The following is a 260983-nucleotide window of genomic DNA, read 5'->3' as shown; positions in this document are numbered from 1 at the left end:
TATTATCCAACGTCTGTCCTGTGATCCCAAACTATGTTATTGAAGAGGAATTGTTAAAACTTGGTGTGAAAATCATGTCTAGGATTACCCAAATTAGAGCAGGTTTGTCAATTCCAAGATTCTCCCACATTTTAAGCTTTCGAAGACAAATGTACATTCAAAATGAAGACTTTGATAATCTCCCCAAATCCCTTCATATCGAATACGATGGTACTAACTACTGGATTTACCTCTCATCCGACTCACCCACTTGTTTTCTTTGCCATACCGAAGGATATCTGACCAAAGATTGTCCTAACAACGTATCACTTCGAAAAGATGAATCCTTTTCGAATCATTTTCCTCAGCTCTGAAAGATTTCACAAAAGAGATTGAAAACCCCAAAACAGTCATCGGTACTTCTAGCTCCCTCCCAAAATATAGGCCTATTCAAGAAGCCACTTCACTGACCAACCCTGACTTAGCACTTAGCCAAGTTTGTAATGATCCTCCCTCCTCCAGAATTCAAATTGAGAGAGAAATTGCTGCAACTATGGAAACACACACCGCCCCTAACACAGTAAATTTTCCTGGATATAAAAGGCCAATTTCTCTAGCTAGTAGTGAAACAACTAATCCAAATCCTCCTGATAGCAACAAATCCATACTGGCCTCTCCTGAACAAATCGAAAACCGTAAGATAAATCACACTTCCAAGAAACCCAAGACAGACACGCAAAAATCAATAAGTGATATGCTCCTGCCAGTAAAACAATTTCTCGAAGCCGACCCATCACTATTTCCCCTCAGCTACCTACAGCTCCAATCCTTCTTCGAAAATACAGCTGGTGCCAAGGACATATCAGCAATTGCTTCAAACTACACACAAGACATAGAAGGTCTTGCTAAAGCCCTACAAAAACTATATCCTTACTATACCGATAAAAGCATAAAAAACAAAAGCATTCGAATAGTAAAAAAACTACTGAAATCCGCCAGTCAGAGTGAAGACCAAACGCATATCAATGTAACGCCAGACTATTCCAGTGACGATAATTTCTTCCCAGTATTATAATAATGGAGATAAACCTCGTTCGGCCTTTGATCATTATTATGACAACATTACTCCAATGGAATCTTAACAGTTACCGATCACAGTTAGAATATCTACAACTCTTAATAAATAAACACCAACCATCTGTTACCTGTCTCCAAGAAACAAACTTTCAGAACGACTTTGCTGCCAGTCTAAGACTCTACAGTGTCTACCACAAAAATAGAACTAATGTGAATCATGCGAGTGGAGGAGTAGCTACTTATATAAAAAACAATATCTATGCCAAAGAAATTACTGTTAACACTAATTTGGAAGCTGTAGCAATTTCAGTCCCTCTACCACCTTCTCTATGTATCTGCAATGTTTATATTACAAACAGTTATTTGTTTCAAGGTGACAAATTACGAAACCTTATCCACCAACTACCTAAACCATTCATCCTAGTAGGTGACTTCAACAGCCACAACACGTTATGGGGTAGTCATAGTTCTGATGCAAGAGGAAAAGAGGTAGAAAAGATACTTGATGAATTCGATTTAATTCTAATGAACTCTACTGCTCCAACTCGCTTTGACATAGCCCACGGCACCTGTAGTAGTATAGATCTAACCATCTGCACGCCGGACATAGCAACCCTTTTCAACTGGTCTGTTTATTCAACACTCCAAGGAAATAGTGACCACTTCCCGATACCAATCAATAATGAAAATTCTTCTGTCAACTCCTCATTTATTTACAACCCTAGATGGAACTTAAATAAGGCAGATTGGGCGAAATTTAGGCAGACAGTCAATAATCACTTAAAAGACTTAACACCTCCAAATGATTTCCCTTCTAAGCACATAAATACCATTGTTCAAGATTTCACAGAAGTTCTTGTTAAATCTGCGGACATGAGTGTTCCAAAAGTAATCTCAAATTCCTTTAAGAAAACAGTACCTTGTTGGAACGACACTTGTAGAGGCTATTAAGAATAAGAATCACGCTTTCTACCTCTACAAAAGAAAACCAACACCTGAAAATAAAGCCCAATTTCAGAAATGTAGAGCAATCGCTCGAAAATAAATTAAACTCAGCAAAAAGAATTCATGGCTTTCATTTGTGTCCTCGCTAAGTTCCCAAACCCCACAAAAGGAAATGTGGAATAAACTTCAAAGAATAAATGGCAAATATAATCACTTCTACATTACTTCCCTCAGAAACTCTGTTGATGGAACCTTCATAAACAAACCTCAAAACATCGCTGATAAATTAGCCGACACATTTGCCGAGATCTCTAGTGACAAAAATTATGATCCTGAATTTCTCCATACAAAGAAATCCAGTGAATCCGTTGATCTAAGGAAAGTCTTCTCTGACCCCAACTATAATCTAAACGATGCTTTTCAACTACAGGAAATAATTATTGAACTTGACAAATGTGGCAAATCTAGTCCTGGCCCAGACACGGTCCCTTATGAATTTCTAAAACAGCTTCCACTAAATGCAATAAATTATCTTCTGCCCATTTTCAACCACAAATGGAGCTCTAAGACTTTTCCTGATCAGTGGCGAAATGCCATTGTAGTTCCAATACCCAAACCAGGGAAAAACAACTCAACTGCAGAAAATTATCGCCCTATTGCTTTAACTAATGCGATGTGTAAACTCATGGAGAAAATAGACAACAAAAGATTACGCTGGTATCTCGAGCACATACATTTCTTCAGTAATGTGCAAAACGGGTTCCGTAAAGCACACTCCACAACAGACACTTTGATAAGTCTGGAATCTGAAATACAGGAAGCGTTCCTCAATAACCAACATCTAATAGCAGTCAGTTTAGATATTAATAAGGCATATGTCATGGTATGGAAAGACTATGCAATCAAAGTACTAATGACAAATAATATATCTGGAAATACCCTATATTTCATTTATAACTTTCTTCAAATGTGCAGAATTCAAGTTAGAGTAAATGGAATGCTGTCAAAGGAAGTAGTAATCAACAATGGAGTCCCACAAGGATCAGTTATCAGTATAACACTGTTTCTTGTGGCAATTAATGGTATAGTCTCTAACATCCACTCACCAGTTAAGTGTTGCCTTTTTGCTGACGATTTGATAATCTTCTGCCCAGGGAAAAACATCACGACGACTCAACTCCTATTACAAGAATCAATTGTAAATATTCAAAACTGGACTAAAACCACAGGGTTCAAATTTTGTAAAACTAAAAGCAAATGTATTCTCTTCTCCAAAAATGATCACACCATCCCTAACCCTGAATTATATGTGGAAGATCATAAAATTGAATCAGTTAAAACTATTAAAATTCTAGGACTTCTATTTGATAACAAGCTCACCTAGACACCATACCTTAAAAATCTTAAAGACGAGTGTCAAAGAAGAATGAATATCATGAAAATTCTCTCGGCAAAAAACTGGGGAGCAGACTACCATGTCCTAATGAACACATACAGAGCTACAATCAGAGCCAAAGTGAATTATGGCAGTATAGTATATTTTTCTGCCAGACCATCTACTCTTAAGATCCTTGATACCATCCAATCTTCAGCTCTTCGAATTGCCCTAGGAGCCCATCGCACCAGCCCCATAGCTAGTATAGAGATTGAAGCCAACGAACCACCACTTGAAATCAGACGTAAACAGCTGAGTTGGACATACGCACTCAAGATAGCTGGCACAAGTAACCAATACTTAAAAAAACACCTTCTTTCAAAAAGACATAAAGGAAAACTAACTGGATCTCAACCTCAACCCTTTAACATCAGAATATACAATCATCTCAAAGAACTAAACCTCAGCCTTCCACCCATTTTATTTCCACAAAACTCACTATATACCCCTCCATGGAAAGCTCATTTGCCTCCAATCAACTGGGAATTGAACAACAATCTTAAAGCTCAAACTAACACAGCGAAATCCCTACAGTTATTTCATGAAATTTGCAATAGATACCCATCATATAGTGCAATTTATACTGATGGATCAAAATTCAATGAGAGAAATGGTTGTGCGGTGAAATATAAATACTATAGTAAGCTATACAGATTACCAGATCTTTTCACAGTTTTCACAAGTGAACATTATGCTCTTAAACAGGCCATGATTCATATTTCAAAAGCAAGCTACAATAACTCATTCATAATATTCTCTGATTCCAAAAGTGCATTAACTTCAATACAAAATCCATCAACAATCCACCTCCTTGTTAAAGAAATTAAAATGTTGTACGACAAGATCAAGGTTGTAGGAAAAAATGTTATTTTTATGTGGATTTCATCTCACAGAGGAATACCAGGCAATGAATCAGCTGATCAAGCAGCAAAAGAGGCTACTAGTCTTAAATGTACACTAGGTAAGCTGACTCACACGAACATTTTTGTAGTGAACGTGCCCCACAGGCATGATTTGATTAGAGACTTGTGTGTGAACATTGAAGTGGACAAAGTTAATACAGATATGGTTAAAATTTGTAAACATTTTCGTAATACACAGGTAATTGATAGCAGCAGTTTTGAGAGACACTGTTACACAAAGCATGGCATTCATCTAAACAATTCAAGTAAACGAAAGATAGCAAATATTGTTCTAGATTTTATTAATCTTAAGATATGTACTGTAAAAAAGGCAACTCCCTTGAGTTATAATACCGACCAGAAAAACTAGTAAAAAGAGCCAGCTGTACTTCAAGCTGGCTCAGCCAACTAGAAAATGAAACTCAGGAAAGTAAGGAATTTCAAGTTACCCAATTGCAACAGTCAAGTTTTAGGGAGGAAGGGGGTCTGAGATTGCTCTTGGTAAACTTACAATTAAGAGATGAAAGTATATGATTTTCCACCTGTTCAATACAAATTCAAATGTGATATACAATGAAATGTCACATTTTTTTCATAAATATTAGGGACCGGTTTCGGCATGTCTATGCCATCATCAGCCTAAAGTTAGATGCACAAGGACACAAGTAAATTACACATGTCAATACACAAATAAACTTTCTAACATATTGGCGATTCATAATAGCGTTGATACATACACAATTTTGAATGTATAAAAACTCTCAATCATACCTCTTATAAAATTTACGATAAAGGTAAAAGGATCTATTTACAATTCTGTGATATCTATTACCTAGCGATGTTTTGTGTTACAGTTGTGTGTTAAATAACAAAAGATGTCTTTTAAAAAATTTCTGTTGAACAGCTTATACACCTAATAAAAATTTGGGGTATTGACATTCCTATAGTATTAAAATTTAAGACGTTCTATCACGTAAAATTACTCATGTAAATAAAATTAGTAACAGTGTCCAGTATTGTTACATTGTAAAAGATAATAGCTGTTCGTTATTTAATGGTAAACTGTCAGAGTATAGTAAATAAACAATTAAAATTCGGTACACTGATGGAATCGTATGAGACTGATGTGGTGATAAGAGTGGAATCGTGATTGAGAGAAGGGGTGAGTAATAGAGAAGTATTTCCAGAAGGGTACACAGTATATCGTAGAGACCGAGAAGATAAAAAGGGAGGGGGGCGGGTGTTTATTCTGGTGAAGGAAATTTATTGTTCATATGAATGGTTTACCGATGAAAGGGATGAAATATTAGGGATAAAATTAATTTGTGATAATATGAAGGAGGTGGGAATTATAGGAACATACAGGCCTGGAGGAGAAGAAAGAGTCATGGAAATCTTTGAGAAAATAATAGATTATACTCATAAAAACAATAATAATGATGTGGTAATAATTGGGGGAGATCTCAACTTGCCGGAAGTTGAATGGAATGGAGCTGCAAGTGAAGCCCATGAACAGAAACTGGCAAATAAGTTAATTTGGGTGGGAGGATTTACACAAGTAGTACAAGAACCAACTCGTCTCAATAACTTACTAGATGTATTCTTGGTTAAACCATCGGAAATTGTTGATAAAACTGAGGTAATTGAAGGAATAGGTGACCATAAGGCTGTAATAATGGATGTGGGACTGGTACCAAAAAGGCTTAATAAGAGGGTCACACAAGACAAGAAATTGTACAGAAAAACTAAAGTTGATGAATTTGGGACCTACCTTAAATCACAATTCAGTTGTTGGATAAGTGAAGGGAGTAATGTGGATACACTTTGGGCTAAATTCTAAGGAATCATTTGGGAAGGAGAGAAGAGATTTGTACCTGTTAAGAAGGGTAAAATAACCTCAGACCCTGCTTATTATACAAGGGAAATAAGAAAATTAAAAAGAAAATGTAGAATAGTAAACAGGAAAATCAAAGAAGGTAGGGAGAGTAGAGAAAGTAGAACACAGCTAATGAGGGAACTGAATAGAGTGAAAAAGGAAGCAAAAGAGAATTATATGAATGGCATTCTTCAAGGGGGTAATGACCACAAAAGGAAATGGAAAAAGCTGTATTCATATATCAGGAATCAAAAAGGAAAAGGAATCCAAATTCCCACAATGGTGGGAAAAGGGGGTGAATACTATTTAACAGATACTGAGAAAGCAAACCTCTTTAGTAGGGAATTCAGAGATTCAGTAGATGATTGTCAGGAGTTGGAAACAGAAGATAGAGAGGGAGAGACACAGAGGGAAACAAGAAGCTTCTCATTCACAAATGAAGATATTTTCAGAGAAATCCAACTGCTCCAGCAAGGAAAAGCAGCAGGAAGTGATCAAATTACTGGGGAGGTGTTAAAGGCAATGGGGTGGTACATAGTGCCTTATTTAAAATTTCTCTTTGACTATGTCATAAATAATAGTGTAATACCAAAGGAATGGAAGGAATCTATAATAATACCAATTTATAAAGGAAAGGGTGATAAAAGGAAACCAGAGAACTACAGACCAATCAGCCTGACCAGTATAGTTTGTAAAATACTGGAGAGTTTAATAGCAAAGTACATCAGAGGGATATGTGATGATAAAAATTGGTTCATGAGGAGCCAGTATGGATTTTGAAAGAAATTTCCTTTTGAGGCACAAGTGGTGGGATTTCAGCAGGACATATCAGATCAATTGGATTCAGGAGGCCAGTTAGAATGCATAGCCATAGATCTGTCCAAAGCCTTTGATAGAGTGGAACATGGAATATTATTAAAGAAATTGGAGGGAATAGGATTGGATGTAAGGGTTACACGTTGGGTAAAAACATTTCTAAATTCAAGGGTTCAGAAAGTAAAAGTAGGAAATAACGTATCGCAGGAAGAGAAAGTTTGGAAGGGAATTGCACAGGGTAGTATAATCGGTCCGTTACTTTTCTTAATATACGTAAATGATTTAGGGAATAATATAACATCAAAAATAAGATTGTATGCAGATGATATAATTGTTTATAGGGAAATAAATACCATTGAGGATTGTTCAGAATTACAAAGGGACCTTGAGAGTATCCAATAATAGGTTGAAGAGAATAATATGAAGGTTAATGGAGGCAAATCATCTGTTACAGCATTTACAAACAGGAGTTTTTAAACTGAATTTGAATATACTTTGGATGGGGTAGTTATCCCAAAAGATGGCAAGTGCAAATACTTAGGTGTGAGATTTGAAAGTAATTTGCACTGGAAGGGTCATGTTGATGACATTGCTGGGAAAGCATACAGATCGTTACATGTCATAATGAGGCTACTTAAAGGATGCAACAAAGAATTAAAAGAGAAAAGTTACCTAAGTATGGTTCGTCCATTATTGGAATATGCAAACAGTGTTTGGGATCCTCATACCTAATAAAAGAAATAGATAGTGTGCAGAGGAAAGCAGCAAGATTTGTAACAGGGGATTTCAGGAGAAAGAGTAGTGTATCAGAAATGTTAAAGGAACTAGGGTGGGAAACTTTAAGTAAGAGAAGGGAGAAAACTAGACTTACAGGATTATATAGATCCTATACAGGAGAAGCAGCATGGGGAGATATCCGTGAGAGGCTTCAGTTGGAAAATAATTATATCGGCAGGAATGACCACAAATATAAAATTAGAAGGAATTTTAGCAGAAGGGATTGGGGTAAATTTTCATTCACTGGGAAGGGTGTGAAGGAGTGGAACAGTTTACCAGGCGTAGTGTTTGATCCTTTTCCAAAATCTGTACAGATATTCAAGAAGAGAATAAACAGCAACAGAGAAAATAAATGAAATGTTAGAGGGCATTCGACCAGTGCAGGTTAATATAAATAAAAAATGTGTGTGAATAAATTAATTCCATCCCCTGGTCTAAGGAGTTGGACAGCCAAAGTAGGGGACTGGCTGTAGGGGTGAAGTACAGTGGGGACTTCGAGGGCCCTGGGACCGCTACGGTAGCTGTGAAGGGCCTTGAGGAACTCTGAAAAGTGGTGGCAAAAGGTGCTCTGGTTAAGACGCAGCAGGTCGTTATGCTACCTAGGTTCCAGAATGGGTAAAGAAAAAAAATGCTATGTAAATCTTAATCCAATACCAGTTGTCCAGTACCATTTGAAGTAATTCTACATACTGTATATCAGTTGACTATATTTGTAAGTAGTATAGGAGATATTATGAGTAGAATTTTGTAAACAATATAAATTTATTAAGGATGAACTGTGTGTTTAATAGAAAAAATTGTTAGCGTAAATTGTATACTATTGTATTATAGGAAAATTTTCTTCTCTTGTTAATTTAATATTTAGTGCTTAACAATAATGTATTTTTGTGTACCATTTGCCACCGAGGTAGACACCTCATTTGCAAATAAAGAGATTTTGATTTTGATAAACGACCGTCAAAACTTCCGCTAGCAACCTCCAAAAAATTTAAATGATATCTACGAGAACATATCCTCTCCAAAACCTCACCAGACATGAACAAGTCTTAATCTCCCGACTAAGGAGAGGACACACGAAGATCACCCACAACTATCTCCTAGAAAAGAAACAACCTCCCACCTGCAGTAAATGTAACTGATCTCTCACTGTCAATTATATCATCTCAGAATGTCAACTGTATGACCATTGGCGCCAACATTACAACATACCTAAGGAAATGGAACTGACACTGGCTTCTCCAGCACTGAGTCATCAAGTCAACAACTTCCTCAAAATCTAATTACATTATACTTATTTACTTTTCCTTTACATTTTTATAATTACAATATTATTATTATTATTACTATTATTCCGTAATCATATGTAAGAGTCGCAGTAAGACCTTGGAGTTAAAGCGACTATAAACAACCCTAATAAAAAAAATATTCATCATGAGATTATTGAATGACTGTTCATGTTTCGCGCTTTTCAGTTTTTTTTGTGCTCCAGTTCAAATTTGGTAAATTTTAAACAAAGCCATCATTGTTTTTGTTGCTGGCTGTTGTAGTACAAGAGCTGGAAAAGAAACTTGTGCTTCGCTAGGTTCATTATCGTTCAATATTAGTAATGTGAAAATACAGGGGTATTGAAAGTGAGTTTGTAGCAAGGACAGATAGTAGTGCAGCGTGCTTTAGAACAACTACAAAACACCGAAGATGATCGTCGGGTGCAGGAGGTGAGTATTATACCAATAAGTTACTAGATAAGGAAATTTAATCGCTGTGCTGTTTGACTTAGATACATTACAATAATAAGTGCTTGTCAGCAAACATAAACGGTTCAATTTTCTTGAAGCCATGTTGGTCAGTGAAAATTAATAGAAAAATCTCTCAGAATCTCAGTCACATAAATAAGAATTGAAATTCGAGTCTGAACATATCCATGCTTCTGTTTTATGCGATGGAAGGTGAAAACACCTAACACTAAAAATAAAATACCATAAGTTACTCTAAGTGCACTGCAGTTGAAATTATGAAGGTAGCTAATTGATATTAAACTTTTTCAATTTAGGGGCATTCTTCGTCTCGTAAGCCTGTTTGCAGAAAATCTAGTCTCGATGTGATGGCTGAAGACATAGAGCCATTACTGGAGCATAGAAGTACAGACAAGACCAAATGCACAGGAAGTATTCTGGTGTCCAGAGAAAAAACGGTGATTGTGAATGCAATGGATGAAGGACATCCAATAAAAAATAAAGAACTCGTGTCCCCATCCCGAGGTGGTGCAGCTCTTTTTAGGCACACCCCTAATGGAGGTGAGCTGCATGTACCACTTCAACCACATACCAGCCCTCCTGTCATTCTTAAATTTCGGGCAGAACCGGGAGTCGAACCCGGGCCCCGAAGACGGCAGCTAATAACACTAACTGTTACGCTACGTAGATGGGCAAGGGCATCCAGTTAAGTTATATAACAACAGCAACACTAGCAGTGAAATTCAGGAGGAAGAAAATGAAAAGAGTATGAATGACCAATCACATGCTTCGACAAATGGATCTGTTTGGCAGTCTCAGGTGTATGAAGTGGATGCAGCCACTGGAATTCTTATTCTTTTCAAGAGTAAATCGAAACAGCAAGAGTTGCTCATATGCAACTTTTCTGAGGAGGAAGTTGTATTAAACGTACCATCTCTGGACGAAGATATCGTGAACATGGAAAGCACCGAAAATCTTTCGAAAGGCGGAAACATTATTGAATCTTTGTAAATCGAAGAAAATGACATATGCATTGTTGATGAAAGAGGCAACAACAAAAGTATTCAAACTAAAGATGAGGAAGGAAGAAAAAGCAGGGGAAGAAAAAGAAAATATGAAGAACAGTCTCGCGAAGATCGCAAGAAGAGGTGTCAATCAAACACGGCGTATGTATCATCTCGAGGAAAACGAATAGAATGCAGGGACTTCAAGGACTATTCGTGTGTACTTACCTGCAAATCAGCTTGTCACAATAAAGTACTCCCTGACGTTCGTAGAGAAATATTTACAAAATACTGTAAAATTGGGAATTATAACACTCAGGCGACATTTTTAAGGAATTTGATCCATGAATATCCCATTAAGTCCGCCTCTGTGGTGTAGTGGTTAGTGTGATTAGCTGCCGTCCATTCCCGGCTCTGCCACGAAATTTGAAAAGTGGCACGAGGGCTGGAACGGAGTCCACTCAGCCTCGGGGGGTCAACAGAGTAGAGGTGGGTTCGACTCCCACCTCAGCCATCCTGGAAGTGGTTTTCCGTGGTTTCCCACTTCTCCTCCAGGCAAATGCCAGGATGGTACCTAACTTAAGGCCCCGGTCGCTTCCTTCCCTCTTCCTTGTCTATGCCTTCCAATCTTCCCATCCCCCACCAAGGCTCCTGTTCAGCATAGCAGGTTAGGCCGCCTGGGCGAGGTACTGGTCATCCTCCCCAGTTGTATTCCCCGGCCCGAGGTCTCACGCTCCAGGACACTGCCCTTGAGGCGGTAGAGGTGGGATCCCTCGCTGAGTCCGAGAGAAAAACCAACCAAACTCGCTGCCAATGTCATTCTTCATGAGAAAAAACTTTTGACGGGTCCTTTCAAGAAGTTCACATACAAAAGAAAAAAGCTGGAAGACTTTTGTTCACGTTCCTTGCGAGGAGGTTGCAACCACTATAGCTTCATGTGAAACCCATTTCCATCGTGAAGCTAGAAGACATTAAATCTCTCATGCATCTCATACCTCCCGATTTGTACAGCTTCTAGATGATCTTATTGCAAGAAGTGATGTGGTAGAAGATATAGACGGATTCAATGCTCCATTGGATTTTGATGCAGAAGATGATGACTAGTGTTCAATGTACACAGAGCAGTGATCAACAATGGGTGTTGGTAAATAACGTATCTGAACATTTCAAGTTAATGGTTACTGACTGACATTTTTGGTTGTAAAAAGAATGGCATAGCTGTGAAAGACTAAAAGTATAATGAATATGCTGTCGTTTGTCTCATATTATACATGCTTCAAAGAAATAAATATTGTCTGTCAACGCTGGGAGTAAGGAATGCAAGAAACCATTCCCTAGGTTTCACCTCCAGAAACAATGATTTAATCTGAAATAGAGAACCACGGTGAATTTCTGTTAATATAATAGAACTGTACTGATTGCGCAAAAAAGGAACATTATATAATAGTTTAACAATCCATTATCTTTTTATTGCCACCATTAGTAATAACATGCCACCTGTGTAGAATTTATTTCTCAAGAGTTCACTAAAGTCCATTTTCCTCGGAAGTTTGGTAATGTGGCTTGGTACCTTGTTGCATAACACCGTCCAATTTAAACTTGCCTAAACATCAAATTTCAAAGGAAAACCGCCACCAGAGAAATACTATTCACAGTTGAGAGAAACGAATTTACAGAGAAAAAACAGAAATATCTGGACTAAGGAGGGCCGGATTAACGAGTTTCTACTGTATTATTGTTATTATTATTATTATTATTATTATTTTTATAACTCGCTGGGGCCATCAAGGACCACGTTAAGTCTTGTTGCATTTGACACTGAACTTGGCCTTCTTTAGAGCCCAAATTTCCCTCATTCTTTGTGAGTGGGCCTGCTTACGCTCCTCTGTCCAAGGGGCACCGTGTCTTCTCTTCGGTTGCTCGTCTCGGTTTAGCCCGTTCGTCAATATTTTCTTGCGGAAGAGATCTCTGTTAAGGGCGTCCTCAGCTGAGATATGTAGCATTTGCAGGTCTTCTTTGGTATTTCTAAACCAGGGAATTGTGGTTTTGGGGTTTGAATCAAAAAAGTGAAAGATTTCTTTAGTTAACTTTCTTCCGTCCATTCTTTTCAGATGACCGTAAAATCGTGCCCGTCTTTTTCTGATTGTGTCCGTAATTTTCTCTATTTTGCTGTAGAATTCCTTGTTGGATCTCATTTGATGGATTCCATTTCTGTACTTTGATCCCAAGATTCCTCTCACAATTTTGCGTTATCTTTTCTCCAGTTCTTCAAGGAGTCCTTTGTTGGCATTTAGAGACAGGGTTTCGGATGCATATAGAACTACTGGCTTCAGAACTGTTTCATAGTGACGTATCTTGGTGTTTTGGGAAAGGCATTTTTTGTTGTAGATTGTGCGGGATGTTTGGTAGGCTATTTCCAGTTTGCGTACTCGCTCCTGAAGTGCTTCTTTGTCCAGTCCATTTTTCATGATGATCTCACCCAGGTATTTGAATTTGTCTACTCGGGTGATGTCCCCGTATTTTGTATGGAGTTTTGGTGGAGCCTCTCTGATGTTAGACATTACTTCTGTTTTCTCAAACGATATCTGCAAACCAGTTTGTTCGGCAATTTCTTTTAAACTTTCAACTTGAGCTCTAGCGGTTTCTATGTCGTTTGAGAGAACAGCAAAATCATCGGCAAATGCTAAGCAGTCTGTTGCGATCCCCTTGGATTTGGTTCCTATTCTCAATGGACTGTAGTTGGGTTCCTGTAATCTCACCCGCCAGGTTCTAATGATCTTTTCAAGAACACGGTTGAAGAGTACCGGGGATAGCCCATCACCTTGTCGGACTCCTGTTTTGATGTCAAAGGAATGCGAGAGACATCCGTGGAACTTCACCTTTGATTTTGTATCGGTCAGGGTGGCTCTAATTAATGCCAGCAGTTTCAAATCGATTCCAAATTCATTTAAGATGTTTAGCAGGACTTCCCGGTCAATGGAGTCGTACGCTTTCTTAAAGTCCACAAAGACAGACACATACCGCTTGGACCTTAGTGTACAATATCTGATGATCGTTTTGAGATTTTGGATCTGTTCAGCTGTTGAGCGACCTTTTCTGAACCCTCCTTGGTATTCACCTATTTGATGTTCGACTTGTGCTTCCAAACGCTCCAGGATGGCAAGTGATAGAATTTTGTAAGTCACGGGTAGCAAAGATATTCCTCTGTAGTTGTTGATGTTCTTCATGCTGCCTTTTTTGTGTAATGGATGGATCAAAGCTATTTTCTAATCTTCGGGTAGGGTCTCCTTGTTCCAAATTTCTTCTAATTGCTTTTGCAAGATATCAAGTGATTCCTCTGGGGCATATTTCCATAGTTCTGCTACTACTGAGTCTTCCCCCAGCGCTTTGTTATTTTTGAGACGGGCAATGTGGCGCTTGATTTCATCTCTGTCGGGTGGTCTGGAATCTGGGTACCTGAGTAAGGGTTCCTTGGTCTCAGTGGCGCTTTGCGGTTTAGAGCAATTAAGTAAATTCTTGAAGTAATCTGCCAGAATGCTGCAATTTTCTTCATTTGACGTCGCCAGTGTGCCGTCCTTTCGCTCAAAGCATAGAGCTGGTGGTTTATAGCCAGTGAGTTTGCGTTTGAAGGCTCTGTAGTACTCTCTGCTTTCATTCTTCCCAAAGTTTTGTTCTATCCTTTCAATGAGAGATATTTCGTATTTACGTTTCTCAGTTCTGAACACCCTAGCTGCTTGGGCACGTTGGGTTTTGTAGGTTTCCCAATCATTTTCTGATTTCGTAGAGTAGTACTGTTTCCACGCATTGAGTCTTTCTTGGAGGACTAATTCGCAGGTACTATTCCACCAGGCATGCTTTTTGCTTCTCTTGATTTCAGCAACGTCTTTGGCGGCCTCAACAAGGAGACTTTTGGCGTTGTTAAAGTCACAGTCATTTGGTCTAGCCTTCTCCTGGAACTCCTCGACCCTTTGCCGAAGTTTATCATTGTTGAAGCGTGTGATCTGTTTGGTTGTCTTCCTTGTGTTTGTGGGAATTGGTTTGAATTTGATAAGAGACATATAATGATCTGAGGCCACATTGATGCCTTTCTTTACCTTGACATTCATAATCTCAGGGCTGTTTCACCTGGAGATTGCAACATGATCAATTTGGAACTCTCCGAGAGCTTGGACGGGAGAACGCCAAGTCATTTGCTTTCTGGGTAGATGGCGAAAGTGGGTCGACATGACCTGCAGGTTGTGATTTTCGCAAATGGACACCAGTCTTTTGCCGTTGGGATTGGTTCTTTTGTGAGCAGGGTAATTTCCTATAACTTTCTTGTACTTCTGTTCACGACCTAGTTGGGCATTGAAGTCACCCAAAAGAAGCTTGACATGGTGTTTGGGGATTTTGTTTAATTTTTCATCAAGTAGGTCCCAGAAATTATCAACTTCGTCTGGATCAGACTTGTTCTTATCGTTTGTAGGAGCATGTGCGTTAACTAGGGTGTAGGTTTTGTTCGCGCATTTAATTGTGAGTAAAGACAATCTGTCATTCACAGGTTCGAAATTTGCAACTGATTTAAGGATCTTGGTTCTAACAGCAAACGCTGTTCCAAGCATCACAGCTCCATTGAGGATTCCTCTTTGCGCTTTGCTCTTGAAAAATCGGTAGCCTTCGGATTCAAAAATCACTTCATCTGAGTACCTTGTTTCCTGTAGGGCCATTATGGATATCTGATTTTCGTGAAGAGCTTTGGTGAGGGTTTTCAGCTTGCCAGTTTGTGTAAGTGAATTTATGTTGAAAGTTGCTAGAAAGGTTTTAGATTTTGGCCTGAGTTTTTGACTCTTCGGGGTACACCGAGACGCTCCGACTCGTCTCTTGCATGGTGTCGAGTCTCCCCCAGAATCCGAACGAGACTCGTGAGCCGTGGCGTTCACGACGAGGGATTTATCCGAAGATTTACCCCCTGGGGTATGTTTCTTGAAATGTTGTGCCATCATGCTTTTTGACTTGACTTTGCTTTGGACGGGTACCCATCCTTTTACAACTAGGGTTGTTAGCCCTAGAGGTTGCCTCAAGATGTTTTCTGGCTTCTGGTCATTTACCAGTCTTCGCCGTAACCCTGGCAAGGGACCAGTTTTTTTTTCACGGTGGTATTTTATTTCTCTACTACCCTCTGACTCTGCTGGCGGCAGAGCCAGCGAGCTTCCCCAATTCCAATGGGACGCGCCCGATGGAGGTAACCGGTAAATCCCCACACGGGTATTATTATTATTATTATTATTATTATTATTATTATTATTATTATTATTATTATTATTATTATTATTATTATTATTATTATTATCTATACTAATATTATAAAGAGGAAAAATGTGTATGTTTGTAACGAATAGACTCAAAAACTACTGAACCGATTTTTAAAAATTACCTCACCTGTAGAAAGCTATATTATCAGTGAGTAACATTTGCTGTATTTTATTTTCAAAACAATTCCAGGTGGGGGGGGGGCGCGGGGGCAGATATAAAAATAATAGACTAATATAGGCAAAATATCGGATTTGTCGTATAAGGACGAGACAAAGCTCAATTTAATCCTCTTGACGCAAAGAACAAAACTCGGTAAGCCCTACGGGCCCGAAAACCATGTTTTAAGGCCCTAAAACCAACCGTTACGGAGATATTGACACCACACTACCCCTGCTCTAGGAATCGCATAAATTAATGAACTGTCGTAACCATGGCAACGTCAGCTCCAGGATTCTACAGCAGCGAAATTATCTACAATAAATCACAAAAACCTAACATGTAACAGACATGAAAATTGATATTTTGAATCCCCATTTGAAAATAAAAGAACACAAATATTCGTTTTCAGAAAATCCACTTAAAGAGGGGGGGGGGAGGTAAAAAGAAGTGAGGAAGGAGTTGAATTATTTATGTGAGGATACATATATCTCAAAAAATGAAGATGTTACAGACTTTAAAATTGGTACTTGGAATCTCCTTTAAAAATAAATACACTCTTCCTGGAAAATCTACTTAAGGGGGTGAAAAGAATAAAAAAGCAGGTGAATTTTAAAAATGAGTATCTTCTTCTTCTTCTTCTATCGCTTTACCCACACCTGTGGGGTTGCGGGTGCGAACTGTGTCGCACATGTGGGTTTGACCCTGCTTTACGGCTGAATGCCCTTCCTAACGGCAACCGTATGTGTAGGGATGTAATATATACTTCTATACTAATATTATAAAGAGGAAAAATTTGTATATTTGTTTGTAACGGATAGACTCAAAAACTACTGAACCGATTTTAAAAATTACTTCACCTATAGAAAGCTACATGCCAGTGAGTAACATGGGCTGTATTTTATTTTCAAAACAATTCGATGGGGGGGGCGACGGGGGCAGATATAAAAATATTAAAATAATAGGCTAATATAGGCGAAATCGAATTTGTCGTACAAGGACGAGACAAAGCTCATTTTAAGCCCCTTGACGCAAAGAACAAAACTCGGTAAACCATTCGGGCCTGAAACCCATGTTTTAAGGCCCTAAAACCAACCGTTATGGACATATTGGAACCACACTACACCTGCTCTAGGAATCGGATAAAGAAACGAACGGCCGTAACCATGGCAACGTCAGCTCCAGGATTCTACAACAGCTAGATTATGCATGTACGTTTGGACATAGCTCCCAACCAAAATTGATATACATATGACTTACTATCTGGAAAAAATAAACTGTTGTGTAAAACGCTCATAGCACTCCTTTGGGAGGGGATGGAAAGGGAGTGAAGTATAAAAATAATAGCCCCGGAGATCTCCGTAGTACAGCGACCAGCGGTTGCCGACGGGCCTCCGTTTTTACGTACTGGCTTAGGTTTCAGCATTTTGCGGAGTCTGTTATCTATAGTTTAAACTATTTTCTATTAAATCATGGAGTAGTAGGATCACTGATGTTATTAGTGCCGATATTTTGGTCCACTTTTACGATCATTGTAACCATGAAAACAACCTATATACTGTACACAACTGACAAAATGGTGCGCCCATGACTTGAAAAAATGTCTCAACATTCATACTCAGATTCACTATATGATGTGCGACATGAGTGGCAAGCCCTGGGAATTATAATTCTCGATAATTATAGTAGTTTCTTTTATGCATCGCGTATTTCCTTGATCATTTGTAATACTTACGAAATGTCGGATCAAACAAATACATTCAATAATATTTATATTTGTGGTACTATCTAGCGGAAGTATACTTGCACTAAACCTGCAGCTTTGTGAAGGGAGCAGGTATATCTAGGTGGGAATGAAGGAAAAACATGGTAGCAAAAGATCTTAGAGGTCGACGCTAATAAGGAACTAATATTTAGAGGCCCCCATGAAGAAAAGGAGAAGAAGATACACTATAATTCCAAACATGACAAATAATTTCTACGTACTTACGTCAATACACCAGTGATATAAATATCTAATGATGTCAGTCACACCGATACTATGAGTAACTAAAGCCAGTTTCTGATAACTCGTACGAAGAACGGGTACTTCTGCTAGTTATTATTATTATTATTATTATTATTATTATTATTATTATTATTATTATTATTATTATTATTATTAGGGCCAGGGTTTTGATAACGTAATAAATGCCGAAACACGATCTATAAAATGACCTCACATCCTCAAAAATGATCTCAAACTGTGCGAGAAAATTACTCAAATATATGAAATAAAATATATATTTATCCAAAATAGTATTTATTTGCATAGTAACGTTACCTGCTTTAACTCGTATAGGAGAGAATACAATTAATAAGTGTCACCAGTAATAATAATAGATACAGAAACACTTGAGGGAATAATATTACAGTCCTTTCTTTTTAAATTCAGTTCTTACAAGCAAATAACGAAACTAACAAGCACGTATATGTGTGGTATGTTATTACTCGGGCACGTCGACAACCTGATTGAAATGTAAAGTTGTACGATGTACGTACCTACTACAGTGATAATACCCCCCCCCCCTCTCATCGCAAACCGATCCACATTATATAAAGCTCTCTAGAGATGTGAATTTCCGTTAGAGTTATTTATTGCACAATTTTTTTAACCAAACGCTGGACCTTTTGATGTTTGAGTAGGCCTCTTCTCGTTCAATGAAAACTCGAATTATATTCAGATATATTGATTACCCAACGTAAAGAAACATAACAATTATTAAATGATGAAGTAGAACAAAGAAAAATTACTTAAAAACAGGAAATAAACTAAGGAATTATTGAAAAATAACAAACTAATGAGGTAAGAGTGAACAATGTCCTAAAAGTAACAAAATGGCAAATATGACGAAAATATTATATAATAAATATACATTTCTGTATTCAGGGGGCCATAATCAGGATTTATGTACAAGTTAGCAATGTGCATGATGCACCGATTAAAGGATGACATGTCATCAAAATGCGGGCCCTTGTTGTTATTATTATTATTATTATTATTATTATTATTATTATTATTATTATTATTATTATTATTATTATTATTATTATTATTATTATTCCTGACCATTATGAAATGTGATCAGGAGCTTCACATTTATCTTCCCGAAGCGGATACAGGAAGGTGTTGATTCGGCCCTCTAGCCAGAACAATTTTCTGTACAATCACTACCGATAAACGAACAGATTAAGGGTAGAAATTAAGGTGCCTTGGGATAACTTATAAGATATTCTTCAAATAAGTCTGAAAAACCCAAAGGATAGTGCTCAAAAAACACTTATGGATGTTGTAAAAAATTCCGTCGTCCTGAACTCGAACCATTCAACTTTCTCGTTCTAAAATACTCATGATGCAAACCACGTATAACGGCCGGTGCATTGCTTCCTCGCTGGATTGTCAGTAATCGATGGCCGAGAACGAAAAGGTTACTATTCAAAATCCGTGGTTGTTAAGCATAAGAGTTTAATGTTTTAGCAGTTTACATCATTTCCTCTCAAAAATACACGTGTTATACAATGTTTTATGAAAATTGGTGTGTGCATAATTTTACATCATTTGTTATAATCTGTAAAATAGTTGCAACTCAAAATGACCCTTTCGAATTAAGCAAAGCGATTAATGTCAGAACATTGACCGGGAGAGTTGGCCGTGCGGTTACGCCCGCGCGGCTGTGAGCTTGCATCCGAGAGATAGTGGGTTCGAACCCCACTGTCGGCAGCCCTGAATATGGTTTTCCGTGGTTTCCTATTTTCACACAGAGTAAATTCTGGGGCTGTACCTTAATTAAAGCCACTGCCGCTTCGTTCCCACTCCTAGGCCTTTCCTATCCTATAGTCACCATAAGACCTATCTGTGCCGGTGCGACGTAAAGCCAATTGTAGAAAAAACGCAGAACATTGAAAATTGTTTGAAGCGCTTCCTGCATGAGTATATTACATTTTTTGTAACATTTTCGGAGGTTGTGGAAGTCGAAATAAGCAATATATTAATGGTAAAATCTCAAAAATGCATTTTGTTTTAGTTGCAAGGCTTTCGTTCTCAACCATCGTTATGATGATTATGGTGGTAATCAACGAGAGGATAACTGGAGCAAATTAAACTGTAAGAGTCATCAATCACTATTCCTCGTGAGTGAACAGTGGAGAAAATACTGATACAGGTATGGGCAGTGTTCTTCCTAGGCCCTTTTTAGTGAGCGCTCCGCCCTGCCGTGTTTACAGACCGCCCGGCTGACATAACTTAGGTATGTGCTACCAAAGACTTTAATATTACTTATCTAGACTCACAGAGCGCGCTGATGCTATGCGGAATATTGAACACTTTCGCGCATCGCCATGTTGCGGGCGCTTCAGTTTCGAATGCATGGGTAGCACGTGATAATGTTTACAGTCCCGTGCATGTTTTCGATTTTAATCATGTCTGTTAGTGGATCTGTTGTAGTATTATATGTAACGAAGTGATAATATAATGTCAAATATTTTCAAGAAATGTGGGAGCTGACACATTATAGTAGTTAAATTGATCGGCAATATTAGGCATAAAGTTAGGCCTTACGTGTGGAATAGGAAAGGTATTCACGAATGTGAATTCGTGTGCAGCCTTCATTTGTACAGATTGTTATCAGAAGGGATCTGGTATTTCTTTTCACATGCGAGTAGAAATTGAACTGTTATAAAATTACTTTCAATTACCATAATCGAGAATTAAACAGGTTATAGGGTGGATGATTTAGAGAGAAGAAGGACATGACATTTAGAATTTCTAGGCTTCTTCTTTTTCTTGTTTGCCGTTTTCCAATTCATCGGGGATAATTGTTTAGAACTAAACAGCTGTTCTGAAAATGACTACGTGAATTTCATACAGACTGTGTAGACCTACCGTTATTACAAATTTGATAAACGTGGGCCTAGAATCCGTAAGACATGATTGATAAAGCTTGATATATAACGCTTTTAATGTTAGGGTAAAGTACTGCTTCAAATTATTATCAATTATCTGAAAAATGATTTATTAGTATCGTATGTCTTAAGTTCTCAATTTTTTTACACTTGCTTTATAATAAAAGAATACAATTGTTAATACGCTATTCCATAAACATTTGGGAATGAAAATAAAAATGAAAATCCACAGCCTTTTTCCAGTCATTCGACCGGGTCAGGAATGAAATGACAATATAAAGTCTAAATAAAGCTCATCATAAACTTGTCAATCCTAGTCTGTATTAGAAAACGCTAATCAAAATAACTGTTAACTATGATATTAATCTTCTTGCAAGTGTTTTACATTCAACTTCATTTTTTTCTGTTGTAAATCATGGTGCCCATATTCGATAAAAATTAGAATGCACTTTCAATTTTCATTTGTGCTCAGATAACGTTAATTCAGATTGAGTTTGTAAAAGCAGTTTTATTATTTTATTTCATTTTAAGAAATACACAATAGAGACAGACTAGCGCCAGTGTAATGAATGTCAGGCGGCATTGACCTAAGTCCAAATCACATAGAAATGACAATTTAACTTCTACTAATCCAAAATCGTTGTTTCATATCCGAACCAAACCAAACCCCATGGCCTACGAAGCGACCGCTGCTCAGCCTGAAGGCCTGCACGAGGTGTCGTGTGGTCAGCACGACGAATCCTCTCGGCCGTTATCTCGCCGTCAGATAGTTCTGCAATTGTAATCACGTAGGCTGAGTGGAATTCGAACCAGCTCTCAGATCCAGGTAAAAATATCTGACCTGACCGGGGATTGAACCTCGGGTCACAGGGTAAGAGGTAGACACGCTACCCCTACACAGCGGAGCCGGCATTTCATATTCAGAAAATGACAAAAAATGTATCTGATCGTTTCAGAAAGATTTCTGCAGTCATGTACTTTTTAAACAATATGTTCAGAGAATTGAGTAAAATTTGCTGTAATGACTTATAAAAGAGGAATCGTAAGCTATGTACTTTTCATAGAAAGATTTTATTTCACAGGTTTCCTTTTCGTTGATATCGAAGATTATAGCTATAGGTACAGGAGTTTTTAAATGTTTAATGTGCCCTCCAGTCTGCTAAAAGACAGGCAATTTTTATCTCATGATATTTAATCGTACTGAAGTTGTATACTGCTGACATTTGAACATGTCTTCGTATTTTCAATAAATCAAAAGTGTAGAGCCTAGGTTTCAATTACATGTATCTGTCCCGAATGTTCAAACAAAACAGTTACGACATGACGATTATATTAAAATGAGTGACATTATCATTTATGAGGTACCCGTAGGCCTGTATACTGTTATTTTTCTGTTTTCGAGGACTGAAATTCAAATATGTATTTATTTATTTATTTATTTATTTATTTATTTATTTATTTATTTATATTTATTTTTGTAGTAGTGTATTTTTCAGTCTTCTTATTCAGTCTCCTAAAGGGTTCTTTTAATTTTTGATGTGCGCCACTTATGAGCTATCCAAAGGATTTGTGTATATTGTTCAGTTTTTTGTACAGAAGTACCTTTTAATATCACCACTGTCTTGATATTATGTATATTTATTGCGTGTGTACACGGTAGTCGGTATAGGCTGTCATTAATTTACTAGGGCGGGTGTTTTCATATGTGCGAAATATAAGTTCATACATGAATTCCATACGATTTCCTAGTCAAGCTGAGGAGCGCCCGCAACATGGCGGTACGCGCATGGACATGACTTCCCCAGTCACACGCTTCTGCGCAGCCAGCGGTGTGGGGCCTTGTGTGCTACTTACATAATATTAATACATATTTGAGTCACTGGGTGTTCCAAATTTAAATAATGCTGTAAAATTGTTTATTTAATGACAAATCATCATTATTGTTAGCATACTTGCATGAATTAGATTGGAGTTTAAAAGTTTAGCTTGACTATAATATCACGTAGGGTGCGCGAACGGTGCGTGGATTAGCGTGGAATAGCATGCCAGCACTCGATTCCGCATGACGTCACAAACCCGTATGACACTCCATAGCAACCGGATGGTAAGCCCCAGTGTTACATGATTATGAACGAGCAGTAGAACACTAGAAGTTCAAAATACCTACTCTGTTATGTCTTGTTCGTGATAGTAACATTAAAATCGTTTCCTTGTATGCCTTTGCTGGCGAGACCTGGTGTTTACAGTGCACTATGTCTTGTGGATTAGAATAAATTTGTTACTTTCATTGACCTGTCTCAGTCTCATCCATGGCTTTGACAATCTGAAAGTAACTGAGGTAAGAGCGATGCTAGTAATGCCATTCCTAGTGCAGCCAGTCCCTGTTATGAATGGCGCGAAAGTATCGCTCATAGGGTCGATGATGCATGCATTTCAGTGGGCTTGGCATACTGATATGTAATAGCAACTTCTGGCCCAGTGAGGAAAGCAACGGGAAACCACCTCACTCCTCATTTCCCAAGTATGCCTCTTCAGTGACACCTAGGCTATCTATGACAGCTTTTGGTGGAGCTGTGGAAGATCAAACTATCCTTCGGGCTGAATATCCAACATACACATACAGTTTCATTTTTCAGTTAATGTTTACCTGTCTGATATTGTTAATGCCCGGAGGAGAAAAATCGAAATTTTCTCATAGTCATTTTTTACGTACCGGTAGTGTTCCACACCCGGTTACTCATTGTTGTCATCCAGCTGACGAACATATCTTGGGAGAACACTGGGAATTGTCTAATTATACATTCAGGATGGCGCATGTAATGAGCTAATGACACACATTGAAAATTGCCTATAACATGTTAAATATACTACTGTTACGCGCCAGCCCTGCGCCAGCCCTGCGCTAGCCCCCTTCGGTACTTCTTGGAAGGGACTGCTGAGTCAGCCGACCCGGGAGTTCCCAGCCGGCCTGGAGGGCATGGCTGGCATTTCCGTGTATTGTTCTCGTCGGCTGGCTTACCTGTGAGTTTCTTGAAGATACAACGAGAATATTCCGTCTCTAGCCACTTCGCGAATATCTGGTGCACATCGCTCGAGCTATAAAAAGGGAGGCTGGACGCGGACACTCACAGTTGGTGCTGAACTCGGGGTCAATGTTGGGCTCCTTGGTGGAGTCAGTGTGAGATTCATTGTGTCTGGGCTCGGTGGTTGGGCTGAGGACGATAGAGGTGTTGGTTGTCTCTAGCGTCTCACTGAGGTCTGAACGAGGAGCTGTTGGTGTGTGTCGGAGTGTCCAGTGAGTAGCCGGACTGAAGACGACGGGACAGAAGACTGTACTGCCTTAGAGTACTGTGTGTGTGTGTGTGTGTGTGTGTGTGTGTGTGTGTGTGTGTGTGTGTGTGTGTGTGTGTGTGTGTGTGTGTGTGTGTGTGTGTGTGTGTGTGTGTGTGTGAGCATTTACTGGGTCATCCTGAAACAAATAAATTCGAGTTTTATTCGTAACACTACATAATCCGTACAAGTTGGTACTAAAATATTCACTAAAAATATTCACTTCAGCATGTAACCTCTTGGAGATGAACCTTCATGACTACTTTACGACACGAGTCTTCAACCAACCCCGGAAAAAATGCATAATCATCGCTTGCAATGCAGAATATTTCCTAGTTTTTGACGGTTAATTGTTTCCTTCAAATATACCCACTGGAAGAAGTCACGGAGGTTATGTTGGGGCTATGTGGTGGCCAGATTTAACCACTCGGAAAACGTACAGGATATCGATGGAATATCACACGGGATCCAAAGTGATCATGAAAAACTCCAGAACACGTTTGTTGTATGCGGACGAACTCCGTCTCACATGAATCATTGTCTCCTTCGGTAATCTTTTTACCACGAGTTCTAGAAGGAAACTGCTTTGCAACATGTCCGCAGAGCGCACACTGTTGCCGGTGTCATTGGACAAACACGCCGATAATTCCATGGCTGGAAATCACGCCCCCCACACACACACACACAGACAGAAACACACATACACACACGCGCGCTTGGAACATGGTTTTTCACCTCGGACACAATATTAGGCGGATCTCCGCCAAAAATGGGACATTTCATTTGTTCAAAGCATGGTTTAGCTAGACGTGTGCCTCAGTAGTCAACCATGTGTTACGCAACATGGCATCACCTAAGCAGCAAACTGCACTCGTTGTTTCATGTCACTTGCCGTAATTTTTTGAGCCGTTATCAATTTATATGGGAAAGAGTCAATAATATAAGACTGCAATTTTCTCTGAATCGAACGACGAGAGTTACCCCACTCACGCAAAGCTGTTCTGATGGATTTAGAAGAACTCCAAACCACAGCCACTCTCTCAGACGCGGTGATTTCTTCTGACCGGGATGGATTGGCATGAGGTCGTTTTCTCTTCAATATACTGTCATCACTTTCAAATCAGGTGGTTTGCCTGTACACTGTCTGTCGGCAAAGAGCCCACTCTGTAAGAAAATGAACATGAGACAGTTCCAGAGTCCTTCTATATAAAACATTGTTTTCACCATCTGCCCTCGCGCCAACCGACCCTTGCCGCAATGTTGCATAACTGGAAGTCTGTGCACATGGGCGACATGTACTGCCCATGCATGAACTAAGGGTCCTTATCACAAAATGACATAGTTCTGAACCCAAAATGACTAATGTTGTATTCAGAGTATGTATACATTCATCTTCATTATAGAATATTATGCATTTCAGTGTTAAATCCACAAGTCTCTGTGAATTAACTGGCCTGGTTTATTTTTATACCGCTTATCTTTGTCATTCAAAACTGAGTCTAACTATCATTACGTTGGTCTCCCTCTACTCCACTTATCGTCCATTGCAGAGTCCATTAGTCTCCTAGGTAACCCATCCTCCTCCATTCGCCTCATATGATCCCAACACCGAAGCTCGTTTATGCGCATTATCATTCAGAGTAGATTCGTGTCATTGTTCCCACCCGCTTATACCAGCAATCATTCTAGCCACTTTTGTACCTAATACTTCCAGCTTATGAATATAATATTCTGAGTTCACCTAACTTTCTCTTCCGTACAGCAAAGTCGGTCTGAAAACAGACCGATGTAAGGGTAGTAATTTCTTACAAAATAACGTTGATCGCAGCTGCGACCTCATTGCATTAGCTTTGCTGCAGCTTGATTGAGTTTCACTTAGTATACAACCATCCTGGGAGAATACATATCCTACATACTGTACTTGAAATGATCCTCCTATTAAGTTTTTCCCCTACTGACATTACTTCAGTCCTGGAAATGGCCAAATTTATATCATACTCGCGTCACCTCCTTCCAGACCTTCATCACAGCCTGCGATTAAGACCAAGTCGTCGGTATAAGCTAAACTTCTTACTTTACAACATTGTGCAATTAATAAATTAACAACATTCTCGCAGTCACTGTAGAATTTACTATGATGGAAAAATTGCAGGTAACCAGTCTCTGTCATCTACATTTCGCTATGATAGATTTATTAAACATATGTGGGAGAACATTCAATCCGACTTCTATTACCAGATATTTCCATGGTTATAGTCCACGAAATAATGGGTTTCTATAGGACCTCCAACCATTCCTGGAACGAGATTTTCAACGAGACTCAACGGAGCTAAACAGTAGCGATCTTTAACACAGTAAAGAAAAATATTGAGACAAAGTCACCGCTGGGCGATTAGTTTCAGCATAAATCATCTGATAAGTCCTTACAATTTCAATAATATTGTGTCGGATTTTTTGGGGACATTTAATATACCTTTCTTTTACAATTTGCTTTATGTCGCTCCGACACAGATATGTCGTTTGGCGAGTGAAGTCTGTTTTAGTCCTGATGCACTTATTTTAAATGTAATGATACTATGGTTGGAACAGCCCTCCTCTTTGGTGCAGTCCCAATTCCGTATTTCTTTCATAATTATGTTTATTGCATATTGTTAGGTCGACATTGCTGGAAGCTTTACTAGACTGGAATGTATGTATGTATGTATGTATGTATGTATGTATGTATGTATGTATGTATGTATGTATGTATGTATGTATGTATGTATGTATGTATGTATGTATGTATGTATCGGAGATACCAGTCACAGCTATTCTAACATGCCACTGAACCACCTCACCGCACTTTAATGCGGTGAGTAATAACCAACTACAGCGATTCAATGAAGTGTGCCGACAGGACATGGCTTAAATGACAATTTATTATGTTGCAAAACGAAGCTAGTTTTCAGACGTTTTATTCAGCGTTACCTAGGTAAGTGGCAGAGTGGTTGTTGACATGTTATCCTAATCAGCTACACTATCGTGGTTACCTATGTTCTCCATGTCGTATAAAGTGGAACCTGACAGTTTCGTCTCGGTCGACTGTTCTGGGAAGTGAAGAATTTTCCTCCATCCTCATAGATACTGAAACTTTTCTTCTAATCGACGATGACGAGACACGCTTCACGATAAGACAGGAAGCCAAGTTTGAAGAGTTTGAACAGGGGCCCGGTTAAGTTTGTTACGAATCCTAAGTTTTTAACTATTTATTTACTACCAGGACAAAAGCGACACATATATGATACAATTACAGTCCTTCAATTTAATCACCAACATTGTCTACAACTCGTTGCCAGCGATGTAGAAGTAGTAAAATCCCTGTAGCAGCGCCTGTGCTGTTGATGTCTCTGATGGAGCTCTCTACTGTCTCCAGAATCTCGGGTACTGTCCGGAAGTGAATGCCACGAACTGGTTCCTTCACTTCTGGGATCAAGGAACTTAAGTCAAGTGAATATGGTTGATGGAAAGCACTTCTCAACCCCAGCGACATTACAAATCGACTACAGGATGTGCCACATGTGCCCGCGCATTATACTGCAACATGATTGGAGGGTTCTGCAGGGAGCGTTGCCCCTTTCTTCACACCGCTGGTCTCCGGTGATGCTTCACAAAATTACAGAAATAATGTGCGTTAACTGTCTGCCCGTGCGGTACGTCATGTGTTAGGATGACGCCATATCAGTCGTAGACAAGAGTCACCATAACTTTCACGTTCTTAGGGGTCTAACGAACTTTTATTTTGCGCGGTGGCCCTTAATGACGCCACTCGTTGGATTGGCGCTTAAGTTCAGGTTCGTACGATCTGGCCCACGTCGCATCAAGCGCAATGATCCGGCGTAAAAATCATCTCCTTCACGGATATAGCGCTCCAAGTGTGTTTGATCGGCGTCGTACCGTAACTATCGCTGTGCTACGGTAACTCACTGGAAACCCACCGATTTTAAATTTTCCACATTATCAGGCACTCCTTTAGAACACGCAGCACAGTCGTATGCGATAATCCCGTCTCGTGACTTAATTCACAAATAGTCGGACGTAGATATGTGTCTAATAGCGCGGCAAGAGCCCGCACTTCCTCTTCACTGACACTTGGGTGACCCGGCCAAGACGTGTTCGACACACCTTCACGAGCCTCATTGGAAGTTCTAGCCCACCTCGCCACTGTTTTGCATGGTAACACCGTTTCACCACGTACTTCACGTAGACCTTCATGACATTGTCTTGCTGTGGGGCCCTGAACCAATTGAATTTCCAGCCAACATCGCTGTTCCTGTTTCGCAAACCTGGTGAACACACATCACACAATATATTAGAGCGGCAACTCACACAAGACTGGTTTCTTCTCGCCAAAGTATTATCGCGTTTCAATTGGTGGGCAATCCCATCTACAGTTTGGTAGGTTAGACATAGATAAATGTCGTAGAAGTGACAATAATTAATTCCGTTTCGTTTGGCATCCAAAGTAGTGTCGCCACTATCAAAGTTCCAACCCACGTATCTTCATGTTATATAAGTCGTTGATGCTTTGACGCTGAAATTTCCACACTGTTTTTTTCAGGCGATTCGCCGTTCCTGTCCTACAAAGCAAGAGTAAATTCGAAAGAGTGTCTGATGTTTAATGCTGCAATGAACAACAAACACATCAACTGTTCGAGTAAAAGTTTATACCTAAATCATGAAAATAAAAACGAATAAGACAACGCGTCCATGCAGAATTTGGGGAAAATGTTGCTATTAAAATTAAGGAAAAATATTTTAAGAATGTGACATTCTTCGATGAATTAAAATTATTAAAATGATCAATTTATCATATAACAAGTGTATGCAAAAGCCTTTCCCGGTTTCACTAAGAGATGGCGAACAGTAGGCAGCGTATGAATTTGACACATACGTCAGATTGTTCGTCTGATATTAACCTACCAACACACACAAGTTGAGTCCGCCAACTAGTAGCGTCTGTGTTGTAGCGTTCAGTGATCATGTCGACGTTTGTGCCTGAAAAAGAACATTTGGGGCACGCATTGCTTTTCTTATTTAATCAAAAGAAAAAGGTTGTGGAAAGTCATCGTTTGCTGATAAAAACATATGGTGAACACGCTCCATCGATTAGAACATGTGAGACATGGTTTCGACCATTTAAATGTGGTGATTTCTATGTGAGAGGTAGTACGCACTCTGGTAGACCAGAAAAGTGCGAAGACGAGCAATTGCATGCGTTACTGCATGATGACCCAACACAAACTCAACAGCAATTGGCACAAGCATTAAATGTGTCACAAGAAACAATCATCAGACATTTACGAACAATGGTAATTGGGTAATTGGGTCACACACGATTTGAATGAACGGCAAATGGAAAATCGCAAAGTCAGTTGTGAAATGCTGCTTCAACGCCACGAAAGAAAACCATTTCTGTACCGAATTGTGACGGGTGACGAAAACTGGATTTATTTTGAAAGCCCGAACCGAAGAAAATCGTGGCTGTCACCTGGCGAAACCGGTCCTTCAACACCAAGGCCAAATCGCTTTCGCAGAAAGACCATGCTTTGTGTCTGGTGGGACCAGAGCGGTATTGTGTACTATGAACTCTTAAAGCCCAGCGAAAACGTTAATGCACAACGCTATCGCCAACAAATTATTAAATTAAATCATGCATTGATCGAAAGACGACCGGAATGGGCCAGAAGACATGGCAAAGTGATTTTGGTACACGACAATGCACCGTCTCACACAGCGAAACCAGTGAAAGACACCTTGAAATGGTTTTGTTGGGACATCCTTCCACACCCGCCGTACTGCCCCGACCTGGCACCAACTATTACCTCTTGACATCAATGGCACACGCGCTCGCAGAGCAGCACTTCAGCAATTTCGAGGAAGTTGGAGAATGGCTCGACGAATGGTTTGCAGCAAAAGACAAGCAGTTTTTCTGGCATGGTATTCACAACTTACCTGAAAGATGGACGAAGTGTGTAGAAGCCGATGCCCAATATTTTGAATAAACAAAAAATGAATTTTCCTTGAAAATTACGTGTTTTCCTTACCACAAAAACCGGAAAAAACTTATGCATACACCTGGCAGGTCTACTACAACATTAAATAAGTTCGTAGACCGGCGAGTAGGGTGTAGGCACGCATGTAGTACGGTTTACACTAACATAGCTTCACATCGTTCCTCGAAAATAGTAGCAGTTGATTGCCATACACTGCTGAAAGGTATTGGCAGAAATATCCTGTACGGCTGTTTAGTAATAATCTCTTCGGCGGAATTAAACATACGCCTACGTAGGTTTGCTTTCAAGTGGGCAAAGAGAAGGAATTCGCATGCTGCGAGATCAGACGACTATCGTGGATGAGGCAGAACGGTGACTGTTCCCTTGTCAATGGAAGTAAAGTCCATAATCACTATGACAACTGACTGAACCGATCATAAACTGTTTGTAAGAATGAAATACAGGTTTAGATGCCTCCTACTACGAGGGATAGAACCTTAGTCCTTAGATTTGGAAAGCAAATGACTCACTTGTTGAGACACTGCTGCTAAAATTGCATTCATAAATAAAGAAAAGTAATAATAAACAATGTTATTTCCTTTACGTCCTACTAACTACTTTTACGTTTTTCGGAGACGCCGAGGTCCCGGAATTTAGTGCCACAGGAGTTCTTTCACGTGCCAATAACGGATGATTGAGTGATTGTACGACGGACCTGAATATTGTATTGTCGTGTTTCAGGTGTGATTAAGGACGCAGCAAAATGGAAAAGACGAGAAGAGGCCAGAACATGAAGTTTATGGAAAATTTTTATCCCGAAAAAAGCAATCGTGAGAGAAAGAAGTTAAACAGGAAGATAAGCGCCACTGGGAGGAAGTCATCTAGCTTATATGATGAAAAAGGGATTTTAGTTGCTCTGGATCGGGATCTATGTGACTGCTTGGATGATACATGTCCTGGGTGCCATTTTCCGTGTCCCAAGTGTCGTTCATGCAAGTGTGAACATGAGTGCAGGCAAAACAGGAAGTGGGTGTACGACTGTATTGAAGTTGAAGGAACTGATAATGTCATTAGGAACAAGTTTCGTTGAAGCTGTCTGTATGGAATAACTATAGGCACTTCAAAGAAACATGCAAATATTTTTAATGTTCTTGCCTTCCTGCTTCTATGAAGTAAAGTTTTAAAATGGACAATGTTGTTATTTATGAAGGAGGGTAGATTAAACATTTTAATGTACTGTATACTTGAGTGTCATAATTACTGCCAGGTGTCATTTATCATACAGACGTTGTTCAATTCAAAGCTCAATATTACTGATACAGCAAAACATTAGAACAGGGAAGAATTTTAATTTAACTGATCTATTCTGAAACAGCGACCTTCTACCAAAAAGTTGTGAATCTCTTATATATCCAGGATAATTGAAAGAAATAAGTGTGAACATACTAATATTTCAACTCTCAAACAAGCCTACTGCTATCATATTGATTTTATACTAGACTTGCTCAATGTTTCTGTTATTCATAAGAATAATTAGGTTCAAAAGGGAGCAAATACCTGCAGGTATGATGCCTCAGAAGATTGTTTGGGTAAAATGTAATTTTGTAGCTCATTATTAAATAGAAGTGATGGAAATTTGAGAATTATTGTAATTTTTAAGTATGTATATTAATTACTAAAATATAGCTTACGTTGTTATTGTATAGAAAACAAAGGACATTAAAGGATTCTTTTGAAAAAAATAAAAAAAATTCTACCGACACGAAGCTGTCGTATTTGAGCACCTTTAAATACCACCGGACTGAGCCAGGATCGAAAAAAAAACTATTCTTGAGACTATGTTAAAGTCTGTTTCAGGAATCTGTTACGCAAAGAATACTCTTGTGCCTACCCTACCTACACAATAATCAAATTTCTCTTCCGAACGTTCTGCAGATGCGAATTGCACATAGATGAGACGTTACTACCCATTCCGAACGATGGAACACTCGAGCCTCTTAATGAGCTATAATTCACAGACATAAAGCAGTTGACTTGAGAACACAAACACAACTTGATAATCAATTATCATACAGGTGAGTTAAAATGATGTAATATGTACTCTATCTGTGAATCCCCTATCTCCCTACCAATAGTTATGTAAAGCGTTGTTGAGGTTTTCCTACACCAGGGGCTAACACTTTTGTAAACATCAAGCACTTGGCACGGACACAAAAAAAAAAAAGTATGATTATCATCTATGATGCAATATGTACTCAACCCGTGAATCCCCCATTTCTCTAAAGATATTTATGTAATACGTTGTTCAAGTTTTTCCACAGACAGTAATGAGATTAGATCGGTGTGTGCGTGCGTGTGTTTGGGGGGGGGGGAGAGAAAAAATCGTGCGACGACGTACATGAATAATAATAATAATAATAATAATAATAATAATCGTATAGTCCCAGCTACCACGTGCAGCCATTTAGATTTAGATTTGACGAAAATTAGGTTGCCTCCGTGTCAGTTTCGTTCCGTTTTACTCTAACAGATAGAGAAACGTGTCTCTGCTGGGCGATCAATGGCAGACAAGGAGACCTTTCCAACGTATCCCGACCGATTTAGTCCGTTTTCAATGTGCACAGAACACCGAGCTCGATAGCTGCAGCCGCTTAAGTGCAGCCAGTATCCAGTATTCGGAAGATAGTGACTTCAAACCCCAGTGTCGGCAGCACTGAAGATGGTTTTACGTGGTTTCCCATTTTCGCATAAGGCAAATGCTGGGGATGTACCTGAAATAAGGCCACGGTCGCTTCCTTTCCACTCCTAGCCCTTTCCTATCCCATCGTCGCCGTAAGACCTATCTGTGTCGGTGCGATGTAAAGCAAATTGTAAATATATAAGTTATACTGTCTATATACACTGACTGACAGAGCAAATGCAACACCAAGAAGGAGTGGTCAGAATTTTATGCCAATTGCAGGGTAGACTGACGTCACTGAGGTATGCTCATGGTGTGAAATGCGCCGCTGTGCTGCGCACGTAGCGAACGATAAATGGGACACGGCGTTGGCGAATGGCCCACTTCGTACCGTGATTTCTCAGCCGACAGTCATTGTAGAGCGTGTTGTCGTGTGCCACAGGACACGTGTATAGCTAAGAATGCCAGGCCGCCGTCAACTGAGGCATTTCCAGCAGACAGACGACTTTACGAGGGGTATGGTGATCGGGCTCAGAAGGGCAGGTTGGTCGCTTCGTCAAATCGCAGCCGATACCCATAGGGATGTGTCCACGGTGCAGCGCCTGTGGCGAAGATGGTTGGCGCAGGGACATGTGGCACGTGCGAGGGGTCCAGGCGCAGCCCGAGTGACGTCAGCACGCGACGATCGGCGCATCCGCCGCCAAGCGGTGGCAGCCCCGCACGCCACGTCAACCGCCATTCTTCAGCATGTGCAAGACACCCTGGCTGTTCCAATATCGACCAGAACAATTTCCCGTCGATTGGTTGAAGGAGGCCTGCACTCCCGGCGTCCGCTCAGAAGACTACCATTGACTCCACAGCATAGACGTGCACGCCTGGCATGGTGTCGGGCTAGAGCGACTTGGATGAGGGAATGGCGGAACGTCGTGTTCTCCGATGTGTCACGCTTCTGTTCTGTCAGTGATAGTCGCCGCAGACGAGTGTGGCGTCGGCGTGGAGAAAGGTCAAATCCGGCAGTAACTGTGGAGCGCCCTACCGCTAGACAACGCGGCATCATGGTTTGGGGCGCTATTGCGTATGATTCCACGTCACCTCTAGTGCGTATTCAAGGCACGTTAAATGCCCACCGCTACGTGCAGCATGTGCTGCGGCCGGTGGCACTCCCGTGCCTTCAGGGGCTGCCCAATGCTCTGTTTCAGCAGAATAATGCCCGCCCACACACTGCTCGCATCTCCCAACAGGCTCTACGAGGTGTACAGATGCTTCCGTGGCCAGCGTACTCTCCGGATCTCTCACCAATCGAACACGTGTGGGATCTCATTGGACGCCGTTTGCAAACTCTGCCCCAGCCTCGTACGGACGACCAACTGTGGCAAATGGTTGACAGAGAATGGAGAACCATCCCTCAGGACACCATCCGCACTCTTATTGACTCTGTACCTCGACGTGTTTCTGCGTGCATCGCCGCTCGCGGTGGTCCTACATCCTACTGAGTCGATGCCGTGCGCATTGTGTAACCTGCATATCGGTTTGAAATAAACATCAATTATTCGTCCGTGCCGCCTCTGTTTTTCCCCAACTTTCATCCCTTTCGAACCACTCCTTCTTGGTGTTGCATTTGCTCTGTCAGTCAGTGTATATGAACATATGTAGTTCTTTGAACAGTCAACGTTTAGCAATAAGGTAATCATATTTTCAGTACATAACATCCGATTTCCTACGGAGAAGCAGATCGCAATTTCAATTTTGTTCTTTTATATTTGAAGCCATCTCTTTTCTGCTTCGTCTCAGTCAATCTTTGGCTGTTAGATTCTGCAATCTGTCGAAACTAATCAATAAATACAATTTATGAAAAGAAAATATAACATAATATTTTCTTTCTTTCTTTCTTTCTTTCTGTCTGTCTTTCTTTCTTGCTTGCTTTCTTTCTTGCTTTCTTGCTTTCCTCCTTTAACTCAATCCATTTACCCTCGCGGATTGGTTTTTCCCTCGGACTCAGCGAGGGATCCCACCTCCACCGCATCAAGGACAGTGTCCTGGAGCGTGAGGCCTTGCGTCTGGAAATACAACTGGATAGGAGGACCAGTACCTCATCCAGAGTGCCTCACCTGCTTCGCCGAACAGGGACCTTGTGGGGATGGGAAGATTGGAAGTGATAGACAAGGAAGATGGAAGGAAGCGGCCGTGGCTTTAAGTTAGGTACCATCCCGGCATTTGCCTGGAGGAGAAGTGGGAAAGCACGGAAAACCACTTCGAGGATGAATGAGGTGGGAATCGAACTCCCTTCTACTCTGTTGGCCTCCCGAGGCTTAGTGGACCCCGTCCCAATCGTCGTACCAGTTTTCAAATTTCGTGGCAGAGCTGGGAATCGAACTCGGGCCTCCGGGGGTGGCATCTAACCACAGTAACCACTACACCGAGAGAGGTGGTCCATAACATATTACACCCGTTATAAAATACGCAAATTAGTCAACCGATATTGTTACTGTTAGTTGCTGGGATTTTTGGCCATGCTAGAGAGGTCATACCATCTCGCGCGGGGAGAGAAGAGCAATCTACCTTCTTGAGTCAGTATGATTTCACTTAGTTTGGAAAGCATCGTGATGGAGTGTAGTCAGGCATACGATGTGGTGCTTGTGAACACTCGGGCGATATTTCCGGTTTCGGCAGTGCCACGCCGTCGTCATAACATGTGGCGTGCTCGTCACCAGCTGTTTAAGTTTCTGCGCGGCCAATTATTTCAAAAACTGACAGTAAGTGCATATTAGAGCACAGATCTTCAATGTGAATATAATGCAAATAATGTACAAACTGAATGTTTAAACAAATCCACGCACTACGGATGCGAATTTCGATCCGTGGATCACGGGCTTTTGAAGCGGAGAGCTTGTTCGTTGTGCGAAAGCGCCACGTGAGATCTAGTGAAACATTCTCAAAATATTCAAATCCCATTTTCTCGGAACTGGGTGGGAGTTGTGACTTTCAATTTGAACCGGTGGAAGTTCTCACCATGGCCATGGATCAAATCCGTGAGAACACTTCGGCAAGGTCTCCTTGTGAGTTTTGGTTGATTTTGTAGGGTAAACGCCAAGTGTGCCACTAGAGATCTTTTACATGCCGACATCGTACCACATGGAGTGCCGATTGAGCATTTTCTGCCTTTCAAGAGTCTGACTACCTCTGCCAGGTCTGAAGCAGCGATCTTGCTATCCGGAGGCCGATACTCAACCACTGATCCACAGAGGCAGCATATGAGCGTGATGTTGGTACTGATGAGTGTAAATGTCTTCAACTAGACCTTGTAACGGACTCTTCACTTCATCGGCAACTACTGTTATGAAATTCGCCACGCACATAACCTCTTTTCTACGATTAGTATGGACTTACCCTCATCATGATATAAACTGCATTTTTTCTCCAACTGGAACTTGCATACTTCTGTGAACTTGCATACTTCATACTTTGCATGAACTCTACTCTATTCATCTTCACCATCTTCGATAAACTAACTTCCTTTTTGCCGGCTGACGTCACGTGACCGCCTGGTTTATTCGCGCATGCTTCAATAATCTCTGGAATCTTCCAGATATATTTCTCATTCTACTCCACACGATAAATACCTGGCCTCCTCTGGAAATATTGAGATGGACTTAGGCCTGTGTGGAGGGAGCAACATCCTACGTCAACTTCGTCCTTAATTACATGTGCCCAGAAGTCTTCATTTGCGGGCAGTTCAATTTGCTTCATGATGAGGTATGACAAACTGATTTCTTTACTGTAAATATTTTTAATTGCATTGGGACAGACTTTCCCTGCAAAATTAAACTGGGAGCATGGCATTTCCAGACCGAAATTTCACTTGCCCCTTTTGTATTTAAAACTTTTCATTGACGACCTTCGTAACAACTTTCTTTTGAAGTGTGCGTGTGGTGTGTTGGCAACTGTGCGACTTCTAATGTACACACACTTCTATTCGTTCAGTGCTTCGGGATATTGTGAAACTGGTTTAATGGAACTACATTGTGATTATTCGGCTGTAGAACTACGTTACCTAGTGTTAATCTGTGTGATAACGGAAGTGGTGGTGACCTGCATATAGCATTTGCATTTTGCTCAAATAATTTTTCAGCTGGTATAGTTGAATTTGCTAACTGAACATCTTCCCTTTCTTGTCGTTCTGGGTTTCTCTTTTTATTGCAGTATTCATCCTTTCCTTGTTTGTCCCTTTCCTTTCCTGCGGCATTTTCTCTTTTTCCTTTCTTTCTCTTGGATATCTTATCACTTTTTTTATATAATGAATTTGTAATCCGTGTAAGTGGTTGGGAAAATTTTATATTTGTATAGTCCTCCTTTCATGTAAATTGTCAGAGGTTTGATTTATTATTTCAATATATATATATATTTATTTCTAAATTTTATATTGGTTTCTGATCTATTTTCACTTATCATGTCTCTTATTCCTCCTTACATTTTTCTTTAACTTTCCAGGTTATGTAGCATCCTTTCCTTTGCCCAATATCTTGTTACTCAGCAATGCTTGTTGGAGATTTCTAAGACCACGGCCTCCATTCTTAATTTGATAGTTACTTCATTGCATAAATCTTACTACTTGAGGGAAACTATTCTTAGATTTTCCCTTAGCACTATTATACGTGGTAGGTTAGAGAATCTGAAAAGGGAGATGGATAGGCTAAAGTTAGATGTAGTAGGTATAAGTGAAGTACGTTGGCAGGAAGAACAGGATTTTTGGTCAGGCGACTACCGAATTATCAACACGAAATCAAAAAGGGGTAATGCAGGAGTTGGTTTAATAATGAATAAGAAAATAGGGCAGCTGATAAGCTACTACGACCAGCATAGTGAAAGAATTATTGTCGCCAAGATAGACACCAAACCAATGCCCACCACAATCGTGCAGGTCTATATGCCTACTAGTTCAGCGGATGATGAAGAAATTGAAAGAATATATGAGGAGATAGAAGATTTAATACAATATGTCAAAGGTGACGAGAATCTAATTGTGATGGGAGAATGGAACGCAGTGGTAGGCCAAGGAAGAGAAGGTAGCACAGTAGGAGAATTTGGATTGGGACAAAGGAACGAAAGAGGAAGTCGGCTGGTTGAATTCTGCACTGACCATAATTTAGTCCTCGCCAATACTTGGTTCAAACACCACAAACGACGGCTGTATACGTGGACGAGACCTGGAGACACTGGAAGGTATCAAATAGACTTCATTATGATTAGGCAGAGATTCAGAAACCAGGTGTTGGATTGCAAAACTTTCCCAGGAGCAGACGTGGACTCTGACCACAACTTGTTGGTCATGAAATGCCATCTGAAATTGAAGAAATTGAAGAAAGGAAAGAATGCAAAAAGATGGGATCTAGACAAGTTGAAAGAAAAGAGTGTGATGGATTGTTTCAAGGAACATGTTGCACAAGGACTAAATGAAAAGGCCGAAGGAAACACAGTAGAGGAAGAGTGGAGAGTCATGAAAAATGAAGTCAGTAGGGCTGCTGAAGAAATGTTAGGAAGGAAGAAAAGATCAACTAAGAATCAGTGGATAACTCAGGAGATACTAGACCTGATTGATAAACGACGAAAATACAAGAATGCTAGAAATGAAGAGGGCAGAAAAGAATACAGGCGATTAAAGAATGAAGTGGATAGAAAGTGCAAGGTAGCTAAGGAAGAATGGCTGAAGGAGAAGTGCAAGGATGTCGAAGGCTGTATGGTCCTGGGAAAGGTAGATGCTGCATACAGGAAAATCAAGGAAACCTTCGGAGAAAGGAAATCTAGGTGCATGAATATTAAGAGCTCAGATGGAAAGCCACTTCTAGGAAAAGAAGACAAAGCAGAAAGATGGCAGGAGCATATCCAACAGTTGTATCAAGGTAACGGTGTAGATAATTTCGTTTTGGAACATGAAGAGGCTGTCGATGCTGATGAAATGGGAGACCCAATTTTGAGGTCAGAGTTTGACAGAGCTGTGAGTGACCTAAATAGGAACAAGGCACCTGGAATTGATGATATTCCCGCTGAATTACTGACTGCCTTAGGAGAAACCAGCATGGTAAGGTTATTTCATTTAGTGTGCAAGATGTATGAGACAGGAGAAGTCCCATCCGATTTTCGGCAGAATGTTGTTATACCTATTCCCAAGACAGCCGGTGCTGACAGGTGTGAAAACTACCGCACTATTAGTTTAGTATCTCATGCCTGCAAAATTTTAACACGTATTATTTACAGAAGAATGGAAAAACAAGTTGAAGCTGAGTTGGGGGAAGATCAATTTGGCTTCAGAAGAAATGTAGGAACACATGAAGCAATCCTGACTTTACGTCTCATCTTAGAGGATCGAATCAAGAAGGACAAGCCCACGTACATGGCATTCGTAGATCTAGAAAAGGCATTCGATAATGTTGATTGGACCAGGCTATTTATGATTCTGAAGATGATAGGGATCAGATACCGAGAACGAAGAATTATCTACAACCTGTATAAAAATCAGTCCGCAGTGATAAGAATCGAGGGCTTTGAAAAAGAAGCAGCAATCCAGAAAGGAGTGAGGCAAGGCTGCAGTTTGTCCCCTCTCCTTTTCAATTTTTACATAGAACAGGCAGTAAAGGAAATCAAAGAGAAATTTGGAAAGGGAATCACAGTCCAAGGAGAGGAAATCAAAACCTTGAGATTTGCCGATGATATTGTTATTTTATCTGAGACTGCAGAAGATCTTGAGAAGTTGCTGAATGGTATGGATGAAGTCTTAGGTATGGAGTACAAGATGAAAATAAATAAGTCCAAAACAAAAGTAATGGAGTGCAGTCGAACGAAGGCAGGTGATGTAGGAAATATTAGATTAGGAAACGAAGTCTTAAAGGAAGTAGATGAATATTGTTACTTGGGTAGTAAAATAACCAACGATGGCAGAAGTAAGGAGGACATAAAATGCAGACTAGCACAAGCAAGGAAGAGCTTTCTTAAGAAAAGAAATTTGCTCACTTCAGACATTGATATCGGAATTAGAAAGATGTTTTTGAAGACTTTTGTGTGGAGCGTGGCATTGTATGGAAGTGAAACATGGACGATAACTAGCTCAGAAAGAAAGAGAATAGAAGCTTTTGAAATGTGGTGTTACAGAAGAATGCTGAAGGTGAGATGGATAGATCGAATCACGAATGAAGAGATACTGAATCGAATTAGTGAGAGGAGATCGATTTGGCTAAATTTGACGAGAAGAAGAGATAGAATGATAGGACACATCTTAAGACACCCAGGACTTGTTCAGTTGGTTTTTGAAGGAAGTGTAGGTGGCAAGAACGGTAGGGGTAGACCAAGGTATGAATATGACAAACAGATTAGAGCAGATGTAGGATGCAATAGTTACGTAGAAATGAAAAGGTTAGCACAGGATAGGGTGGCATGGAGAGCTGCATCAAACCAGTCCATGGACTGATGACTCAAACACACACATATGTATATTACTCCCATGGGCCCCGTTACAACCTACGATTGGAAAGGCAGGGGCATGGCCAAGATACAACGTTCCTAGTTATATGCCCCAAGAGGTGAAGCCAGGAAACACTTAGGGTGGTCAAGAGTGGAATTTTAAAACACTTCTCTTTTCAATTGTGTTAACAGAGGCTAAGTATTTTTCGCTCCACCCTCTCAAAGTGGTCGTTAGAGATACAGCGAGGAATTGAACTCGGACCCAACTAGGTGGAAAGCTACAATGCCAGCACACAGACTACGGCAGCGGAACAGTGACTTCAGAATGATTGAATCTCGTAAGTAAGATCAAGTTCACTTCAAAGACGCTAAAAATTCCTTCATTCTGAAAAGCCAATAGTAATATTAATTGCAAGTACGAACGAATGATCTCACCCTACAGTTATGGAACTCCAGCAGCTGAGGAGAAAATATTCCACTTATTGGAACCTTAAAACATTAACATGCAATTTAAAAATGAATTACATTAAGAAATAATAATAATAAAGCCATGAGTTAAGCCTCCCCGGCTATTCAAATATTCCGCCAGCTTCTACGATGATGCCATGCCTAATGAACTATCAGATTGAAGAACTTTCATCGGTAGGGACCAGAGGTCTCTAGTGTCAACTTTCTAACGAAACCTAGTCTTTAAAGACTTTAACTACTATTGGAAAAGTTATTGCTTTCAAGTTGGTAATGCAATCTGCCTTCATTTTGAGATATCAGTATCCTAATTAAAAGATTCAAGCCCAGTTTCATACACTTTTACCCCTCCACCCAAGTATTTTTTTTCAGAAGACAAAAAGTACATGTTTCCTTATTTTCAATAGAGATAACATATACTATTTTTTTACTTCGGTAACATTTTAAGTTTTTGAGATATACTGTAGAAATGCTCATTTTAAAATTTCACTCACCGAGCTCGATAGCTGCAGTCGCTTAATTGCGGCCAGTATCCAGTATTCGGGAGATCGTGGGTTCGAACCCCACTGTCGGCAGCCCTGAAGATGGTTTTCAGTGGTTTCCCATTTTCACACCAGGCAAATGCTGGGGCTGTACCTTAATTAAGGCCACGGCCGCTTCCTTCCCACTCCTAGCCCTTCCCTGTCCCATCGTCGCCATAAGACCTATCTGAGTCGGTGCGACGTAAAGCAAATAACAAAAAAAAAATCACTCCCTTTTTAGTTCCCCTTAAGTGGAGTTTCCAAAAACAAATCACCAATGTTACTTTACTTTTACAGGAGATTCCAAATACTACTTTTTACGTTTGTAACATTCTACGTTTCTCAGATATACTGTGGATATAGTCTTTCTAAAAATTCAACCCAATTTGTCACTCCTGTTTAACCCCCATTAAGTGGATTATCCAAAAACAAAAAGATACATGTTTCTTAATTTTTAAAGGAGATACCAATTTTCAGGTCTGTAATATCTTCAGTTTCTGAGAAATACGTATCCTCATTAAAGGCATTCAACCCACTTTTCAACCTTTTTCACCCTTCCTATGGGATTTTCCGAAAACAAAAAAATGCGTGTTTCTTTATTTTTAAGAAAGATTCTAAATACCAATGTTTACACCTGTAAACTTCAAACGTTTTGAGTTATAGATACACTCATTGTAAAAATTCACCCCCCTTTGCATCCCCCATTAATCGGATTTTCCTAAAACAAAGAAATACGTGTGTTTTTTTATTTTTAAAGGAGATCCCAAATACAAATTTTCAGGTCTGTAATATCTTCAGTTTCTGAGATATAAGTATTCACATTAAAGGCATTCAACCATTTTTCACCCCTTTTCACCCCTTCTATTGGGATTTTCCGAAAACAAAAAATACGCGTTTCTTTATTTTTAAAGGAGAATCCAAATATCAATTGTTACATCTGTAAACTTTTAAAGTTTTGAGACATAGATACACTCATTTTAAAAATTCACCCCCATTTTCAACTTCTCATTAACTGGATTTTCCAAAAACAAAAAATACGTGTTTCTTTATTTTCAAAGTAGATCCCAAAACACAATTTTTAGGTCTGTAAAATCTTCAGTTTCTGAGATATAAGTATCGATGTTGATTGATGTTTGTTGTTTAAATGGGCCTAACATCGAGGTCATCAGCCTAATATAAGTATCCTCATTAAAGGCCTTCAACCCACTTTTCACACTCTTACACCCTTCCTATTGGGATTTTCCGAAAACAAAAAATGTGTTTCTTTATTTAAAGCAGATTCTAAATACAAATTTTTACATCTGTAAACTTTAAGTTTTGAATTATAGAAACACTCATTTTAAAAATTCACCACCTTCTCACCCCCATTAATTGGATTTTCCAAAAACAAAAAATATGTTTTTCTTTATTTTTAAAGGAGATCCCATTACCAATTTTCAGGTCTGTAATATCTTCAGTTTCTGAGATATAACTATCCTCATTAAAGGCATTCAACCCCCTTTTCACCCTTTTTTACGCTTCCTATTGGGATTTCCGAAAAAATGCGTGTCTATTTATTTTTAAAGGAGATTCTAAATACAAATTTTTGCATCTGTAAATGTTCTGAGTTATAGATACACTCATTTTAAAAGTTCACCCCTTTTCACCCCCCCATTAATACGATTTTCCAAAAACAAACAATACGTGTTTCTTTATTTTTAAAGAGGATCCCAAATACCAATTTTCAGGTCTGTAATATCTTCTGTTTCTGAGATATAAATATCCTTATTACAGGCATTCAACACGTTTTTCACCCTTTTTCACCCCTCCTATTGGGATTTTCTGAAAACAAAAAAATACTTGTTTCCTTATTTTTAAAGGAAATTCTAAATACGAAATTTTTACATCTGTAAACTTTAAAAGTTTTGAGATATAGATACTCTCATTTTAAAAATTCACCCTCTTTTCACCCCTTAGCGACGGAATATCAAAAAATCCTCCCTTAGGGAGCACCTACATTGTACTATAAATGTATCCTCAAAATTTAATTTCTTTATGTCCAGTAGTTTTGGCTCGGCGATGATGAATCAGTCAGTCAGTCAGTCAGTCAGGACATGTTATTTTATATATATAGATTAGTTTGTTATGTTGTGCTATTTTTATCCTGTTGAAAAAGAAAATAAAAAATTATAATATTTTATGCATTGTCCAGTCAATTCACCCTTCGCGCTTCCCTACCTTTACCAACCACGGTGTAACTGTCGAAAGTGGGAATGGGAAACGAGAGCGCATGTCTCGAAAAGCTCGATAAGCTCGAAAAGTTCTAGATGTCTTGTTGGCGGGACGCGTCTCATGAGACTCTCGAGAAGAATAGGCACGCTTCTGACACCATGTGGTACAATGAGAACGATAACACGCTCTGACGTAGCCGTCAACCGGACGAGTTAGGATGAGGTTTGGTCTTCTATTCACAGCGAATAGCATAGGGGTATATGCAAGCAGGAAAAACAGTTGGTGGGAGGTCTGATTTATCCCAGTTAACTTGCGGGGTGGATAGCAGAATCCGTCATTTCATTTCTGGTTGAACCTCGATGAACCTGGTAAAGATTCTGTTCATAATTTATTGGATGTAAATTTTTACCCTAAACTGATGGCTACCAAAAGAAAATCGTGAGCCTAGGAATAATTCACCGAATTCTCAGAAAGTAAAGTGCAACGTAGTAGTTGTTTCCGGTGTATTAGTTTTGAAAGCAGAAATACATCGGTCACGATCCGCTATTTGGAAAGCCATGACATATTTCAAGGCAGTCTAGCATCAGTTTTTACCTCTTCTACTTTGCAGGGCACGTTTGTAGCTTAAACTACATACAGTTTTACTCCATTCCCTCTTTACCGGATACGTTTACAATTTAACATTTACCTAACTGCAAACGTTTTATTTAAAACACAAGGGAAGATGTAATTCAAAGGAATAACAACACTCAATTTTCATTTAATTCCATATTATATTTTGTCTGTTATCGGAGAGTTTCTAAATAGAGTTTTGTTCTATTTCACATTTTTTTCAAATAAACAGTTATGATACTATAAACAAAGAAGTTGTAATATAATATGGTACTCTGAAGACAAAAAATTCTAAAAAGATGTTGCACATGTGTTAAGATAGATTAACCGAAAGAAAATATATTTTAAAAGCTGCTCCGAGAAGGGTTATGAAATTCTCGAGATTTTGACTACCGGGTTCAAGACTCTATAGCGAGAATTTCCATCCCTAGTTGAAATATTTAATGAATGGACACTGTATTCTAGCTAAGTCAAGGGTGTGTTGCAAGATTCAACGTAGCATGAGCCCAATGATGTTAGTGCTACAAACTATAAAATCCATCTTTCCTTAGGTATGACTCTCAATAACATATTCGAACCATACAATGGTGATGATACCGCAGTTTAAGAAGGATAATGATATTAGCGGTACCTGAGTAACACTGACATTTTCAGTCCTTTGCTGGATGTCCCTTTCGTTCAGATTTCACGTGAAATTGTAGGTCCCACGGATTAGGATCACAAAACTATCAATCACTTAAAACTACAAGATTAATTTTCTTTGATTAGTCGATTAGAGGAAATGATCTTGAATTTACAGAGAATATAATAAATAAACGATATGGATTTCAAAGGCCAGTCATAACGAATGGGTTGTTTACGTTAGGCTCCTCTGGTTGGGACACTTTCAAGTCACAAGTCAATTATTATGAATTTTAAATACCTCTGAAAATAGCATTATGCATCTAGGAGCACCCTGAATAAAAAATATCGTAACTTAAGATCTGTTTCATCACTAGAGACGGGAATTTGACGATTTGCCTATTTTATTCCTGTGTTCAGAAACGTAGGCTTTTGAGATATAAATCCGTTGAGGGTCCTTTAAGCAGGGGTTTGTGCCTATTTGGAGTATAATAGCCTATTTTATGCCTTTTGAATCTGTTTTTAAAAGCCGACTTTCTTCCAGTGCATCATATTGTAACTGATATCATCATCTGTTTACCCTCCAGTCATCTGTTTACCCTCCAGGTTCGGTTTTTCCCTCGGACTTAGCGAGGGATCCCACCTCTACCGCCTCAAGGGCAGTGTCCTGGAGCTTCAGACTCTTGGTCGGGGGATACAACTGGGGAGTATGACCAGTACCTCGCCCAGGCGGCCTCACCTGCTATGCTGAACAGGGGCCTTGTAGAGGGATGGGAAGATTGGGAGGGATAGGCAAGGAAGAGGGAAGGAAGCGGCCGTGGCCTTAAGTTAGGTACCATCCCGGCATTCGCCTGGAGGAGAAGTGGGAAACCACGGAAAACCACTTCCAGGATGGCTGAGGTGGGAATCGAACCCACCTCTACTCAGTTGACCTCCCGAGGCTGAGTGGACCCCGTTCCAGCCCTCGTACCACTTTTCAAATTTCAAATTTCGTGGCAGAGCCGGGAATCGAACCCGGACCTCCAGGGGTGGCAGCTAATCACGCTAACCACTACACCACAGAGGCGGACCTGTAACTGCTCGATAGTATTATCTTCTCATTTCTCGAGATCTGTTTACCCCACGAACAAAAATGGGAATTTTCGGAAGTCACCAGAAATAGTTCTTGGGAAATTTCCGTCAGGAGAAACAAGGAACAATGTTTGACCTCGAAGCCTTCAACCTCTCCAACCTTCTACGATGTTCGCACTACGTTGCACAACCAATATCCTTTATACCTCCTCGTTGTGAACTGTTGTACGCGTACGCTTTATCTTCAGAACGTGTGATTTATTGTGAAGAAGAAGTGTGTCTGTGGCAATGCCCAAAGAAAAATCACCGGGCGAGTTGGCTGTGCGCTTAGGGGCGCGCAGCTGTGAGCTTTCATCCAGGAGATAGTGGGTTCTAGCCCCACTGTCGGCAGCCCTGAAGATGGTTTTCCGTGGTTTCCCATTTTCACACGGGGCAAATGCTGGGGACGTACCTTACTTAAGACCACGGTCGCTTCCTTCTCACTCCTAGGCCTTTCCCATCTCATCGTCATCATAAGACCTATCTGTGTCGGCGTGGTGTAAACAATATTGTAATTGCAAAGAACAATTGTCGTCCTACTGGCTGAAGCGGTTGATCACAGGGGAGGTAAGATCGTTTGTTCCTTTTATATATATTGGATGAACTACGATCGCATTTCATTGTAGCATTTACATATTGTGGAAAGTTGTCTTGTTGCAATGCTGTATTAGTCGTGAACTTCCAATAATTCATATTGCTAAAATGTAAATAATCACTTTTTTTTTTTACTGAACGAGGAGTTAGGACGCCGGTGGTTTCTTGTCACAGAGTGGATGAAAATTAAAAATCTGTATTTTGAACTCTGATTTATTTCCTATGACAATAGAGATTTACAGCTGAAATATTTTCTTTCTTTCTTAATCCCTTTACCCTCCAGGGTAGGTTTTCCCTCAGACTCGGCGAAGGATTCCACCTCTACCGTCTCAAGGGCAGTGTCCTGGAGCGTGAGACTTTGGGTCGGGGGATACAACTGGGGAGAAGGATTAGTACCTCGCCCAGACAGCCTCACCTTCTATGCTGAACAGGGGCCTTGTGAAGGCATGGGAAGATTGGAAGGGACAGGCAAAGAAGAGGGAAGAAAGTGGCCGCGTCCTTAAATCAGGCACCATCCCGGCATTTCCCTGAAGGAGAAGTGGGAAATCACAGAAAACCACTTTGAGGATGGCTGATGTGGGTATCGAACCCACCTCTAGTCAGTTGACCTCCCAAGGCTGAGTGGACCCCGTTCCAGCCCTCGTGCCATTTTTCAAATTTCGTGGCAGAGCCGGGAATCGAACTCGGGCCTCCGCGGGTGGCGGCTAATCACGCTAACTACTACACCAAAGAAACGGACTACAAATGAAATGTAATTTTAAAAATTTGTGAGTAACTTTCACCAGCGCTATGTGTAGGCTCTAGTGAACTCTATTACGCTTCCACAAAGCCTTCGCGAAACATAGGTTGAAGATCGAATGTGGGGCAGCTAGGACGATGTCACAGAGGCTAGACATACAAGATGTTACGCCTTGGACGATGCCACAGCGTGTTTTACAAGGCTGCAAAAACTATCTTTACAAGGCCAGGCCAGTGAATAGACCGTTGGTGTGGATTGGTGACGTCCAGTTGGTAACCGTTGTGCTGGGTGGCGAGGGGTGGCGGGGGGGGGGGGGGGATAGGGGGGAAGCAAGCAAAGAGTCTGGGGTGCGTAAGCTCTAGCATTCCATCTAGAGTCTTGCTAAATTGTGACAAAAAGTAAGGTTATGGGCGCCTGCCACGACAATTTCAAATCACGCGCTTTTCTCATTTTCAACAAGGGTGGCAGCCTTGTGGGCACAAATGATGCAGAATCTATTGGAGGCAACAGAAAATAGTCTTCATGACTGCTGACCCGGCGGACCAAAGCCGGCGAATAGCAACATATAAAATTTTCACAAATCGGATATTTATAGTGCCTCCATTTTAATTATTCAATATAAGTAAGAATACTGTTAGGGGCAGCTTGGTGAGACCCTGGCAAGCGTATAGGAAGGATCTCTACGCTACTCAGGTATCGTTTCACGTCATTTGTCAATTTTATTATTTTTCAGATCAAATGTGAAAAGATACCATATAGATGAACACTGAAATACTTTGATGCATTTGACACGAGTACAGAAAGCGTTGTCATCGCAGCTTTTCTACCAGTCCACTGTAAACAGTGACCAACAACAATTTTCTCTACACCTGTGCACTGCAATTGTGGGAGCAAATACCCCCTGCATAAACTGGAGAATCTTCAAACTTCAACAAGCTGCCGGGAGCAATCACCGACTTGGAGAAGAGTGACTTTCCCCTGGTGGAGTCATTTAGGGTTGTGGAAGAAGTCAGGAGACGTTTTGACCGAACCTCTAGAAAGGTAGCCGCTGTCAGCGAAAAGTTCCATAAGAGTCCTACAGCAGAATAGACTATGGAAAGCGACGGTTGAAGTAGCCAGGGTGCTACGAGGTGAGATAGATGAAGCAGCTGAACTAAAACCAGATGAAGTGGCTTCATTGAGTTTTGTCCAATCACTTCCTGTTAGGAATGGGCGCGACTGAAGCCTGGAATCGAGTGCGTCGACTCCATCGACTCCGAACACCGGTCTCGGTTCGCATGAAGCCTCTCGACTCCCAGTTAACCTGATGTGCATTGCGGGGCCGCACGGTCGCTTCGCATGAAGCCTCGCGACTCCAAGCGAACTTGACTCCCATTGAGGGGCCGCTTGCGTGTCGAGGCGCGGAAAATAACATGAAATGTCATGCATGTTGCTGCTCATATGCCCATTGGGTTTTTTAAGAGTATTGTAAAGTACGATATCGTTAACGAAGACGACGAGCATAATGGTGTAGTTGAAATAAAATTAAACGTGTCAAGTCAGAAAGTATCGGCATAGCAGACCACGGACATTTATTTGTCTTTATTTGTCGTGATCAGGAAACTGATAAACAGATATCGATGATAAATCATTATGAATTGCACATGAACGATGAAAAGAAATCCTCTAACGTAATTCGAACATAGATTACACAACCAGAATCCTCCGTGGCTCAGGCGGCAGCGCGTAGGCTTCTCACCGCCGGATTCCGTGGTTCAAATCCCGGTTGCTCCACTTGAAATTTTTTCCGGTTTTTCCTGTCATCTTACATTCTAGCAACACTCTCCAACAACATTTCATTTCATCTGTCAGTCATTCATCATTGCCCCAGAGGAGTGCGATAGGCCTCGGCGGCCGGTACAATGCCTATCCTCCCCACAGGATGGGGCTTCATTCATCCATTCCTGGCGCGGGCACTGACTGGAAAACAGGTTGTAGGTTTTCATTATAATTTACAGACCACGTTAAGTCTTGTTGCATTATTATTATTATCATCATCATCATCATCATCATCATCATCTGTTTACCCTCCAGGTTCGGCTTTTCCCTCGGACTCAGCGAGGGATCCCACCTCTACCGCCTCAAGGGCAGTGTCCTGGAGCTTCAAACTCTTGGTCGGGGGATACAACTGGGGAGTATGACCAGTACCTCGCCCAGGCGGCTTCACCTGCTATGGTGAACAGGGGCCTTGTAGGGGGATGGGAAGATTGGAAGGGATAGGCAAGGATAAGGGAAGGAAGCGGCCGTGGCCTTAAGTTAGGTACCATCCCGGCATTCGCCTGGAGGTGAAGTGGGAAACCACGGAAAAATCATACTCTAAGCAATCGCTTCTTTTTTACTGTTTTATGCCCCAGGCAAGGGGTATTAATAATTTAAAAATAACCTAACCCGATCCAGAATCGAACCCGAGACTACCGGATGACAGGCTGACGCGTTGCCCCCTACACCACGGAGCTGAACTCCTTTAAGTCAATATTGGCGATTATTTAAACGTATACTATCAGATTATTATTACCAGTACAACTATCGTCATCATTATCATCATCGTCGCCAAAATAGACCTACAACATTAACACTAACGATGATAAAATCCCGAAACAATATTTAATGTTTGCTGGCTAATAATTATCTTGTATTCATCGTATCACAAGTTACCAAGGGAGGACCGTGGAGCTATCATTCCAAGCAGTTCCGACAATAGTTGTTAGATGGGGTTAGTGCATCAGTGAAGTCGACACTGGAGTCGAGAGTGTCGGTTCCAGAGGTAGCAGTCTGAACTCTTCGCGATTGTTCGCAGCCCATCCCTACTTCCTGTAATGTTGAGAGATCTTTCAGTACAAAACATTCTGCCCGACAGGAGAACAAGATTGTTACCGGAAAACATTGAAAAGTTGCTTTTTGTAAATTCCTTTTATAGTAATTGAGTGCGTTATTAAATGATAAGTATTTTATTCCTTTTTTTTTCTTGCCTGTTTTACACGTTAGTGCCTATTTACATGCCTATTTTGGGTAATTTATGAGCCTATATGCCTGCCTATTTTAACTGATTTTTGTGCCTTTAATTCACATCCCTATTCATCACAAATTAACCTTTTATGTTTCCAATGCTGTTGTCGGGCTTCAGGAATTATTTCACAGACGGCACTTTGAAATTAATAATATTAAGATAACTTTTATATTTTTCAGTCTATCGAAGCATGAAACATAACACTTAGAACAATATAACGGACATGTAAAAAATGAAAAACGAAACATGTCATTCCATTATTAATGCAGGCCATATTTTACAGGTACTTTATAGTGTTCTAGCGGCGCTGTGCGGCTCAAACGGTTAAGGCGCTGACCTTCTGACCCCATCTTTATAGGTTCGATCCTGGCTCACTCCGGTGGTATTTGAAGATGCTCAAGTACGTCAGTCTCGTGTCTGTAGATTAAGTGGCACCTAAAAGAACTCCTGCGGCACAACATTCCGGCACCTAGACGTCTCCGAAAACCGTCGAAAGTAGGTATTGGGACGTAAAATATGCATAGGCATAGATGCATAGGCGATGGGCCGCCTCCCTAGTTCAGTCTCTTGAAGAAGGACTGCCGCTACTGCTGACGACGACGCGTCGGTTTGGACGATGAATTTCTTCGAGAAATCAGGCATAGCAAGTACAGGGGCATTACAAAGAGCTAATTTAAGGTCTTCAAAAGCGGCTTGTTGAGAAGGTCCCCACTCGAATTTGATGCCTTTCCTACGAAGAAGGTTTAAGGGCGCCGCTCTATTAGCGAAGTTAGGAATAAACTTCCTGAAGAAATTCACCATACCAATAAACCTGGCGATGCCTTTGATGTCCTTGGGAGGTTTAAAATCACGGATGGCCTGTGTTCTAGAATGATCGACGGCTACACCATCAGGTGACACAATATGCCCTAGGAAAGACATAGAGGGCTTAGCAAAGGCAACCTTGGACAACTTAACAGTTAACCCAGCTTTACGAAGGCGATCGAGAACTTCTCGCAGATGATCTAGATGCTCTTCAAAAGTCTCTGAAAATACGACGACATCATCCAAGTAGTGATATAAGTACTCAAATTTGATGTCGGAGAAGACCCTATCTAGCAGCCTAGTGAGTACAGCTGCTCCCGTGGGGAGCCCAAAAGGCACGCGGTTGTATTCATATAAATTCCAGTCCGTGGCAAACGCTGTAAGGTGTTTAGACTCTTCGGCAAGGGGAATTTGATTATAGGCCTGATTCAAGTCCAAGATAGTAAAGAACTTGGCCTTACTAAACCATGAAAAACAAGAATGAAGGTCAGGAAGGGGCACAGATTGCAACACCACCTTCCGATTGAGAGCCCTATAATCAATTACAGGCCTGAAGCCTCCTTGGGGTTTCGGAACTAGAAAAATAGGCGAAGAATACGCCGACTTAGAGGGCCTGATAATACCGTCCTTCAACATCTGATCGATGATTTCTTTTAGAGCCTTCATTTTAGGTGGAGATAGCCTATACGGTGGAAAACGGACAGGAATCGAATCCGTGACCTCAATTTTGTATTCGATCAGGTCAGTAACACCAAGAGTATCAGAGAACACCTCGGGAAACGACTGACACAATTTGCGAATACTATCAGCCTGCTCCTCAGGTAGATGTCTAAGGTCTAACAACATCTCATCCTGGGTAGGCGAAATAGAAGAACATGATGCAGAATTACACTTTAATAGAGGGATATTACAATTAGAGGCAAATTTGAAAGTGCAAGACCTACTCTGAAGATCGAGCACAAGACCAGTGTGAGAAATAAAGTCCGCTCCCAATATAATGGGGCAAGACAAGTGCTTGGCCACAAACAATTTAACTTTCCATGTGAATTTAAAAATACGAATTTTGACATATAAGGAACCGAGAATTTCTAATGGAGAGGAATTAGCCGAAACGTATTGGATCGCCGACAAACAATAGTTAGGAAGCTTACAAACAGATTTCAATTTTGAATACCAATCAGCCGAAATAATAGAACAAACACTACCTGAATCTAAGAGAGCTGTTATAGGCTCGTTATTTAACTCAATTTTAAGAAAAGGGACCGGTGCGGGGGAATCCGCCGCAATCCTAAGACACTCTTTGGGACCTTCAAAAGATAAATTTGAAAATTGCTCGTTCCCTGAATTTACAACCTGTTTACCAGGGGCTGAGTCTCGGGAAGATGGATTAGTCGACTCAGCCGAAGCCACTAGTCACTTTTTATTATTGGCATAGGTAGAATTTGCACCAGAAGTTGAGCAGGAGGGGGTGCTATTCGAGTTTGGGCAATTCTTGGCGATATGTGAGAAAGCCCCACATTTAAAACAGCCTTGTGCTGAACCAGCTCCATTATTTGCCCTACTAGTTTTGACCAATGGACATTTATTGCGAAGATGGTCAGGCGACCCGCAAGCATAACATTTACGGGGTGTGACTGGTCGGCGAGGTGGAGGCCGAGTATTACTGAACGAAGGAGGGGGTTCTTTTGCCACACGCAAAGAATCGGCGTACCTAACTCCTTCCGCTGAGACGGCCAACGCTTCAAGTTCAGAGAAAGTCTGCGGGCATGCCGCGAAACACAAATATGACCTATAAGATGGTGAAATGCCTTCTACAATGGCTTGTACAATCTGGTCCTCAGGGAAGTGCAGAGCAAACACCCTAGTATAAAACTTAATGTCCTGTATGAAATCAGCCAAGTTCTCATCCAATCGCTGTACACGATAATAGTACTTCTGAATCAGAGAAGACCTCGCGCGGGCGGGAATAAAATTTGCAAGCAAGTGTGCATGAAAATCTTCAATAGATGACTGTTCGGCTATGGCTCTTACTATTTTGTCAGAAAGAATACCAATTGCATAAGGATAGATAATTTGCAAAATTTGACATGGAGAAAGAGAAAACACAAGTGCATGATCCTGAAATTCAACTAGAAATCTTAAAAATGAAATTACATCACTGGTGGTATTAACAGAAAACTTAGAGATTCCTCTGAGCAACATTGCCAATGGATGAGGCAAGCTGCTAAACCCGGGTGACATAGTAGGTAAAGGTTTCAATGGCAAGGAAGTTAATTCAGAACGGATGTTACTCAACGATGCACGGCGTTCAGATTCGTTGTCCAATGGGGCAGAGATAGTTTGAGCGGCGATGGTTTTCCTATTAACTTCTCCCTTATGAGGCTCTTCCTCGCTACCTACATTCACTGTGGTGGGTAGATCGCTTTTGGGAGGAACCTCCCCTGTTAACAATTGAGTGACCTTGCTAGATAATTCAGACATATTTTCAAGCAGCGTACTAGCTTCCTTCTTCTGAACGTCATTCAACTTTAGAGACAACAGATCGTTAACTCTATTGGAAAAATGAAACAGCCTAGCTTGCACACGCTTAATTTGATTAGGAGAAGGATCATTTTCATCAAAAAAAACTAACTACAGAAGCTAGCCCAGTAATATTCTCCGTGATCGTGGAAAGAGAGTCGTCAATTTCTTTCTCTCTCAAATTGGGGATGGAAATGGGCAAATCTAGGGACTCTCTAAGCTTGTTTGTGTCTACTGCAACCGTGCCTCCAGATTGTACATTTCTAATAGTCAATTCATAGATCAACTCCTCCTTGCGCAAATAGTTAAGATGGAGAACATCGCGAGGGCCGGGCATGGTGACAGAACAATTTTGAAAAACACAAAAGATTCCAGCAACTGGGAAAATAGTTAGAGTTCGGAACAAAACAATGTTTAGCCGTCAAAGGGGCTAAATTGAGACCCATTCAACCACGCTCTGCTACCACTTGTTACCGTGTTTTAGTGGTAGGTAGAGGTGAAAGAAGGTGCGGGCGTGAACGGGTCTCAAACTACGGAATCAAAGTTAATGTAAAATTTAACAAGGTTATATTTTCTTTTCAAAAACAAAGAAATAACAAGCATGGCAGGTACAAAGTAGCAAATCAAAAGGGTAGTTACAATATTTACAGGATTGGGCTTCGCGCCCTGACTTTACACTGCTTGGGCAATCAGCTCAGTTTTACCCCAAACACAAGTTTCAACAGAGGGGCAGAAAACCCCATTCATGCCTAGGAGCCCTTGCTCCAAATTACACTGAAAAGCCTCCTCGAGGCATACAACACTCAATTTTCAAAAGAGCCACTCGCTCTCAAATTTAAGCCTCTCCCAGGCCACACCAAACTCCACCTTCAAGTTGTCCTCACTGGACATAGACACAGGGGTAAAATACCCAACCTACTGAGGTCTATTAAATGAAAAGGGGCAATTACATGACCTCTAAAATAACAATTTGAGAGGAGGCGATCTTGCACTCCTAATACACTTGTTTTTAAAACCTAATCTGTCTCTAGGCCACTAATGCAAGGGCTAATCCCATACTACAGAGGTGACTTTAGAAAAGAGCAATTGGTTTTACGTTAACGAAGAATAGGTTGAGAAAATAAGTTCACCTCAAAACAATGTGAGTGGGAGCTCGAGAGGGTTAGCACTCTCTATCCCAATATGCAGCTTAAAAGAGAATAGATGAAAAGATTGGTTACATTTTAGGAAAAGGTTACATGGTGGAAACACTTCGAACCCGCTCCGAGAGTTAAACTGCCAACCTAGCAAGAAAAGAAGTTATTAAGAGGCCATTACCTGGTGTTGAACAGCTGGAGAAGAAAGAGGCGCTTCCCGCCCCCTGCTATGTACTTTACACACAGAAAGATGGAACAGAAGTGGCCCGGAGACCCAAAAATCAGCAGTTTATATCCTCTCGCAGAAGTTTCGAGGCGTTAGGGGAATGAAAACACCCTCCCGCAAATTCTTTATTGGCTAGGGTACAGAAACATATCCAAGTTGGGGGAAGATACATCGGATTGGTCGGAAATAACTCAAAGAAATTCGGGATTGGATAAATCTAAAACAAGGGGAAAGAGAGGGGTATACAGCCAACTTAAACAATAACTGCAAAAAATTTTTAGCAAAGACAAACATTTGAAATAAAAATTTCTCCAACAAAATAGTTCTTTGACTTCGCACTAGGGTGCACTATTGTTGATCTTCAGTAGTGTCCTCTAGAAGAGAAAGTTCACACTTCTTACTTCAAGCAAAACAAAAACACATCAAAAATGACACAGTCCAAAAACTCAAAATTTTCCACGTGGTGACATCTTTTGAGAAGGTAGCGAATTAATAGCGTATATAAAGTTCAGACTTCCTCCAGCAGAGGAGTTTCAACTGGCGCAAATTTTAAATTAGCGGCGTGGAGGTGTACCGCCCGGTACAATTATTATTATTATTATTATTATTATTATTATTATTATTATTATTATTATTATTAATATTATTATTATTATTATTATTATTATTATTATAGTGCTCTAAATGTTATATTTCGTGCTTCGACAGGCCGAAAAAAACTTAAGTTATATTAACTAAGTCGACACTGAATTTCTTAATAACGCATTATTAAGAGACAAACCTGATTACAAAAATATCGTAACTTAAAATCTGTGTTTTCCGCCTCTGTGGTGTAGTGGTTAGCGTGATTAGCTGCCACCCCTGGAGGCCCGGGTTCGATTCCCGGCTCTGCCACGAAATTTGAAATTTGAAAAGTGGTACGAGGGCTGGAACGGGGTCCACTCAGCCTCGGGAGGTCAACTGAGTAGAGGTGGGTTCGATTCCCACCTCAGCCATCCTGGAAGTGGTTTTCCGTGGTTTCCCACTTCTCCTCCAGGCGAATGCCGGGATGGTACCTAACTTAAGGCCACGGCCGCTTCCTTCCCTCTTCCTTGCCTATCCCTTCCAATCTTCCCATCCCTCCACAAGGCCCCTGTTCAGCATAGCAGGTGAGGCCGCCTGGGCGAGGTACTGGTCACACTCCCCAGTTGTATCCCCCGACCAAGAGTCTGAAGCTCCAGGACACTGCCCTTGAGGCGGTAGAGGTGGGATCCCTCGCTAAGTCCGAGGGAAAAACCGAACCTGGAGGGTAAACAGATGATGATGATGAAAATCTGTGTTTCATCACAAATAAACCTTCTATGTTTCCAATGCTGTTATCGTAACTGTCGTATCGTGCGTAACTGTCGTATCAATGGTTTGGCGTACGGACAGCTACGCACGATTGATATGCAACTTATACAGGATTTCTAGTCCGGCTCCGTGGCTAAATGGTTATCGTGCTGGCCGTTGGTCACAGGGGTCCTGGGTTCTATTCCCGGCAGGGTCGGGAATTTTAACGATAATTGGTTAATTCCGCTGACACTGGGGCTGGGTGTATGTGTCGTCGTCGTCATCATCATTTCATCCTCATCACGACGCGCAGTTCGCCTAGGGGCGTCAAATCAAAAGACCTGCACCTGGCAAGCCGAACTTGTCCTCGGAGACTCCCGGCACTAAAAGCCATACGCCATATCATTTCATTTTCAAAGTTTTTCTAAATTGTTGTTTGTATTATAATTTTGTTAATAATTAAGTTAGAGTTGCAAAAGGTTTACAGGAGACAGGCATTTCAGAACTTCACATGGAGGCATCAATAACTCAAAATCAAACTTTTCTGAGTTACGCTACTTTTGCATTCAGATAAGTTTTAACGTAAATAACAGCACCACCATGCAATGAAATATCTCAAAAAGGCCAGATGCAAGGATATCGTTAGATATCAAACTCACTTATGCGGTAGGCTACGAGTTAGCTCGATTATGTTTTACGAGGCAAAAGATGATGCCATATAACAAGGACTGCAGAAAAAGAAACTCCAGTAACTATCATGCTACTCCCTAGCACAATAGTTTTGAATTATGGGCTTGTAGGCAATGTGATGATGTTATTTGGAACTCTTTAAACCACCCTTTCCTTTTAGCACTGTGACAAGTTTACAATTCGTAAACTTATTTGTATGTAGTTTCGAGATGATGTTTAATTTGTTGATAAACTAGCTGATGTACCCGTGCTTCGCTACGGAACTCTACATTACATACAGAATTCTAGGTTAGGTAGTGTACACGTTGTGAGTAAGATTGTATTAAATTGCGTAGTTCTTAATGTTACCGCAGAAATGAGGCCCTAAAGTATTTTCTCATGTGAAGACTGGGTTAGGGAATTTTCATTGTAATGGTAGGCCCTCTTGCCTACCATTGGTCACAATCAAGTTGGAGAGTTTTCATTATAATGTCAGACATTCACTTTCCACCAGCCTTTTTACATCCTCAGAAAGACTTCCTCAGTGGTTCTCCGAACTGAAATCAACATAGGTCATTACAATGACGGCATTAGGAATATCGCGATTAAAAGCAATGCCATCATATGAAATACTCGATCAAATGAAAAACCACACATTTTCTCACTTTTAACGAATAGTACTACGTTGCCGATCTAACAGTCTAAAGTTCCAGAGCTGGAATGACCACGCCGCAGACAGCCGTGAACATTTCTCTAGTACTACTACTAAATGTTTTCACTCCTCACTGCTATTACTTCATTAAGTGTGCATACTGCACAATCTAATCAGCACCTCAGAGTAGGTATCGAACAGCTGGAAATCCATGATGAACCGGTGTGTTACGTACCAGCAATATCAGAAAATGTGTGAACCAGAGGAATGGCATGCAAAAGTCGAAACTTATCTAATTCCTCAGCTATTTCCCGCCCATATTTATTCAGGCTGTTGTAGTCGGTACGCAGCAGTAATCCCATCTATTTTAGATTTAGAGGCACCTAAAGACACAAAGGCCATCACAACAAACAATGGTCAATATAATGTTATTCTTGATCAATTTTATGAGCTTTCGATATTGTGGCTTTCGGTATGGTAAAACTGAATAAAACATAAATGATCGGAAATATTGTATTCTCCACAGCTTTTGTTATGTAGTACTTTTCGATAGGACCAATAACATAAGTATTTATATAATAATTTTATTCGCCTTTCCCTAAACTACATTTTTATCCCGGGTGAATAAAATTATATATAGCCTAGACTGTAGTTTATTATTCCCCGACTCTACATACCGATTTTCATTCAATTCTGTTTACCCATTTTATCGTAGCTCGGCGTTGATATCGACTTAGCAACAAAAATGCAAATTCATGAATATCTCTGTTATCATAGCCGGTCCGGTAAAAATGTATAAGACATAAATGATAGGAAATTATAATTATATATTATTATATAGTTATTTAGTATTTATTTATAAGACCACTAATAACATAAATATTTGAGAATTAAATTTTAGGCCTTCCCGTAAACTACCATTTCAGTCAGCGTAAATACAATTATTTATAGCCCAGATTGTAGTGGCTCACTCACCGACTTTACATACCGATTTTCATTCAATTCTCTTCAGCCATTTTCTCGTGACGAACGTACATACATGCATACATACAGACAGACAGACAGACAGACAGACAGACAGACAGACAGACAGAAATGACGGAAAATTAAAAACTGCATTTCCTTGTTACTGTGGACACGACAGATAAAGAAATATAATTATTTTTAAATTCTGAGCAATGGACAGAAAAAAATCTTATTTTATATATCCTATAGAGATATTGATGTATATTGATGGTTATTGTGTTCAGTCTTTGTCTTAATTTTTTAATAATGTATTTTCGACTGACTGGAAAGTTTCTTATTCTCATCCACTCGGGAGATGTGACCGAAATGGTACAACGAACTTCATGTTTCAATCTATGTTCACTGGAAATCGTATTCTTTGGAAATTAAATAATCTTCTTCTTCTACCGCTTTTCCCTCACCAGTGGGGTCGCGGGTGTGAACTGAGGCGCACAATTGGATTTGGGCCTGTTTTACGGACGGATGCCCTTCCTGACGCCAACCCTATATGTAGGGATGTAATCTCTATTGCGTGTTTCTGTCGTGGTTAGTAGTTTGGTGTGTTGTCTGATATGAAGAGGAGAGTGTTGGGACAGACACAAATACCCAGTCACCGAGCCAGAAGAATTAATCAGAAGCTACTAAAATCCCCGACCCGGCCGAGAATTGAACCCGGGACCCTCTCAACCGAACCGCTGACCATTCAGCCGAGTCGGACTTGGAAATTAAATAATAACCCACGGAATATCTGAATCTACTGGCGTTATTTCAGTGCAATAATGGCTTCTCCTACGATTGAAGGGTGTGAATCTGTAAAGACATTGCTAGTTGTTTTCCATGAGTGGTTTGATGAAGCAAATATTGTAAAATGGAAGAATCGACATAGTAGTCAACGGCATAGGAGTGTGCGAGGCAACGAGATACTTCCCTACTTGTTACCATGAGGTATTTATTGGAGCAGCAATACAAAAAAATGTAAATGTGTTTAATTAATGAGGAATTTTCTTATGTTGGTGAGCTTTCATAGAACTGGGTTTCTTTAGTTTTTAACTGAACAGCATCGTATCTCATGACATTGTAGTAACTAAATACGTGATACAGTTAACCCTACCATTTGTAAATGGCCGCTTTGCATCTCCGTATATTATGTATAATGTATTATTTTTCAGAAAATAAAATTATGTACAAAACGTCGCATTATTATGTTTAGGACCTAAAATGAAAACACCAAGAATCAAATGAAAATTGACGAGTTAGTTTTCGATACCGGTATTTGGTAGATATTGTCCCCGTCAACTTGTACGTTTTGAGCATTTAATTAAGTGCCTGCAATAGCCAGTGTCATTCATTCAATGTGGGAGAAGTTTAATGTTATTTTTTGGCGACAGTCTGCTATCTCATTCAGTCACCTGTTCGAGCGGTTGAAATTCCAAGAATATTGATTTTTCTCTTCACCCTCATCGATTGATAACATGTGACGATCACGTGATAAGCTGGACCGTTTCAAAGTTAAACGCGCTGCCTCGTACGCTTGCTCGCCCGTTTTCATGTAACTTCTAGAACAATCTGAACGAATTATTTGAATTTGAATTTGAATTTATTGATCATGATTTACATGCCACTGAGACTGAAAAGCCCCTTTATGCAGCGTCTTCTTATAATACAATGCAGATTTATGAAAACAGTAACTACATTTTTATAATAGTAAAGTATTAAACTAAACAAGAAACTTAAAAAAAATGAAAATATAGATACCAAATCCAGTAAGGGTAAGACATACATTATATAATAAGTAAGAAAGTAAATCATTAAGCCCTTCTGTTATTCTGGACTACATGGGTTTAAAGAATATAAAGCTAAAGCAGAGAAACAATTTTCTTCGAAATATACATATTCCTGATTATTCGACACAAGAATGCCTGATCTCAGCCTCTTGCATACTCCTCCAGAAAGATAGATGTTAAGAACTGCTTTAGTTGGGTACAGTTAGCGTTACTTGCGAAACGGTGAAGATTAAAGACGTTAAAGATACGTGATGCAGTGCAAACAAAGGATTTGTTAAATTTAGTGGTACGATGAAGGGGAATTTGAAGGGTGGTTACGTGTATACAAGCCAATGATATTTATCCCGAGAGCCACTCAGTGTTTCCTTGATCAACTCCCTTATTCTGAGAGAGTCTACGAACCGATTTAAGTTACGTGTACATTTGAATAATTCAGTCTGGCCTAGCACGAATTTGTTCTAAAATGTTTGTGTCAGTTTCAGCTCAGAAATAACTTCTGAAGAAAGAAGAGGACTACCGCCAGCAATATATCGACACCGATTACAGGATGTCTACCTTACATTCAAGAGGACCGATTCATCCGACGTGGGACTTGAAATCTGCAGTACCATGTGGTGCTAAACATGTAGGCGCCGCTAACATCGGAGGGAGAATGGGACGGATTTCATCATCATGAGAGCATATCAGACCGCTCCGGGAATCGGGCTTCATCGCAAAATTAAAGTACGTTTTATTATATTTCCTGTCCAACTTTGTAGAAAATTCAACGATCATCTTCTCTAAGAAAGCCGGCCCCGTGGTGTAGGGGTAGCTTGCCTGCCTCTTACCCGGAAGCCCCGGGCTCGATTCCCGGCCAGGTCAGGGATTTTTACCTGGACCTGAGGGCTGGTTCGAGGTCCGCTCAGCCTACGTGATTAGAATTGAGGAGCTATATGACGGTGAGGTAGCGGCCCCGGTCTAGAAAGCCAAGAATAACGGCTGAGAGGATTCGTCGTGCTGACCACACGACACCTCGTAATCTGCAGACCTTCGGGCTGAGCAGCGGTCGCTTGGTAGGCCAAGGCCTTTCAAGGGTTGTAGTGCCATGGAGTTTGGTGTTCTTCTCTAAGAAAATATTTCTATTAGATTTGAGTAATTTAGTGATATTTTTCACTTTTTATCTTACATGAGTAAAGGTAGTTTTGAGTATGAGAGAGTGTGAATTTGGATCTATTAGTGTAGATTTAGAGTAGTTTGTCTTCTGAGAATATTTCTACTTCAGTGCAATTATTTAAAATCATGTTTAATAACCAAGTGACCTCTCGAATAAATAAGAATTTAAAATGATTATTTCAGACTTTTATGATACATTGTTTGACGATATTAAGGTTGTGTTTTATCTTATTGACTACCACGCGATTATGGAGATTGTGTCTTCTTATTTAAATATTAATTCAGATGTTGATTATAGATTTAAAACTCATTGCTAATAATAATAATTTAAGATCGAGTTAAATTAAATGTTAATGGTCATGAGTGATAAAATGATGCTAGAATTTTTCATGTGGAATATGTAATGTGTGCTCAATTATAGTATAAATTTGCCAGGAAAATGGTAATCCTGCGGGATATTTATTGAATTTTGGAAGCATGTGTCACGGGTTACAATGCATTCCGAGATAAAAGTGGAGCACGTGTTGGGATATTTTTCAATGGTTAAGGAATAATAACAATTTATCGACACCCAATGACCGCGTGTCCAATGATGATAAGTATTAACCCAGGGGATGTGCATGATTATTGATCTACCAAATCTTCTGAATAAAATTTTGGATATTTGAAGAGATCGCCGTTTTAATGTCAAGATAATGTTCAAATAAGTGATCATTCTAATTCTATCAGGAGTCATGTCAATTGTTGATCATTTTTGGATTTAAAGGAAGGTTATCTGCCTATTCCATTCAACCTTCTTTTCATGACAATAATCATAAATAAAAAGCCTAGGATCCGAGTGTAAATTTGTATATAAAATCCGAGTATCCTAACTGTGCATGGTGTGTGTGAAGTAGTTACTGATAATTTTGAAGTGCCATTTCTTGAAAGGTAGCTCTTAATCTGACCACGTGTTCAGCACGTGGATCAAATTATTCCAGCGTTGTCTGTGTTTTGTTCATTTCTTTGAAATTGCTGTTGAACAATTTTTATGCACAGTTTACTGACATTTAATTATACAATAACGCGATTTTGTGCAAGTGAGTAATATCGCAAAATTTTCTAAAAAGCAAACATAAGCCAGTTTATAAAATAAATGAAAGAGTGTTATGATTAATGTAATCAGCGATTATTTACTTTATGTAATGACATGATAAATTTCAATTAATTCATTTAAATATTTTGCAAGAAAGAATTGTTATGTTAAATGTTAGTATTGGTTATTAAGTCATGTAACGTCATGATTAACTTCAATTAAGTCATTTAAGAATTTCTCAAAAGTATCAATAATTCAAATAATTAAGTTGATAATTTCAACGTGTGTTATTTGAGAAATTATCATTAAGTAAGGGAGGAAGTAAAGTATATTTTTGTAAATACTGTACAGATAGATTTTAAAGGGATACCATGGTTATCCACCACTCAGTTTAAGTGGACGTATAATGTTTCTGTTTTGTTTAAATAGATGCAAGTGAAATCAAGCTTTAAAATATCATTCAGACTCAGGATGGTTTAGGACGGAGTTCATCCACTTTAATTTCATTTTGCATAGTTAATGGAAGGCTAATTTTTATTTTATTTTATTCCTTACAGAATAGCCTATATGTGAACGATGTTCAAGATATATTAATTACTTCTGTAAACTTTCTCAACGATCTTAACTTCGTGAGGGTCAAGAATAACTTCAGGAAGAATAATTTTACTTGTTAATTTCATTATTATTATTTTGTGCATATTTATAATATATGTCAAGCCTATTCTTTTTAATCATTCTCTTGTATTGTCGTCAAACCTTGTCCATTAAATGCCTCCAAAATTAGGACAGCTTGCAAACGAACGGTCCACCTTGGGATCTCTCCTCTGCTGGCTGAGCTTGACCGGGAAATTTTCTAAAAAGCAAACATAAGCCAGTTTATAAAATAAATGAAAGAGTGTTATCCGAATTCAAAGTACTTCAAATAACCCCACCCAACCCTATACACTAGTGAAGATAGAAATTGCAGCACCCTGAAGGAAAGTACGTGTAACACCTCAAGTGCGCATAGTGGACGGGTATGAGACAGCGATGCGGTGATACGTCCACGTGTGGATACAGGTCAGTATAGAGTGTGTCCACACCGAGCTGCAATACCTTACTGCATCCTGCGCGGAATGGGGTCAATAACACTCCGAATCACGTCCTGGAGAATTGCGGCCATGTTTACTGCACCGTGAGGATCAGTTCGTCCACCCATCATGTTCCACACATGATCAATATGGCTTAGGTCCGGGGATCTGGTGAGCCATTGTATAAGCGTGATGCAACGGTCGCCAAGAGAGGGGATAACTACTGGATTGACAACCCATCCTCAACAATTACTAACGGCTATTTCACATGACAGCCAGGAGTTCTCAGGGATTGGGATCGTGTATCCCTCGACAATACGATTGGCGCGACCCACGTGCAGTGGTCAAAAAAATGTGTTCTCGCGAGTACCTGCCCCTGGACTCACTCGAACATAACGAACGCATCATAACGCTCCTTCCTTCAGTAAGCGTCACCTCCACACACAGGGAAGATCTGCAGCTCCTGTAGTGACTACGTCGCACCGACACAGATAGGTCTTATGGCGACGATGGGATAGGGAAGGCCTAGGAGTGAGAAGGAAGCGGCCGTGGCCTTAATTTAGGTACAGCCACAGCATTTGCCCGGTTTGAAAATGGGAAACCACGAAAATCCACCTCCAGCGCTGCCGACAATGTGGTTCGAAGCCACTATCTCCCGGATGCAAGCTCACAGCTTCGTGCCCTTAACCGCACGGCCAACTCGCCCGGTCGGATGTTCTCTAATACTCTTGCTCGTTATTGTTTTGTTTACGGTATTTATTTTTGTGTGATAAAAACTAGAAATGTTTGTTTTGATGCCTAAATAAATAACAAGTAAACCACGAAACCTTGCATTTCGACCAGAATGAGAGAACAAATATTTAATTTACTTTAAGTTCCAGGAGAAAATGTTTATTGATAAATATCGTCTTCTTCTTCTTCCTCATGGACTTTTTCCGGTTACCTGGGGTCGACACTTGGAACGTATTTAGCCCATTCCTTGCGCCAATTCACTATTGTGAGTTTCTGTGGTGGTTTATCGTGTGATGTCTTGTATGTGACAGAAGATGTATCTAAAGACGAACGCAAACACTAAGACATTAAACCCAGCCGTAAATCGAACCCGGGACCCTCTGAACCGAAGGCCAGTACGCTGACCATACAGCCAAAGTACCGTATGTTTATTGCTAAATATATTCTAAAATATTAAGGAGGTTCATCGGCATTGTTCTACATGACAAAAAGAGGTTACAACTTAATTATAGGTAATAATATAAGGTGGATCTCGAACGCCGTACTTTCTACTTATAAATTCCCCACATGCACAAATGATGAATGGGATGTCTATTAACTAATTTTCACAGGGGAACTACTGCCAGCGGGCAGGTTACGTCAGAACATGAAGAGATAACAAACGGAGTTTCGCTGGCAGCATGTTACTCAGCGCTACCGGTCTAATGCACCCCTTACATTAGTAAACATCGTTTTCGATCTCATAGTTCTAGGCTGGTGTATGGTACAGCCGCACTATATTTGCTGTCTGCATATCAGCAATGGCTAGTGTGATCAGCAGCGGTGAATACACGGATATTATTTTAATCTGGACAACCTGGTCGGAGTGCAGCAGAAGCTCCAAACATACGTATGCCTTCTACACACGTAATTCACCGAATAGTATTAGTTTTTGTTTCATACAAGCAACTTTTCCATCGAGTGGAATGTCTACACGTGTATAAATTAGTTATTAGATTTCCTTTTCTGCACCTTTGGCGTGTCTACAAACAGTAACGGCGATTAGGGGGTGGGACGGTTCCATCCCACGAGTTCCATTCCCGTGAGTTCCGGAAACAAATTGGTTAGGAAAAACGTCCCATGAGTTCCTATCGCGTACTCACGCCTGAGTAAATAAGCTAATGAGTCCCACTAGTTCCGAATGTCTCTGGAAAACCCAGCTGTCAGTTCTGAGGTTTGACCGGCTGATAATAGTATGAGGCGAGCTTGAGGAGTTAATGGCCTTACCACCAGGTACCTAAGGGCTATTTTCAAGTAATTTGTGTTTGTGTCTTTGAGTGGAGCAGATAAACATGGAGTTCAAAACTAGCATTAAAGGAAACCAAATTTTGATATTTAATGGTTACCATTTTTATAAGAAACGCGACAACATATCAAGCGAAGTGTTGATTTGTGCTGCAAAACCAGGTGCTGGAAAAGTGATTTTTAAAAATTGGGAAATGATTAAAGAAGTGGGCCATGATCTTGTACCTGATATGGACAGCGCTGAAGTGTTAAAAGCAGCTTCCATGGCCAGGAAAAGAGGTCGCGAGGAGAATAACTCTTCAGTCTCACAGATAAGTATGATTCATATAACTTTCTTATTGCTTCTCTTTATTTATTTTTTACAAGCTATTTTATTAATCAAATACAGAAAATGAACACAGGGTTGTTGGACTTTTGAGCCACTTCAAATTATTACATTAAATATAAGGCAAAGATTAAAACATGAATAATTAAATAATGTAATATTTAACTTCATTTAATATGCTTAGGAGTAATATCATCATGCTTAGGGATCTGATTCATGTGATACGCTTCATTATTTAACAATTATTGTAAATTAACAATATTGTTATAATGAATTACATAATTACAAGCGGTAAAGTGAAGCATTCTAACGTCATGTATTTTTTTTAGATATACGACGAAGAATTCGGACACTTGCATCAGACAGGATACGAGTTAGTGACTCGAATGGCTCAGTTCCAAAGTTTAAAGAGTTCATTGTACAGACAGCGGAGTAAAGCACAAGGAGTGCAGAAAGAACCAATGCATCGAGATGAAGTATATTTAGCTGAAGAAACTCTATGTAGGCTATGCCCGATGGCACGAACTTATTATTGGCTGACGTCTGTGAAGGCGACAGATTACTGTTATTTGCGAGCCCTAGAGGCAAAGAAATATTAAAACAAAACAAAAACACTTCTTAATGGACGGGACATTTAAGAGTGTCAGTAGCAAAGTGTACACCATTCATGTAGACATGGGAAGCAACAAAGAGGAGATAAATGTAACGCCTGCTGTTTTCGCACTGCTTCCGAACAAGAGCAAAGCCACTTATGTTCGCCTCTTCAAAAAAATCCTTAATGTAATACCTGAATGGTCACCTGAAATAGTAAACATGGATTTTGAGGTTGGAGCTATCAAAGAGATAGAAGAAGTAGCCTATTTCCAAGATTCCAAGTGCAAGGTTGTTTTTTCCACTTAAGCTAAAGTATTTGGAGAAAAGTGCAAGAAATTGGACTTTCGGGTATGTATACAACTAGCCAGGAAATCGGAAACACCATCAGACAGTGTGCTGCACTTGTAGAAGACGGTTGGCTGCACATTCATAGCGCGGTCCCGGACAATAACAAGTTAATCGAGTTTTTTTTGTTACTTTGTCAAGCAATGGCTTGAAAATGTGCATATTCCGATTGAAATGTGGAATTGCCATGGGAAGAGTCATAGAACGAATAACTCTGTACAGAGTTGGAACCATAAGCTGAATTTGAAATGCGGAAAACCACATCCCCGTGTAAGAGACTTGGTGTTGTGTTTGAAGGAGTCACAAAATTCAGACGAAAAAATTATGCAGGCAGAGTTAAATTTGCAAGCCACAAAATGGAAAAGAAAATATGTTGCAATGGACGACAGAATCCAAAGAGCAACTCAACAGCTTGAAGAGACCGGTGATTTAACAGTATTTTTAAGAAATGTTTCTTTTGCTGTACCATATTGATTAGAGTCTAAAGAGAAGAATAATTGAGTTAAAACATCAATTTGACGAAACTACCTGCTGATTACTAAGTGACTTGTAAATAAGATTTTTAAAAATCAGTTCAAAGACGAAGCGACATGCTGATACAGATACTGACAAGGCGAAAACTGCTTATGGGAACTACCGGTCCATGGCGTTGCCACCCCCCCCCCCCCCCCCGTTAAAGGAGCCAATTCATTAAAGAGGGCACGCACTCCCGGCTGGCGCTAACAATGGACCTTATTTATTTCAGTAATAACCAAATTAATACAATTTTGCTGTAGAAAACTAAGCTGAAACTCGCTCAGTTAGTGTTCGGAACTGACGGGACTCGCTCAAGTAGTGTAATTGGCAGATAGCCAATTCGCGAAAGAATTCGGTACTGGCGGGAATCGGAACTCATGGGAATCGGAACTAATGGAAGGACACGGGTGGGGCGAGGAGGGACATTCGCCTCCCTCCCCCCCACACACACACACACTTTGTGGAGTAAACATTATATTTTCATTCCACTTTAGCCAGCTGGAACTAGGAATTATTTTTATAAAAGCAGTTTGTACAAACATTGTTATCTTATCTGATAATTCCTTCGTTTATTTTCTTTAATTATTAACATAATTATTGACTGAAATACGCACAGAATGCTATTCGTCGCGGCTAACCAATTTGTATAGCACTATGGCAAGTAGTGGAGACTTTGCATGTGCTGTAAGTAAGGGTAGTAGAGGTACATAGTTTATTGCCGAGATCGTGGCCACTGAGTTACAATTCACCCACTTGCCGCGCGCATTCATCAGTCTGGCAGTCTCTTTAGTGTCTGTTAGTTTCTTAGTGAGTATTCAAATACTAAATGATTTTTAATTGCATAATCATACCGTACTTCTATTCAGTCATACCGGGCGAGGTGGCCGTGGGGTTACGGGCGCGCAGCTCTGAGCTTGCACTCGGGAGATAGTAGTTTCGAATCCCACTGTCAGCAGCCCTGAAGATGGTTTTCCGTGGTTTCGCATTTTCACACCAGGCAAGTGTGAAGGCCACGGTCGATTCCTTTCCACGCGTAGCCGTTTCCTGCCTCATCGTCGCCATAAATCCTATCTATGTCGGTGCGACGTAAACCCAATTGTAAAAAAAAATATTCAGTTGTAATCGTATTTCAACGGGAGCTAATACCAACGTTCCTAAATTATTTCTTTGTGTTATGTTATTTATTAAGTAAATGCCCCGTAGTATGCTTGTGAGACCTGGTGACAATTTTATTAAACAATATTGAATCAAAATCTCAAAAAACTATTATTACGAATAATCCACGGGACAGATTAATTACATTTACATATAAAATAACATAATACGAACGAAATAATTTAGTCCGGTGAAAGTAAAGTTTGTATTCTTTCACGCTGAAATCACAATTACAATTAAATATATCTTCTTTTTACAAATGACTTTACGTGGCACCGACACAGATTGAGCTTATGGGAAGGAAGCGGCCGTGGCCTTAATAAAAGTACAGCCTCAGCATTTGCCTGGTATGAAAATGGGAAACCACGGAACACCATCTTTAGGGCTGTCGACAGTGGGATTCGAAACCACTATCTCCCGAGTGCAATCCCACAGCTGCGCGCCCGTAACCCCACGGTCAGCTCGCCCGGTACAATTGCATAGATGTACAGCATGATTATGCATTAAAAATTATTTAGTATTTGAATACACACTAAGAAACTAACAGACAATAAAGAGACTGCCAGACTGACGAATGCGCGCGGCAAGCGGGTGAATTATAACTCAGTGGCCACGACCTCGGCAAAAAAATATGTACCCCTACTGCCCTTCCTCACAGCACATGCAAAGTCTCCACTACTTGCCGTAGCGCTATACAATAAAGGAAAGATTTAGCATATAAGAAAACAAGGCTTGTACAAATACATTTTTTTTAAATAATTGCTAGTTCCAGCTGGCTAAAGTGGAATACAGCGACTGTCCCTCCTCAACCCATCCCCTAACCGCCGCTACTGTTTGTAGACACGCCAAAGATGCAGTAAATGAAATCTAACATCTTATTAATTTATACACGTGTTGACATTCAACTCGATGAAAGAGTTGATTGTATGGGACAAAAACTAATATTGTTCGGCGAAATATGTGTGTAGAAGGCGTGCGTCTGTTTGGAGCTTCTGCTGCACTCCGACCAGGTTGTCCAGATTAAAATAATGTCCGTGTATTCACCGCTGCTGATCACACCAGCCATTGCTGAACAGACAGCAAATATAGTGCGGCTGTACCAAACACCAGCCTAGAACTATGCGATCGAAAACGATGTTGACTAATGCAAGGGGTGCATTAGGCCAGTAGCGGTGAGTAACATGCTGCGAGCGACACTCCGTTTTCTTATCTCTTCATATTCTGACGTAACCTGTCCGCTGGCAGTAGTTCCCCTATGAAAATCAGTTGGCAGACATCCCATTCATCATTTGTGCATGAGGGGCATTTATAAGTAGAATATACGGCGTTCAAGAGCCACCTGGTATAATGTAATGTTACTGGCTTTACGTCCCACTAACTACTTCTACGGTTTTCGGAGACACCATTGTCCCGGAATTTAGTCCCGCAGGAGTTCTTTTACGTGCCAGTAAATCTACCGACACGGTGCTGAATTACTTGAGCACCTTCAAATACCACCGGATGAGCCAGGATCGTATCTGCCAAGTTGGGATCAGAAGGCCAGCGCCTCAATAGTCTGAGCCACTCAGCCCGGCCTAATTATAGTTAAATATGCGATTTAATGAATAGTCTATAATAAATGTAATCACGAAGGATGCGATATTTGTGCCAAGGTACCAGAGATAATAGCCTAAAACACATATTCCTTTGAATAAAATATTTATTTATGCAATTACATAAATTATTAATTTGTATTATACCAAGCGAGTTGGCCGTGCGGTTAGTGTCGCGCAGCTGTGAGCTTGCATTCGGGAGATAGTGGGTTCGAACCCCACTGTTGGCAGCCCTGAAGATGGTTTCCCGTGGTTTCCCATTTTCACACCAGGCAAATGCACGGGCTGTACCTTAATTAATGCCACGCCGCTTCCTTCCCACTCCTAGCCCTTTTCAATCCCATCGCTGTCATAAGACATGTCTGTGTCGGTGCAACGAAAACAAATTGATAAAAAAAGTATGATGGTACTTTTAGAAAATGTATACCCCGAAGTATCCATAATTCAGAACATTTTCAGTTCTCACCAGGGCATTTTACGAAAACGAAACGTGGCCAATAACTGGCGCGGAAAGAAATTAGGTTTTAAAATGTGGTGTTACAGAAGAATGTTTCAGGTGAGATAGGAAGATAGGATCACAAGCGAAGAGGTATTTCATCAAGATGCTGAGAGGAGGACGAGTTGGTGAATCTGGTCATACCGAGCTCGATAGCTGCAGTACGGCCAGTATCCAGTAGTCGGGAGATAGTGGTTCGAACTCCACTGTTGGCAGCCCTGAAGATGGTTTCCCGTGGTTTCCCATTTTCACACCAGGCAAATGCTGGGGCTGTACCTTAATTAAGGCCACGGCCGCTTCCTTCTCAGTCCTAGCCCTTTCTTGTCCCATCGTCACCATAAGACATATCTGTGTCGGTGCGACGTAAAGCCAATAGCAAAAAAAAAAAGAATCTGGTCATAAGGGGAGCCAGATTGCTAGGAAACACCTTGAGACGCTCAGGACTTTTGAGTTAGACCTGGGAGAAATGCGAGTAGTAAGAATGATATAGTAAGACCAAGAAATGAAAAATGAACAGATTGGAGTAGATGCAGACTGCAATATTTACGTACAGACAAGAATATTAACGCAGGGTAGGACAGAATGGAGGGCTGCATCGAACCAGTCTATGGGATGATCACAAACATCATACACGACATCGAATGTAGTCGAACTCACTTAAAATTTAAGATTCTACAAGTGATTAAAATGTCTTTGAGTAAGAGCAAACCAAAAATATACATAAGAAGTAGGCTTAAGATTACATATTTTCGTTACTTTTCTTACCCTCAAGAATGAGCCTCTCGTACCAGAGGACAAACATCATCCGGCCTTAAACATTACTTTTTGTTACCAAAAGAAGGGAGAAAAATGTAATGATGCGGGAAATAAAATTGTATACAATTATAACAAGGCAGATTTTGAATTGTTATACAGAGGACTTTCACACATAGATTGGAGCTTTCTGGAAAATTACACTGATGTTAACCAGGCACTAGATATATTTTATTCTAAATTTTATTCTGTTTTAAATGTCTGTGTTCCGGCAACCGTCAGGAAAAAGAAACGATACCCTTGCTGGTTTACGCAAGAGATAATAAGAAATATTAGGCGGAAAGCATACCATCACAGGAAAATGCGCGAAGGGCAGAAAAATCAGACTTCCCATTTTTTGAAATTCAAAGAATTGAGAAGAAGTGTTAAGAAAGATATAAGCATCTCGTATAAAGCCTATATCGGGCAGGTAGAGCACGAAATAGGCGTAGATACTAAGAACTTTTGGGCATTCGTTAAAAGTAAGCAAAGGAACCCCCATGTCAGTGTAATGAAATACAATGGAAAAGAACTAATAAGCGACAAATCTGTTGCTGACAGTTTTGCAGGCTATTTCTCATCTGTATACTCAGAGAAACGGGCGCGGTATGATTTACCGAAATATGAGAATACGGAAATAGATCCATTGATGAATGTACTAAATGTTAATGAAATTAGTACTACCGAAATTCAAAACGCAATACGCAAGATGAAACCTAAAAAAGCCGCAGGCCCAGATCTAATCCCTCCGTATGTAATTAAAGGCTGTGGAGATATTTTATTACACCCTCTCTCAATTATTTTTAACATTTCGCTAAAAACTGGAACTTTTCCTACAAAGTGGAAGACAACGCGAGTTAGTCCGCTTCACAAATCCGGGGATAGGTCAGTAATTAATAACTACAGACCCGTTGCAATTTCTTCCGCATTAGCAAAAGTCTACGAACAAACCCTATATCGGCATCTGTTCGAACATGTAGAAATTATCATCAGTGACACCCAACATGGCTTCAGACCGGGGAAATCGACAACGACAAATTTGTTGGAGTTCACTCATGAAGTGTCGGCAGCCATGGATACAGGAGGCCAAGTGGATGTAGTTTTCACAGATTTTAGAAAAGCATTCGATAAAGTTGATCACGATGTACTTTTAAATAAATTAGCTTATTATGGACTCTCTCCCAGCTTAATAAAATTATTTGCATCATATCTCTCTGATAGACAACAATTTGTGTCTTATAAAGGATTTGAATCTGAGTATTACAATACTCGATCTGGTGTCCCACAGGGCTCAAATCTTGGACCATTACTCTTCTTACTCCTTATCAATGATCTTCCTAAATGCGTACAGTATTCAAAAATATTGCTATTCGCAGACGATGTAAAAAATTTCAGAACCATTCGTTCACAGGTGGACTGTAGATTTCTTCAGAAAGACCTCAATAGCATATCACATTGGAGCGTTATTAACAAGTTAGATTTTAACATTAACAAGTGTCATGTAATGGTATTTTCCAGGAATAAAAATAAAATTAGTCACTCATATAATATTTTGAATACTAATCTGTCATCAGTGAATTTTATCAAGGATCTTGGCGTGCATTTTGACGCTAAATTGAGGTTCTCTCTGCACATAAACGAAGTAGTTGCAGATGCTTACAGAATATTAGGATTTATTAAGAGATGCACACGTGACTTCACAAATCCCGAGGCAATAAAGCTATTATACAACTCCTTTGTAAGAAGTCGGCTGGAATATGCACCAACCATTTGGAATCCCACCTTTAAACTATAATGAAACAAAGTTGAAATGGTGCAAAACAAATTTCTTAGATACCTTACGTACAAAATAACTAATAATTATCCTAAATTTGATTCGTATGATGACTTAATGAAACAACTTGGCTATAAGTCCTTAGCAAAAAGACGAGTAATTGCAGTTCTTCTGTTTGTCTACAAATTATTTAACAATATTATTGGTAGCTCTAACTTGCTCTCTCTGTTCAACTTGTCTGTCCCTAATCCATCTACACGCCCGAAATATGTTACTTTTTACTGCTCTAGATCAAGAACCCAACAACATAGTAATTCACCAGTGTTAAACTCAATGAAAATATTTAATAAATATAGCAATGAGTATAGAATAGATATATTTGCAAACACATCCATAGTAAAACAATGTAAACAAATAACTTAATTGTTTTCTGTTCTAAGTTAAAATCCCACTTTGCTGATTCCCATTGTTAGCCTCATAACTTTAGTTAATATTCTAGTTTCTAGTTATACCATCTAGCTCATCATCATTATTATCTTCGATAACATCACTACCATCATGTATAATTACAGTACTAATGCAGCTTTAAAGCAGTTCGTAAATAATTTTAATTGTAATATTTTAAATACCTTGTTATAATATGTGCATATGTAACTGAATATTTGTAATACTATGTTACTGAAGAAAAGTGTATTTTTTATTTCATTTATGACTTTATTTTACAAGGACTTTCATAAGAGGTATTATAATTTTAATTTAATATTTGTTTTTATCTAATGTAATAGTATATGTATATGTGTTTCACATCATTAGGTTTGTACCTGTCTGAAGCACAAGAAATAAATAAATAAATAAATAAATAAATAAATAAATAAATAAAATGTTGAGTCTTACAAAGTTATATGATTACTCATATCTCAGCCACCTTAGTGAGACGTTACTAATGAACCACCAATAAAGTAGCCACCTATGCTCTTATTTTATGCAGATGACAACCGACAACCCACCCACGAAATGTTTTAACGTTTAGACCGCAAAAGTTCCGAGTGACTAACGATTCTGTAAGTACTGATATTAGCATAGAGGTCACTAGCCTAAAAATTCTTAAGGGGGAAAAGATGTACTGCCGACCCTTCAAAGGACGAGAGGCAACAAGAAAAACATGAAAAGGAAGGACGAATGGAGGTACCACTAGCCTGTAAAAGAAAAAATAACTTGATAAGGGTACGTCAGTCGGGATGGACGAAAGAGAGCCTACCATAAGTGGAAGTAATTTCAGAATCAGACAAGCGACCCACGGTCGTCCACCATGCCCCTCAAAATGTGATTCTCCCAGGGACAGTTTTGATTGATGTACGTAAAGAGATCTTTCAGGGCCAAGTCACTAAAAGTTCATACAAGAAAGTTGTAGTTTTTCGTGACTGGATACAACGAATGTAATTCGAATATCTAATTTTACATGGAAATTGAACCCCAAGGACGTGACATTTCATTTCAAAAACCTCACATGCACTGGTCGGGTCTGGAGCAGCAGATGCCTAAGTGAGAGGTCAGTGACGATGTCCTTCAGCTATCACGTCCCGTGAAGCAGCCAACCATAAGGTATCAGCATATTTCAGACTAAAACTGTATCGATTGTCGACTGTTTCGGATTGTGTGAGGGCTCACGAACACGTAGGCAATGCATGGTGGTTTACGGAAGGCTGTGAAAATGTGACTCGACCTCGTAGAGTCACTGACTCTGCCCCTATCCACCTGCCCAACAAGTTCAACGACCAGGTGTTGAAATACCGGAACAGTGCTCACTACAATCAGTACCCTCCAGAAACTTCTCGTAGACTGTTATCGATGAACTGTGTTGTTATTCCACCTCATCAACCAGCGACAATGTACCTACAAAGTAAAATGATGATGAAATAAGTTAATGCAAGATTGTAATGAAGTGGACGACTTCGCTATTGCTTTTGATAGTAGTAAACTCGTGTCCTCATCCCGAGACAGGGCAGCTCTTTTAAGTCACATCCCCAATGGAGGTGAGTTGCATGTACCATTTCAACCACATATCAGCCCTCCTGTCACTCTTAAATTTCTGGCAGTACCGGGAATCGAACCCGGTCCCCCGAGGACGACAGCTAATAACACTAACCTGCTACGGAGGCGGACATTGTTTTTTAATGATAAAGGAAACGGTTTCAACCACATTTTGAGTGGTCGTACTTTCCGACTGACTCCGGGATAAGAATATTTAGTGGTTTGTGTAGTTCCTAATGCTTCGGCGAGGTAATTCATACACCATCAAATAATATAGTAGGAAAGTTATAGTTTGGGACAAATCATGACGACCTCGCCTCACACCACTACTTTCCAGCGGCAGCTCTGTGCCTATTAGCGACTTATAAGATTTACTACATCTACTGCAGCCAGAGTTGCCAAATCGGCTACTTCACTGTACATGAAGAAAGGGTAAATACTACAGAGATTGAGGAAGAAAGTGGTTTGGCAGCCTCTCCAAAACAAACAAGGATCACTTAGAGCTCATTAACTCAGCAGGGTGCAGGGTGTGACTGACTACTGGCTTTCAGCTCGCTTCCAGGAACTGAGGTCGTCATGTTTTGTCCCCCACTATACTATCACTATATTATGACGACAGAATTGAATAATTTAATCCATGAAATGTAGGATGAAGTCGCTAATTCACAGTACCTACATGTGTAGACTATGCACGTGTACACAGTGCTTGAAGTGAGAAAGTAGCGGAATAGTTTAATCTCTTTCCCAGCTGACACATAATATTCGCTCAAAACTTTGTCAGGATAAACTGTTGTGTTGAATATTAATACCATTAGAATCGAGAAGTAACCGGTGTACACTCTTCGTGTACAGCACATAGTGAAAATGAAAATCCGCAGCCTGTTTCCAGTCATTCGACAGGGTCAGGAATTGGATGAATGAAGGCCCCATCTAGCGGCGAGGATGGGAATTGTGCCGGCTGCCGAAGCCTGTCGCACTCCTCTGGCGCAATGATTATGAATGACAAATGAAATGAAATGATATTGGAGTGTGTTGCTGGAACGAAAGGTGACAGGGAAAACCGGAGTAGCCGGAGAAAAACCTGTCCCGCCTCCGGTTTGTGCAGCACAAATCTCATATGGAGTGACCGGGATTTGAACCCCGGAACCTAGCGGTGAGAGGCCGTCGCGCTGCCGCCTTAGCCACGGAGACAGCACATAGTATCCTCTCTTATTATTACAAACTGAGTAGTGCAGATCCAGTAGCGTAGCCAGGATCGACCGATGGTGGGGGATTGTTACAAAATGATAATAGAACATAATGAAGGATGCTTGTCTGTGTGTAGTGCGCGCATGCGTGAGAGTCATAAGAACACTGATACAAGTAAATTATGTTGTTATTCAGATTGCAGTGACGGTACATTACAAAATGTTACATTGAAATACAGAACAAGAAAAATATGATTTACTTTTCTATCTATTTACCTTCTCCGATTTGCATTCCCTTCTTGGTGTTTTTACTTATAATGTTTGAACTCTCGGTTGGCATCCGTGTAATATTTTAAACTGATTCGCATGTATCGATTTCTCCTTCGAGATAGTGTTTATCTTTATGTAAATGGTTGGGAAGGTGCGCTTAAATATATTTTTGTGAAACTATTGAAAAATGTTTCAAGTTTGGGCGTTGATTGTCCCTTACTTCGTGATATTCTTGTAACATTCATATTAAACTTCTATTCTACATTGTAACTGTGATAACCCCATTTTCCTGGGGAAAGTATATTAATATCGGATTATGAATATATTTATATCTGAATTCTCGTTAAAATGTTAATGCTATTTTACAGCTTTTTTTCTCCTGTTTGGGAATCATATTATCGATTATGTCTTAAATTACTCAAGATTACCGCACTGAAGATAGTTTGGTATGATCTATGTTTATCCTTGTTTTGTTCCCTTATATATATATACAGCATGTACTTTCAAACACACTGTACAATCTACCCTGGACCTCCAATGACCAGTAGTCCTAACTTACGCTTCCATTATAACTCTGCTGCTTTTTGCTTGGATATTTGAGGCTGATGCTTCTAGGCTTTTATGTTCTTTACTTCATCTATGTCGAGTTCTTTATAAATACTGCCTCATGTTGAGAAATAGTAATCCAAAGTTTACCTGGTATCTCATTCCTACCTATGTGTATGTTACTACTCCTTTCCTTACACCTATCGTTGCTATTGGTATGTTGGGTTTGATTAATGGTAGATATTTTCACCTTCACATGTTGTAGCCTGACCAACTCCTGTTCCTCACGGGTAGCCGCTAAACTCGCAGTACCTAATAGTAGCTACCTAAATCTATGTCGCAGTAAATATATATATAAAAAGCTGTCCCCAAACTTCGTCATTAATTGGTAGCCGAGTACCTTTCTTCCTGACATTCGAGCAACATTTCGTTACAACGGACGTGTGTGGACATGGAACATTTAAGCCAGCGTACGTACCATTTTTGAAAAGAGTTCTGCAGTCCATCTTTGATTACTTCCCGCAGAGCGCGTGTCGCATTCATTTTCGCCCCTTCGGACCCGTGCGTAGTGGCGTTGTGGTGATGGGAAACACAATTATTCTGTCCTTTTAAGTCGCACTGCATCACTAAGACACCGAAGAATTGCAACAGACGTCTCCTCAGTCATGGTTTGACTTTCAAGAATTAATTCGAAATGTAACGTTCGCTGGAATCGAATCATTATTTTCCATTACGCCTGGGCCATAGGCAACACTCCACACATTCAAGGTCAGGTAAGTTGCCTAAACAGTAAGGCGGAGCGAGTCAAAGTCCGGTCACTTCTTTTCTCTGCTACATTGTCCGGCTCCATGGCTAAATGGTTAGCGTGCTGGCCTTTGGCCACAGGAGTCCCGGGTTCGGGAATTTTAACCATAATTGGTTAATTCCACTGGCACTGGGGCTGGGTGTATGTGTCGTCTTCATCATCATTTCATCCTCATCACGACGCGCGGGTCGCCTAAGGGCGTCAAATCAAAAGACCTGCATATGGCAAGCCGAACTTGTCCTTGGGCACTCCCGGCACTAAAAGCCATACGCCATTTCATTTCTGCTACATTCAATGTCAAATGAGAAGCTGTTTGCGTCGCGGTCGTTCTTATGAAGTAAACATATTTTGGCTTGGCGCAAATGATATTTCACGCAGTGAAATGTACTGGGGAGCGCAGCGTATTGAGTAGGTGGGATAGCGCGACAACATAGCAGCCGCTTGGTCGGACAATTCGGAATAAACTTTCGGGACTAAACACTTCCCATTTAATCAGACTACAGCAAACGTACTGGTTGGTTCAGATTCGTACTCCGCAGTAGAATGTGACGATTACTTGATCCGCTGGAGATGCTTTCATTGTGGTGCATGAAATACATAGTCGGAGAAGTTGCCAAATGGCACCGGCCTTGCCATAACTGATAGTAATCGATGCCGCGAGCTGTTGGCTTTCTGTACACTCAGCCACACAACATATACTCTACAGTAAGTACAAGCATCTTTCGTAATTATAATGTAATGTATGCCTTGGTTTAGCAACGTCTTTATGACAGACGAAATGAAGACGGAATATGGAGATTTATTGTTTTTTAAAGAAATAAAACAATAGCGCTTCTTTTAAACCAAACCAAACTCCATGGCGCAACAGCCCTAAAGGGTCATGGCCTACCAAGCGACCGCGGCTTAGCCCGAAGGCCTGCAGATTATGACGTGTCCTGTGGTCAGCACGACGAATCCTCTCGGCTGTTATTTTTGGCTTCCTAGACTGGGGCCTCCAACTCACCATCATATAGCTCCTTAATTGCAATCACGTAAGCTGAGTGGACCTCGAGCCAGCCCTCAAATCCAAGAAAAAATCCCTGACCTGGCCAGGAATAGAACCCGGGGCCTCTGGCCCTACACCGTGGGGCCGGCTGCTTCTTTTAAGGAACCATTTATATTCTACTGTGTCCCATGGTAATTCCGTTTAGAGTCAGTTTCCTAAACAAAGGATTTTTAAAGCTTTATTGTCACTGTTTTGAGAATACCGTACAAGTTAAGTGAAAAATGAAAATAACACATCAAAACTGAACAGCTCCTTTTAGAAAAGCAAATGAACAATGTTCCAGTGGATTGGGCACGAGAACATGATAGTCGGTAGATGCAGAGTGGGTCTCGACCCATAAGAGGCCACGGCTGGTCCGTGGTCCAACAACTCTGCACTCTGACCGGCCAACCGAGCAGAGGAGGGGTGGCCACGGCTCTACAGTGGCTCTACGCCTCTGCATTCGGGAGACGGTACAGAGCTGGACCTCACGGCTGGCCCCAACCGTCGGCTGTCCTGAGAATGGTTTCCGTTGTTTTCCACTCTCCTGCACTAAGGCCAATGCCGGCACAGTTCCTAGTATAGGCCACGGCCGCCAACAGCCACCCCCAGGCTTCTCCGAGCATCTCCTTCACCGCAACAAATCTCCCGGCCTGAGAGGCGGCATCACCGTCTAAGAGGCCCGCCTCCACCTTTAGGTTAGGAATGAAAATATTTTAGTAGTAGGAGGAGGAGGAACATGATATGGCATCGTCTGTTTGTCATGAAACTGATCAGAGGTTTGTATTTAGAGATGATGTAGGCAACGATATTTTCTTTCCTTTACGAGGTAAATCCACTACACTGATTTCACTAGTCTGCAAAAAAAACTCTTTTTGTGCGGTAAAAACTAAAATAGGTGGGTTTTATGAATTTCTTAACGCAGAATTCGAGAAAAAAAATAGTTTTGGCGTATCACGTCTGGTTTAGTGGCAGTTTTACAAAATGTTATTTTGTTCTTACGTAAACTTGTTGATACTTAGTATTGATTAAATTTGATATATTAATGTAAATTTCAGCTTGCAAAACGTAATCATATTTTGCATGCATCAAATACACATAAATACTGCTTTGTAAGCAAGTAGATGGTTTGTATTATATTTTTAATGTATATTGAAATTCGTGAAACTGAAGCATAAAGCGCCTATTTAGTTTCGGCTGTACAGTTGCTTTTAAGTTAATATAACCGTACCTTGAATAAAAATTAAATGGTTAAACATACATAGTTTTGTTACTTACATTATGTGCAGGTTAGATTCACACCTCTGCCTTTTCCCGTTTTCCGTGAAATTTCTGGGTTTTTGAAGTTCTTGAATGATCTCTAGAAGGGTCGTCTCGTGCAATCGACCAACAGTAATCGGCCATCATATTCACATCCCAACGTCCCTGATAGCGTCGTTCTGCATCTTTGAGATCCTGGTGAAACCTTTCACCTTGTTCTTCACTGACTGCTCCTAAATTTGGAGGGAAATAATCCAGATGCGAAACTAAGAAATGAAGCTTAAGGCTCATATTACAACCGAGTTCCTTAAACTTTACCAACATTTTCCTTACAATTTCTTTCTATTGAGGGTCCTTAATGTTGTCAAGGAATTTAGTCACTACATCTTTGAATGCGTTCCATGCCTCTTTCTCAATTTTGGTCACCGTGTCTGTGAAATGTTTACCCTTCATCAGTTTACGAATCTATGGTCCATCAAATAAGCCTTCTTTAATTCTTGCATCTGATAATGAGGGAAATTTAGTGGGTAAATATTGGAAGCATAGGCAACTTTTATCTAATGCCTTGACGTACTGTTTCATCAATTCTCATTTGATGTGCAAGGGTGGAAGTAGAATTTTTTCACGGTCAATAAAACATACATTCAAGACATTTTTGGATCCTGGTTGTAGTTGTTCCCTTTCTGGCCAATTCACTCTATCCCAATGTTTATCCCGAGCCCTGCTATCCCATTCGCATAGGAAACAGGGAAATTTTGTATAGCCTTTTTGTTGTCCCAGCAACAATCCAATGATCTTCAAATCACCGCTAATTTGCCAGCCATGCTCGTGATATTTAATGTTTTCTGTACCGGTCGATACACCTCTACGCCGCACATTTGTATTTTCCGCCTTAAAATACCTCCCTACTGGAGAAACCTGGAACTTTAACAACTGAACTAACTCTACTGTTTATCAGAAGATGTCGTTGTGTGTTTTTGATTTGCTTTTGTTTTTCATTGATCAAGAAGTGTGGACATTCTCTAACAGAGGTCTCTACCAAAAAACTATGATTATGCACTCTAGTGTGAAGGAATGAACTTTCTTGAAGAAATTTTGTATTCATAAGTTTTGTCTTTACTAAATTTTGTTCTGTCATTTGTGGGTTGGCAATATTTTTTTTTGCTAGTTGCTTTACGTCGCACCGACACAGATAGGTCTTATGGCAACGATGGGACAGGGAAGGGCTAGGAGTGGGAAGGAAGCGTCCGTGGCCTTAATTAAGGTATAGCCCCAGCATTTGCCTGGTGTGAAAATGGGAAACCACGGAAAACCATTTTCAGGGCTGCCGACAGTGGGATTCGAACCTACTATCTCCCGAAGGTTGGCAATATTAATCCTTTCTTTCCGCCTATTTTGAATGTAGCCAATCAGGAATTTCTGTAATTAATTTTTCACCAATAAGGTGTTTCTTCATCGCCTTGTGTATAAGTTTTTGCTGTTATCCAATAAAACTTTGTGGGCGGGTCGTAATCATTCATGAAAGGTCTCGAATTTTCCCCGAGGGTATAAAAACTGCTGATTTTCTTGTCTCCGCGCCACTCTTATAACATCTTGCTCAGTGTGTGAATATGTAGCAGGGGGCGGGAAGCGCCTCGTTCTTCAGGCAGCAGTTCTTCAACAAGGTAATGGCCTTTTAACATCTGTATTTCTTGCTAGCTCAGCAGTTTAACTCTCGGGGAAGGTTCGAAACCTTTAATATGTAACCCAGCTCTTTAAAATGTAAAACCCTTTTCACTCTATGTAAAAACTACAATTTCTTGAACTGTAATTCGCGGATAGAGAGTGCTTTACCCTCTCGATCTCACCTTCATTTGGAAATTGAGGTGACTACGTTTTCACAACCGTTTCTACTCTTCCTTAATGTGTTACTATTTTTCATACGAGTCACCTCCCTAGCTTGGCATTAGCCCCTGTATAATCGGCCTAGCGCCACTTAGGTTTTAAAAGGTGTCTTTAGGAGTGCTTGTAAACGCCTCCAGTCCGAACTGTATTTTGGGCCAGTAACTTACTTAACCTGTTGTTTTCTTAATGCGAAGGCCCTGTAGGTTGGGTACAAGATACCCCTGTTTCTTTTTAAGTGTGCCTTGAGGGCAGTTAGATGTAAAGTTTGTTGTGGCCTCTTAATGGGCTTGAAAGATGGAGAGCGGGTTAGCTCTTTCTGGTATTTTGGAAAAATGCCTCGGGGAGGCATGACATTTTGTTTGCTGGGAGCTGGTGCTCCATGTAATTAGGGGCGTTCTGCCCTTTGGTATTTGGTAGTTGTGAGCTGTGAGCTCAAGGATTGACGAATTGGGGCTCGTCGCCTAGAATTTGTAAAGACCCCTTAATTTGTGCTTTCTTTTGTAAAGTTGCATTGTACCTGATTTCCTTTGTTATTTCACTTAGTGAAAATTGTTAAATGTTGTTATCTGTTGAAAATATAACCTTTATCTAAATTTTTAAATTCATCTTTCGGACGTGTAGTTAGACCCATTCCAGCCCGCACCTTCTTTCACCTCTGCTGTTCCACAGATACCTCGGAACATTTTCAACCACTAACTTTAAGGTCTCGTATGTTTCAGACATTTTTGTGGAGTGTGCAAGTGGTACGGATGCCAGAACATTTGTATTATGAAGCAAAACAGCCTTTAAACTTCTTTTGGAAGAGTCAATAAAAACACGCCAGTTACTAGGATCATACTCTTTCTCCTCAATTGACGTAGAAAATTTGAAACATCCGTACAAAATATAAGTACATCTTCTTGACTATAATACTTTCGGACTGTTATCTTTGAAAGGAAACTGCTTTATCAGTCCATCATAAACATTTCATAAGGGCTAGGGCTTTTAACACGTCTGTTTAGTCAAGTGGTCTAAGATGAAAGACAAACGCTCTACTGTATTGTCTTCAATCCTACATACCTCGCGGTCTGTTGCGTATCTGGAGGGGTTTGTTATGAATTTACCAGGAAACCCCCAACTACAAAATGAAAATTTAGACAGCAATAAACCTATAATAAAATGCAAACAATAACAAATCAAATCAGATAATTGTATTCCAAAAAACGTTGCGCGAGAACATCTCTCAACATTACATATTACGAATTCATGGAGATACTAAAACACCGAATTGCGTCAAAACTAGACGTCATAGGAACAAAATAGCATCAGTTTCGGAATCAGGGCAGCGATTTCCATAAGAATTTCATACGGTATTTTCCATTTTACCGCAAAATCATGTTGACTAGTGTTTCTGCTCGCGGTCAATCGTTGGTTAGCTGAAGGTGGAATTATCACAAAATAATTGAAGCGAATTAGACAAAATGTTTGAAAAAGAGCCCTTAAATTAGTGATACTCACACTAATATTTCTATTTTATGTGTATTCCAAATGTTGACCATCAACGGCAATACACATTTGCAGCCTTTTCTTGAGAAATGATGCCACAGACCGAAGGGTTTCCGTCGATATTGCAGCACATGCTGTGATGATACCGACTAATACCATTATTTTATTTCTTTTAAAATCATAAACCTCTTTGCCCTGTCTTTAGTACGCTTGAAAAGCCCAAGGGATACATCCCGTTGTATACACGAGACACGCTTGTACGTACTGTAGAGTACAAGTTGTGCGACAGATCACAGCAAGGTAACAGTTTGGACCAGCGAATGTCGTTTGATACGGCGAGGCCAGTGCACTAGAAATGCAAATTAAAGTCTTATTGATATTTCAAAAAGCAACTGTCCGATGTATGAATTAATTACATTTCTGGAGTGATAATAGTACACACTTTTCTGCTAGCGTATGCAATTACTATAGTTCCATTTAAAAAAACGAAGTTGATGTCGATTATGAATAAACTCTTTGAAAATCGTAGCACAATAGTTCACGAGCCCCTTAGTATCATTTAAGAACATGAAAACAGAATATCAATATCGTCGATGGACTAGAAGTTATATCGGAGTAACATCTTAGCTGAATAACCCTGTATATCTACAGCACCCCGTACCTGCGGTATACCTTTAAAATATTTTTAGATTCTTTCCTTGTTCTAGGAGTAAGATCTGTCTTCAGATGCTCGACAACGCTGATAATCTGCATGACGATCCGGAATTCAAACCGACGACGGGTTGATGCGTGTACCAACGCTAACGGAGGGCATTTTGAACATTTCATGTAAGAAAGAGTTTCGTGTGGTATGCTGGTACGTTCTGTCCCTGTGTGTTTCCCTTGATTAATGCACTGTGTAGAGTTGTAGAAAACGAGTTCTAACATGGAAATAAAGCTTTTCCGGAGCCATGTCCATGTCCTGAAACTTTGGTCGTACCTTATTGTTACACGCCGTATGTTTCTTTCCTTTTGTTTGGCAAAAGAGGTAGTAAATAAGTCCGCCTCTGTGGTATAGTGGCTGGTGTGATTAGCTGCCACCCCCAGAGTCCCGGGTTCGATTCCCGGCTCTGCCACGAAATTTGAAAAGTGGTACGAAGGTTGGAACGGAGTCCACTCAGCCTCGGATGGTGAACTGAGTAGAGGGGGGTTAGATTACCACCTCAGCCATCCTCGAAGTGGTTATCCGTGGTTTCCCACTTCTCCTCCAGGCAAATGCCGAGATGGTAGACCTACCTAACTTAAGGCCACGGCCACTTCCTTCCCTCTTCCTTGTCTATCCCTTCCAATCTTCCATCCCTCCATAAGGCCCCTGTTCAGCATAGCAGGTGAGGCCGCCTGGGCGAAGTACTGGTCCTTCCCAGTTGTATTCCAGACCCAAAGTCTCGCGCTCCAGGACATTGCTCTTGAGGCGGTAGAGGTGGAATCCCTCGCTGAGTCCGAGAGGGAAAAACGGATTAAAATAGAAAGAAAAGACAGAATACAACTGGAGATATAATTTGAGATTCTTATACAGCATGAATGGTATAAATGTGCGAAAATTGTTTACTGCAATTCTCAAAAGTTATCTTCTTTCAAAGGAAAAATACATCCATTCAAAACAAAGTCTTCAGTTGATTCCGGTTTCCGTTGATTACATTGCGATTTGGTCCTGTGGCGATGTAAGGACTTCGTCGTAAATTGCTGATTTGGTATTTCGGTTACAAAATCATAGCCCATACTATGGAGATTACCCATTTGTGCGGAGTATACTTTAGAAATTGGCGTGTCCTCGTCGCGTGCTCGCTTTTTCGCCTGATTGAGAGCCTTCAATACTTATTAGCGAGCATCATCCGGAGGTACACGCGGATGATGCTCGCTTGAACACAGCACTTCATCACGTTGGTTCTTGATTGATCCTCAGCAACGTATCGATCTCTGTCTTGAACAGCACCAAGTTTCAGTTCCATCTTCTTTGGTCCATTTAACGTGTAAGCGTAACCTTGCTAATGGGCGCGTGGCTTCCCATGACTGTTCGTTAACACTTCCATATCAAGGACAAATGGGATGCACTGAATGATTATGATCGAAACACTATGACACACGGAGCAGTAATGAGAGAAAGCTGAACTAGCGGGTGGAGCGATCGTCCTGGGGAATTTCCGTTATTATTCCAGCGGTCTTTGCCTCAGGGGAGGGAGCCGGGGACAGTAGGCAGCGAGTGTCACAAATTTTAAGCTGGTGGCAAATGATATGTATTCGGTCTGGCATTCGAAAGAATATTATTTTTCTCACCAAATATGTGATCCTAAGGAGCGGTTTAACAGGCTCTCTATAACAGTCACAATCGTAGGAGAATAAATCACCAGTCAACTCAGAAGTCAATCTTAAGGAGTACAGGCGAAGAAGGAAAAACACAGTTTGCCTTTATGTCTTACTGTCACATAATGCACAAAATCAAGCGCCATGGCAATGAAGATCACTGACACCCAACCGTTGAAACGTTGCAGGTAATATGTGGCATACATCGGAACGTTTTGTGTATGTACATGTATGAGTTCTATTCTTCGACGCAATTTGGCAATCATATCTTTTCTGACGTGTGTTAAGGGAATCTATTTTATTTTCTACAATTGGCTTTACGTCGCATCAACACAGATACAATAGGTCTTATGGCGACGATGGGTCATCCATTCATACAAATAATTATTTCATTCTCTCCATTAGGGGAGCGGGCCATCAGTCCAACAAAGGGACTCTTTGGCCGATTACATTTACAAATATTTGTTTTTGAATTGTGTTTGATATGGTTGTGTGCTTATAGCACACGTTTTACAAGAGTAAAAAAATCTTCCTCTTTTGTAAATCACGTCATCAGAAATAAAAGTTTTTTCTTGTAGTACTGAATTACTACAAACATAACAAAAGAACAGTAAACATTGTTTGATGGGACAGGAAAGGGCTAGGTGTGAGAAGGAAGCGATCATAGCCTTAATTAAGGTACTACGGACATCTAGTGGATTTAGTGTGTGGATAAAAAATATTGAGGATGGTTGCCTAAATGTATTTCCTCTTAAAGCAATAATCACCACCACCACCTCATATAAAATACAAAGTATATCATAAGAAATGTACCTAGTTTCTGTTTTTCGGTAAGTTGCCGGCGGAAACACCGGCAACGTAGACGCCAAGTTTGTACGTTTATCACATAAATTTTTTTAGTAATTAGCCGTGAGTTTGAAATTCATTTTCATATTTTTTCCGCTAATTACTAAGCATTCTTTGACAGAAAAGGAATATCAGTATAAGTTTTGTAACAAACAAATCATGTTAAAATATTCTGGGATAGTACTGTCGCTATCAAATGGTAGCGGGATGGTTTGATGCTTTTAAAAAGAAAAAGTGACGGGATGTCGTCCTGCATCACTACAAGCTCTTCGTATACATAGAGAATGTAACAAAAAAAGGTGGGCAAAGCTTCAGGTATGATTCCTCATATTTAAAGAAGACAAAAACGGTTAATTCAACATGGCTCCGGAAATGCTTGGTTGCTGCGTTATGGGTTTCGAGTACATACTGTAGAGTATGTTTGTCTGCGTGACTTAGTTCTGTAATGATGCAGTCTGTCTGCGTTTGTCCTAAACACGGTATTACACATTACAAAAACCTGCAACATATGTCTGGCATTATTTCCCCAGCAAACATATGTTCTGTAATGCATAGCATACTCCTCCTACTTACCCGCCTTAATAACGGGGCAACCAGGCATTTACGGACCCATATTTATATAACCTTTCTGCCATCTCTACATCTGAGGAATCCATACCTGAACTTTTGCCCACATTTTTAGTTACACCCTGTAGGCCTATAGGTCTGCATAGTGCTGGTGATTCTTGTTTTAAAATACAAAGCACCAGGATTATCAGAGCCAAGGTACTTCTAGAATATAATTTTTTTTTTTTTTTGCTAGTTGCTTTACGTCGCACCGACACAGATAGGTCTTATGGCGACGATGGGATAGGAAAGGCCTAGGAGTGAGAAGGAAGCGGTCGTGGCCTTAATTAAGGTACAGCCCCAGCACTTGCCTGGTGTGAAAATGGGAAACCACGGAAAAATATAATAATTACTCAATAACGTATCCTTAGGACTGCTTAACTCCTACCGGTACTCCTAACAGTTAAAGCCATAAGTATTCGTACACCTGTACTGACGAACGGTGTGTAGCATTGAGTCAGCTGCTATACGATACATGTTGGGGCTAGAGTAATAAGACTGATGGTATTACGAAACAATACATTCCTTTATTTTTATACATCTAAGATTTGAACAAAATGTGTATACAGTCTCTTAGCATTAAAGACAATATGTCAAGAAACACAAAAAGCTATCGTATCATAAGTATTCGTACAGCATGAAAGCATTCTGGAAACAGTGTTGTAAGTGCAGCTCCCATACGGCGGAAACTTGTCCGCAAACAGTTATTCAGTCCAAGGGCGACTGCAGCTGTATTTGTATGTGTGATTTTAAAGTGGTGTAAGTATGAGTCGTAAGGGAAAAGAAACCAATCAAGCTGAGTGCAAGCTTGTTATCAGACTCCACGATCAGTGTAAATCTTTACGGGAGATCTCAGCGCATGTCGGGAAACTCCGATCGACAGTGCGGTCTATAATTGATCAGTTTTGTGCTACTAAATCTATGCAAAACAAGCCAAGAAGTGGACGTCCAAACTGCCAGAGACAAGCATAAAGTGGTGGGTCTGATTAAGAATGACCAAAAATTATGTGCTCCAAAGATAGCAGCAGAGCTATCCAACCAGGGTATTGCAGTATCTGAAAGCACAGTGCGTCGTGCTTTTAAACACGAAGGGTACAATGGTCGAGTTGCTCGCAAGAAGTTTTATGTTTCTGGAGCGAATCGGAAGAAAGGCCTTGCTTTCGCACAACAACACATCGACGCACGACCCGTGTTCTAAAATAAAGTTATTTTCTCCGGTGAAAGTAAATTTACACTGACTGACAGAGCAAATGCAACACCAAGAAGGAGTGGTCAGAACTTTATGCCAATTGCAGGGTAGACTGACGTCACTGATGTATGCTCATGATGTGAAATGCGCCGCTGTGCTGCGCACGTAGCGAACGATAAATGGGACACGGCGTTGGCGAATGGCCCACTTCGTACCGTGATTTCTCAGCCGACAGTCATTGTAGAACGTGTTGTCGTGTGCCACAGGACACGTGTATAACTAAGAATGCCAGGCCGCCGTCAACGGAGGCATTTCCAGCAGAGAGACGACTTTACGAGGGGTATGGTGATTGGGCTGAGAAGGGCAGGTTGGTCGCTTCGTCAAATCGCAGCCGATACCCATAGGGATGTGTCCACGGTGCAGCGCCTGTGGCGAAGATGGTTGGCGCAGGGACATGTGGCACGTGCGAGGGGTCCAGGCGCAGCCCGAGTGACGTCAGCACGCGAGGATCGGCGCATCCGCCGCCAAGCGGTGGCAGCCCCGCACGCCACGTCAACCGCCATTCTTCAGCATGTGCAAGACACCCTGGCTGTTCCAATATCGACCAGAACAATTTCCAGTCGATTGGTTGAAGGAGGCCTGCACTCTTGGCGTCCGCTCAGAAGACTACCATTGACTCCACAGCATAGACGTGCACGCCTGGCATGGTGCCGGGCTAGAGCGACTTGGATGAGGGAATGGCGGAACGTCGTGTTCTCCGATGAGTCACGCTTCTGTTCTGTCAGTGATAGTCACCGCAGACGAGTGTGGCGTCGGCGTGGAGAAAGGTCAAATCCGGCAGTAACTGTGGAGCGCCCTACCGCTCGACAACGCGGCATCATGGTTTGTGGCGCTATTGCGTATGATTCCACGTCACCTCTAGTGCGTATTCAAGGCACGTTAAATGCCCACCGCTACGTGCAGCATGTGCTGCGGCCGGTGGCACTCCCGTACCTTCAGGGGCTGCCCAATGCTCTGTTTCAGGCAGGATAATGCCCGCCCACACACTGCTCGCATCTCCCAACAGGCTCTACGAGGTGTACAGATGCTTCCGTGGCCAGCGTACTCTCCGTATCTCTCACCAATCGAACACGTGTAGGATCTCATTGGACGCCGTTTGCAAACTCTGCCCCAGCCTCGTACGGACGACCAACTGTGGCAAATGGTTGACAGAGAATGGAGAACCATCCCTCAGGACACCATCCGCACTCTTATTGACTCTGTATCTCGACGTGTTTCTATGTGCATCGCCGCTCGCGGTGGTCCTGCATCCTACTGAGTCGATGCCGTGCGCATTGTGTAACCTGCATATCGGTTTGAAATAAACATCAATTATTCGTCCTTGCCGTCTCTGTTTTTTCCCCCAACTTTCATCCCTTTCGAACCACTCCTTCTTGGTGTTGCATTTGCTCTGTCAGTCAGTGTATTTGTGTCAGATGGACGACAAATGGTATGGCGGAAAAAGAATACCTGTGACCCACAGTGAAGCACGGAGGTGGAAACGTGCTGGTTTGGGGATGCATGATTGCTGCCAGAGTAGGAATGTTTCATATTATAGACGGTATAATGGATCGAAAAATGTATATTGACATTTTAAAATCAAATCTGGCTGCCAGAGCCGAACAAATGAACCTCCAAAAGGACTTCTTGTTCCTAGAGGACAATGATCCCAAGCATACCACCCATAATGCACGACTGTAGCTGTTGTGTAATGTTCCAAAACACCTTCATACTCCTCCTCAATCCCCGAATATTAATCCAATTGAGCAGTTATGAAGCATTATGGAGACCAGGATACGGAAAAGGCAAATTACGAGCAAGGTTACCATGATAATGGCTTTGCAGGAAGAATGGGCCTCTATTTCCAATGGGGAATAGAAAAACTAGTCGAATCAATGTCCCGGCGCCTTCGAATTTTCATTAAAGCGAAGGGAAACCCAACAAGGTATTGAAAATGTGCAGAGAGACTGCATTCGGTTCGTTCATAACTAACATAGTACGTGTACAAATACTTTTACAACCCAGTACTCCTTTAATACTAGAGACTATATACACGTTTGGTTTAAATCTTATATGTACAAAACTAAAGGAGTGTATTGTTCTGTAATACCATCAGTCCTATTACTCCAGCCCTAACTAGTATCCTTTAGCATCTGACTCACTGCTACACACCGTTGGTCAGTACAGGTGTACGAATACTTATGGCGGTATTTGTACACTTTGTGGTGACCCCATTTCGTTCAAACGCGTTACATGCTTCATTTGTAATTATGATATGCATTTAACGTTTATTTTGCCAGTCCCAAGGTGTAAGGATTGCATGCCTGCCTCTTATCCGCGCGCCCTGGACTGAGGAATGAAACAAGGTTCACTCAGCCTCTCGAGACAAACTGATAATAATAATATTTGCTTTAAGTCCCACTAACTACTTTTACGGTTTTCGGAGACGTCGAGGTACCGGCAGTTAGTCCCGCAGGAGTTCTTTTACGTGCCAGTAAATCTACCGACACGAGGCTGACGTATTTGAGCACCTTCAAATACCACCGAACTGAGCCAGGATCGAACCTGCCAAGTTGGGGTCAGAAGGCCAGCGCCTCATCCGTCTGAGTTACTCAACCCGGCGAGGCAAACTGAGGTGCTGTTGATATGAGAGGCAGTGGGCCAAGTCATGGAGGCCAAGCAATGTAGCCAAGGATGTCTTTACGCTGAACACGTGACATTCCAACATCTGCAGAACATCTGGATGGGCAGCAGTCGTCGTGGAAGGCTAAAGCCCTTAATGGGTTGTTGTATCCCTTAAATGCACCTCGTTGCATATGTGCAAAGGAGAATATACTTCCTTGTTATATCTGTTTTATTATTTTACAAGTGTCCATTTACTTCTGCCTTGCATACGAACTCGCTTGGGGTCGCTAGTGTATTAAAAATGAACAATCTGTTATTTTATTACTTTTCTTGCTTATCAGCTGGAGTGGTGCAAACTTTAAACAGTTAAGGTAAAACAAATAAAATATTGTTTACCTAAGAGAATTCGTGAGCCAGGACATCTCTAAGATTGAAGTCTGGCAGTAGCTACAATAATCGTAGAGCTTTGCATATACCGATGCGTGAAACATTCTAAACTCTTAACATTTTGACTGAACCAAATAAATAAAAATATATTAATTTTAACAAATATTTTTTAAAAATATTTTTCTGGTAACAATCTATTATTTCTGGAACGAAAAACCATCATATTTAAAAGAAATTTCAAAAACTGTGCATTTAAGGGTTAATACGTCCATTTAAATAACATCAGCTTTTAGGAGATGCCAAAATGTTAGAATGTTGTCCTGGAAAGAGGTTCGTTAACGCGATAGTAAATCCACTAATATCCACTAATATTTAAGCACACGTAAATGTAAACCGACTGCGTCGGCTGCATTTTCATCCCCATGGCCTCGACTTATGAAGGAAGGAAGGAAGGAAGGAAGGAAGGAAGGAAGGAAGGAAGGAAGGAAGGAAGGAAGGAAGGAAGGAAGGAACTCCACAGTCATGTAACATAGAATTGTCTTCTCAGTTCATCATAATAGTACTCAAAATACGTAACACAACTCCGGAAATCAATTTTATTAAATCAATGGTCGGACAAAAATTCCGTCGTTTCAGCTGCTGTTCAAATTGGTTCGTCACACTGTCGATGAATTCATTATCCTCTTGCAACACAGACTAATCAAGTCTCAGGGATTCCTTTGGGGTTGCTGCATTCTTCCTCATCTCATTCTATGTCGCAGGCTCCGCTATAAAATTCAATAAAATACACTACCCTCAACAATTTGATGAAAATATCCGGGAATGATGGATTGTTAGCGACAGCATGACCTACAATGGAAACTACTGCACTGCAAAGTAGAAAAATAGGTTCTGTTTATGAAACACGTGATTATGTGTTTGCTGGTATTAGAGGAGCTTTGCAAATTATATTGGTCAACAGAGATTTTGTCTAAATAGATCATTCTTATTGGTGCATAGGAACAGCAATTTTTGTACGAGTTCGTATAAGGAACGGCCAACCCTATCAGGCGTGAAGTGGTCTCTAATTAAAATTTTCATTCTCAATACTGGCGATGTGTCTTAAGAGGAATAAATTTAATTGACTTTATTTTTAAATTATTAAAAAAAGAAATCACTAATTTATTTCCCTTGCGACCCTGTGCATCGAACGGTCCTATATCGCAGCGCACCGTACAACGGGAAATTCAGCGATTTCGAGAACTTCTCTACACGCTCCGCGCACAAATGCGCACGTTGAATGCCTAAGAATCATCACCAAAGTTCGGCACACAATATCTAGTGATGTAAGAAAGTATAAAAGCGTAAATACGATCATTTCTGGAGATTCACAAGAAACGGTGGGGTATCCCGTCGAATTTTTCACAGTCTAAATTAAAGTGGTTTCTCGTGGTATGGATTTCTGTAGCCACGTCCTAGTTCCTGAGCGGCCTAGTAACCGGTCCTGAGAGGAGGTTTTGTCTGCAGGGTGACGACTTATGACAAAATTGTTCATTCCTACAAACCGTTTGAGATATGAATTTGAAATTTTACGATAACCTTCGATGTTGCAGGTGTCAAATATGATATAATTCAAAATATTTCACGTATAAGGATTGGGATTATGTAGAAGTTGTAAATCTTAGTCTCCACAACAGCCAAGGTACTCGACCAAAATTTCCGACTCCTTTTCTTTATTGCCAGAAAAAGTGATTTATAAAACTCATGAGTTCAACTGAAATAATCTTGAACTTGATACACAACTGGAGGAACTATTTTGAGACTGTATACCATTAATGGTACCTACGAATTCTTGCAGACGTTGAATGTATAATATTTAAAGACGTAAACCTCTCAAATTACCAATCACTTTACATAACCTCAATGCATATCATAGGCCTAAATAGTAACGAAGGTTTCATCTCGATTTCTAACAGAGATCGATGCTGACCTCTAAACACACTAATTCTGTCTTAGATTTTAAATAAGAAGTGGTCTTCAAACAATACATCCCTAAGGAGTTTTGATTGGGGGATGAAGAATGATAAAAAGTAGTCACTTCTATGAAACTGTTTGAATTACGAAGTTAAAATTCAATTCGTTTCCTAGGTGTTAAATAACAGAAATTTTGAAAGAAACTTAACCCCTCAGAGAGTTAAATGAGGGTTAAAATCCGAAAACAGATACTGTATATTCCTTTCTTCCTCCAAAACCGTTTAACGTACGAAGACAAACTTTCAAATCTATATATAAAATAACTTGTCCTGACTGACTGATTCATCATCGCCGAGCCAAAACTACTGGACATAAAGGAGTGAAATTATGGGAATACATTCATATTACGTAGGTGGATCAAAAGGTTAGTTGCACTAACGCGCCGCAGCAGCGCGCTGTGTGTCGCAAACGTGGGCACAGCGGAGAAAGGGACAGACATTGCCCACACGTCTGTTAGGCAGGTCGCTGTGGTGTCTCGTCTAGTATTGTGTGAATAGCGGCCAAATGCAATGGCGCGTCAACTGGACGTTCACTCCAATGAGGTGCGTGCGACAATCCGATTCCTATGGACCAAAAGGAAGAATTGCACGGACATTCATCGTGAAATTAGTGCTGTGTATGGGGAGCGGGCCATTTCCCGGCAAGATATCGTAAAGTGGTGTCAGCAATTTGTAGCCGGACGCACGGATATCACGGATAACCATCGCGAAGGCAGGCCCGCAACGCCCAGGACCCGTGCAAAGGTCAACAGTGTGAATGCGATCATTAGACAGAGCCGGGGCATTAAACTGAGAGAAATCGCGACGCAGCTGAACATGTCGTATGGCAGTGTTTTCGCCATTGTTCACGAGGACCTTGGATATCGTAAGCTGTCTCAAAGATGGGTCCCAAGTCTTCTCACCGATGAGCACAAGGACAACGTTTCCAATCCTCCCTGGCATTTTTGTAACGCTATGCCGCAGACGGCAACGGGTTTCTGCGGCGAATCGTCACAGGCGACGAAACGTGGGTCGACCACTTCACCCCCGAAACGAAGCGAACATCAATGGAATGGGTGCACCCCTCATCAACACAACGAAAGAAGGCCAAGGTTCAACCTTCAGCCGGTAAGGTTATGGCGACAGTGTTCTTTGACATGGAAGGTTTGCTGCACGTGGAATTCATGCCGAAAGGTACGACGATCAAGGCGGCATCGTATTGTCAAACGTTGCATCGGTTGCGTAAACCGATTAAAGAGAAGCGCCGGGGAAAATTGAGCGCCGGTGTGATTTTGTTGCACGATAACGCAACACCTCACAAGGCCCGCCAAACGAGAGAACTGCTACAGCGTTTCAAGTGGGAGGTCTGGCAACATCCACCCTACAGTCCCGACCTAGCGCCATGTGACTTTCATCTGTTCGGTAAGCTCAAAACGGAGCTCGGTGGTCGACGTTTCCAGACCGATGAGGAGGTGAAGGCCGCTGTCTCCGAGTGGTTGCAGAACGCTAGAGGAAATTTCTATGCATTCGGCATCGACAAGTTGGTTGTGCATTCGCAGAAATGTTTGAAGTCTCTTGGAAACTATGTGGAAAAGTGACGTTACAGTGTATGTCGTTATAGTCGTGTTGCTGTTGTATAGCAAAGCAAAGTCACCTCCGTACAGGCCATGAAGGCCCTTGGAGAAGTGGAAAATAAAGGCTTCCACCATCGTTAACCTCGGCACTGCTGTTGTATAGGTGGTGTAATAAATGGCCATAACTGGGAAGTGCAACTTATTTTCTGATCTACCCTCGTACAATGTAGGTGCTCGCTAAGGGAGGATTTTTGGATAATCCTTCGCTAAGGGGGTTAAAAGGGGGGGTGAATTTTTGAAATGACTGTATCTACCCCCTCAGCAACATAAAAAATACGTGTTTATTTTTAAAGGAGCTTCTAAATACCAGTTTTTACATCTGTAAACTTTTAAAGTTTTGAGATATAGATACATTAATTTTAAAATTTCAAAAATTCACCCCGATTGTCACTGTTGTTCACACCCCCTATTCATCGAATTATCCAAAAACACAAACACGTGTGTTTCTTTAATTTCAAAGGAGATTCCAAATACCAATTTTCATGTCTGTAACATCTTCAGTTTTTGTGATATAAGTCTTCTCATAAAAGGTTTCGATGGTTGTTGGCTCTCAAAAAAATATCCATTCTTCCAAAACCGTTTCAGGCACGATCTTAAAATTTTACATGAAGGGTGGTCTTTTATGTCGTAAATGTTAAGAAATATTTTTAAAACATTCTCCTTCTTCTTTCTCTTTTCCCTTTCTGCCCTCGCACGAGTCGGGTCCTTCGGTCACTTCCCATATTAAGTCTGGTCCAGGGCCAATCTTCTCAATTCTGCTGGAGTCTTTCCCAGGGGCGGCCGTACCTTATGTGCTGAAGTGCTGCAGCACACTGCCTATTGGGAAAATAAATTAGTTTAAAAATATTATCTGCAATCAAATACAGTGCATTGAAAAAGACGTCAGCCAAAGAATAGGAAATTATTCAACTCCCCTCACAACCAGGTAACTACTAGTGCGCTCCACGAAGGGTGCTGTGCGATCACAGCTCAGCGAGCTTTTAGCCAGAAACCAGGACTCTGCCTTTTGCGCATGCGTGTCGAACTTTTCCGATACAAAGAGAATATGTTCCGATAGGCTGTGGAAACAACAGCCAAGACAATCATCACTTCACAGCGATTCTTCGTTCGACCACAGAAAAGCAGCACTTACACTCGTCACACTTGCATTACGAACGATATGAGAACGTGGCAGCTAGCACCCTCTTGACTCAGCGGTAGTATTTAAGAGGGGATCGCTCAAAGCAAACGGGAAAACAAAATACTACAGAGCTGTTCGCGCCAGGTCTTTTAACCAAAGAGGATAGAATACTACCAACTTGCCTATTCCATAGCCACGTTTGTAAATCGATGAACTATAAAAATTGTACTTTTTATGTTGTAAAAATAAGGACATGATATTGTGATTTTCTTTTATTAAAAATGTCTAGTTTATAAATGACACTATAAAATCATAACATATACTTTTGCATGACGACGTTGCTGGTTTTATTTCAATGATGTTAGTAACATTGGAAAGTTCTGTTCTTGCGCGCTCACACCAAGTGTTTGAGATCGTGAATATTTTGTCTTTGCAGGTGTTATTGTGTGTTTAATTATATAGTTTTTTTTATGAGGAATGTGTATATGTGTTGGGGTAGTTTCCATGTTTGTTCAGTGTGGAGAACTCAGTGGAGAGCCTCTTGAAAACCACATACCGGTATGTTTATAAATATTTTTAATTTTTGGAGTGGGGATGGGTTACAGCACACAACTGATTTTCTGCACCAGCCGCCACTGGTCTTTCCCGTCTTTCGTGCTAGGTCAAAGACGTAGGTGTCCCTCTCCAGCCTCGGTCATCGCCCGTCCCCTCCCTCTTTTCCCCTCCGGTCTTGCTTGGAATATTTGTTTAGGCTTCCTTTCCTCTTCCATCCTAACCAGGTGGCCCAACCATCCAAGTTCCTTCTTTTCAATTAAACTAATCAATGGTTCTTGGTTAAGACACTCTTCCCTTATCCTAGTATTTCTAACCATATCCCTCCTTGTCCTTCCAACTGCTTTACGCAAATACACTGACTGACAGAGCAAATGCAACACCAAGGAGGAGTGGTTCAAAAGGGATGAAAGTTGGGGAAAAAACAGAGACGGCACGGACGAATAATTGATGTTTATTTCAAACCGATATGCAGGTTACACAATGCGCACGGCATCGACTCAGTAGGATGTAGGACCACCGCGAGCGGCGATGCACGCAGAAACACGTCGAGGTACAGAGTCAATAAGAGTGCGGATGGTGTCCTGAGGGATGGTTCTCCATTCTCTGTCAACCATTTGCCACAGTTGGTCGTCCGTACGAGGCTGGGGCAGTGTTTGCAAACGGCGTCCAATGAGATCCCACACGTGTTCGATTGGTGAGAGATCCGGAGAGTGCGCTGGCCACGGAAGCATCTGTACACCTCGTAGAGCCTGTTGGGAGATGCGAGCAGTGTGTGGGCGGACATTATCCTGCTGAAACAGAGCATTGGGCAGCCCCTGAAGGTACGGGAGTGCCATCGGCCGCAGCACATGCTGCACGTAGCGGTGGGCATTTAACGTGCCTTGAATACGCACTAGAGGTGACGTGGAATCATACGCAATAGCGCCCCAAACCATGATGCCGCGTTGTCTAGCGGTAGGGCGCTCCACAGTTACTGCCGGATTTGACCTTTCTCCACGCCGACGCCACACTCGTCTGCGGTGACTATCACTGACAGAACAGAAGCGTGACTCATCGGAGAACACGACGTTCCGTCATTCCCTCATCCAAGTCGCTCTAGCCCGGCACCATGCCAGGCGTGCACGTCTATGCTGTGGAGTCAATGGTAGTCTTCTGAGCGGACGCCGGGAGTGCAGGCCTCCTTCAACCAATCGACGGGAAATTGTTCTGGTCGATATTGGAACAGCCAGGGTGTCTTGCACATGCTGAAGAATGGCGGTTGACGTGGCGTGCGGGGCTGCCACCGCTTGGCGGCGGATGCGCCGATCCTCGCGTGCTGACGTCACTCGGGCTGCGCCTGGACCCCTCGCACGTGCCACATGTCCCTGCGCCAACCATCTTCGCCACAGGCGTTGCACCGTGGACACATCCCTATGGGTATCGGCTGCGATTTAACGAAGCGACCAACCTGCCCTTCTCAGCCCGATCACCATACCCCTCGTAAAGTCGTCTGTCTGCTGGAAATGCCTCCGTTGACGGCGGCCTGGCATTCTTAGCTATACACGTGTCCTATGGCACACGACAACACGTTCTACAATGACTGTCGGCTGAGAAATCACGGTACGAAGTGGGCCATTCGCCAACGCCGTGTCCCATTTATCGGTCGCTACGTGCGCAGCACAGCGGCGCATTTCACATCATGAGCATACCTCAGTGACGTCAGTCTACCCTGCAATTGGCATAAAGTTCTGACCACTCCTTCTTGGTGTTGCATTTGCTCTGTCAGTCAGTGTACTTCATTTCTGTGGCAGTGAGTCCGATCTCTAAATTACTCTGCACTGTCCAGATTTCAGGTCTGTACATCAGCACTGGAAGATATACCGATTTGTATATTCTCATTTTTGTTTTCCTGGTAACTTCTCCCTTTCCTATGATGGTATTATTAACATTATAATATAGATTGTTAGCTTAATGGATTCTGTGATTTATTTCTGAATCCACTTTCCCATCTGCTTTTATGATGCTGCCTAAATATTCAAACTGCTGAACCTGTTCCAAAATCTCATTCTGCCACTCGATGTTAAGGTCTTTTTGTTCTTTCCTAGTAAGGTGCATAACTTTACTTTTACTGACATTAACTTTCATCCCTCTGTCTTGAAGTGCGCACCCCCATTCCATCACTGCCCTTTGTAATTTTTCTCTATCTGTTGCCAAAAGTGTGGTATCATCTGCGTATACTAGTGCCTGTATCCACACTGGTCTCATCTTGAAATGTCCGACTCGTTGGCTGAACGGTCAGCGTACTGGTCTTCGGTTCCGAGAGTCCCGGGTTCGATTCCCGGCCGGGTCGGGGATTTTAACCTTAATTCGTTAATTCCAATGGCACGGGGCCTGGGTGTATGTGTTGTCTCCATCATCATTTCAGCCTCATCATGACGCGCAGGTCGCCTACGGGTGTCAAATAGAAAGTCCTGCACCTGGCGAACCGAACCCGTCCTGGGATATCCCGGCACTAAAAGCCATACGACATTTCATTTTTACATCTTGAAATTTCCAACTTTGTATTTACTTGTTCGCCTCTTACATTGTTTAATAGCTTGACCCATGATTATTATAAAGCGTAGAGGACTAAGCCCGTCACCTGTTCGGCCCCACGGTGTAGGGGGCAACGCGTCCGCCTGTCACCCGGCGGCCCCGGGTTCGATTCTCGGCCGGGTCAGGGGTTTTTAATTGTAATGATTAATATTCCTGACCTTGCTTGAAGGTTTCTTAATAATATTCACTCCACACTTCCAGGATGCCCTTTATGATGGTTTTCAGCCTGTTATTTTTATCCTTAATGTTTCTGATTTCCTTTCCCTTTTTTCCCTTCAAGCTTTTTTCACCACATGCCAGAACTTTCTTTGGTTTTCCTTATAACTTTCTTCTATGTCCCTTCCGAACTGTTCCCAGGATTCCTTTTTATCTTCCTTGACTGCTCTCCCTGCTGCATTTCTTAGTCGTATACATGTTCCTTTGTCTTCCTCAATTTTGGATTTCATATATATTTTCCATGCTTTCTTCTTGGCTGCAAGCGCTTCCTTTACTGTTTCGCTCCATCATCTTGCCTGTCTGCTATTTCCTTTGGCTCTGCCGATCCCGCACACCTCTGTAGCTACCTGGTTAATCGTCTCTTTCATCACCTTCAATTTCTCTTCCACGTTCCACATACCTCTGTGATTTTGCTCCTTCTGTATGAGTTTTTCGCTCAACTTATTCTCATACTTCCGTCGCTTGGAGATATCCTCTAAGGCAGATACTTTCACTTTGACGTAATTCATTTTTGTTGATTCTCGTCTATATCTGAACCGGGTTTCCATTACCAATAAACGATGTCCAGTGTTGAGTTCCGCATTGCGGAATACCCTCACATCCATTACATCATAGTAGGTATTCTTTGTGTACACATAGTAGTTTATTGTACTTCGTACATTTCTGCTTATTGCCTCAAAGTTAATTTGGTGGATCTGTTTATGAGGGGAGAAAGAATTCCCTATTCGCATTTCATTATCTATGCAGAACTCAAGCTTTCTCTTCCCATTGATGTTCAGACTTCTCTCTGCCCCATACCTACCCACGCTTCCATGTCCAGAACTCATCTTATTCCGAACTCTAACATTCCAGTCCCCCATTATTATCACCAATTCTACAGTATCTCTAGCTTTGTTCAATGTCATGTGGAGAGCAGAGTAAAATGTCTCCTTTTCTATCTCATCACTATCTTCATTAAGAGCATACAGTATATTTGTACCTATGGGAGGAACTTCTTGGTTATTTTCCAGATCGAGATCTAGTCTCATTAACCTTGGGCTTACTGCCTTCCAATCCACCACTTGGTACTTAATTGTTCACTTGTGATCATTCTGACTCCTTCTTTAGCTCTACTTCTCTTATCTACTCCTGAATATCTCAGAACATATCCCTGGTCCAGGTCCATCTCCCCTATTCCCTTTTTCTTCACTTCACTGATCCTGAGAATTTCGAGTTTGTACTTCTTCATCTCCTCTACCACATCCACTTCCTTGCCTGTCAGAGAGTTAATATTCCAGGTTCCAATTCTCATATTGCGTTTCTCGCCAATTCGTCGTCTTGTGATCCGTCCGGCTTCAAATCTGATATTTCTCTGAATTGTTTTAAAATTCACTCCATACAAGTAATTAACCCTGTGACAGAGCTAGGAAAGTGAGAGGGCTGCTCCCATAAAGCCTCTGTCCTTGCTTGATTTTCTTCCCGGGTTTACTCCCATAGCCTTTGGGTCAAAACCCTATCCACAAGGCAGTGGATTGCCCCAGTTGATCCGTGGGTGCTTATTTGGTATAACCTTATTCGCACCTGCCCTGCGTATCTACAGGAACTTCACCTATCAGCCACTGGGACGTGCCATGTTGGGGTTGATGCCCCCATCCCAGTCTGTTCCCTGAAGAGTACTGACTCACTCCTACTCAACTCTGAACCAGACCGCAACCGGGACTAGACCAGGCACGATTTTTAAAACATTCACCACCTTAAAAACGATCATTCCTCCATTACTGTTCGTCGTACAACATCTTAATTTCACAGGTTGATCACTTTTACATCCTAGATGTCAAATAAGATAGGGTTTAAAAACATTCCAATTCTTCTGTACATGGTTCAAATGCATGTTAGATACTTACTTGACTTACTTACTTACTTGACACATAGGGAAACAAGAAGCTTCTCATTCACAAATGAAGATATTTTCAGAGAAATCCAACTGCTTCAGCAAGGAAAAGCAGCAGGAAGTGATCAAATTACTGTGGAGGTATTAAAGACAATGGGGTGGTACATAGTGCCTTATTTAAAATTTCTCTTTGAGTATGTCATAAATAATAGTGTAATACCAAAAGAATGGAAGGAATCTATAAGAATACCAATTTATAAAGGAAAGGGTGATAAAAGGAAACCACAGAACTACAGACCAATCAGCCTGACCAGTATAGTTTGTAAAATACTGGAGAGTTTAATAGCAAAGTACATCAGAGGGATATGTGATGATAAAATTCATTCATGAGGAGCCAGTATGGATTTAGAAAGAAATTTTCTTGTGAGGCACAATTGGTGGGATTTCAGCAGGACATATCAGATCAGTTGGATTCAGGAGGCCAGTTAGATTGCATAGCCATAGATCTTTCCAAAGCCTTTGATAGAGTGGAACATGGAATATTATTAAAGAAATTGGAGGGAATAGGATTGGACGTAAAGGTTATACGTTGGATAAGAACATTTCTAAATTCAAGGGTTCAGAAAGTCAAAGTAGGAAATAATATATCACAGGAAGAGAAAGTTTGGAAGGGAATTGCATAGGGAAGTATAATCGGTCCGTTACTTTTCTTAATATACACAAATGATTTAGGGAACAATATAACATCAAAAATAAGATTGTATGCAGATGATATAATTGTTTATAGGGAAATACATAACACTGAGGATTGTTCAGAATTACAAAGGGACCTTGAAAGTATCCAACAGTGGGTTGAAGAAAATAATATGAAGGTTAATGGAGGCAAATCAACTGTTACAACATTTACAAACAGGAGCTTTAAAACTGAATTTGAATATACTTTGGATGCGGTAGTTATCTCAAAAGATGGCAAGTGCAAATACTTAGGTGTGAGATTTGAAAGTAATTTGCACTGGAAGGGTCATGTTGATGACATTGTTGGGAAAGCATACAGATCGTTACATGTCATAATTAGGCTACTTAAAGGATGCAACAAAGAATTAAAAGAAAAAAGTTACTTAAGTATGGTTCGTCCATTATTGGAATATGCAAACAGTGTTTGGGATCCTCACCAAGAATACCTAATAAAAGAAATAGATAGTGTGCAGAGGAAAGCAGCAAGATTTGTAACAGGGGATTTCAGGAGAAAGAGTAGTGTATCAGAAATGTTAAAGGAACTTGGGTGGGAAACTTTAAGTAAGAGAAGGGAGAAAACTAGACTTATAGGGTTATATAGAGCATATACAGGAGAAGAAGCATGGGGAGAAATCCGTGAGAGGCTTCAGTTGGAAAATAATTATATTGGCAGAACTGACCACAAGTATAAAGTTAGAAGGAATTTTAGCAGAAGCGATTGGGGTAAATTTTCATTCATTGGGAAGGGCGTGAAGGAGTGGAACAGTTTACCAGGGGTAGTGTTTGATCCTTTTCCAAAATCTGTACAGGTATTCAAGAAGAGAATAAACAGCAACAGGGAAAATAAATGAAATGTTAGAGGGCATTCGACCAGTGCAGGCTATTGTAAATAAAAAATGTGTGTTAAAAAAAAAAAAATTAATTCCATCCCCTGGTCCATGGAGTTTGGACAGCCAAAGAAGGGGACTGCCTGTAGGGGTGAAGTACAGTGGGGACTTCGAGGGCCCTGGGACCGCTACGGTAGCTGTGAAGGCCCTTCAGGAACTCTGAAAAGTGGTGGCAAAAGGGGGCTCTGGTTAAGACGCAGCAGGTCGTTATGCTACTTAGGTTCCAAAATGGGTAAAAAAAAAAAAAAAGTAAATAAATGCAATGTAAATTTTAATCTTATACCAGTTGCATAGTATTATTTGAAGTAATTCCACATACTGTATATGAGTTGACTATGTTTGTAAGTATAGGAGATATTATAAGTAGAATTTTGTAAGCAATATAAATTTATTAATGATGATCCTTTTTGTTTAATAGAAAAAAATTGTTAGCAAAAATTGTATATTATTGTGGTCTAGAAAAAAAAAATTTCTTCTCTTGTTAATTTAAAATTTAGTGCTTGACAATAATGTATTTTAATGTACCATTTGCCACCGAGGTAGACACCTCATTTGCAAATAAAGAGATTTTGATTTGATTTGACTTAATTCCTCTCATTCCCACTGGAACATAGGGCATCCGTGAAACGTCTCCATTGTGGTTGTCGACTTGCCAATGCTTTAACTTCCTTCCAGGTCTTCCCTGCTTCAAGAGCCTCCTTCTCTACAGTCCTCTTCCAGGTCTTCCTAGAACGACCTCTCCTCCGTGCCCCTTGCAGATTCCATTCCAATGCTGTGCATTCTATAGATCCCGCTGGCTTATGACCTATCCATTTCCTCCTCTTGATTTCCACTGTGACTGGAACTTGGTTTGTTGCTCTCCATAGCTCGTCATTGGATATAATTTCAGGCCATCTGATGTTTATGATGCGCCGTAAGCAGTGGTTTATAAATGTCTGCAAGAGATTAGTGATAGTTCGTGTAACCTTCCAAATTTCACAAGCATATAGAAGGACTGATTTAACATTTGTATTGAAATTTTTTATTTTCGTTTTCCTTGAAATGTTGTTATTCTTCCATACTGTATACAGCTGCATGAAGGCTCCATTTGCTTTCCTTATTCTGGCTCTCACATCCTCTTCCCCCCTCCTTCTCTTGTCACTACACTTCCCAAGTAGGTAAATGTTTTAACCCCTTCAATCTCTTCTCCTGCCACAAACAATCTTTCATCAATTTTAGCATTTACTCTCATTTCCTTGGTCTTAACAACATTTATATTGAGTCCTGCAGCCTCAGCTTCCTTCCGTAATTCTTCTAACTTGTGTTTTATATCACTAATTCTTGAAGACAAAAGACAAATATCATCTGCTGGTTCTAAATCTTCCAGTCTTTCCCCAATTCCCCTGGCGAACTCAAACTTGTGACATTCACATAATCTGATAGTTTTCCCTCATGTACTACTTTACTTCTATACACTTCATACATTGCCTTCATGAGATTCAAGATCTTATCCGGTATTTCACCAAGGTCTTCCACATTACGGTCCTATTTACTGAATCAAACACTCTCTCAAAGTCTATGAATGTCAAGTACAATGTGGCCTGCCATTCATTACTTTGCTCTAGAATTATTCTTAGACAGAGCTCGATAGCTGCAGTCGCTTAAGTGCGGCCAGTATCCAGTATTTGGGAGATAGTAGGTTCGAATCCCACTGTCGGCAGCCATGAAAATGGTTTTCCGTGGTTTCCCATTTTCACACCAGGCAAATGCTGGGGCTGTACCTTAATTAAGGCCACGGCCGCTTCCTTCCCACTCCTAGCCCTTTCCTGTCCCATCGTTGCCATAAGACCTATCTGTGTCGGTGCGACGTAAAGCAACTAGCAAAAAAAAAAAAAATCTTAGCGTATTTATTAGATCAACGCAGCTGCATTGTCTACGGAAACCAGCTTGTTCTTTTCGAAGACGCTGCTCAATTGAGTCCTTTACTCTGTTTACAATTATTCTAGAGAGAATTTTACTTGGTATGCTCAGTAGTGTTATTCCTCCCCAATTCTTACACAATGTGGTGTCACATTTTTTAGGGAGTTTCACGATCAAGCCCTCTTTCAAATCAGCTGGAATTTTCTCTTCTTTCCATATTTTCCCCAGTAATGGTAGTAGCAAATTAATGGTGGCCTCTTCATCCACTTTTAGTATTTCTGGATCTATATTATCTATACCTGCTGCTTTAGCATTCTTTCTAGCTTTATTCTTGAGTCTTCACTATCTAAGCCTTCATTTACTTCTTGCATTTCCTGTTCATTTCCATCATCTTCGTTTAAAATTTCTGAAAAAGACTCTTGCCATCTTCTCAATTGTGCTTCTTGTGATAACAGAATATTTCCTCGCTTATCCCTCACTGGTTTACTCTTCCTATAACCTCTTCTTGACAACTTCCTTGTAATAGTATAGAGTTGTTTCATATCACCCTTCTTCTCAGCTTCCTCTGCAATTTGTGCCTGCTGGTCAATCCATCGTCTTTTATCGTTTCTCACACCCCTTTTAACCATTTTGTCAATTTCCAAATATTTCCTTTGGGCTTCTGACTTTTGCTGACTTGTTCTGCTTTGGTTTACTATAGCTTTTGCCTCTTTTCGTTTTTCAATTAAGTCCCATGTTTCTTCAGACATCCAGTCTTTCTCTTGATAGCTCCTATAGCCAATTACTTTTTCACACGTTTGTATATAAGTGTTCTCAACATTTTCCCAACTCTTCCTCTTTTTCAAGACTTGCAAGGACTTCAAACCGATTTTTCAACTCCAGACTAAATTCTTTCCTCTTCTTTTCACTGTTTAACCTTTGTATGTTGAACCTCTTTTTTCTTGTTGCAAACTTCTTCAATGCAGCCTTTATTTTCAATTTAAACTCAGCTACTATTAGATGATGATCACTACCAACATCAGCTCCTCTTCTATTCCTCACATCTGTCAATGATCTTCTAAATTTCTTGCTAATAGCTACATGGTCGATCTGATTTTCTATTTTGTGATCTGGCGATATCCATGTAACCTTATGACACCTTTTGTGAGGAAAGATTGTCCCTCCAATCACCATATCCTGGCTGACACACAAATTTACAAATCTCTCTCCATTATCATTCATTTCATCTAATCCATGTTTCCCTATCACATGCTCTAGTCCCTCATTATTTGATCCAATCTTTGCATAATAATAGCAATATCTCTTTTATTTATATTCTTCATAGTTTCATTCAACTGATGATAAAATTGATTCTTCATGTTGGCATCAGATACTTCTGTTGGTGCATAACAAACTACTATTGTTACATTTCGAATTCTACCTTGGAATCTAGCTGTCATCATTCTGTCTGAGATGGGACTCCATTGAATTAAACTGTCCTTGGATGTCCTATTTAGCAACATACCCACTCCATTTCTCCATTCAGCATCCTCCCCAGACTGTCCAGAATAAATAAATGTATTCCCATTTTGTGTCATGATCTCTCCAAAATCGCACCACCTCATTTCACTTAAACCAAGAATTTCCAAGCCATAATTTTGCATCTCTTTCTCAACCTGCTTTAGTTTACCTTCTTCTGTCAAAGTTCTAACATTCCAACAACCAATTCTCATTTTCTGTTTTGGGCCAAAGTTCATCATCGAGGTATCCATCTGGTTTCATGTCACTTCAGTTTCTTTAATAACTGGATTTAAGATGTGCAAGTTATTAGCACACAGCACCCGAGCTTGGTGGTGGGGCTGCCACCTGAGCCTCCAAGCCTGCCGTTTTCTGTAGGGGTTGTCTCCCTTAGCCTTTGAAGATCCCTCTTCAGCACAAGGCAGTGGTTTCCCCCATTTCTTCAACCCCGAGGGAAAAGGGTTGCCTCGTCTGCCAGATTTACCGTTCCAAAGGTCTCCTTCTCCGCCGCATCTGCCATTGAGGACTTCACCAGAGCCCCGTTGGCCGTCACTTTTCAGGGTTCCTGAAGGGCCTTCACAGCTACCGTAGCGGTCCTGGGGCACACACAGTCCCCGCTGTACATCACCCCTACAGGCAATCTTCTACTTCATGCCGTTGCCCACCTCGCACAACGTGGATGAGGGGTTGGCCTTATGGGAGGCATATTAGATAAGAAAATTAATAATCAATCCCTGAAAACCATTTGACGTACAAACTAAGGGTGTATTTTACAGGTTCAGTCGACAGTAGACTCTCCAAAATGTAAAATTTTGAAAAATAACTTTTAATTTAAAACCGTGGCGAAACATGGGTAAGTTGCTAGTCATTAATAACTCCTAACACCTCAAGATGCACCCTCTTTACTGACTCAGCTAGTTCTACATTCTTTCTTCCATAAGCCCCATTAATATTGATAGCTCCTCATCGAATTCCATTTCGTTCACCAAGCTGTTTCCAAGGAGTCCCTCACCTGTCAAATGGAAGTGGGACTCTGTTACTCCCATAGATCCGAGGCTTGCTTAAATGTTCTGAACTCCGTAAATTCTGTGAAGCAGGATGCTACCCTACTTACACATAGTCTGATTGAGGATCTCTCCTCTAATGGGTTAGGGAACACGGTGAATTGTATAGTCCTAGTCGCTTGAGCACAAGGAGGGCCATGACTCGGAATATGTTCGAGATGCCTACTCTCATTGCATAGTTCTCTCATTTCATAGTCAACAAACTAGGACATGACTACAGTAACCCACACCACGAACCACAATTAATTTTTTACAACAAAAATATGTATTACAAAATACTTGTGCCCAGAGAAGGGATTGGTAGACAAACTCAGAATCAGCAGTAAAAATAGCATAGCAATCATCCATTCCATTCCATTCCATTCAAAGGGTAGAAATGCAAAATTTGTTCCCCCAGGTTATCGGTACCCCAGTGACAAAAAGTATTCAAGTGTGTAAGTGATGTACCTGTTGTAAAATACTTCTATAGTGTTAATTACAGAAATCTCTTACATGGAGAGGTATGGCAAGGACAGAAGCTAGACACTCCTAGTGGGAGGTAGCTGTAGTCATTGGTGACCAAAAGTGCAATTTTCAGACTCTGGACTTGGTTTGAGACCACGGGAAACGCTCAAAAATGGCAATAGCATGGGCATCCACGACCAACTAAAGACCATCAAATGGACATCCAAAACCAACACATGCCCTCCAAATGGTAACAGAATGCATATTCATAATGATATGATTTAGTTTAAATAGTAAACATGCCCGACTAGCAATTAACGGCATGATAACAGAGTGGATTATTAACTGGCAACTCTTCGATGCAGCTGTGGTTTGAATCCCGGTCAATGAATGTGGGAATTCTTAAATGGAAAGTCACGTCCCTGTGGTTTGGATTTCAAGTAAAACAGAAGGTCCTGTGTTTATGATCATTATATCAACTGCCTCATAAAACTACAAGCTTGCTGAACTAAGGCTGGCACCAAAATTATGAATTTTCATGAAAATGAAATGAAAACCTACAACCTGTTTTCCAGTCATTGACTGGGTCAGGAATGTTATAAATGAAGCATATATAGGCTGTTAGAACGATGGAGTCGCCACTCCCAAAGTGATATATTAATGACTGATAGATGCTATGAAATGAGAATGGAGAGTGTTGCTGGAATGAAATATGACAGGGAAAACCAGAGTACCCGGAGAAAAACCTGTCCCGCCTCCGCTTTGTCCAGCACAAATCTCACATGGAGTCACCGGGATTTGAACCACAGTATCCAGCGGTGAGAGGCCGACGCACTGCCGTCTGAGCCACGGAGGTTCCATGAATTTTCATCTACCTTAATAAATGTTTTAAACATTTTTCTCTTGACAAAGAAAAATATTAATAATTTAAAGATGTTGTTAAATCCATCAAAGTAGGTTTCTGAAGTGAGTAAGAGGACACACAAAAAACAATATTCGCATTCAGCAGTTAAAGAAACAGAATGCTGAAGACCGCAGTTGTTTTCTTTCCAGTAACGCCACAAGCCCCTGACCAAGGACAGGGCATACACCTGGAATGGCCTACCTATTGGGTATTATAAGTGCCTCTTGATTCCACTAATGCACATGTGGTACCCGCCACTACCAATCATTCAACGTCCGCTGCTTTGTTGCTTTAACAGCCACTAACGAATGGAGGTTGGGGAAGCTGCAGGTCTCACTCACTATAGGGCTAGGCATTAGGGACCCCACAGACCACATGTGCTGAACATGGGTTGGATGCAGCTGTTTTCACCTGACTTGCGAAAGGTCGAATTCTGATCAATTCCAGGTGAGAATTTTCAGCTGAAAAGTCATGTGGCATTGAGAAGAGTATCTGGCATTTAAAAAACCCTAGCTAGAATCCAAAATGAACCATGGAGGCTCCAGTAACACAAGAAAAACCCAGGATAAGCTGAAGGAAGTTGCAGTTTAGGTGTTTTACTGCTCTTATGCAGAACTATTACTGGGTTGTAATTTCTGTAAGTTCTTCACCTCACCTGTAGTACAAATGAAAGTATCTTAACTTCATTGTGTCTTAACTTTATATAACATACAGTATCTTTAATTTCTTCAAATAGGCTCCCAGTTATTAGGCCATGCTAAGTACACATAGTACACTCAAAAAAAGATGTTAAGTACAGAGCAAAAATAGTCACCCAGACACTGGTTTGAATGCGCTGTTAGCGTATGATCTTGAAAATTACTTGTAAGAGACAATGGAAATTCTTGTAACAGTATCAATGGCATGATTATATCAGAATAATAAACAATATATTTATTCATGGAATATACAATAACTCAATCTCAGTATAATAATACAAATTAAAATACTATCATTAACTAGGAGTATGATGATTTACCAAGTATTCCGATAGAGCTGAGCAGAGTTTAACTGCTGAACATTCCAACACTTCCCTACTATGAAAAGCAATGCCAAGTCTTAAGTAATTGTGGTACTTCCCCTCACAGGAAAATCTATGGCCAGGGAATGCTCCTATTTTATACTTCTTCTGACACCAGGCATTGAAGTCTGTTGAATTTACTGATACTGGAAGCTCCAACCAAACAAAATAACCTCCTTTTGGTCTTCTGTAGGAACAACCTTGAGGAAGATTTTTATCCAGTGCATCACAAAGGGCAATCAGACGTTCCTGTAAGTATATTGTGTAATAAATTACTACAAAAATTAGGGAGACATTTCACTTTTTTTTTTTTTTTTTTTTTTTTTTTCTTTTTCACTAACTCAGATAGGTTAATGGCATTTCTGGGATAGCAAAGGGCTAGGATTGGGACTGTAGCACCCATGATCTTAATTCAAGAAAAGATCCAGCTTTTGCCTGGTGTGTGAACAAGAAACCAAAAAAATCATCTTCTAGGCTGCCAATGATGAGCCTTGAACTCACTATCTCTGAATGTAAGCTTACAGCTACATGATATACACAGTGCCGGGCTATTTGGCTCAGACGGTTAAGGCGCTGGCTTTCTGACCTCAACTTGGCAGGTTCGATCCTGGCTCAGTCCGATGGTATTTGAAGGTGCTCAAATACGTCAGCCTCGTGTCAGTAGATTTGCTGGCACGTAAAAGAACTCCTGCGGGACTAAATTCCGGCACCTCGGTGTCTCCGAAAACCGTAAAAGAGTATTTAGTGGGACGTAAAACAAATAACATTATTATTATGATATACACAGTGTAGCCAACTTGCACTTTACCAAAACTATTCATGAATAGCTTGGATGATGCTACACTGTCACAAAAACCTTTGGCTAATGCTCGGACAGGACTGTGTATGATCTAAAGCAGAGGTGGGCGATGAGAGAGCCCATTTCTTGAGCCAATTGCATGAGCGCGGACAGAGCCGAGGAGCCAGGAGTAGCTGACATTTATCTAATAGTTTGTGCTGTGAAGACTAGATGGCGATATATGGAGTCAAGGCGCAAGCATAGCTACAGCATTGTACCAGGCTGAGTATATTATATTTATACAATAAAATAGCATAGTATGGTATAGTGTGTTGTGTAGTTAAAATACTTATTAATCACTTTGTACACAGTATTACTGCTTTCAAGCAAATGTTGGAGGTTTGGGAGCGTCAGATGTTGAAAGGTGAGTTTGCCCATGTTCTCAAATTGTCAATGCAGAAATCTAGTTTAACTCAAGATCAATTGCAGACATTTTCAGGTACTCTTGCGAATCTAATGAAAGAATTTTCCATCCGATTTAGAGATCTGGACGACTTATCAATTGATCTGAAAAAGTTTGCTGAGCCCTATTCAACGGCTATAGTAATTGATGATGTTCCGCCTGATCTACTGCGAGAGTTGCTCACAATTCAATGTGATAGTGAACTGAAGGCTAAACATGAATCATGAACAAGCCTATCACTTTTTTATGAACATTTTTTGCAGACAGATTTCCCAAATATACACAAAATGGCTGCCAAGCTTCTATCAAAGTTTGGCTTAACATATCTGTGTGAGAAACTGTTCTCTCCAATGAAGATAAATAAATCTCCATGAAGAGCCACTCTAACTGACACACATCTCACTGCCGTTATTCGAACTGCAAGTGCAAGATCGATCGCACCAAATATAACTTGTCTTCTTCAGTAAAACGATACACAACCCTACTCATCATCTGCTGAATGAAATTTCAGATATATAAGAACACATAGGCCTATGTTTTATTTATGGTAAAAGATATTTTTTTCATGTGCTTAGTTATTTCGGTACTAAACAGAAAGTTAGTTTTTCGTTCATTGTTTATGCGGTGTTCTACACAAGTTTTTATGTTGGCTTGTTGTATTTTCAGGACTATAGGTAGTAGTCAAAGGAGTATTTAGTTATCAGATGTCAAAGTAATTAATTTTGTATCCTAAGCATAACCTAATGAAAGAGACATAATTAAACATATTTACCATAATCTAATGCAGTGAATAGAATGAGACATTAGACACAACAAAAATATCAAAAGTTTAATTCTATTTAGATACGCGAACTTGTCCCCAGTTGTAACAGCAAGCTGTGCAAGCAGCGACAAGGTTAACTTCCGTCAAAGAGCATACTCTGCTCTTTTTCCTGCCTGAGCTGGAGTGCAGCTCATTGAGCTGAACTGTGCCCACCTCTGATCTAAAGAAAAAGAACACGCCTAGAGTTTGGTTCTTCAGAAATTTTCATCAAAACTTACCAGATGGAACACGAGAAATTAGATCAAACAAGTTGAAAATTTCTTGAAAAACAGATTACATTTGGATGGATGAAGAAATTGATATTGTCATCTTATATTCAGAAGACAATGGTCTACTTGTTTATGTTACATAAAATCAGAATAGAGAATTGCTGATGAATGAAGGTAAACTTAAACTAATACACCATATGATTTATGTGTATAAGTGAGAAACATTTTAAAACTGACTGGACTCTTACCACTGTCCATAGTTCATATGTATGATATTAGGTTTCATATTTTAATTTTTATTATAAATTATTTATAACATTAGAAATAAGGAATGAAAATGTTCAAACAAACAAACAAACAAACAAACAAACAAACAAACACAAACAAACAAACAAATAAATAATACATCTACATATATAAAATAACATGTCCCAACTGATTGATTCATCATCGTCGAGCCAAAATTACTGGACATAAAGAAATGGAATTTTGAGGATACATTTATAGTACAACGTAGGTGCTTGCTAAGGGAGGATTTTTGGATATTCCGTTGCTAAGGGGGTGAAAAGGGTGGTGAAATTTTAAAATGAGAGTATCTATATCTGAAAACTTTTGAAGTTTACAAATGTAAAAATTGGTATTTAGAATCTCATTTAAAAATAAGGAAAATGTATTTTTTTGTTTTCAAAAAATCCCAATAGGAGGGGTGAAAAAGGGTGAAAAATGGGTTGAATGCCTTTAATGAGGATACTTATATCTCAGAAACTGAAGACATTACAGACCTGAAAATTGGTATTTGGGATCTCCTTTAAAAATAAAGAAACACACATTTTTTTTGTTTTTGGAAAATCCAATTAATGGGAGGGTAAAAAGGGGTGTGAATTTTTTAAATGAGTGTATCTATACGTCAATACTTTAAAAGTTTACAGATGTAAAAATTGGTATTTAGAATCTCCAATAAAAATAAAGAAACATGTACTTCTTTGTTTTTGGAAAATCCCAATAGGAGGGGTGAAAAGGGGGTGAAAAAAGGGTTGAATGCCTTTAATGAGGATACTTATATCTCAGAAACTGAACATATTAACAGACCTGAAAATTGGTAATGGGATCTCCTTTAAAAATAAAGAAACACGTATTTTATATTTTTGGAAAATCCAATTAATGGGGGGTGAAAAGGGGGGTGAATTTTTTAAATGAATGTATCTATAACTCTGAACTTTTTAGTTTCATTTTTTTGCTATTGGCTTTACGTCGCACCGACACAGACAGGTCTTATGCGACGATGGGACAGGAAAGGGCTAGGAGTGAGAAGAAACATAAATTTATTAAAGATGAGGTGTGTGTTTAATAGAAAAAATGATTAGCGTAAATTGTATAATAGTGTATTCTAGGAAAATTTTCTTTGTCTCTTGTTAATTTAAAATTTAAGGCTTGAGAGTCGAGTCGAGTTGAGTTGAGTTGAACCAAAGCTGAGAAGTGACATTATGGATGCAGAAATGTTCTCACAGAACTGGAGTATTTATCGAAGAGACAGGAAGGGAATGGGTGGAGGAGGAGGATTCATTCTGGTGAAAGAATAATTTGTAAGCAATGAAAATGTTAAGGATGAGAAACATAAATTTCTAGGTGTAAGGCTCATCTCCAAAGATAATAGACAACTTGATGTTTTTGCAGTGTACAGACCTGGAAATGGTGGTGCTGAGAGTGATGCAGAGTTATTTGATAAGCTAATTATCAATGTAGGAAATGACATGGAAAAGAATGTTATTGTAGTGAGTGATTTCAATTTACTAAATGTCAGTTGGGAAGGTAGTGCTAACGACCGGAAGCATGACCAACAAATGGCAAATACGTTAATCTGAGAAGGACAGCTGAATCAAAAAGTGATGGAAACAACTATGGGGAAGAATATTCTGGATGTTGTGCTGGTAAAACGAGATGAAGTCTATAGAGAAATTGACGTAAATGATAGTATAAGTGATCATGAAGCTGTTTTCGTCATACCGTAGTTAAAAATAAATGTAATAGAAAGAAAGGTTGTAAAAGTAGGAATATTAGGCGGTACCATATGGTTTATAAGACAGCTGTGAGGGAGTTGTTATAAAGTAATTATGATCGGTGGAAAATGTTTTTTAAAAATGCAAACAGTCTGTGGGATGGGTTTAAAGCAATTGTTGAGGAATGTGGAAAACAGGTATGTACCTTTTAAAGGTGGTAAGGAACACTAAGATACACTACTTATAACACAGAACTAAAGAGATTAAGAAGGACGTGCAGGTTGGAAAGAAATAGAGTTAGAAATTTTCGTGGATTTAAGAAGAAATTGAAGGAACTTACTAGGAAACTGAATCTAGCAAAGAAGTCAGCTAACAATAACATGGTGGCAAGCATAATTGGCAGTTATACAAATTTTAGTGAAAATTTGGAGGATATGTATAGGTACTTTAAGGCAGAAACAGGTTTGAAGAAGAACATTCTAAGAATCCTTAATGAACAAGGGGAGTATATATGTGAGGATTTACAGAAGGCAGAAGTATTCAGTTAGCAGTATGTAAAATATCAAATCAAATCAAAATCTCTTTATTTGCAAACGAGGTGTCTACCTCGGTGGCAAATGGTACATTAAAATACATTATTGTCAAGCACTAAATTTTAAATTAACAAGAGACGAAGAAAATTTTCCTAGAACACAATATTACACAATTTACGCTAATAATTTGTTCTATTAAACACACACATCATCCTTAATAAATTTATATTGTTTACAAAATTCTACTTATAATATCTTACAAACATAGTCAACTCATATACAGTACGTGAAATTACTTCTAATAATAATATACAACTGGTATATGATTAAAATTAACATTGAATTTATTTACATATTTATATTTTACCCATTTTGGAACCTAAGTATCATAACGACCTGCTGCATCTTAACCAGAGCCCCTTTTGCCACCACTTTTCAGAGTTCCTGAAGGGCCTTCACAGCTACCGTAGCGGTCCCAGGGCCCTCGAAGTCCCCACTGTACTTCACCCCTACAGACAGTCCCCTACTTGGGCTGTCCAAACTCCTTAGACCAGGGGATGGAATTAATTTATTCACACACATTTTTTATTTACAATATCCTGCACTGGTCGAATGCCCTCTAACATTTCATTTATTTTCTCTGTTGTTGTTTATTCTCTTCTTGAATATCTGTACAGATTTTGGAAAATGATCAAACACTACCCCTGGTAAACTGTTCCACTCCTTCACGCCCTTCCCAATGAATGAAAATTTACCCCAATCGCTTCTGCTAAAATTCCTTCTAATTTTGTACTTGTGGTCAGTTCTACCAATATAATTATTTTCCAACTGAAGTCTCTCACGGATATCTCTCCATGCTTCTTCTCTGTATAGGCTCTATATAATACTATAAGTCCAGTTTTCTCCCTTCTCTGACTTAAAGTTTCCCAACCAAGTTCCTTTAACATTTCTGATACACTACTCTTTCGCCTGAAATCCCCTGTTACAAACCTTGCTGCTTTCCTCTGCACACCATCTAGTTCTTTTATTAGGTATTCTTGGTGAGGATCCCAAACACTGTTTGCATATTCCAATAATGGACGAACCATACTTAAGTAACTTTTTTCTTTTAATTCTTTGTTGCATCCTTTAAGTAGCCTCATTATGACATGTAACGATCTGTATGCTTTCCCAACAATGTCATCAACATGACCCTTCCAGTGCAAATTACTTTCAAATCTCACACCTAAGTATTTGCACTTGCCATCTTTAGGGATAACTACATCATCCAAAGTATATTCAAATTCAGTTTTAAAGCTCCTGTTTGTAAATGTTGTAACAGTTGATTTGCCTCCATTAATCTTCATATTATTTTCTTCAACCCATTCTTGGATACTCTCAAGGTCCCTTTGTAATTCTGAGCAATCCTCAATGTTATTTATTTCCCTATAAACAATTATATCATCTGCATACAATCTTATTTTCGATGTTATATTGTTCCCTAAATCATTTGTGTATATTAAGAAAAGTAACGGACCGATTATACTACCCTGTGCAATTCCCTTCCAAACTTTCTCTTCCTGTGATATATTATTTCCTACTTTGACTTTCTGAACCCTTGAATTTAGAAATGTTCTTATCCAACGTATAACCCTTACGTCCAATCCTATTCCCTCCAATTTCTTTAATAATATTCCACGTTCCACTCTATCAAAGGCTTTGGAAAGATCTATGGCTATGCAATCTAACTGGCCTCCTGAATCTAACTGATCTGATATGTCCTGCTGAAATCCCACCACTTGTGCCTCTCAAGAAAATTTCTTTCTAAATCCATACTGTCTCCTCATGAACCAATTTTTATCATCACATATCCCTCTGATGTACTTTGCTATTAAACTCTCCAGTATTTTACAAACTATACTGGTCAGGCTGATTGGTCTGTAGTTCTGTGGTTTCCTTTTATCACCCTTTCCTTTATAAATTGGTATTATTATAGATTCCTTCCATTCTTTTGGTATTACACTATTATTTATGACATAGTCAAAGAGAAATTTTAAATAAGGCACTATGTACCACCCCATTGTCTTTAATACCTCCCCAGTAATTTGATCACTTCCTGCTGCTTTTCCTTGCTGAAGCAGTTGGATTTCTCTGAAAATATCTTCATTTGTGAATGAGAAGCTTCTTGTTTCCCTATGTGTCTCTCCCTCTCTATCTTCTGTTATGGTTTCCAAGTCCTGACAATCTTCTACTGAATCTCTGAATTCCCTACTAAAGAGGTTTGCTTTCTCAGTATCTGTTAAATAGTGTTCACCCCCTTCTCCCACCATTGTAGGAATTTGGATTCCTTTTCCTTTTTGATTCCTAATATACGAATACAGCTTTTTTCATTTCCCTTTGTGGTCATTACCCTCTTGAAGAATGCCATTCATATAATTCTCTTTTGCTTCCTTGTTGGTTACAAGGATACTCTCAGGGTAGATGAGGTGACTAATACTAACAAAGTTCTGAAAATGACCTATGATAACAAAGACAAAATAAGATATAAAAATTAAAAACTTTTTTCTTTTATGCTTTACGTCACACCGACACCAATACTAACGTATTCAAGAAACATAATTTTAATATAGCTTTTAGAACTACTAATACTAACCAGTCCATATTCTTTAATCATAAAAAAGTTAATTATGATAAAAATCGTTATTTGGGATCAGGAGTATACAGACTTAAATGTACTCAGTGTAATGTTTCATATGTTGGTCAGACTGGGAGAAGTTTTATGACAAGATACATGGAACATGTTAATGCGGAAAAAAAAAGGAAATACTCAGCGATGAGTTTGCATATGAGGGAGACTGGTCACAGATTTGAATCCATAGAGAAAGACTTAGCGATAATTAGAAACATACAAAAAAGGAAGAATGCTGAACGAATTAGAAAGTTTATACATCTATTTAGATCAGACGTACAATAAACAACAGAATCTCAATGAAACCACGGACAATAAAAGTATGTTACATGGATGAATGCCGCAATTATTAAAGTCAGTTAGTTCGAATAATGCGCACGGCTGTGAGCTTGCATCCGGGAGATAGTAGGTTCGAATCCCACTATCGGCAGCCCTGAAAATGGTTTTCCGTGGTTTCCCATTTTCACACCAGGCAAATGCTGGGGCTGTACCTTAATTAAGGCCATGGCCACTTCCTTCCAACTCCTAGGCCTTTCCTATCCCATTGTCGCCATAAGACCTATCTGTGTCGGTGCGACGTAAAGCCCCTACCAAAAAAAAAAGTTTGAATAATTTTAGGATACCTAATATATTTAATTCTTCAAACTCTAATACTCCTCCCATACCTACAGATATTAGGCCTATTTCCAGCAATGCGGTTGACTCCGCCCCTTTGTCAGCCTCATCACAATTGACTCCACCCATCCTCTCCTCCCTTCCGTACTCTCCTATTCCTTCCCCGCCGAGTTCACTGCCGCCTCTGCAGAACAGTTACGACACCAGACTCAGAGCCAACAGAAGGGCAGCAATCAACTCAACGATAGATAACAAATAACAACTTCCACTTACATGTAAGTCCTCATCTGTTTCAATTTTATGTAAACCGAATTCTCTCCTTACGTTCAATTTCTTATTTCTTCTTTTCCTTCTCTTACAGAAAACATTATTTCTGCATCTACTGACATTTTCTGGCAAAGTTTCAGCCATTTTATTACCTACCGGTGCTAACGGCCACTTACAATTTTTCAACAGATGCTTCTGCCTCACTTGCTGACAAATTTCATCAGCGGCCTTGGAAAGATTGTATTCATGACAATCATGTTTATGCTTGTGTTCACGCCCTCATGTCGTTGGCTTTATATTATTACCACTTTGATTTTCCACTAATATTTTATATGAACTGTTTTAATTAGAATTTTATTAGAAGAAGTTTTAGTCTCCGACAAGATTATAATTTAATCATAAGACAGTTTTCCATTAACATCTTTATATTTTATCACTTTTCACATTTTTATGTTCCGAATTTTAATAACTGACTAAACTTTTAACTTCCACTTTTAATTTAGTTGTATTTTTGATGATTGTGTTTAGGCTGAAGATGCCCTTAATTGAGGGTGAAACATGTCCCATGTAACTAAGAATCTAATTATGTAACCACTATAAGTGAAAATATAAGTACTGAATAGGTGGAACAAATTAAAACACCTTTATTATTGTTGAACAGATAGGTCTTACGGCGACGATGGGACAGGAAAGGCCTAAGAATGGGAAGGAAGCGGCCGTGGTCTTAATTAAGGTACAGCCCCAGCATTTGCCTGGTGTGAAAATGGGAAACCATGGAAAACCAACTTCAGGGCTGTCAAGAGTGGGATTCGAATCCACTATCTCCACTATCACCTCTAACTGCACGGCCAAAAAATTAGAAACAACAAAAAGAGCAGGAATTGATAATATTTCTAGGGATATACTAAAATCAATGGGTTGGGATAGAGTGCCATGTCTGAAGTACATATTTGATTACAGCTTGCATGAAGGAACTATACCCAATGAATGGAGAATTGCTATAGTAGCTCCTGTTAATAAAGGAAAGGGTGATAAACATAAAGCTGATAATTACAGGCCAGTCATCTTAATATGTGTTGGAAGAAGCTTTGGGAAATCATTATTTCTATTATATTTGACATGTTTGCAAAATTACTAACTGATTTGACAGAAGGCAGTTCAGGTTTAGGAAAAGTTATTCCACTGAACCTCAAATTGTAGGATTCCAGTAAGATATAGCAGATATTTTAGATTCAGGAGGTCAAATGAACTGTATCGTGATTGACGTATGTAATGCATTTGATAGGGTAGGTCATGGGAGACTATTCAAAAAAATGAGTGCAAATGGACTAGACAAAAGAGTGAGTGAATGGTTGGCTATATTTCTAGAAAATAGTACTCAGAAGTAGGTGAAGCATTATCTGATCATTAAATCATTAAGAGGGGAACTCCTCAAGGCAATATTATTGGAGTCAGCCCAGTAGTGTAGAGGTAGCGTGCCTTTCTCCTACCCGGAGGCTCTGGATTAGATTCCCGGCCAGGTCAGGGATTTTTACCTGGATCTGAGAGCTGGTTCAAAGTCCACTCAGCCTACATGATTAGAATTGAGGAGCTATCTGACAGTGAGATAGCGGCCCCGCTATAGAAAGCCAAGATTAACGGCCGAGAGGATTCGTCATGCTGAACACACAATACCTCGTAATCTGCAGACCTTTGGGCTCAGCAGCGGTCACTTGGTAGGCCAAGGCCCTTCAGGGCTGTAGTGCCATGAGGTTAGGTTAGTATTATTGGAACGTTAAGTTTTCTTATATACATATATATAAATGATATGATTAAAGAACTGGGATCAGAAATCAGAGGGCTTTTCGTGGATTATGTTATACTGTACAGAATAATAAATAAGTTACATGAATATGAGCGACTGCAAAATGACCTCAACACTGTTGTGAGATAGACAGCAGGCAATGGTATGATGATAAACAGTGTGAAAAATCAGGTTGTGAGTTTAAATAATAATAATAATAACAACAACAACAACAATGATGTTATTGACTTTATGTCTCACTAACTAATTTCTGACAGTTTTCAGAGATGCCAATGTGCCAACAATTTGTCTCTCAGGAGTTCTTTCACGTGCCGGTAAATCTAGCAACATGAGGCTGACGTATTTGAGCACCTTCAAATACCACCGTACTGAGCCAGGATCAAACCTGCCAAGTTGGGGTCAGAAGACCAGCGCCTCTAAGCCACTCAGCCCAGCTGGTTGTGAGTTTAACAATGTGGAAAAGTCCTCTGAGTTTTAAATACTGCATTGATGGGGTAAAAGTTCCTCATGGGAATCACTGTAAGTACTTATGTGTTAATACAAGGAAAGATCTTCAATGGGGTAATCACATAAATGAGATTGTAAATAAAGGTCACAGATCTCTTCATATGGTGAAGAAGGTATTTAAGGGTTATAGTAATGATGGAAAGGAGAGGGTATGCAAGTTTCTGGCAAGACCAAAATCAGAGTATGAATCCAGTGCATAAGACCCTCACCAGAATTACTTGATTTGAGAACCGGAAAAATCCAAAGAAAAGTAGCTAGATTTCTTTCATGTGATTTCTGCCAAAAAGAATAGCATTACAAAATTGATGCAAAGTTTAGGCTGGGAACACTTATGAGAAAGGAGAAAAGCTGCTCGACTAAGCTGTATCTACTGAACAGTCAGATGAGAGATGGTGTAAAATGACATTAGTAGACAAATAAGTTTCAGTGATGTTTTTAACAGTAGGAAAGATCACAATATGAAAATAAAGTTGGAGTTCAAGAGGACAAATCGGGGCAAATATTCATTTATAGAAAGAGGACTTAGGGATTGTAATAATTTACCAAGGGTGATATTAGATAAATTTCCAAATTCTTTTAAATGATTCAGGAAAAGTCTAGGTGAGCAACTGATAAGGAATCTGCCACCTGGGTGACTGCCCTAAATTCGGACCGACCGACCGACCGACTGACTGGTCAGCATCAGAAGAGAAACAGTAATAAAATAGGAGACAAGGGCAAACATGATAACATAAAACAAGGACAATTTCCAGATCTTCATACACTGCCATCTTCAAAAGGATAGGCTCTTTCCTCATCAATCCCAGTTCTTCCACATCCATTTATTCTGAGTCATCAGTGATCTTGTTTCTGCTTCCCAGCATCATTAGGAGGATGAACTAGAAAGCAGAAATGAGCTCGGTGGGGACTGATAAGAAATAGGTGTAGTAAAATAGGGATTGATGAGGAGAGAGCCAATCAACTGTATTTGAAGACAGCATTGTATGAAGATGATGAGATTGACCTTGCCGTTTGGGTTACCTCTCTATTTCTCCCTCTTCTCACACTTACCTATCATTCTATGTCCTATTTTGTTGATCCTATCTTTATATAGACTGTATGACTGGATTTGCACCTGTGTGTTCCTTTCCATTACTTACATGGAAAATTTGTTTACCATCAACTCTTCAGAAATGAGAAAGTACCTGAAACACCAGTTCTATTGATCATGATCGGAAGTTGAGGAAAAATCGCATTTTCTCGAGTGTCCGTAGACGAGGCCCTACATAATATAAATTCATTCTGGGTCATTGTAGGCCAGAAAATGAGGAGTTTTATTTGTCGTTTTTCCCTTTTTTGGCGTTTCTTGGGCAATTGGTCCTTTTTAGCCTTTTTTAGGTCTTAACGGCTTTTCTTTTGCGACTTCACCTTCTTTTAAATGGTAATTCTAAATTCCCATGGAGGGAATTAGATACTTTTCCACCAATAGAGCATATCAAAAATCAGATCAAAAATTAGATGTTGGCTTTTCAGGCGTTTGCTCTATTAACCAGCATTTCGTCTTAGGTCTGACACTAGACTCGTCAGAGTGGGATGTGTCAGACCCTACCCACTGATGCTGGGGTGTATGCAGGTGAACTTATCAGAAGCCTCTTATTGTGGCACAGTCTGATAACTGCATACGGGAGATAAAACTCCACAATGGAATTAATGCCCGCCTAGCAATTCCAAATGGTAATTCTAAATTCCCATGGAGGGAATTAGATACTTTTCCACCAATAGAGCATATCAAAAATCAGATCAAAAATTAGATGTTGGCTTTTCAGGCGTTTGCTCTATTAACCAGCATTTCGTCTTAGGTCTGACACTAGACTCGTCAGAGTGGGATGTGTCAGACCCTACCCACTGATGCTGGGGTGTATGCAGGTGAACTTATCAGAAGCCTCTTATTGTGGCACAGTCTGATAACTGCATACGGGAGATAAAACTCCACAATGGAATTAATGCCCGCCTAGCAATTCCAAATGGTAATTCTAAATTCCCATGGAGGGAATTAGATACTTTTCCACCAATAGAGCATATCAAAAATCAGATCAAAAATTAGATGTTGGCTTTTCAGGCGTTTGCTCTATTAACCAGCATTTCGTCTTAGGTCTGACACTACACTCGTCAGAGTGGGATGTGTCAGACCCTACCCACTGATGCTGGGGTGTATGCAGGTGAACTTATCAGAAGCCTCTTATGTGGCACAGTCTGATAACTGCATACGGGAGATAAAACTCCACAATGGAATTAATGCCCGCCTAGCAATTCCAAATGGTAATTCTAAATTCCCATGGAGGGAATTAGATACTTTTCCACCAATAGAGCATATCAAAAATCAGATCAAAAATTAGATGTTGGCTTTTCAGGCGTTTGCTCTATTAACCAGCATTTCGTCTTAGGTCTGACACTAGACTCGTCAGAGTGGGATGTGTCAGACCCTACCCACTGATGCTGGGGTGTATGCAGGTGAACATCATCATCATCATCCATGACGTCATTTCATTCCTCCCGAAGAACAAAGCAGCTCTTCGGCCATAGGGTAAGACAATAAGTAGTAAAGGTGAAACGTAGAAGGCATGTATCGTACATACCGAAAAGGGAAGAATGTAAGTGAAGTGGCGCAAGGGAGACCGTGACAACAAGCCGGGACCCAGGGAGAAGCCGCAAAGGACCCGATCGAGCGAACCCCCGCGAACACCAGAAGGAAGAGGGACGAGAAATTTATTGACAGAGTAAAGTATCCCGGGCGCGCATTACAGAAAAGTGAAAGTGTGACGGTGAGTTATACAAAAGTACAGAGAGCCACGAAAGAGAGTATTACAGAGGGTGAGGCGGGGCAGGTTGTGGGTACGATGGAACAGTAGTGAAAGGAGGACAAGAGGGATAAGATTGGAGAAGAAGATAATAGAGAGTAGTGGTGATATTGGTGATGGAGGTGGCAAGTAAACGGAGAAGTTCGAAAAAGGAAAGAGGCGGTGGGCTGGAAAGTAGTTGCGGAACAGGAGGGTAAAGAGAGTTCGATGGGGGGTCGGGTGGCGGTGTTGGTCGGGAACGGGCGGAGGGGGAAGGGGAAGGTGAGCGCGCGGCACGGGGTGGGGAACGAGAAGGCTCCACACGATAAGTCCGCCGATGAAGATGGACGCCGTTGGTGATCAATCGTTGGACGTCTTCAGTGGTGGGAAGCTGAAGGCGAACCATGTACGTCGGCCCATGGATGTTGAAGATGCGGGAAACTCGCCACGCCGGGACGCCTGCCTGGTGGAGGTCGAGCAGGAGGTCGTGCTCGGTAATAGCTGGGTCAACGCCACGAAGAACACAGCTGAATGACGAAGACGGAGGATGTGACGCAGTGGCGCCAGACTCACAGACAGAGGCTGGCGGAGCGGCGCTCGCAGTAGCAACGGAGTCGGCAGGGGGCTGCTGGGGACTCAGAAGAGTCGTAGATACGGAGGATACGGTGGGAGACATCAGCGGAGAGGAGTGACTAAACGTAAGAGTGGGAGTGGAAGAAGATGGGGAAAGATGAACGGAAGTGGTGACAGTAGTTGTAGTAATAGTAAGGGCTGGTTTACACGGGTAGAGTAGCGAGGCGAGTAGAGTAGTTAGTAGAGTAGCCACGTTACTCTACTCTACCGCTGTCTGGTAGAGTTGACACTCGTATCGTTCATACGGGAGTAGAGTAGAGTACAGTAGTAGCACCATGTCAAGACGTAAGCACATCGTAAGGAAGTGTTTAAAGACATTTACAAACATATTACTGCAAGAGGTTAGTGAAGCGTTAGAAGAAGTAAATGAGGAAAAAAAGGGAATGGGTAAGAGGCTGGCTTAGTAGGAGAGATACACTCGGGGCATCGGCATTAATTCTGGGAGAACTTGGCATTTTGGAGAAATATGGGGGGACAAACTCGACACAGTTGGCCAAGAACATGAGGGATCGTCTCAGGAATCATTTTGTTAATGAAGGAGCAGTTCCCTGGCAGTACAAGCATGTATTTTAACCCAGGAACACAAACGATTGAATTGTTATGACTTTATTCATTATTGTACAGAAAGTAACGACAGTGTAATCATCCCCTCAGGATTTTACTAGTCTTCGTCTGTAAATACTGTAGTGGTGATTTCTAAGATAAAACTATATGAACGAGCTCCAGTCTAATTATAGATCATAATTCTGGCGAAGGTTTTTGTTCCACGGAGAAGGGGTGAGGTACTCCTTTCCCCAGTTAGACTGTAGTGATGTTTCTATTTCCATTTTTTTTTTTTTTTTTTTTTTTATTTCAGCCAACCTAAATCTTATCCGAATGATATTTTACAGAATTCATTTCAAAAGTTATAGAAAGAATACCCATTGGCCATCAGTGTGTCGTCTCAGAACCCACGAGTCTCAAAACTCACGAGTATCAAAATTCACGAATTCTAAGAAGAGGATTAGCAAGAATAGGTTTCTCTATCTGGGCCAGTCTCAAACCTCACGAGCAGGACCAGTTCTTCTTTGAATGGATATGTGCCCACCCTACTAGTGATGATATAATCGGATATTTTTTTAAAATCAAATAGCTTCCATCCGGTTATTTAAATAATGGAATAAATAATCAAATGAATTTCAAATATCATTCAGTTATATCGCGTAGAATAATCGGTTGCGTCATGAATACATTTTTCGGTGTAAGTGTGTCGGATGGATAATCGATTGAATTATGTGAATAGATGAAAAATAGAAATACGCCTCTTTTTTGCAATCCATGAAGTCCAATGCTGAAGACGGCACAAACACTCAGTTCCCGAGCCATAGGAATTAACAAATGAAAGTGAAAATCCCGGCCAGGAGTCGAACCTGGGACTCCCTGGACCCATTGGACCACAGACCAGCATGCTAACTATGTATCCATGCAGCCGGATGACATAAAATTAAAGTAGGTATATTGCCTGCTGCTAGTTAAAATAAATTTTCAGTTGGTAGTAATTACCAGGGCTTAGTTCTATTATGAGGCCAGAAGACGGCATTTACTTATATAAGAAACTTTATTTTACGGATATTAAATATTACGACTGTTAATTCACTCATTTAGTTTCATTAGAGATTAATTTGGTCATGAATCTCATCGCAGGGAAATTAAATTACTTATCTCCATTCCCTTCAGAAAGTGGGCGAGTATGATGAACGGTCTCTGATACGCTTTCCGAAAATAATATGAACTCATGCTCCACACGTATGACTGAGTCATGTACTCCCAGATGCCTTACTTAGCATAGATTAATATATTACATCACGCCCCCACGCGATTACACGATACGCAATGTTATATACTTGTAGTATTGACTACTTGGCTCACCAAATTTATAAAATCATAAATTAAAATGTGTCAGAATTTTATCTGAAATATAGCGAAGTAGCCAATCGCTATCTTTGACGTTCTGTTGCTATATGACTTAAAAAAGACTCCACAGCGCTGATGTTGATGATATTTTATGATGGTGGTTCTTTCCCCAGCCAAGAAAATGTGGAAAGGTTCATTAAAAATCAATAAGTGTTGAAAACAATGAAGGAAAAGGTGGTGGTGGTGGTGGTGGTGGTGGTGATTACTGTTTTAAGAGGGAGTGCAACTGGGCAGCCATCCTCTATTAATACTAATCAGAGGGAAAAAATGGAAGGTGGCCCATACTTCGAGAAAATGAAGGTTTCGGGCAAAGAAAGACAAGGGCCTTTTCTAAAAAATGTAAGTACCCCTGGGGCCCCTTTTAGTCACCTCTTACGATAGGCAGAGGATACTGTGGATGTTACTCTGCCACCCCAACACACAGGGGAAAATAATGGTCGATGAATGACACAGAGGTGTATTATTATTATTATTATTATTATTATTATTATTATCATTTTTTTTTTCGTTGCTTGTACGGCCCAGGTGTAGAGCTTAAGCTTCTAGATCTGACACTGTACTGTAAACAATAATTATTTTGGATATTCCAAACAACATATGGAACTATTCAATTTGTTGGGGAAATTACTGTTATTGCTGAAAATTAACGGCAGTGGGAAGTGATGTGTAGAAGATCCCTATGTATGTTATTAATATGATTAATGTACACAGTCCTGCACCATTGTATTGCCTAACTTAAACATGTCGAGACACATGATGAACACGCTGTGTAACATTGAAACTTGAGAAATCTTCATATTAAGTGAAAATCCAGCTGACACTTGTTTATATTTTATGTTGCATCTTCGAGTGTAGATGTCTGCGGCACCACCTCCAGACTTCTTGGATCTTCGTATTTTCATGAGTATTTGATTGTATGTACATCGTCATTTTTTTATTTTCTGTTTCAGTTCCGTTAACCCAAAACCCTCTTTACCCATTTTCGCAATCAAGTCCTCTTCCGCCGCCCGTCTCATATTCTTATTTCTATAAGTAACGCTGTTTATGTTCCATAAACATTCTTTTTCGCTGTAGAGCTCCACAAATTTGCAAGTTTCTTCTTCCGTCCACTTTATTTTGCCGCCAAATAAACGCTCGACGTAATACCACTGTATGTACACACATGCAAATACAGCAGTCGAATGACGCGTCAGCTGAAAAATCGAACATCCTCGGACTTCTCCGCCAGCTCTCGGAGCTCGGTTCCGGTGGAGGGGGAAGGATAGTGGTAGAGTTACTTTACCGCAGCGGAAACCCACTCTACTCTACTGCCTACTAACTACTCTACTCTACTTGCTACTATCCCGGTCGTTTACACGATGCTAGTAGCTCTACTATCCACTCTACTCGCCTCGCTACTCTACCCGTGTAAACCAGCCCTAAGAGAAGGGGAAGGATGTGAGACTGAAGGCGTGGGGGGAGCAGCTGTAGAAATAGGGAGGGGAGACGGTACAGAGAGAGGGAAGGCAGGATCAGAGGCCAAGTGTTGTAAAATATGGGCAGGGGTAGGAAGAACGTCATGCGCGACATTAAAGATCACTAAGTCACCGCGAATAAGGGCCAAAGATGCCATGTTGGGATCACGGAAGAAGACCACAATGTCAGGAGACGGCTGGCCAGAGAAGGCATCCTGAAGACGAAGGACCACTCGAACGTCAGTCCCGACGTCACAAAGCCACTTGCGGATGGCGGCGGGAGAAAAGGCAGTGTCCACATTCTTCACAAGACAGGAGGACGACATGATGGGAAGGCGACAACCAACTAGGAGTCTGCCCGTTTGCTTGTTCTTGGGCCGGCTGAGGATGCGAGGAGGTGAGTGCCACCCAGCCGAAAAAACATGTGGACATACGAAGAGAGCGATGTGTATGCAGGTGAACTTATCAGAAGCCTCTTATGTGGCACAGTCTGATAACTGCATACGGGAGATAAAACTCCGCAATGGAATTAATGCCCGCCTAGCAATTCCAAATGGTAATTCTAAATTCCCATAGAGGGAATTAGATACTTTTCCACCAATAGAGCATATCAAAAGTGGAAAAGTATCTAATTCCCTCCATGGGAATTTAGAATTACCATTTGGAATTGCTAGGCGGGCATTAATTCCATTGTGGAGTTTTATCTCCCGTATGCAGTTATCAGACTGTGCCACATAAGAGGCTTCTGATAAGTTCACCTGCATACACGCCAGCATCAGTGGGTAGGGTCTGACACATCCCACTCTGACGAGTCTAGTGTCAGACCTAAGACGAAATGCTGGTTAATAGAGCAAACGCCTGAAAAGCCAACATCTAATTTTTTATCTGATTTTTCACCTTCTTTTGACTACATTTTTACCACCCGTTCTCAATTAGAATCATCACTAATTCATCCATCACCTCTTAAACATATTTTCTCTAGTAAATACGTATGAGGGGCGTACTATATAGTTTTACAATTTATTTTTTGTACGTCAAGGTATATTTTACATTTCATTTTGGAAGGTGGTGACGTGCAACTAGTGTCTTGTTCCACCGTTTGTTAGCAGCACACGCACAGGGGCCAACGAATGCACTCGTCATAGCCATTTCATAACACTGTCAGCGTAGGTGCAGACAACATGGAAAGCAACCGTCAGGGACAGCGCTATACGACCTGGTTCCTATAGAAAGAAGGCGTGACCACTGCAGAAATTCATCGGTGCTTTGTGACAGTCTGTGGAGAACATGTGCCATCATGGAAAACAGTTTACAACTGCGTGGAAGTTTGGAAAACAGGGCGCACATTGGTGGACAAGGGAACGAGTTCTGGGAGGAATGTGACAGTGTCAACACCAGCCAACATTGCCCGGGTCGAACAGGCCATCCAAGGAAACAAATGCATCACATTTATGGAAATGAAGGCAGCCACAGGAATTAACCAAAACACCCTGCAGCGCATCATGCATGGCCACTTACAGTTGGGGAAGGTGTCATCCACGTGGGTGCCTAGACTCTGGTCTGCAGACGAAAAGCAGAGGCGTGTGGATGTGTGCAGAGAACTTTTGCAATGCCGTGATCAAGATCCAACCGACTTTATGGCTAGGCTTGTGACTGGTGATGAGACATGGTCCATTACCATGAGCCACAAATGATACAACAATCGATGCAACGGAAGCATAGGGGCAGTCCACCACCAAAGAAATGTCGAACAGTGCCGTCAGTTGGCAAGCAAATGGTGACAGTGTTCTGGGAACATGAAGAAACCACTGTGTGGTCAACATTTTGTGGATTTTGCAGAACTTGACACACTGTCAAAGCATGGGTATGCAGCACTATGAAAGAATGGTTTCAGGAAGGTCTGGAGAGACTGACACATCAATGGTAAAAGTGCATACAGTTACAAGGAGATTATGTTGAGAAGGTGGACGTAACAACTGATGTGTAATGTACTCCATTTGGGTAGAAAAAATTAAAGTGTAAAACAATATAGTATGCCCTTCGTATATTTAAACCATATCTCAAAAGAGAGAAAATGAAATGAAATGAAAAAATGAAACTAGTGCTTGAAATATACCCAGGGGTATCAAATTATGTGCAAGGAAACTTAAATATTGAAAGAAGAAAATTTGAGTGTGAGTGTTTTCAAAGAGGAAGATCTCACTTGCTTCAAGTATTCTATAATCCGTTGACTTGGAAAGATGTTTCTTGATGTTTTGCAATGTGTTGTCTAAAACAGCAGGTACACTTTTCTCAGAAGACGGTTGGCTGTTGAGAGAGCTCTTGCATTATTGTAGTGAAAAAGTAGTTAAAACCTTTTGAAATTATTTAAATTGTGTGTGTGTGTGTGTGTGTGTGTGTGTGTGTGTGTGTGTGTGTGTGTGTGTGTGTGTGTGTGTGTGTGTGTGTGTGTGTGTGTGTGTGTGTGTGTGTGTGTGTGTGTGTGTGTGTGTGTGTGTGTGTGTGTGTGTGTGTGTGTGTGTGTGTGTGTGTGTGTGTGTGTGTGTGTGTGTGTGTGTGTGTGTGTGTGTGTGTGTGTGTGTGTGTGTGTGTGTGTGTGTGTGTGTGTGTGTGTGTGTGTGTGTGTGTGTGTGTGTGTGTGTGTGTGTGTGTGTGTGTGTGTGTGTGTGTGTGTGTGTGTGTGTGTGTGTGTGTGTGTGTGTGTGTGTGTGTGTGTGTGTGTGTGTGTGTGTGTGTGTGTGTGTGTGTGTGTGTGTGTGTGTGTGTGTGTGTGTGTGTGTGTGTGTGTGTGTGTGTGTGTGTGTGTGTGTGTGTGTGTGTGTGTGTGTGTGTGTGTGTGTGTGTGTGTGTGTGTGTGTGTGTGTGTGTGTGTGTGTGTGTGTGTGTGTGTGTGTGTGTGTGTGTGTGTGTGTGTGTGTGTGTGTTTTTTTGTTCAATTTAGTGCTATTTATATATTGGTGTTTAGTACTTGTTGGTAGAAATTGGGAGTAGTGTTATTTATTTGAATTTTATAACAAGTAATTCATTTGGTGTTCAGTAGATTACGTTTTCTAGGTTAAGTAGGCTAGCTAGGTGTTCTTTGTTTCGAATTTAGGTTTAGGAAATACTTTAGGTGATAATATTAACTTTTAAAACAATATTTTTAAATATCTGTAGGTTCGTTGGTATAATACTTACAAAGGCAGATTATCATAAGGAGTTGCAACTCATTGTAATTTCCGCCGCTACTTTTCCGATAATTCGTACAGATATCCGTTCAAACTATCATGAAGGTAATAATTTATTACATTAAATAACATGATAAGCCTGTAAACATCGATTTAAAGAGAAGTTAATGAGAATTCACGGTAATTTCACTGGATAATTACGGTACTTAACACCTTTTTGGATTGTTGACGATTGCTGCTACATGCACATGATAGTTGTGTAAATAAATACAAAGTCAGCTGATTCATTATTCCAATAATTTATATTCTTACTTCCCTGCATACTTTGTATTTTCCACCTTCGATTTTCCACCTTCGTTTATTCATTGAGTAAAAGTTAATAATCAAATTCCTATAACCCAATAATATTATACTTCAAGCCCCCAGCGTGGTTTTGACAGAAATTATAGTAGACAACCTCTTATTCTCAGCATTTAAGGACACTTTTATTCTCCGTCCCGCGCAGTAGGGAAAATAATACTAATCCACCAGCGGTAAAAGTTCATATAACCACACTTCAGCTGAAAATTGTAGTGTAGTGTAGATACAGTATATTTAGATAGTGCCGTATCTAGCCTGCTATATTTGTGTGTTATCCTTTGTGTGTATCTATTAGAACATAGTACTAATAATAATCTGTCTAAGCATTTAGCTTTGTGGGTAATCATTGAGTACAGTAGTTCTTGCAAATTTCATTTCTGTTTGTGCTTAGTAGTACCATACGGTACCAGTATTGTAATTAGGATACGTCTGAAAGTAGTTTAAAAATTACTGTAGTGTACTGTACAGTAGTAGGCTATACGAGAATTTAGATTAAGTGTGCTTATTTTATTATTGTAAAATATTTGTGTAGTACTGGTGTAGTAGAGGTATCTGTAGAAACCTATTGTTTCTGTTGTTGTAATTAGGATAGGCTTAATTGCAGTTTGGAATTGTGTAGTTCTTGTGCATTCCTTTCGATATTCAGTAATTAACAGCAGTTTTTATCCTGTTAGGTGTTGTAGGATAAAAAAATAGAGTACGACTAAGTAGTATTGTAGTGTAGTCGTATATTAATTATCTTAATGTCGTGTGATCTTTGAGTACTATCCCAGACAATATATCCCTCCGTTCATTTATTTTTTTGCAAATAAGTTATTTTATTTTTATTTTCATTTTTTCCGTAAAGAATGGCTAAGGAGCGTGAGTGTACGAACTGTGGGTGTGGCGAGGCATTGAGGGGTATGAGGGAGGAGTTGGAGAGTTTGAGGGAGATAATTAGGATTCTCACAGAAGACAGGAAGGAAGATAGGACTCCCTCAAACAATGTACAGGTTACAGTAGGTGTACAAGGGAGAGGGGAAGGAAATGGGGGAGATGGAGAAGACAGGTGGTCTAATGTTCTAAGGGGAAGGAGATTGCAGGCTAAGCGCTCTATTCAGGATCAGAATTCAGGACAGGTGTCTGTGCGAAATCGGTACGAGTCACTCCAGGTAGAACAGAGGGAAGATGAGGGACAGGGAACTGTTGCTGAGATGTATGGAAGTAGAAGGAAGGGAATAGGTAGGAAAGGGAAATGTAGAGTAGAGGATAGGAAAAGACAGGTGGAACAGGGTCATGGGAAGGAGAATAGGGAGGAGAATAGGGAGGAGGAAGTAGCTTCTGCAGCTATCAGGAAAGATAGGACTGACCAGCAGGGAAGGGGATCAAATGAGGTGGATAGGGTTGAGGCTCTGGTCATGGGGGATTCCATCGTTAGACACGTGGGGAAAGTGTGTGGAGGAAAGGGAACCAGGGTAGAGTGCTATCCAGGAATTAGGTTGAGGCAGATGTTGAGGAAAGCAGAAGACAGGGAGGAGGGGAAGGAGAAGGTGGTAGTGTTTCACGTTGGTACCAACAACGTAAGGCAAGCTGATATAAGTACCAACATAGTTGGAGATGTGTGGTATCTGGTAAATGCAGCACGGGTGAAGTTTAAGAAAGCGGAGATTGTTATTAGTGAAATATTGTGTAGGAGGGATACTGACTGGAGGGTGATTGGGGATTTAAATGAGACAATGGAGTGGGAATGTGGGAAACTGGGAGTGAAATTTCTAGATCCTAATGGGTGGGTAGGAGATAGGGATCTGCGCTCAGATGGCCTTCTCTTAAACCGCAGTGGTACGTATAAGTTAGGAAATTTGTTTGGAAGGGTAATAGGGAGGTACATTCAGGGAAACGGGGTGGCCTAGGGAGCGGTGATAAGGGAACAGGAAACTGGAAATCAAGTAGGGATGACATTAAATTGTTAGTGTTGAACTGTAGAAGTATTTTAAAGAAAGGAACAGAATTAAGTAATTTAATAGATATATATTTACCAGATATTGTAAGAGGAGTTCAATCATGGCTGAGAAATTATATAATGGATGCAGAAATTTTCTCACGGAACTGGAGTGTGTATCGTAGAGATAGGATAGGTATGGTGGGAGGGGGTGTATTCATTCTGGTGAATAAAGATTTTGTAAGCTACGAAAAAGTTAAAGATGAGACACATGAAATTCTAGGTGTAAGGCTCATTTCTAAAGATAACAGGCAACTTGATATATCTGGAGTATACAGACCGGGAAAGGGTAGCACTGACATGGATTCAGAATTATTTGATAAGGTAATCAGCTATGTAGGAAACGACATGGAAAGAAATGTGATTGTAGCGGGAGATCTGAATTTGCCAGATGTCAATTGGGAAGGAAATGTGAACGACAGGAAGCATGACCAACAAATGGCAAATAAGTTAATATGGGAAGGACAGCTGATTCAGAAAGTGATGGAACCAACCAGAGGGAAAAATATCCTGGATGTGGTACTGATAAAACCAGATGAGCTCTATAGGGAAACTGAAGTAATAGATGGTATTAGTGATCATGAAGCAGTTTTTGTCGTAGTTAAAAATAAATGTGATAGAAAGGAAGGTCTTAAAACTAGGACTATTAGGCAGTACCATATGGCTGATAAAGCAGACATGAGGCAGTTTCTAAAAAGTAACTATGATCAGTGGAAAACAGTAAATAAAATGTAAAAAAAACTCTGGTATGGGTTTAAAGCAATTGTTGAGGAATGTGAAAATAGGTTTGTACCTTTAACGGTGGTAAGGAATGGTAAAGACCCACCTTATTATAATAGAGAAATAAAGAGGCTAAGGAGGTGCAGACTGGAAAGAAATAGAGTTAGATATGGCTGTGGAAGTACGGAGAAATTGAAAGAACTTACTACGAAATTGAATCTAGCAAAAAAGGCAGCTAAGGATAACATAATGGCAAGCATAATTGGCAGTCATACAAATTTTAGTGAAAAATGGAAGGGTATGTATAGGTATCTTAAGGCAGAAACAGGTTCCAAGAAGGACATTCCAGGAATAATTAATGAACAAGGGAAGTGTGTATGTAAGGATCTTTGAAAGGCAGAAGTACCAGTATTCAGTCAGCAGTATGTAAATATTGGTGGTTATGAGGATAATGTCCAGATAGAGGAGGAGACTAAGGCTAAAGAAGTAACAATGATATTTACAATAAGATACAAAAGTTAAAAACTAGATAAGCTGCTGGAATTGATAAGATTTTTTTTTCAAGATGGTGTCAGCAAAGGATGTAAGTGAAGATAGCTCCCGGTTCTCTTGCGAAATAATCGGGAATAAGTGTGGTGTAAACAAGAAGCGAGTGAAGAATGGTATCCAGTGTGAAAAGTGTTTAATTTGGTACCATTTTGAGTGTATATGTTGGGCTGGTTTTGCTAAAAATGAAGATACTTGGACCTGTGTGAACTGTGGCCAGAGCAATCTGAATAGCGATAACAAACCTAGGAATACAACGGTCAACGAATCGCTGGCGTCTCATTCCTTGCAGGATGGAGGTAATGATAATGAACTTGTAATTCTAGCATTATTGCAGCAGGATTTACAAGCATTAAAAGCGGAGAATGAAATTTTAAAGGAGAAGGTACGTTTACTGGAAACGAAACTACCGTTACCAGTAAACACTCAGAACAAGTGGCTCTGTGAATTCTAGCGCGTGGTGTCAAGTTGCTTCAGATTCTAGGAGGAAAAGTGTACAGTTGAATAAGGACAACTTTGTAATTGACACCACATATAGATTTTCAGCCTTGAGGGAAGTAAGCGATACGCAATGACTTATCCGTATGGGAAGCAGTCAAACGATACGCAATGACTTATCCGTATGGGAAGCAGTCAAACGTATAGCGCAAAATCCGTCACAAGAAGCGACAAAGTTAGGCCTAAAATCCCACAAAGTGCACCGGCGAAAATGTCGAACATTCTTATATTTGGTGATAGCCAGGCGAGAGGAATTGCGGGGAAAATGAACAATGAAGATATTGTAGCATCGGCTGTCATCTATCCAGGGGCCCCAATCAAGAAGGTATTGGAAAACACGGAACAGGCAGCAAGAAATCTCGGAAGTCGTGATGCAGTAGTGATCATCGGCGGGACGAACGACGTAGCTCACAACGATGCTAAGAATGTAATTTCTCAACTTAAATGTACACTAGGTATGCTGACTCACACTAACATCTTTGTAGTGAACGTGCCCCACAGGCATGATATGATTAGAGAATCATGTGTGAACATTGAAGCGGACAAAGTTAATACAGATATGGTTAAAATTTGTAAACATTTTCGTAATACACAGGTACCGGTAATTGATACCAGCAGTTTCGAGAGACACTGTTACACAAAGCATGGCCTTCATCTAAACAATTCAGGTAAACGAAAGATAGCAAATATGGTTCTAGATTTTATTAATCTTAAGATATGTACGGTACTGTAAAAAAGGCAACTCCCTTGAGTTATAATACTGACCAGGAAAACTAGTAGAAAGAGCCAGCTGTACTTCAAGCTGGCTCATTAACTACAAAACGAAACTAAGGAAAGTAAGGAATTTCAAGTTACCTATCCAATTGCAACAGTCAAGTTTTAGGGAGGAAGGGGGCCTGAGATTGCTCTTGGTAAACTGTCAGAGTGTAGTAAATAAACAATTAAAATTCGGTACAGTGATGGAATCTTATGAGACTGATGTGGTGATAGGAGTGGAATCGTTGTTGAGAGAAGGGGTGGGTAATAGAGAAGTATTTCCAGAAGGGCATACAGTCTATCGTAGAGATCGAGGAGATAAAAAGGGAGGGGGAGGGGTGTTTATTCTGGTGAAGGAAACTTATTGTTCACATGAACGGTTTACCGATGAAAGGGATGAAATATTAGGGATAAAATTAGTTTGTGATAATATGAAGGAGATGGGAATTATAGGAACATACAGGCCTGGAAGAGAGGAAAGAGACATGGAAATATTTGAGAAAATAATAGATTATACTCATAAAAACAATAATAATGATATGGTAATAATTGGTGGAGATCTAAACTTGCCTGAAGTTGAATGGAATGGAGCTGCAAGTGAAGCCCATGAACAGAAACTGGCAAATAAGTTAATTTGGGTGGGAGGATTTACACAAGTAGTACAAGAACCAACTCGTCTCAATAACTTACTAGATGTATTCTTGGTTAAACCATCGGAAATTGTTGATAAAACTGAGGTAATTGAAGGAATAGGTGACCATAAGGCTGTAATAATGGATGTGGGACTGGTACCAAAAAGGCTTAATAAGAGGGTCACACAAGACAAGAAATTGTACAGAAAAACTAAAGTTGATGAATTTGGGACTTACCTTAAATCACAATTCAGTTGTTGGATAAGTGAAGAGTAATGTGGATACACTTTGGGCTAAATTTAAACGAATCATTTGGGAAGGAGAGAAGAGATTTGTACCTGTTAAGAAGGGTAAAATGACCTCAGACCCTGTTTATTAAACAAGGGAAATAAGACAATTAAAAAGAAAATGTAGAATAGTAAACAGGAAAATCAAAGAGGGTAGGGAGAGTAGAGAAACTAGAAAAACAGCTAATGAGGAAACTGAATAGAGTGAAAAAGGAAGCAAAAGAGAATTATATGAATGGCATACTTCAAGAGGGTAATGACCACAAAGGTAAATATAATATATAAATATATCAGGAATAAAAAAGGAAAAGGAATCCAAATTCCTACAATGATGGGAGAAGGGGGTGAACACTATTTAAGAGATACTGAGAAAGCAAACCTATTTAGTAGGGAATTCAGAAATTCAGTAGATGATTGTCAGGAGTTGGAAACGGAAACAGAAGATAGAGAGGGAGAGAGACAGAGGGAAACAAGAAACTTGTCCTCATCTGTTCCTAACATCGTAAACAGAATTCTCGCCTTGCGTTCAACTTCTTAATCTTTCCTTTCCTTCTCTTACACAGAACATTTTCCAATATCTACTGACACTTCCTGACATGGTCTCAGTCAATTTTATTGCCTACCGGTGCTAAAGGCCCCTTCTGCAATAACTCAACTGATGCTTCAGTTTCACATTATGCTCATGATTTCATCAGCAGCCTTGAAGCTGTTGTTTTTATGACATTCATTTTAGTGCTTGTTTTGACGCCCTCATGTCATTGGCATTATATCATTGTCACACTGTTTTTCCAATAAACTTTTTAATGAACCATTTTAATTAGAAATTTTGTAACAGGATGAGTTTTAGTCTCTGACAAAATATTTTTATGGTTTAATCATTGACAGTGTTTGTATAATGTATCATTTCTTACATTTTTATATAATGAATTTTAGTAAGTGGCTGAACTTTTAGCTTCAATATTAATATAAGGTGTACTCCTGAAGATTGTTTTAGGCTGAAGATGCCCTGAATTAAGGGCGAAACATGTCCCATTTAACTGATAGTATGTTTATGTAACCACTATAAGTGGAAATTAATGTATTGAATAGGTGGATTAAAGATCACCTTTATTGTTGGGTTGAAATCTGTATCTGCTATCTACTGTTGCGTTGGTAGCCGCCCTTCTGTTGGCTCGGAGTCTCGTGTTATAACTGTGCTGCAGAGGCGGTAGCGAACTCGGTTGGGAAGGAATAGGGGAGCGTGGAATGGAGGAGAAGATGGATGGAGTCAACTGTGATGAGTCTGACAAAGGGGCGGAGTTGTTTTGCTGGAAGTAGGCCTAATATCCGTAGGTATGGGTGGAGCACAAGAGAATGTAGAATTAAATATATTAGGTATCCTAAATTTATTTGAACTAACTGTCTTTATTAATTTCGGCGTTAATTTATGTAAAATGCTTTTTCTGTCCATGATGTCATTAAGATTCTGTTCATTATTATATGTCTGGTCTAAATAGATACATAAACTTTCTAATTCGTTCAACATTCTACTTTTTTTTCTATGTTTCTAATTATCGCAAGGTCTTTCTCTATGAATTCAAATCGGTGACTAGTTTCCCTCATATGCAAGCTCATCGCTGAGTATTTTCTATGTTTTTCCGCGTTAACATGTTCCATGTATCTTGTCGTAAAACTTCTGCCAGTCTGCCCAACATATGAAAAATTACACTGTGTACACTTGAGTTCGTATACTCCTGATCCCAAATAACGATTTCTCTCATGATTAACTTTTTTATGATTAAAGAATGTGGATTGGTTAGTATTAGTAGTTCTAAAAGCTATATTAATATTATGTTTCTTGAATACCTTGAGTGAATTTTCCGGGGGAAAATATTTGTTTCTTTAATAGTAAAGGATAGAGCCTCCTTGGCTCACAGCGCGTCGGCCCCTCACCGCTGGATACCGTGGTTCAAATCCCGGTGACTCCATGTGAGATTTGTGCTGGACAAAGCGGAGGCGGGACAGGTTTTTCTCCGGGTACTCCGGTTTTCCCTGTCATTTTTCATTCCAGCAACACTCTCCATTATCATTTCATAGCATTGTCCGACTCGTTGGCTGAACGGTCAGCGTACTGGCCTTCGGTTGGTCCCGGGTTCGATTCCCAGCTGGGTCGGGGATTTTAACCTTACTGAGTTAATTCCAATGGCCCGGGGGCTGGGTGTGTGTGTTGTCTTCATCATCATTTCATCCTCATCACGACGCGCAGGTCGCCTACAGGAGTCAAATAGAAAGACCTGCACCTGGCGAGCCGAACCCGTCCTGGGATCTCCCGGCACTAAAAGCCATACGACATTTCATTTTTCATTTCATAGCATTTATCACTCATTAATAAATCACCTTGGGAGTGGCGACCCCATTTTGATAACAGCCTATATTAGTTTCATTCATTACATCCCTGCCCCGCCAATGACTGGAAAACAGGTTGTAAGTTTTCATTTTCAATTATAAAGGATCTTCTAAATACCGATTATCTCCAGTTTTTGAGATATGTGCCCTCATGAAACGAATTCAACTCCTTTTCACACCCGCTCCCAAAGATGATTCCGTGACCCCCCCCCCCCCAAAACGCGTCGTTTTATTTTTTAATAGATCTAAATACCAATTTTCACGTCTGTAACCACTTTAGTTTTTATTAGATGTAAGTATCCTCATACAATTAATTCAATTAATTTTTCTACTTTCACCCCCTCCCTTCATTGGATTTTCCGAGAATACCTGTTTCTTTACTTCAACAGGAGATTCTAAATACCAGTTTTTACGTCTGTAACATTTTACGTTTCTGAGATATACTATAGATACAGTCTTTCTAAAAAATCACCCCAATATGCTACTCCTGTTTAACCCCCATTAATTAGATTTTCCAAAAACAAAAAAGTAAATGTTTCTATATTTTAAAAGGAGATTCCATATACTAACTGTCTGGTCTGTTCATATCTTCAGTTTTTGAGATATAAGTGTCCTCATTAAAGGCATTCAACCCATTTTTCACTCCTTTTCACCCCCCCCCCCCCTATTGGGATTTTCCGAAAACAAAAAAATAAGTGTTTCTTTATTTTCAAAAGTGATTCTAAGTACCAATTTCTACGTCTGTAAACTTTTACAGTTTCCAGATATAGATACACTCATTTTAAAAATTCACCCCACTTTTTAACCCCCCCCCCCCCCCCCAATTATTTGGATTTTCTAAAAAAAGTACGTTTTCCTTTATTCTTAAAGGAGGTTACAAATTTAAATTTTCATGACTTCAGTTTTTGAGATATAAGTCTCTTCATGAAAGGTGTTCAAGCCATTTCCCCCACTTTTTCCCCCTTCATGGGATTTTCCGAAAAAAAAAGTTACGTGTTTCTTTATTTTGAAAGGAGATTCTAAATACCAATTTTTACATCTGTAAACTTTTACAGTTTTGAGATATAGATACATTCATTTTAAAAATTCACCCCCCTTTCAACCCCCCCACTGTTTGGATTTTCTAAAAACAAAAAATACATGTTTCTTTATTTATAAAGGAGATCCGAAATACCGATTTTCAGGTCTGTAACATCTTCAGTTTCTGAGATATAAGGATCCTTATTAAAGGCATTCAACCATTTTTCACCCCCTTTCAACCCGCCTATTGGGATTTTCCGAAAACAAAAAAATATGTGTTTCTTTATTTTGAAAGTAGATTCTAAGTACCAATTTTTACATCTGTAGATTTTGAAAGTTTTGGGATATAGATAAACTCATTTTAAAAATTCACCCCCCTTTCAACCCTCCAATATTTGGATTTTCCAAAAACAAAAAGTACATGTTTCTTTATTTTTAAAGGAGATCCCAAATACCTTTTTTCAGGTCTGTAATATCTTCAGTTTCTGAGATATAACTATCCTCATTAAAGGCATTCAACGCATTCTTCACTCCCTTTCGCCCCTCCTATTGGGATTTTCCGAAAACAAAAAAATAAATGTTTCTTTATTTTGAAAGGAGATACTAAATACCAATTTCTACGTTTGAAAACTTTTACAGTTTTGAGATATAGATACACTCATTTTAAAAATTCACCCCCCTTTTCACCCCATTATTTGTATTTTCAAAAAAATACGTGTTTCTTTATTTTTAAAGGAGGTTCCAAATTTAAATTTTTATGACTATAACATCTTCAGTTTTTGAGATATAAGTCTCAACATAAAAGGTGTTCAACAAATCCCCCCCCCCCCCTTTCCACCCCCTTCATGGATTTTCCGAAAACAAAAAATACGTGTTTCTTTATTTTTAAAGGAGAAATCAAATACCAATTTTTATTACTCTAAACCTTTAAGTTTTTGAGATATGGATATTCTCATTTTAAAAATTAACCCCCTTTTCACCCCCTTAGCGACGGAATATCCAAAAATCCTCCCTTAGCGAGCACCTACATGTTACTATGAATGTATCCCCAAAATTTCATTTCTCTATGTCCAGTAGTTTCGGCTCGGCGATGATGAATCTGTCAGTCAGTCAGTCAGTTAGGATAACTTGTCCTGACTGACTGACTAACTGACTGACTGACTCATCATCGCCGAGCCAAAACTACTGGACATAAAGAAATGAAATTTTGGGTATAGATTCATATTAAGATGTAGGTGCTCGCTAAGAGAGGATTTTTGGATATTCCTTCGCTAAGGGGGTGAAAAGGGGGAGGGGTTAAAATTTTAAAATGTGTGTATCTATATCTCAAAACTTTAAAAATTTACAGATGTAAAAATTGGTATTTAGAATATTCTTTAAAAATAAGGAAACACGAATTATTTGTTTTCAGAAAATCCCAATAGTAGGGGTGAAAAACGGTGAAAAAGGGGTTGAATGCCTTTAATCAGGATACCGGTACTTATATCTCAGAAACTGAAGATATTACAGACCTGAAAATTGGTACATTTGATCTCTTTTAAAATAAAGAAACACGTATTTTTTTGTTTTTGGAAAATCCAATTAAGGGAGGGTGAAAAGGGTGGGTGAATTTTTAAAATGAATACATCCATATCTCAAAACTTTTAAAGTTTACAGATGTAAAAATTGGTACTTAAAATCTTCATTAAAAATAAAGAAACACGTATTTTTATGTTTACGGAAAATCCCAAAAGAAGGGGTGAAAAGGGGTGAAAAATGGGCTGAATGCCTTTAAGGAGGATACTTATATCTCAGAAACTTAAGATATTACAGACCTGAAAATTGGTACATTTGATCTCTTTTAAAAATAAACACGTATTTTTTTGTTTTTGGAAAATCCAATTAATGGGAGGGTGAAAAGAGGGGTGAATTTTTAAAAGGAGTGCATCTGTATCTCAAAACTTTTAAAGTTTACAGATGTAAAATTGGAACTTAGAATCTTCATTAAAAATAAAGAAACACGTATTTTTTTGTTTTCGGAAAATCCCAATTGGAGGGGTGAAAAGGGGTGAAAATGTGTTGAATACCTTTAAGGAGGATACTTATATCTCAGAAACTGAAGATATTACAGACCTGAAAATTGGTACTTTTGAGCTCTTTTAAAAATAAAGAAACATGTATTTATTTTTTGGAAAATCCAATTAATGGGAGGGTGAAAAGGGGGGTGGATTTTAAAATGAGTGCATCTATATCTCAAAAACTTTTAAAATTTATAGATGTAAAAATTGGTATTTAGAATCTCCTTTAAATATAAAGAAACACGTATTTTTTGTTTTCGGAAAATTCCAATAGGAAGGGCGGAATAGGGTGAAAAATGGGTTGAATGCCTTTAATGAGGCTACTTATGTTTCAGAACCTGCAGATATTACAGACCTGAAAATCGGTGTTTGGGATCTCCTTTAAAAATAGAGAAACACATATTTTTTTGGTTTTGGAAAATCCAATTAACGGGGGGCTGAAAAGGGGGTGAACTTTAAAATGAGTGTATCTATATCTCAAAACTGTTAAAGTTTATAGATGTAAAAATTGGTATTTAGAATCTCCTTTTAAAATAAAGAAACACGTATTTTTTGGTTTTCGGAAAATCCCTATGGGAAGGGCGGAAAAGGGTGAAAAAGGGGTTGAATGCCTTTAATGAGTCTACTTATATTTCTGAACCTGAAGATATTACAGACCTGAAAATTGGTATTTGGGATCTATTTTAAGAATAAAGAAGCAGGTATTTGTTCGTTTTTGGAAAATCCAAATAATGGGGGGTGAAAAGGGTGGGGTGTGAATTTTTAAAATGAGTGTGTCTACATCTTAAAACTTTAAAAGTTTACAGATGTAAAAATTGGTATTTAGAATCTCCCTTAAAAATAAAGGAACATGTATTTTTTTTGTTTTCGGTAAATCCCAATGGGAGGGGTGTAAAATGGTTGAATGCCTTTAATGAGGATACACATATCTCAGAAACTGAAAATATTACAGAACTGAAAATTTGTATATGGGATCTCCTTTAAAAATAAAGAAACGCGTATTTTTGTTTTTTGGAAAATCCAATTAATGGCGGTTAAACAGGAGTGACATATTGGGGTGAATTTTTCGAAAGATTATATCTACAGAATATGTGAGAAACGTAAAATGTTACAGATGTAAAAAGTGGGTATTTGGAATTTCCTCTAAATGTAAAGAAACATAGGTGATTTGTTTTTGGAAACTCCCCTTAAGGGGAAATAAAAGGGGTGAAATTTTAAAATGAGAATTTCTACAGTATATATCAAAAACTTAACATTTTACAGAAGTGAAGAATGGTATTTTTTATCTCCATTAAAAATAAAGAAACGTGTATTTTTAGTTTTCGGAAATAATACTTGGGTGGAGGGGGGGGGGGTGAAAGTGACTGAAAATGGTGTTGATTTCTTTTAATTAGGCTACTGATATCTCAAAAATGAAGATGTTACAGACGTGAAATTTGATATTTGGAATCTGCTTTAAAAGTAAGGAAACACGTATTTTCGGAAAATCCAATGAAGGGGGGGGGGGCTGAAAGAATTGATAAATTGATTGACTTAATCGTATAAGAATACATACATCTAATAAAAATAAAGTTGTTACAGACGTGAAAATTGGTATTTCGATTTCCTTTAAAAACAAAGAAAAACGCGTTTGTTTGTGGGGGGGGGGTCCATCTTACGAGGCGGGAGTGAAAAGGAGTTGAATTCCTTTCACGAGGACACATAAATAAAAAACTGAAGAAGTTAGAGTCGTGATAATTGGTATTTAGAAGATCCTTTAGTATTAAATAAACAAGTATTTTTTGCTGGATAATTCACTTAGGGCGGGGGGGAGTACAAAAGGAAGTGAAAAAAGTGAATTATTTTTATGGGGATTCTTATATCTCAAAACTAAAGGTAATAGACGTGAACATTGGTGTTTGGAATCTCCTTTAAACATAAAGAAAGACGCCTTCTTTTAATTTTGTGGGTGGGGGGTGGGGGGTAAATAAACTTAACGGTGGTGGGGTGTAAAAGGAGGTGAGAACCAATTGATTTTACTGTTCATAATGTACTTATCAGGAGCCTCCGTTGCTCAGGCGGCAGGGCGCCGGCCTCTCACAGCTGGGTTCTGTGGTTCAAATCCATTTCACTCCATGTGACATTAGTGCTGGACAAAACGGAGGCGGGACAGGTTTCTCTCCGGATACTCCGGTTTCCCCTGTCATCATCCATTCCAGCAATACTGTCCAATATTTCATTTCATTTGTCATTCATCGATCATTGCCCCCAGAGGAGTGCTTCGGCAGCCGGCATAATTCCTACTGTCGTCGCTAGATGGGGCTTTATTCATTCCATCCCTGACCCTATCGAATGACTGGAAACAGGCTGTAGATTTTCGATGTACTTATTCTGATCATAAACCGATCATTTTTAATCTTTCCTAGGTTCCATTTTAACAGCCATTTTTCCTTCGGAGAACGTTCTTAGATTACAGTAGACTCTCCTGGCATATAAATAAAAATTTAAACACATTTGAAATAAACGATAGGAATGAGATTGACCGTCACATTCTTCACCTCTATAATAAGGTCAATAATGCACGGAAGTATGTCATTCTTGCATCTTGCTGTGGGGTCCAGAACATCTAATAATAATAATAATAATAATAATAATAATAATAATAATAATAATAATAATAATGTTCTGGACCGTCGTCAAATTGTGCGGACCGCGCTGGAAACGTGTCCTGGCCTGGTAATGACTACGAATACAGTCCGGCCGCGGCTTCAGTACCGCCAAGGCACCCAAGACGACACACGCCGTATCTCCTTCAGGATTTGATCCACACTAAAAATGTTCGCTACCGCCTCTGCAGCACAGTTATAACACGAGACTCAGAGCCAACAGAAGGGCGGCTACCAACGCAACAGTAGATAGCAAATAACAGCTTTCAACAAACATGTAAGTCCTCATCTGTTCCTAACATCGTAAACAGAATTCTCGCCTTGCTTTCCACTTCGTAATCTTTCCTTTCCTTCTCTTACACAGAACATTTTCCAATATCTACTGACACTTCCTGACATGGTCTCAGTCAATTTTATTGCCTACCAGTGCTAAAGGCCCCTTCTGTAATAATTCAACTGATGCTTCAGTTCCACATTATGCTCATGATTTCATCAGCAGCCTTGAAGATGTTGTTTTTATGACATTCATTTTAGTGCTTGTTTTTCACGCCCTCATGTCGTTGGCATTATATCATTGTCACACTGTTTTCCACTAAAAAAAATTTTAATGAACCGTTTTAATTAGAAACTTTGTAACAGAATAAGTTTTAGTCTCTAACAAAATATTTTTATGGTTTAATCATTGACAGTGTTTCCATCAACATGTTTGTATAATGTATCATTTCTCACATTTTTATATACTGAATTTTAGTTACTGGCTAAACGTTTAACTTCGATATTAATATAAGGTGTACACTTGAAGATTGTTTTTAGGCTGAAGATGCCCTGAATTGAGGGCGAAACATGTCCCATTTAGCTGATAGGATGTTTATGTAACCACTATAAGCGGAAATTAATGCATTGAATAGGTGGATTAAAGATCGCCTTATTGTTTTTGAATTAAGTGGTATTTTCCGAGCTGTCAGCGGAGAGATGGTGTGGAATGACATCAGTAGAAGAATAAGTTTGAGTGGCATTTATAAAAGTAGGAAAGATCACAATATGAAGATAAAGTTGGAATTCAAGAGGACAAACTGAGGCAAATATTCATTTATAGGAAGGATAGTTAGGAATGGAATAACTTACCAAGGGAGATGTTCAATTAATTTCCAATTTCTTTGAAATCATTTAGGTAAAGGCTAGGAAAACAACAGATAGGGAATCTGCCACCTGGGCGACTGCCCTAAATCCAGATCAGTATTGATTGATTGATTGATTGATTGATTGATTGATTGACTGATTGATTGATTGATTGATTGATTGATTGATTGATTGATTGATTGATTGATTGATTGATTGATTGATTGAAAACCAACGATCCTTTACACGAAAGAACCTGAGGATGTTTGTTGTTATATACTGCAAAGCCAACTGAGGTAAGGTTTCCGAATTCCAATTTCTATAACACTGGTATGGTTAAACCAAATATCATTTCAGTAACACTTTGAATTTCTCTCTCCATGATGTCCACTGCAGCTTCGCTGAAATATTCTAAGCGGAAAAAATATTTCATTCTAAATTCTGAAGGTACTTTTTCAACAAACACAAAATTCCTTTTTTAAATTATGTTTATCTAAAAATATATGTTTGTAAAAAGAAGTATTTCACTCATATATTTTTGCAGTGCATGTTTCATATCACCATACCACTTCTGAGCCCTATTCATGAGTTATGAGCTCCTAAACACACAATCAATATACCATACCAATATAGTTTGAGAAATAATAATGTATTACCTCTTAGACTATAATTTTTGAGTCATTTTGGAGAATGGACAGAGAGAAAACAGACTACAAATGAACAGAAATATTGACAGCCAAAATTCCTTACCTTAAAGGTATCTTTCAGTAAACTGAGGTGCTTATCTTGAAGTCCAAGTTCCAGAAGACTTGTAACAATTCCAGACATGTAGTTGTTACAGGCTCCTCCACTCAGTAATATTCCACTACAAAAAAAAAGACAGGGAATCATAAACTACAGGGCAGTAATGCTAAGTGATAATGAAAGTACATGATCTTGAAGCTGCTGGTTAATAAGAATATCAAACATATGTGATACTAAATCAGTAATAATACTTTTAATTCAGTCAAGACAAAAAATGATCTGCTCCAGCACAAACATGTGGGATACCAGCAACTCTGATAATTCTTTTATTCCTTGTGTATGTTGTTGCAAACTAATAAAGATCTGATTTTCTGGACAACTTTCTCTTCTTTCTTTTATGGTACTACAGTCCCTCAATTAACCAATCACCAGATTAACCAATGGTTTTCCATTTTCTAAATAATCAATAATCCCTGGTAAAATTATATGTGCCTGCAAGAATACAATGAAGCTTTGCATTTCTTATAAAACTAAGGCATAAAGCATCCAAGAAGAGACCCTGTGCATGGCTACAGTTGCCACTCACAACTGGGATATTCTCATATGTTAACTTAGTGGGAGCCTTATTGGCTGCTGTTGAGATCAGTCTACCAAACGTTACCATCACCTACGAAAGTTTAAAAAGGTCAATCACAAGGTTGAATCTTGTCAAATATAGACAGTTTAGCTTTGAGCATAAAAGGTTTCTGCAACACAAAGTCTTTTAAAAAGTTAATATCAGAAAACACAAAATGAACACTGAAACAAAAGTATGATATTACTGAAAGACTCAAAAAAGGTGAATTAGTGGGCATGGTCTAGTTTATGGAGCAAGAAGATGACACTTCATTCTCAGATATTACTTTACTCTGGGGAATTACGATGGGCATCAGAAAAGAAATTGTTGGAAGTAAAGTTCAGATGAAAGTTGCAAGCTTCTTTAAAATAATATGAAAATACGGTTAGAACAAGACCAAGGGATTATTTGTCTTTTCCGATTATCCATTCCTCCCCCTCCCTTTCACCAAGATGGATAGTTAAGGATCACTGTATATTTCTGACATGAGCAGAAAAGTTTGTACTATTAAGATTTCAAACATGCAATTAATTTATACATTGGACAATTACTTTTTGAAATATCAATAATACTTCAACTTGCATTTCTAGTGGCTGAGAGTGGGCACTGGTCTTACCATAGACAGACAGGGTTCGCTGGCGCAAGCAGTTCTTTTGTTGTAATCACAGCCACACAATTGGTTTTTTACATTACATACAAGCATGTCTCGTAAATACAATGTAATGTATCCCTTGGGTTTGCAATGGTGTGTATGACATGTAAAGTAAATGGGGTTGTAGAGGTTTATGTTTTTAAAATAAATAAATAAATAATGGTGTTGGTAGGTAACACTACCACATGTGCTGCAATGTTGAGCAGAAAGTCTTCAGTATGTGGGATTTTCTCTTGAAAAATTACTGCGAACATTCATTGCTGCTGATGGTCAAAATTTTGAGCATTTAATAAAATATAAACATTAGTGTGAGGAGCTTCTTTTCAAACATCTTCCAATTCATTTGCATCCATTGTTTATGTGATAATTCCACCTACAGAAACAACTTAATTAAAATACAATTTCAGGTATATATCTGTTACCGTATTGTAACCGTCCATCACCATGCCATAGGCATGTTAGGAGGTTTGGTCAATTATATGTGCCGTTTTCCGCAACATTCTGTGACATATAATGTAGTAATTAGCAGTCAACATGCCGAACCGGGATGTGATTTGCGATACCCCAGCCCGAAGGGAGCAGTTTTCTGCGCTGTAACGAGAAATGGATAGCGCATTACCGCTGGACCTTGAAATCGCGCTCTCTTTTCGAGCAAGCGAGAAGGAGAGATGGCGCTATGTGTGGAAATGCAGGTTGCCGGAGAGTGGGCTGAATTAGGGTGTGTTAACTCTGAGAAATAAATGTCCTTTACCAATTCAACACCGCATTCATTGGTGCCACTTCATCATAATTTACTAAAAAGAGGAAGAAGAAGAAGAACACCTTCATATGAGGTAATTTTTGGAAATTTATGAGTCAGGTCTCATTCGAACTGATGTATTTAATGCTAATTGTTGATGCATATAAATGCAATACTTGAATAGTGAATCGGTAATGACGCCTGTCATACAGTAGTAAGCAGATTAATGATGACTGCCGAAATCTGACAACGTGTGGAAAAAAGTGGGAGGTCTTGCGTGATGAACCATGACGTGTGAATTTCTAAAAGGACGCTTTTGAGATTGTGAATGATCCACTGATCATTTTAGGTTTATATGAGATCAGTAGAAAGTAGGGGTTGCGAGCTATAATTTGAGTGTTTTTACATCGCTGAAAGATTCCGATTACCGGAGCTTCATTTTGAACAGGAGCATGATTTACCTCCCCTCCAACCATTCACTCCGGATGCTATAAGTAGAAGCTGGACTTAGATACAGTATCCCATTGTCACTTGTGTAGCCGCAGTACTCACACGTAGGAGTGAACTTGGATATCAGTGTATGAAGTGTTGTGTAAAGGAAGAAAAACACATCAGTGCGATGTAAAATATCGTGAAATAAGCCATGTGGTACAAGATAATGTACAGTGGAGATGAATAGAAGCCTTATCTCAACATTTAATTTTTTTAAAATATCAACGACAGTCAGTTGCGGCTCATGATGCAATCATCATTGAAATGGCAAACGCATCAGGTTGTTTAGAGGTAGTGAGACAGCTAATTATGTTCAGTACTTAATAGCGACTGATCTAAAGCATTTTAAGAGTGAGTGATGTTCACTAAAATTAAAGAATTATTCCTGATAAAATTAGCGTTTGCATACTCCATGGACACTCGTGGTGATAGAATGTGTGATTAATGGGGAAATTAACAGTGATTTCTACAAACTTGCCACTATTTGCATTAATCTATTTAAAGTTATTAGTTGATCTTATCACCAGCAGATTCCTTTGAAAGTACATAAACAGTGTTTAGTAACTGATTTCCCATTTTTGCCTGTATGTTCGTGAGTGATCATCGAACCCAGGACTGGAGCCTACGAGAAACGCGCCTAAGTGCCTGCAGTCATTTCTACAGGGGACGTCCAGAGACTCAACTAAGAAGACCACAGTTCGAGACATGGATCGTGTTAGGATGAAGAGGAACCATGGACTATCAAAGAGAAGACCACTCATCATGATGGAGTAAAAATCTAAGGTGTACCTCGAGATGACGGCAAACCATACCCAGCATTCGATAAGTACATTTAATTTGAATATATAAAACCACGAGATTTGCATGCCAGTAGCAATTTTTATTTTGTAAATATTAAAATGTTATAATATTATTAAATGTAGGGAACACTATACGTGTGTGACTGGGAAAAGATTATTTATTATTTTAATTAGGGTTTTCAGGTGATTTAAGAATAATCATTGATATTGCAGGCTCATTTACATGAATTATTATACAGATCCCATAAATTCTTAGTGTATAGAAAGCACATATTTTGAGAAGAATAGCTCTTTAGCTAAATTTATAACTTCTTCGTAATGTTACTATCTGGTAAAGATTTTCAGAGTAATTTGAATATAAACTATATGTTTGCTTCAAGGTGATTCAGGTATTTATAAATCCCATATAACAATACATGATCATTGAAGATGTTCCAAACCGAGGTAATATGTGAATTATACGCGTGTAGAATTAAATTAATTAGATAACCTGTGAGAATGGAGTATTCTCTGTAAATTAACAGAATGGATTTGAGATGCAGTGGTATGATGTGGAAGATGAAGCATGTGAGATGTTTGAGATGTTGGAATGATAAAAGATTATAATAATTATGGCTGTTGTGATATATTGAATTAGGCTGAATATATAGCCAGATAATGAATAATAAGAAGTGGTGGCTCTCAAATGAATGCGTACTTGAGAATGAGCCGAGAAGATATAAAGGAAAAAGAAAGAAAGAAAGAAAGAAAGAAAGAAAGAAAGAAAAGAGGAGTTCAATGTGTTTTTGTAGTCCCAGAGCTGGACACACAGCTATTGTCATGAGTGACATATTTATGACGTAAGGACTTGTAGGGTCTGAGGGAGATTGTGTTGTTTCCAACGAGCCTAGAGTTTCACTGCAAGATTCTTTTCATTTGCCAGGGTAGTTTCAATTCCATTCTAATTATACGTTATGTGTAACGTGGATAATTTTATGAATTTGCCAAGGATTAACCCCTCCCCAGTTTTATGCATTAAATTAGCTTGTGATAGGAGTTTCAGATTTTTTACCTCGGAAGCTGTAGAACCTGAGTTCGACTCATGTTGGGACCCTGGATCTAACCTGATACTATGGCTTGATTAAGCCATATCTTCAAGATGTATTGTGTGCTATATGTTTGATATTCTCTATGTAATGTGTTTACGTATTTTATTATTCCCCAAAGTGTTTTATGGTGATGGATTTGATACCAGCGCTGGTTGATTTTTCTTTGAATATAATTTCTTAGGTAAACCCAGGATACGCGTATGTGTTCAGTGTAATATATAATTGTCATGGTCAAATAGACCATGTGTTTGATATACGGCGATGCAATCTTGTGTGTAAAAGGAAATGTACTTGTGGAATGCAGACATTCCACAACCATGATAATTAATTAAATACATGATTAATGATGATTAATGATAATTAATTAACAAGATGGATGCCATTTAGTATCCATTTTTGATCAGCTTATTAAAGTAATAGATGCCATTTAGTATCACTGTTATCGATAAATAAAACCACGTATCAGTGCGTATTAATCAAATGATTTAAGGTATGCCAAGTAACAACTAAAACTGTGAATAAACTAAAAGGACGTTAAGGCATACTATATATAATTATTGCTTCAGTCTTGATTATTTCTTTGTTTATGTGTTGTAATATGGCATCATCTCGTGTACTATCCATGTGATTTTATCAGTATAATAAAATGTTTGGCAAAAATATTTCAACGAAGATTCTTCTCATTTAATAATATCAGTGTATTCCTCTCACATTATAGAGAATCCTACTTTCATTATATTTTATGTAGTGCCTTTTTTCGAACATTCCACTGCCTGTATGCTTTTGAGCTCCAGCCATTGACACAATGACAGTAGGAAGGACAAGACTTCAAGCCTGGGAAACGACTTCTGAAGTTCTGATCCAGCAATTCCATCTATTCATCTGTTTGTGAAACCGAATTATGTAATAGTTGCCCTAATATGCCCAGGATGGGTACAGTATGTTATCTTCTTCAGATAGTTCATAAATTTATTTATACAAAATTAGTTTCGGCAAACTGAAGAACCTAACAGTTATAAACTAACTGAGTCAAAACTGAAAGGAGATGGCTCCAGATATCACACATTAGTAATGAAGTGTTAGGACATTATTAATTTATCTTTCTAGAAAGAGTTGTTCAGCTTTGCTGTGTTATTTTCAGTTTTCGTTTCACATGTACAGTATTCTATAAACAGACACAATAAAACTTTAGTTACATTTCTTCAAAACCCAATTTTATTGTTTTATTTCTTTTAAAAATATAAACCTCCTTATCCCATCATTCTTTTGCTTATCATGAACACATTGTAAACCTAAGGGATACATAAATCTAATTGTATTTATGAGATATGCTTGTATGTGCTGTAGAATACCCATTGTGTGGCTGCAATCACAAAAAGAGGAACAGTTTGTACATATGAACATTTTCTGATACGGCAAGACTGATGCCCACTCTCAACCACTAGAAGAGCAAATTGAAGTGTTATCAATATTTCAAAAAGTAACTGTCTGATGTCTGCATTCCTTCAGCCATAACAGTATAAACTTATTCTACTAGCGTCCGAAATTACTACATACAATACAATTTTAAAAAGAGGAAGTTGGTGTCAATATCTATCTATCTATCTATCTATCTATCTATCTATCTATCTATCTATCTATCTATCTATCTATCTATCTATCTATCTATCAATCAATCATTCAATCAATCAATCCTGATCTGCATTTAGGGCAGTTGCCCAGGTGGCAGATTCCCTATCGTTTGTTTTCCTAGCCTTTTCTTAAATGATTTCAAAGAAATTGGAAATTTATTGAACATCTCCCTTCGTAAGTTATTCTAATCCCTAACTCCCCTTCCTATAAATGAATATTTGCCCCTTTTTGTACTCTTGAATTCCAACTTTATCTTCATATTATGATCTTTCCTACTTTTAAAGACACCACTCAAACTTATTCGACTACTAATGTCATTCCACGCCATCTCTCCACTGACAGCTCGGAACATACCACTCATGATATAGATGTTAATTCCCATGGGGACCTGAAATATTTGTTCCGAATGAGTAAATTTATAATACCAATATATGTCCAATAACGGACCAACTATATGGGTTTTATAAATTTACTCATTCAGAACAAATATTTGAGTTAGCTGGAATATTTATAATGTTCAATAACGGACCAACTATATTGGTATTACATACCACTTAGTCGAGCAGCTCGTCTCCTTTCTCCCAAGTCTTCCCAGCCCAAACTTTACAACATTTTTGTAACGCTACTCTTTTGTCGGAAATCATCCAGAACAAATCGATCTGCTTTTCTTTTTTTTTTTTTTTTTTTCTTTTTTTTTTTTTTTTTTCAGTTCTTGAATCAAGTAATCCTGGTGAGGGTCCCATACTGGAACCATACTCTATTTGGGGTCTTACCAGAGACTTATTTGCCCTCTCCTTTAAACCTTACTTCAACCCATAAACATCCTCATAACCTTGTGCAGAGATCTGTATCCTTTATTTCCACTCCCATTTATGTGATTACCCCTATGAAGATATTTCCTTATATTAACACCTAGGTACTTACAATGATTCCCATAAGAAACTTTCACCCCATCAACGCACTAATTAAAATTGAGAGGACTTTTTCCTATTTGTGAAACTCACAACCTTTCAACCCCATTTATCATCTTACCATCACGTACTGTCCATCTCACAAAGTTATCGAGGTCATTTTGCAGTTGTTCATGATCTTGTAACTTATTTATTACTCTATACAGAATAACATAATCTGCAAAAAGCCTTATCTCTGATTCCACTTCTTTACTCATATCATTTATATACATAAAGGTCCAATAATACTGCCATAAGAAATTCTGCTCTTAATTATTACAAGGTCAGATAAAGCTTAACCTACTCTAATTCTCGTAGATCTGTTTTCTAGATTACTAATAACCCAATGGAAGAATATATACTGACTTAGCAAATGTCATGGGATAGTCACCTAATAGTGCGTGGGGCCTCCTCTGGCCCTGCGAACTGCAGTGAGACGCCGTGGAAGTGAGTCGACAAGTCCCTGGTAGTCCTCTGGATGCAGCTGACACCAAATCATTGGCAGAACGGCCACCAATGCTGGTCTATTTGTGGGTGCACGATCCATGGCACAGAGCCTGCGTTCCAGGACATCCCAGATATGCTCGATAGGGTTCATATCAGGACTCCTGGGTGGCCATGGCAGTCATTGGACCTCCGCTGCATGTTCCTGGAACCATTCCTGGGTGACGTGGGAGCGATGTGGTGGCGTGTTATCATCTTGAAACTCTGCAGAACCGTCTGGGTGCTGGAAGGCCAAGCAGCTCAACATACCGCGTACCATTCAAAGTCTCTTCCAGAACAACTAGGGGGCCCATTCCATACCAGGAAAATGCACCCCAGACCATAACAGAGACACCAGTGCCCTGGACCACACCTTCGAGGCAGGTGGGATCCATCGCTTCATGTGGTCTGCACCATACACGGTGCCTCCCATTGGCATGGTGCAGTTGAAATCGTGATTTGTCCGACCATATCACGTTACGGCATTGTTCCAGTCTCCATCCCTGGTGACTGGCGACAAATGCGCATCGTTGTGCCAGATGACGTTGGGTTAACAGTGGCACCCGTGAGGGGCGCCGGCTCCCATACCCCATAGAACACGTTCCTACGGATTGTCCACTGGGAGACGTGTCTAGCATGGCCTGTGTTGAATTGAGCCGTGATTTGTTGCACGGTTGCCTGTCTGTCACTATTGACAATCCGTCTCATACGTCGCCGGTCACGGTTATTGAGGGTGGCTGGACGGCTGATCGTTCGTCTGTTGTGGACGGTGACACCCGCATCCAACCATTCACGATACACCCTGGACACGGTTGATCGTGTGAAGCCGAATTCCCACACCACTTCCGAAATCGCACTTTCCATCCATTGGGCACTGACCACCATACCTCGTTCGAATGGTGTCAGCTCACGACGACGTTCCATGTTACACCTGTCACATGCACAGCCACTGCTCACAAGGTCTCCTATACAACTGCTGCTGGCAAAAGGGGCATGTGGGGTGCGCAGACAACACACCTGTGCATCAGTGCTTTGCTATCCCATGACATTTGCTCAGTCAGTAGTACACTGTTTCATGAGCCACTTAATACCATTTAAGAATAAGAAAAAAGAATACAGATATCTTCAATGAATTAGAAGTTAGTTTGGTGAAATATCTTAGGTGAATAACTCAGTATATTGTGAACACTTAGAATTTGTATTAAGATATGTTGGGTCAACTAAATAAAGGTAGAATTCAACAAGGAATATATACTCAAAATGATGTACACCCAAGTTCAGAAAATCTGATCTTGATAGGAACGGCAATTTGGGCCAGAAATGAAAGGTATAATAGCCCCAACAATTAATTAATTAATTAATTGATGAGCTAATTATGATTTTTGAGAACTTAAAATGTGTTGAAATAGTCATCTTCAATGATCAGCACCTACGATACAAACAATTCTGTGCAATTTTATACATATGAAAGCATAAAATATTCTCCATATAATTCTGTAAGGAATACAAAATTATAGGAGTTTAGTACATCATATAAGAGGGCACCGTGAGATTTAGTATTGATTCAATATCACTTTTTTAAACTTGAGTAGTGAGTTGTATGTACTGAGTTAAGCTTCTTCTTAATATTCAGTTCAACAGCCGGGTGGAGCTCTTGAGACAGTCAAGGTTCGCCGTTGGTCACTCAGTTCCTTTGGAACTTCCAGCATATTTAAATGAAGCTGGCTTGTTTCTACATTACCTGAGATGAGTACCCTTTCACAAGGAAGGCCAGCAAACTACAGCCATGTTTTCCATTGTGAATCTGAGCATAGTAATTTCATGCACAAATGTGTTGAAAGAAATACTTTATTGCAAGAATCTATCATATCTGAGCACTGCTTCAGTGATATGAATATCCAGTGTATCCACTGCTATGCCTTGCATTTTCATAACAAGGCGATTAATGGTCATTTCAATTCGTGTTGACTTATTGGCCTGCCTTCCCTTCCAGCAATGCAGGTAAATACAGAGCTGAAAAATTCCTTAAGGCTCCAGCAGATGTAGGTAAAGGTAGTAATTAATGAAACAAGTGAATAAGGCCAAGATGGTGACAAAGCATATACAAAGAACACCATATGTAGTACAGAAATACAATTACTGAATGAGACCAACCAGGCTGCTTTTCTGATTTCATTGAGGAGCAAATCTTAATAAATTGGTTTCTCAGTTCATTGAAATATATACAAACCTTCTCAATAAATTGGGGCTATTGCCCAAACAAGCCACTAAAACAGCCAGCATGGAATTAGGCCAATCAAGAACATATCTCTCTGGTCTTTTCTCCTCGGCTTCCCTGGCCTTCCAGAAGTGCCATGTGTTTTTCGATTAATGTTCGGTCAACAATTACCATTGAATGCATTCTGTTGGTATAAGTCTGTGTAAGGCTTTCTTAGTTTGTTCATTATGAGCAATAATGAGAGGGAGCATCCTATATGTAGTACATTATTGGGTGGAAATAATGCTGGTGTATGTGAAGGCCAAATGGACATTAGAAAGCAAAGTCAATTCCTTGTAGCAAATGTTCTCAAGTTTTTCAGGAATCTTGCATATAATGAAGAAGCTAAGAAGAACATAAACTCTGCTCAAGTACAAAAATTAACAGCAGCGCTTGTGACATTTCTGAGAAGATACTACAATGTATTAGCAGTGCGTCAACTTTAGTTGAGGATCAAAGTGTATTTGATTCACCAAGGAAGTAGTATAAACTGTAGCACAAATGCACTGAATTGGCAAATTTTAATAAAGTTTTTTTGGTTATAATTTGCTTTACATTGTACTGACCCAGATAGGTCTTACAGCAACGATGGGATAGGAAAGGGCTAGGACTAGGGAAGCGGCCATGGCCTGAATTAAGGTACAGCCCCAGAATTTGCCTTGTATGAAAATGGGAAACCACAGAAAACCATCTTCAGGGCTGCCGACAGTGGGGTTCCAGCTTACTATCTCCCGGATGCAAGCTCACAGCTGCACACCCCTAACTGCGTGGCCAACTCGCCCAGTATTTAATAAAGTAGTAGTTCACAGGATCACTGTAGAATTTTACAATTGAGGAGAATACCCACAGCTAACACAATCTGGGTCAAACTTCTCATAAAATTAACCATTCAGGTTCACCTTCTAAAAGTGCTCGGTTTTAGGGTTAAGAAGTACAATGCTGAACAAAATTTGTTAATGAAACAAACTGTCATTGCCTCACATGGGCAAAGTTTTGCAAATTATGTATTTATTGCATACTAAGGACAGCAGGCCTATAGTTTGTTAGGATGAAACATACAATAATCAGAATCATACAAATAGATATATCTGGCATGACTCCAAAAGGAAAGGTGGACTAAAAGTACCCACTGGCTGAAGTGGTTGGCTCTTTATAGTACATGATGATTCTGCATAGTACTGGTATCGTATCAGGAGCCAAACTAATCTTTTGTGGCCAAAAAAGTTCTTTTGAATCAAATTATCGTTGAGAAATGAGTGGTGAAGTTATCAAGAATTTCTTTTTTTTTAAATATCTTGTGTTCATTGGAAGAAGGCTCTATTAACATGATGGATAACACTAGCTTTCATTCTAATGAAGCATAAAAGCCATTGTGTTCATACTAGCATAAAGCAGATATTATGGAGTGGCGATGTAAGTAAGGCATTCTATTTTCTCCTGCCAAAACTCGGATGAGCTTCTGTGTAAAGAAGAGATCCAAAGTGCCAAGAAGATGTACGAATTGGAAGACTGACAAATGAAATTGGGCATCAGGTAGTGCTCCTGCTGCCGTATCCCTGCCATTATGATCTGAACAAAGAGACAAGGAGTGACATTGGTGCAAGTTAAACAGAAAGTTGCAAAGAAGAACACAACTGTTTGCTGATGTCGAGCAGCTTACACACAAAACGCTAGATAGGGTTACTCAAGAGGTTGGACAAAATATTAAGACATTCCAAAACAACACAAGAAAGTGATTACACCATGCAGTGCACAAGATAAACAACAATGGAGCCTATCATCATACACAGTGACAGCGAACTTGAGTGCAATGAATCCGGGGATAAATAACGATTCACAAAGTGGCAAACAACTGTGACAGATCCCATTTTGGTATTATATATAACAGTTGCAGTTTATGAATGCTTCATGTGATTCAGTTGTTTTTAGTATTTGTAGACAGTCTTATCTCTTTGTTTAATGTTTGTTGTTCTTAAATTTTACTGCAAATTTTTTCATAATTATTTAACTGTATAGAGTCATAATGGTAATATTTAGTGTAATGTAAATATAACATTTTATTCAGTTATGAAAATATCTTGCTGTTCCCTATGGGAATCAACATCTATATCATCTGATGGCCAAGAAGGCATCAATTTTTGGTAATGAGACAAAGTCTCTCATAGTGCATTGGCACTGCTGGTGGCTCCAAGTAACCTACTCAGTGGCCCCCACGGTATGCACTAGCCATGCATCTTGGTGGGTGTGCTAGGTACCAAGTGGTGAGTCCAACCTAGCACACGGGGGCAAAACGCTGGCAACCAGGAATGAGTTAGGTGGAAAATTTATAATGTCCAATAACGGACCATTTATATTGGGTATTAAGTGGTATGTTCCGAGCTGTCAGTGGAGAGATGGCATGGAATGACATTAGTAGATGAATAAGTTTGAGTGGTGTCTTTAAAAGTAGGAAAGATCACAATATGAAGATAAAGTTGGAATTCAAGAGGATAAACTGGGGCAAATATTTGTTTACATGAAGAGGAGTTAGGGATTGGAATAACTTACCAAGAGAGATGTTCAATAAATTCCCTATTTCTTTGCCATCACTTAAGAAAAGGCTAGAAAAACAACAGATAGGGAATCGGCTACCTGGGCGACTGCCCTAAGTACAGATCAGTAGTGATTGATTGTGATGGTAAATATGCTTTAAAATAAATGGTTTTCTCCTCAGTGAAGAGAAAACTCGAAACCTAATTTTTAACCTCAAAAATCAAGGGAATGAATTAAAATATGTAAAAATCTTGGGTTGGGGTTGGGCAAAGGTTTTTATTCTGTAGCCGGACAGGGTACGGCGGGCCTCCTAGATGCTTACACCGTCAGGCCAAGAAGATATGTGTTGGTGATGTGATTTACAGAGAAGGTGAGGTGGGTGTGGCCATGGCATATAAAGGAACTGTCCCAGCATTCGCCTTTGTGCAGGAGAATGAAAAACAACGGAAAACCATTCTCAGCACAGCTGAGGGTTGGGACCATCCCCTCCACTCCCTGAATGTAGAGCCGCAAGATGTCTTGTAAATTACAACAAAAGGGCACCGTGGGAGACTTGAGGGAGAGCTTGGTTTGTGGTCTAATGTCATGTAGAGTTTTCATGGCTGTTACAGCTCTTTGTTTTGTGAGGATCCGAACGAGTTTATTGTTATTTGTAGAGTCAAGTCAAGGTACTTGTAGCTATTTACTGTGTGTAAAGGCTCTTGCTTCAGGAGAATTACACCTTTTTAAGAAAGGTAAATAAATTAACCTGCTGAAATACCCGCCACTGTGTGGAAATAGTTATACTCTACACCTGACTCCCAGACGGTTGAAGTATTGTGTCCTTTATCAATTGTTCTAATACTTATGTATGAGTCAGACCTAACATGCAATAAACTAAGCACCAAATGTACACGAATAATCCTGGCACCTTAATTTTAGCAAGAATTTTTTTAGAAATTTCTACACTACAGTACAATATAATTTTAAAAATTTCAAGTACTTTACGTCGCACTGGCACAGATAGGTCTTATGGCAATGATGGGACACGTAAGGCTAGGAGTGGAAAGGAAGCAGCTGTAGCCTTCCCCAGCATTTGCCTGGTGTGAAAATGGAAAACCACGGAAAATCATCTTCAGGGCTGCCGACAGTGAGGTTCGAAACCACTATATCCTGAATACTGGATACTGGCCGCACTTAAGCGAATGCAGCTACTGAGTTCGGTACAATACAATAAAGCACAACACAATATAAAACTTGTTGCATCATAATCTTCATTAGTATAGTTCAGCAGTATTTCAAAATAAACTGCTGTCTAGTGTACATTACCAATTTGTAAAAGTAAACACAAAATTCTCTGGTGCAAATTGATGATAAATCTGTGAAAATTAATCATCTTTTTGTCATAATTAGTTAGGAAATGTAGCACATTGCCACTTTTCCTAAGAAAACTAAAGCTATACCATTCAAAAACATAAGTGAACCAACCACCACTAGCTTTCCAACCTGTATTTTTTAACGCTCTTGCTATTGCTCTCAACGGACACATTTCACTTGCGATCATACATCCAAACTGTCTCTTTTCAGTCACATATTAACATACCCTGTTTTTGATTTCTGAAACTCCATTTTTTGTTTATGAAATGCCCAGTGGTTACAGTTTGTCTGTTCAAGACAAGCTCTGTTATTCTTCCAATCACATACTGCAATTTTCATCCACATCATACAATCTTCCCACAGCATGATTACCAATTTGCTCTGCCTCTTCAATAATGTGGTGTATTTCTTTAGCCGTGAACAATCTACAAAGAGAATTCACTCCAGCCATATTAAACATGTGCTACTATTCAAACACAAGTGATGCATTATACAGGGTTATTCACCTAAGATGTTACATGGAAATAACCTCTAAACCATTAAAGATATCTGTATTCTGTTATCATATTCGTAAATAATACCCACAGGCTTGTAAAATAATGTGCAACATATTCTCATGGGGTGATTAATAACCGAGATATTGATACTAACTCCATATTTTTAAATGGAATGGAACGAATACATACAGCTGGCCTAAACGTTCAACTGCATACAAGTTCAAATATGGAAGTATTTTCAAAATTGGACAGTTACTTTTTGAGATATCAATAAAAACCGCATTTGGGCTTTTGCGTGCCGGATCAGACAGGGTGAGGTCGGCCAAGGACGTATTGGCAGCAAGCTGTTTCCTGGCATTGATTCCAGCCTAAGAACGGATACCAAGCATGTACTGTTTCCTGTGTTATGTTTACTTCTCAATTCATACACCGGGCGAGTTGTCCGTGCGGTTAGGAGTGCGCAGCTGTGAGCTTGCATCCGGGAGATAGTGGGTTCAAATCCCACTGTCGGCAGCCCTGAAGATGGTTTTCCATGGTTTCCCATTTTCACGCCAAGCAAATGCTGGGGCTGTACCTTAATTAAGGCCACGGCCTCTTCCTTCCCACTCCTAGCCCTTTCCTATCCCACTGTCACCATAAGACCTGTCTGTGTCGGTGCGATGTAATGCCACTAGCAATTCATACAGTATGTACTGTAGACTCAAACTAGTGATAATTATAGCTTTCGTTATGCTCCTTTGAAGTCAAAGTGACTATTTTATTCCTTTTAAAAACATCAACCCTCCCTGTCCTGTCACGAGTTCGCCTGTCATACACACTTCGCAAACCCAACACATGTGTACAATATGCTTACATGCCTGTGGCTGGAATCACACCCAGGAAATTGCTTGCGTGTCAATATGTCCTTGCCCGTCTGCATGCTGTCGGATGTGGCATGCAAAACTGCGCATGCTGTTCTTATTGAGATCTCAAAAAGTAACTGTCTGATTTTCAAAATACTTACATATTTGAAATTGTACGCAGTTGAACTTTTAGCCCAGCTGTATGAGCTTGTGCCGTTCCATTAAAAAATATGGAGTTAGTATCAATCTTCTTCTTCTTTTTTTCGACGGCTTTTTCCCACACCCGTGGGGTCGCGGGTGCGAACTGTGCCGCACATGTGGATTTGGCCCTGTTTTACGGCCGGATGCCCTTCCTGATTCTAACTCTATATGGAGGAATGTAATCACTATTGCGTGTTTCTGTGGTGGTTGGTAGTGTAGTGTGTTGTGTGAATAGGAAGAGGAAAGTGTTGGGACAAACATAAACACCCAGTTCCCGGCCAGAAGAATAAATCAGAGGCGATTAAAATCCCCGACCCGGCTGGGAATCGAACCCTGGACCCTCTGAACCGAAGGCCTCAACGTTGATCATTCAGCCAATGAATCAGACATGAAGTTAGTATCAATATCTCGGTAGGTAATTAATCACCCCATGAGAATACGTAGCACATTATTTTACAAGCCCCTGGGTACCATTTAAGAATATAACAGAATACAGATATCTTTAATGGTTTAGACGTTATTTCTATGTAACATCTTAGGTGAATAACCCTGTATATATGTAACATGCTTCTTACTTGTTGCAGGAACAGAGTTGCCAACAGTGTGGGCAGAAAAATACTAACTTGCTGATTTCTGCATGTTAGGAGCACTGTACCAACCCTGATGCAAGTAATACCCATGCCCCAACTTTCTGTCACCAAATTTTGAAAAACATATGCATGGATTATTTGCCTATACGTGGTAGAACATGTGCCCTCCTTGGAGAATGTCAAAGCATGCCTTTCATAGGCTGTTCTCGGAGTATACAAGTACACACTGGAGAGTCCTTCCTACGGGAAGATCAGAGAATGAAACTCGTCCTACCTTCTACAACCAGCTTGAAGAAAGCTTTGGAATAAAGGAAGAAGAAAAGAGAGGAGATCTGGCTAGACTCCTGCTCAACAGAGACCATGATGAACCAATAATGGTCTGATAAAAACCACAAGCTCCAACACTTTGTGAAGTCACTGGCGGTGCATGGGTACCACCACACAATCTACAAGTCAATTTCCTTCTGCAAACCAGATTGAAACTCTGTGTGTGTTTCTTTTCTTTCTATATAACAGAATCAATCATGTTTCTAAGTACATAAAACACAAGAAGTCGGTGAAATTCTTTTGCACAACTTAACCTAATTATCTACACAATTTGTATGCATAATCATTCTCATTTCCCTTTATCCAGCTAGAACTGAGTTGGGGCTCTTATAGCACTTCTAAACATTTTGCTCTCATTCCACCATTCTCCTTCAGTATTTCTGTTCAATTCTGTTCAGTAATTGTGTTCTTATACTGATCTTGATGAAGTCTACTATATCCACCTTCCTCTCTTTCCATCAAACTTAGCCTCCATCATCTGTTTCGGTATCCATCCCTCCTCCATTCTCCTTACATGCCCAAACCATTTTAGTCTATTCTTCTCAATTCTTTCATTCAACTTTTCTACTCCAGTTTCCTTTCTGACATCTTCACTTCTCACTCTGTCTTTCCTTGTCTTTCCTATTACACTTCTTAGGAATTTAATACCACTGGCTTGAATTTAACTCTCCTCTCTTCTTCCAGGTCTCTGCTGCATATGTCAATATCACTACCTTACACTCCCTTGGTTCCTCCTTGTTCCAAATTAGATTCTGTACATTCTGGGAGAATGCATTCAGGTGTTACACCCTTTTGTTATTAATCTCTTTATCCAGCCCTGCAATTTGCATTAGTTTCCTTCCTAGGTAATGTTATTGGTTTTACATACCAGTAACTACTTTTACGATTTTTGGAGACACCAAAGTGACAAGATTTAGCCCTGCAGGAGTTCTCTTACATGCCTGTAAATCCATCAATATGAGGCTGGTGTACTTGAGTACCTTCAAATACTACCAGACTGAGACAAAATCAAACCCACCATCTCGAGCTCAGAAGACCAGCGCTCTAACATCCGAGCTACTCACCCCAGCTGCTTCCTAGGTACTTGAAGCTGTCCACGGTTTCAAGTCTTTTTTTTTTAAATCTCCAATATTTATGATTCCTTTCCCTATTCTCTCATCTCTTATTATCACCATCATCTTGCCTTCACACTGAATTCATACTCTAAAATAAAAGACTTGAGGATTTCCACCTTTTCAATAAAATCCAATCACACTTTGTGATTAAATTACAATAATTAAAAAAATTGGCAGTACACGTTTCATCTCATGAGAGATATCTTCAGCTGCTTGTTAATAACTTAGATTAAAATGGACATAAATAGACAACACAGAATAGTCAAAAATGTCTAAGATTCCTAAAACTTAACAAGCATGCACTGAGAACACTAGAATCAAATTGTTGCTTAGAATTAATTATCATAATTTTGAGAACAGAAAAAAAAAAAACACATTTGTTTCTTCATGTTCTATTTAAAAAATTACACTTTAAAAATATGTCCTTGAAGTAGAACTGTCGTTACAAAATGGTTATTTATATGAACCCATTATCCATAATACTCTTGCAGACAATATAAACATACTGATGGAGAAGGCAATTGATCTTAAATGAAGAAGGAGGGGGGACTTCTCAAAGTCGAAGGGAAGACTCCACTAAGTAATTGCAGGTGTCATAACTGCTATGAAATGTGTGAAAAACAATATTGGAAGTGGTTGTCTAGAAGAAGAAGAAGAAGAAGAAGAAGAAGAAGAAGAAGAAGAAGAAGAAGAAGAAGAAGAAGAAGAAGAAGAAGAAGAAGAAGAAGAAGAAGAAGAAACTGAGAAAATAGTAAACCATAACTGGGGTCTGAAGTGTTAGCAGGGAGAGACAGTGAACACACTCACCCTCTTGTTATTCCTTTCGGCTGACGCCCCTCAAGTGACGTGGCCGGTCTTGGTGGCCGCTGTTGCTCGTCTGGTCATGTAACCGTGTGTCATGCCTCGTGCACTTGTAACACTGAATTCATACCATATTTCACAATTTTCTCATTCAGTATGTCCAGTTATTCTTGTACATCTCTAGTGTCCATTCCCCACACCGAAATATCATCAGCAAAAACATTACCTACATCTCTCTTACACCAAATTAGTGCTGGGGACGGAGCGGAGCAGTTGTTGTGACGTCATCACCCGGTAGTACCAAGTGAACTAACGAGTGAATGTCCTGACGCGGGACGTTTAAACACGTTATAGGTATGGCACTGCGAAGGTATTGCATCCCCCTATTAATACCCTTCTCTCACAACGTAACAACTGTAAATAACTGCACATATATTCACTATAATTGTTATATACGTAACTGCTAGGGAGTAGGAGGTAGTATGTGGAATAAATGTTAGTAACTCGTATAGTTAACTCATTCGAATAGTGAAAAAAAGTATGGCGCATACCTACCGAAAGGGTTTGTATACAAGGGGATTGGAAGTTAACAGAAAAGTAATGTATTAACAATTATTTCGTAAGTTCATGTGATACGGTACACTGTTAATGAGAAGCATAACCTGAATATAAAGAATCTTATCAGAATATAATGAAAAACACTGACGTGATTTCATCTACAGGATGACAAAAGTAATTACGTTAATGAACGTTGACTGGAATGTCCTTCTTTGCAAATGTGATTATAAAACATATCTGACAACATACTACTACACGTCCCAATGCCAAACAGCTATCAGTAGAATGCTTCTATAAATACAGTTATTATATTATATTATATTATATTATATTATATTATATTATATTATATTATATTATATTATATTATATTATATTATATTATATTTGATGTGCCACCACCCGTCGCGTATGTGCGGCCACAAAATTTGCATTTTGCGTGTTTCCTATTATCAGTGATGTCAAAAATCTGCCAGGCATCCGACGGTTTTCGTGGCATTTGTGGAACAACGTTCTGAAAAAATTTCTTTAAATTCCTTTAAATGTTCTAAAAATATAACTACTATCTACGAATATGTTTAAATATCACACTAACACCACAAATATAATCTAACAGACTTTACATTATCTACAAAACATAACAAGCGTAGGAAATATATACGTACATTCGAAACACACAGATTGAATACAGGTACTTTCGTACGTGTGTTGTGCGCTACACTGTGCTCAGGTCCTCCGCGAGTACTCGCAGTTGTAAGCGGAGGGGATCGGTGGTGCGCCGTACCGCTACAACCGGATTACTCATCGGTATTACTCGCTCTGTCCCCACCTCTACACCAAATGCTTCTTCTGACACCTTCCCAATTTCATCTATTACCATTACAGCATGTTTTCCTGTCTTAGTTCAAGAAGATTCCTAAAGCATTCCTTCCTCCAAACTTGAGTCTGGACACAACTAAAACATTTGTCATAAATTACAATGTAGAATTTCCATCATTGTGAGCATTATCGTCACTATAAAAGGGTGCAGTGAAATTGCTTTCATTGTGTATAATGTCATCATTAAAATGGTATGGTGTCTTGAGTATGCATGTAGTTTTTTACTTTTTAATTCTGGGCTCATCTTGATTATTTCCAAAGATCACACACATAACTTAATTATTTAAATGTTCATAGTACAAACTCTGAAAACCATAGGGAATAAATTCTTAAGTAACAGTTATTCTTTCAAATTTATTTTCACTTAATTCCAGTTTAATTGAAAAATGTTGTCGAAGTTTCATTATCACTACTTGTTTAAAAAAAGGGGGTCCTACAACCTGGAATATGAAATAATCTCAGGTTACTTTGGAATTAATGTGGATAAATACAGAGTGGGGAGGGGGGGGGGGGGACAACACTCAGGATGGTTGATACTAGCACTAAATTTGATCCTTGGATATCCACAATAACTCCAATTCTTCATATCCAGTGCCTTTATTATTTCAGGAATGACAAATATTACCAACATTTTTTTTAAATGGTGGTGCTAATGGTGGTTGCTTCATGGCATAGGAAACTGTTGTATGTCCGGCGCTCCCTTCTCGCTCCGCCAGCCAGCTGCACGCGCGCCTGTGTATCATTCTGCTAGCTTCGACGCGCAGCCCTCAGTGCGCGTGCCTGACCATCGAGTGTACTATAAATAGGAGCTCCCGGCCTGCTCACTTGCCCACTTGCCCCGGTGTCCAGCTCCAGAATACACCCTACGTCGAGCACGGAGGCTACTCCTCTTGAAAATGTGCTTCGACCAGGTGGACTGAATTTCTGGCAGTACGAGGTCTCACCTCTGGTCACCGCTCCCTTACCTGTTTCCGCTGCCTATGTTCCGTAATTCTTTTACAAGCCATTTTCATTCCCTAACTCATGCAAGCTCCCTTAGTTTCGCTAGGTGGAATTTCTTCAATCAATTAAACTTGCTTTTTAGGAATTCAGGCACTTCCACAAACAAGGACTCTCATGAACATTTATGTTAGTGTGCCAGATAGTTCTCGACTATCAACGTGTCAATTCACAAAGACTATCTTTTCAAGATAGAAGTGTATATAAAGACTGCAAACCTGTACATATTGTATAAAGACAGACTTTTCTCAAGATTCAATATTTCTTTTTGCTTCAAAATAAATTTCAGTTATTTGTGTAAATATTATAAAGTGAAGCAAATAAAGTTGTGTTCTGTAAACTTCAACCTTGGTTACAACACAACTCTATGGCGACGAGGTAAACACGAAACCAACACTACAATTCAACGGGCCCAGTTGTCAACTCTACGGCGACGTGTTAAACCACAACGACACTCCAACCAGTTCTGACACACAGCTTACCTTACTCTTTCTTGCACGCATCTCGCAATGGCTACTGCGGAACAACTAGCTACGGTCTTCCAAGCCTTACAGCAGCAACAACAACAGTTTATGCAACAACAACAGGCAGCATTAATTCAGGCTATTCAAGCTATTTCTGTCTCTACACAGCCATCAGCTATTCCTCCGTTCTCTGCTTTTGATCCGGCTAAGGAAGAATGGTCAGTTTATTTAGCCCGCTTGCAACAGCATTTCATCTGCCATTCTGTCACGGATGATCTACGCCGCCGCGCACTATTTCTTAGTTCGGTTGGCAATGCTACGTGTGAATTACTACGTAAATTAAGTCCGGAAGAACACTTATCTGAGGTACCCTTCACGCAGCTCTTGGCCCGTCTCACGGAACACTATGCCAACGCTCCTCACATAGTGGCTGCTCGCTATAAATTTTTTCAGAGCAGAAAGCAACCCCATCAGACACATACTGAATGGATAACTGAATTGCGTGGTCTAGCTAAACCCTGCCAGTTCATCTGCTCCAAGGACGGTTGTGGTTCATCCTACACTGATTCTCTCATTCGGGACATGATAATTTTACATACTCCTGAAGACAAAATACGTTTTGACGCTGTCAAACAGAGTAACCCTTCTTTAGAAGACGTACAGCGTATTGCTACGGTTTATGAGCTTACTACCAAGACTGCCGCAGCCATAGCTTCTCCACACGAAGTTGCACAAGTCTCGCCTCAGGCCCGCAAGTCCTCTGCTACAGTGAACCGTACGGATAAGGCGCTCTCCACCAAGCATTCTCGCCAGGTTCCCTCTCGTAATGCTACACGGAAGCACAATTCTAAAAACACCTCGAAACTCCTGCCTTCCTGCCGAGGTTGTTTCAAGCATCATGAACGTCGTGACTGTCGTTTTTTCAAAGCTACTTGTGAACGATGTAATAAGCTTGGACACATTCAGACTGTCTGTCAAAGTTCGCTCCGCCCTGCTAAGACTACTGCAGCGCGCCGGAAGCATATACAGCCCCGCCAAGACATGGAAGTTGATCAGATCAATCTTATTCTTCCCACAAAGGATTCTCACAAAATCATCATTCCTCTCTCATTCTCTGATCGATCTATCGATTTTCAATTAGACACTGGATCACCTGTCTCTATTATTAACCTGACTACCTACCACGACTTAGGTTCACCTTCATGCTCTCCAGCGGACATCCAGCTCGTGACATTTAACAAGAAGAAAATTGACATCAAAGGTCAAATTAAGCTTCAGGCTAGTTATAAAGGAATTCAGAAGGCCATTCCTCTTCTCGTAGTTAACAACTACACTGCATCAAACATTATGGGCATGGATCTATTTAACTTATTTGGTTTCCAGATACATGACAACATTAACGTCGTATCTACATTGCATCCTACTTCTGACGTTACCGCTCTCCTAGCGCAGTTTCCTGAAGTCTTCGATTCTCAGCTCGGAACAGCAAAAGACTATACAGCTCACATACAGCTGAAATCCGGAGCTAAGCCTCGCTTCCTCAAAGCACGTCCAGTACCCCTAGCACTTCAAGACCAGGTCATGAAAGAATTAGAAAGATGGATACAAACTGGCATTGTCGTACCAGTTACTTCTAGTCAATGGGCTACTCCACTCGTGATAATCAAGAAACCTGATGGTAATGTTCGACTTTGTGGCGATTTTCGATCTACAGTCAACGCACAACTTGAAACCGATATCTTTCCTATTCCACGTCCAGAAGACTTATTCCGTCGTCTCTCTGGTGGACAATTCTTCTCTTGAGTTGATCTTAAAGAAGCATATCTCCAGCTACTTTTAGACGAAGAATCTAAGAAATTTCTCACACTCAACACTCCTCTCGGACTGCTCCAGCTCCAGCGGCTCCCATTCGGTGTTTCATCCTCAGCGGCTATTTTTCAGCGCTATTTGGCTCAACTCACCGCCTCAATTCCCGGTTGTGCTAACTACCTGGATGATATTATTGTTACTGGAAAAGATCATCAGGAACATCTAACCAATCTCCGACTTCTTCTCCAGAAATTGCACGACAATGGCCTACGAGCGAATCTCGCTAAATGTACCTTCTTTCAGCCTCAAGTTCACTACCTCGGACATATACTTGATAAGAATGGAATTCGTCCTAGTATGCAGAATGTCTCCGCGATAGTAAACATGCCAGCACCTCAGAACCTCAAGCAGCTTCAGTCCTTCATAGGCAAAGCGAACTATTATAATAAGTTCATTCCACGCTTCGCTACAGTGGCAGCTCCATTAAACGCTCTACGTAAAAAAGGTGTTAAGTTTCAGTGGACTCCGCAATGCCAACAGGCATGGAAAACAATCAACGACGCCTTAATTCAAGCTATACAACTCACTCATTTTCAGCCCGACAAGATCATCACGCTAGCTACTGACGCTTCAGACTATGGTGTCGGTGCAGTTCTCTCCCAGAAGGATCGTCATGGACAAGAACGCCCCATCGCCTTCGCTTCGAAAACACTCAATGACCATCAACGTCGATACTCACAGATAGAGAAAGAAGCTTTAGCCATCATCTTTGGTATCCGCCGTTTCAATGAATATCTTTATGGCAACCATTTCCTGATCATTACCGATCATAAGCCTCTCGTACACTTATTCCATCCTGGTAATAAGATCCCAGAGAATTCCCTCAGAAAGCTTCAAAGATGGTCCATGTTCCTTTCTGATTATTCCTATCAGATTGTATATCGAGCCACATCCCAGCATTGTAATGCTGATGCCCTCTCCCGCTTACCCGTTGGTCCTGATACTGCCTTCGATTCTCAAGAATCTGAATGTCTTCAGTTGGACATAGAACTTGAAGATACTGTATCCAGTTTTCCTATTGATGCTACCTGCATAGCTAAAGCTACGGATAAGGACAGTACACTTGCTACTGTACGTACTTACATCCGCAACGGTTGGCCTCTTCAGAGCACACTTCCTGCCCACCTGGCACCTTATCATCGTATGCAGCATCGTCTCACGACTCGTGCCGGAGTTGTACTACTAGAAGCAGGCACCATCTTCCGAGTGGTTATCCCACTTAGCCTACAGAAAAAAGTTCTCGAATTATTACACCAAAGCCATTGGGGTATCTCCAGAACAAAGCAACTCGCCCGTCAACACTGCTACTGGCCCGGTATTGATGCCGCCATCGAAAAGCTAATACGTCATTGTGAGCAATGTCAAACGAATCAGAACGCCCCGTCTTCTGATCTTGCTTCATGGCCTCCTGCTACTACTCCATGGGAACGAGTTCACATCGATTTCGCAGGTCCTTTCCTCAATTCAATGTGGTTAATAGTCATCGATTCACTGTCAAACTTTCCATATGTAGTGGATATGCATTCGACTACTACAACCGAAGCTACCATTCGTGCTCTCCAGAAAATCTTTACTACAGAAGGTTTACCGCAAGTACTCATTTCGGACAACGGACCTCAATTTACAGCTACTGCTTTTCAGAACTTTTGTACACATAATGGCATTCGTCATATCCTAGCACCACCTTTTCACCCTCAATCTAATGGTGAAGCTGAACGCTTCGTACAAACATTTAAAAGAAGTATGAAGAAAGCTGTCTCTTCAGGCTTAACTAAAGACCAAGCCTTGCTCCAACTCTTAAACAACTACAGAACTCTACCCGGCGCTGATAATATCACTCCTGCACAGAAGCTCCATGGACGACCTCACAGAACTTTACTTTCTCTGTTACAGCCTCTTCCGGCCCAGCATAAGACCTCACCAACGAAGTTCTCCCTCAACGACAAGGTCTACACCAGGACATTCAAATCCAACCCACTCTGGATACCTGGAGTCATCTGCAGATCTTTGGGTCATCGTCTCTACGAGATACAGACTACGGAGAAACGTATCTGCCGCCATCAAGATCAGATACGTCTGCGCTACCGCCCCTGTCCAGCTATTGATGCTATTGCTAAACCAGATAAATCTATTGCTGAACGCGCTTTAGATCATTTAATAACAATGGGTTCCTTTCAGGACGAGACAGCGCCACTCCGCCCAGTTCCAGCTCCGGACAATACAACAGAGATATCAGGAGCTCCGCCCCAGCATCGCAGTCGCCGCCAGCGCCGCCGCCGTTTCACGCCGTACCGGCGCATTTAGGAGGGGAGGGTGTTGTATGTCCGGCGCTCCCTTCTCGCTCCGCCAGCCAGCTGCACGCGCGCCTGTGTATCATTCTGCTAGCTTCGACGCGCAGCCCTCAGTGCGCGTGCCTGACCATCGAGTGTACTATAAATAGGAGCTCCCGGCCTGCTCACTTGCCCACTTGCCCCGGTGTCCAGCTCCAGAATACACCCTACGTCGAGCACGGAGGCTACTCCTCTTGAAAATGTGCTTCGACCAGGTGGACTGAATTTCTGGCAGTACGAGGTCTCACCTCTGGTCACCGCTCCCTTACCTGTTTCCGCTGCCTATGTTCCGTAATTCTTTTACAAGCCATTTTCATTCCCTAACTTATGCAAGCTCCCTTAGTTTCGCTAGGTGGAATTTCTTCAATCAATTAAACTTGCTTTTTAGGAATTCAGGCACTTCCACAAACAAGGACTCTCATGAACATTTATGTTAGTGTGCCAGATAGTTCTCGACTATCAACGTGTCAATTCACAAAGACTATCTTTTCAAGATAGAAGTGTATATAAAGACTGCAAACCTGTACATATTGTATAAAGACAGACTTTTCTCAAGATTCAATATTCCTTTTTGCTTCAAAATAAATTTCAGTTATTTGTGTAAATATTATAAAGTGAAGCAAATAAAGTTGTGTTCTGTAAACTTCAACCTTGGTTACAACAGAAACAAACAATCAAATGCATCAAGAAATGCTTCTTAGGAAGTAAATTACCAAACTACTCACGATTTCCGGAGTATTAATGCCAATCTTGATGGAAGTTCTAACCAACCGATTCTGACACCTGGTGCCAATATTTTTGAGAAAGATCCATTAGAAATTACATGACCTCCACACATCCCATCCATTTCAGCATCATAAGCAATAAGTCGTTTAGGAGGAAGATCATCCCCATAGTACAGAAGATTGTAAACATCATCACAAAGTACAACAAAATCCAGCTCCCTTGCAATTTTAATAACTTTCTTACAGGTACCTGAAATAGACAGACCAAGAGTGAGCAATTACACTAGTGTCCAAAAGTTAAGCATAAGTTACGAATATGCAGGGCAACAGGAAATAGACCGCAAATCGCACAACACATGCACCTACCAACCTTACATGTTCGCTCTGTATAGGAAAGGAGTGTTCCCTGCTTTGACTACCAGCGTAACCGCAAGGTAAACACAGCCAGTGCCTGCGCCCCATATTCCTTCAGTTGTGTTTGCCCTGTTATAGTGTGCGGAGTGTAGCCTCGTGGTAAACGTGACAACATAATGGCATAATGACGCCATTTGGACCCTGTTTTGCAGGGTAGAATACTCGACCGCCTGAAAGCAGGCCAGACACAGACCGAAGTCACCGTATCCTTGAATGTGCCACAAAGTGTCATTTCCAGGCTTTGGAGACGATTTCAAGACACAGGAGATGTTAGTCGTAGGCCAGTACCAGGTCGACCAAGGGTAACCACCCCACAGCAGGAGAGATATCTGGCCTTAACCCCCCAACGAAATCGGAGTGCACCTGCAAGACAATTGTCGGCGGAGCTTGCAGCCGTCTCAGCGGTTGCCGTTTCCCGGTAAACTGTGTACCGTAGGCTCAAAACAGCAAGGCTGTTTACCCAACGTCCAGCGGTGTAGTGTCCTGCTCACTCCAGCACAGAGACGGGCCCGTTTACCGTGGAGCCGTCGACACCGAAACTGGACCATGAATGAATGGAGGCATATGCTCTTCACAGATGAATCCTGCTTCAGTTTGCAGAACGATTCCTGTCGCACATTAATCTGGAGAGAACAGGGTAGCCGATACAACCACTGGAACATCGTGGAACAGGACCAGTATGGTGGTGGTGGTGGCATAATGCTGAATGGCCGTACGGACCTGCACATCTTCATGGGTGGTCCGAGGAACACTGTTAATGCTCGGAGATACAGGGATGAGGTACTGAGAACACATGTTCAACTCTTCAGAGGTGCGGTTGGGCCAAACCTCCTCTTAATGGACGATAATGCCCAACCGCACCGCACTGCTCTGGTGGATGAATTTCTGGCTGGGGAAGACATTCATCACATGGACTGGCCAGCGAGGTCTGAGGATCTGAATCCTATAGAACATGCCTGGGATGCATTGGGGAGGTGAATTGCATCCCGTCAGCATCCACCAAGGACCCTCCAAGACCTTCGCATTGCCCTTTCGAAGGAATGTAATAGCCTGCCACAAGAGCTCTTAGACCATCTGATAGGGAGCATGCCACATCGCTGTGAAGCATGTGTGGCCGTTAGGTATAACCATACACCCTATTAAGAGCATATTTTGTTGTGGAAGACACTGCCAAGTTTTGTTAGTTGTTGTCAAAAGTGAACCTTAGCTATCAGAACCTTTCTGACACTGTGGACAAGTTGTGTGAAATATGGTGTGTAATTCAGCTTCCATTTGTTCAGCAATCCGTCTGACATTCCTATCAGGTGGTATGACCTCATTTAGTGATTATGCTTAACTTTTGGATACTAGTGTACTTCAGATATACACTGTGATACAATTAAGTTGTCTGTCTGTCTGTCTGTCTGTCTGTCTGTCTGTCTGTCTGTCTGTCTGTCTGTCTGTCTGTCTGTCTGTCTGTCTGTCTGTCTGTCTGTCTGTCTGTCTGTCTGTCTGTCTGTCTGTCTGTCTGTCTGTCTGTCTGTCTGTCTGTCTGTCTGTCTGTTTCCATAGCTCAGACACAGCAGGATGGAAGAATTTCAATCAAAATTTATATATGTGTAAATGGATTATCTGTTAGATTAGGCAATGAACCATCAGCTTTTGTCAAAAGGGCAGCATGTAGTACAACAAAATATTGAGCAAATCAAGGAAAACATGTGTGCTCAGGACATTTAAAACCTGGCAAATAGAGTAAGTGGCTCAGATGGTAGAGTGCTGGCCTTCTGAGCCCAAGTTAACGGGTGTGATCTTGGCTCAGTCTGGTGATATTTGAAGGTGCTGAAATATGCCAGCCTAATTTTGGCAAATTTCTTGCTTGTAGACAACATGGCTCAAGGAATCGCTATTAATTCTGAATGCATGGCAAACCCTAAGAGACTTCACGTTTGACTGAATCGTGTTCAACCATGTCAGCATCGGCAGGATGCCTTGCTGTTATACGATGTTGCCCACATTAGTCAGGAAACCAGGAAAACTACTGGTAATCAAAAACTGAGATGGACAACATTGGCATACCCATCTTACAGTCATGATTTGGCACACTCTGATTACCATGTCTTTGGTAAACTAAAAGACTCGCTTTGCAGAAAAGACGTTTGAAGATAACATCTCTTCCGTGACAGCTGCTACACTGTGACTTAGATGTGCCAGACCAGACTTTCACCAAGCAAGCACACATGCACTCAATCCAAGGCTGTATAAGGTAGGTGAAAGGGTAAAATTTATGTAAAGAAACAACACCATGTGCCGAAAGGATGTAGCAATATACTGATGATGATGATGATGATGATGATGATGATGATGATGATGTTTGTTTGTTGCTTAAAGGGGCCTAACTGCTAGGTCATCAGCCCCTAATGGTATGAGATGTAACGAAAAGACATGATAATTAAAATCTTCCACTGAGTAGATTTTAAAACAAATGATGATGAAAAATGATTATGAAATTAAAATAATCAATGGATCTAATTCCCAATGCCTTATTTGCTGATAAAATTATAGGAAATATAGATTAAACAGAATAGGTCATTGCCTTGAAGTACATATATATATCATTCAAGTTAAAAGTTAAAATAACACATTAAAATACACAAACACGCATTAAAATAGAGTCAATGGGATAAAAGCGCAGTCAACAAAAATACACTAATACAAAATACACTTTCACACATGATAAAAAAGGCCACTATCCCTCATAAAACACGTGACGTGGTCTGTTGACTGCTCAATCATCTCATAAGATGAGGGAAATGGCACTCGGGAGTTTTAGACTACAGCGCAGATCGGCCAGGTCCATGCACTCCATAAGGATGTGTATCGCGGTTAGATGATCGCTGCAAGTACACACCGGGGACGTTCACCCTTCAGTAGGTAGGAGTGCGTTACTATGCCATGACCGATCCAAAGACGACATAATACCACTGCTTCTCTCCGAGAAGCCCGAAGCGAAGTCTTCAATACCTTCGTAGTTCCTTTTATTGCTCTAAGCTTATTTTGGAAAGGGGTGGTCTGCCACTCCATCTCACAATGGGACATAACGAAATGTCTCTGCTGAGAGAGAATATCACTGCCTGGAACCCTGTAAGGCAACGGGAGCAATGTAACAGCCCCATTGGCAGCCTTGTCAGCTAACTCATTTCCCTCTACACCCATGTGGCTTGGGAGCCGCATAAACATAATTCTGGTGTCAGCACCCGAACACCCGGCCAGCAGGTCCTGGATCCGCTGCACTAGAGGGTGCCGAGGGAAACATGTATCTATAGATTGTAGTCCGCTCAAGGAGCCTGCACACAGCAGAAAGTGCTGCCGCTCATCGGACAGCGTGTACTGCAGCGCTTCACAGATAGCATAGAGCTCTGCTGTGTACACAGTACAGACTTACGGTAGAGGAAAAAGAAACGTGTTATTGTTGAGAACGAATGCACAGCCTACTCCCACTTCTGTCCTCGAACCATCCGTATAAACAACGACCAAATCAGGATACCGACCAACAACAGACAGAAAGAGTCTGCGATAAATGGAAGGGTCCGTATTTTCCTATGGGCCGGTGTGCAAATCTAGAATTAGTTCATATCGTCGTATTTTCCACAGAGGTACCCTACTTGATCGTCTGACAAGACAAGGAACCGAAGGTACATCAAACAATCTATGACTGCTATCCAAGCGTATTCCAACCAGCTGCGTTGCTTGAGGATAAGCAGCATACAGCCGATGGTTTCCATTGTGGAATACGCAAGGGTAGCTTGGGTGAAGTGGCATCTGTCGCAAATTTGCAGCATAGGACAGAAGCATTTGCTGGCACCTCAGGTGTAAAGGCGGCACTCCAGATTCATCAAGCAGGCCAGCAATGGGGCTTGTACGAAAAGCTCCCGTTGCCAACCTAACCCTGTTGTGGAGGATGCTATTCAGTTTCGCAAGGACGCTTTGCCTTGCTGATCCATATGCTGCACTGCCGTAGTCTAACCTGGATAAAATATGTGTCCTATACAATCGTAGTAGCACAGTGCGGTCTGTCCCCCAAGTAGTACCACTAAGAAACTTCAAAATAGTCAGCTTCTTAGCGCATTTCACTTTTAACTGCCACACATGCGGCTCCCACAATAATCTGCTATCAAAAAGGAGCCCAAGAAACCGTTATGTGTCAACTACAGGAAGAGCGACATCGTCTAAATAAAGCTAAGGATAGGAGTGAAGAGTGCACTTCTGGCAGAAGTGTATAACAGAGGTCTTTGCGGCTGAAAACCGAAAGCAATGTTCTAAGGTCCACTGTTCCACTTTCCTAATTGCTTGCTGTAATTCTCACTCAGCAATGGCCATTTTTTGTGAGCTATAATGCAGAGCAAAATCGTCTACATATAGCAATGGTATTACTGCTGAACCAGCAGCAGCGACAATACCATTTATGGCAATTGCGAACAGAGTGACACTGAGAACTGATCCCTGTGGGACTCCATTTTCCTGAACGTGATATTGCGAATGTGCCCTTTCTATTCAGACTTGGAATAGATAAAAGGACAAAAATTTTGCAATAAATACCAGCAAGTTACCTTGAAAATTCCATTAATGCAAAACTGAAAGGATGCCATGTCACCATCTGGTGTCATAGGCCTTTTCCAAATCAAAGAAAACAGCCACCAAATGATGTATTCGGAGAAAAGCATCCTGGATAGAACTCTCCAGATGTACCAACTGGTTAGTGGTCGAGCGTGCAGCTCGAAAACCACATTGGTATTCAGACAAAAGTCCTCTTTTCTCCAGGCACCACACAAGTTGGCGATTCACAATCTTCTCAAAAAGCTTACACAAACAGTTTGTAAAACAAACAGGTCTGTAACTTCCTGACGGAAACTCACCTTCTACCCAGATTTGGCTGAACACACAAAGGAGATATAACAGACTAGCAATATACTGTAAGAAATAACAATCAGCTTTGTAAAAGAAACAATGGGGTGCATTGGTTTTGGAGTGAACTTCGTACAGTCAGTACATAAGTGTTGACTTTTAGTTCAAATAAGTCTTAGCAATAGGCATAACATATACTACAGAGTACTACAGAGTATACTTGGGGACAAAACATGATGACCTTGTCTCACACCATTACTCTCCAGCAGCAGCCCAGTATCTATTAGTGGCTTATAATATTTACTATGACTACTGTAGCCGGAGTTGCCAAATCGTCTACTGCACTCGACATGAAGAAATGGCAAAGAATGAAGGGAGTGTGGATGAAAGTGGTTTGGTAACCTCTCCACACCAAACGAGAATCACTCAGAACTCGTTAATTCAGCAGGGTGCAGGGTATGATTGACTGTTGGCTTCCAGCTCACTTCCAGGAACTGAGGCCAACATGTTTTGTCCCCGAGTATACCAATAAGTAGTGTCAACTAAAGATGCCTGGTTGAAATTAAATGAGCTCAAATAACTAAAACTACACACTTTTTGACACCATGCTAAGACAGGTAAGGAACACACAAACACCATAATGGTGTTGAGCAAGAACATCTCTATACCCTAAAATGAATTGCTTTGATCTGCTGACTCACTACACTGTGCAGTGCTACAGCTGTCCGTGATAAATTGAGGAGGATCTATACAATGTGTTACGAAGGAGTTATAAGCAGGAGGTTTTGCAACAGTTGTTCAAATTGGGTCAAAATAACAGCCTATTGATGCATAGGGTGAGGATTTCACATCCAAATGTAGTATTTTTCTATATTTTTAGAAGTCCTGTTCTGGAGATGAGTGTACAATATGAGAAGATTCTAAGAACAACCTTCTGTCCTAAATAATATATTTTGAAGATATCTGTCGAAGTAAATCCTTATTATATCACCAGAGGACTTGCAAAAGAGCATCATGTGTCAGTATCAACAAATTAAGAAACATACTGCTAAAGTGGTCAAACTATTATTTTCTTTTCAATTTACAATTTGCTTTACATCCGACCGACACAGATAAGTCTTATGGTGATGATGGAATAGGAAAGGGCTAGGAGCGGGAAGGAAGCGGGCATGGTTTTAATTAATTATGGTGTGAAAAAGGGACATGACCATATTCATGGCTGCCAACAGTGGGGCTCAAACCCACTATCTCCCTAATGCAACCTTACACCTAAGTGACCCAAACTGTGCAGCCACTCACTCGGTAGTGGTATAGTTAACAACTTGGACATAAGCATTTTTTTTTTTTTTTTTTTTTTTTTTTTTTTGCTAGGGGCTTTATGTCGCACCAACACAGATAGGTCTTATGGCGACGATGGGATAGGAAAGGCCTAGGAGTTGGAAGGAAGTGGCCGTGGCCTTAATTAAGGTACAGCCCCAGCATTTGCCTGGTGTGAAAATGGGAAACCACGGAAAACCATTTTCAGGGCTGCCGATAGTGGGATTCGAACCTACTATCTCCCGGATGCAAGCTCACAGCCGCGCGCCTCTACACGCATGGCCAACTCGCCCGGTAGCATTAATTTTGTAGTATCTCCTGCATCACTAAGAAGAAGAAGAAAAAAACTGTAATTGATTGCAATTACAATCAGTGATGAAAAGTCGTTGGTGGGCCTCTGGAACAGAATTTAAGTCAAAGCTGACAACACTCATTTATATTATAGTGGACTGAGTAAGGTGCCATACACCACAGATTTTGAATGCTGACAAAAACTTTTCCTTATGTCTATAATACCAAACCCCACAGTGCTACAATCCTGATGGGCTTTGGCCTACCAAATAATTGCTACTCAGCCCAAAGACCTGCAGATTATGAGGTGATGCAAGGTCAGTGCAACAAATCCTGTCAGCCATTATTCTTGGTTTCTTAGACTGGGGTTGCTATCTCACTGTCAGATAGCTCATCAATAGTAATCACCTAGGCTGAGTGGATCTCGAACCAACCCTCAGATCCAGGTTAAAATCCATAACCTGGCTGGGAATCAAACCTGGGGTCTCCAGGTGAGGGGCAGCCACACTTCCTTATGACTATACTGTGACAAAACTGATAAATATACCATAAGAATTGTGCTAAACAGTAATTTTTTATGAATAAGTAAGATTCTAACCTCCTACATAAAAACAGAACACCATATCTATCAAGAAAGACATATCCAAATATTTCAAAAACTGGGATATGAAACCAAACTGCATCTTATATAGCAGTACTATACCACTCAGTCCTCTGTTTACACATCCGAAGAAAGTGAGTGATCTTCAGAAACAATGAGGACACAGAAATTGCATTCTGCCAGGGAGGTAGCTTTCAGACTAGCACCAAATCATTTGCAACTCAATTACTAATCTGTGAAACTGCTCCAGGATTTTATTTAAAATAAAACAATGGTGTGTAGTGTTGTATTTTCTTGTCATATTCATCTTCCAGATCAATCATTATTTACCAGAAAACTTGATGTGCAAACAACTTTGAAATTAAAATAGACTTACTGAGTAGGTTTTTATAAATGCTGCTGGCTATCTTTGCAACTCAGAATAATTCACACACAAAAATTAGTAAGAAGTGCTACTACATTCATATTGTGTTTTGTGTTGTACTTAGAAAAATGACTCTTCATCAACAAATCACTTCAGTGAATTACCTGGTTGTTTAATTACAGAAAAAATAATACTTACTCTCTGACATTGTAACTCCAGTAGGATTGTGGAACAGTGGAATTGTGTAAAACATAGCCCAAAATGGTCTTTCTGCGCTACAATTCCAGGTTCCCTTCTTCTTTTCTCTTGAAGCAATTTTTTCCAATGCCTCTGCATCAACACCCTCAGCTGTGATTGGAACTAGAATGGGAAATAAAAATAAAATATGAGGTTTTTGTTGCACAGTAAAGGTGGAATAAGTACACTCAAAACGCCTATAATTTATGGAATAATTTACGACAAGCACCTGCTCAACAGACATAAAAATTCTGCAAAATGAATGATACAAAGTGAAAACATAATGACCCCAAATATTGGAATACAAGAATACAATGTATGGAGTATATTTGGACAGCACGTGATCAAGTTCTAAATTAATTTGGGTGGGTAATTAATTAAACAATGTGAAAGCACATGGTAGACAGAAATACAAAACAAATAATAAAGATAATTCCTTAAACAGATGATAAGAAATTAAAACAAAAGATACAAAAGACATATATTAGAAGATTTTTTTTTAGTTGAACCCATTTTTCTTCATTTTTGACTGAGTTAATCGATAACTGTGAGGTTCTTCAGTCTGTTGAAACTAATTGAGTATAACATAAATTTAGAAAATACCTGAAAAGGAAAATATATTTTTAACAAATTATACCTGAAAAATGAATGGTATATTTTTGGGTATAATCTATATATATGAAATAACTCCGACAGACAGATTCATCATCGCCGACTCAAAACTACTGGACATAAAGAAATTCAATTTTGGGGATACATTCATATTACAATGTAGGTGATCGCTAATGGAGGATTTTTGGATATTCCGTCGATAAGGGGGTGAAAAGGAGGGTGAAATTTTAAAATGAGTGTATATACAGTATATATATCTCGAAAACTGAACAGTTTAAAGACATGAACATTGGTATCTTGAATCCCCTTTAAAAATAAAGAAACAGGAATTTTTTGTTTTTGGAAAAACCCATTAAGGGGGCTGGAAAAAAAGTGAAAAAGGGTTGAATACCTTTCATGTGGATACTTATATCTCAAAAACTGAAGATGTTACAGTCATGAAAATTGGTATTCGGAATCTCTTTTAAAAATAAAGAAACACGTTTTATTTTGTTTCTGGAAAATCTACTTAGGGGTGGTGAATAGGAGCAGTAGCGTAACTAGCATTTCAGTTTGGGGGGGCATTCATCCAGAATTTTATTTTGATAGGTGTCCAAACTTCCAGAATTTAGGTGCTGTAGAATACCTAAAAAGGAAATGAGTGTCCTTGAATCCAGTAAGAGTGGCAGATTCGTGCAGATTCCGGAAGCTAATAGTAATCTTCTTCTTCTTCTTCCCTGCTTTTCCCACACCTGTAGAGTTGCTGGTGCGAACTGTGTCGCACATGTGGATTTGGCCCTGTTTTACGGCCGGATGTCCTTCCCGACGCCAACCCTACATGGAGGGATGTAATCACTGTTGTCTTTCTTTGGCGGTTGGTAGTGTAGTATGTTGTCTGAATATGAAGAGGAAAGTGCTGGGACAAACACCCAGTCCCTGAGCCAGAAGAATTAATCAGACGCAATCAAAATCCCCGACCCGGCCGGGAATCGAAACCGGGACCCTCTGAACGGAAGGCCTCAACACTGATCATTCACCCAATGAATCGGATTCCGGAAGCTAATATTAATATACATTATATATAAAATTCTTAATAAAAGTACATTCGTTAAAACTCCTGGGGTGTATGGACTCCTTGGACGACAACACACACGCACACACACACACACACACACACACACACACCCTGCCGGTACCTCTGTTACTCCCATCCCAACATAACAGCAGCATTTTATATATTCCGAGTAAAAGTGAAATGAATGCATGAATAAACAATTTGAGTAAAGATGCAATATTCTGGTTTAGAATAAATACGGTAATGTTATTATAATAATGGTCATGTGATAAGCAATAAAGAACTGACATTTTATACAAACAATGCGGCAAAGAAATACACACACACATGTCGAATACAGGTTTCTCACCCTTCTTGTCAATGGCTAGATGATGAAGCCAAGGGAATGATGGCCCACCGTGACTCGTTATTTCAACATTATAAACAAACCCTAGATGACACAGACTTCGAAACTTACCGCATCTTAAGAAATAGCACAAGGCAGTTAATCAGAAATAACAAATGTATATATTTCCGGAATTTAGCTAATAACTTAAATTTTAATTGCGCATGGGACCAACTTAGATCACTGGGAATAGGAAAACATCAACAGAGACAGACAACTCCTGACATTCCACTTGACAAACTGAACGATTACTTTAGTAGGATAAATATTCAACCTACCCCAATTAACTGCACCAACTCACCGCCCTCCCCTCCAGCCAATCCACCATTTACATATCAGTGTCACAGAAAATCAGGTTAAAAAGGCTTTGTACTCGATTAAATCAAAGACTACAGGTGTAGATGATAATCCTATTACTTTTATACATAACATTATGGGTGCTGTCCTGCCTATACTGATGCACATACTGAACTACTCTTTATTAAAAGGATCATTCCCTCCTGTCTGGAACACAGCCAATATTATACCGGTACGTAAGAGTTTAGACCCACAATCACCCTCTAACTATCGTCCTATGTCCATACTCCCTGTGCTTTCTAAAGCCTTTGAACGTTTAGTATACAAGCAAGTTCTGGAATACCTAAATAAAAATGCTCTTTTGGGCCCTTTGCAATCTGTATTTAAGAAGAGTCACAGTACCACGACAGCACTTTACTGAAGACATTAGAAACACTATGTACAAACGACTGCTCACTATACTTCTCCTTCTTGACTTCAGTAGAACCTTTGACACTATAGTAATTCCGACTATGATAAAGAAAATGGAACTGCTAAATTTTGACCTGGCTGCGCTTAAGGTTTTTAGTTCTTATTTGTGTACCGTCAACAGCGTGTAACAGTAAACGACACAGCCTCTAAATGGAAAATGAAACTTAGTGTTGCCCCACAAGGCAGTATTCCAGGGCCCCGAATTTCCTGTATTTACATCAATGACATACCATCTGTGACAAGAAATAACACACACCATCTCTATGCTGACGAACTTCAAATATATCGACACTGCAAGACCAGATATTAACAATGACCTCCGACGACTCAGTGTATATGCACAACGAAACTCTCTTATAGTAAACTGCACAAAATCTCAGGCAATCATAATTGGATCACGAAAATTACTGAGCTGCTCAAACAATATTGCAATCCCGCCTATCCTACTGAATGGTAACATTATTCCCTTCAATAAAACGGTTACAAATCTCGGCATAATGATGAATGAAACAGTTGATTGGTCTGATCACATGAAAGAAATACGTAAAAATGTTTTTGGAGTTCTTCACACTCTTAAACGGCAGAGGGATGTACTTCCATTTGAGCTACAGGCCAAACTAATACAGACACTCATTCTCCCTATTCTTGATTATTGTGACGTTGTTTTAGTTGACAAGACGAGAGAATAAACACTTAAACTTCAACGAGCACTGAATTCCTGCCTCCGATTTATTTACAATATCGGGTACGATGTTCATATCACCCCATACTATCAGGCTGTCTCATGGCTGATATATGATAAACATCGGCAGCTACACACTTTAACGATGGTGTTCAGAGTGGTAGCTGAAAGTCAGCCACTGTATATTTCTTCTAAATTCATCTTTTTATAATCATTTCGCAACTTAAATACACGTTCTAGATTCATTCTTTCTATTCCACTGCACCGCACAAATTAAATTAATAGATCATTTGTGGTGACTGTCGCCAGATTATGGAATACACTGCCAGCTCAGGTAACAGAAAGTAGTTCTTTTAATCACAATATAAGGTCACCTGCCGAGACTACCTGCTGAGGACAGCTGACTGAATGGTTGAAGTATGAATGTGTGCATGCCTGAGGATTAGATATTTATAAAAGTTTTTAATATTAATTAGTTGTAATATTAATTTAGTTAGTAATTTATTTAAATTTACTTTCAATTCTATTAATGTATGTAATTTTAACTATTTTAATTATCTCAGTATTTTATTTAAGATTCTGATTAGTATGTGGTTAAGTGTACGAAGGGGGCCTGGAACCATAACTTCGCCACTGTACAGGAAAATAAATAAATAAATAAATAAATAAATAAATAAATAAATAAATAAATAAATAAATAAATAAATAAATAAATAAATAAACATAGAATTAAAGCGTATGGGTATAGATACGCATTTTGTTAGTTGGTAAAGAAAAATACACGTCACAACATATGGTAGGTAGGTTTTACCTTGTCCAATTAGTTTCTCTCGCGGTTAGGGCCACACAGCTGTGAGCTTGCATCCGGGAGAAAGTGGATTCGAACCCCACTGTCGGCAGCCCTGAAAATGGTTTCCCGTGGTTTCCCCATTTTCACACCAAGCAAATGCTGGGGCTGTACCTTAAATATTAAGGCCATGGACACTTCCTTCCCACTCCTACGCCTTTCCTATCCCACTGTCACCATAAGACCTATCTGTGTCAGTGCAGCGTAAAGCAAATTGTTAATTACTTTCCCTCGCAAGCCTGGGATACAGAATATGGTACCGTAGTATAAAGTTACAGTTTTATGACGCTAATATTCGTATTTATAATTTTTATTAACGTGCCAGAAACCAACGACATGGAGCTGTTGCCATTTCAACACCGTTTTAAGGGCCACCGACCCAAGCCGGAATTCGAACCTGCAAACTCGGACTCAGGACAGCGACTCAACCAACTGAGTCACATCAAGAGGAGGCGTTTGTGATTATTGTTATAAATAGATGCAGTTAGTAGTTTTACAAAGGTTTTATGAGGAGCATTTATTAAGGCATACATTTTTCAACTGTCATACATGCATGAGGCCGGACAGAAGAACTAGCTGTAAGCTAAAGAGGCTTGCAGGGGTGTCGCTTCCTTCTCTGTTCACTTTTCCAAACCAAGCTCCATGGCATAACAGCCCCGAAGGGCCATCGTCTACGAAGCGACCACTGTTCAGCCCGGAGGCCTGCAGATTACGAGGTGTAGTGTGGTTAGCACGACAAATCCTCTCCACCATTATTCTTGGCTTTCTAGACCGGGGCCGCTATCTCACCATCAGATAGCTCCTCAATTATAAACACGTGGGCTGAGTGTACCTCGAACCAGCCCTCAGATCCAGGTAAAAATCCCTGACCTGGCCAGAAATCAAACCCGGGGCCTCCAGTAAGAGGCAGGCACGCTACCCCTACACCGCTGGGCTGGCTGGTTACTTTGAGGTCTCCTTATTTTAGAATTAGACTTAAGGCATCCTGCATTTGATTCCCAGCACTGACAGAGTTAAGAAAGGCATGGGATGGGGAAGATACAGTCTTGTTTTTGGGTGCATTAGAGTTGGCCTTGAGTCTCCCGTAATCGAAATATCTACGACCTGGAAGGTATAGTCACCTTCACGGGGTGTAGTACCAATGTGGCTCCTTTTTATAAGAAGACAAATTAAATGAAGATTCTACATCCTCATAAACAAAGAACGATATTACCAATTTTACGAACAGTTTCAATAATGCAGCCGGTTTATGTTCAGAGTACAGAAGCTATGATTGTACATGGTAACAAACAAAACCATCAATATATACTGAAAATCCATCACCGCACTCAGTAGGACCAGGTTTCTTTTCATATCCACCGGGCAAGTTGGCCGTGCGTTTAGGGGCACACAGCTGTATTCTTGCATCCAGGAGATAGTGGTTCAAACCCCACTGTCGGCAACTCTAAAGATGGTTTTCCGTGATTTCCCATTTTCACACCAGGCAAATGCTGGGGCTGTACTTTAATTAAGGCCACGCCCGCTTCCTTCCCACTCTTAGCCCTTTCCCATTGTTGACATAAGACCTACAATGCGACGTAAAGCAAATTCTAAACAAAAATTTAAAAATATTTTCATAACCCCTTCCAAGGAAAAGTTGTATCCATGCTACTGGCCTGGATTATGTTTTAAATTATTTTTTGGGTACGTCACTGCATCCACTCACCATTTAAGGTACAAGGTAAGCCCGAAGAATGGTTGGATATTCAAAATACACCACCATAAATGATGCGATTACGGCTCAAAAGTATAAAGAAAGGTAAGGGACGGGATCTAGTGTTTTAAGTAGAAGCCGTATCAATAGAACGTGGCTTCCCATTTTAAAAATGTTTTTCATGCATCGACTGCGATCAAGCCTGGGTCATCCTGATGACAAGATAGAACCATTGGAACTGAGTTATTTCGCCCGCCAATTACAAAATATTTACCCGCACTTTTGATGGTACCATTTGAGGTTCCAATCCATTCCCGGGCATTTGGCAAAATATATAGGCCTACCTGTCGAACTTAGGCACTCATCCGTGATTGTCTTGCTACTGTTAGAATTTAAAAAAAAAACTTTTTCATTACTTACCAAGGATGCACATAGTTCTGGCTTCTCAGTGACAAAACGGTCCCTCTTCAAAAAAAGTTGCTTATATGGCACAAAATGAGGAACTAAGTGCAGCTCACAATCTTGTCACAGTCTTCCCAATGCTGCAAGTTAAACACAGCACATCTCTCAACCATGACACAACCCGAGGATCCCTACAACACTGTTGTTTCCGGGAACCGATGTGCAAAAGCTGACGCGATGTTATAAGCTTGCAACCGTTTATGGCTGTGGCCCCTGTTATCTCGGTGATCACGTTATGGCCTCCTACTGAGTAATACCTTGCTAATTGCCCCTTTCCTCATGTCTTGACATTTGTCAACACACGGTTACATTCCCAATACTAAGGCCTCTACAGGGAAATATCCTCGCGCATCACAATCCTAAGTGTTTTCCTTTCATTCACGCAGTACAAATATGGAGAATTATATATGGCCCTACTGAGCCTTGCTAGTAGATTCTTTGTCGCTACGTTAATTTAACATTTCGGCATAAGTTTTTAAGTTATTCGTACCGCACGTAAAACAACGGCTGATCCTCGCTCTAGTTTCAGGAAGTATTTTGGGGGGCCCTGCCCCCCTGCCCCCCCCCTTGGCTATGCCAGTGAATAGGAGTGACAAAGGGGATGAATTCCTAAACTGAGTGTATCTCAAAAATGTAACATGTTACAGATGTGAAAATTGGTATTTGGAATCTACTGTAAAAGTAAAGGAACACACATAATTTGTTTTCTGAATATCCACTTAAAGGGAAGTGTTAAGGAGGACAAATTTTTAAAATGAGCACATATATACAGAATAGATAAAAAACTTAACATATTACACATGTTAAAATTGGTATTTTTAATTACATTTAAAAATTAAAAAAACATGTATTTGTTTGGGGTGTAAAAAGGACTGAAAAAGAGTTGAATTCTTTTTATGTGGATACTTATATCTCAAAAACTCAAAATGATACAGACATGAATTTTTTTTTAATCTACTTAAGGAGTGGTGAATAGGAGTGACAAAGGGGATGAATTCTTAAAATTAGTATATCTCAAAAACGTAATATGTTACAGACGTGAAAATTGGTATTTGGAATCTCCTGTAAAATTAAGGGAACATGCATAATTCGTTTTCTGAAAATCCATTTAAGGGGAAATGTTAAAGGGGTAAATTATTTAAATGAGCATTTATCTATATACTGTATATAAAATAACTTGTCCTGAATGACTGACTGACTGATTCATCATCGCCGAGCCAAAACTACTGGACATAAAGGAATGAAATTTTGGGGATAAATTCATGTTAACATGTAGGTGCTCACTTAGGGAGGATTTTTTGATATACCGTCCCTAAGGGGGTGAAAAATGGGGTGAATTTTTAAAATGAGGATATCTATATCTCAAAAACTTAAATGTTTACAGAAATAAAAATTGGTATTTGGAATCTCCTTTAAAAGTAAAGAAACACGTAATTTCTTTGTTTTTGGAAAATTCCATTAAAGGAGGTAGAAGAAAGGGGGGAAAAAGCATTGAACACCTTTTATGAGGAGACTTATATCTCAAAAACTGAAGATGTTACAGACATGAAAATTGAAATTTGGGATCTCCTTTGAAAATACAGAAACATGTATTTTTGTGTTTTTGGATACTCTGATGAATAGGGGGGTGAACTGGAGTGACAAACGGGGTGAATTTTTAAAATGACTATATCTGCAAATTATCTCAGACATGTAACATATTACAGATTTGAAAACTGGTATTTGGAATTTCCTGTAAAAGTAAAGAAACATAAATATTTTTAGAATGAGTATATTTACAGTATATCTCAAAAACTTAACATGTTACAGAAGTGAAAATTGGTATTTTTAATCCCTTTCAAAAATAAGAAACACATATTTTTTGTTTTCGGAAAAATCATTTGGGGGAGTGGGGGAGGGGCGGGTAGTAAGGACTGAAAATTGGGTTGAATTCTTTGTATTAGGATACTGATATCTCAAAAACGGAAGATGTTACAGATGTAAAAACTTGTGATTGGAATCTCATAAAGAAATGCATATTTTTTGTTTTCGGAAAATCTACTTAGGCGGGGGTGAAGAAAAATTGAAAAATTAGTTAAATTATTTGTATGAGTCTACTCATATCTCAAAAACTATAGATGTTGCAGACATAAACATGGATGTTTGGAATCCCCTTTAAAAGTAAAGTAACACATACTCCTTTGATTTTGGAAAATCCAATTAAGGGGGTGAAGGATTTGAAAAGTTTATTGAATTATTTGTATGAGGATACTTATATCTTGGTAGGTAAGGGTTATTCTGCCCAAAGGCAGGTCCGAACCTCCGCAGAGGTGTTCCTGACCCGGAGTTTACGTGCGGTAGGGTGGCCAGTTCCTTTCCGCTCCTCCATCCCCTTACCCCCCACCAACAGCGCGTGGCAACCCATCCAACCCCTGACCATGCCCAATGTTGCTTAACTTCGAAGATCTCACGGGATCTGGTGTTTCAACACGGCTACGGCCATTGGCACTTACATCTTATGAAACCTAAAGTTGATACAGACGTAAAATTTGGTATTTGGAATCTCCTTTAAAATATAGAAACCCGCATTTTAGGGGGAAAATAAACTTGGGGGGAGGGGGTGAAAAGGAATTGAATTCCTTTTATGAGGACACATATCTCGAAAACTGAAGATGTTACAGTCATGATAATTGTATTTAGAAGCTCCTTTTATGTGGATACTTTTATCTCAAAAACTGATGGTGTTGGGAAGCTCATTTAAAAATAAACAAACTTGCATTTTCGGGGCAATCAACTTAACGGGGATGGGGTGAAAAAGGAGTTGAATTCTTTTCGCAAGGATACTTATATCTCAAAAAAAAAAAAAAAAAAAAGATGTTACAGACGTGAAACTTGGTATTTGGGATCTCCTTTAAAAATAAACAAGTATTTTTTTGTTTTTGGAAAATCGACTTGTGAGGAGGGGGGGGGGGTGAAAATAAGTAAAGAAGGAGTTGAATTCTGTTTAAGAACATACTTATATCTCATAAACTGAGGATGTTACAGAGGTGGTACTGTATTTTGAATCTCCCTTAGAAATAAAGAAACACGTACTTTTTTGTTTTTGGAAAATCCACTTAAGGGGTTGAAAAGAATTGAAAAAGTGGGTGAATTTTGAAAATGAGTACCGGTATATCTACAGTATATGTCAAAAACTTAACATGTTACAGACATGAAACTTGGTATTTGGAAAGTCCTTTAAAAATACAGGAACAAGTACTTTTTGTTTTCGGAAAAGGTACTTAACAGAGGGTGAAAAGAAGTGAAAAATGAAGTGAACAATTTTTAATGAAGATGCTTATATCTCACAAACTGATGATGTTACAGATGCGAAAATAGTATTTGGAATCTCCTTTAAAAGTAAAGGAACATGTATTTGATTTTGTTTTCGGAAAATGGGAAGGACTGATAAAGGGGTTAAATTCTCTTTATGGGGATTTTTGCAGCCTATCTCAAGAAATGAAAATGTTACAACATGGAGGTAGATATTTGGAATCTCCTTTAAAAATACATATTTTCTTTTTCGATTTGAGAGAGGACTGCTGCTCATATGTACAGTTCTATGTTGCATGGTCATCTTAGGCCCAAAAGGCAATAACACAAACGTGGTTTACAAAGAATTTCCAGGATATAGGTCCCACAACAAGAGCTTGCCGAAACTCAAACGTGCGCAGAGACCAATATCTGTTGGCGAAGTTTAAGCTCGTTGTGGGGCTCCTGTGTGTCGCCCAAATGCTGATTACCGGGCTCATTGTTACTCAACCGCTCACTGAGAGGCACAGTGTACAGCTCTTTATCAAGTGTGTATTGAAAAGAAGCAAGAAGCGTGTGCTTGTATTAATAACATTTTATTTATATTTCGTAGCTGAAAGTGAATTTGTTGTAGTATGATATTCAGTGTACGTAGTGATGCCCCCATTTCGTTCTAAATTAGGGAGTGCTAAAACTTTACACAGTCAAACTAGAGAAGTTATTTATAATGTGTATAAATTCATGAAAAACGAAACCCACCCCACTGGAAACTTATGTGCTATTCAAAAGAAAGTGGCTGAAGCAACGGGTGTGTCGGAAAGGTCCGTGCGGAATGCAATACGAGATGCAAAGAAGATCGAACGGGATGAAGTGGATTAATTTTCAACGCCTGGAAAGAGAAGACCGAAGTCTGTCAAGAAGTGTGAATTAGACAATTTTGAGAAATGCGCGGTCAGGCGCACAATTCACAATTTTCACAATACCGAATGCGAGAGACCTACACTTGAAAAGATCCATAAGAAACTGGTTGAGGATATACAGTTTAAAGGTTGCATAAGAACACTAAGCAAGATAGTTCGAGGCCTAGGTTTTCGATGGAGGAAGACAGAAGACATGCGTAGAATACTTATGGAGAAGCCTAACATAAGGCTCCTATGTGTGTAGTACATACAAAGCATAAAGCAGTACTAACAAGAGGGTAGGCCTATTGTTTACACTGATGAGACATATTTGCATAGTTCGCACACCAAGTCAAGTGCTTGGAGTGACAGTACTCTTCATGGACTGAAGTCACCTATCTCGAAAGGGCAACGAGTAATAGTGGTACATGCCGGTTCAGATGCAGGTTTTGTTACAAATACTTTGCTGGTTTTCAAATCCAACCAAACAACAGGGCATTATCACAATGAGATGAACTATAGAAACTACAAGAAATATCTGACAGAAAAAATTAATTCCTAATTTGCCACCCAACTTTGTAGTCGTGATTGATAATGCCTCGTACCATAATGTCCAATGTGATCGTGCACCCACATCATCATCCAGAAAAAGAGTTATGCAGGATTGGTTGACTGATAAGGATATTCCGTTTTCTACAGAGTTGATAAAACTGTACGCTTTGATTAAATCCCATAAATCACGCTATAAGTCATATCAAATCGACAGACTACTTGCTACATAAGGGCATACGATTTTGCATCTACTGCCATACCATCCAGACTTGAACCCAATCGAAATGATTTGGGCTCAAGTTAAACATTATGTAGCACAAAAGAATGTTACTTTCAGACTCGATAATGCAAGAACATTGCTGATGGAAGGAATTGCATCAATTGGGGCAGAAGAATGATCGAGTCGATGTAGGCACGTAATTGACACTGAGAATAAGTACATTGCGAGCAATCACATAATGGATGAAGTATCAGACAGCATAATCATTAATCTGGAGGACGATAGTGACAGTGACGGAGAGAGCGTTAGTGATAGCGTGGATGACAATGAAGACAATATGAGCAGCTTTTAACCTCTTTCAGAAGATGCGAACTAGAACAAGCCACTGGGTAAGTTAACTGCTATTTTATGATCACATATTCTTAATCTCTTTGTTTGTTATTGTTATTATTGTTATTTCATTCAATGTTTCTGATTCTGCATGTCCAACAATATCATTATGCTATAGAGTAATGTGTCCTGGCTCTGGTTATAACTACAATAAGGCATTACATACACGTGCTGAGATTTCACTTGTAACGGTTCAAATCCCGTTACAAGATAATATGTATATTATTATTATTATTATTATTATTATTATTATTATTATTATTATTATTATTATTATTATTATTATGTCCGTATTATTATTATTTTATCTATGAGATTACTATTATTTTGTTATAATTATTATTTATAATTGAGTGTATGCATATATACGTATATGTAGATTAACACTCAATACATATACAGTGAGAATTGTTATATATCAGATGTTGGATATGACGTTGTTATATTTTGCACTAATGGCGATTCTGCCAAGTCATCGCCACGTCATGGCTACGTCATCATATTTAGTTAGCACTGAGCTCACTTTCTTTGAGAAACCCAGCGAGCCGGAGGGCATTTCACCATTACATGCAACAGTTTGAGGCGTTGTGGGAGTATGTCATTGTTATTTCTGGAGATTGCGTAGGTGTGTCAACCAGTGGTTATAAATACGAGGACCAGCGCCTTATAGCATCAGTCTACGGGAGGGAGAGGCCTCAGTCGGTCATAAGTCATTATTTAAACGGAAGCTGAACAGTGAAGTAGTCTACTAGATGAAGAGGCCTCAGTCGGTCAGTCAACGAGTGTGAACAAGAGATGGAGAAGACTCAGTGAGCCATTAATCTTTGGTCATTGAGAGAGTGAGGCCAAGGTTGGTCAGTCACTTAGTTGAACACACGGACGCAAGGGCTTACCATGGAGTCAGAGAGGGCAACACTGGACCTGCCAAGAGGTAATTCCATATTGACTTACAAAGAAGTCAGATGATATGGAGAAGAAGCAGTCACAAGGATGTATCACCAAGTTAGGCGTGACACATCTACAGTAAACACCAGATCAAAGGAATACGTCGTAATTACACTCAAAGTATTGAAGGTACAGTCAAGTGAATCAGTGAGGGAAATATTTCGTATAAAATGTTAAATGTCCGGTCAAGAAGAATTCAAATTCATGCCTAGTTTCTTTCAGTTGCAATGTCATAATTTCATATTCTCATCTGTTTTATCGCAACAAGACTCACTATTTTTTGATATATTATTTAAAGAATATATATTGTTCTATCAAACGAATTCATAGTTTTATTTCATTGACAGTAAAATATCTTAACCTCAAAATTAATGGGGAAACCGAATGCCAATCTCCTTTTCCCAGAACTTATATGGTATGTTGTCAAAAGTAAGCTGATTACCCCACACCCTAGAGATAGTCAAGAGTCTCATTCTATTATTGCTCCACTGAGTGGCAGCTGGCGCCCTTCAAATAACGTATGTGAAAGTAAGCAGGTAACAAGTAAGTGTGAGTACAAGGTTCGACGAGTGTGTATTTTATTTAATGAATGTTAATTTTCATAATTTCCATTTTAAATGCAGATATTCAGATTTTTCAAGTTAAATGCAGTTTTATATGTTTCAAAAGATAGTCAGCGACATAAGAAAGTCTCAATGTGTCAACGCAACGTGGGACTCGAATAAATTCAGAACTTGGTCTGAATGACAGCATATCATAGGTTCATTTTGGGAAGAGTATGCGCATTTAAGCCAACGGAAATTATTACCGGTAAATGTCAGGAGTGTAAGTTTATGATATATATTTGTATTTTGGGGATATGTCAAGGGATTTGAAGAGGGAAATTAATTTGAGATCGCGTACTATTACTAGTGAACCAAAGATGGACAAGGAAGACAATAACAAGTCATGTGACGACGAGGTCATTACTTCTGTGGACATCCAAGGTGAAATTCAGAGTAGGGAGCAGGTGAATACGATGGAAGCTTGTGAGGTAATTCAGGAAAGTGCAGAAATTGAGGAGCACACTGAAACTCAAAAGGAAATCGCGGGGGGGAATGAACCAAGATTTTTTTAATTTGCTGATGGCCAGAATGACCGAGCTCAGTGAAAAAAGTAATGAAAATTGTAATAAACAGATTAACTCTCTAAGTAGTAAAATGGAACAAATAATTAGTAGTAACGAAAATAGTAAGAAAGAGATAAGTAATAAAATGGAAGAAAAGATTGATACTAGTAATGAAAATAATAATAAACAAATGGAAGAAGTGATTGGTAGCTGTAGCAAAATGGAAGAAATGATTAATAGAAGTATCGAAAATAGGAATAGACAGATGGAAGAATTAATTGCCAGTTATAAAGAAAATTTTAATGTGACCATTAGTAAAATAGATTCTAAGATATTAGAGATAAATAATCAAACATCTAAGTCAGAATATAAGTTAGAAAGTAAGTTAGATGAAGAGTGTGTTGAAATTGAAGGCGAAATGAAGTCGAGTCGGAGCGATTTTCATACTCAAATTAAGCATGGTAAAGGAACTGGTACAGAGAATATCGTAGAATTAAGTGATAAAAGTTCTAGTAAGCGGGAAGAAATTCATGACGTAGTCGAGAAAAGATTGGACAAGAGTTACAATGTAGTTGGGGAAGAGATGGGGGAACAGATTAGTAGAAATGAGCAAATTGAAAGCAAACTTGTGGAGGTCACTGAACTACGGAACGAACAGGAAACGCTATCACAGCAGGTGAGAGAGAGAGAGGAAGAATTGCAGGAAGACGTGAGAATAGTGGAAGAGAATTCTGAGAGAGCATCGTAAGAAGAAGAAGAAGAAGAAGAAGAAGTTGTAAACTGCCAGGAAGTGATACGGCAGGAAGGTAGAGGTGAGACAGCGGGAGAAATGATAGTAGCGAGTGGTTTGTTCAGTAGGGATTGTGATTTAACCAAGTTTTCTGGAAAACAGTTTAATCCTATACAGTTTGTAAAAATAGTTGAGAAAAGATTTGCAAGTAAGTTGAGGAATAATACTGAATGGGAATATGTACTGGAAATCTTGTCGAATGTTTTTGTCGGTGAAAGCAGAATATGGTTTCGAGTATACTGGAATAATATGTCTAATTTAGGAGAGTTTAAAGTGTTCATTGATAGGCTTTGGGAGGAATGTGTGCAAGGGCGCGCGCGAGAGAGAGAGCGCATGATGTCTGGGAAAAGTAGTATTGTAGAGAGAGGGGGGAAAATGTTAGCCGTGCATCAGAGGAGAGGGGTGATCATGATGAGCAGAGGATTAATAGTTGTGTCGATAGTGAGAGGAGTCAGAGGAGTAACCAGAGAGAATTGGAAGATGGGAGGCGTATGGATTTGAGTTATGAGAGGGTGGGTCAGAAGAGTAATCAGAGAGAATCGGAAGATGGGAGGTGTACGGGTTTGAGTTATCAGAGAGACTATGATAGTCTGAATATGAATGTTATACAGGTGTCGTTATCAAGTCAGAGTATTTCAGATTCACAGGGAATCGGGTAAATTAAGTGAACAGTCCAAAGGTAGAAGATGAACTGGTATTTAGTATAAGTAGTTATGTAGTGAAAGTAGATTTAAGAGTATAGTGTGATTGTGACCTAAGTAATGTTAAGTGAGATATTTAAGTAATGACGTACTCATAGATAATGAAGTAATTAATGGTAGTAGTAAGTTAGACGTAAGAAGTGTTCTGGTAAGTGATGTAAGTACTTGTAATACTGAGAATATGATGTAAGTAGTGAGATAGTAACTCCGATGATGGAAATTGTGACATGAAGAAGATAAGTGAAGGTACTATCAGATATTATAACAGCCGTTGGGTAAGTCAAAGTGAGTAAATAAAATGATAGTGGTACCAATCATAATTGAAGATAATTGTAAGATTCAGCCACGCCTTGTTGTACCAAAACTTGTGTATTCAGTTATTTTAGGAGCGGACTGGCTTACAAATCATGGAAGTAGAATAGACTTTAATTTAGGTAGTGTGTGTTTGTTCTGGGATAAAACTAGCAAAGAAGTACGTGTTAATTATGATGGTCTGAGGTAAGTGTTTGGTAACATGTGTTCTTTGAAATATATGAGAGGTAAGTGAAGTTGTTTCTAGTGAGAGGAAATGTTTTGTTGGGTGTGTTACGTGCCTGTACGACCAGTATCCGAGGGATAGTCGGTATGAGGCAGTGACGTGAGGTAATTTGAGTGAATTACAGGAGGAGTAATTGTGTTCGATGTTAGGTAAGCATCGAGATGTATTTAGTGGTTAAGTGAGGAAGAACACGTATATGAACATAAATTTGTAGTACATGACCATTCATGTAGTAAGTTAGACGTAAGAAGTGTTCTGGTAAGTGATGTAAGTACTTGTAATACTGAGAATATGATGTAAGTAGTGAGATTATTGGATTATTGAATAATTGAACCATCTTGTAGCCATAGTATTGATCCTTTAATTATTGTTGTCAAGAAGGATGTGATTTATTGAGAGATGTAAGTTAATGACGGCAAAATTGATTCAGTTTGGGTGACAGAGTGCTACTCAAAGTTCCATTCCCATCATCTGCAGAGGCGGGAAATAAGTCTAAATTCTTTCTTTTGTATCAGGGGTATTTCACTATTGTGAACCGTATCGGGAAGTGTGCATATTCTTTAAAAGATCAGGAAGGGAAGATTGTCGGTACTTACAACATTAAGAAATTAAAGAAGTACTTCACGTGAGATTTGTTGAGATAAAAAAAAAGAAGATGTTTATTTTTTTGAGAAACTGGCAAAATAAAACTAACATCTGCGATTTGCGTGTGAACCAAGTGTCGTATTGGTGTATTGGAAGAATAAGTGCTACATTGTCATGTGTTGTGTGGCAAAAGTGGAGAACAGGACATTGGACAATTATCTACGATAACAATATGCGAGAAAAGTTCTCATATAAGTGATATTTCACAAAAAGTTTTGATATGTTAAAAAAAAAGAAGAATATAGTGTAATCATTTAAAATTATTTGTATGTGTTAAATTGAGTGCTGTACTCTTGTGATTTGTATGAGAGAAAAAGAGAATGGGACACTGAACACTTATCTACGATGGCAATGTGCGAGAAAAATTCTCATATTTGTGATATTTTATAAAATGTATGGATGTTGAAAAAGAAAATTATTGTTGTATACTCATTTAAAGTGTTTATCTGTGTCAGTGTTATATATATAATTTTGTTCATAAATCAATCGATTCTTTGGTCTTCGATTTATTTATGAGGGAGGCGAATTGTAACGGTTCAAATCCCGTTACAAGATAATATGTATATTATTATTATTATTATTATTATTATTATTATTATTATTATTATTATTATTATTATTATTATTATTATGTCCGTATTATTATTATTTTATCTATGAGATTACTATTATTTTGTTATAATTATTATTTATAATTGAGTGTATGCATATATACGTATATGTAGATTAACACTCAATACATGTACAGTGAGAATTGTTATATATCAGATGTTGGATATGACGTTGTTATATTTTGCACTAATGGCGATTCTGCCAAGTCATCGCCACCTCATGGCTACGTCATCATATTTAGTTAGCACTGAGCTCACTTTCTTTGAGAAACCCAGCGAGCCGGAGGGCATTTCACCATTACATGCAACAGTTTGAGGCGTTGTGGGAGTATGTCATTGTTATTTCTGGAGATTGCGTAGGTGTGTCAACCAGTGGTTATAAATACAAGGACCAGCGCCTTATAGCGTCAGTCTACGGGAAGGAGAGGCCTCAGTCGGTCATAAGTCATTATTTAAATGGAAGCTGAACAGTGAAGTAGTCTACTAGATGAAGAGGCCTCAGTCGGTCAGTCAACGAGTGTGAACGAGAGATGGAGAAGACTCAGTGAGCCATTAATCTTTGGTCATTGAGAGAGTGAGGCCAAGGTTGGTCGGTCACTTAGCTGAACACACGGATGCAAGGGCTTACCATGGAGTCAGAGAGGGCAACACTGGACCTGCCAAGAGGTAATTCCATATTGACTTACAAAGAAGTCAGATGATATGGAGAAGAAGCAGTCACAAGGATGTATCACCAAGTTAGGCGTGACACATCTACAGTAAACACCAGATCAAAGGAATACGTCGTAATTACACTCAAAGTATTGAAGGTACAGTCAAGTGAATCAGTGAGGGAAATATTTCATATAAACTGTTAAATGTCCGGTCAAGAAGAATTCAAATTCATGCCTAGTTTCTTTCAGTTGCAATGTCATAATTTCATATTCTCATCTGTTTTATCGCAACAAGACTCACTATTTTTTGATATATTATTTAAAGAATATATATTGTTCTATCAAACGAATTCATAGTTTTATTTCATTGACAGTAAAATATCTTAACCTCAAAATTAATGGGGAAACCAAATGCCAATCTCCTTTTCCCAGAACTTATATGGTATGTTGTCAAAAGTAAGCTGATTACCCCACACCCTAGAGATAGTCAAGAGTCTCATTCTATTATTGCTGCACTGAGTGGCAGCTGGCGCCCTTCAAATAACGTATGTGAAAGTAAGCAGGTAACAAGTAAGTGTGAGTACAAGGTTCGACGAGTGTGTATTTTATTTAATGAATGTTAATTTTCATAATTTCCATTTTAAATGCAGATATTCAGATTTTTCAAGTTAAATTCAGTTTTATATGTTTCAAAAGATAGTCAGTGACTTAAGAAAGTCTCACACTCGAACGCTGGTCACAGTTCAGCTGGCCAGACCGCCAGCGCAGACGGTTCATTAACAACTGCTGGCAGTAAAGCGATTTAACGAAGTGAGGGGGGCGTGCAGTGCTACTACCGAGCCCACCCGAACACTGCCGATGTTCTGCGCAGCTTTCTTTGGCAAGCTCTCTTTGCGGGACCTATAAATGAAACTCAATTTGTCGGTGAATGTTTATACTTTAGGGATTTTCAGATAATGTCTTAGTACAGTACCGGGGAACGATTACTTTTATTATTTTACGAAATCCACACAAGCAAAGCCGCGGGTAACTGCTAGTACAGTATATATCAAAAACTTAACAGGTTACAGACCTGAAAATTGGTATTTTTAAACTCTTTTAAAAATAAAAGTAACTCGTATTTGTTTATTTTTGAAAAAAAAAAAAACTTCAGTGAGGGGTAGGGGTAAAATGGACTGATAAGGGTTGAATTCTTTTTATGTGGATACTTATATCACAAAAACTGAAGATATTACAAACATGAAAATTGGTATTTGGAATCTCCTTTAAAAGTAAACACGTATTTTTTTGTTTTTGGAAAATCCACTTAAGGGGGTGGGCTGGGTGAAGAGAAGTGTATTTAGTTGAATTCTTTTTATGGGGATACTTATACATCAAATACTGAAGATGTTACAGACATGAAAATTGCTATTTGGAATCTCCTTTAAAAATATGGAAACACGTGTTTTCTGTTTTCAGAAAAATCCTCTTAAGGGGGTGAAAAGAGGTGAGAAAGGGGTAGAATATATATATTTTTTTAGAATACTTACATCTCAAAAACTGAAGATGTTACAGTCATGTAAAGTTTTATTTGGAATCTCCTTTAAAAAACATGTATTTTTTTGTTTTTGTAAAACCTACCTAAGGGGGGTGGGGGGAGGGTGAACAGGATTGACAAAGGGGTGAATTTTTAAAATGAGTATATCTCAAAAATGTAACATGTCACAGACGTGAAAACTGGTACTAATCTCTTTTAAATATAAAGTAAAACATATTCTTTAAGTGCGGCCAGTATCCAGTATTCGGAAGATAGATGGTTCGAACCCCACTGTCGGCAGCCCTAAAAATGGTTTTCTGTAGTTTTCCATTTTCACACCAGGCAAATGCTGGGGCTGTACCTTAATTAAGGCCACAGCCACTTCCTTCCAACTCCTAGCTATTTCCTGTCCCATCGTCGCCATAAGACCTATCTGTGTCGGTGCGATGTAAAGCAACTAGGAAAAAAAAAGGAAAAAAACCATATTCTTTTGTTATTGGAAAAATCACATGGGGGGGGGGGCGGGGTAAAGAGGACTGAAAGAGGGGTTGAATTATTTTTTTATAGAATACTGGTATCTCAAAATGAAAATGTTACAGACGTGAAAGTTTGTATTTGGAATCTTCTTTAAAAATAAAGAAACACACATTCTTTAGTTTTTGGAAAATCCAATTAAGGGTGGGTAAATGAGTTAAAAAATTAGTTTAATTCTTTGTATCAGGATACCTATATCACAAAAACGAAGGATGTTAAGGACGTGAACATTAGTATTTGGAATCTCCTTTAAAAATAAAGAAACACGCTTTTTAGTTGGGAGGGGGGAGGGAAACAACTGAAGGGAAGGGGGTTAAAGGGAGTTGAATTCTTTTTATGAGGATACAAATAAGAAATGGACTTAAAACAATACACCACTAAGGGGTTCTGACAGGGCGATGAGGAATGATGACAAAAATATAAGTTTATAATAAACCATTTGAATTACGTTCAAATGTCAAATTATGTAGTTCTTTCTGAAGAAGAGGGAGTGGAATTGTGCTTTTTGAGTTTATGAGAATTTCATTCATTAAACAAAATTGTCTATATTATTATAATTAGATATCTTCCTGTAATACTAGCAGGCTGCCACAAGGACACAGAGTACTATAACCAATAGATATCATTTCACAATTTTTTAAAAATATATTTAAATGAAAACAGGGTGCCTGAAGGGGGATCATCTCTCAACACACTCCCTTTACACTGACCTTCAGACGGGTGGCTTACTCATACATGGATATTGCTTAAATGTTTCCAGTGCAATCATGTAGGTTACTTCTTCAACAAATATAACAGAATTTGGATAAAGAAATGTTGTCATAACAAGCTGCAATCGATGAGTTGCACCACAGGTTAGAATTACACTGACTTAGCAAATGTCATGGGATAGTCACCTAATAACGTGTGGGGCCTCCTATGGCCCTGCGAACTGCAGTGAGACACCATGGAAGTGAGTCGACAAGTCCCTGATAGTCCTCTGGACGCAGCTGACACCAAATCATTTGCAGAGCGGCCACCAATGCTGGTCTGTTTGTGGGTGCAGGATCCATGGCACGGAGCCTGCGTTCCAGGACCGTATGCTCGATAGGGTTCATATCGGGGCTCCTGGATGGCCATGGCAGTCTTTGGACCTCCACTGCATGTTCCTGGAACCATTCCCGGGTGACGTGGGAGCGATGTGGCGGCATGTTATCATCTTGAAACACCGCAGAACCGTCTGGGCGCTAGAAGGCCAAAAATAGGTGGAGGTGGTCTCCGAGCAGCTCAACATACAGCGTGCCATTCAAAGTCTCTTCCAGAACAACTAGGGGGCCCATTCCGTACCAGGAAAATGCACCCCAGACCATAACAGACACACCAGCGCCCTGGACCTCACCTTCGAGGCAGGCGGGATCCATCGTTTCATGTGGTCTGAGCCATACCCGGTGCCTCCCATTGGCATGGTGCAGTTGAAATTGTGATTCATCCGACCATATCACATTACGCCATTGTTCCAGTGTCCATCCCTGGTGACTGGCGACAAATGCGCGTAGTTGTGCCCAATGATGTTGGGTTAACAGTGGCACCCGTGTGCGGCGCCAGCTCCCATACCCCATAGAACCCATGTTCCTATGGATTGTCCACTGGGAGACATGTCTATCATGGCCTGTGTTGAATTGAGCCGTGATTTGTTGCACGGTTGCCCGTCTGTCACTACTGACAATCCGTCTCAGATGTCACCGGTCATGGTCATCGAGGGTGGCTGGACGGGCGGTCGTTCGTCTGTTGTGGACGGTGACACCCGCATTCAACCATTCACGATACACCCTGGACACTGTTGATCGTGTGAAGCCGAATTCCCACACTACTTCCGAAATCGCACTTCCCATCCGTCGGGCACCGACCACCATACCCCGTTCGAACGGTGTCAGATCACGACGATGTTCCACGTTACACCTGTCACATGCACAGCCACTGCTCACAAGGTCTCCTATACAACTGCCGCTGGCACAGGGGGCGTGTGGTGCGCAGACAACACACCTGCACATCAGTGCTCCGCTATCCCATGACATTTGCTCAGTCAGTGATATGTTCAGAATTTATCTTGTGACTAGAAAATAAAACAAGTACCAGAATGATCTTTGGAAAAGCATGGCAGGTTTAACTGGCCTTAATCACGTATGCTATTTAAGTCTATATTTATACATTCATATAATTAATTATTTAACTTTACCTGGCACTACTTTCATCCATGGATATTGCTTAAATGTTTCCAGTGCAATCATGTAGGTTACTTCTTCAACAAATATAACAGAATTTGGATAAAGAAATGTTGTCATAACAAGCTGCAATCCATGAGTTGCACCACAGGTTAGAATTAGATCTTCCCTAAAACACAAATTTACATAGATTGGAATAAGCAACAATTCTAGGAAATATAACTGATACAACTAAAATGAAACACACTCTGAAATGCTAAGAGTTTCACGACAGTTAGCTGAAATGAATTAGTACAAAATACATATGAACAAAATAAAATTTCTCACTGATTCCAAAGAATTGTGAGCAGTGTTGGTGCAGAATTTTGTTAAAAATAAGAATATCATCTTTCATTATCAGATAATTATTCAAAAACCCATGCAAGTATTTGAGTGGAGTACCTCCCTGAATTTACAATGTCCTAAAAACATGTGAGCGGTATTATTCTTCCTGCAGTTACATCACACTATACTCCAATTTTTACCAAAAAAATTCTTCTACAATTTGCATTATGTTGTGCCAACACAGATAGGTCTTATGGGATAGGAAAGGGCTAGGAGTGAGAAGGAAGTGAATGTGGCTTTAATTAAAGTACAGCCCCAGCCAGGATTTGCCTGGTGTAAAAATGGGAACCCATGGAAAACCATCATCCGGGCTGTCGACCGTGGGATTTAAACCCACTATCTCCTGAATGCAAACTGACAGCTATGTGACCTAAACCATGCAGCCACTTGCTCGGTACCTTTTTTTTTTACATAATGCAGAGGAACATCATGAATTAATCAGGAATTCTGTGTGTTTCATTGTTCATTGATTTTTGAATTTATATAACCATGGCCATGTAAATGAAACAGGTTTTGCTGAGAAAAAGGATTAATTGTGGATCGACAGTACCATTAGCATTGGTTGTAATTCTTGGACTACAGATGCTCTGTTAAAAAATTAATTGCTTTATAAGTTGAGAGTTTTGAAACACGTGTTTCCCAAGCAAGACAACACAAATCAATCAATCAATCAATCAATCAATCAATCAATCAATCAATCAATCAATCAATCAATCAATCACTACTGATCTGCATTTAGGGCAGTCACCCACGTGGCAGATTCCCCATCTGTTGTTTTCCTAGCCTTTTCTTAAATTATTTCAATGACATTGGAAATTTATTGAACATCTCCCTTGGTAAGTTATTCCAATCCCTAACTCCCCTTCCTATAAATGAATATTTGCCCCAATTTGTCCTCTTGTATTCCAACTTTACCTTCCTAATGTGATCTTTCCTACTTTTAAAGATGCCACTCAAACTTATTCGTCTACAAATGTCATTCCACGCCATTTCTCCGCTGACAGGTCTGAACATACCACTCAGTCGAGCAGCTCGTCTCCTTTCTCCCAGTTCTTCCCAGCCCAAACTTTGCAACATTTTTGTAATGCTACTCTTTTGTCAGAAATCACCCAGAACAAATCGAGCTGCTTTTCTTTGGATTTTTTCCAGTTCTTGAATCAAGTAATCCTGGTGAGGGTCCCATACACTGGAACCATACTCTAGTTGGGGTCTTACCAGAGACATATATGCCCTCTCCTTTACATCCTTACTACAACCCCTAAACACCCTCATAACCATGTGCAGTGGTCTGTTCCCTTTATTTACAATCCCATTTATGTGATTACCCCAATGAAGATCATTCCTTACAATCATCCTCAAAAGGAACTTTCACCCCATCAATGCAGTAATTAAAACTCACAGGAATTTTCCTATTTGTGAAACTCACAACCTGACTTTTAACCCGTTTATCATCATACCATTGCCTACTGTCCATCTCACAGCATTATCGTGGTCATTTTGCAGTTGCTCACAATCTTGTAACTTATTTATTACTCTATACAGAATAACATGTCTAGAGAATAGGGAATAGAGAATAAGATGTCTGAAGAGAACGTTCTAACATTTGTGCAATTCAATCAAGTTTTTATTCTGTTAGAACACAATTTTGCTAAGGAATTCTATTGTTTAATTCTGCCATTTTCTTAAATCTAGTAACAAATTGTCTGGTTCAGTCTGGTGGTATTTGAAGGTGCCCAAATATGTCAGCCTTGTGTTGGTAGGTTGACTGGCACATTCAAGAACTCCTGCAGGACAAAATTTTGGCATTTTGGCATCACCAAAAACTATAAATGTAATTTTTTTTACTACTTGCTTTACGTTGCACTGACACAGATAGGTCTTATGGCGATGATGGGATAGGAAAGGCTTAGGAGTAAGAAGGAATCAGCCGTTGCCTTAATTAAGGTACAGCCCCAGCATTTGCCTGGTGTGAAAATGGTAAACCACGGAAAACCATCTTCAGAGCTGCCAACAGTGCGGCTTGAACCCACTATCTCCAGTAAATGTAGTTAGTAGGATGTAAAGTCAATAACAATAATAAAATTGTCTGGTATTACTCTTTAGCTGGCTATAATAGTACAGAGTTTAAAAACTTTGGGAGTTCATATTCAGTAGAGTCTGAATTGTGAATTCCTCAAGAACACAAAACCAGTATTTCTGTTTTATTCAGTTTATTTTATGTATTGCTGCCTTGCTCTATCTCAAAATCTCATTCTTTAAGATGTAGTAGTATTGATACTTCTTTATTTTGCCTTTAATTTACCTTTTATAAATTAAATATATACACACCAAGTAACTGGGTATCATAATTAATGTGTTGGCTGACTGAAAAGCATATGTAATTTAGATACATACCAAGATAATACTGGTACATATATCATTTTAAAACAACCTTTGTTACAGTGAAGAATGAGGATTTGAAAATTTACTACAAGATCTCATTTTTTGTTACATTTGCAAGCCATTTTTCACTTCTTGTTTAAAATGGAGGAAATACTGGTAGTGACATTGATATACAATTTTTTGAACTATTCCTATCCAAGCCCCTTTGTTCCTTTACAAATAATTCCAAATAACGACGGAATGTTCTGCTTTATATTTATCACTAGACATCGCATTCATATGCAAATGGATATATATATTTTTTTTGCTATTTGCTTTATGTTGCACTGACACAGATAGGTCTTATGGCAACGATGGGACAGGAAAGGCCTAGGAATGGGAAGGAAGTAGCCATGGCCTTAATTAAGGTACAGCACCACCATTTGCCTGGTGTGAAAATGGGAAATCACAGAAAACCATCTTCAGAGCTGCCAACAGTGGGGTTCGAACCCACTATCTCCTGGATGCAAGCTCACAGCTATGAGCTCCTAACCGCATGGTCAACTCGCCCGGTGATGGATATTTTGTTTGCCAATATGTAGTTCTTCATAACCAAGAAAGGAGTACTGGGCGAGTTGGCCGTACGCGTCGAGGCGCGCGGCTGTGAGCTTGCATCCGGGAGATAGTAGGTTCGAATCCCACTATCGGCAGCCCTGAAAATGGTTTTCCGTGGTTTCCCATTTTCACACCAGGCAAATGCTGGGGCTGTGCCTTAATTAAGGCCACGACCGCTTCCTTCCAACTCTTAGGCCTTTCCTATCCCATCGTCGCCATAAGACCTATCTGTGTCAGTGCGACGTAAAGCCCATAGCAAAAAAAAAAAAAAAGAAAGGAGTGTGTCTGAAGGTGAAATTGGATGAATTATAAGTTTAGTTTAATAATGCACATACATGCACATTTGCATATATATTTGAAATTAGTGCATAAATTTCACATTTTGGATTTATTGTGCATGTTTTTGACTTTTATTATACATATTTTAACATGTTTCAAAAGCAGTCTTCAAGAAAATGTACATTAATTAATGCTGTGGACTCTTTCAGAATGAGTGGCCTTGTTCTGAATGAACATTACAGCTGTGGTAAAATTTCAAGGGAAAATCAAGACAAGAACACAACACAGTGTGCATCAATTCCTGTCAACACTGTACAAGAGTGTATTAATTGGTGACTGCATGGAGCAACAGTCCACGGTCCAGATAGCATCAACTGAGTGCTTTCTTACGAGGTATTTACATGACAAAATACCTGGAATGTCAATCAACCATACCAAGAACAGGGTAAATATTGGTTCAGATGGGAAGGGAAAGGAACTACAGCTGAAATGGCTCAATGGTCCATAGGAAGTGACTTACTTTTTGGTGGGCTATAGGAAACTCAGTGCGGCAAACACTATTCCTATGAAAGAAACAAATTAGTCTGTGTGCAGTGCTCAGAGTTCCACCTGCTACTGAAATCCAGTGTATATCATGCATGTGAATGTGAGTTAATAGTTAAATATTTCTGTGCTGATTATCACCATGTTGTTGACCTGTTCAGTGATGTGTTTCCAAGTTTGAAATTTAAGAAAAGACACTGACAATATTGAAACAAAGAAGTAGTAGACATTATCTTGCAACATTCATTGGGGCAATGACCTTATATATTAGGCCCCTTTTAACAACAAGCAAAATTCTGGATTGGAGGCAATGCAGTTTATATCACAGATGGTAAAATAGTTTTTTGTTATGTTTGTGACAAACATGTTCCCTCTGAAAAAATTATCAGCTCACACAAGACATTAGTACCTCAGCTCATATAAACGCCAAGCGAGTTCGCAGTGGCAAAACAAAACAAACCTTACTAACACAAGAACATTTATCCACTCCACTATGAGACAGAATGAGTTTACCCGTGATTTGTTCAAACAATGTTTGCTGCCAATAATCCATGGAATAGATTAGCCAATGCTCATTTCTGTAGCTTTCTTGAGAAGTATTTCAACCAGACTATTCCTCAAAAGTTTACACTTCAGAAAGCGAACTTGAACAAATGCTACATTTTGGTAATTGAAGAAATCCAAACCGAGTTACTTGACTGTCTGATATGGGGGAGTTGTAGATGAGACTACAGATGCATGTGGTAGATACATAGCAAACATGTTGGTCGGAAAGTTGAGCGAAGACGAACCGGGTACCCTTACCTCTTGCAAAGTGTTGGAAAGGGCAAATCTTTCTACAGTCACTCACTTTGTCAACAGTACAATATCCCTGCTCTGGCCTTCGAGAGGGCATGACAGTCAGTTCCAGGTATTTCTGACCAATTCTGCTAGCTACAAGTTAAAAGCTACTACAGCATTGAAAGTATTTAATTCTTTTTTTTTTTTTTTTTTTTTTTTTTTTTTTTTTTTTTTTTTTTTTTTTTTTTGCTATTGGCTTTACATCACACTGACACAGATAGGTCTTATGGCGACGATAAGTTTTTCCCTTAGCTAGATGCATCCAGGTTGAAACAAATTTAATTCTTACACATTTTACTATACCATTCCACCACTTCGCATAGGTCCCATTGCCATGTAATGTTCTTTTTTTTTCGAATCAGTTAATTTATAACTGTTAGGTTTTCAGTCTGCCAAAACCAATTTTAAATAAATAAATTTATAAACTATCTGAAAAAAGAACCTAACAGTTATACAGTGTTCTAAATCTAGGCTTTTTATTGGAACCAGGGTATTCCTTGGCTTCTCTTTCCATTAATTTGTAATTTCATAGCTCGTCAACAGCCGTAGCCGTGTTGAAACACCGGATCCTGTGAGATCTCTGAAGTTAAGCAACATTGGGCGTGGTCAGGAGTTGGATGGGTTGCCATGCGCTGTTGGTGGGGGGTAAGGGAATGGAGGAGCGGAAAGGAACTGGCCACCCTACCGCACGTAAACTCCGGATCAGGAACACCTCTGCGGAGGTTCGGACCTGCCTTCGGGCAGAATAACCCTTACCTTACCTTCATAGCTTGTCAGAAGTCGCCATATGTTCACAACTCTCACCAATTGTAGCCAACCTCTTCATGGAATACTCTAATTGACTGCACACTGCACAGTTCCCTACAGGACTAAGTGCAGGCTTAAGTACATGAATAATATTTTTCTAGTGTGGCCACACGGCCTGAAAAACTTGAGGAGTTGGCTGTACACCTAAACAGTATAGAGAACAACATAAAATTCACATACAAACTGGAAGAGAATGGAACTATCCCTTTCCTGGACTTCCTAGTGAACCTGAATCTGGACAGGATGTTAAGTTGCACTATCTGTAAGAAACCCACACATACCAGTTGGTACCTGCATACAGACTCCCAGCATCACCCACCACAGAAGAGTTCAAGAACAACCACCCTGTTAGATGTTGTGCGACACACCAGAGGCTATTAAAACCGAATTAAACACACTTCAGTCCACTTTGCGAAAAAATGGCTACTCTCACAGTAAGAGAGCACAAGCTATCAGACACAAGCCAAGAAATGTCTTGTGCACGATGTAAGACAGAGAACATAGAGCCCTCCTTAATATACACTGCCACAAACAGGACATGAAGAAACATGGAATGCACACCACATTCAGCTCCAGACCGAAGGTACGCAATCTCACCTGACTGGTGAAGGATGACCTCCAGCTCCAATGGGAAGGAGTAAACAGAATACTGCGCAGCTGTAGACAGCAACAAGATGGAATGAACACAAGATACACACAGCTACAGCAGCCATAGCTGAACACACATCACACTGAAGACATCACATCCTGTTTGATGAAATCAAGTTTCTAGCCTCTAACCACCACTTTCATAACAGAGAAATAAGAGAAGCTACAGAAATTCAAGAACACCTAAATAACTTCAAGAGATGAGGGATTACAGCTATTTAATGTCTGGAAACCGGCACTAAAAGCACAAGCAGAACCCCACACTACTCCCATATGAGAGCACTTTCACAGCACAGTCCAACTTTCTAGCATAAATATACCTGTCTTTCTCCCAGTCAATCAGTCAGCCTTGACAAAACCTAGTGTAATGATAACAAAATATCGGCCACTCACCAATGTGGGACATGGCACAACAACCCAAGGCACCACTGACAACAGCATTAGCATCAGCTGCCACAGTCTAAGAAGTTAGATCAAGATTGCTTTTATTCCTGGGGTCATTCTGCCAGTATAGAGAAGGATTCTGGCTACCAGAAGGCATAGGCCTGTAGTATCAGGCATTACATCACCAGGATGAAGAGAAGTAATAACAAGGTTGACCAGCCCCACAGTGTAGGGGGCAACGCGTCTGCCTGTCACCCGGCGGCCCCAGGTTCGATTCCCGGCCAGGTCAGTGGTTTTTAATTGTAAATGATTAATATCCCTGGCCAGGGGACTGGGTATTTGTGTCGTCCTTAATGTTCCTTTCCTCACATTCAACACTCTGCACTTCTGCAATTCCAATTACACGCAGGTTCATATCATCAGGTGCAAGTAGGGGCAAAAGATCGCTATAGGTCGAAGCCCTGACCAAATAGCATTAAAAAAATAAATAAATTACAAGGTAGAGACCTGCTAGATGCTGGCTGTAATGTGAAAATTATATGGCACTCCTGCAGTAGCCTGGAGGTAGTTTCTTGGCACTGTATAATGTAGCTGCACCTGAATGACGAGGTACACAAAGACATTGTGTCATCGAAATGCTACCTAAATCAGATCCTGTGGTTATGTCAAATCAAATCAAAATCTCTTCATTTGCAAATGAGATGTCTACCTCGGTGGCAAATGGTACACTAAAATACATTATTGTCAAGCACTAAATTTTAAATTAACAAGAGACGAACAAAATTTTCCTATAATACAATATTATAAAATTTATGCTAACATTTTTTTTCTATTAAACACACAGCTCATCCTTAATAGATTTATATTGTTTACAAAATTCTACTTATAATATCCCCTGTACTACTTACAAATATAGTCAACTGATATACAGTACTAGCAAGGTACCCGTGCTTCGCTACGGTATTATACTGAAATTTAGAATTGAATGCTTATTGTTTTAGATATATAATCCGCTGAAATTCGCGGTCTGACTCGTTTTCTGCGAGAATCCGCCAAAATTCGCGATCTGACTCGTTTTCTAATAGATTACGGTATGTTTCCTCACATTTTTCAATCTTTCTTTCCAGCAATCGATTTCGTACTTCCCGGGCTAGGTCCAGATATTCCACCCCGTCAGTTGGGTCCCTAAATCTTTGCCATCTTTTCCTATAAGCGTTTTTAATATGGATCAAATCCTTCAGGAGATCCGGCGTGGTGTCGTCTTAGGTGCCTTGGCGGTACTGAACCCGCGGCCGGACTGCATTCTTAGTCATTACCCGTCCAGGACCCGTTTCCAGGGGAGTCCGCACATTTGACAACGGTCCAGAACATTATTATTATTATTATTATTATTATTATTATTATTATTATTATTATTATTATTATTATTGTATTATTAAAAGATGTTCTGAACCCCACAGCAAGATGCAAGATAGCTACTTGGCGGTAAATTACATCTGCTGCCAGTGTCATTGTTACAATGTGACCAGCACCATCGTCGCGCGTAGGCAAGTGTGCGGGATTTCTGGCGATACCAATGACATACTTCCGTGCATTATTGACCTTATTATAGAGGTGAACAATTTGACGGTCCATCTCATTCCTATCGTTTATTTCAAATGTTTTTAAATTTTTATTTACATGCCAGGAGAATCTACTGTAATCTAAGAACGTTCTCCGAAGGAAAAGATGGCTGTTGAAAAAGAACCCAGGAAAGATTAAAAATGATCGGTTTATGATCAGAATAAGTACATCGAAACTATATAGCCTGTTTCCAGTCATTCGACAGGGTCAGGAATGGAATGAATAAAGCCCCATCTAGCGGCGACAATAGGAATTGTGCCGACTGCCGAAGCACACCTCTGGGGCAATGATCGTTGAATGACAAATGAAATGAAATATTGGACAGTGTTGCTGGAATGAATGATGACAGAGAAAATCGAAGTATCCGGAGAAAAACCTGTCCCGCCTCCGTTTTGTCCAGCACGAATGTCACATGGAGTGACCGGGATTTGAACCACGGAACCCAGCTGCGAGAGGCCGGCGCGCTGCCACCTGAGCAACGGAGGCTCCTTAAGTACATTATGAACAGTAAAATCAATTGATCTCACCTCCTTTTTACACCCCACCGCCGTTAAGTTTATTTACACCCCCCCCCCCAAAAAAATAGAAGACGTGTTTCTTTATTTTTAAAGGATATTCCAAACACCAATGTTCACATCTGTTACATTCAGTTTTGAGATATAAGTATCCCCATAAAAATAATTCACTTTATTTTCACTTCCTTTCACACTCCCCTCCCCCCACACCCCGTAAGTGAATTTTCCGGCAAAATATACTTGTTTCCTTAATAGTAAAGGATCTTCTAAATAGTAATTATCACGACTCTAACTTCTTCAGTTTTTGATTTATGTGTCTTCATGAAAGGAATTCAACTCCTTTTCACTCCCGCCCCCCAAACGCGTTTTTCTTTGTTTAAGGAGATTCAAATACCAATTTTCACGTCCGTAACAACTTTAGTTTCTATTAGATGTATGTATTCTCATACAATTAATTCAATTATTTTTTCAATTCTTTCACCCCCCCCCCCCTTCATTGGATTTTCCGAGAATACGTGTTTCTTTACTTTTAAAGCAGATTCCAAATGTCTAATTTCACGTCTGTAATATCTTCATTTTTGAGATATCAGTAGCCTCATTAAAAGAATTCAACACCATTTTCAGTCACTTTTACCCCCCCCCCCCCCTTCCACCCAAGTGGTATTTCCGAAAGCTGAAAATACACGTTTCTTTATTTTTAATAGAGATAAAAATACCATTTTTCACTTCTGTAACATGTTAAATTTTTGAGATATACTGTAGAAATTCGCTTTTTAAAATTTCACCCCTTTTTATTTCCCCTTAAGTGGAGTTTCCAAAAACAAATCACCTATCTTTCTTTACATTTACAGGAGATTCCAAATACCCACTCTTTACGTCTGTAACATTTTACGTTTCTCAGATATTCTGTAGATATAGTCTTTCAAAAAATTCACCCCAGTTTGTCACTCCTGTTTAACCACCATTAATTGGATTTTCCAAAAACAAAAAAATACGTGTTTCCTTATTTTTAAAGGAGCTCCCATATACAAATTTTCAGTTCTGTAATATTTTCAGTTTCTGAGATATATGTATCCTCATCAAAGGCATTCATCCCATTATTCACCCATTTACACCCCTCCTATTGGGATTTAAAGAAAGCAAAAAATACGTGTTCTTGTATTTTTAAAGAAGATTCTAAATACCATTTTTTACATCTGTAAACTTTTAAAGTTTTAAGATGTAGACACACTCATTTTAAAAATTCACCCCCCTTTTCACCCTCCATTATTTGGATTTTCCAAAATCAAAAAAATTCCTGTTTCTTTATTTTTAAAGTAAATCCCAAATACCAATTTTCAGGTCTGTAATATCTTCAGGTTCTGAAATATAAGTAGCCTCATTAAAGGCATTCAACCGCTTTTTCACCCTTTTCCACCCTTCCAATTGGGATTTTCCGAAAACAAAAAAATACGTGTTTCTTTATTATTAAAGGAGATTCCAAATGTCAATTTTTACATCTTTAAACTTTAAAAGTTTTGAGATATAGATAGACTCATTTTAAAAATTCACCCCCTTTTCACACTCCCCATTAATTGGATTTTCCAAAAACAAAAAATATGTATTTCTTTATTTTGAAAGGAGATCCTAAACACCAACTTTCAGGTCTGTAATATCTTCAGTTTCTGAGATATAAGTATCCTCATTAAAGTCATTCAACCACGTTTTTACCCCTTTTCACCCCTCCTATTGGGATTTTCCGAAAACAAAAAAATACGTGTTTCTTTGTTTTTAATGAAGATTCTAAGTACCAATTTTTACATCTGTAAATTTTTAAAGTTTTGAGATATAGATGCACCCATTTTAAAAACTCACCCCCTTTTCACCCTCCCATTAATTGGATTTCCCCAAAACAAAAAAATACGTGTTTCTTTATTTTTAAAAGAGATCAAAAGTACCAATTTTCATGTCTGTAATATCTTCAGTTTCTGAGATATAAGTACCGGTATCCCGATTAAAGGCATTCAACCCCTTTTTCACCCTTTTTCGCCCCTCCTATTGGGATTGTCTCAAAACAAAAAAATACGTGTTTCCTTATTTTTAAAGAAGATTTTAAATACCAATATTCACATCTGTAAACTTTTAAAATTTTGAGATATAGACACACTCATTTTAAAATTTCACCCCCCTTTTCACCCCCTTAGCGACGGAATATCCAAAAATCCTCTCTTAGCGAGCACCTACATCTTAATATGAATATATCTCCAAAATTTCATTTCTTTATGTCCAGTAGTTTTGGCTCGGCGATGATGAATCAGTCAGTCAGTCAGGACAAGCTACTTTATATATATAGATGTGGAATTACTTCAAATGATACTATACAATGATACTATAATACATTAATATGTACATTGCATTTATTTACTTATTTATTTATTCTTTTTTTTTTTACCCATTCTGGAACCTAAGTAGCATAACAACCTGCTGTGTTTAACCAGTGCCCCTTTTCCCACCACTTTTCAGAGTTCCTGAAGGACCTTCACAGCTACCGTAGTGGTCCCAGGGCCCTCGAAATCCCCACTGTACTTCACCCCTACAGGTAGTCCCCTACTTTGGCTGTCCAAACTCCTTAGACCAGGGGATGGAATTAATTTATTCACACACATTTTTTTTATTTACAATAACCTGCACTGGCCAAATACCCTCTAACACTTCATATATTTTCTCTGTTGCTGTTTATTCTCTTCATGAATATCTGTACAGATTTTGGAAAAGGATCAAACATTACCCCTGGTAAACTGTTCCACTCTTTCACACCCTTCCCAATGAATGAAAATTTACACCAATCGCTTCTGCTAAAATTCCTTCTAATTTTATATTTGTGGTCTGTCCTGCCAAAATAATTATTTTCCAACTGAAGCCTCTCACGGATATCTCCCCATGCTTCTTCTCTTGTATAGGCTCTATATAATCCTATAAGTCTAGTTTTCTACCTTCTCTTACTTAAAGTTTCCCACCCAAATTCCTTTATCATTTCTGATACACTACTCTTTCTTCTGAAATCCCCTGTTACAAATCTTGCTGCTATCCTGTGCACACTATCTATTTCTTTTATTAGGTATTCTTGGTGAGGATCCCAAACACTGTTTGCATATTCCAATACTGGACGAACCATACTTAAGTAACTTTTTTCTTTTAATTCTTTATTGCATCTTTCAAGTAGCCACATTATGACATGTAATGATCTATATGCTCTCCCAACAATGTCATCAACATGACCCTTCCAGTGCAAATTACTTTCAAATCTCACACCTAAGTATTTGCACATGCCATCTTTTGGGATAACTACCTCATCCAAAGTATATTCAAATTCAGTTTTAAAGCTCCTGTTTGTAAAAGTTGTAACAGTTGATTTGCCTCCATTAACGTTCATATTATTTTCTTCAACCCATTGTTGGATACTTTCAAGGTCCCTTTGTAATTCTAAACAATCCTCGATGTTATTTATTTCCCTATAAACAATTATGTCATCTGCATACAATCTTATTTTTGATGTTATGTTGTTTCCTAAATCATTTGCATATATTAAGAAAAGTAACGGACCGATTATACTACCCTGTGCAATTCCTTTCCAAACTTGCTCTTCCTGCGATATATTATTTCCTACTTTGACTTTCTGAACCCTTGAATTTAGAAATGTTCTTATCCAACGTATAACCCTTACGTCCAATCCTATTCCCTCCAATTTCTTTAATAATATTCCATGTTCCACTCTATCAAAGGGTTTGGAAAGATCTATGGCTATGCAATCTAACTGACCACCTGAATCCAATTGATCTGATATGTCCCACTCAAATCCCACCACTTGTGCCTCAAAAGGAAATTTCTTTCTAAATCCATACTGGCTCCTCATGAACCAATTTTTATCATCACATATCCCTCTGATTTACTTTGATATTAAACTCTCCAGTATTTTACAAACTATACTGGTCAGGCTGATTGGTCTGTAGTTCTCTGGTTTCTTTTTATCACCCTTTCCTTTATAAATTGGTATTATTATAGATTCCTTCCATTCCTTTGGTATTGCACTATTATTTATGGCATAGTCAAAGAGAAATTTTAAATAAGGCACTATGTACCACCCCATTGTCTTTAATACCTCCCCAGTAATTTGATCACTTCCTGCTGCTTTTCCTTGCTGAAGCAGTTGGATTTCTCTGAAAATATCTTCATTTGTGAATGAGAAGCTTCTTGTTTCCCTCTGTGTCTCTCCCACTCTATCTTCTGTTTCGGTTTCCAACTCCTGACAATCATCTACTGAATCCCTGAATTCCCTACTAAATAGGTTTGCTTTTTCAGTATCTGTTAAACAGTGTTCACCCCCTTCTCCCACCATTGTAGGAATTTGGATTCCTTATCCTTTTTTATTCCTGATATATGAATACAGCTTTTTCCATTTCCCTTTGTGGTCATTACCCTCTTGAAGTATGCCATTCATATAATTCTCTTTTGCTTCCTTTTTCACTCTATTCAGTTTCCTCATTAGCTGTTTTCTAGTTTCTCTACTCTCCCTACCCTCTTTGATTTTCCTGTTTACTATTCTACATTTTCTTTCTAATTGTCTTATTTCCCTTGTATAATAAACAGGGTCTGAGGTCATTTTAGCCTTCTTAACAGGTACAAATCTCTTCTCTCCTTCCCAAATGATTCCTTTAAATTTAGCGCAAAGTGTATCCACATTACTCCCTTCACTTATCCAACAACTGAATTGTGATTTAAGGTAAATCCCAAATTCATCAACTTTAGTTTTTCTGTACAATTTCTTGTCTTGTGTAACCCTCTTATTAAGCCTTTTTGGTACGAGTCCTACATCCATTATTACAGCCTTATGGTCTCCTATTCCTTCAATTACCTCAGTGTTAACTTGTGAAAATTTAGATTTTTTAAAAAATTATTTTTATAAATTTAGAAATTTTGGAAATGTATAACGTACCTCAGTGTTATCAACAATTTCCCATGGTTTAACCAAGAATACATCTAGTAAGTTACTGAGACGAGTCGGTTCTTGTACTGCTTGTGTAAATCCTCCCTCCCAAATTAACTTATTTGCCAGTTTCCGTTCATGGGCTTCACTTGCAGCTCCATTCCATTCAACTTCAGGCAAATTTAGATCTCCCCCAATTATTACCATATCATTATTATTGTTTTTATGAGTATAATCTATTATTTTCTCAAATATTTGCCTGTCTCTTTCCTCTCTTCCAGGCCTGTATGTTCCTATAATTCCCACCTCCTTCATATTATCACAGACTAATTTTATCCCTAATATTTCATCCCTTTCATCGGTAAACCATTCATGTGAACAATAAGTTTCCTTCACCAGAATAAACACCCCCCTCCCTTTTTTATCTCCTTGGTCTCTATGATAGACTGTGTACGCTTCTGGAAATACTTCTCTATTACCCACCCCTTCTCTCAACCACGAATCCACTCCTATCACCACATCAGTCTCATAAGATTCCATCAATGTACCGAATTTTAATTGTTTATTTACTACACTTTGACAGTTTACCAAGAGCAATCTCAGACCCCCTTCCTCCCTAAAACTTGACTGTTGCAATTGGGTAATTTGAAATTCCTTACTTTTCTGAGTTTCATTTTCTAGCTTGAAGTACAGCTGGCTCTTTCTACTAGTTTTCCTGGTCAGTTGCCTGTTTTACAGTAATAAGCAAAGCAAAGTAAAGCAAAGTCACCTCCTTACAGGCCATGAAGGCCCTTGGAGGAGTGGAAGGTAAAGGCTTCCACCATTGTTAACCTCGGCACGTGATGGGGTAGAGTGGTTAGCTCTATGCCCGGCCGCCTTCGCCCCCAGGAATTAACCTGGTACTCATTTTTGGTGTAGGCTGAGTGAACCTCAGGGCCACATGCACCTCCGGAAGTGGAAATCTCGTTTCTTAAATTTTACGACTTCCTGAAGGGGATTCGAACCCACGTCCTTCCGGGCGACCCGAGCACGCCTTTACCGCCTCGGCCGGGCCAGCCCCTTGCCTGTTTTACAGTACATATCTTAAGATTAATAAAATCTAGAACAATATTTGCTATCTTTCGTTTACCTGAATTGTTTAGATGGAGGCCATCTCTCAAAACTGCTGCATTCAATAACCTGAGTATTCAGAAAATGTTTACAAATTTTAACAGTATCTGTATTGACCTTGTCCACTTCAATGTTCACACACGAGTTTCTACTTTCACTACAAAGACGTTAGTGTGGATCAGCTTCCCTAATGTAGGCCTATGTTTAAGTTGTGATCTTACATTCTTGGCGTCGTCGTGAGCTACATCGTTCGTCCCACCGATGATAGGCACTGCATCGCCGCTCCCGAAATTCCTAGTTGCTTCTTCTACGTTTTCCAGGACACTGCTGATAGAAGCTCCTGGATATATTTCTCCGGTCCCTGATATATTCTCGTCGTTTATCACTCCCGCAATTCCCCTTCCTTGGCTATCACCAAACACAGCTACCTTTGCTGATTTAGGCCTAACTGGGTCTTGAATCTGAAATCTAGGCCTAAATTTTAACCTCGGCACGGCAACGGCAGCGGGTCGCGATAATTTGGTTTAACGCGCGCGATCACTTTCTTCCAGAATTAAATTATTTAGGGCAGAAAACCTATTTCTGATGTTTATTTCCGGAAATTCAGTTGTAGATTTCTTCTTAGCCGGCCATCCATGAACTACTTGACACCACGTGCTCGAGTTTGTTACTGGTACACCGGTATATCACTCGAAGAATGGTCATTCCCACTGGCGTAGCCAAGGGAGAGGGGGGGGGGGGGGGCATTTGGCCCTCTCTGCTGTTTACCCTTCCATAATGGCTGGTTGCACGTCACATATAACTTCCTGGCATTCTGCTATACTTATTAAATTATCACACATTTACTATTTCAAATATTAACACTGTTGGTATTCACTGGAATACTATAATAACATTTAATCATCCTAGAGCGAGGATCAGCCGTTTTACGTACGGTACGAACAACTTAAAAACGTGCGTCGAAATGTTAATTTAACACAGCGACAAGAATCTACTAGCAGGGTTCAATAGAGCCATAGATAATTCTCCATGTTTGTACTGCTTGAATGAAAGGAAGACACTTAGAATTGTGATGCGCGGGGATATTTCCCTGTAGAGGTCTCACTATTGAGAATGTAACCGTGTGTTGAAAAATGTCAAGACATGAAGAAAGGGGCAATTAGCAAGGGATTACTCACTAGGGGGCCGGAACGTGACCACCGAGATAACGGGAGCGACGGCCAGGAACAGTTGCAAACTTACAACATCGTGTCAGTTTTGCATACGGTATCGGTTCCAGGAAACAACAATGTCCTAGGGATCCTCGGGTTGTACCGTGGTCGAGAGATGTACTGTGTTTAAGTTGCAGCGTTGGGAAGACTGTAACAGGATTGTGAGCTGCACGTTAGTTCCTCATTTTGTGAAATATAAGTAACTTTTTTTGAAGAGGGGCCGTTTTGTCACTGAGAAGCCAACACTATGTGCATCCTCGGTAAGATATGAAAAAGTTTTTAATTCTTACAGTAGCAAGACAATCGCGGATGCGTGATTTAAATATATTGTCAAATGCCCGGGGACTGATTGGAACCTCAAATGGCACCATCAAAAGTGCGGGTAACTATTTTGTATTGGCGGGCGTGATAACTCACTTCCAATGGTTCTATCTTCTCATCAGGACGGCCCAGGCTTGAATCGCAGTCGATGCATGAAACATTTTTTAAATGGGAAGTCACGTTCTATTGATACTGATTCTACTTAAAACACTAGATCCCGTCCCTTACCCTTCCTTATACTTTTGAGCTAGATCCGCATCATTTATGGCGGTGTATTTTGAGTATCCAACCACTATTCGGACTTATCTTGTACCTTAAATGATGAATGAATGCAGTGGCGTATAGTTTCAGTGGCCAGTAGTGTGGATACAACTTTTCCTTGGAAGGGGTTGCGAAAAGATTTTTTACTTTTTATTTAGAATTTGCTCTACGTTGAAACGTAGGTCTTATGGCGACGATGGGAAAGGAAAGGGCTGAGAGTGGGAAGAAGCGGCCGTGGCCTTAATTAAGGTACAGCCCCAGCATGTGCCTGGTGTGAAAATGCGAAACCACAGAAAACCATCTTTAGGGCTGACGACAGTGGTGTTTCAATCCACTATCTCCCGGATGCAAGCACACAGCTGTGCGCCCCTAACCGCACGGTCAACTCGCCCGGTGGATATGAAGAGAAAGCCGATTCTACTGAGTGCGGTGACGGACCTTCAGTAGATTTTGTTGGTTTTGATTGTTACCATGTACAATCATAGCTTCTGTACTCTTAATATAAACCTGTTGCATTATTGAAACTGTTCGTAAAATTGGTAATATCGTTCTTCGTTTGTGAGAAAGTAGAATCTTCATTTAATTTGTCTTCTTAAAAAAAGGAACCACTTTGGTACTACACCCCGTGAAGGTGACTACCTTCCAGGCCGTAGATATTTAGATTACGGGAGACTCAAGGAAAACTCTACTGCACCCAAAAACAAGCCTGAATCCTCCTCATCCCATGCCTTTCTTAACTCTGTCAGTGCCGGGAATCGAATGTAGGGTGCCTTAAGTCAAATTCGAAAATAAGGATACCTAAAAGTAACCAGCCAACACCACGGTGTAGGGGTAGCGTGCCTGCCTCTTACCGGAGGCACCGGGTTCGGTTCCCGGCCAGGTCAGGGACTTTCACCTGGATCTGAGGGCTGGTGCGAGGTATACTCAGCCCACGTGTTTATAAGTGAGGAGCTATCTGACGGTGAGATGGCAGCCCCGGTCTAGAAAGCCAGGAATAACGGCGGAGAGGATTCGTCGTGCCGACCACACGACACCTCGTAATCTGCAGGCCTTCGGATTGAACAGCGGTCGCTTGGTAGGTGATGTCCCTTCGGGGCTCTTACGCCATGAAGTTTGGTTTGGAAAAGTGAACAGAGAAGGAAGCGACACCCCTACAAAGCTCCTTAGCTTCCAGCTAGTTCTTCTGTCCGGCCTCGTGCATTGAGGACAGTAAGAAAACATACGCCTTAATAAATGCTCCTCATAAAACCTTTGTAAAAATACTAACTGCATCTACTTATAACAATAATCACAAACGCCTCCTTTTCATGTGGCTCAGTTGGTTGAGTCGCTGTCCTTCTGAGTCCGAGTTCGCAGGTTCAAATCCTGGCTTGAATCGGTAACCCTTAAAACGGTGTTGAAATGGCAGCAGCTCAGTGTCGTTGGTTTTTGCCACGTTAATAAAAATTATACATACGAATATTAGCGTCACAAAACTCTAACTTTATACTACTACATTCTGTATCCCAGGGTTGCGTGGAAAAGTAATTAACAATTTACTTTACGTCGCACCGACACAGATAGGTCTTATGGCGACGGTGAGATAGGAATGGCTTAGGAATGGGAAGGAAGCGGCCGTGGCCTTAATTAAGGTACAGCCCCAGCATTTGCTTGGTGTGAAAATGGGAAACCACAGGAAAACATTTTCAGGGGTGCCGACAGCTATCTCCCGGATGCCAGCTCACAGCTGCGTTGCCCTAACCGCGTTGAAAACTAATAGGACAAGGTAAACCCTACATAGCATATGTTGTAACGTGCATTTTTCTTTACCAACTAACAAAATATCTATACCCATACGCTTTACATTATTTATTTATTTGTTTGTTTGTTTGTTTGTTTGTTTGTTTGTTTGTTTGTTTGTTATTAGTGCCTTCAGTTCAGTGGCGAAGTTAGAGCTCCAGGCCCTCTGATACACTTAACCACATACTAATCAGAATCTTAAAGAAAATACTGAGATACTTAAAGTAGTTAAAACTACATAAATTAAGAGAATTGAAAATAAATTTAAATAAATTACTTACTAAATTGTATTATAACTAATTAACATTAAAAACTCTTAACAATGCTAATCCTCAGGAACGCACACATTCATACTTCAACCATTCAGTCAGCTGTCCAGCAGGTAGTCTCGGCAGCTGACCTTAAATCGTGATTTAAAAAAGCTATTTTCCCTGACCTGAACTGGCAGGGAATTCCATAATCTGGCGACAGTCACCACAAATGATCTATTAATTTTATTTGTGCGGTGCAGTGGAATAGAAAGAATGAATCTAGAACGTGTATTTAAGTTGTGAAATGATGATAACAAGTTGAATTTAGAAGAAATATACATTGGCTGACTTTCAGCTACCACTCTGATCACCATCGTTAAAGTGTGTAGCTGCCGACGTTTATCAGACATCAGCCATGAGACAGCCTGATAGTATGGGGTGATATGAACATCGTACCCGACATTGTAAATAAATCGCTGGCAGGTATTCAGTGCTCGTTGAAGTTTAAGTGTTTCTTCTCTCGTCATGTCAACTAAAACTACGTCACAATAGTCAAGAATAGGGAGAATGAGTGTCTGTATTAGTTTGGCCTGTAGCTCAAATGGAAATACATCCCTCTGTCGTTTAAGAGGGTGAAGAACTCCAAAAATCTTTTTACGTATTTCTTTCGTGTGATCAGACCAATCAACTGTTTCATTCATCATTACGCCGTGATTTTTTTTACCGTTTTACTGTAGGGAATAATGTTACCATTCAGTAGGATAGGCGGGATTGCGACATTGTTTGAGCAGCTCAGTAATTTTCGAGATCCAATTATAATTGTCTGTTTTTTTTTTTTTTTTTTTTTTTTTTTCAGTATAAGAGAGCTTCGTTGTGCATATACACCGAGTCATCGGAGGTCCCTGTTAATATCTTGTTTACCGAGCTCGATAGCTGCAGTCGCTTAAGTGCGACCAGTATCCAGTATTCGGGAGATAGTAGGTTCGAAACCCACTGTCGGCAGCCCTGAAAATGGTTTTCCGTGGTTTCCCATTTTCACACCAGGCAAATGCTGGGGCTGTACCTTAATTAAGGCCACGGCCGCTTCTTTCCCACTCCTAGCCCTTTCCTGTCCCATCGTCGCCGTAAGACCTATCTGTGTCGGTGCGACGTAAAACAACTAGCAAAAAAAAATCTTGTTTTGAAGTGTCGATATATTTGAAGATCGTCAGCACAGAGGTCATGTGTGTTATATCCTGTCACAGATGGTATGTCATTTATACAATACAGAAAATTAGAGGCCGTAGAATACTGCCCTGTGGGACAACGCTAAGTTTCATTTTCCATTTAGAGGCCTTGTCGTTTACTGTTACACGCTGTTGACGGTTACTCAAATAAAAACTAAGAACCTTAAGCGCAGCCAGGTCGAAATTTAGCCGTTCCATTTTCTTTATCATAGTCGGAATTACTATAGTGTCAAAGACGCTACTGAAGTCCAAAAGGATACGTATAGTGAGCAGTCGTTTGTCCATAGCGTTTCAAATGTCTTCGATAACCTTCAAAAGTGCTGTCGCGGTACTGTGAACCTTCTCAAATCCAGATTGCAAAGGGTCCAAAAGAGCATTTTTATTTAGGTATTCGAGAACTTCCTCGTATACTAAACGTTCAAAGTCTTTAGAAAGCGCACGGAGTACGGACATAGTCAGAGGGTGATTGTGGGTCTAAACTCTTAGGTACCGATATAATATTGGCTGTTTTCCAGACATTAGGGAAAGTTCCGTTTAGTAAACAGTAGTTCAATATGTGCGTCAGTATAGGCGAGATAGCACCCATAATGTTATGTATAAAAGTAATAGGAATATCATCTACACCTGTAGTCTTTGATGTAATCGAGTACAAAGCCTTTTAACCTGATTTTCTGTGACACTGTGAAATGTGAATGGTGGATTCGCTGGAGGGGAGGGCGGTGAGTCGGTGCAGTTTATTTGGGTAGATTGAATATGATTTATTCTACTAATCGTTCAGTTCGTCAAGTGGAATGTCAGGAGTTGCCTGTCTCTGTTGATGTTTTCCTATTCCCAGAGCTCTAAGTTGGTCCCATGCGCGATTAGAATTTAAGTTGTTAGCTAAATTCCGAAAATATATACAGTTTTTAAAATTTCTGATTAACTGCTTTGTGCGATTTCTTAAGATGCGGTTAGATTCGAAGCCTGTGTCATCTAGGGTTTGTTTATAATGTCGAAATAACGAGTCACGGTGGGCCATCATTCTCTTGCTTTTATCATTCAGCCATGGACAAGAAGGACGACAAACCTGTATTCGACGCGTGTGTGTGTATATCTTTGCCACATTATTTGTATAAAATGTTACTTCTTTATTGCTTATCACATGACCATTATTATAATAACATTACCGTATTTATTCTAAACCAGAATATTGCATCCTTACTCAAACTGTTTATTCTTGCATTCATTTCACTTGTACTCGAAATATATGAAATGCTGCAGTTATGTTGGGATGGGAGTAACAGTGGTAGCCGGGGAACGGGGGAGGGGTTGTCGTCCAAGGAGTCCAGACACCCCAGGAGTTTTAACGAATGTCTTTTTATTGAGCATTTTATATATAATGTACATTAATATTAGCTTCCGGAGTCCGACTCATTGGCTGAATGATCAGTGTTGAGGCCATCGGTTCAGACGGTCCCGGGTTCGATCCCCGGCTGGTTCGGGGATTTTAATCGCACCTGATTAATTCTTCTGGATGGGTACTGGGTGTTTGTCCCAACATATTCATATTCAGACAACATACTACACTACCAACCACCAAAGAAACGCACAACACTGATTACATCCCTCGATATAGGGTTAGTGCCGGGAAGGACATCCGGCCGTAAAACAGGGCCAAATCACATGTGGGACACAGTTTGCACCCGCGACCCGACAGATGTGGGAAGAAGAAGAAGAAGAAAATTACTATTAGCTTCCGGAATTCGCACGAATCCACCACTTTTACTTGGATCCAAGGGCACTCATTTCCATTTTCGGTATTCTACACCACCTAAACTATGGAAGTTTGGACACCTATCAAAATAAAATTCTGGATGAATGCCCCCCCCCCCAAACTGAAATCCTGGCTACGCTACTGGTCAGTCCCAAATTATCGCGATCGCAGTCTTTCTTTTAATTCTTGATTTTCAACTTTAAGAGCCGCATTGTCCTTTTGTAGAATGTTTATAATTTCTAATGCACTTTTGTATTCCCCATCGATTGTTTTCGGTGCTTCATCGTCAACGCCGTCGCCAACTACAACATTCCGAACACACTGCTCACAAATCTAGTCAACATTTTCATTAGTTTTTACGTCTGTAGGGCAATTTCCGCACTTATAATGCCACCATCGATCACATGAATCACACGAATCACACAAAATTCCATTTTTCACTAATCTTCGACATTTTCCGCACTTTTCGTCACATTTTACGGTTAATTTACTCGGAGGATAAAACAATACGTCGTCATTACTGGGCGCCATTTTGAAAAAAAAGGACTTCTTGGGGTCCAGAAAACCGTAATAGAGAACTTGTTCTTCTCAAATTGTTTCTCAACTGGGAACTGTGCATGATGATGATGATGTTGAAATTACTGGCTTTACATGGTACTAACTCATTTGTCAGAGATGCTAAGGTGCCAAAATTTAGTCTCACAGGAGTACTTTTATGTGCCAATAAGTCAAATCAATCAATCACTACTGATCTGCATTTAGGGCAGTCGCCCAGGTGGCAGATTCCCTATCTGTAGTTTTCCTAGCCTTTTCTTAAATGATCTCAAAGAAATTGGAAAATTATTGAACATTTCCCTTGGTAAGTTATTCCAATCCCTAACCCCCTTCCTATAAACGAATATTTTCCCCAATTTGTCCTCTTGAATTCCAACTTTATCTTCATATTGTGATCTTTCCTACTTTTAAAGACACCACTCAGACTCATTTGTCTACTGATGTCCTCCCACGCCATCTCTCCACTGACAGCTCGGAACATACCATCTATAAACACGAGGTTGGCACATTTCAGCACCTTCAACTAGTTTCAACCCTGCCATCTTGGCTCAGAAAGCCAGTGCTCTACCATCTGAGCTACTCAGAAGGGCCTTTTGCAGAATAAACTATAGTGGTCATGCTGTAATTTTTCTTTACCACTTCAAACACCATACTAAAGTCTATGTTCTACACTAGGTAAATCAATGAGGTTTCTCTTGTAAGTATGAGCTCAAGCCCTCCATATTTATGATCCCTGGAGAGGGTGTCTTGACATAATAAAGGCTCAAGGTTCAAGTGGAGGGTATTGGAAAACCAATCCATTTATCTACGGGACCTCTTATCAACATCCTAGAAACATGCCCTTTACTGCAGTAGTTGCTTTACAGGTTCCACATTTCTCCTTCCAACTCAGCAAAGCCATCTCTGTGCAGGCCATGAACATCCTTGAAAAAGTGGTAGGTAAAGGCCTCCACTGTCTCCAAACTTGGCACTAAATGGGCTAGAGTGATCAGCTCTATGGCTGGCTGCCTGTGTCCCCAGGAATTAATCTGGTACAGTACTCATTTTTGGTGCATCTCCTGAAGTGGAAAACTTGTTTTTTAAATTTCTAACTTCCTGATGTGGAACTGAACTCACATCCTATCGGGTGAACCAAGCACACCTATACCACCTCGGCTAGGCAGCCCCTCTTCCCTACTAAACCGGTATTAACATTTATAGCTCATTAAATTGTTACCACACCAAATGGGTAATACAACTGTGAAGGGCACTGTATACAACCACAGCACTGTAAAGTTTAGTACTAAAATATAGGACAGAATTTACAAAAACAGGAGTTTTAATATGAATCCGCTAGGCTGAATGGCTTAGACGGAAGAGTGTTGGCCCTCTGAGCCCAAGTTGGCAGGTCTGATTCAGGCCCCTCAGCGTTTCCAAAAAAGAAAAAACACTAAAAAAAGAAAGTGGAACATAAAAAACCAACAACATTATTAACATGATACACACCAGATAACACAAATAATAATGAGGGTATTTTATGAAATATACTGTCTGGTCTGTCCAGCCAGTTATACCTTGCTACAGAAATGAGCTCACCGTACAACCAGCGTCTCAATGCCCACTTTGGGCAGGTGAGTTTCCTTACGTGGGGGTGGTGGTCCCTTCAGTATAGGAAATGACACTGGAAACCATCAAGTAGCATCTGAACCTAGGTTGGAGGTCAGGACAAAAGACATCTGTAATCCATGTTAGGAGAGGCCTGATCACCTGTAGACAGTAGTTCTAAAATGCCTTTGGGAGTGGCAACCCTATCATAATAACAGCCTAAAATGAAAATGGCACATTTAAATCAGCCTCAGGAAAGGCTAGGATGTTTCCCCGGAAGTGACGCATAATCACTCAATCAGTCACTACTGATCTGCATTTAGGGCAGTCACCCAGGTGGTGGAAGATTCCCTATCTGTCATTTTACTAGCCTTTTCTTAAATGATTTCAAAGAACCATGAAATTTATTGAACATCTCCCTTGGTAAGTTATTCCAATCCCTAACTCCCCTTCCTATAAATGAATATTTGCCCCAATTTGTCCTCTTGAATTCTAACTTTTTCTTCATATTGTTATCTTTCCTACTTTTAAAGACACCACTCAAACTTATTCGTCTACTAATGTCATTCCACACCATCTCTCCACTGACAGCTCGGAACATACCACTGATTCCAGTTCTTTACTCATATCATTTATATGTATAAGAAAACATAAAAGTCTGAAAATACTGCCTTGAGGAATTTCCCTCTTAATTATTACAGAATCAGATAAAGCTTCGCTTACTCTAATTCTCTGAGATCTATTTTCTAAAAACATAGCCACCCATTCAGTCACTCTTTTGTCCAGTCCACTGCACTCATTTTTGCCAGTAGTCTCCCATGATCCACCCTATCAATTGCTTTAGACAGGTCAATCGCGATACAGTCCATTTGACCTCCTGAATCCAGGATATCTGCTATATCTTGCTGGAATCCTACAAGCTGAGCTTCAGTGGAATAACCTTTCTTAAATCCAAACTGCCTTCTATCAAACTCGTTATTAATTTCACAAATATGTCTAATATAATCAGAAAGAATGCTTTCCAAAGCTTACATGCAATGCATGTCAAACTGACTGGCCTGTAATTTTCAGCTTTATGTCTATCACCCTTTCTTTTATACACAGGGGCTACTATAGCAACTCTCCATTCATTTGGTATAGCTCCTTCATGCAAGCAACATTCAAATAATTACTTCAGGCATGGTACCATATCCCAACCCATTGTCTTTAGTATATCCCCAGAAACCTTATCAATTCCAGCTGCTTTTCTAGTTTTTAACTTTTGTATCTTACTGTAAATATCATTGTTGCCATAGGTAAATTTTAATACTTCTTTAGTATTAGTCACCTCCTCTACCTGGACACTATCCTTGTAATCAACAATCTTTACGTACTGCTGACTGAATATTTCGGCCTTTTGAAGATCCTCGCACACACACTCCCCTTGTCCATTAATGATTCCTGGAATGTCCTTCTTGGAACTTGTTTCTGCCTTTAAGTACCTATACGTACTCTACAATTTTTCACTAAAATTTGTATGACTGCCAATTATGCTTGCCATCATGTTATCCTTAGCTGACTTCTTGCTAGGTTCAATTTCCTGGTAAGTTCCTTCAATTTCTCCTTACTTCCACAGTCATTTCTAACTCTATTTCTTTCCAACCTGCACTTCCTTCTTAGTCTTCTTACTTCTCTGTTATAATATAGTGGATCTTTACCATTCCTTACCACCTTTAAAGGTACAAACCTGTTTTCACATTCCTCAACAATTGCTTTAAACCCATCCCAGAGTCTATTTACATTTTTATTTACCGTTTTCCACAAATCATAGTTACTTTTTTAAACTCCCTCACGCCTGATTTATCAGCCATATGGTACTGCCTAATAGTCCTAATTTTAATACCTTCTTTTCTTTCACATTTATTTTTAACTACAACAAAAACAGCTTCGTGATCATTAATACCATCTATTACTTCAGTTTCTCTATAGAGCTCATCTGGTTTTACCAGCACCACATCCAGAATATTCTTCCCTCTAGTTGGTTCCATCACTTTCTGAATCAGATGCCCTTCCCATATTAACTTATTTGCCATTTGTTGGTCATGCTTCCTGTCGTTCACATTTCCTTCCCAATTGATATTTGGTAAATTCAGATCACCCGCTACAATCACATTTCTTTCCTTATCGTTTCCTACATAGCTGATTAGCTTATCAAGTAATTCTGAATCAGCGTCTGCACTACCCTTTCCTGGTCTGTACACTCCAAAGACATCAAGTTGCCTATTATCTTTAGAGATGAGCCTTCCCCCTAAAATTTCGTGTTTGTCATCTTTAACTTTTTCATAGCTTACAAATTCTTCTTTCACCAGAATGACTACTCCCCCTCCTACCCATTCCTATCCTATCTCTACCATACACACTCCAGTTCTGTGAGAAAATTTCTGCATCCATGATATCATTTCTCAGCCATGATTCAACTCCCATTACAATATCTGGTAAGTATATATGTATTAAATTACTTAATTCTATTCCTTTCTTTAAAATACTTCTACAGTTCAACACTAACATTTCTATGTCATCCCTGCTTTGTCTCCAGTTCCCTGTTCCTTTATCACCGCTCCCTAGGCCACCCCGTTTCCCTGAACGTACCTCCCTATAACCCTTGTAAACAAATTTCCTAACTTATATGTACCACTGTGGTTTAAGTGAAGACCATCTGAGTGCAGATCTCTATCTCCTACCCACCCATTAGGATCTAGAAATCTCACTCCCAGTTTCATACATACCCACTCCATAGTCTCATTTAAATCCCCAATCACCTTCCAGTCAGTATCCCTCCTACACAGTATTCCAGGCTGCATTTACGAGATAATTATCACAGAATCACATGCATATCTCGGGTAGCAAATATATTTAAAAGGGTACTAGAAAACAGAATGATATGAATGATATTACAAGAAGAGCAATATAGTTTTTGAAATGGAAGATAACCACTAGACCCCACTTTCAGTATGAGGCAGTTAATGGAAAAACATTGGGAATATGGAAGATAGATGGTGATGACATTCCTTGATTTAGAGATAACTTCCGATAGTGTACACAAAGCAAAGGTATGGAAAGTAATGCAACGGAAAGGATTTTGAAAACAAATGATAGAATATGAGCAAGCAATGTACAAAAATTTTTTGCAGCAGTGTCCAGGCACAACTGGGGAGAAGAGAATGGTTCTGGAATGAAACTGGACTAAGACAAGGAATGGTGCTGTCACCAGTGTTATTCATACTGGTTGTGGACAAAATTGTGAAGGAAACAAATGTAAAATATGGGGACAGGGAGCTGAAGGTAATGCTGTTTGTAGATGATATTGTGGGGTAGAGAGCCAACGGAGAGGAAGTACAAGGGCAACTTGACATACAGAGTGAGATCATTGAAAATTATAGAATGAAAATCAGTGTGGGAAAGAGTTCAGAAAATGGTGTTGACTAGAGCTTGACAACTCCAAGTGAAACCTGAAAAGGAATGTGAACTTTGAATAACTCCCTCGTGCCCTTCTGACCCTGGTCGTGCAAGATCAATAGTTTTCTAATTTGTGTAGGGGAGTATCCTGCAATGAACCAATTGAAGTGAAGATCGCCCAAAGTTGCTGAATAGTGACCACAGATCAGTTCTCACCTAGCCCTCACAGAAGATGTTTCCATTAAGCCAGCACTGATGTGCTCCAGCTCCATGCTTTGTCTCTCACTGCGCATGGTTTCACAATACCGAGGCCTTAATAGCCAGTGCTGCCAGCTCTCCTACGTTGAGTGTTGCACCACATTCGAGTGAATGATTCTCGTTGACGTCTTTGTTGGAATGATATTTTATCCTATCAGAAGTATAAAATATGCGTGTGTTAAGGAATGGCAAGTGCAAAAAAGAAAGATGTTCATGGTGAAAGGAGAGAGATAGCAACAACGCGTTCACTGTCTACTCTCGTACTCACCTTGCTCTCTCTGTCACACCAGCTGATGTAACTAGTACTTATATCCCTTGGCTTATAGGGTCTTTCTACAACTTCTTGTGCTATAATAGAGGAGAAAGTAAAGGGAAAGGAATTATAAGATAAACGGACAAAACCTTGAAATTATGGAGAGCTTCAAGTGCTTGGGAAGGAAACTGATGCAGGATGCAGAGCTGACATGGGAGATTAGCAAAATGATTCAACAGGGGAATGAATTCTACCAGTGTATGAAAAACTGGGTGCGGAGGAAGAAAGTATCAATGAAATGTAAAGAGTTGATGTATAAGATGTACTACTGCCCAATACTAAAATATGCAGCACAGACCTGGACACTAACAAAAAGACAGCAGAATAAAATCCAGGCCAACGAAATTAAATTTTTAGGACATATGATAGAAAAGACAAGAAAGAACAGAGTAAAAAATGAGGACATCAGAAAGGAAATAGCAGTTGAAAAGCTTTTCGACAGCATGGAAAGGGATAAACTTACAATGAAAGACTACGCACATGTCATCTGGGATTTGGTTCATTTTTAGAGGGGTTATAGAGCATGGTCAGAAGAGTTACAGGTTAGAATATTAAGTTGCAACTCCCCTACCCATTTTTGACAAATATTGAGATAAAAATTTTGCTGTGGTTTAAATAGACAAACAGTTACACATGTGTTAGAGTATGCTTAGTGCTTGTGAGAGGATCAGTCTCCCATCCCAGCGACCTGGGTTCAAGTCCCACTATCGACATCTTTATTTTTTCCATCATGTTTGAGTTACTTTATTCATTGTTTGTTTCTGTCTGACTTTGAAAGAGATAATAAAAATATATTTATGCACACAAAAATTCTGGAAAATAATGTTAATTCAATTTAATATGCTGTGTTTTTGTGACCCGTTCAACGATTATTGGCTGTTGGTAAACATACGGAGCTGAGTGAAGGTGGATTTGCAAACTATATAAACAAGCTGAATGGACTGTCTCTGACGCTATTTGCTTATATGACATGTGTCCCTGCCATGTTCCCGCTTCCCACTTACCTATACCCACTTCATCCTTCTTGGTTTCTGACCTTACCCTTTCCCCTTCACTTCTGACACCTTTTGCTAACCTGTCTACTGTGTCTTCTGTGTTGTTTCTAACTGGACATTAGTTGTGCGACAGAAGTTTTGCTTGTTAATTAGTGCATCCAAATGTACTGTACATATGTTACATTGTGATACAGTATTATCCAAGTGCCTGGTTCTTCAAGATCAGAAGAAACTACACCAGAGCCAAAGGACTGTGTTTGTGATACAGATAAAGAGCAAGTGAAAAATGTTTTGGTGTATTACGAGATGCTTCTTTCTGAAAACAATCTCATTGCTACCAAACCAAGTACATTTATTACAGAAGATGATAAGCTGCGAGCAAAAAAAATTTACTGGTTTTTATTAAAAGTACTATCAGAGAAAAAAATTGTTGTTGAAGACAATTTTTTTTTTACTAAGAACAACTTAATGAAGACAATCAAAATGGTCGAACTACCAATGCCAAATCATCGGTGGAAGCAGTTTATGAATCGGCTGTAAAATAAATGCAGATTACATCCCACTGGATTACAGAAGTATGGTTGTAAACATGGCAAAAGAGCATCCAGGAGAGTTTGCAAACTTTAAGAAAGGAGCGTCATGTCTAAAAAAAAAAAAAAAAAAAAAAAAAAGAAACAGATTTGAAACGTTGGAAGGAACACTTAAAAGGAGAGAGGTGATTCATAATGACAACCATAAAATGACTGATAAATAGACGTTTGACCAATCTGAAGAAGTGAGAGCAAGTAATCAGCCAGTTACAACAAGAAATCTGCAACAATGGGCACTGTCTGCAGCAAGCCAACTCCCTGACCATGACTTTAAAGCTTGTGAAGCCTGGATGATCATCTTTAAGAAATGGCATAAAATAGTCCAGAAGAAGGTGACCAAATTGGTGCTAGAACACAAAACAAACACACTGGCCAAAACTCTTGAATTTGCACGAAACTTCCGATTGCAAGCACGGGCTCTTAAACCACGGTTTAATGAGGATTTTGTCCTTAATACAAACCATATGATTATTATTTTTAAATTAAAATAATGAACTTAAAACACAAGTTAGGTATGGTTTACATTTAACTTATGTTTTGCTCTTTAACTGCCAGGATGCCAGTACCAGTCAGTGCTGAACTGGAGCCTTGTAAAAACGGGATCACAAGACATGCTTGTCAATTGCAAGGACATGAATAAAGTGACTTGCTCCTACACAGCCCAATATTCTGTTACCCAGTCCAGGAAGCACCTGCCAAAAGTGTTTGTGTGTTTGCAAGAAACCTCGAATTCAAAACTCTGTTAATGAGTACTTGGAAAGGTATTGTAATGTAGTGGAAACATCTTCAAAGTCCAGTAAGTTCTCAGCTTTACTTTATAAGGTCTAATAAAAGATTACATCAAGGAGGAATATTTTCTACTGCTCGTTGCCTCTTGGGGTGGTCAAACAAATTCGGCTTTATACAACAAAATATTCCAAGATGATGCAGACGTGCCAATGCACACTTTTAGCAGAACGACTCAGGTTCATGTCAGCAGCTGTAATCACATAATTATGTACTGGTAGGCTATTTGCAATTTTCATGTCAACAAACACACAAATGTCACTACTGAGTTTACTTGTAATATTGTGCTCATGCAATAAATTCATAATAAATTTCCAAACATTAATCATCTTTCAAAAACAAATTAGGAAAGAAAAAAAGATGTCAATGGTGGGACTTGAACCCAGGTCGCTGTGATGGAAGACCCAACACAATCCCATAAGCGGTAAGCATATTCTAAACACATATGTGTAACATTTAGTGTATTTAAAACAAAGCAAAATGTTTAAATACATATTTCTCGAAAATGGGGTGGGGGAGGAGTTGCATCTTAATATTTTGACCTGTAACTCTTCTGACCAGGCTCTGTTTTTTTTTCTAGTGGCTTTACGCTGCACCGACACAGATAGGTCTTACAGCGATGACGTGATAGGAAAGGCCTAGGAGATGGAAGGAAGTGACCGTGGCCTTAATTAAGGTACAGCCCTAGCATTTGCCTGGTGTGAAAATGGGAAACCACGGAAAACCATCTTCAGGGGTGCCAACAGCAGAATTCGAACCCACTATCTCCCAGATGCAAGCTCACAGCTGCGCGCCCCTAATCGCATGGCCAACTCGCCCGGTGAGCCCATGCTCTATAACCCCACCAAAATTAAACCAAATCCCAGATGACATGTGCGTAGTGTCTCCTTGTTAGATAGTTTGGACATGATAAGCGGATGGAAGAGGGAGAATGACGAAGCAGATGATGAAGACCCAGATAGAAGGAGGGAGGGCAAAAGGGAGACTCAGACTAAGATGGTTGAAAATGATCCAGAATAATATAATTAGAAGATACCAGGATTGTAACACACTTACAGAGGTATAATGGTGGTTGGATAGAGGAAGATGGAAACGTGTCATAAACATCCCAACCCGCAGGAGCCGGATGAGGGAAATGGATGATGATGATGATGATGATGATGATGATGATGATGATGACGATGTCAACTGTCATTTATAGACAGAGCAAAACAAGAATATTAATCAGTGAATGAAGAGGGAATGAAAAATGAAAGAAAGAAAGAAAGAAAGAAAAAGAAAGAAAGAAAGAAAGAAAGAAGGAAAAAAATAATGACCAAATGGCCTTTAGACTCTTTCACACACCCTACACTGTGGTGTGTTGTCTTTCCTATTTTCTAGCTTTAGGTACCGATCAGACATAAATCTCAAGATTTCCTCCATTTCATATCTATCAATTCATTCAAGTACATGATAATCAACTCATCTCACTTTTGAATTTTTTTTTTTTTTTTTTTTTTTTTTTTTTTTTTTTTTTTTTTTTTTTTTTTGCTATTGGCTTTACGTCTCACTGACACAGATATGTCTTATGGCGACGATGGGACAGGGAAGGGCTAGGACTGAGAAGGAAGCGGTCGTGGCCTTAATTAAGGTACAGCCCCAGCATTTGCCTGGTGTGAAAATGGAAAACCACGGAAAACCATCTTCAGGCCTGCCAATATTCGAACCTACTATCTCCCGAATACTGGATACTGCCCACACTTAAGCGACTGCAGCTATCGAGCTCGGTGTACGCTTTAGATTTGATTTAACATTTGTTACAAAAATAGTTGAGATGAAGATATAACAGTGTAGCATTTAAAGAAATGCTTTTTTAAAAAATTAATTAATTAATTAATTTATTTATTTATTTATTTATTTATTTATTTATTTATTTATTTATTTATTTATTTATCTGCTTAAAATTATAGGAAACAACAAGGATCCAGAATACTACTACAAATTTATACGTTAAGAGCATAGAGCAGTTAAGAACAAAGGAAACAAAATATAAATATTAAAAAGGAAATTTGTAATATTTGACTTTTGAGTGTGCTAACATGAGGATGAATGTAAATGGTGTCTCGTTATCCCCATAGATCCTTTCAATGCTGTGAGAGAAATGGCATGGATGACATCTTAGCCAATTCTGCTGCAAAAGTCAACAAAGAGAAGTATAATCATCCCTCTAGCTCTGATCATAAGTCCCAAGACTTTGAAGTTCTTGATAGTATATTTATTAAGGTATCAGGGGATACGAGTTGTGTCTATTCTTTTTATCTTTGCAGCTCCTACTGGTTGTGTCACATCAGTTTCAGGTCTGTTAGTTAGATTGATTACATACCTGCTTTTTTTTTTGTCAAACGCAATGTTTTTTCTATTCCTTTATGTTGCACTGACACAGACAGGTCTTACGGTGATGATGGAACAGGAAACGGATAGGACTGGGAAGGGAGCGACCTTGACCTTAATTAAGATACCCCAGCATTTGCCTGATGTGAAAATGGGAAACCACGGAAAACCATCTTCAGGGCTGCCTACAGTGGAATTCGAACCCACCATTTCCCAAATGCAAGCTCACAGTCATGTGGCTCAATCCACATGGCCAACTTGCTTTGTAAAAAGGGATGTTGTCTATTCAATGAGTGCTGCCAATACTGGAGATGCAGTGAACTTCTTCATGGACAACCATGCCAGAATCATTCATACTCTTGCCCAGGATGGAACGAATGCTATGATGTTTGGCATTAATTAGAGTTTCATTGAATATGCACTGACATGAGGGAAGTTTTCAATCTCATTGTGACAATATCTACAATGGTTACTGTTATAGGTCCTGCCTGAAATAACTTGTACAGCTGCTATGTTGCCAACCCATCTCAGTATTGTCATGCCACTAGTGGTGCTAGCAAGTCCTTGGAAGTTTATTAATAATGGTATTGGCTTTACATCAGAGTAGCTACTTTTACAGTTTTTGGAGGCGCTGATGTATCGGAATTTAGTCCCACAGGAGATCTCTTAATTTCCCGTAAATCTACCGACACGAGGCTGATGTATTTGAGTACCTTCAAATACCACCAGACTGAGCCAGGATTGAATCTGCATGGGGTCAGAAGGCCAGCGCCTCAACTGTCTGAGTCACTTAGCCTGGCCCTTCGAGGTTTCAAACTCACTTGTTACCTAAATTGGGAGTATTTCTTTAAAGGAATAACGCCCTTAACCTTTTGTGATCTTGCATCCGGGAGATAGTGCGTTCGAACGCCACTGTCAACAGCCCTGAAGATGATTTTCAATGGTTTCCCATTTTCACACCAGGCAAATGCTGGGGCTGTACCTAAATTAAGGCTACAGGTATATTTGTATTGAATAGGTGGACACAATATTTTTAATCTTGAAAGATTTACTTTTTTTAAATTAAGGCCACGACCGCTTCCTTCCCACTCCTAGGCCTTTCCTATCCCATCGTTGCCATAAGACCTGTGTGTGTCGGTGCAACGTAAAGCAAATTTTAACAACAACAAAAAAACATGCATCATATTCTGCATCTCTCAGAGCATTTCATACTTTTTTAGGATCAAAGAAGTTTATTTTCTTATGATGAGAATTTTCACTGCATTGTATACCAGTATTCAGTTTCGAGAGGCAATGAATAATTTCATCATGAAATCATCTTACTTTGTTAATGTACGGGTTGTTGGCTATGTAAATATTTGAGCAAATGGATGTTTGCCATGTAGCTTTGAGAATTCCAACACTTTTGAATTAAGTATGACTGCAGAGCATTGCGTCGGGTGCATCAAATGGTAAGCACAGGATTTCTTTCAATGCAAATTTAATCACTTTATCTCCATTCTCTAAGAATATTCATGGTAAATTTTTGGTTGGTGTCATTTGAAAGAGATATACAAGAGCTAAAGAAATTGAGGCATTTAGTGTACAGAACATCTGATCTGATTGAAGGAGTGGAGAGGAAACAAGCAAGTTGAGTTGGTTTTTGAAGTCGTGAAGAATGACCTGAGTACTGAAGGCATCTGACATTAAGTTATTGTATAGTTTTACCAGCAGAAATGTATTAGGTGTTAAAGTCATGGTATATCTTCAGGCCACTATCATTAAGTCTTCCTTTGATGGTATTAATTGATATGAATTTTTGAGGCTGGAGAATGTCACTGACTTCAAAATTTTGAATTATCAGTCTAGTAGTGGTGGCCATTTCTGCTCTTTTAAGTAAACGCCAATGAACTGTTTGCCTGTTAAAAACAACTGTTTTCCCAAACAGTTTGAAAACAACTGGTCATTCATTCATAACGGGACTTGGTGAAAGACGAGTGAGTCACATGCACAAGGGGGCTGCAAGATAGGAAAGGAGATCTTTCACCACCTTTCGCTCTAACTTGTTTCGTAATGTCTAGACAGACAGCACAAGCTGATGGCAGACAAAATACCTGTGTGAAGGATACATGGAAAGAACGATAAATGAAGACTCCACTCTTAAGCAAAGGATATAGTCTTTAATTAAAATAGAAATTTCAAAGACATGTATTTATCATCAGACAATCAACTGACATTAGCGTTTTGTGATCGCAGTTGTCTGCTCATCAGTACGGTTTCACACATCCAGAGTTGTTGTTAACCAGTCTGTTATTATTGAAATATCTATAGCAGTAGCATGATTATACAGCATCCATGCTCATCATATAACACTATAAGATTATTGTTCAACGAGAACTACTGAAAGAAATAGCAGTTACAGCACTGTATTGATGTGTTGTTGTTTGAGTCATCAGTCCAAAGACTGGTTTGATGCAGCTATCCATACCACCCTATCCTGTGGTAAACTTTTCATTTCTACATAACTACTGCATCCTACATCTGCTCTAATCTGCTTGTCATATTCATATCTTGGTCTACCCCTACCGGTCTTACCACCTATACTTCCTTCAAAAACCAAATGAACAAGTCCTGGGTGTCTTAAGATGTGTCCTATCATTCTATCTCTTCTTCGTGTCAAATTTAGCAAAATCGATCTCCGCTCACCAATTCGATTCAGTACCTCTTCATACGTGATTCGATCTATCCATCTCACCTTCAGCATTCTTCTGTAACACCACATTTCAAAAGCTTCTATTCTCTTTCGTTCTGAGCTAGTTATCATCCATGTTTCACTTCCATACAATGCCACGCTCCACACAAAAGTCTTCTAAAACATCTTTCTAATTCCTATATCAATGTTTGAAGTGAACAAATTTCTTTTCTTAAGAAAGCTCTTCCTTGCTTGTGCTAATCTGCATTTTATGTCCTCCTTACTTCTGCCATCGTTAGTTATTTTACTACCCAAGTAACAATATTCATCTACATCCTTTAAGACTTCATTTCCTAATTTAATATTTCCTGCATCACCTGCCTTCGTTCAACTGCACTCCATTACTTTTGTTTTGAACTTATTTATTTCCATCTTGTACTCCTTACCCAAGACTTCGTCCATACCATTCAGCAGCTTCTCGAGATCTTCTGCAGTCTCAGATAAAATAACAATATCATCGGCAAATCTCAAGGTTTTGATTTCCTCTCCTTGGATTGTGATTCCCTTTCCAAATTCCTCTTTGATTTCCTTTACTGCCTGTTCTATGTAAACATTGAAAAGGAGGGGTGACAAGCTGCAGCCTTGCCTCACTCATTTCTGGATTGCTGTTTCTTTTTCAAAGCCCTCGATTCTTATCACTGCAGACTGATTTTTATACAGATTGTAGATAATTCTTCGTTCTCGGTATCTGATCCCAATCACCTTCAGAATCTTAAATAGCTTGGTCCAATCAACATTATCGAATGCCTTTTCTAGATCTACGAATGCCATGTATGTGGGCTTGTCCTTCTTGATTCGATCCTCTAAGATCAGACGTAAAGTCAGAATTGCTTCACGTGTTCCTACATTTCTTCTGAAGCCAAATTGATCTTCTCCCAACTCAGCTTCAACTTGTTTTTCCATTCTTCTGTAAATAATACATGTTAAAATTTTGCAGGCATGAGATACTAAACTAATGGTGCGATAGTTTTCACACCTGTCAACACCGGCTTTTTTGGGAATAGGTATAACAACATTCTGCCGAAAATCGGATGGGACTTCTTCTGTCTCATACATCTTACACAATAAATGGAATAGCCTTGCCATGCTGGTTTCTCCTAAGGCAGTCAGTAATTCAGAGGGAATGTCATCAATTCCAGGTGCCTTGTTCCTATTAAGGTCGCTCACAGCTCTGTCAAACTCTGACCTCAAAATTGGGTCTCTTATTTTATCAGCATCAACAGCCTCTTCTTGTTCCAGAACCAAATTATCTACATCTTCACCTTGATACAACTGTTGGATATGTTCCTGCCATCTTTCTGCTTTGTCTTCTTTCCCTAGAAGTGGCTTTCCATCTGAGCTCTTAATTTTCATACACCTAGATTTCCTTTCTCCAAAGATTTCCTTGATTTTCCTGTATACAGCATCTACCTTTCCTAGGACCATACAACCTTCGACATCCTTGCACTTCTTCTTCAGCCAGTCTTCCTTAGCTACCTTGTACTTTCTATCCACTTCATTCTTTAATCGCCTGTATTCTTTTCTGCCCTCTTCATTTCTAGCATTCTTGTATTTTCATCATTCATCAATCAGGTCTATTATCTCCTGAGTTATCCACTGATTCTTAGTTGATATTTTCTTCCTTCCACACATTCCTTCAGCAGACCTGCTGACTTCATTTTTCTTGACTATCCACTCTTCCTCTATTGTGTTTCCTTCAGCCTTTTCATTTAGTCCTTTGGCAACATGTTCCCTGAAACAATCCCTCACGCTCGTTTCTTTCAATCTGTCTAGATCCCATCTTTTTGAATCTCTCCTTTCTCCAATTTCTTCAGCTTCAGGTGGCATTTCATGACCAACAAGTTGTGGTCGGATTCCACGTCTGCTCCTGGGAAAGTTTTGCAATCCAACACCTGGTTTCTGAATCTCTGCCTAATCATAATGAAGTCTATTTGATACCTTCCAGTGTCTCCAGGTCTCGTCCACGTTTAAAGCCGTCGTTTGTGGTGTTTGAACCAAGTATTGGCAAGGACTAAATTATGATCAGTGCAGAATTCAACCAGCCGACTTCCTCTTTCATTCCTTTGTCCCAATCCGAATTCTCCTACTGTATTACCTTCTCTTCCTTGGACTACCACTGCATTCCAGTCTCCCATCACAATTAGATTCTCGTCACATATTGTATTAAATCATCTATGTCTTCATATATTCTTTTGATTCCCTCATCATCCGCTGAGCTAGTAGGCATATAGGCCTGCACTAATGTGGTGGGCATTGGTTTGGTGTCAATCTTGACAACAATAATTCTTTCACTATGCTGGTCGTAGTAGCTTACCCGCTGTCCTATTTTCTTATTCATTATTAAACCAACTCCTGCATTTCCTCTGTTTGATTTTGTGTTGATAATTCTGTAGTCGCCTGAACAAAAATCCTGTTCTTCCTGCCAACATACTTCACTTATACCAACTTCATCTAACTTTAGTCTATCCATCACCCTTTTCAGATTCTCTAATCTACCACAACGATTCAAACTTCTAACATTCCACGCTCCGACTTGCAGAATGTCAGTATCCATCTTCCTGATGATTGCCCCCTCTCGTGTAGTCCCCACCCACAGATCCGAATGGGGGACTAGTTTACCTCTGGAATATTTTACCCAGGACGAAGCCATCATCAGTACATCATTCATACAGAGAGAGCTGCATGTCGTCGGGAGTTAGTTACGGCTGTAGTTTCCCGTTGCTTTCAGCCGTGTAGCAGTATCAACACAGCTAAGCCATGTTGAGTATTATTACAAGGCCATATCAGTCAATCATCTAGACTGCCGCCCTTGCAACTTCCGAAAGGCTGCTACCCCCCTTTCGATGAACCATTCCTTAGTCTGGTCTCTCCACAGATACCCATCCGATATGGTTGCACCTGCGGCTTGGCTATCTGCTTCATTGGGACATGCAAGCCTCCTCACCGCGGCAAGGTCACATGGTTCGCAGGGGAGGAATAAATAAATACACACACTAAAATGAGAGTATTCATAAGATGCCCAATATTGGGAGGTAGGGTAGGTAGCGGGTAATTCTGCCCGAAGACAGGTCCGAACCTCCGCAGAGGTGTTCCTGAGCCGGAGTTTACGTGCGGTAGGGTGGCCAGTTCCTTTCCGCTCCTCCATTCCCTTACCCCCCACCAACAGCGCGTGGCAACCCATCCAACTCCTGACCACGACCAATGTTGCTTAACTTCGGAGATCTCATGGGATCCAGTGTTTCAACACGGCTACGGCCATTGGCCAATATTGGGAAAACACTTAAAAATTATTTATATTTACATTAAGGAACACTAATGTTTCTACCTGTTTTTGTGTGAGCTTAGTTCTCGGCATTAATTACCAATCCAGTTTGGGAAAATAGGTCTTCCACATGGCACTGATGTGATCACTATGCTACCCTTTATTTTTTTTTTCACATGATACCCTTTATGAAAAATACTCAAGCACAAATTTTTCGTATTTACATTGACGAGCATCAACATTTCGACCTTTCGACCTTTCTTGATGACAGCCTTGTTCTCCTTTCATTAATAATCAGTCCAGTTCAAGAAGAAAGTCTTTCACACGGCACTGAAGTGGTCACTATATTGCACCTTTTTACGAATATTTGTGCTAAATTTTTGGTGATTTTTCCACCCGTCTAAGGGACAATTAGATTCATTTGCTTCATTTACACGAGGTAAAATGTCATCTTTCAAATACAAATCCAGTTCCTTGATGGCTTGTGACAGAGGGCTGGTTTGAGGACGTTTATCTGTAATAAAGTCATTGAAAATGCTCCAAGTGCTTATTGGACAAGAGGGCTGAAATGCACCAGTTGTAGATGGAAATGAGGATGGAATGTCACTGTTCTGCTTCTCGCTGGTCTGGGCGTTTCTCTCTATTAGGTCCACTACTACATTACGCACCCTCTTTTTGACGTTATCTAGCGTTAGTACACTTCTCCTGAAGTAGCTGACATTTTTTTTTATTTTCTCAATGGTGACTTGCATTTCCTGAAGAGAACCCTGGACAGTTAAATTCAATTTATGAGCAAATCAGCCATAGTGTTCCCACTTCAAATTTCCTCAAACGCATTTGTTATATTATTAGTGTTATCAGAAGTGGAAAAATTCATTTTGTCATTCAGCTTCCAATTGGCTAGTATGCATTTAATTTCGTTTGCTAACACAACAGACGTCTGGCTTCCAGAAAAAGTAGAACATGTCAGTAAAACAGTTTCAAAGGAAAACTCCTTCGTAATGTAATGCGCTGTTACGGCAGTCTAACTCTCTGCAACTAACGATGTCCACAAATCGGTTATTATGCACACACTCTCTGCTTCATTGCCCACTTTGTCTCTTATTAAAGAAAACTGTTGATGATAGAGTGCTGGAATCATCACATTTGAAATAGTCTTTCTACCAGGTAATAATTCACAGCCAGGGATCCACTTCATAAGTTTAGAAAACCCTCTATCCTCAAACAGTACTAAAGGGCTGATAATGTAAAATAAATAAGTCAAGTAAGTCACGATCAGTTAATTTCTTTTGGGCAGATGAAACATTTTTGGTGATGTACGACCTAATTAATCTTTGTCTTTTAGGCGTGACACATGAATCAGCTGTCGAGGCTTCGCTATCAGGCCTGCTAGTGCTAGTACTAGGTTTTTCTCTATCATCTGTACGCCTACTTGGTCGTTTTTGCCCTGACGGTATTTCCTTAACACTATGAGACGTTAGTTCAGTAATACTGCTATATGTTTTCTTTGCAAATGTCCTTCCAAATTGGTAATAGTTGACTTTTAAGAAATAAGTTGCTTGCAGATGTGCAAAGCGCTTTACCATTTTCACTTTTCGTGAAATAATTCCACACCTCACTATAAAATAACTTAACACCATTCCATTTTAAAACTGTTTTGAGAACACCGGTATATCACCTGCCAACAGCCAGCAATAAGCGTAAACGTTGAACAACTGTTTGGCTAAATACTGCTTTTTCAAACAGCTCTTGCCTCACTGTCTAACTAAATACGAGATAAACAGCCGATCTGACAGCGAGGGAATGGGAGTTTTTAACTACCGAACAATGCCGATTTCAGCTGAATAGCTCCGAAAGCGCGGGAAAGTTCCATTGAGGTTACATCAGTATTTACTCATTAGCGAACAGTGAAAGACAAATGGTGGACTCGTATTGAAGGAAAAACTGTTTGGTGTAACTTTTAAAAACAGTTCGTTCGTTTTCCACCGGAAAACTGTTTCCTCCAAACAGTTGGGCGTTCTTCTGTCCATCAGTACAATCTAGAGAGTTCTTTGGCTGATACCTCATCCTTTGTAATGACAACAGTGTCACTGATGAAACCTAGAATTGTTGGAGGGCTTAAGCTGGACATCAGCCCATAACCAAATTTAGAAGCTATCCTATTTTCACAGAACTCATTAAGGATGAAAACTGTTTCAATATTGTACATGGTAAGTGATAGGGGAAACTCCTGCATAACTCCTCTTCATAGATTGATGGCATTGGTTTTCTTATAATTAATCTCAGTTCTTCTTTTATATACTGGGTGTATCAAAACTCAATGGCAAAACAACAGGGATTCCTCATATATACAAGAAAAAATAAGTATGACAAAATGTGTCAGGAAATGCACAATTACAACAGATTTATCTGACCTTTAGTAACATTAGTGAAATCTAACACTCTCACCACTATTGTACTGTTATACTGAGTACGTCTATAATGCCAGACGGAACACTGTTCAGGTATCAGATGAAATGTTCCAAGTGACCTCCTCCTGCCTGAATACAAGCCTCCACTCATCTTCACACTAAGTGCTGAACATTATCAAAAATGCCTGGTATAGTGTTTACTGTCTAAGAGGCAGTCACATGGCGCACATGAAGAGTTGGTTCATCATCAACAGCAGTCAAACACACAACAGACTTTGCGTGTTCCCAGGGAGTTTAAGACAGGAAAGCGTGGTGGCCAAAGCAGAGGTCGGATAACTACTCTGAAATCACGCATTTTCAATCCCATGTTTCTATACACTTATTTTCTTCCCTCTATATGAGGAATCTATTCCTGAAGTTTTGCCATTGAGTGTTGATACACCCTTTATATATACAATGCAGTATAAGGCACTATGAACTGTTCGTTCAATTGCTAAAAAATTAATTTAATTATTAATAGATACCTGTGAACTTCTTCCCCATAATGCTTAGTAAGAAATTTTGCCAATTCTTGACGAAATTCCCAAAGCCCAGATGTTATGCCATACTGAAAGAGATATGCATATTCCTTTTCCTTTTCCTGAAACAAAATATAGTTGAAAATTTTATGAACACTATTGAAAAGGGAAATTACAACCATGAAAATATGTTTTCTTTTTCTTTTTCAATATTACATGAGACCTGCTATTCTACCAGTATTGACAGGTCACCCTTGTACGTGGTTCAAAGCACACGTTGAGAAAAGCATACGCATTTAGATTGTGAGAAAAAGCCTCTCAATTGGCAGCCATATGTATTATTTCTTCAGTGAGGCTTACACTTAGTCCACTCTAGCCCCATTTTCTGATAACCTGAGCCATTCCACTGTTTCTCTAAACAGAACTCGCAGCCATTTCAATCCGGTCATAAACTACAGGAATTTTGAACATAACAGCTTGAATACTTTCTTTTTTAACAATGTGCTTTATGTCGCACCAACACAGATAGGTCTTATGGCGACGATGGGATAAGAAAGGCCTAGGAGAGGGAAGGAAGCGGACGTGGCCTTAATTAAGGTACAGCTCCAGCATTTGCCTAGTGTGAAAATGGGACACCACAGAAAACCATCTTTAGGACTGCTGACAGTAGGGATCAAACTCACTATCGCCCGGATGCAAGCTTACAGCCGCGAGCTCCTAACCGCACGGCCAACTTGTCCAGTAGCTTGAATACTAATACGGACCAGCCTGACAGTTACAAGTAGTTATCAGAATATGCATGATTGGCAAGAATCGCAATATAAGAAAGGATGTTATCTATCTCCCCAGTTAGACTATTCCACTCAGTGAGGTTACTACCCTAGATTGCATGTCATCCAGACATCTGCTTAGACCTGCTCTGAGATAGGCACAGACTGGAAACCATTCTACTCCATTATTACTCATCATAACAATGCTTTGTACTACAACTTTTCTTATGTAGTATCTATTGTTAGGACTAGTTTTAACGGAGATATTCAAAAATGTATTTTCAGACTTTCCCCTAAACTACTATTTCAGACAGCATGAATAAAATTATTTATAGCCTTGACTGCAGTGCCTTATTCTCTGACCTTAAATACCAATTTTCATTAAATTCTGTTCAAGTGTTTTCTCAGGATGTACATAGATACATACATACAGCCCGCAAAACTTTTAGCGATACTTTGTTTTACGGGGTTGAGGAGTAAAAAGGGAGCTAACCCGGTTCTGATAATACTGCCAACTGAATGGAAATGAAATCTGAATTGAATCGACAGTATTATCGATGGTTATTAATTTCTCTAAACAGTCGCTTCCGTGTAGGAGTTCTAGGTTGTTCCTGTGATGTACCTGGATTTTCCTCACTCATGTTCAAGCTTAACCTATATTTTGACTTTGCTGTGTAAATAACAACAGTATTTAAAGTGTTTCAATTATACCACCAGATGTCTCACGGCAATGCACAATCGATTCATATTTTTTGCGTCAGAGGTTGCCAATACGAATCTCGAAGATAACTGAGGTCTACCGATTCAGCAATAGGAAGTCGAAGTATCACTAAAAGTTTTGCGTACTGTACGTCTATGACAAAAATGTAAAAATTGCATTTTCTTATTCTGCACATGACTGACACACAAAACAAGAAAATTCTTAAATGACATATATACAAGGGTCCAAAATTAAAGCAACAAAATGAAATCCTTTCCTCCTGTAATTTCTTTTAATCAGATTTTTTTTTTTTGCTAGTTGTTTTACGTCGCACCGACACAGATAGATCTTATGGCGACGATGGAACAGGAAAGGCCTAGGAGTTGGAAGGAAGCGGCCATGGCCTTAACTCAGGTACAGCCCCAGCATTTGCCTGGTGTGAAAATGGGAAACCACGGAAAACCATCTTCAGGGCTGCCGACAGTGGGATTCGAACCCACTAACTCCCGGATGCAAGCTCACAGCCGCGTGCCCCTGGTCGCACGGCCAACTCACCCGGTAATCAGAAAATAGAATCAGGTATAGTCAAATAAAAAGTAGAAACAAAGTAAAGCCTGTAACATTATTTGTTGATTTGTTGTTGATGAAGGAACAGTCACAAACCACCATTGTCTGCTTTACTGCAAAATGTATCCACTGTGTATCCAATGTCACAAATGCCAGAACATGGGTTACTTCTTCTCAATAGGATGTGTGATCACTAGGGCCCGGATTTTTAGGTGGCATAAACCTTCACTTTAGGTTTCTTGTATTCTTTAGGTTTCTTGTATTCTCCAGGATCAGTACAGCAGCAATAATTTTCTGTTTTTATTTATGAACTTATTTCACAAAAGTTTACATTGTCATATTCATAAAAACACACGGAGAATACACTTTACTGTTTCCTTTGTAAGTTATTTTTTGGCATTGCAGTAAATAACAACGTAGATACCCAAATTGTCTGGCGTAAATGGTTTCCTGTTGTCACGTGACACATTCTTATATGACGAAAAAGTTCTTACAAAGGAACATGACGTCATTGAAGTATAGTACATAGATGGTAATGCAGCAGGTTGTAGGGGTAATTTTCCTGAGTACTTTTCTCCCTGTAATACTGAATTGATGACTTTCATATCTTCAAAACCAGGACTGCGTTGAAGAATCTTCTGCAGCTTCTAAGAACATGCCACTCCCAATGGCCCAGGAAACATTGCCAGTAATATCCAAGGAATCTTTGAGTGGCAAGGTTGCGCTTTACAACTGGAGAATAGCTTCTGGTATAAAACAAAAATGTGTCAATATATGCTAGGGAAGTGACGAGGGTCGGGCACTCGAGCGATTTCTTGGCCTTGGCGATGCAGGAAGCTTGTTTCATCCAAGTCATTGACGACATTTTCAATTCCTTCTAGGTGCTGAGCATAATAAATAGCAGCAGAAATAGAGTTAGAAATGGCTGTGGAAGTAAGGAGAAATTGAAGGAACTTACTAGGAAATTGAATCTAGCAAAGAAGGCAGCTAAGGATAACATGATGGCAAGCATAACTGGCAGTCATACAAATTTTAGTGAAAAATGGAAGGGTATGTATAGGTGCCTCCCCTAAGTCCAACCCCTCGTCCACGTCGTGGGAGGCGGGCAACGGCACGAAGTAGGCGATTACCTGTAGGGGTGATGTACAGCGGGGACTGTATGTGCCCCAAGACCGCTACAGTAGCTGTGAAGGTCCTTCAGGAACCCTGAAAAGTGACGGCTAACGGAGCTCTGGTGAAGTCCTCAATGGCAGATGCGGCGGAGAAGGAGACCTTTGGAACGGCAAATCTGGCAGACGAGGCAACCCTTTTCCCTTGGGGTTAAAGAAATGGGGGAAACCACTGCCTTGTGGTGAAGAGAGATCTTCAAAGGCTAAGGGAGACAACCCCTACAGAAAATGGCAGGCTTGGAGGCTCAGGTGGCAGCCCCACCACCAAGCTCGGGTGCTGTGGGCTAATAACTGGCACATCTTAAATCCACTTAATTAAAGAAACTGAAGTGAAACAACACCGGATGGATACCTTGATGACGAACTTTGGCCCAAAACGGAAAATGAGAATTGGTTGTTGGAATGTTAGAACTTTGACAGAAGAAGGTAAACTAAAGCAGGTTGAGAAAGAGATGCAAAATTATGGCTTGGAAATTCTTGGTTTAAATGAAGTGAGGTGGTGAGATTTTGGAGAGATCATGACGCAAAATGGGAATACATTTATTTATTCTGGATAGTCTGGGGAGGATGCTGAATGGAGAAATGGAGTGGGTATGTTGCTAAATAGGACATCCAAGAACAGTTTAATTGAATGGAATCCCATCTCAGACAGAATGATGACAGCTAGATTCCAAGGTAAAATTTGAAATGTAAAAATAGTAGTTTGTTGTGCATCAACAGAAGTATCTGATGCCAACATGAAGGATCAATTTTATTATCAGTTGAATGAAACTATGAAGAATATAAATAAAAGAGATATTGCTAGTATTATGGGTGAAATGAATGCAAAGATTGGATCAAATAATAAGGGACTAGAGCATGTGATAGGGAAACATGGATTAGATGAAATGAATGATAATGGAGAGAGATTTGTAAATTTGTGTGTCAGCCAGGATATGGTGATTGGAGGGACAATCTTTCCTCACAAAAGGTGTCATAAGGTTACATGGGTATCGCCAGATCACAAAATAGAAAATCAGATCGACCATGTAGCTATTAGCAAGAAATTTAGAAGATCATTGACAGATGTGAGGAATAGAAGACGAGCTGATGTTGGTAGTGATCATAATCTAGTAGTAGCTGAGTTTAAAATGAAAATAAAGGCTGCATTGAAGAAGTATGCAACAAGAAAAAAGAGGCTCAACATACAAAGGTTAAACAGTGAAAAGAGGAGGAAAGAATTTAGTCTGGAATTGAAAAATCGGTTTGAAGTCCTTTCAAATCTCGAAAAAGAGGAAGTGTTGAGTGTGGAAAGAACTTCGGAAAATGTTAAGAACACCTATATACAAACATGTGAAAAAGTAATTGGTTATAGGAGCTATCAACAGAAAGACAGATGACTGAAGAATCATGGGACTTAATTGAAAAATAAAAAGAGGCAAAAGGTATAGTAAACCAAAGCAGAACAAGACAGCAGAAGTCAGAAGCCCAAATTAAATATTCAGAAATTGACAAAATGGTTAAAAGGAGTGTGAGAAGCGATAAAAGAAGATGGATTGACCGGCAGGAAAAAATTGCAGAGGAAGCTGAGAAGAAGGGTGATGTGAAACAACTCTATACTATTACAAGGAAGTTGTCAAGAGGAGGTTATAGAAAGAGTAAACCAGTGAGGGATAAGCAAGGAAATATTCTGTTATCACAAGAAGAACAATTGAAAAGATGGCAAGAGTATTTTTCAGAAATTTTAAACAAAGATGATGGAAATGAGCAGGAAATGCAAGAAGTAAATGAAGGCTTAGGTAGTGAAGACTCAAGAATAAAGCTAGATCCCCCAACAAGGCATGAAGTTAGGTTAGCATTGAAACAATTAAAGAATGGTAAAGCAGCAGGTATAGAGATCCAGAAATACTAAAAGTGGATGAAGAGGCCACCATTAATTTGCTGCTACCATTACTGGGGAAAATATGGAAAGAAGAGACAATTCCAGCTGACTGGAAAGAGGGCTTGATTATGACACTCTCCATAAAAGGTGACACCACAGTGTGTAAGAACTGGAGAGGAATAACACTACTGAGCGTACCAAGTAAAATTCTCTCTAGAATAATTCTGAACAGAGTAAAAGACTCAATTGTGCAGCGTCTTTGAAAAGAACAAGCTGGTTTCAGCAGACAATGCAGCTGCGTTGATCTAATAAATACGCTAAGAATAATTCTAGAGCAAAGTAATGAATGGCAGGCCACATTGTACTTGACATTCATAGAATTCGAAAGAGCGGTTGATTCAGTAAATAGGACCATAATGTGGAAGACCTTGGTGAAATATTGAGTACCGGATAAGATCTTGAATCTCATGAAGGCAGTGTATGAAGGGTATAGATGTAAAGTAGTACATGAGGGAAAACTCTCAGATTATGTGAATGTTTGAGTTCGCCAGGGCTGCGTTCTTTCACCAACAATCTTTTTAGTGGTGCTCGATAATGTTATGAGAAATATGTTGGGTGGAAGGAAAAGAGGAATACAATGGGGAATTGGGGAAAGACTGGAAGATTTAGAATTTGCAGATGATATTTGTCTTTTGTCTTCAAGAATTAGTGATATGAAACACAAGTTAGAAGGATTACGGAAGGAAGCAGAGGCTGCAGGACTCAATATAAATGTTGTTAAGACCAAGGAAATGAGAGTAAATGCTAAAATTGATGAAAGATTGTTTGTGGCAGGAGAAGCGATTGAAGAGGTTAAAACATTTACCTACTTGGGAAGTGTAGTGATGAGAGAAGGAGAGGCAGAAGAGGATGTGAGAGCCAGAACAAGGAAAGCAAAAGGAGCCTTCATGCAGCTGTATAGAGTATGGAAGAATAACACCATTTCAAGAAAAACGAAAATAAAAATTTTCAATACAAATGTTAAATCAGTCCTTCTGTATGCTTGTAAAACTTGGAAGGTTACACAAACTATCACTAATCTCTTGCAAACATTTGTAAACTGTTGCTTACAGTGCATAATAAACATCAGATGGCCTGAAATTATATCCGATGACGAGCTATGGAGAGCAACAAACCAAGTTCCAGTCGCAGTGGAAATCAAGAGGAGGAAATGGAAATGGATAGGTCATACTTTGAGAAAACCAATGGGATGTATAGAACGCACAGCACTGGAGTGGAATCTGCAAGGGGCACGGAGGAGAGGTCATCCTAGGAAGACCTGGAAGAGGTCTGTAGAGGAGGCTCTTGAAGCAGGGAAGACTTGGAAGGAAGTTGAAGCATTGGCAAGTCGACGACCACAATGGAGACGTTTCACGGATGCCCTATGTTCCAGTGGGAATGAGAGGAATTAAGTCAAGTAGGTCATGTATAGGTACTTTAAGCCAGAAACAGGTTCCAAGAAGGACGTTCCAGGAATAATTAATGAACAAGGAGAGTGTGTATGTGAGGATCTTCAAAAGGCAGAAGTATTCAGTCAGCAGTATGTAAAGATTGTTGGTTACAAGGAAAATGTCCAGAAAGACGAGGTGACTAATGCTAAAGAAGTATTAATATTTACATATGATAACAATGATATTTACAATAAGATACAAAAGTTGAAAACTAGAAAAGCGGCTGGAATTGATAAGATTTCTGGGGATATACTAAAGACAATGGGTTGGGATATAGTACAATATCTCAAGTACTTATTTGATTATTGTTTGGTTGAAGGAGCTATACCAAATGAATGGAGAGTTGCTATAGTAGCCCCTGTGTATAAAGGAAAGGGTGATAGACATGAAACTGAAAATTACAGGCCAGTAAGTTTGACATGCATTGCATGTAAGCTTTGGGAAGGCATTCTTTCTGATTATATTAGACATGTTTGCGAAATTAATAACTGGTTCGATAGAAGGCAGTTTGGTTTTAGGAAAGGTTATTTCACTGAAGCTCAGCTTGTAGAATTCCAGCAAGATATAGTAGATATCTTGATTCAGGAGGTCAAATGGACTGTATTGCGATTGACCTTAACATGTTACAGAAGTGAAAATGGTATTTTTATCTCCATTAAAAATAAAGAAACATGTATTTGTTGTTTTCGGTAAAATCACTTGAGGAAAGTGAATGAAAATGGGGTTGAATTCTTTTAATTAGGATGCTGATATATCAAAAGCTGATGATGTTACAGACGTGAAATTTGGTATTTGGAAACTCCTTTAAAAATAAAGAAATATGTACTTTTTGTTATTGGAAATCCACTTAAAGAGGGAGGGGGGTCGAAAATTGAAAAATTAGTTGAATTGTTTGTATGAAGATACTATTATCTCAAAAACGAAAGATATTTCAGATGTGAAAACTGGTATTTGGAATCTGCTTTAAAATTAAAGAAACATGTATTCTCGGAAAATCCAATGAAGGGTGGGGGGGATGAAACAATTGAAAAATTAATTGAATTAATTATTAATCTAATAAAAACTAACATTGTTACAGACATGAAAATTGGTATTTGGATCTCCTTTAAAAACAAAGAAAAACGTGTTTTTTGTGGGAAATTATCTTGGGGGGTGGGGTTGAAAAGGAGTTGAATTCCTTTAATGAGGACACATATCTCAAAAACTGAAGATGTTAGAGTCGTGATGTTTGGTATTTAGAAGAACCTTTACTATTAAAGAAACAAGTATTTTTGCCGGAAAATTTTTCTTAAGAGGGTGAGGGAGGGAGTGTGAAAGGAAGTGAAAAAAGTTAATTCTTTTTATGGGGATACTTATATCTCAAAACTGAAGGTAACAGACGTGAATATTGGTATTTGGAATCTCCTTTAAACATAAAGAAACACGCCTTCATTTTTTTGGGGGTGGAGGTAAATCAACTTAATGGCGGTGGGGTGAAAAAGGAGTTGAGACCAATAATTTTACTGTTCATAATGTGATTACTCTGATCATAAACCAATCATTTTTAATCTTTCTTGGGTTCGTTTTTCAAGAGCCATCTTTTCCTTTGGAGAACTTAATGATAGATTACAGTAGATTCTCCTGGCATATAAAAAAAACTTAAACACATTTGAAATAAACAATAGGAATGACATTGACCATGCAATTGTTCACCTCTATAATAAGGTCAATAATGCACGGAAGTGTATCATTTGTATCGCCAGAAATCCCATGCACTTGCCTACATGCGACAATGGTCCAGGTCACATTGTCAGCAATGACAATGACAGCAGATGTAATTTACCGCCATGTAGCGGTCTTAATAATAATAAGAAGAAGAACCTAAATTATATAATATCACCCATCCTAATAATAATAATAATAATAATAATAATAATAATAATAATAATTGCAACATTGCCACTAGAGCAATATGTTCAGTTTGCAGGAAGACATCAACCAGTTGCACTCAATCAGGGAGCGCATTATCGTCCATCAGTACAAAATCTGGGTCCACAATACCTCAAAACAAATGAACACAAGGTGCCAAAACCATGTCGTGATGCCAGACGGCCATCAAACCTTGCCAGTTTACCCTTCATGGAGAGATGTTTGAGTGATTATCATAATGCCTCCCCACACCATTATTGATCCACCTCCATATTAGTCCTTTTTCACAATGTTTGAGGGACGAAACCATGTTCCAGGATGTCATCAGATGTGGATCCATCCTGAATTATTCTGAAGACCAAATTGGGACTGATCTGTAAACAGAACATTGGCTCACAGTTCGGCTCTCCAGGTGGCACCTTACTGACTCCACTCTAGACGTCTTTTTCTGTTCACACGCATCAGGGATACACATACAGCCAGTCACTGACAGTAAAAGCCTCTTTGACTAAGGCTTCTATACAGTGTTTGGCTTAATACAACTGTTGCAGTGGCTGCTATGAGGTCAGATGCCAGCTGCCATGCAGTCCTAAGATTGTTTCATCTCACACTTAGGTGATTTTTTTTTTTTAACTTTTCACACATCAGCTATACATTACGTAAAAGAAAAATCTGTGGCACATACAGTCCATTAAATTTCTTGGCCAACAAGGACAACTGGAGCAGACAGATGGCATGCAAACAAATGGATATCATGTGGTCAGCATGACAATGCTCTCAATTATATTGTTTTGCTATCTACCAGGTGAGTTGGCCATAGGGGTGCGCAGCTGTGAGCTTGCATCCAGGAGAAGGTGGGTTCGAATCCCACTGTTGGCAGCCCTGAAGATGGTTTTCTGTAGTTTCTCATTTTTCACACCAAGCAAATGCTGGGGCTGTACTTTAATTAAGGCCATGGTCACTTCCTTTCAACTACTAAGCCTTTCCTATCCCATCGTCACCATAGGACCTATGAGTGTCGGTGCGATGTAAAGCCAGTTGTAAAAAGTTTTGCCTTCTTAATCAGGTCTGCTGCTTCCCATTTCGGACAGCTCCTCAGTTAATCTCACAGTTCCAGCCCTCAGCCCAGGATTACAGGATTGGTCTCACATCAGCCACAGAGTACCACAATGTTTTCCATTCAGGGCAGCATCACACAATGAGACTTTTTAACACACAGATTAAAGAGTCTATTCTGAAAATAGTCATTAAAATTCCAAAGTATAATTTCCTAAGAACTATGTATGAATCAAAAATCACAAGATATAAGGATGGGATGTTACCACCTAATCAATGCATTATACGTACAAAACTATAGCCTTCATTTATATTTCAAGTCACATTACACTACTATTTTTGGCCTTCTTATGGGCCATCTTCAGCTAATTATAATCCTAAATTCCCTAAATTCTAAAATGGCACAGTTCACGGTTATTTCATATTTTTTCATAGTAAAATAGGGTTGTTTACGAGACTTGTTGTGCACTTGTTGTACACATAAAATATGAGTACTGCATGTTATCTTGAACTGATACACAGAATGTTGTAATTAACAACCCACTTGCAGCTGTTATAGCAAGACGATATAGTTTGACTAAGGGGAAGCATCCTTAGTCCTTGTAATGGTTATTTATGGCTTGTTGAAATATGAACTGAAGAATTGTCATGCTGCATCTATTGCGACTGAGGTGACAGTTGTGAACTGGATGTCTGAAAAAGGAAATAATGGTGCTGAAGAAAGCTGAGGTGAATGCGAAATAAAAGATTGTGAATGTTAATTTTATAACTTACTCCCTCAAGTCCTTGTACGGTTGCTTCTGGCGGCCCTGCTAGAAGTGCACTGCGAGTCATCTTTCGCTTGTGACGAGCTATTGCTTGGAGTGTAGGAGGGGAGGGAGATGGGGAAAAGAGGAGGGGCTGTGGGCAGAAGAGGCTGGAAGGTGTGTTTATGGTGTTGATTAACAATCTTATCTGAATAGAAGTTAGCATTTTAAGGGAAGGTGGCATTGTATAAGATGTTTGTTTTTTCTGTTATTTCATTCAGGTTAAAATTGGGATTAGTATATTGGTCTAAATGTGTCCAATAACGGACCAACTATATTGGTATTATAAATTTACTCATTCGGAACAAATATTTCAGATTCCCTATGGGAATCAACATCTTTATCATCTGATGGCCAGGCAGGCATCAGGTTTTGAAAATGAGACAAAGTCTCTCATAGTGCATTGGCACAACCGGTGGCTCCAAGTAGCCTATGGAGTTGCCTCCACAGTATGCACTAGCCATGCGTCTTGGTAGGTGTGCTATTTACCAACTGATGAGCCCAAATTAGCACACTGGGGTGAAACGCTGGCAACCAGGAATGAGTTAGCTGGAAAATTTATAATGTCCAATAATGGACCAACTATATTGGTATTATAAATTTACTCATTTGGAAAAAATATTTCAGGTTCCCTATGGAATTCAATATCTGCTTAGTCAAGCAGCTCATCACCTTCCTCCCAAGTCTGCAATATTTTCATTACACTATCCTTCTGTCAGAAATAACCCAGAACAAATTGCACTGCTTTCCTTTGGATCATTTCTAGTTCACAAATTACATAATCATGGTGAGCATTCCATAAACTGGAACCATACTCTAAACTGTGTCTTTATAGTGACTTAAACACCCTCTCCTTTACATCCTTATAACAACCCTAAATATCATCATAACCATATGAAGAAATCTGTAGTCCTATGCCTTATTTGCAACCTTGTTAATGTGATTACCCCAATGAAGAACTTTCTTTACATTAACACCTAGGTAGGTACTGGTACTTACAGTGATCCTCTCAGGTACTTTCACACCATCAAAAGAATAAAAGAACCTGAGAGGGCTTTTTCTCTTGGTGAAACTTACAACAAGACTTTTCACCCCGTTAGCATCATACCATTGTCTGCTGTCCATTTCACAATATTGTTGAGTCTTTTTGGAGTCACTCACAATCCTGTAACTTATGTATTACTGTAAACAGTATAACATCATCCACAAAAAAAGGCTTATCTGTAAATCTAGTTCTTTACAGATATATTAAAAAAATAAAGACCCAATAATACTACGTTGCAGAACACATTCTCAAATATCATAGGATCAGATAATCCTTCACCGAGCTCAATAGCTGCACTCGCTTAAGTGCGGCCAGTACCGGTATCCAGTATTCGGAAGATAGTGGGTTCGAGCCCCACTGTTGGCAGCCCTGAAGATGGTTTTCCGTGGTTTCCCATTTTCACACCAGGCAAATGCTGGGGCTGTACCTTAATTAAGGCCACGGCCGCTTCCTTCCCACTCCCAGCCCTTTCCTGTCCCATCGTCGCCATAAGACATATCTGTGTCGGTGCGACGTAAAGCCTATAGCAAAAAAAAATAATTAATAATAATAATTCTCAGAGTTCTAACTTCTAGGAATTCAGTCGCCCATATCATCTTTCGTCTAGTCTAACAGCCCTTTTTTTTTTTTTAATCAGTTGCCTCCCATGTTCCACTCTATCAAAAGGCTTGGATAGGTCAACAGTAATTTCGCAAACGCGTCTACAGTAAGACGAAAGAGTACCGAAAGCGTACCGAAAGCGTACTTTGCCAGATCTAACATGCAACACACGTCAAGCTCACTGGCATGAAATAATCTATTGCAGGCCTACGTTTAGGCTATCACCCTTCTTCTAAATAATCTATTGCAGGCCTACAGTTAGGCTATCACCCTTTTTCTTTTTTCTTTTTTTCCTTTTGTGCCCTGGTGCTACAACAGCAACTCCCCATTCACTTGGCACAGCCCCTATAGTATTACGAAAGCAGCTGCATATTAACAGGCGTTGACTATTTAACATCGGTTCGTAGTGAGAAATAGTTATGTACCATTCTATGAAGAGTAGCTTCTGTAAACGAGTCAGTGCATAGTTTTAAAAGGTCAGGTCCAGGTGCTCCAGCTGAAAGGTTCGTAACTTCCGTAGAATATACATTATTTGGAGTTCCATCAAACAGATGCCGAAGATACGGATCTTCCACGCGTCGAGTCATTTCAATAAAATACACTCAGGCTAGTTGTGTAAACGACAAGTAGAGACAACACTGGTCTATTCATGACATAACCCAAATGATAAACAGGTCGATCCTTATCTTAATGGGCTCAAATTGTGACCTTGACTCAAACATCTAAAGCAGAAAGATCTGGTTACGGTCTATTTTAATACTTCCCTTTCCGTACACGTTACTATCATCCGCTATCATCTATAGTAGTTTCATGAACTGCAGCGATGTTCAAGAAAACTACAAAGATTGCACTGGTAGAGAAAATGAACTGTAATTTCCTCAAGAGCTTTACGTATCTAGAAATTAATCCTATCATCTTTCAATTATTTATGCAATGAAAAGGGAAGTTGCCACGGATGAGAAAATAGTTAACATGAATATCCTTGGGGATTGACAAAATTTTAGGGCAAAGCAAAGAGAGGGGCAAAGCGAAAGGGGCAAAGGACACACATTTCTTCTGCATCAAAGATAATATATGTAAGAGTTGACATTCAACGTTGCTTGCTTGCTTGCTGATGCTTATGGGCTGTGTCTACGACATTTCACCCAGTCAATACTCGATTACTCATGTAAACACACTAGTATAAATGAAAAATGTCAGTTCAATAATTGATGCTTGCGCTGGCAAGTAGAAAAACACAAAACACTGCACTTCACTATATCACATAACAAACCCATTTTGCTATAGTAGCCTGTTGTCGTACGGGAAACTTCGCACACTGCGTCTAAAGCTTCACCCACACGAAGAATCCAAAATAGCACTCACAAGTAATACACTAATGATATGAGGAATCACTCAAATGGAACCTTGAAAAGCATGAGTAATTCTCACCCTATATTACAGACAGAATTATAACACGATATTGGCTTCATCTAGAAACAAATTTAACACTCGAATAATCTCGACTGTAGGATTACAGAGCAAACAAGAAACACTGGTAGGAAAAACCTGCTTAAGTCGCTTGAGGTTAGTCAGAAGTTTTTTACGGGGGTTAGCATATAAAGAACATTCAAAGAAAATGTGGTTGGAGTCGCCATTACGGATATCTGTACCACACAAACAGTTTGTATCCTGCGTTAAATGGAAACGTGATCGATATTGTGGTGTAAGGGCATGATTAAACCGTAACCGAATGATGTTAATAATATGTCGTCTAGTATAAGATCCTCGTATAAACCAAGGTTTAACTAAAAGTGTTGGTTGTAAATGATAATAGAAGTTATCTTCAAAATCAAAATCAAAATCTCTTTATTTGCAAATGAGGTGTCTACCTCGGTGGCAAATGGTACACTAAAATACATTATTGTCAAGCACTAAATATTAAATTAACAAGAGAAGAAAATTTTTCCTATAATACAATATTATACAATTTACGTTAACAATGTTTTCTATTAAACACACAGCTCATCCTTAATAAATTTATATTGTTTACAAAATTCTAATTATAATATCTCCTGTACTACTTACAAATATAGTCAACTGATATACAGTATGTGGAATTGCTTCAAATGATACTATGAAACTGGTATAACATTAATATTTACATTGCATTTATTTATTTACTTTTTTTTTTACCCGTTCTGGATCCTAAGTAGCATAACGACCTGCTGCGTCTTAACCAGAGCCCCTTTTGCCACCACTTTTCAGAGTTCCTGAAGGGCCTTCACAGCTACCGTAGCGGTCCCAGGGCCCTCGAAGTCCCCACTGTACTTCACCCCTACAGGCAGTCCCCTACTTTGGCTGTCCAAACTCCTTAGACCAGGGGATGGAATTAATTTATTCACACACATTTTTTTTTATTTACAATAACCTGCACCGGTCGAATGCCCTCTAACACTTCATTTATTTTCTCTGTTGCTGTTTATTCTCTTCTTGAATATCTGTACAGATTTTGGAAAAGGATCAAACACTGCCCCTGGTAAACTGTTCCACTCCTTCACACCCTTCCCAATGAATGAAAATTTACCCCAATCGCTTCTGCTAAAATTCCTTCTAATTTTATATTTGTGGTCAGTCCTGCCGATATAATTATTTTCCAACTGAAGCCTCTCACGGATATCTCCCCATGCTGCTTCTCCTGTATAGGCTCTATATAATCCTGTAAGTCTAGTTTTCTCCCTTCTCTTACTTAAAGTTTCTCAACCAAGTTCCTTTAACATTTCTGATACACTACTCTTTCTCCTGAAATCCCCTGTTACAAATCTTGCTGCTTTCCTCTGCACACTATCTATTTCTTTTATTAGGTATTCTTGGTGAGGATCCCAAACACTGTTTGCATATTCCAATAATGGACGAACCATACTCAAGTAACTTTTTTCTTTTAATTCTTTGTTGCATCCTTTAAGTAGCCTCATTATGACATGTAATGATCTGTATGCTTTCCCAACAATGTCATCAATATGACCCTTCCAGTGCAAATTACTTTCAAATCTCACACCTAAGTATTTGCACTTGCCATCTTTTGGGATAACTACCTCATCCAAAGTATATTCAAATTCAGTTTTAGAGCTCCTGTTTGTAAAAGTTGTAACAGTTGATTTGCCTCCATTAACCTTCATATTATTTTCTTCAACCCATTGTTGGATACTTTCAAGGTCCCTTTGTAATTCTGAACAATCCTCAATGTTGTTTATTTCTCTATAAACAATTATGTCATCTGCATACAATCTTATTTTTGATGTTATATTGTTCCCTAAATCATTTGCGTATATTAAGAAAAGTAACGGACCGATTATACTACCCTGTGCAATTCCCTTCCAAACTTTCTCTTCCTGCGATACATTATTTCCTACTTTGACTTTCTGAACCCTTGAATTTAGAAATGCTTTTATCCAACGTGTAACCCTTACGTCCAATCCTATTCCCTCCAATTTCTTTAATAATATTCCATGTTCCACTCTATCAAAGGCTTTGGAAAGATCTATGGCTATGCAATCTAACTGACCTCCTGAATCCAACTGATCTGATATGTCCTGCTGAAATCCCACCAGTTGTGCCTCACAAGAAAATTTCTTTCTAAATCCATACTGGCTCCTCATGAACCAATTTTTATCATCACATATCCCTCTGATGTACTTTGATATTAAACTCTCCAGAATTTTACAAACTATACTGGTCAGGCTGATTGGTCTGTAGTTCTCTGGTTTCCTTTTATCACCCTTTCCTTTATAAATTGGTATTATTATAGATTCCTTCCATTCCTTTGGTATTACACTATTATTTATGACATAGCCAAAGAGAAATTTTAAATAAGGCACTATGTACCACCCCATTGTCTTTAATACCTCCCCAGTAATTTGATCACTTCCTGCAGCTTTTCCTTGCTGAAGCAGTTGGATTTCTCTGAAAATATCTTCGTTTGTGAATGAGAAGCTTCTTGTTTCCCTCTGTCTCTCTCCCTCTCTATCTTCTGTTTCAGTTTCCAACTCTTGACAATCATCGACTGAATCTCTAAATTCCCTACTAAATAGGTTTGCTTTCTCAGTATCTGTTAAATAGTGTTCACCCCCTTCTCCCACCATTGTAGGAATTTGGACTCCTTTTCCTTTTTGATTCCTGATATATGAATACAGCTTTTTCCATTTCCCTTTGTGGTCATTACCCTCTTGAAGTATGCCATTCATATAATTCTCTTTTGCTTCCTTTTTCACTCTATTCAGTTCCCTCATTAGCTGTTTTCTAGTTTCTCTACTCTCCCTACCCTCTTTGATTTTCCTGTTTACTATTCTACATTTTCTTTTTAATTTTCTTATTTCCCTTGTATAATAAACAGGGTCTGAGGTCATTTTACCCTTCTTAACAGGTACAAATCTCTTCTCTCCTTCCCAAATAATTCCTTTAAATTTAGCCCAAAGTGTATCCACGTTACTCCCTTCACTTATCCAACAACTGAATTGTGATTTAAGGTAAGTCCCAAATTCATCAACTTTAGTTTTTCTGTACAATTTCTTGTCTTGTGTAACCCTCTTATTAAGCCTTTTTGGTACGAGTC

At 39.7% G+C, this 260983-nt stretch overlaps 1 protein-coding gene across 1 annotated transcript; it reads right to left on the bottom strand.

The window, feature by feature from the left end:
• Nucleotides 1-109967: 109967 nt before the first annotated feature.
• LOC136862739 (2-aminoadipate transaminase) lies at nucleotides 109968-257174 on the bottom strand. The gene is made up of 7 exons (XM_067138966.2): nucleotides 256818-257174; nucleotides 244427-244542; nucleotides 202753-202907; nucleotides 180624-180785; nucleotides 172558-172807; nucleotides 146770-146884; nucleotides 109968-110578 (listed from the first exon to the last, which is right to left on the bottom strand). The coding sequence occupies exons 1-7, from the start codon at nucleotides 256977-256979 to the stop codon at nucleotides 110264-110266; spliced, it is 1275 nt and encodes a 424-aa protein (XP_066995067.2). The 5' UTR covers nucleotides 256980-257174; the 3' UTR covers nucleotides 109968-110263.
• Between the last annotated feature and the right edge of the window lie 3809 nt (nucleotides 257175-260983).

Source organism: Anabrus simplex, chromosome 2 (assembly GCF_040414725.1).
Source record: "Anabrus simplex isolate iqAnaSimp1 chromosome 2, ASM4041472v1, whole genome shotgun sequence".
Lineage (NCBI taxonomy): Eukaryota > Metazoa > Arthropoda > Insecta > Orthoptera > Tettigoniidae > Anabrus > Anabrus simplex.
Note: the sequence above shows the minus strand (reverse complement) of the source record. Positions and strands in the feature narration are given on the sequence as shown.

What these genes read in the sequence shown, in the direction of transcription:
- LOC136862739 (XM_067138966.2), bottom strand. Translation starts at nt 256,979, where the DNA reads ATGACTCGACGCGTGGAAGATCCGTATCTTCGGCATCTGTTTGATGGA. An exon ending in ATGGATGAAAGTAGTGCCAG is followed by an intron (nt 180,786 to 202,752) that starts GTAAAGTTAAAT and finishes TTCCCATTCTAG; the next exon opens with TTCCAATCACAGCTGAGGGT. An exon ending in TACTGAAAGATACCTTTAAG is followed by an intron (nt 110,579 to 146,769) that starts GTAAGGAATTTT and finishes ATATACTTACAG; the next exon opens with GAACGTCTGATTGCCCTTTG.